The sequence below is a fragment of the Cydia fagiglandana genome, chromosome 13, assembly GCF_963556715.1.
Source record: "Cydia fagiglandana chromosome 13, ilCydFagi1.1, whole genome shotgun sequence".
NCBI lineage: Eukaryota > Metazoa > Arthropoda > Insecta > Lepidoptera > Tortricidae > Cydia > Cydia fagiglandana.
In genome coordinates this window covers 15,490,330-15,705,576 of record NC_085944.1, presented here as the reverse complement: position 1 = coordinate 15,705,576, position 215,247 = coordinate 15,490,330, and the positions used below count along the sequence as shown (strand labels likewise).

At 37.0% G+C, this 215,247-nt stretch overlaps 1 protein-coding gene across 4 annotated transcripts; it reads left to right on the top strand.

Annotated features, from left to right (window-relative positions):
- The first annotated feature begins 1,359 nt into the window (after positions 1-1,359).
- LOC134670395 (POU domain, class 6, transcription factor 2) lies at positions 1,360-214,669 on the top strand. Of its 4 annotated transcripts, none has more exons than XM_063528233.1 (12): positions 1,360-1,455; positions 40,375-40,472; positions 160,958-161,069; positions 161,839-162,027; positions 163,796-163,936; positions 164,589-165,066; positions 185,158-185,321; positions 202,970-203,150; positions 205,137-205,190; positions 206,130-206,213; positions 210,303-210,439; positions 211,547-214,669. In XM_063528233.1, exons 2-12 carry the CDS (start codon positions 40,398-40,400, stop codon positions 211,669-211,671), a joined length of 1,740 nt encoding a protein of 579 aa, XP_063384303.1. In that variant the 5' UTR covers positions 1,360-1,455; positions 40,375-40,397; the 3' UTR covers positions 211,672-214,669. The 4 variants fall into 4 exon arrangements, with proteins under 4 accessions (XP_063384303.1, XP_063384302.1, XP_063384304.1 ...); XM_063528232.1 differs by having other exon boundaries at positions 1,361-1,443; XM_063528234.1 differs by lacking the exon at positions 1,360-1,455 and adding an exon at positions 1,671-1,689.
- Positions 214,670-215,247: the final 578 nt, after the last annotated feature.

The window sequence follows — 215,247 nt, the reverse complement described above, 5'->3', positions numbered from 1 at the left end:
CATGCGTTTAGTTTTCTTCCTAACAGGGAATAATTATATTTTAGGTAAATCGTTTTCTCCTTTATGTTAAGAAAATAAAAACTTTTTGTACTAGATATTTGCCCATTATTTTTTTAGAAGATACTATAGAGCTATAGATAACTATAGAGCCAGGTTATATTCAATAGCTTTGGCCACTAAATATAAATATTAATATTTATGTCATTGTTTTATATGAGATATCGGTACAAATATTCGGTTGGCCGGAATTACGTAAAAAAAACTTACAGTTATTTTATATGGTTTCAATAATACTAACGTTTAAATATGTATTGTAGGTGAACCATGCAAAAATCAATGATACTCTCTATAGTAATTCTAAAAATTGTGTATTATATTATATGTAAGTATACCAAACCGTTTCAACCAAAAGCAAAAGTAAGTACAGCCTGGCAAAAAAGAGTAGAAATTAAAAAATGGCAACATCGTAGTGTCGTCCCTTTCAAACCAATATATATAAGAAAACGGGACGACATACACTACAGTGTTGCCACTTTTTAATTTCTACTCTTTTTTGCCAAGCTGTACTTATTAGTGCAAAAACATTAAAGAGGCTTTTCCACGAATGATCTCGTATTCGGTATTTTTTTTTTATTTAATATAAAAATAATCGAAAATTCGTCAGTAATATATCTGTGCTCCGTTTATCAAAAGCTTGTAACTTGTAACACAACTTTCCCTTTCTAACAAAAGCTGTCAAAAAAGGGACTCCCACTTGTATCCAGTTACAAGCTTTTGATATACAGGGTACTGGTCATATAACTTCATTGTCTCGATGAGTGTTAGTTACCTTGAAACAAAAGTACAATCAGCGAAAAAATCTTGCATCAAAAATGAAACTTCGGTCATAAAAGTATAATTGTTTTCTGTTGTTTGTCAACAGTCGGTGCGGCAGTCCGGAGCAGGCCAGCAAGCTGTTTTACCCCTACCTGAAGACGTCTTCCCTCCACAGGGACTTCCTCTTCGCCAGTGGCTCCGGTAAGTGCCAAGGTAGAACGCTTTCCATTACTAAGTACATTGTCAACAGTCGCCGGCAGTCCGGAGCAGGCCAGCAAGCTGTTTTACCCCTACCTGAAGACGTCTTCCCTCCACAGGGACTTCCTCTTCGCCAGTGGCTCCGGTAAGTGCCAAGGTAGAACGCTTTCCATTACTAAGTACATTGTCAACAGTCGCCGGCAGTCTAGAGCAGGCCAGCAAACTGGTTTACCCGTACCTGAAGACGTCTTCCCTCCACAGGGACTTCCTCTTCGCCAGTGGCTCCGGTAAGTGCCAAGGTAGAACGCTTTTCATTACTAATTATATTGTTAACAGTCGCCGGCAGTCCGGAGCAGGCCAGCAAGCTGTTTTACCCCTACCTGAAGACGTCTTCCCTCCACAGGGACTTCCTCTTCGCCAGTGGCTCCGGTAAGTGCCAAGGTAGAACGTTTTCCATTACTAAGTACATTGTCAACAGTCGCTGGCAGTCCGAAGTAGACCAGCAAACTGTTTTACCCCTACCTGAAGCCTTTCTCTTCGCCAGTGGCTCCGGCAAGTGCCAAGGTAGAACGATTTTCATTACTAGTTACATTGTTAACAGTCGCCGGCAGTCCGAAGTAGACCAGCAAACTGTTTTACCCCTACCTGAAGACTTCCTCTTCGCCAGTGGCTCCGGTGAGTGCCAAGGTAGAACGATTTTCATTACTAATTACATTGTCAGCAGTTGCCAGCAGTCCGGAGTAAATCAGCAAACTGTTTTACCCCTACCTGAAGACTCCCTCTTCGCCAGTAGCTCCGGTAAGTGCCAAGGTAGAAGAAACGCTTTTCATTACTAATTATATGTTAATCGTTGCAAAAATGTTGACAGTCCTTGAATAGCCCGGTAAGTGCCAAGGTAGAACGCTTTTCATTACTAATTACACGTTAATCGTTGCAAAAATGTTGACAGTCCTTGACTAGCCCTGTAAGTGCCAAGGTAGAAATGCTTTTTATTACTTATAAGAATTATTAGTTTGGTCGTTGAAAAAGTTGACATTTTTATTGCAGAATTTGTTTTCTGCCCGGTAAGTGCCAGGGTAGAACAATTTTAATTATTATATTTTGATCAGTGACATAATATTATAATGATGATAGAATGTAAATAACATTTCAATCATTATATGAATGTTGAAAACATTTGCTTTCTCCTTGTGAGTGGCTCCGGTAAGTGCCAAGGTTGAACGCTTTTTATTACTAATTACATTTTAATCATTGTAAAAACATTTGCTTTCCACCATCGTGGACATTGTTAACTGACAATTCTAAACTTTATTGTAAAGATATAAGGCCCACCAAGGGTTAGAGTGGTATTCCATCTGTCCAATATATTGGATCAATGTTATTGCATCTCACTCTCTCATTAAGCAAAATGTGAGACAAAATACACATTGGACAGGTAGCCACCCTTAGTTAATAATGTTATTGACAGTTTACATGTAAGTGTCACTGGTTAGTCAATGGTGGTTTATTCTTTTTTATTCAAACAAGAAATACATGTAATATAAACAAAATAAAAACAATTATAAACTAAAATTAAAACTACATAAATCTACAACTAAAATAACTACTAAACTAAAATAACCTATAAATAAAAAACTGGCTCCAGTTCAGTGCCTTGGGGCAGGGTGCCAAGAAGGCTGGCGGCATTGCCGCGCTGGACGGCAATACCAATGCGTTACGCAAGGTATGAGCCAGCCCTCTTGTCACCCGTCGCCTCCACGAGGCGCTTCGCCAGCTCGGCGAATATGCCGTGGGCGCCAGAGCCCCACGGCCCTAGGGTTTCCACCCCAAACGGCTCAAACATGCAGCCAGAATCAATGGCTGCATATTTGCGCCGCTTGAGGTGTTCAGCCGCGTTGGCGGCTGCACCAGCTCTGTTAGATGTTCCTGGAAGATGGGACTGCGCAAGGGTGTCCACGCATGTGGCATCCCAAACCAAAGGCCGTCCCATCTTCCAGGGAACGAGGGTCATGCCGTCCGGTCTCTTCCCGTCATCGCGGGCCAAACCAGACGGTTCCAGAACCGCCGGCACCCCAGCCGTGACAACAGCTCGGCGGAGGATGTCGTTTAGGCTCGCGTGTCGTGAAAGACGGCCGACACTTCTCGTACAAGATAGACCGTGGAGACCAAAACGCGTCACGTTTGCACCGCACTGGCACAGATGAGGAGCCACACAAGCCACCCCCAAGCGCAAACACAAAGAAATCCTGAAGGTGTTCGTAGAGAGAAGTGTGCCCAGGTTCTTTGATGGCAGGGCCTGCAACCATGAGCCTGATTCCCATTTCGTCGCAGCAAGGAGACGAGCGCGCTCTGTGGTGCTGGTTGACGTTTCGTACAGATTATCCCGTACCAGCAGACAGAGCGGCTCGTCCCATTGGTGTTGCGAATGGCGAGTGATGGGCAAGTCCGCGTTAGGGCAGGCCGTTTTCCAGCTGTCGATAGCCTCCGGCAGGAAAGGGACGTCCAAATTTATAAGGGGGTCAGTTTTTAGGAGTTTTTCAATGTTATGCGCTGATGAAAGAAAAGCAGGAAGAGCGACAGCAGAAGTTTGTCGTATCCCAACACCACCGTGCCTGATGGGCAGGGAGGCTTGGGACCACTGAGAGTTGTCAAAGGTAATGTTAAAAATGGACGATACTGTAAGTTTTATTATTGGTTTATTCTTGAAAATAGTGATGAAAAGCATTATATTTTAATGCTAACGCTTGCTTTTACTAATAACGTTTTACTCGTTGCAAAAATGTTTGCTATTATTCCCCTTCAATATTTTACTTTAATGTGGTTCTCGTTATTATTAATCTTCACTGTTTTATATTATACTAATGCAAATTATGTTGAATAGCTTATAGTTTTCGAAAAGGAGTCGTAGTCGTTTTAGGGCCCTAGCCAAGATAACAATCGTATATCGACAAAAGAAAAGATAAAATGTATTGGGATGACAGATGCCACGAAAAGTCACGATTTGCATCTTGGCTAGGCTCCCTCTATCATTGAGGCACTACCCGCGTGCACACATACCACCCAATTAGGACTTCAAATGACGCATATTTCTCCGATCGCTACTAATTTATATATAATAATTGCTATACAATTATTAACAATCTACCCTAAAGCAACGAAAAAGAAAAACCGTGTTAAACGCCTTTAAAACTAGAAACCGAGAAAGCCACACACATGTTTAACATAATAATAACTTCGATGCATAAATTATGAGAATCATAATTATATATGGCTCCGCATCTGTGAATTATCTGACGATACTTATATCTTTATGTATCTGTGGTATAATCTCTATGGTACTTAAGGGTTATAAAACTATTAATAATGAAATGTTTTTGTTGTTTTATTAATTTTTAGATAGTAACGATTTAGTGTAAATGTGCATTGGCTATTAAGGGATTAACATAGGAGTTAGATGCCGTTAACTTTGGTATTATAGTGAATGGAAATAGTTATTTGTTTTACAAGGGGGCAAAGTTGTTGTTTAACCGCTCGTGCTGATATTGATACCCGAGCAAGCGAAAGATTCCAAAATTGAACCACGAGCGTAGCGTTGAGGGTTTCAAAGCACGAGGGTTAAACAAGATTTGCCCCCGAGTGAAACACAAAATTTTTCAGCACACCAACCCGAAGCAAATATTAAATGTAAAATATAAACAAAATTAAATCCAAATGAATGTTATTAAATATTTATCATCCAAAATCATCATTTAAAAGTCAATTCTACCGGCAAACATAAGAAAATTAGTCAACGTTTGTAATTGATTACTTTGCCTCACATGTGAATAAAATGCAACTTTGCTATCAGTTTTTGAAGTGCAAAGTAAGCCTTTCCGAGCTGGTGTGGTGAAAAGGTACTTAGTTATAGTAACGAGAATAATGAGATACTATTAGTAGGAATAGGATCAATAGAATAGAAACATATGTTTGTGCATTTGTAAATTTAGTATTTCAGTAACATAATAATTTAAGTAAACTCATTATAAGAACTGACGATGACTCACTCACTATAAAAACACACTCACTCACTTATTCACTCACTTTAAAATATCATAATGAGTTCAGAAGCCGTAACTATCGATGCTTTAAAAAAAAAATACAGAACTTTCCTTCATTATTTTCGGTCTGAAAGTCGAATTCCTGGTCATAATAATTGAAGCAAAGTTTGCAAACCAAATAAGATGTGGTTTCAAAAAACACATTTAACCTTTTGGGATTGCACAAACTCGGATTACACATTTTGGATCAAATTAAGGTATTAAAACGATTTCCAGCATGGAAATTAACTCCTCAATACACTTTTTTTATATAATTTGATTGGTCTAATTGGTTGTAAGTTGTAAATTTTGTAAACTATCCTTTTGCTATTTTAGATTTTGGATGTACTATTCCTCCGTCTTTAGTTCATCAGCCGTATATCCATGGTGTGTCTGACTATGGGGCTTTAAATCCAGGCCTTGATTTTACTCGCTAAACTGAGCTACTTTTACTATGGGACCAACCCTAAAATCGGGGAATTTTTTTGGATTTTCCATAGAAAACGTCGACATCTGATCAGTCAAAATGTATGAAAAAGTAAAAAAAAAATCGGGATTTCGGGGTTGGTGATTTAAAGCCCCATGGTCAGACACAGCCTGTATAACCACCACCTCTATGAGTTAAACATTTCATAAAACAATTTGCATATCGGATAATACATTAACTATGCATTTTATAGCCGATACAGTGGCTGGCGCCGAACTCAGCCCGATTAGACGTTTCGAGAACCGGCCCATAAATCCGAACCTAAAACAACCGTTCTGTTTAGTTTGGAAGCTCTATCCCAGTAATTATACAATAATTCATACTTTAATAAATACTAATAAATCTACCGCTCCGCTCGCATTATCCACCATTATTACACGATGTAATTACAACCAATAAATTACCAAATAATACATCAATCAGATGTGTTATAATTTTCTCCTTTTTTTATTGTTTGCGGCCGGCCGGCAATTTTATTAAAATTATAATGCCCGGTTTAAATTGGGGTAGCTTCGGGCTAAGCGCGCCTTTAATTATATATGTAATGTTTAATGATATACTCTTATAATAAGCTACCTGATGTTCACGGTGGTTATAAATCAAATATTTCATTAAATTTCCAAACGCGCAACCCTTTATTTGGCCCGACGATTAGGCTGCGAAACCGAAACGTCTAAAAAGCGGATTTTTTCGGGTTATAGCATTTTACGTTGATATATTACATCGATTAAATGCTTATACTTGAGCATAATTATGTTAGCTTGCAAAATTTCGATTTATAACTGGGTCCCTGATTAGGTTTTAATTCGAAAATGTATGCTTTCGGAGCGTAATTGCAAAAATGTTTCGTTGGCATTTTTACTGGAGATTAAGTTTTGAGCTGTCATTAATTATGTTTTGATTTAAAAATGTCCGCTTTGAAACCGTAATTTGCAAAAAACTGTTTGATTAAGGTTAAAACACGTTAAGTACAGGGTACTGTGTATTAGGGAGTCATGTCTTGATACTTTCAGACTGTTTACGTGGAGTACGTACTTTCAAAAGCTACATAATGTTTATTATGGATTTCCTTTCTGTTGACATCTCCAAACCGGCATAGTTGAACTTATACAATTGAACTGTTGTTATCCAGGGGCCAAACTACAATTGTTAAGTTTGTATCGTAAATATAAGAGAATAATTCCACAGAGCTTATGATACATACAGAGCTTAGTTAGGTAATTAAACTTTATCAGATTAGTACGTTACACTGTATTTGAAGGTGTTGAGTGAATAGTTCAATATTTAAACCATTTTTACTGACTCGCACTTATACGCATTTGCTTAAGGGTGAAGAATAGAGTCCTACTTTTTACAGATGTGATTTGATAACTAAATTTTTGCACTAGAAATACGTAATAAAGTATATGTAGAATACTTATGTAGAGAGGTATGAAATATGTAGAGATAGGCAGCTAAAATTAGCTACTCAATATTTTGTGTAAATCATACGTAATGTAGGTAAAAAAGATAAAAAGATAAAGATAAAAAATTGTTTATTCAAGTAGGCATATTACAATGCGCTTATGAACGTTAAATAAACCTTTACCGGCTCCAACCGTACACCTCTGCCCCGAGAAGATTTAAATCCCCCCTCAATTGGAGGAGGGTATCCCAATATGGGACCGGCAACAAACTCGGCGGGACACATCTTTTCAAAACATTATTACATCTTATAATTAACATGCATTACGAGTAATTAAGAAAAATACAATTTAAATTACTATAGAATTCATGCAATTATACTCAGTGAGTACATAACTTTATACAAATACGTAGCTCTTTCAGAAAACATATCAAATTCTTACAAAAGGAAAAGAGAATAAAATCAATAAAAGAAATGAGAATACATGAGATGAGAAGAAATGAGAAGGTACCTACCATAACTAGGTGTTTTGCAGATTTTAGTATAAAGATTTTAATCACTTTATTAATTAATTAATTAATTCATCACCGCTTGACTAGATAATAAGAACAAAACCAAAACTAACAATATCAAATACTTAATCTTTTATAAAACCATTACTTAGGTCCAGTTTGCCATTACAATTTGCGCCGTACCACTATACTAACAAAGTTTAATTTGCCTCACATTATCCTAAATAGGTTCCCTGTCCACTCGGAAGACGGCAGTTCGTTTGATACTCATTACACTATCAATTTGCTAGTTCAGAAGCCAAAACACAAACGACATATGTGCATCCCGTATTGATAGTTAGATACTTTTATTTAAGTAGTTATTTAAACGTTAGTACTAAATACGAGAGTGAACAGGCTCAGCTCGTTGCATTATCTTCTGTAAGGTCAATGTGGCGAAGACCGTCTATCATGTAACACCGTCTACAAGTTTTATCTTCGCTTCTACATATGTACATACCTACAATCACGCCTATTTCCCGGAGGGGTAGGCAGAGACCACGGATTTCCACTTGCTACGATCCTGACATACCTCTTTCGCTTCCTTCACTTTCATAACATTCCTCATTACACGCTCGCCGGTTTAGGGTGCTCTTGACCTGGTCTTTCTTCGGGATTTCCCCGATCTGATCCGAGAAAGTCCGCCGATGTCTACCTTTTCCAACTCCCAATTCCATTTCTCCCTTATACACTCTCTTTGTTAGCCTTCTTTCCAGTGGCGGCGCGTTCATAAAAGCCGATTCCCATCGGCTTGCCTGTGTTTGCACGTTTGAGCAGAGTTGTAAAGGAAATATGTAAGCGAAATTAGCCCCGGCTTGCCTATGGACATGTTCGACGTGCCGCCACTGCTTCTTTCCCTCATTCTTTCTTCGCTTCTAACTCTTGCGTTAGTTCAACTCCACTTACAGAAGAATAAGTGCAGAAGGAGCTAAGCTCTTTCTTTATGACTGTATCTGAGCGAAGTACTACGTATTCAAATACGATAGTTATTTCCTTATGACGGTGTTCCCAACCAAAAATTGTATATGCCGCCTTCCCAAGAAGGGTTAACCTTATCCAGGCATAGTACGATTTATCGACCACATACGGGTCAATATAGAATTTCAACTTTAGCATTCCGATTTAAGCTTCAAGTTAAATTGTACTTTCGGGAAATGTGACTTGTCTTCAAATGAAACATCAAAGCTGGATTGGTTGGAATATATTTGGATTTTTTGGGGAAACCTTGCAAATCGGTTTGGCCAGGAAAAGGGTTCATGCTCAAGTTTTAATGCCGATACATCAAAATGTAACAAATCAGTTTCCAGTTGCTCGATGTGTAACTGTCGCATATGACGTTGTAGCTTCGTGATTAGAGTTTACATTTAAACAGGCATAAGTAGCCTTTTCCTTTTCTAATTTGAGTGTACTCGACCAATCGTTTTGGCTAATATTCGAGTTAATCAAGCTATTTTGGGTCCAATTTGTATTGGAATCGTGGGAACGTTTCATATCGGGCTTTTGATTAGGTATTATACCGGGTGTGGCCTGTAATATGAGCAAAAAATTAAACTGTAGGCTGTACTCCTCATACTGACCAACATTTGTTCAGCGACTTTTAAAAATAACTTGTGGTTTGATTTTTAATACACTTTAAAGTTTATTCTAAGACGCAATGTATTGCGAATTTTGTTATGTTTAAGGCATAAGCAACGTCAATCACAATGATATGGCGTGGCGATGGCGTCCATTGAAGATAATATTTATTTTGTATGTAAAATAGGGTGTCTAAATACTTCATAATTTTTAAAAGTTGTAGAACAAAAGTGTCACCGTTTGAGGAGTACAATCTATGTTTTAATTATTTGCTCGTGTTACAGCCCACACCCGGTATAAGTATGTAAGTACTTAGTTACGGTAAATTCTTATTATTACAGTATATGGTGCTGCTTCACCGCAAGAATTTGAAGTTTGAAATTTGAAGGGCCATATGTACTGTAAAGCGTACGATACACATGCAAATAGGTAATTCGATACCTAGATTTCGTCTACGCTAAATTTTACGTGATTTATGGCTCGGCCATACATTGTTAAGCCAAGAGTGCCAAGTCGATACAAACTTAGCGTAGTAGTCCAGTCACTATCGATAGTCCCGTGTGATACAACGCACCCAAAGTATATGCAATCCTTAAATTATATAATATATTTAATAATCCTAAAATCGCGAAAAAAAGACGTAGGTAATATGGACACCTTGAGGGCCCGAAGTAGATGTATGGGCCCAGGGCCCCAGGGGTAGATTTCTTTAACGATTTTCTTATCGGTCCCATGAAGCCTTTTTCAGTATGATCATCTTAACATATTTTTGACATTCGGGATCACAACCACAAAATCAAAATCACCCAATATTATGATAAATTCCTATTATTGGGATGCACGTAGTATTCCAAAACCCTAATATCCTTATACTCTGTATCTATAGGTATTTAAATAAAAATAAACAAAATCTACCCCCAAATGGCTCCTTAAGCTATTTGAGAGTAAACGAAAACATTACATGATCAAATAACGTAGGTTAAAGTCAGGTTGTCCAGTGATCGATTTTGTATTTGGTTGGTTAACCAATAAATGTTATAACTACCCGAAAATGTACAAATTGTTTGTTTACTTTTATTTAAATACCTAAAGATACAGACTATAGAAACCTTCGATATTAACATTGTACGTGAACATAAATTGCGTTTTTAGTTTATATCGTGCCTAATTAGGCGTGTTTACACGGTAACACAAGCTAATTATGTACAAATTAATAGCTCATTTGCGAGATAATTGAGAATTGCGTATAATTAGTCTGGCGAACGGGTTCTTGAATTATTATTTCGTGCTCAATTGCTATGTTCATTTGATTTTTCGTTGCTCTCACCCTGTTATATGCTAATTCTACACATTTTTAGGGGTCCGTACCTCAAAAGGGAAAATACGGAACCCTTATAGGATCACTCGTGCGTCTGTCTGTCCGACCATTCCCCCCCTCCCTTTATCTCTGAAACTACTGGGCCTAAAATACAGAAATGACACTTCCTACAAAACCGAAGTTTGACAGCGATTCAGGGACAAATTATGCAATCCCTTTCTAATGTATGACACTATCCCTTTCAGCTATTTAGGGTTATGAAAATTCAAGTCATTATCTTCTGTGGTCGTGCACGCATAAGGACGTCAGCGGTGCCAATGCCAACCCTAGTAATTGCTCGGAGCAATGCTTAGCCGAAAATGCCCGAAAGGAGGAGTTCTACTGAAGACAGCCAACGCCGCCATATTTAACGTTGATCAGTGCGTTGATTGCACGTGGTAACTCGCCCTTATAGTTCGTTTTTTTAGCATTAGAAAGAACTTGCAAGAAGGTAAGCGATCTTGACATGTCTTTTAATTGAAAAACGCTTTATAAAAATATAAAATTATTACTTATTTATGAAAGCAGAAGAATATAAATGATCGTATTAGATTCATAATTTTCACCTGATTAAAAAAAACTGACAAACTCTAATTCATTTTAGCATTAGAAAGAACTTGAAAGAAGGTAAGCGATCTTGACATGTCTTTTAATTGAAAAATGCTTTTTAAAAATGGCTAACTACTTATGATAGCAGAAGAATATAAATGATCGTATTAGATTCATAATTGTTACATATTTGCCGTAACTTATTTTTAAAATGTGTTTTTCAATTAAAAGACTCATCAAGATTGTTTACCTAATTTCTAATGCTAAAAAAAACGAAGTAGGTATAGAGTCTTGTAAGATTGAAATGTTGCTAATCAGCTAGAATAAATAATACACATATGTTATATAGTATTACCATCTCACTCACAAAGATATCTGCCTCTCGCTCGTGTGGGACTGCCAGGGCCATGAGTATTCGCTTTAAGCGATTGTTGTAATTATAAGCGGAAATCAAAGCACAATACAAATAATGTAGGACTGATTTCTTGGTAATGTGACTAATGTGACGACATACCGGGTGTGGCCTGTAATATGAGCAAAAAATTAAACTGTAGGCTGTACTCCTCATACTGACCAACATTTGTTCAGCGACTTTTTAAAAGTCCTTTGGGTTTGATTTTTAATACACTTTAAAGTTTATTCTAAGGCGCAATGGATTGCGAATTTTGTTATGTTTAAGGCGTGACAAGCAACGCCAATCACAATGATATGACGTCGCGATGGCGTCCATTGAAGATAATATTTATTTTGTATGAAAAATACGGAGTCTAAATACTTCATAATTTTTAAAAGTTGTTGAACAAAGTGTCACCGTTTGGGGAGTACAATCTATGTTTTAATTATTTGTTCGTGTTACAGGCCACACCCGGTATATGAGAGACTTTGTATTATATGGAAACTACTAGTCTTTGTTATTTTCTTGTACCTACCTGAAATTAATTTACTTGCGTGATACTGGTTATGAAACTTATAGCGTACAGGTACAGTGTTGCCAACTGGGATTTTGAAAAAATGCTAGACTAATTGTCTAGATTGTGCCAAAGATTATTGAGTATGCTAAAAAAAATGCTAAAATATCACATGAAATTAGATACTTAAAACACATATTTTTATTAAATTTGCCGCCTTTTTCTACTGACAAGATCTGCTTGACCAACTTTAGATAGACCGTCGACGTCCATCCGTCCACAAAAGTCAAAATTCATATGAAAATATGAACCACATAAGGCGATGGCACATATTGTAGCTGCCAAGTAAGTGCAAACTTGGCTTAGACTAAATTATGCTAAAAAATATGCCAGATGCTAAATGGAAAATTTTGGTGCCAAAGCGAATGAAAATATGCCAGATCTGGCATTATTTATGCCAAGTTGGCAACACTGTACAGGTAGTGTTCATGTTCTATATAAAATACTAACAATATAATTCTCCGCAATATGATTTTGTTGGTCAGTTGAAGTACCTAAATCAAACTAAATTAGTTATTTTTTAGCCGATAGCTTGCTACATATATATTTATTTATGTATTTTAATTGTTTTAATATTTTAGCAAATGGTGGACTTAATGTCTTAAGAAATTTAACATTTAAAATTTCAACCGGGTTAAATAGCCACATGGTTTAGGTGGTTTTAAATCTTAAGCAATAAAATAGGACGCAACTAATACAAGTCAATTTATTTCCAACACTCGCCCTCATAGCTTTTATTGATCTGCGAATAGTACAACATTCAAGGCACATAATTACCAACACAATTAGCTCCCTACCAAACTATAAACCAAAACGACTTATACATTGACCGGTATATAAGAAAGCTTTCAAGTGTGCATATAGTAGAAAACGCATTGTATACGCGAAGCGGAAAATTATCGCGGCGAGCGAAAAAACAAAACACAAACGCGAACGAATGGCAAACTCTAATTAAAATGATTAACTTAATGGTCTTAGTCATTAGCCATTTTAATTTTGAATCGTCTATTTTTTCGCCCGTTCGAAATTATAACTTGGCCACTTTTTACGATTGGTACTGCGTTTCTGAGCGTTTTACGAGCGATCGTAATGCGTTCAATTGCCATTGTTATTTGTTTATTTTATATTTTTCTTTAAGTGCAACCCTTTGACGATTGTGCTACTCGATATGCGGGAGCTAAATAATGATTTCGTTTGTTTTTGATACGTTAACAAATTAAACACGGGGTACAAAGCGACCGAAGTCTGTCTACATGTTTAAGCGACTTTGGAACTTATTTATTGAACGATTAGCAAAATAATTGCATGTAAAAGATTATGAACTTAAGTCATTTTAGTTCTTGGGTGCACAGTATGGGAAGAATTATGCGAGACCAAATTCAAAAACTGATTGTAGTGGGTGTGAAGCTTAATAATTATATTTTAGAGTAAAGTACAACCTTTAGAAAAATCTGGTACCTTCTTAGGTACTCGTAAAAATTTAAAATGTTGTTAAATTATTTTAATGTAAATTTAATGTAGGTAATAATAATATACCTACATGCCTTGCAACATTGATCATCTAGGTAGGGGAGAGCGGGGTTAAACGTGCCGGAGGTAAGTTGATCCGATGGGAATAGGAACGCAAGTAAACCATGGAGCGATTCGCATGATGTTTGTCGCGAAAAGTCAAGCCACTATGCGGTTGCAGGAGCCGTTTTCGTTGCTTCCATTATAGTAGAATAGTAGTTATGGAAAATAAATCAAAAACGAGGGCACAACGAACCCCACGGATAGTCACATTTTTGCTTTGGATTTTTTTTTACTATCTGTTGATACTACACAACAAATTATCATATATTTCGACGAACTGCAAAATACTCTTTTAGCGTGTGTGAACTGAGATTTAAATATTTGACGGATAAGCTATAAATTTTAGCAACGGAAAAACCCGCCCCATAGCGGTTGTTCCGTTCCAACCTATCTCATAAAAAAAATTCTGGTGAAAAAACTGTTTAACGATGCACAAAATAATATCGCTGCTCATCATTGGCCTTTACGTCTATTGCAGACGATTTATGGTGTAACATACATTACACCGCCTGGGACGGAATTAAGGAAACGCAGGGATGCCCAGCACCTGCATTACCCTCTCGGCTTCACTGTCTTATGCCACAGGAAAGCATAAGACACTGCTGCTTTTTTATCGCTGCTCAGAAACGCAAATAATCATTATTTAATATAGCGCAACCCACATACCTTCACACTGTTTTCATATATCAAATTTGTATTTTATGAAAATCGACACGTTTAACCCCGCTCACCCCTACCTACTTTTAGGTATTAAGTGCTATTTTCACATTCGTTATGGCAGATCATAATATAAGTAAACTTTCATTCCTTTCACTATACTAGTTTACATCCACTGAAATCCAATAATGCAGGTTTTGCTAGGAAAATACACACCCATTAAATACTTACTTTTAACTGATCAACTCAAAAACAAACTAATTTAAAATGTATCAAAATCACAGAAATAAGATAGGTACAATTTAATGCGAAGCTCTTTTAGAATCCTAATCTAAAAATTAGAATCGGGCACTAATAGAATTCACAGTGCCTAAGAAATTAAGAATTCATATTAACTCACATTATAGACGGGTCTAACGCGAATTATATTCAATTACCTTTATTTACCGACGTTTCGACACAGGTTTCACTGGTCGTGGTCGCGGCTGATAATGTGAGTTAATATGTATTCAAAACGCGAAAGTTTAAAATATTAAATTAAGAATTGTTTCTTATCAATAAGTTCTAATGAAGCATTTAAGCGAAACTTGTGACGAATCCTGGCCAATGAAGAGTTACAATTTGCATAGAAACGGCTGCTTGAAGTGAATGATGGGTGCTTTGAGTTACGAAAAGGAATAGAGGCGGCGCCGGTATCGAATATTATTTAGGAATATTTTTCTTACTTACACATCTTATACAAAATATCATTTGATATTAAAAACAAAATCATTTATCTAATACAAAACTAAGTGTATTATCTTTCTGCTTTGGCTTTGATACCCAAACACAATCCTTTATTACATTAAATATAGTAAGTTATTTGGTTTTGTAACTCTACTCTATATTCCAAGATATAGTCTCACACACGTATCCTGGATACAGTTATTCGTAAATTCCAGTCCGCTAACCTTACTTTTTGGTAGTTTTGGTACAAGTTCAATAGAGTAGTAATTGTACTCATAAAATGTTCATATAAGTGATGGCTTCCCTTATACATGTCTTCAATTATCTTTAAAACTTTTCCTTGTGCAGTCACCTGCATATTATGTGACACAACGAGAAGGCCGCAAAAATATCTGACACAATCTCAGTAGAGCCCCATATTTTTGCGGCCTACGAAGAGTATTATTGCAGGTGACTGTACTACGTTGCCATGATTAGTATAGTCACGCCAAAATATTTTAGCAAACTGATCTTAGGAACTCACACACACTTTGATGCCAAATCAGAGGGCCCTCAGAGATCATTTTATGCTGGTACATTTAGATGAAGGTAAAACGGGAATGTAATTCGTCCGACAGACGGACATTTGAATGGCGACTCATTATCTTTAATTATACATCTTCGCTCGCTCATTGTGCTATACCTACTATGTTTATTGGCGCAAAATACCTTAATTGAGCTAAATTTAACTCGTTCGGGGATCGAAGTTTTGTATTTTGGAGTGTTTGAGCTATAAAGATTATTTAGCGGTCTGAAATAAATTGCTTCTGAAAGTTAGTAATAATTATCTGTATTTGAAAGTATTTTTTTATCTTTAAGTGATACTATAACAACAGAATAATATGTAGTAATGTTAAATTTAAAACCTCAATAAGGCCCAATAAGGCCTAGTTTCCCCTCTGGGTTAGAAGGTCAGATGGCAGTCGCTTTCGTAAAAACTAGTGCCTACGTCAAATCATGGGATTAGTTGTCAAGCGGACCCCAGGCTCCTATGTGAGCCGTGGCAAAATGCCGGGATAACGCGAGGAAGAAGAAGTTAGATTTAAAACCTGTCTGTCGTGAAGTCGTGATCGTACCTACTACAGCTATACAAAATGACACTTAACGCAAACACGTAGGTAACGTCACGTTACGCCACAGACAACACATCCTCCAGACTGAGCATAGTCGCGCTACCCCCTCTGCCACGTATACGGTAATTTTACTCCATGTTCGAGTCGAAAGTGTCTTTGTGTGACGTCCATGTCTTTGAACGGACCAATCACGGCACGGGACTTCGCTCACCTCGTCCCGCGCACCCCCGCATTTTTGGCATCATCGGTTGCATGAAATAATTGCTCTAAACTCGGTGTAGAGGATTCCTAGTCTATGCGTCACGCTATCGAATGAAAACAGTGAATGAAAACACTGGGGGTACAGTCAAAATTTCAAAGTACCTATCTTACGAAATGTTCAATGTCAGGTTGTCTTTTTCAACAACGCTTAGAGTGACATCCCATTTCCAACTGCAGCTGCAATACTGTTCATTTTACTATGGAAACGCGTCGCTGTCATTGTCAATTTCCATAGTAAAATGAACAGTATTGCAGCTGCAGTTGGAAATGGAATGTCACTCTTATTATGTTAGTTACAACATTTTAAAACTCATTTCATTTTAGTTGTATTACAATGGATTTATATTTAAATACACCGAGTTTTATAGTTAATAAAACTTTAAAGACGTCTTCTTACAAAAATATAACGCGCTTTCTTTGAACCGCCGAATTATAAAAACGCTTAAACGCACATTTTTGCAACTAATTGTCCTCGTAAAACATATCTTTCTCCTTCACAATATACCCTAAAAGTGTAATAATCAACAATTATCAATGAAAAGTTTACTTTATACGCTACCACTAAATCAACATTAAAGATCGATAGATCGCCAACTAAATTATAAGGCTAAAACCACACATTAACTATCATTCTACATTCGAGCGATCTAAATAGTGAATCTTATCGCCTCCACTTAGGGGTAAAAAGGGGAGACCGGGGTAAAAAGTGTAATTATGTTGATTATTTAGGTCGTAATGCCCGACTGTCCCGCGCCTCCCCGCGTGTCATTAACCCCCGTCTTCCCTTTATTATTTCGTTTCAATTATTTTTGTAATTATCTTTTTATAGCGCGGGCATAAAAACACGAAAAATAACTGGACATTAACCGTAATAAGGATCAAAATTATGAGATGTCACCGGCTGTTTTTTTGATGGAATTGTTGGTATCGGGCCTTCGACAGCGGTATTATGGACGCAATCAGCGTTCCAAACGTCTTCATACCATATTACTATGACAAAAAGTGTCATTATTCAGCGGCAAAATCTCAACCAATACCTTAAAGGGCCCACTGATTACCTGCCTGTCAGTTAAACGCAAAATTTGACAGCTATGAACAACTGACAGCCTGATATCATCCGACGAACTGGTAATCTGTGGGTTCCCTAAGACTCACTAGATGGCAGTTGTCTCTTTTTCAATCTCTGGACTGTGCCTCAATTGCTGACAGCCTGCTGTGAGCCACATCACTTTTGTTGGTTCGTCTATTGGCCTTTATCGCTCGAACATGTTTCCGACATTAGCAATAAACTTTTTGCGTCTCTCCACTCACTGAGGCGTCTTCAAAATTTCCTTCCTCTCCAAACTAAAATAACGCTGGCTTGTTCACTTTTACTTCCTTTGTTAGACTATGCTGATTCTGCTTTTCTAGACCTCAGTGAGGAGCTTCTGGATAAACTCGAGCGACTGCAAAATATCTGTATTCGATACATTTTCGGTCTGCGTAAGTTTGATCATGTTTCCCAGTTCCGATCTCAGCTTGGCTGGCTTCCGATTCGTCGTCGTCGAGATATGCATATCCTGTCATTGCTTTTCAATGTTTTATTCAATCCTGCTGCGCCACCTTACCTCTCCGAAAGATTTAGTTTTTTAGCTGCTGGCAGTGGTCACCGTCTTCGATCAAGCACCAATCTTTCACTCGCAATTCCATCCAATAAGACGCGCACTTACAAAAAATCCTTTACTGTCCACGCCGCTAAGTTATGGAACGAGATTCCGGTGTCCGTGAGGCAATCCCAATCTGTAGCATCACTCAAGGAGAGGCTTAGAAAATTGTGGCTTTCCGATACTTAGATAATTCTGTTTTTCCCGATTAAGTACCTATTTCTTTCATTTCCTTTACTTTTCTGGTTCGAATTAATATCTATATATCTATTTATATTATATGTTGAGTATTTATTTATTTTTATTTATACCTATATATATTATATGTATATGTACTCTTGTATTGTTATATTTCTATTTATGTATATTTGGAGTAATGTGTATTCAAAACGTGCATTTTATTTATTTTAGGGATTGTACACTTTTGCTTTTGTTTGTCATTCATCGTTACTTCTGTTCTACTCATTTCCTCAAAGGTTAACTGGAAGAGATCCCATTCAGGGATAAGTTCGCCTTTGTTGTATTTAATTGACTCTGTAACTGTGTTTCTCGTGTTTATATTTCTATGTACAATAAAGTAAATACATACATACATACATACATGCAAGAGCGATAGAGAGGCGGATAACGAAATGTTAACTGTAGGCCCTCTGTTGAGGAGACGCGTAAATAAACCTCCCAGCTGGGCCTTCGCGCGAAAGCTAACCTTTCTCGGACACTTCGGCCCTACGCGGAAGTCGGCTTTCGGCCTTTGCATTTGAGATACTTGGGGAAGTTGCAGGAAGCGCACACCTGTCGGACGCTCCGGGTCTTTAGCCTTACGCGGACCTCGGCCTTCGGCCTTCGCATTTGAACACTATTAGTACTATTGTTCTGCGTTCGAGCACTAAGTTCCCACAGCTCAGCCTTCGGCCTCGCGTGGACAGGAACCTCCCCTATAGACAACTTAATAAGAAAGAGAGAATCTAGCTGAGACATCATATGTATTTAAGGCTTCTACAGACCTTTCAACAAATGGCAAGCGATTTTAGTTAAAAGTAGGAGCAACGAATTTAAATGATCCATAAAATGCCGCAATGTATTGCAAATCGCAAGCAATTATCGGTAACGAATGGACAACTGGCAACTTACAACCCATCTGGGCAGCCAGATTCAAGAAAAGAATATCAAAGTCGATGTGATATGCCTTGGGTGCGTGTCTAATAGCACGTGGAGCTAATTAAAACTACTAATGCGAGGTTAGCGTGAGATAATATGTACCTACTTATTATTTCAGTCGATTAGTGTAGTGGTTTTTAATAGCTCGATCATGGATAGAAAAGGAAAACAATGTAACCAATTTTCATTGAATTTTAATTTTACGGTTATTTATGTGTACCTACGTAAAATGTCAAACTTATAAGGTTGAGATGTCAACAACTGACAACAATAATTACGAGCTGCCGGCGTATTATGGATGTTTTTATCCACGTGATAAAACAACTGTTACTGTTTAACACCGCGGGGTAGAAAGTGACGGACGCCGTTTTATCATGCTGTCACGTAGACAAGAATGATCATCATATCCGTACTGCATTACTGTTGCGGCGGCGGTGTTACTACCACTGTATCAGCCAATTCCCTTGTTAAAATGAGTGATGTTCGCCGTCGCAATACTGCCGCTATTATAAACGTTCGTTCTGTTACTCATTTTATTAAGGTAATCGACAGATAAAGGAAATACGAGCAGAGGCAGTTGACATCCGAACGTCGCCTTTAAAATCAAAGTATCTGTGAGACCGAGCTTTGCTCGGAAAACATATAAAAACTCAAAAATGCGCGTTTTTCCGGAGATAAAACGTAGCTAAATCCATTTTTTGCCCTCGAAAACCCCCGTATAGCAAATTTAATCGAAATTCGATTATACAAGAATTGCTCGTTTAAAGGTATTAGATTATATAGAATTAGAGACAATTTCAAGGTGAGATGGAATATTATCAAACCATACAGGCTTTTTCGGTCTGCCAGTTTATAACTATAGCAGAACTTTAATAGTTATTTACGATACAAGTGCGAAAAAGAGGAAATTCGAAACGAGTGGCGATAAATTAAAACACGACCGAAGGGAGTGTTTTAAATCGACACGAGTTGCGAATTACCTATTCGCACGTGTATCGTACAACGTTTTACAGTACATATGGCCCTTTAAACTTTTGACATCGCACGAAAAGTGCTATTTTACGCACTAGTGCGGAAAAATAGGACCATATGTACTGTAAAAACATTTTACAGTACAACGACACGTACACGACCGAAGGGAGTGTTTTAAATCGACACGAGTTGCGAATTATCTATTCGCACGTGTATCGTAAATAACTATTTCACTCGTTTGACTCTACTACAGGTCAATATACAAAAGTACATCATATTTTACGACATATTAAAAAACCCTATTGTCAGTTAATGATAGAATCTATTGAAACTATTCCTATAGCAACGGAAGCATTAAACATTATAATATAAGGAGCGCGTGACTACTCACAATAGGACTTAGATTTGCCAACCCTTTTAAATGAATCCGAACCTTTAAGGTATTTTAGACTCTATGGACTATAAAGTAGGGTTTAAATTGAAATGACAAGAGTTAATGTATGTTAAGAGAGTTTTAATGGAATAATTTTATGACTATGACGAACAGATGTTTGATTATCAAAATTTGTTTGAATGTATTTCTAATTGTAAAGATCGTAGTGATATGACATGTTATTTTTAAATATGTTAAAAATGTACTAGCTGATTGCTCCTAAAATATTTTAGCTGATGGCTAGGCTAAGCATACAGTGTAAGAAGACACCTCAACATGTTGGAGCAAATAAATTCTCAAAACCAAGACAGTTGTTAAGTAATTGTAAAGATCGTAATTTCATGAGAAAATTTTGCCCAATGAGGTGATATATTCCATTATTCCTTTAATTTTAAATTTTGTAATGTGTTAATTTTGTGTCATAAGTGAGATAATATTGTCTTTAAAACAATTTTTTTTACCTAGCCTACTTGGTGTCCCACTGCTGGGGAAAGGCCTCCCCTCGTTTTCTCCACTCGACCCTGTCATCGGCATTTTCCCACCATTTAGAGTAGAATGCGTCCAAGTCGTCCCTCCTTATATTAAAACAATTAATTTAAGTAAAATATGAAATGTAAAAATTGACAAAAAAAAGACGTGTGGTAGGTAAGTACTAGTCCAACTTTAGATCATCAAACACGACGGTAAGCCTATTTGATTGGCATAACAATATCAAATTAGAAAAAAACTAAATTAATATAAAATATTCTATTATCTCGCTAAAAACCCAAATTCTATCCCTTTCATGAAATAAAATCACTATCTGCACAGAACAGTTGAAGTCGGACAGGCGATTGATTATTAAAATCCGTGTAGTTTCCATTCACTCATTCACTCACTAGTTCGCGAGTGACCGTGTCGTGTCAGTTCAGTTCGTTCTATTGTTAACTCATTGGCTCACATGATCGGCTTTCGTACTTATTTACTTAACACTGTTACAGCGATATAGATCTACAAAATTAAGTGCATTATGGTGAATTAAGAATTAATTTCACACTTTGGATTTCAAAATAAATGAGATAAGTTGGCCTGCCGGATTCGAAATTTAAGATACGTCAATTAATAGATCTAAAAACGATATGGATTACGTGTCAGTGTCAGTGTCAAAAGTGACGATTTTGTTTGAAGAAACTTCACGTTTGACACTGACATATCTAATCCATATCGTTTCTAGATCTATTAATAGACGTATCTTAAAGTCCGAATTGGGCTGGGCCTTACTCTGCGATATAATACAAGAAAGTAGCCAAATAAACAGACGCCTGTATTTTCTAAACATATTTATAGTTTTCTGTTTTCTGTCTAGAAACGGGCGGCATTTTTCAAAAATGAAAGCGCTAAGTATCGATGTCCAATACAAATTCTGAATTTCTCGCCTTTTTCTACTAACAATAATTACCTAACTTCAGCGTAAACAACAGTTAAATACAAACGTACTAATAATAAATGAACTATCAATGGACGATCACTTTCCATTTCCATCGACATGTCGCGCCGTGTTCGAAATTTCCACGTCGATTTTACCCGACCAATTTCTAAAGTAACAAAATGTAACAATTGCAATGCGCTTCTTGTCAAAAATAGGATTTTAATCTTTTGTACATAAAATACTATAAAATGAGTGACGAAATAAACGTCATAATCGCGGTAGTAATGCGGCCGCGACTGTCACTCACGGCTACCACCAAAGGGGCCCACTGATTAACAGTCCGCAGGACGGTATCGGCCTGTCAGTTAGAACTAAATTTTGACGGTTCCGAACAACTGACAGGCCGATGCCGTCCGGCGGATTGTTAATCAGTGGGCCCCTAGTATAAAAATCAATGCATAAAAGACCCGGTGTTTAAATTTTAACACGATTACACCCCGCAAAACCGTACAAAACAAATTATATAAATTACGAACACAAATATGTGTCAAAACTAAGTGCAGATGACGTATGAACGTGTCTTGCTATTTCAGTCAGTCTCGGTACAAAAAGTACTGAGATTGACTGAAGTAGCAAGACAAATACGAACGTTTCCGACAAAATACGAAGGAAAACAATTATGCACTGCATCTTGTAAGTATAATTACTTGAGGAACAAATAAAATCTTTCGTAACCTACATCACATCCACTAGGTCTTCGGTCTCACGGTTCGTAAGGACTGACCAGCTTCCGTCAATTCTTTTTTTTGGGCCCACTATCTTACGGAAGATCGTAGAAGACCTAGTGGCTGAACCTAACATCATGGGAGAGACTAAAGCTCACAGACTCCGTTGGTTGGGCCACCCTGAGAGAATGGATGAAGATCGGAACGTGATAAGAGCATAGCATACCTGGGCCGTCCAGCAGGAAGACGTCCTATCGGACGCCCCAGATATCGCTGGTGCGACATGGTGGAGGCGGACCTGCGCGAACTTCGAGTCAGCAATTGGCGAGAGGTCGCACAGGACCGAGAGAAGTGGCGCTGTCTTGTGTCGGAGGCCAGGTCTCATTTTGGGTCGCTGAACCCAACGGAATAAGTAACCTACATCGAACTCTGGCAGATCTGACTTACTAGGTATAGGATACAACCAGAAATGCAAGGCTATTAAGCCTATCATCAAAGAGAATAGAGTGTATAGATAGAGGCGGATTGTCAAAGTAAATTATGTAGCCACTGTAAATTTACAGAAGATAAAGCCGTTAGAACGCCATTTGACTTTGATCATTATTCTTTCACTGATATGTGTTCACTTATTAAATACTAATATTAACGCCATTTACTCGACTGTAGGCCAAAGGTATGGTGCAATTTTTTCGAGCGATGGCGCCATAACCTTCAGCCTACTCTCGAGTAGATGGCGTCAATCTTAATATTTATATCAGTGAAAGAACTGTAGCTACATAATTTACTATGACAGTAACTCTCTATTTCAAATGCTCTTTGCTATCATGTAATGAGTGTATGCACTCACATACTCAGTGTCGGCTTCAAAATGCGCCCAATTTCGAGCACAATTACACCCCGCAAAACCGCGCGGACACAAATTAACTTACCGACACAAATATCGGCCGATCACAATCGTTTCACTTTCACTGCGCTTAACCCGCTAAATATAATAATAGATCAGCGGATACATATCACTGGGACGTTCCGAATGCTTGACGATGTAAAGTGTAATTCTATGGAACTTGCTAACTATGTAAACAAACCGCCATATTGAAATTGTCTCTGAATTATGACTTTTGTTTACATAGTTAGCAAGTTCCATAGAATGACACTTTAGTCCGGGAATCCTGAGTAACACATGAGTGTATTATTTAAGTGAAACCTTCTTTAGCGGCGCTGTGCGCTTTTTGAGGTGGGGAAAAAATGTTAAACTCGAGACAGCGTAAGGCGTAACGCGTAAGGCGTTACCCTCTCTTTCTACCACGCGGCGAAAATGTATGCCGTCCGTCACACATCGATGTGTGACGGACAATGTTATTGTTTTTTTATTTAAATGCCATCTAGTGAGTTTCCCTCAAACTGGTTTAATATAACTATAGTAAGTCAAATCAAGTAAGTCATACATAGTGCTGCAGACACTAGATGGCGCTTTTATTAATATTTTGAGTTACAATGTAGTTAAGTTTTTACTTCTGCCGGCACTCCCGGAGTGCAACCCGTTCTTTTTTTTATAATGTACTTTAACTGACAGTGTATTGATTAATACCAATAAAAATCTATCTATGGCTTCGCATGCGGCGGCTCCGGCTCCTTACGTACATACCCGTCTCTTTAGCGATATCGTAAACCCGTAAGGGATTCCTAGAGGAGGTGCAAGCAAACGATAGCTGCCGCTCACCGAGAGTCCGATCCAATCGGAAAAGCGCGAGACGAGACAAGAAGCCGAGAACTAAAGTGTCATTCTATGGAACTTGCTAACTATGTAAGCAAAAGTCACTAGTAAATTCATCATTCTTTGACAATTTCAATAAGGCGGTTTGTTTACATAGTTAGCAAGTTCCATAAAATGACACTTTAGTTCTCGGCTTGTCTCGGGGTCTCTCTACGAGTGTGTACTAACCCACATTAAATGTAGGTAAAACAAGACTGTGGGCCCGATTTTAACTTAAAGATACGTTTCTTCAAAATAAAACGTCTTTTTGACACTGACACATCTAATCCATATCGTGTCTAGATCTATTCATTGACGTATCTTACGTTCTTAATTTCGAATCAGGCAGGCCAACTTTACTCATTTATTTTGAAATCAAATCTGTGAAATGAATTCTTAATTCACCATAATGCACTTAATTTTGTTAATGTTCGTGTCTTAATGTTCGAATCGGGCAGTAAAACCACACACTATGACATCGCAACATGTGATCAATATAAGTGTTTACGTTGGTCGTATAGTTGTCGAATAAGTGGCCTTAATTTTTTTCTTTTAAAAATATAATAACTTAGTTAAATTATAAAACCCTGAGGTCTCGTTACGGTGGTCCTCCGAACATTCGCCCGCGCTCGCGCCAACAATACGGCTGGACGCGTCCACTTTCGGTTTCAGCGACGGTTTTAATATACGTATTTACCTTCCCGGATTGCAGTGCGTATTTCGATTGCATTTGTTGCCGGTAAATTAGTTTGACGGACGTTAAAATTGCGGGGTTAGTATCGGTGGTAAATGTAACGTTCGCACTTACGTACTAAGAATTTCTTTCAAACAGCTTTAAATATTACCTAATACACAATTACCCGCCATAAAAAAAGTTGTGATTGATCAATAAAAGTATTTATTGTATAAAATAAAAATCTGTATTTTGTCAGAGTTAAACCAAGAAAAATCTGCAGATATTTTGACAGCACACGCAGTGCAGGTGTTATTTGAAACGTCAAACTTCTATGGAATTATGACGTATAAATAACACTTGCACTGCGTGTGCTGTCAAAATTTCTGCAGACGTTTCTTGATTTAACTCTAAACCTCTTGCGTAGCAGTACACTATTTGTCATTTGTCATTCGGCGCGATTCGGGAAATGAATTAGAGATTCACTAGATATGAAATAGTAAACATATGTGACGTTCCACTGCAAAAGATACCTTATGGCGGAAGGCGCCGCGATTCGGGAAATGAATTAGAGATTCACTAGATATGAAATAGTGAAGATAATATCTTAACAAACACACAAACACTGTAGAAAAGATATTCTCTTTACTATATCGTATGATCGTATCTAGTTAGTCTCTAATTCATTTCCCGAATTGCGCCGATTGTTGTCAACATGCGCGTTATACAGTTGAGACGCTCGCGAATTCTCGTGTGGTAATTTTTGTCTAGTCACACTTTTATAGTTAAATGTATTCGCTGTAGAATGTAGTCGCTTTTAGGGTGACAGCAGAAGTCATTGTGAAATGAAAACTTTGACCTCAAGTAACTTTAAATTTTCTTAATATCTCCGCATTAACTATGCTCATGCGCACCCATACATTACACCACCTTTTTGCACCAATAAAATACCCTTTGTCACCACATTATGACCATTATAAAGCGACAAGTCTTTGAACTAGTGTATTTATAGTCCTAAAGTTTATATCGATGTGCTGATGTATGATTTAATGACGCGGTAAGATGAATTATGTATAAATACTGTCATTGTTATGCTTATGAGAGATATGAGTTATCGTCTGATGCTGAACTGTGGTTTAAAATAGAGTTAGGAAGGACCCAAGTATCATAAGTCATTGTACATCTCTGGTAGAAACTACATACAGATCTAGTGTATAATTGTTTTCATCGTATTTTCTCGGAAACGTTCGTATTTGTCATGCTACTTCAATCAACCTCAGTACTTTTTGTACAGAGACGGACTGAAATAGCAAGACACGTTCGTGTCGTTCGTACGTTTCCGTGAAAATACGAACTTTTTTTTTTATTATTATGAATGGGCTTACTCATGGCCACAGACTAGCCGAGGCGTAGACGTGGCCTACGATGGAGCGAGCTCGCCCAGAAGGTGCCTGTTCACTCTTGATTTGAAGGTTGCCGGGTTATAAGAACACGGAAATATAGACGCCGGCAAGGAATTCCATTCCTTGGCAGTGCGCATAAGGAAAGTAGAAGCAAAGCGCTTCGTGCGAATTGGTGGAATATCTACCAAGTAAGGATGGAAACCGGCCGTGCGTCTAAAAGTCCGATGGTAGAATGGGGACGGTGGAATAAGTTAGGGTAGCTCTTGGGCACACTCCCCGAAGTGCAACCTGTAGAATACCGACAGGCTGGCGACTTTCCGCCGATGGGCCAAAGACTGAAGCTTAGCCGTTAGCTTCTTGTCGCCAATCATCCTCCTGGCTCTGCGCTCCACTGAGTCCAAAGCGGCGAGTACACGAACTATACGAAGGAAAATAATTATGCATTACATCTGTATGTAGTTTCGACCAGAGATGTACCATCACGCTCCGCGTATGTTGCGCCATTTAGGGTCCTAGCTAAATTCGTTGTTCATTGATTAATCAGTGGGCTCCTAAAAAATGCTAAGCCCATGTTGTTGTGTCGGATTCCGTGCTCTCTTCAGACGGGTTGCACAATTGCCTAAATAACAGCGCCGTATGGAGGTATTTGGATGATTCTTCATCGCGTTTTCTTTTTAAGCAAGGCTTCCCAAACCAAGGATTGGTTTAATTGAAAGTCTGGCAGCGAGAGATGCAGTTAAGCTCTCCGATTAAGGTGTACTTCATCTGAACGTAACCTAGAATGTTCCGTTCGTGTATCCATTAATAAAGTATTCAGGAGTACATGAAAAAGACATGATTTTACTTTCCAATGTTCTCAACTTTATACCTAAGCCTTTTCACTGCTGAGAAAACCTCGCGTAAGTATTGACTTACGCTATAGAATCTCCAATGTAGCAAGAACCCTAAATGGCATAACAATCCCGTGTGGTGACTGTAAATGATGAGTAGAGAGGGAGTTTGTTACGAATCAATAGAAAATTGCCGCTGAGCGAGGACAGGTAAATGAAGTCATTCTATTGGTTATTTTATTCATTCTTAATTGTTCTTTTGGAATTATATTTAAAATAAGATTCGCGTCTTACGATAAGCTTCGTATAAATAATTAACTTGTTAAAAAAACATGAATTGGAAAGACCAATCAATTTTTTGCAAACCCTTTATATTTTTTTTTGTCAAAGACGAAAGATGAGTACCTACCTATTTTGTACAAAAAAAAGCACAATAATTCATCATCATCATCTGAGCCATTACAGCCGCGGCAGGTGGGCCTTAGCCTGGTCAAGCAAGTCTCTCCAGTCCGATCTGTTTGTGGCCTTCCTTCTCCAACTTTTCACTCCCAAGATCCTGATGTCCTGGTATACGCCATCCAACCATTTGAGCTTGGGCCTGCCTTACAATAATTCATGCTTTTACTAAACTACGTAGCTATGTCTAAAAACTCAGTCGAATTTTAAACGTGGCAAGTTTTTCCCAACACTAAGTTTAGAAAGTTAGTGCAATAAAGTTTTAATAAATAGCTTTGTTTACGAGCTATTTGGTGTTAATGTTGAGTATAAACTGAAGAATAACTCAAAATATCTGAAGACAGACGTTGGCTCAAGATCTAATTTTGCCTAAGCGGCTAAAATTATCTCTAAGTTTAGGCATTATATGTCTAAAATGTGGCAACAATTTAGTAAGAAAATTATTTAGTTTCATTTTATTTAATTTCTACTATTTTATGACGCACCATACCTATTTGTTTTCATTTTTTCAAACAGCCAGCACCATTCTCCAAGCAAATTTAAAAAGTGAAATATAGAACGAAGGAAATTCAAATTTGGAACAATAAGGGTGAAATAAGAAGTGATCGGGACACTTGGGGGGCAATGAGGGTACTACACGAGTGCCGCTCGAGTCACACTCGAGCTGTGGCTCGAGTTTTTTTTTAATTATTTGGAATTTTGTCAAGCACGCATGGATTTTGTGTGGAGCGATGTAAGTAAGTCGATTTTTTGTGTGATGACTTAATCATTAAAACTTTCTGTAGATGATCAAAGTTCACTATAGAAAAAACTGAGCCTGGTTTGAGTTTATTTTTTTTTAGTTACCTATTTAAATAATTTTTAAGCACGTATTGAATAAAGAAAGACCACACCACGCCACAGAATAAATCATAGTACTAGGTACAGAAGACTCACTCTCTAACAAAACGCGTCTGTTACGATCAGGACAGATATGGCCGCTAGGTGGCGACGCGCGGTTTATGGCAAACCCCAAAATTGGGGTGGAACGGATGTACTTACCTACTTTTAGCTACCTGTAGCAAAGCGACGAAATCGCGGAGTGAGACACGCCTGAGCACGCAGTCACACTTAACCGTATTGACCTTAACATTTTTCCTACAAAACGATAATTTTAAACACAAACATACTGTAATGATATTTCCAAAATCAAGTTCGAAATTATTCAAAAGGTTATGTATTTATAAACATAGCGAGCTGATTAAAAAATCAACATATTCACAAAGCTCGCAACCCTCGTTAGAAATCAACCGTCACTGGCCGAAAAAAAATAATTATAAAACGCGCGTAATTCTTATTTCGAATTCAAATTAAAGCCGCTTAATGCGCGGGAGCGACCGTTAAAAAAAAAGAGTTGACAAGCGCTCGCCGAGGGTGGTAATTTTTCATTAATTTAAGTTCACCATTCCCTGTTTTGTTTGCTTTTAATCGCATTTCTAATTAATCCTGGAGTATAACGTGACAACTGTCGACTATAGGCCGCCATTTTTTTTCTGAGTATAGCAGATGTCGGCCGATTTCCATTTGTTTCTGAGATTAATGATTCGCTGCGATTGTGAATTTTTCCGGTCGACTTTTGTTGTTTTAGAAGCAATTTGTACGCTTATTTTTGTTTCGTTCGAATCGAGAATGATATTCGAAACGGCTGGACAAAAGGGGTGCCAAGGATTTTTTCTTTTGACGTGATAATAAAAACAATTTTCTACCAGCACGATCTGGTAATTAAACAGCCTAAAGGCCATATTTCGCTTATATATATTCTTAAACAATTCCCTTTAATTACTAGTAAAATTACTTAGAAATTCTACACATCAATTACATATTACCTAATACAATAGGTACGATTGATAAAACTAAACAAAGAACTAAACGACTACTAAGTAACTTTACATATTTATAATATGTCCCTTCTTCGTAATTATTCTGTGAGGCAGGGGTGCGAAACCCGTGGTGGACACATTAACACATTAATCTATGGCACTGCTCGGGCCACGGTTCGATCGGCAAAGCAGTCCCCAACCTAAATTAAGCTACAAACATTTTAACTGTAGGTCAAAAGTCTCGGAACCTGTAGGAATTATTATGTTTAAATTTTATAGATATGTTCAAATACAAAATGTGTGTGTGTGTGTGTGACGTGATGACTCATGATGAGTGATTTTTAATTGGTTGTATTGGCCATTTAGAGAAAAATCTGTGGAATGTATAGTGTGAATCGCCATATACATATATGATATCGCCAAATCATATACTGTTAATAGAGCCCCAAACTGAAAACAATAATGTTTTAATTTGTATCAATAATTAATACAGTGTGCGCGAAAGAGTAACCTATATATTAGGGATGGAAAATGTCGGACGTAAGTTTTGTTACATATTGAGAATGCTATGCATATTAAGTATATTACTATTATTTATTCCGCGCTTCAATAAATATAATGGGCCAAAAAATATAGGCACTAGTATAATAAAATACTTTCACGCAATTCATTGCTAATGTTGTACAGTCGCCATCTGATATATCGGAGCGGCCAAGGTGCTCAAAAATATCTGAACACGCACTCTAGCGCCTTGACAATAGAGGCGTGTTCAGATATTTATGAGCGCCTTGGCCGCTCCGATGTATCTGATGGCGACTGTACATCCGAACCTTGAGCTTTAAATTCCTTAGGGTTATGTGTTAATCACGACTGCATAATCGTAGGTAACGTCACGAAGGTAATTTTATGAAGACAGTGTCATCGATATAAATTGAGACCTTTCACCCTATCCAGCTAAAACACCCTTTACAAATATTCCCGACGAAATTGGCAAAATACTTACAAATGTGACCACTCTGCGCTTTACTCTATGACACAGGGGACGCGTAGACACATTAACTCATTAATCTATAGCCCTGCTCAGGCCAGCCGGCCGAAAGACCTAGCCAGCCTAGCTGCTAGAATTGATAGGTGACTCCGGTGAATGCTGAGGGCCGCAAATGGATTTACGTCCCTAGGTACGGCTATGGCTAGATATGGCTTATATCCAGACATAGAAGTTATTGTGGCAAAATACTTAAAGTGATTGACATAATAAAATATCGACATGTCTGTTATCGATATTACCTTAACGTTATACTTAAATACTTAGATATTTATTACAGTTTATAAGAAGATATTGATATAAGAAGCTACCGCGAAATACACAACACGCTCAGTGTTTCATTTTCTCAGACACTCGTTTTTTTTTTTTCTTAAATAATAAACTGATCGGCGATTGGCTCTAGTCACACCTGATGGAAAGTGAAGACAGAGCCTAAGATGTAGCTCACCGGTTCAGTAATAGCCTATTCACTCTAGCTTTAAAGAGACCGAGGTCGTTTTGCCACAAAAACTTCTGTTTGCTTATATCTATTTCTACCTGAAAGGGGTGTTTTATCAATGTTCGTAAACAGAAAATTAATTAATTTATTCTTGAATTTAGTCATATTAGATGTGCGTGCCTAACATACCTAAGTACCTACACCATAATTTCGAGATGAAAGTATACCATACTTACCGTGCGTATTATACTTTGCAATGTATATGATTACTTTTTAAAATAAATCCTTTATAATCTCTAGGGAATGCTCCCGGTACTGAGTTTGTATGGCAAGAACCGGGAATTCCCGGTTCCGGTACTGTATTTGTATAGAAGACGAGTACCGGGAGCACTCCATTATAATCTCTGAAATAATTAGCAGCTTCATACATTTAGGCCATTTCGGCCTATCGAATATTGACGTTTTCTGTAGGATAGGATAATGTTTGTGTTTTGGTTGTGGTTGGTGGTTGGTGGTTGGTTGGTGCCAGGGATACCTTCAACTAAAACAAATACTGTACTGATTTGCTATTGTAATTAATTGGTCGCCTTGTCGCGTTACGTGACAGTTTTGGCCCCACGTTGGGCGCCAAAACTGTCACGTAACGCAATAGCCTCTACTACTTACTCTATGTCGTAGGGTGGCGAAACGCGAAGGTAATGTATCGTGGCTACACTCATTAGTTCGGTAATCTATCTGACCAGAGATGCACTCAGTTAAAACAAATTCAATGTACAGAGTTGCTATTATAATTTGTCGCCTCTAGTTACTCTACGTCGTAGGGTGGCAAAATGCGAAGGTAGTGTATCGTGGATACCCATTACTTCGGTACCATGCGGCCAAAGATGCGTCCAATCAAAACATATACAACAATATATAAAAAGCTTTTTATGCAATAGTTACTTAATGAACCAGAAAGGTATACTGTTATCTGTCATATAATAAACAGATTTCTGTGTTAAAAACGAAAAATAACTAGAGTCGGACCAAAAAAAGTCTGAAGCGGATTTGATAGCCCACGCAGTGCAAGTGTCATTTATACGTCATAATTTCATAGAAGTTTGACGTTTAAAATAACACTTTCACTGCGTGAGCTATCAAATCCGCTGCAGACTATTATTGGTCTAACTCTACTTACATATTCATACTTTTATGACTAACACGGGACTTAATCGCGTAAAACTTACGTCCCGATTACGTTATAAAAGTATGAGTGAAAATCGTGTTACTTTAACTCAATATACTTACATACTAACAATCACGGACAATCTTATAATTTATGATAACGATTGTGACATCGACAGTACCCAACAGTAGCAGTCCTTTAATGTTGCAACCCCTAACCCCCCAGTAAGAGGCACTTGCGTTGCACCCCCCTAGATAACACCTTTATGTGACGTCACATTATGATGTGACGTGGTGCGAGGCTTGACCTATGGTGGTTGCACTTTTCATGTCATGCATCACTCGTGCTCATTAGAAAGTGATGGTAACGATGACAAAAGATATTATAAAAGCTCGCATTATAGGGCCGATGCTCACTGAATTAAAATGGGAATGTTATTTATGAAAAAACGGTCAGGTGCGAGTCGAACTCACGTTCTAAGTTCTAAATTTTTAACAATGTGTTTTTTTATGTGGAACGTGAATTAAATGTCTTTAAAAAACCGTAGGTAATTAAGTCCGTCTAACGCTTGACTGCGCATTTCTAATAGGTAATAGGATGACAGAAGTCATCTATACGTAAAGAACTATTTTGTGTATTTTTTTCAAAATTTTAGACAGTTTCAGACAGACAGCAGTTTCGGAGATAAAGGGTGGGGGGGGGGATGGTCGGACAGACGCACGAGTGATCCTATAAGGGTTCTGTTTTTTTCCTTGAGTTTGAGGTACGGAACCCTAAGAACGTGTTATTATTTGAAAAAAGGGGGAAAATGCCCCTGGAGTCGTATAGTGATTGTAATAACCGGTTATGAATTTGATCTGGTTTTATCTGTCAGTGTCAAAAGTGACATTTCTGATTAAAGAAAGGTCACATGGTACACTTTCAACATGTACCTATAATGTATAAAAAAGTTTCTGCATATTATACATTATTATTTGCGTATTACATTTTTACCACAACTTAGGAGATTTTGCTAAAATGCTCCAAAGTTAACTAACCAAAACGAAATCATTTACATTATGCGTTTGAATGAAAACTTTTGCTCTTCTAATGAAGATAAAAACCGTTATTAAACCCCAGAATAAGTCAATTTTCATAGGTTAAAAGTAAATTGAAAGATTACTCAGTATCATTAGTTTAAATCAACTCATAGCAGAATCTCCATACCATCGATACTAGGAAATACATACGATTATTCATGCACACTCGATAGAGCATTAACTACGATGACAACTTATAAATTCAACTCTATTCTACAAGGAATAAGGTTAATTTTCGGGCAGCAAATACTCTCATTAATGGATGCATTTCTCGATTCATCTTTACTTAGAAATTAATGATTGTTTAGCCTAGTAGTAGGATTTCACTAGATGGTTATTTAAATTTATGCAGATACACATGAAATGATGTTTAAATTCATACTGGAGATATGAATTAAGTACAATTCAGTTATGAAAAATTCACAGGTAATCCCAGGTTGACTATATATGGAACAACTCTGTCACGTAATTTTTTTTTAAATAATTAAGTTATTTTAGTATTATTATTTGTAATAAAATTACGGTATAAACATATTTCTTCAATTATTTTTGTCTGCTACATCAGATCGAAGCTAGTTACATCTCGAGCTTTTAATTATTTTGCTACCTAAGAATTGCAAATTGTTATAGAATCTTTCACGGGACTCAAAATAAGCGTTCGGAGTAATATCAAACTTTGCTCTCTTGTTGCACATATGATAACCATTTCCTCTTCACAGATCTTAGTATTTCGTCTACGGGCTAAAGTAACATTGCCTAAACAGGGCTGCAAAGTCAGTGCACCGAGTGCGATATTCGACGTGCCCCCCTCCCCCCTCTTAATTCGCACCCGTACCCGTTGGCTACTTCGTGCGTAGGTTGCCTACACTACACCGTACCGTTTTGAAATTCGAAACCATTGCAGCCTTACCTAACCCCTTTCTTGATTGTATCTCACAAGATACATTTTTCATGGTTTTTAGAGTTCCGTACCCAAAGGGTACGAAACTCTAAAAACGGGACCCTATTACTAAGACTCCGCTGTCCGTCTATCTGTCTGTCACCAGGCTGTATCTCATCAACCGTGATAGACAGTTGAAATTTTCAATGATGATGTATTTCTGTTGCCGCTATAACCACAAATACTAAACAGAATATAATAAATATTTAAGTGAGGCTCCCATACAACAAACGTGTTTTTGCCGTTTTTTTGCGTAATGGTCTGGAACCCTTATTCCGCGAGTCCGACTCGCACTTGGCCGGTTTTATTTACATTTTAGGAGATTTTTTGGCTTTATTATATTGTTATGTTCTAATTCTTAGTCTTACCCCCTTACTCATAAACGCGCTACAAACCTCAATCAGCTAATAATCGTTTGTCCTTATCTGTCATTTTGACTTATATATTTGTAAGAAAGGGATAAAACACAATTTAACTAAATCAGGCCCATAAAGTTTTATGAATAAGGCGGTTAGTACCCGATTGCAAATTCAAAGGGTTACCCTAACCCTAAATGTTAAAAAGAGAATATCCATGTATTTTAGGTCCAAAACGCATCTTAGACTATAGCCGCCGGGTATGATGTGCCCCCCTATAGTAGGGGGGGCTGACCGAACAGTAAGTCTGGCCTAATCCTATCGGAAACGAGCCCCCATCGCAGATCGACCGGCGCACGGTTTGTCTTGAGATAACGTTTTTGAATGGGTTTATCGATAACAAGGTATTGCATTGTGATCTTGCAATTTAGATGCGAATAAAACAAAAGGTGAACCTTTGATTAAGGTAAACGTACTGGTGCTTGACGCGGTCCCAGTATATGTCATCTTATTGAAACTTAAGTCATTGTCAAATGTCAATAGAGGTATCAATCAGCAGGGTGTCATCTATTGGGCATTAGCATGTCGAGCACTAGTGGGTACGTTTAACTTACATGTGTGTGGATTCAAATCTCGGTTGTGCTGTATGGAGCAGAAAAAAACAGTTTCGAATAAAATGCAAAAATATGACTAAAATATATTGAAATATGTTATTATTAAAATTGGGCCAGGATTCTTATCATACTCATACAAAAGGTTAATTAAACCATGAACACATATGATTAGACGACCGGTCTGGGCTAGTGGGTAGTGACCCTGCCTGTCAAGCCGATGATCCTGGGTTCGAATCCCGGTCAGGGTATTTTGTTTGTTTTGGGTGTTTTCTGTGTATATCGTCGACTAGCACCCATAGAAAGCTTTGCTTAGTTTTGGGCTAGGTTGATCTGTGTAAAATTTCCCCTAATATTTATTTATTTATATTTCTTTCTGCAAATAAATATTTAGGTATTGATTGATAAGGTAGGTACTCTTACTAGACCTAACCTAACCTACACCAAACCTAACCTAAAATCCAAAACGTGTCACGACTATCTACAATATACAAACAATACTTTAGCATCATTCCACAGATAGCGAAACGCATCAACTTCCTAAACGCAAATTCAGCCGTTCTACACTACCCCTTACTTGCAGTTACCACCCCATGCATCTAGGAGGGGGACATTACAAATTAATAGGACAAAGACCGCCCGGATCGGGCTACGAAAATTTACAGGCCGTCTGCATTGGCTTTATGATCGACTAACTTATAGTGCTGTTATATGTGTTAGTCTGTGGGTTAAGGATTAGGTTAGGACCTACAGTCAAGTGTAATAATATGGATGCATACATCTTCCTCAAAAATATGTCCCATAGCTCTTATGTCGGCGAACTAAGAACTATGGGACATAAAAAAAAACCATTTATTCACGGAACAGCATATTTTTACATGATAGGTACAACCTCCGCCAAACTGTATAACAGTTTGTTGGCAGAAATAGGCTCCTCTTTTTACATACTGTTTTTAGGCTATTTTACTTAATTTAGGTATTTAAACTATTTTTAGATACTAATATAAGTTACAAATCTAAGTTCAATATAACATGACATTCTTTAACTTAAGTTTATCCTAGCTTCACACATCTTTTTGAGTACGTTGTATGCACCCATATTTTTACACTTGACTGTACGTTTATCAAGATATTTATGTATTAATAGGGAAATGATAAAGAAAAACAATGTCAGTTTTTCAGTAACTAAAATCATTCATTCAGTTCAGTTCACATTCATTCATTCAGTCATCACTCATGATTATGATCCATGGTTTGGTTTTACGTCTATCAAGGTTAGATGGGGTAAGATAAACAAATAATAAGTACAAGTCTTGTGGGGAATTTCATTTTACGCATTAATGCACATATTTTTAGGTTTAATAAAGAAGAGTGTAGTGTATCTAATACCTATAAAATGCAATTTTTGTTTATTTATAGATTTCGGGGATCTCGGAAACGGCTTTAAAGAGGCCCACTGATTAAAAGTCCGCCGGTCGGTATCGGCCCGTCAGTTGGTCGGAACTGTCAAAATTTTGTTCTAACTGACAGGCCGATACCGTCCGGCAGACTGTTAATCAGTGGGCCCCTTAACGATTTCGATGAAAATTGGTATACGGGGGTTTTCGGGGGCGATAAATTGACCTAGCTAGGTCTTATCTCTGGGAAAACGCGCATTATTGAGTTTTTATATGTTTTCGAGCAAAACTCGGTCTCCCAGACATTAGCTACGTATACTAAATATTACATAATATACGAACCGTATACCTTGTCCTGCCAACCGATTGTTCGAGCATCTCAGTAAAACCGGCTTGAATTTTGGCACGTTGTGTCGGCCGTTTTCGAGACAATGATTGGTTGTGTCTTAACAAGTCGTTAAGGATCAGTTCCCCCCCACCCCATTGATTGGGCTATGTATCGTGTCGTTCAGACCGTGCTAACTAGGTAATAACAAAGAGAATAGAGTGTATAGAGACGGATTGTCAAAGTAAATTATGTAGCCACTGTAAATTTACTGCCATCTTTCAACATAAGATAAAACTGTTAGAACGCCATTTGGTTTTGATCCTTATTAGGTCAGGAAATGAATGCTCAAAAAACGTTGTAGAGGGAAATGCTAGGAACACAATTTTTGACTCCGTAACTTTGTTTAGACTAGTTAGGAGGTGAACATATCAAAAGTCCCCGGCTGTAGCCCCGGTGCTGCGGGGTAGAGGGGGGTAAGAAGGTCGAATTTTTCAGTTTTTCATTGATATCTTGGAAACTTTGCATCTTAGCGACATGACTACTAAGACAAACCGAAAGCTCATAAAATTAGTTACAAGTTTTATCCAGTCAAGTTTTTCGATATCTTGAATAGTTTTTGAGATAGACGCTCTTGAAAGTTTATTTAGGGATTTTAATGTTATCTTGATATCTACATCAGTGATGCTGTTAGGCCATGTTTGGTATCATTTTCGTATAAATCGGGGGTGCTGAATTCATTTATGGTATCACATTGACACTATTCCGAAGTAAAAACAAAATTAAAAATATATATATTTTTTAAAATCCCTCTTCACGCTTAAACCGCTGAACCAATTTCGTTAAAATTTGGTACAGAAATAGTTTTAGTCTCGACACAGGACATAGGATAGTTTTTATAACCAAAAGCATCTTTTGAGGATGTGAAAAGTGGGGTGGAAGTTTGTATGGGGAGTCAGTAACCGCTGAACCGGTTTAGGTGAAATTCAGGATGGTATACATCTGTGATTTAGATGAAAATGATACCTAACATGACTTCAAACCTTACCTTAAGCAGTATGAACCTCAGGAATTCAGTTTCGTCGATGAAGTTGAATTCCCCCCATACTCCATTTCACAACTTTAAAGGATGATTATTGAGATAAAAAGTATCTTATGTCCTGTCTTGGGACTCGAAATATCTGTATACCAAATTACAATTAAATCGGTTGAGCGGTTTAAGCGTGAAGAGGAATTAAAAAAAAAAGTTATTTGTTTAAAGTTTATATGTTTTTTATTAGGAATGGTGTCAATGTGATACCAAAAATGAATTCAGCATCCCCGATTTATACGAAAATGATACCAAACACGGCCTAGCAGCTTCACTAATGTAGATATCAAGATAAAATTTAAAGCCCTAAATAAACTTTCAAGAGCGGATATCTCAAAAACTATTCAAGATATCGAAAAACTTGACTGAATAAAACTTGTAACAATTTTTATCAGCTTTTGGTTTGTCTCAGTAGTCATGTCGCTAAGACGCATAGTTTCCAAGATATTAGTGAAAAACCGAAAAATGAGACCTTCTTTCCCCCCTCTCCCCCCCAGCACCGGGGCTACGGCCGGGGACTTTTGATATGTTCACCTCCTAACTAGTCCAAACAAAGTTACGGAGTCAAAAATTGTGTTCCTAGCATTTCCCTCTATAACTTCTTATTTCTTGGCCTATATTCTTTCACTGATATGTGTTAACTTGTTAAATATTAATATTAACGCCATGTAAATGTACTGTAGCTACAAAATTTACCATGACAGTAACTCTCTGTTTCAAATTCTCTTTAGTAATAGTGTTCTATGATGTAGAGTTATTTGTTCTTTAACTTAACACGTTCACGGACGCCTAGTGACCTCATGTGTCATAATAGGCCAAAAGAAACAAAAAACTGCGCGACTGCTATAGCTTTGGGTGTCCGCGAATTGTTAACAAGACTCGAGAAACTGTAACATCACACGTACTTTGGTTATCTAAGTAAACACGCATAATATATTTTTGCTGCAAAAATACAATTTTTTTCTAAAGTGCATTCAAGGTTTTGTTTATTTTTTTTACAGTGCAAAGTGTTATTTATACGTCATAATTTCATAGAAGTTTGACGTTTAAAATAACACTTACACTGTGTGTGATATAAAGTCGTTGGAGACTTATCTTGGTCGAACTCTATTAACATTATTCTTAACATAATATGTCAACTGTCTTTAACACGATAAAGTGTTACTTAACCTTATTGCACCATGTTGTATAACATGACATAAATCCCTGTGTAGTACCATATATTTCCTTACATTATAAAAGATCACATTCCAAAAGTAAAACACACGTATCACCTTAACAAACGAGTTTCAACGCTATCGCCTTCACAACTAGCTTCAAATTCCCCTGCCAAAGAAAAAGGCGGGTAAGAGGAAAATCGTAACGGTTTTTCTCGCGACCTGTCCCAACATGCTTACGCCGCAAGGTCAAGTGCGGGGTTTCCTACAGACGTGTGGGTGCCGGTGAATGGAATGTGAGAATCATTCGTTCACTTGAGTTATCGGTGTTCTTGGCATTGCCATTACGTCGCTTTTTGGTTTGAGATTGGTAAAAAGTGCTCAATCTTTTTAAAGATACCTACCTAACGCTTTATTTTATATATAAATATATGATATCGCAGTGCGATTTAAGCGACTTTACACGTGTGTTAGCATCTTCGTTTTTGTGTGTTCCAAACTGTTGTTTATATTTTTATTTCTTTTACAGTAAGTTGTTATTCGAGGAGGAACCCCATTGTAAGTTGTTATTCGGACAGGAACCCCTTTGTTATCCGGACAGGATATAATGATTTGAGTCATAAGAATATTGATTTGATAATTGAATATAGTCATATATGTATTTGCATTGGATTTTACAAACACTATTTGACGAAGTGGAAGTGCTGATGAAATTTATTTGATTACTAAAATTTGTGTGAAGACTATTTTATTTTTGTTAAAAATTATAATGACTAAAAACCATTCTTAGATAATTAGTTTTTAGGGTTCCGTAACTCAAAAGGAAAACACGGAACCCTTATAGAATCACTCGTGCGTCTGTCTATCCGTCTATCACAGCCTATTTGCTCCAAAACTACTGGTTTTTTTTATGACAGGATTACTAATGTGCCGTTAGAAATATTTTGAATTTTCAAAATACAAATTCAAATATGATTAATAAATATAACAACAAAAAAATATATTTACAAGATAATTTTTTTTTCTATCTAAATTTACGAAAAATATTAAATAAGTTTCTCAACATTTCGCAAACTGTACATCTGTACACATAATTTGATAATGACCTACAGATAACTGACTTACCTTTGTTTTTTTATGTCCGCAGACGAGTCGGGATGCGAGGCTGATATGTCGGAGGGCGCGGATGTGGGGCGCCACTCGCCGCCCCGGCCGCAGCAAGAGCCCATCAACCTTAAGAATGAGGTAGGTTACCCTTACCTTACACATCTATAGGATACACACATCCTGTATACCTACACACCCTGTATATTCACTCTGTACACGCATCCTGTATATAGTATGTTAATAGTAGTTGATAAGTTGAGGGCCACTCGTCCTGACTGCAGCTAAAGCCTATATTGAACACGAGTAGGTATACTGTAGGTACATAATATGTTACAAAGAAATAAAAATAATAATGTTAAGAATGAGATGGGTTACCCTTACCCTATACACACACACTGTATACAAACTATACACATACTGGCTGATATATCGGAGGGCATGGATATGGGTCGCCACTCGCCACACCGGCCGAAGCTAGAGAGAGCCCATAAACCTTAAGAATGAGGTGGGTTACCCTTACCCTACCCTATCTATAGGATACACACATCCTGTTAACACAACTTTTTACACATCCTGTTGATAATAACTGAAATTTTGTGAGCCCCTCGGCGCGGCCGCTGCAGCAACCCATACAACTTAAAAATGAGGTACTTACCTAGGTTACCCTTACCCTATACCTAACCCTATCTATAGGATACACACTTGTTACACACTCTGATTTCACTACACCCTGTTGATACCCTACACAGCAAGATACACAGCAAGAGCCCATCAACCTTAAGAATGAGATGGGTTACCCTTACCATATATCCTATACACATTCATGTTGTATCTGATGTAACCAATATCCCTTTCTTTTCGTACAACAAAGTGTTTACTTACTTACCTTCCTTGGCTTACTCTTTACTATGTCGACGTGACGTTTCACTAGTTTACCTGTTTATATTAACTAATATGGTGTGATCCCACTTACGAACCTTAAGGAGAGGCGAGAACCATTACCATACGGTACAAGATACACTTACCATATGGTATAATATACAATATAGGGTTAACGTATAAAAGTTACTGGCATATTTTAAATATCGACTTTATGTCATCTGTGTTACAGTGTAAATAAATTCAAAATTCATGTGTCAATTATAAAGCTAGTATAAATTAAATATAGCCTCCTAATTTCCGATCATTTTTGCAGTTTTGAGTTAGGAACCTTCTTTTATTCCGTTCTAGTTCAAAATTCGATTTGAATTTGCCCTTTTAATATGACATCGGGCTTAGGAAGTTAGTTACACCTTGTTACTGCGAAACTTATTAGCACGAGCAAGCGCTACACCTCACACGTAAGTACATGAGCCACTCGCCTTCGCTCAGGCTTTATGAAGGGCCCATCAACCTTAAGAATGAGGTGAGACCCTATTGTTTACGCTAAAAATAGCACGTGTTTAAGAAAGAGGCTTCTTTGTAACCGTCTTATGTTTTTGATACAATTTTTTTTTATGCTGTGTGGAACTTCATAATTATTTAAATGGCTTGTTAGACTTTTACTCAGTGACTCTCAAAGCCACACGGCCCAATTCGAACTTTAAGATACATCAGTTAATAGATCTACAAACGATATGGATTTGTTATTTCTTCAAACAAAAACGTCACTTTTGACACTGACACATCTAATCCATATCGTTTCTAGATCTTGTAATTGACGTATCTTAAAGTTCGAATAGGGCAGACACTCAGACACTTGCTCTATCCCACTAACCCCGGGTAAACCGGTTAAACCGTTCAACCAGTGTCAAATTGTACTGGTAACCATGGTAACTCCAGGTTTAACACATTCATTACCACTAAGTGCTATGGGTTACGTTCGTAGCGCGTAGCCACGGTTTCGCCGTATGTAGCGCGTAGTCGCTACGAACAGTGTACCCGACAGTCGGGTTCTTGGTGTTGAATGTGTTAACGGGTTAATACCGGTTAGTGGGATGGCACAGTCACCTGCAATAATAAGTTACTCTTCAAAGGGCGCAAAAATATGTGACACGCTCTTATGGCTCTACAAATAAGATCGTGTCAGATGTTTTAGCGGCCTTCGTTGAGTAATATATTATTGCAGGTGACTATACACGTGGCTCTAATAGTTTAATTGGTTTAATATTTACTATGATAAACATATGACATAGAAAATATTATGTTACGATTTACAAATTTAATCAATTGATATTATCTACTTTTGTTACTTGGTGGCTTAATTTCAGTCGCTATTTTTATTTTGGAATTTACATTTTTCAACTGAAAGTATTATGTACTACTAGACCACATTTCTATTGCATTCAATAGTATTTTATGCAACAGTTTTATAAGAGGGGTCAAAAAATGTGAGTGGCGTGGGTAACAATGTGAGCCGAAGGCGAACATTGTTAATAAATACGCCATGAGCATTTTTTGACTACTTATACAACGTTGCATACAATGCTTTTTCTATGAGTAGGCAATATATTAAATAAAATACAAAAAATTATAAACAAAATTTTATTTATGAAAATGTCAATGTAAATTTTGGATAGTAGGTATTACTATATGTATGTAGCGCTTTTCTGCGACAAGCACCCATAATACCAAATATAACTGCAACCTGTAACAAGACAACGGAGAATTAAATAATATTTAGTTTCAATGCAAAAATATATGTACATAAATATAGCTCGTTGTACTGTGTACCTTAAATCAAAAAATTTTATAACATACCTTGCTTAAAAGATAGATCTGATCCGGAGCTTCCAAAGTCTTTGAAAATACACCAATATGACGTTTTCAGAGAATGACGAAGATGTGTGTTCCAATCTCCACGCCATGAACTTCTCATAAGATTTGTCGTATAGGTGCTGCGATTTAGTACTTAGGCAACAAATTTTCGGTCGCTGCTTGTGCTGTAGCGGATATTTCTTCAGGTGTATAAACAATGTTGTCCTCTTTGTCCATATTCAACACTTTTTATGAACGCAAAACAAATAGTAACGCAAAATACTTAAAGAACAAGAAATTACCGGGAAAGGCGGGAAACGTAAAAACAAACCAGTAATGTCTATAGTTATGTTTTTTTTTAAAGCCGTTACACACTACCGCACCTCACCAGGGTTATGGTGCTGTAGGGTATAAGTGTGTTACAGGCCTTAGAAGACCACCTTCCAATAGTGATGATACCAAAAAAAGTATATTTTATTATGTTGGTAGCAATGAACTCAGTACAAATTTGTTTTTTTTTAAATAAAAACCGTATGCATTCAATCGTTTGTCACGTTGGTTTGTTACCTGCACTAGCTTACCGTATCGTAATGTCTCTAAAACGACACAAGTGCTTTTTTGGGCAATAGACTATAGACTTTTAAGGAGTATTAATAATGTATGCCCTTATATGTTCGTTCGTGACTATGTAAATGACAGATAAAAGTACACGAGTAGAAAAAGTAAATTATTAAACATAAGTATATAAGTTAAGCACTAATAGTATTGTAATTGTGTTTTTCTTTGTATGCAGGGTTTGCGATACGGATCCGAAATGTATGATATTTTCCGGATCAGGATCCGGATTTGCGGATCTTCCCATGCATTTCGGATCCGTCGTGCAAACGCTATATTTGTATGCAATTCCACTCATACATTGATTTCATTCGCATAGAATTTGCTCTAAAAGTAACTTGATTTGTAATATTTATTAGTATCACAATTCGTTTGAGCAGCATTGTGATATCTACATTTGTAGCGTGACAGGCGACGTCAATTTCATTCCTGAGTGATATGAATATGACGCACATTGAAAATACTATGCATTTAGTTTTTATGACACAGTTGGGAATATTGCACATTTGCTTAGTTATCATTCCGGGGCATTTTCATAAATTGTTGTATATGAACTTTAACCATATAAACATTAAACATTATATGTTTTTATGATTCTGAGAAATTTTGGGTTATTCTACTCAGAGTCACTAACTAGTACTATACTTTTTCATTTCATTTATTCAGTCACAATTTACATTGTATAGGTATGAATATATTTTTAATAATAACATGCATTGATTATTATTGTTTTTCCATAACGTTACTTCCATAAGTACACAGAAAAAATGGCCTTAGTAATTTTTTTCTCTTAGTAAAAAATATTTGTATTAACTACCTAGTCTTCTCTTTGCTTTGTTACTAATTCAATTGTCATTTAATTTATATGTAACTACAGACAGAGAAATAAGTAAGCTTACATATTTGACTAATTACCGTAAAAGTTAGAACTTTGCCCTTTACCGTAAGTTTGCCCACCGCATCACAGTTCAGTAAAAGCGAAATTAACAGTTACAGATAGGTACACTATCTTCCCCGGGTATATCCTTAAACTACGTCCAAGACCACCGGTGAACGGGCAGCAGCGTCCCTCAAATTCGGTGTACTCGACTGCGATCGCCAACCCGCCTGCCAAGCGTGGCGATTATGGCATTCACCCCCCATAAGGGGGAGGCCTATGTTCAGCAGTGGACGTCTTATGGCTGAGATGATGATGATGATAATGACACTATCTTCACTTTCTTCAGAAAGTGTATCTGTAAATACTTTTAACTTACTACAGTTGTTTATGTAACTGTAACGCGATGGGCAAAGTTATATTAAAGGGCAAAGATTTATACTTTTACTGTAGTAAAAGTTTAATCCAAAATCATTATTTATAATATACGAGATATAATATGATTCGAAGTTTGAAACGAACCTCTTTGTTATTTTAGCTTGTCGTATACCTACAGCCAATACTTACATTATATTGCCCTTTGCCAAATCGTGCCCTTGAACCTGAAGTTTGCCTCAGTCAACGACCAGTAGACATAACGATATTAGCTACATATAGGCATATCGGCAGGGGAGTTGAGATGAAAGATAAATGATAATACAGCTACATATACTAGTACTAATTCTAAAAACGGGAGTGGATGAATTGGTGATTATGATTTAAGTGAGTGCACGATATTTAAGCTTAGAGTCAGACCAAGAAAAGTCTGCTACGATTTTGATATCACACGCAGTGCAAATGTTATTTATAGGTACGTCATAATTTCATAGAAGTGTGACGTTTAATATACCTAGCTGGTAGTGTTATATTACTGCGTATTATTACATAGGGAACTGGCTTAAGGAGCCATTTGAGGGTAGATTTTGTTTACTTTTATTTAAATACCTAAAGATACAGAGTATAAGTATGGTATGACGATTTGGCCGAAAAAACCCCGAATAGCGCCCTTAGCTAAGTGGACTCGGTATTCGCACTTGCTTTAGCATTTTATTGTTTAAAGGTTTCGCCTCTTCATGAATGCACTAAAATAAACAATGTTATTGGATTCAAACTGTTGTGAGACATACTAAAATGTCGCGCTAGTGAATTAAAACAAGTGAGTCTAAACTGTAAAAATATAAAGTTATTGGAATTAAAATAATTTTAAAACTGGCAATTTAGGTCGATTATTTGTCCACAAATCCATCTGCTACCAAGGCCCGGTGATCAGAGTACCAAGTGGTGTCATGACTAACAACTTTACCTTACTTTGGCGGCTTACTAAACAGAAGAACAGTTTACAGAAGAACTACCTTCTTATTAGCCATAATAAGTCTTCCGTCGTACAAACCTAACCCTCTTTCCTCTTGCTCCTAATTTACGGCCCGATTCTAACTATCATCATCATCATCTCAGCCATAAGACGTCCACTGCTGAACATAGGCCTCCCCCTTGGATCTCCATACGTGCCGGTTGGAAGCGACCCGCATCCAGCGTCTTCCGGCGACCTTATCAAATCTGTCTAACTATAAGATACGTCAATTAATAGATCTAGAAACGATATGAATTAGATATGTAAATGTCAAATGTGACGTTTTCTTCAAACAAATACGTCACTTTTGACACTGACACATCTAATCCATATCGTTTCTAAATCTATTAATTGACGTATCTTAAAGTTCGAATCCGGCAGTTAAAATCAGATCTGACCTCCTTTCTCGTAGAAAGTAAAACTCCCAAGCTCTCCAACATTCCTTGCCAACAAAAAACAACGCTACGACGTAGCCGGCTACGGGCCTACGCCTCTACGCTCAAGTGTTGACCGTTGAACGCAAAAAAACCGCTCAAAGGCCCCAAAGACTAAGCATCGCCGGTTCGTTAGTCTCACGGAAAAAATGCGAAACGATTTCCCGCCGACCAATCGACGTAGCGCAACCTACTTGCCTCAGAATCTATAGTATCGATTAGTGTGAGCTTTTTTACCCCGTACGCACTCACACACTGCCGCGTGGGGGGCAGCCTTTTTAACAATCTTTTTTTCGACCACCCGACTCCCCCAAAACCGCCATGTCCATCGCGCGGATGCAAAGACCACCCCGCACCCCACCTCTGATATAGCAGCATTGAAAATGGAATTTCCATGAGTGATGGAGTGTCAAACGGGAAGTGGAAAAAGGAGAAAAAGTATATTATGTTAATTATTGAGCCTGGGCCGTCGTCGGAGTTTAAATTGAATGTCATGTCGCATTGTGTCGTGGAAACGTACGCTTTTTTTATGTCCGACAGTGTCGAGTTTTGTACAATTTTAATTTTGGGAACACGCGGAGACTTTCATGTTAGTTAGCGGGGTCAAAACGGACAACGGAAATAACAGCATTTCAATCCCATATTCAACATATGTCAAAATTTTAATAATAACACTTAATTTATTGAGAGTTATAAAAAATGTGACTACCGCTACACTCTACACAAGAATCACCATTATATTTCAATACAAACGAAATATTTTATGCTATTGACAAGGAGATTAAAAATACAACTAGTAAATAAAAGAAAGTCCTGAACATATTTCGTAAGCATTACAATAAGTATAAAATACCAAAGAATAAACAGAAAATAAGTATTCAATCCATACCATACGACGTTATGCCACAATCTTGCTAAAACTACCTTCCAATGGAATTTGCTACATTCAATAAAAATCGCTATCCGCTATCTAATAGAAACCCCAAATATATCCAAGCAAAAAAGCGTTAAAAATATCCAAGCAAAAAAGCATTAAAAATATCCAAGCAAAAAAGCGTTAAAAAACCGTGAGCGTTTGAATGAAAATCGGGCGGCGGGCCGATCGTCCATTATTATTATTATTACTTGCATTATATGCATTTTTTTCACGCACACACTCGCGCCGCATTTTTGTGTCTTCGTTTTTTCGGGGAAATCGGGGGGTGGCGCCACCGGGCCACCACACGGAGGTGTGCTATAGGCTACCGCTACCGAACTATGCGATGTCTACGACTACAAGTGGACGAACATTTAAATTGGCTCTCATCAAATATTGATTGCGTAGTTTTTTTCATTAACCCGGCGACTTTTTGTGCTTCCATTACGTTGGATACAGCACTGGCTCTAGTGGACGTACCGCGAACGGTTCTAATTAATAACTCTTTTCATTCATATTTTATTCAACGTGGATTCTTCATTGATACTTTAGATTCGATTCGAACCGACACATGAAAGTATTTTGGATCCTTTACAAAAATACAGTTTTTGAATGGCTCACATAAATAATGGTGTAGCGGCCTGATTTGAACTTGAAGATACTTACGCCAAATCATCATAATCATCATCTCAGCCATAAGACGTCCACTGCTGAACATAGGCCTCCCCCTTTGATATCCATACGTGCCGGTTGGAAGCGACCCGCATCCAGCGTCTTCCGGCGACCTTAACAAGGTCGTCTATCCATCTTGTCTTACGCCATAGATTAGGTCTAAATACGATATGGATCGGATATGTCAGTGTCAAAAGTAAGTAACGTTTTCGTTTGAAGAAACGCCACTTTTGAGATTGACATATCCAATCCATATCGTATAGACTGGCTTATAATATACGAGTAATATATGGCATAATAATTAAATACGTATTGCATTATGGTTCACATAAAATTAACACAATTTCATGTATCTCATGTAGCACTACGTTCATATCAGAATTTTCCATTAGAGTTGAAGGCAAACTCATTTCTTTTAAACATATAAAGTGCACTAAAACATAGAAAATTTATGGATTTTATTATGTATGCCAAATGCGTAACCAATACTTTAACAAACTTTCCCACTACAATATAAAACAAAAACCAGCAAAACATCCCCTCAAAGTTAAAATAAACGCGCGAACCGAAGCAAGTAACCCGTCGAGTCGACGCGTAAGCGAGTCAAGTAGTCAAGCGCTCGCGCGAGCACTTGACACGCCAGTCGGGGTGAAAGTTAGCGAAAGGTGTACATTGTACACCCTTTTAAGAGGGATTGCTGACAATTTCACTAGACCACTCACAGCCACTAAAGATTGAACTCCAATTTCGAATATTCTTTTGCTGCTTTGAGACTAAGTTATGCGTAAATGTGAGTAAATATATGTTTTGTGAATTAGACGTGTTTATTTCAGAATTGCACAGTTTTTTGTTTTCTGAGTGTTTTTATGCTAATACTGTGCTAATGAGGCGAAGGTTTATTTTTATTAGTAACATTTTTGTTAATTACATAGGTATACGGTATACTTGGGGTATTTTGCACCAAAATTACTGTTTCATTTCAGTACTAAAAATGTTGTTTTACCTTAAAGTAGCTTTGTTTGGGTCTAAAAATAGTTTAACTCCCTTATTTATAAATTTAAAAGCCTCCATTAGTTATTTCATATATTCTTGCAATATACATATAGTTAAGTCAAAATGACCTAAGTAGTAAGACAATAAATGATATTAGCTACTTGTCGTTTTTTTTAAATAATGAACGCCAGAAGTATTTACTTTTTAAAATAATGAATTAAATTAGGCGTTCTTCTGCGACATACCATGGTCATGGTCAGTTATTAATATACAGGGAATGATATAGGAGCATATACATGTGATGCATAATTGTTTTCCGTCGTATTATCTCGGAAACGTTCGTATTTGTCATGCTACTTCAGTCAACCTCAGTATTTTTTGTACCGAGACTGACTGTAATAGCAATACACGTTCGTACGTTTCCGTGAAAATACGATGGAAAATAATTACGCACTACATCTGTTTCATAGTCCTTTACCAACATCGTATACCATAAATCCATTAAAGCTTCATAGGGCCCGATTCGGATTATGAAATAGACATCTACTAGACATCTTTTCGACATCACCAAGATACGACAACGATATCTTTAAGATCTAACCTGTCAAATTTGACATTTGCGCGATTCTGGAGATACTCTTGAACGATTTCCACAGGATATGACTTAGAGATCTAATTCATATCTAATAGATGTCTTACTCTATCTAACGTAAAAGTGACATTGGTTGCCCGGATTGCGCTGCAAAAGAGAACTAGTTGATATCTACACTATGACGTATCTAGAATGGATCTAGTACGTGTCGTCTCTTGTGAATATCTTGAACTTCGAATACGGCAGTGACTGTAATAGCAAGACACGTTCGTAGATTTCCGTGAAAATACGATGAAAAATAATTATGCACTACTTCTGTTTCATAGTCCTTTACCAACTTCGTATACAATAAATCCAGTATAGCTTCTTACCCCCGTATTCTAACAATGAGATACGTCAAATACTAGATATTGAAACGATATGGATTAGATATGTCAGTGTCAAACAAGTGTCAAAAGTGACGTATTTGTTTGGAGAAACGTCAATTTTGACACTTGTTTGACACTGACATATCTAATCCATATCTTTTCTAGATCTATTAACTGACGTATCTAAGTTGGAATCGGGCCGTTACACGATAAATCGTATAAAATGAGTCAATACCCTCTCACAGGCAACACGATTTTCCGCACAATTTTCCCCAACGACAGAATAAAAGGTGTAATGCACGCCCACCAGAATTTATTATCATTAAAAAATGCAAAAAATCATAATTAAAGGGGTGGCGGAGGGTGCATCCCATTTTTTATTTTAATTGGCTTGTAAATTTCGTAAGTTGTAGTGAACGCGGATGGTGGCGACATTATGCGGTTTCTGTTGTTTTTTTGGTGACTGCGGTGTTTTATGTAACTTTTTACATCTGTTTTTGGGGTAATCTGCTTTTAGTAACGATTAGTTACTATGGTTTATAGTACCTACTCTAAAGTTTGATTAATTTATTATATAACTTTTCTTTTATGGACTTCGTTTTTGTCGCTTTCGCCAGGCGTGGCGTACTCCGCGATTTCGTCGCTTTGCTACAGGTAGCTAAAAGTACATCCGTTCCACCCCAATTTTGGGGAAAGCCATAAGCCGCGCGTGACGCTGTCGCCACCTAGCGGCCATATCTGTACTGATCGTAACAGACGCGTTTTGTTAGAGAGTCTTCTGTACCTAGTACTATTATTTATTCTGTGCTTTCGCTCTCATCTTATTTACCGCTAAGCTTCGTCATACCGCTACGCCGTAGCCGATAAGCATAGTTTTCTCACCATAACTGTACATAGATCCAACACTATTCAAAACTACGAGACGTTAAATTTTAGTCTTCCATAATAAATTAGTTTAATAAATAGTATCAAATATGTAATTCCAAGAATTTAACAAGTTTCTTACCAACCAATTAGGCTTGTCAACCCTAGCTAATTACAGACCGAAATAAATGGCCAGCCCTTAAACTAGTAAAAAAAACTCCGTAATTAAAACTAAACATATTAGACCTCCAGAATCATGTGCTAATTGTAGGGCTGCCGCGACGCGAGCTTGACAAATGACTTTGATCAATCACGGGCAACCCTGGCTGTCTTATTCCTATTGGACTAGCTAGTACTAGCGGGCTAACTATCTCAAACTAACCAGCGTAACATGACCCCTTAAAAACTATGCGTGGTAAAGGAGCTCTTATACTGGATGACCTGTGCGTTCTATTCGCCAATACTCGGTGAGCGTTTGCAATAAGGCTTTTGGCCGGCGACGTCACATTTATTTGTGCCCTAGCCTTAGGCGACGGCAATGGCCATGAATCAGTGTCGCAACCTCGTATAATTGATCTTCGCTTAACCGAAAATAAACGCTATCCGGATTGCTTAAGGCTGATTTTCGAGTTACCTGATAGGATATGATACGGGCTTGTGAAAGTTACACGGTGATTTGCGAGTGTGAACGTGTTTTTTAAGCGATTTTTGATCTTATTTCGTTGGAATAGAGTTTATTAGTGATCTTTGCGGCGGTAAAATTATGTGGTTTGCAAGTTTGTTAGTCGTGCGAATGTTATTGTTTTATGTAAATCGTTGATCATTTTATAAGTTCAATTCAGTAGAGGATTTTTGACTTTTTTGGATATTTTATTTCTATCGATGAGCACTAATGGGTCGATCAACTATTTCTTGTTGTTATTCTGTCCCATCAGCCAGGAGACAATAGTAGCATAGTTTCTTAGAAGAGCTGCTGTACTATATTCTACAAACGTGCTTAGAAGATGTCCCATTATGGAAAGGCCTTATAACTACCAAAACATTCAAGTTTGGTTAATTTAAAAACGAATTAACTAGTATTTTAAGAAATAAATATTTTTTTAAGAGTGACCCAGGAGAAACCATGGCAACTAGTGACAAGAAAAAGTTGATTCACCCTAATAATAATACACCCCGCCCGCCCTACACCAACATACCTACGTATACTAGAGTTAGACCAAGAAAAGTCTGCAACGATTTTGATAGCATACGCAGTGCAAGTGTTATTTATAGATGCGTCATAATTTAATAGAAGTTTGACGATTGTAACATTTCAAGGCATGTGCTATCAAAATCGTTGCAGACATATCTTGGTCTAACTCTAGCCCCTTGTTAAATCATTCGCATAAATGAATTGGATAATTTTCTCTACTCATCAAATAAAAAACCGGGCAAGTGCGAGTCGGACTCGCGCACGAAGGGTTCCGTGCCATAATGCAAAAAATGCAAAAAAAAAGCGGTCACCCATCCAAGTACTGACCACTTCCGACGTTGCTTAACTTTGGTCAAAAATCACGTTTGTTGTATGGGAGCCCCATTTAAATCTTTATTTTATTCTGTTTTTAGTATTTGTTGTTATAGCGGCAACAGAAATACATCATCTGTGAAAATTTCAACTGTCTAGCTATCACGGTTCGTGAGATACAGCCTGGTGACAGACAGACGGACGGACGGACGGACGGACAGCGAAGTCTTAGTAATAGGGTCCCTTTTTACCCTTTGGGTACGGAACCCTAAAAAAGCAAAAAAACAATAATATAAAAATACCATCAATATGTATATTTTTTAATTCTATTCGTCTCGGGTGTGCTTGGCACTTAATTCGCCTGCTATTCTCAAACTGTGTTGCTATAGAGCTTTAGGGTCCACGAGGACCTTAGAGAAATCCCATGTAACTTAACTTTTTTTTTATCATGTATCAGATACGTCTGCAGACGATACGTTTTTTTATTTGTTTTTGTTTTTAAACGCACGCATATTTTTATGTGACAGGCCAATTCAAACTTTCATTTGTTGTACTACTGGCACTTTGTTCTCATTCGCGAGTGCATTCCGCTCGCACTTTTCCGTACATGTATTGAGGTGAGCAAGACGCTCGGGCGAACGTAATAAAATGACATTAGATATATTATTATCATTTTGACATCGATATAAAAGTCAGAATTGGTCTCATGGTGACATGGTAATAATAAGAGCTTTAACATGAACAACCCTGTAAGGGAACTGTCCCTTACAGGGTTAGAGGGTTCTCCCAAAACTGTTTGAGAATCGCTGGACAAATACGTTCATAGAAAAATGGCGGACATAAACATTAAAAAAAGGGCGGGACATTACAGAATTAAAATGCGGAATCACGTACATTACTGCTCGTTCGGATCTTTTTTTGTTCAATACACTTACAAATGCGGACAGGGGAGTGCGTGGAGTCGACAGCTTTAGTGTGGTTAATATTTTGTAAATAAGATAAGATTAGATATTTAAACTATTTTTTTACTATATTTATTTAAGGTGTGTAAAGGAAATGGAAGGATTAGAAAAAGTGGCGCGCTTCTGGTAGGCTTCGGTAGCTATTGTCAAGAGCGATTCGAATCTTGCCTTTTCCATTTCTCCTTTTAAAAAAAAAATGCCTTGATATTAAGCGTATGAAAATAAAAATATAGATATGACATAAAAAAGAATAAAACTGATATCAATAATTATAACACGAGCCGAATATTTCAATTCATCAATGAAGTGTTTTTTTCCTTTGATTTAGAAATCACTGGACACAATTGCATTGTCGAAAATAAATAACTGATATATGTATTTTTATTCTTGCATGTTATCTTTACGAGTATGTACCTACTTACATATTTATAAAAAATATAATTTAAATATTGCTGTGTTTATCTTACCAGAAATAACCTTTTCCGGCATTCACAATTTTAAAATTTAATCCTGATTTCATATTCATCTTCAGCTTGATATGCTTGGCGTAGTACAGCGCCATCTATTTCGGCAGTCCAACTTGGGTACATAATTTTTTCGTAAGCTTGACATCTCTTTATTTTATTTTTTATTTTACTTTATTAGGTACACTAAATTATTAGGCGGGACGACCTGGACGCATATCTTAACGACTGGCCGGAGATTGCCCAAAATCGAGACGAATGGAAATCAAGGGGGGAGGCCTTTGCCCAGCAGTGGGACACCGTATAGGCTTATATAAATAAAAATAGGTACACTAAACAGACATCGTACAATATCATGGGTAATACATTTGCACATTATGGCTTAAATCTAGCACGAGATCCAAAACAAGTGTACACAGTATGTTTTACAATTGAGCGGAAATATTACAAACTAATTAACACCATATTATAGCTACAGTGAAAAATATCAGAGAAGAAATAACTATCTAAACATTACAATATAACGAGTAACGAACTTTACATTAAATTATAAAGACTATTAAACATTACAAATGAAACAAACTTAGAGGATTAAGGCAGATGTCATCAATTAAGTGGGAGAAGAGGAGAAGAGGACGGCAGCCAAGCACTTCCTAAACCTTTACAATAAATTTAATAAAATGTTATCTCCAAAAGTTCTACTCGGTAGTCTCCATGACCTTTCCAGTCCACAGAGTTGGTTGGCAACATTAAAATTAATGGAAATTCGGTTAAATGGCCGATTCTAATTCGATGTTTATTTACACACCTCAGCTTTCCTTCGGGCATTAAAAGCAAAAACAGCGGAGCAAATAATTCGGATGATTTTTTGAGGCAGCTGTTACTCGTTACCATCACTAGACCTTATTTCGTTGGGTTAAGATTTAAGAATGGTCAATTAAATGTGTCCGAGGGATGCAGTTTTGTTTCTTTTTAAAAATAAAGGAATGTCTCCTTTAAGTAAAATAAGCCAACTTAAGGATTTAAGGTAGTTTCCCTCCAGGGCCCGACTTATTTTTCCACACTGTATGTATACACATTTTAATTAAAGGAAAATGCATTGCATTTGTTGTTGTCATTGTTTCCCTTTTTTTTTCAAGAATGTCTACCTATGAAAATTAGCAGTTTTTATCATTTCTTTATCTGTAACTATCACTTCCAACAAACAAGGTGTCATCAAATAAACACCGTTTGTCAACGACTTGATAAAACCCATTGTCCTTTTAAATGCACTAATCGATCGACCTTTCATCAGGTAATCACATCGAGTATAAGAGATATTCCCAACCCCATCTGAGCTCGAGGCGAACGCCCTGACTTTCAAACTTTTTTTTTCTTTTTTTTATTAGCCTAGTTTAGTGTCCCACTGCTGGGCAAAGGCCTCCCCTCCCTTCCCACTCAACCCTGTCGTTTGTACGTTCCGCCAATCCGGATAAAATGCGTCCAAGTCGTCCCGACATCTCCTTTTTGATCTGCCTACATCCCGGCCAGCAACATCTATGGTGTTCTGTGGGTCCCACTCGGTAACCATTTTGGCCCACACTTCGGCCTTAACCTTTTCCTTTCTTTTCAAACTTTAAAAATTGATATCTATTAATATTATGATCTCGTTTTGAAATACATCACGGTGCAATCTCGCCCACTTATCGGTGCGAGCGATTTATTAACAACTAGAAACCCATCCCGGCTTCGCAGGGGTGGGTTTGACCTTAACAAATTATATACCTAAACCTTCCTCAGTAATCACTCTATTGATAGATAAAAACTGCATGAAAATCCGTTTAGAAGTTTTTGAGTTTATTACGAACATAGTTCACACACACACACACAAACAGTGAGACGCGGCGGAGGACTTTGTTTATAAAGTCTTGAATTAGTTGAATTATCTGATTTATAGAATAAATAATATACTACAGATTATTAATAAAAAACTTATTCAACAATGAATAACACTTATAACTGATATTTGTTGTTTTAGTTATTCATGCTTGATTTATCTCCGAAAACACCATTTAGTGCGGTATAACTACTGATGAAGATCATAAAATGATGGTATTTTAACTAAGTACCTACTCTTGTTGTTTTTATTAATTTTTTTGTTAAAAGTTATACATTTTTATATTCAATTTTAATACAATTAAATGACAAAAATGCCTGAAAATTTATATTTTTTTTTATATTCTCGACGTTAGCTGCAATGGCTCGACTCAGCTGCAGTCCGTTTGCATTAAGAATCAGTGCAAGGGGTGAATGCAACAAATGCTTTCTGCAGTTGGGTGCGCCGGGATGCACCCAGTGCTTTGTTTAGATCTTTTGATACGAAAACGTATTAGAACACCTTATGTGGAGGTGTACTTTAAATGCACGTTTAATTGTGTTTTGATATACGTTTTAATCAGGTATTTTCAGACGTTTTTTACTGTTTTTACTCTTTGGGTCACTTGCCCCATTCACTAACCCGGGGTTAACCGGTTAATCCTAGAGTTACCACGGTTACTAGTACAATTTGACATTGGGTTAACGGTTTAACCGGTTAACCCCGGGTTAGTGGGATGGTGCAAGTGGCGGTTAGCTCTTAAGGCCCACTTGCACCATCCCACTAACCGGGGATTATACCTTTAACCGTTAACTCAGTGTCAAATTGAACTGGTAACCATGGTAACTCCAGGTTTAACCGGTTAACTCCGGATTAGCGGAATGGTGCAAGAGAAGCTTAATTGATGAATGATGACTTGACTTTGACTGCCTTCTAGAATAGTTGGTAGTGTGACCCTGTTTACGAAGCAGGAGGTCTCGGGTTCGAATCCTGGTAAGGGCATTTATTTGTACGTTGATCACAAATATTTTGTTCCTGAGTTATATATGTTTTCCATGGGTATAAGTATAGTTAGACCAAGAAAAGTAATAATTTTGACGCGTCATCTGATCCATTGTTTTTGATCCTGTCTGTAACAGCAAAAGAGCATCTCGAGAATGTAATTTAGCTACTAAACACTTCAAATGTATCTCAACTACCCAAAACAATATAGACGGGCGTTTGAACAGCGTTTAAGAACTTTAAGACCCATCACACACTAGCGTTTTCCAAGCGTCGGTGTCTACTCAACTCTATTTATGGCTGCTGCTCGACGCAACTTTGACGCAACGCTATTTTCCATAGCGCTGACTATACGCCGACGCTCAAAAGACGCTAGTGTGGGACACCTTTAAAACCACCCCCCTTCAGCCATTGACCTTCATTCTGTTCGCTGTCTTAACCGGGCTAGGGCTGCCACGCGTTAGTTCCCAAATATTTCCCGATCTTAGGGTTATCGCGCTCGGCTGCGGTCCCGGGGAAAATGGGACGGCCGATAAAAAAGGTAACGAATTATAAAAAAGCGGAGGCACAATCGCGAGCGCGGACGTGTGGGGGGTGGGCGAAATGAAATGAAATAATGAAAAAAATGGGCAAAAAGCAGTACAAACATGCATTGTCCTGGCTCCCCCCTTAATGAGGGTGGGGCGGGGGTCGCACGCGTGGTACTGAAGTGGCTGATTATCACCTGATTCCGTCTGTGATCGGGCGGTGTCCGCGGAGGGCTAATCGCGATGTTGAAAGCGTGTAGGCTCCGCTTAAAAGTCTAAGAGTAATATATGTATATGCGTAAACGGCGGTTTGATAGAGCAAGATAACTCTAAGATAAACATAAATAATAATTTTGGTCTAATATTCAAAATATGTATGTTTTTGTGTAATTGTTTGCCAACAAATCGGAATGTTTGCCCGCAATTATGAGTTTCAAAATACCTGGAAGAAATCCTGAGTGTCTTTACGATTTTTATAGACTTGCGTAAATATATCGTGGGTTATGTCTACGCTATCCATCCTGTGGACGCCCACACCGCGACAGTCACTTGTTTCGCCCGTTCTAATTTCAAACGCGGGTGCGTCCGCGCGGGCGTTTCAAAATTCGAACATATTAGACGTCGAAAAACGGAGGCCCGAAATTAATTTGTTTATGCGAAACAAAGGTGGGTGCTGCCTGCATGCACCCGTGCCTCGCCCACCTCCCGAAAAAAAAGAAAAAAAGCAGGAAAAAAAGGGGGGAGGGGTTCCCACACCCTCCCGCGGCGCGATCGGCATCGGCCTTCTTTTTTTAATCGCGTTGCATTCAGCATGGTCGTTTTTGGTAAGCACACACTGCGCGTTGCCTATTTTCCAATTTAGATTGCTTTGTATTACCGGTTGAGCGATGCGCAATAGTTTTTGAGGCTCGTGACACGTCAACGGCGGAAATTAAATTCCCTGTAAAATAAAAATCTAGCAGGGCTTTTCGCGAAAATTGCGCGTCCCAAGAACGCGCCCGCATGCCTGCGGGTTTTAATTTTTTAAATCGGGTCTTTGAAAAGCGCTTATGCGTTTATGGAAACTGGTCGTGTCTAACGTGTAGGCATAAACGATATTAACAAAAGTTTCGAACATAATTTGATAAAAAACGACAATGTAGCCATAAGATTATTTTTCATCGTCTATGAAAAAAATGATGCCTACACTTTTGATGTTAATATAAGTAGGTAACTATAGACTTTAAAAAAAATTGACCTAGTCTCAAATTAAGCAAATCGTATACCCTATGCGTATGTTGTATTACTAGTTAAAGATGTAGCCTATGTACACAAATCTAAATCATGATCACAACCCGGACAAATATGATTTCCAACTATCTCTCTTTTAAGCCTATCTCATCAAACTTTAAAACACCGCGATAAAATAAAATAAAAACATAAAATACGCTTCAGATCGACGTTACTAGAAAACCGCAAGACTCAATAATTTATAACATTATTACCCATTTATTAGGTCTTCGCATAACTGCCGGGTGCCACGATATAATTACAAATAAATAAACAGGGACACAACTAGGGATGTGAAAGTCCCGGGAATGTTCCTGACTCAAGAAATTATGTGCAAGTTTTAAGTAAAAAATTACTGGTTGTCAGATATCAACAAGCCGCTAAAGGCATAAGGATGCAATGACAGTAAAACTCGATAAATATTCCAAAACTTCTCGTTTAATTAAATTTCCAGTTTCATACGCTATTTCACACTAGTACTTGCAACATGTTAGCTTTGGATCGGAAGACACGGTTGTATCCTAACTTCTTGTCTGAAATGATCACATATTGTGGCATACAAAAGTTTTCATATAAGTCTAAACGCTTTTAACCGGATGACATTTAACGATACCACATCGATAAGTATATTTTTATTTCATATTGACGCGGTTAACGCATTCTTAAACAACCTGTCACCCTAGTCCAGCCATGAGAACCACAAAGATGGATTTTCTTTGTAGACAACACAAGAACAATTTCCTTTTTTAAAGGTTATCGAACGGCAAGGATCTATACCAGAATCACGTGGCGGGACAACTAAAAAAGCTCAGCGGGCCGCAGATTGAGTATGACTGCCCCAATCCCATATACTGTCTCCATTCCCTCGTAACTAAAAATACACAACAAAAACTAATTTCCCTCATTTGAGGAACATTTCCGGGAATATTCAAAGAACCCATCACTAGATATAACTCAAGTATCAAAATCCCTGATAATTAGTTCGCTGGAGCAATAAATATCGCCAAGATGATTATTATGCGGTGCCCCAATCACTAGGAATGAAGGCACTGCTATAATTATTTCCATTATTTGTGTTACAGTGCATGAAAAGGAAACTTTAGTGTTTGCTGTCGTAGAGGGCAAATTAATAATCATTGTACATATTTATGAAAATATGGGGAATGTTTGAATTTGAAATACTGATTATAAAAACAACCGCCAAGACAGGAAGAAAACAATGTAAAACTCATCAAAGAAAATCCAAAATAAACATCATTGATACATTTTTGGTATATTACTATTTGAAACTACTTTTATCAAGCATACAAATTTAATGCAAGGAATAAATACTAAAATGTTTTATATTATAGGAAAAAAATACCACTTCGTTTGCGGCACTTGCGACCTTTTGAAACAACTTTAATAAACTTAGAATAAATTTAAAAGTGGAAAAATTACTGTCTTGGGTGAGACTTGAACTCACGGCCTCTGGATCGACACTCCAGCATGCATCTGAGCCACCAAGACCTCATCCATAGCCAGCAAATCTTTCCACCATATTATGGGTCAGGGCGACCCTAAGACCGGTGGCCGTTTAAGAAGTATATACTCTTACGGTAGATGTCGCTAGGGTCCCCTTGATCCTATATGGTGGAAAGATTTACTGGCTATGGATGAGGTCTTGGTGGCTCAGATGGCAGGGCGCTGGAGTATCGATCCAGAAGCCGTGAGTTCATGTCTCACTCTCACTCAAGACAGTGATTTTTCCACTTTTAAATTTATTCAAGCGATCTTGCAGGCGTTTGCGCTTGTTAAAATTAAAATAAAAAATTAAATTACCTTTTCTCAAAAATGGACGGCAAAGTCGACTTTGCCGTCCGACCGAGTTTATGGTCAGTCAAAAATTAAAAAGTAAAAAAACATTGCAGTCTCGATTTTGGGACTGCAATGTTGCATACAAATTCCATTATTTGTCGAGTTCCAAACTTTGTAAAAGTTGTAATCCATATCAAATGAAGGCACAGGCCCATTAAACAGCCAAACAGATTATTAGTACCGCGACTATTTAGTTGTCTCAAATAGGTTGGCGTTTTTTCGGCAGAAAATACACTTCTATTTTTTTAATTAAAAAAAATAAAAAGGCGGCAAGGGCTTTCTTCTGTGAAAATATATACGCAAGAACGTTGGTTTTGTAAAATATTTCTATGATATTTATATTTCTTGCACCATTTTTGAGAAAAGCACTATATATGACTCGGCTGGAAGGCTACTTGCTGGCTTTGGATTCAATTAAACGGACTCCCAAGGTCGTCCGTTTAAAACGAATCCTCAGCCTGCAAGTAGCTACTTCCGAGCCTCCACAATAATGTACTATTAATAAAAATATCCATTCGACTACTACCACACGCATTCTGTCTTATAAAACAGCAGCCAGCTCCTATATAATTAACTCGCCCGTAATTAGTGGACAAAGAAATCACCGGGCGATACCATCGTGCATAAGTAGGTCTAATTATAACCCCATTGTGTAACTAATGCGATTGTGTCACTGGGATCAATGATATTGTGTGGGTGGACGACCTTTACTTTTAAACGTAAAAAACGTGTCACGGCAAAAGGTACCTTATGGCGCCTTCTTCTTCTTCCAGTGCCATCTCCTACCGGAGGTCAGCTATCATGAGGGCTATACGAACTTTAGACACAGCTGCGCGGAATAATGAGCGTGTGCTCTGCTTGAACCATGTTCGGAGATTTTGGAGCCATGAGTTACGTCTTCGTCCGGATGATCTTTTCCCTTGGATCTTACGCTTTTCGACGTAAGCGCCAGCCGCCATAAAGTACCTTTTGCTGAGGAACGTCACATATTTATCTTTACTATTTCATATCTAGTGAATCGTTCATTCGTTTCCCGAATCGCGCCGTTAGGTCTTATATTTTTAATACCAAGTCCGATCACTGGATCCTATTGACGTCTGCAACTCCATGTTACATGCGCCTCATCGATACCCTTAAAAAATGTAGTACCTACCTACTCTGTACAATCTTTTTTTGATGAACCCCTAGCACGAGAAAATATATAGATAACTCAGGCAGATGATAAACTTGCGGTGGTTTTGGAATAGAAAATCTTTTGGTATTGTGTCAAAATTTAATTTAATTTTTACTTAAAGTGGCTCTTGTGGTGTCGCTTATGTCCATGGGCGACGATGACCGCTTCCCATCAGGCGGCTCGTCTGCTCGTTGCTGACTATTACATACAAAAAAAACTTAAATTCTAATCAGCTGCCCGCAGACATTATGACGTCAGTAGTCAATCTCGATAAATTCTTAGCATCGCCTCAGTTAAATGGTAAAACTTCACAATAAGTCGCGCCCCACGAAACTCATCTCTATGTTTATGTATCACGTTACAGATAGGTGGTCTCCCGGGGATGTTGTCATACAATTTTTTTTCTAGAACCGGCAATTCCTGGTTTTCGCCATACAAAATCAACACCAACAAGTATTTCTTATCAAATACTCATTAAAAAGTATTTTTTTAGGGTTCCGTGCCCAAAGGGTAAAACGGGACCCTATTACTAAGACTTCGCTGTCCGTCCGTCCGTCCGTCCGTCCGTCCGTCCGTCTGTCACCAGGCTGTATCTCACGAACCGTGATAGCTAGACAGTTGAAATTTTCACAGATGATGTATTTCTGTTGCCGCTATAACAACAAATACTAAAAACAGAATAAAATAAAGAATTAAATGGGGCTCCCATACAACAAACGTGATTTTTGACCAAAGTTAAGCAACGTCGGGAGTGGTCAGTACTTGGATGGGTGACCGTTTTTTTTTGCTTTTTTTTGGTTTTTTTTTGCATTATGGTACGGAACCCTTCGTGCGCGAGTCCGACTCGCACTTGCCCGGTTTTTTACCTTTAATGATCATTATCAATTTTATCACTTGCGATTGGGTCTAACAAACTCCCCTCCTTTTACAAGCCCTCTGGATTCCAATCAACCCTCAAAACAAAGAAGGTATATTTAAACCGGGAGTCCTTATCAAGTTATCAAATACTCATTAACAAGTACTTTTTTTACCTTTAATGGTACCAATTTCATCACTTGTCATTGGGTCTGACAAACTCCACTCCTTTTACAAGCCCTCTGGATTTTACTCAGCCCTCAAAACAAAGAATTAAAATGGTATAATTAAGGAGAAATCATTGCTGCTGATAATATCACATTAGGCAAAGCATGAAATGGCCTACATGTTCTATAATAAGCTATTAATTGGTATGTAAGTGTTTCTGCAATTATCTCTAATGCATTTGGAAATATTTCGTGTGTATGTTAGATAACTATCTGGTTTTAGTGTGTTCCGTGAAATTTAATGCGGAGATATAATTTTTGTTTAACTAAATTCTTTACTTGATGATTTTATTACATTACCGCCACATCACCATGTTTTTTATTGACCGAAGCGTCAGCAAAGGGCTTTTTATCTTGGGCAAAATGCTTTCGAATATCGCGTACGCGTTGCGTTGTCATTTTGTATGGAATTTTGAGTTGCCAAAACATCCCGCTTGGCGCGCTGTTCAAAATCCCATACAAAAATAAACAGCGCAAACGCGAACGCTCGTCACGCTATCGAATGAAATTTTACACTATGGGTTCTGACTCTGACCGCTTTTCCTGGTTCCTACCTAACCCAGAGTCGCTCAGCGTCAGATGTCTCTGGAGTTCGTTTACTGGATATTAATGAGCCCATTAATCCTCGTAATTAGGTCATTAGCCGCGATCGGGTGGCCGGCGAATGAGTTTTTATCCGAGAAGTTGCAGTTTTTCAAGAATAGCAATGTGGTGTGCGCTTGCATTTCTTCCAAGGGAAGGAATAATGTTTTGACCATAAGAACCGTGTTGAGGTTTTCTTCTGAATATGAGTCGCTTAACTTCAAACTCGGGTAAATTCATCTGTCAGATTATGCGATTTTTGTATTTTTAAGAAAAGGTACTTGGAGATATAAGAAAAACAAGAAGACTTTCGTATATAATAATATATTAAATCGAACAACACCGGTAAGTAAACGTGAGCGACCGAACGTCTACCATCGTACTACTAGCGACACATGGCCAGTTTCGGAACTAAACATAAAAACTAAAGTGCTGTCTATGACAGCAACCAAATCAGCCAATATCAAATTTCTATATTCAATACTCCCACTAAATTTGAAATGACTGATGCAACAGTACAATTACTCCCAGTGCATGTTTTAACTAAAACAAAACTATAAATCAACAACAGAACAACTTCTTGACTGTAAAACAAAGAAAATTACAATACTGAAAGTATTTGATCTCTAATGTTCATAAACTGAACAGCCGGTAAAGCCTTGGTAAAAATATCCGCAAGTTGTTCTGAACTAGGCACATATTTAATATCAATCAACTTTTGTTGGACCTTCTCACGAATGAAATTAAATTTTACATCTATGTGCTTACTTTTCTTATGAAACACTGGGTTATTTATCAGCTTTATGGCACTTTGATTGTCCATACACAAAGTTGTACAATTCATGTCAAAGTCTATGTCTTTAAAAAACTGTTTTAGCCATAAAAGATTTTTGGCTGCTTCACAACCAGCCAAAAATTCAGCTTCGCATGTCGATAAGGCCACACAGGGCTGCTTCTGACTAGCCCAAGAAATAGGCCCACCATTTAACATGAACAAGTAACCCGTAGTTGACTTTCTAGTGTCTAAATCCCCGGCATAATCTGAGTCTGAATAACCAACTAAGTCTATCTGCTTTTCATACCTAATACAAACATCTTTTGTTTTTATAAGGTATTTGATTATTCTTTTTACTTGAGCTACATGCTGCAAACTAGGATTGTTAATATATCTACTTAAAACATTAACACCAAAGCATATGTCAGGCCTAGTTGCATTTGCCAAGAACAATAGCGAGCCAATAGCTTCACGATATGGAAAGTCAATCCTATCATTTTCAGTTTCATTTTTTTGAATAGGCACGTTAACATCAACAGGTGTATTGCATGCATTAGCAGTATTCATATTGAACTTACCTATTATCTGCTCAATATATCTTTTCTGATGGACACAGATAGCGCCATTGCTCTTGACAATTTCTAATCCTACATATTTGTTCAAATCAATTTCTTTAATTTGAAAACCTGTCTTCAAATGGCCAACAATCAGGTCCAAAACTCTAGTAGACTCAGACATAACCAGAGCGTCATCAACATACAAGACTAATAGTGCTTTCACTTTCTCAAAATTACCTACAAAAACACAACTATCTGCCTGCGACTGTTTGAAACCATATTTCACTAAAAAGTCTGTAAATTTCTTATTCCAGCATCTGGACGCTTGTTTCAGCCCATAGAGGGACTTCTCCAATTTGCATATCTTATTAGGTGCTGGTGCTTTAACACCTTCAGGCACTTCCATGAATATGTCCTCTTCTAGGACTCCATATAAGAATGCTGTTTTAACATCCAATTGTCTTATATTCCAATTCAATTGAGCAGCAATGCTTAGCAAAACTCTAATTGATTCATATCTGGTAGTTGGTGAAAAAGTTTCATAGTAATCAAGACCTTGAATTTGTGTAAAGCCACGAGCACAAAGGCGGGCTTTATATCTCTCTACTTCACCATCTTTATTTCTCTTAATGTTGAAAACCCATTTAGACGTTATGGTTCTATGATCTTCTCGGTCAACAAAACTCCAGGTGTTATTCTCACGATGGGATTCCAGCTCTTCAGATATAGCTTTCAGCCATTCTTTACACTCTGGGCTGTTGATAGCATCATTATAAGTCACTGGTACATCTAAACTACCTGATAGATTCACTTCAAGATTACAATCTCTCCTGGATCTCAAGTTGTATGGCATGGCATGGCTTAAACTATCTTGTTCAATTTCATGAGGTGGTACATAAGTCTCATCCTGTTCATTCGCATCATCATAAGAGGTATCCACAGCATCATCAGCCTCTTCTTGTGCCACCCTTTCTATCTCAACTTGTTCAGAATTATTTTCACTTTCATCATCATCACCAAATTGAAGTGACACTTCTGCTTCACTTTTCTGAAAATTTGGTGTGTTATGTTCATCAAATATAACATTTCTTGACACACTCACTCTTTTCGTTTCTGGGTTATACATCCTGTAATTTGTGTGTTCATATCCCACTAACATCAATTTCTGACTTTTGCTCTCTAGTTTCGTTCTTAATTGATCTGGTACATGAACATAACCCACACATCCAAACACTCTTACATGATCTAAACTTGGTTTCATATCAGTCCATAGTTCATAAGGTGTGACATTTGGGGTTTGACTTGACGATGTGCGATTCAATATATATACAGCACAACTAACTGCTTCTGCCCAAAGTTCAAGGGATATGTCACGAGCATATAGCATAGACCGAGCATTCTGCATAATCGTTCTCATCTCGCGTTCAGCCCTTCCATTCATTTCTGGTGTGTATGGTGCAGTCAATTCATGCATGATGCCTTCACTATCTAGATATTCTTTAAAAGCTATACTTTTAAATTCACCGCCATTGTCAGTGTGCAACACACGCACACTGTGCAAGAATCTATTCTTTATTATAGCATTGTACTTCTTGAAATATTCTAAAGCATCACTCTTGTTCTTAAGAAAGTACACATGTCTATAAGCAGTGGCAGCATCTTTGAATAATATGAAATATTTCATACCTTGTACTGAGGGCTCGCTCATGGGCCCACAGAGATCACTATAAACCATGTCACCTGGCTGCAGTGGACCTCTGCTGGACTTCTGGAATGGTCTCCGGGCTTGTTTTCCGTATGCACAACCCTCACACACAAAACTGTCACAATTAGTGTTGTATATCCGCCAGATATTCAGTAAAACAACTCAGTACTTGAATTACACTTTATTCAACTGCCACTTAGATCTGCACTTACACTTAAGTATACACACTTTTAGGTACCTACAATCAAAGACAAGTAGTTGACACTTCCGAAGCCAAGCAAAGAATGACCTGCCAGCCCACTGTTCGGTCCTTTTAAAACCTCCGTTCGGTCACGCCACCTCTCGGCATGTGCCTAGAATGTTGCCAGTATTCAAATTTAATTGGCACGTTTTATTAATGTTACCACAAAATACATAATTTTAATCACGAAACCCAACAATCGTCCATCCTGATAACGTGCATGTCCCCATGCACGCATCATGTGAAACCCAACAATCGGCTGACAGGATTTAACTCAATAGGTACATAAATTCATTTTACCACAACTAAGACAAAAAAAAAATCTCTTGATTCATCCAAGTGTTTTTGAACATGTAAATATTTAAATACATTATAATTATGTGAGCAAATCTGTTCCCACAGTGCATTCAATATTAACTTTATGTGTTGATATATGAGCGAACCTGGTCTCATACCCAACACACTAAATAATCAAAAATATTTTCATATTTTGTACATATAGTGAGCTAAACTGTTCTCACTTTCTTATTTACCCCAGCGAGCTAAACTGTTCTCACTGTATTTTTTTTTATATATATTTAAAATACACCCATGTAACAAAATATGCTTATATAAAATATTCAGGATTTATTAAAACTCATTTTAATCATATGCTCTGGTTAATAAATGTATAATTATACTCGTAAATTAATACAAAATAGTCTCTTATTATAGTACAACATGATATCAACTCAACAATTCATCAATGAGTATCTGTATCCTCTTCTGTATCAGTATCATCATGGACTTCAAGGGCAGCAACATGAACCCAGGGCTTCATACGTTCAGCGGCTACAGTGGAATTATAGCCCTTTTTCATGTTGCTGAACCCAGGTACTGACGTTATTTTATAGCGGTCATTTCCTAGCACGTTTGATACCCGAAACGGCCCTATATACGCAGGCAATAATTTCTTACTTTTACCGTCGTTGTTAAAGGAAGTTTTCGTTATTTTAACAAGGTCACCCTCATTGTAACAACGAGCAGGTCGTCTACCTTTATCGTAGTAAGCTTTTTGTTTTATTTGCTCCCTATCAATCCTGTCCTTGACCTCTTTTCTGATCGAATCTAAATTATTAGTTTCGCGTGTTGACTGGGAGATCTCGTTAAGCGCGGGGTTAATATCACCGCTCATGAATGTACCAAATAATACTTCTGAGGGCATCCTGCCTGTTGTTTTATTTATTGTATTGTTCATGCCCCATTGTATCTTTCCTACTTCATTGTCCCAGTCCTTCTCATGTTGGTTTAAGTTTAGCGCTGTTAAGGAATTTAAAATAGTGCGATTGTAGCGCTCCACTTGTCCATTTGACTGTGGACTAGCTACCGCATTCAGTATATGTTTAAATCCCTTTTCAGCGCAATACCGTTGGAAGGAATGGGAAGTGAAGCAACTACCCCGATCTGTCACTAAGCGAACAGGGACTTTAAAAGTATAAAATATATCGTTCAAAACCCTAATGACGTTCAAGGTCTTGGTATTTCTCACTGGTCGTACAAATGTAAATTTCGTAAAAACATCGACAACTACTAACAGGTAGCAATTTCCCCTCTTTGATTTGACAAAGGGCCCAAGGTGGTCGGCATGCAACGTGTGAAATGGAATTTCTATTTTTGTAATGGGATGTAACAATCCTTCCTGATTATTTTTGGTTTGCTTTGCGTATGCACACTCAATGCAAGCAGTAACATATTTTTTTATGAATCGCGACATTTTCGGAAACCAATACTGTTTCTTTATTTTTTCCAGCGTTTTCTCAATACCAAAGTGGCCAATATCATCGTGGTTCATTCTGCACACCTGCCACCTTGCGCCCTTGGGAACCACCCATCGAAGGTCATTTCTGTCACCTTTAAGACACCTGAACAACTTGTTGTCTTTGACGACATAATTGTCCCTAATATGTTGCAGATCTGTAGGGTCAACTTCACTCATGAGAGCATTACGGATCCTGGTGATCTCTGAATCCCCTAATTGAAGTGTGAGTAACCAATCCTCATTGGTTATATTCATAACAGCCGGGAAGGGCTCAAAATTAGAGACAGGATCAGCTGCTGGGTTGCGGGAGAGCGCATCAACATGTGACATTTTTGTTCCAGCCCTGTATTCTATGGAACAATTGTACTCTTGTAACATGAGCCACCAACGGGCAATGCGTGGTATTAAGTCTCGCTTTGAGAATGTGGAACGCAACGCGCTGCAGTCAGTCATGATTTTGAAGTCCTTTCCGAGCAAATATACACGAAACTTCTTTAAGGAACAGACAACGGCTAAAGTTTCCAATTCATATGAGTGAAACCCTTTTTCCTCGGGCGAGGTTTGGCGACTGTAATAGGCGATCGGCTTTAAATCATTAGTGCCAGGAGTCTTCTGAAGCAAAATACCTCCTATACCGTGCTTGCTGGCGTCTGTGTGTAGTTCTAGCTCAGCTGTGTGGTCATAAATAGCTAAGATGGGTCTACTAATCAACCTAGCCTTTAGGGTCTCAAAAGCCTCTTCTTGTGCACTCGTCCATTCCCAAACAGACTCTTTCTTTAATAGCTTTGTAAGGGGATACGCAATTTGGGCAAAACCTCCAATAAATTTTCGGAAAAATCCAACTAGACCTAGAAACTGCCTAACCTTGTGAACATCGCTTGGACGCGGAAAATTCTGCACAGACTGGATCTTCTTTTCTCCCGGTTTGACCCCCTCGGCACTAATTTCATATCCTAAATAATCAATCTTTTCGCGACGAAAGCTGCATTTAGAGAGATTTAGGGTCAACGCGGCTTCATCTAACATTTGTAGGACCTCTTCTAGTCTATCTAGGCATTCGTCTGGATTCCTACCAAATATTAACAAATCATCGATATACACCGTTGCCTTGGTATAACGAGCGGAGCCTAGAATGCGGTTCATCATCCGCTGGAAGACAGCCGGTGCGTTGGCCAGTCCGAATGGCATTCTATTAAATTCAAACTGACCGTCGGGTGTAACGAACGAAGTTAAATGTTTGCTTTGTTCTGCTATGGGTACCTGATAATATCCCGAGGCAAGATCCAATGTTATAAAGTAAGCCTGACCCGATAAGCGAGCAATTTCGTCGTCAATGATTGGCATTGGATATCTTTCCTTTATTGTGGACGAGTTTAACTTTCGGTAATCAATGCACATTCGTAGACTACCATCGGGTTTCCGTACAAGAATGATGGGACTGGCATACTCCGACACAGATTCTCGGATTATGCCAGCCGCCAGCATTTCATCAATCATGTTACGAACTTGCTCTCTTTCATGATGGGACAGCTTATAAGGTCGAGACGCTATAGGGTGTTGGTCATTTAATTCAATAGTCATTTGAGTAACATTTGTGCATCCTAACTCTCCTAAACTAGATGCAAAGCAATGTTTATATTTATTTAGTAACTGTAAAAGCCTATGTCTGTGCTCTTCAGCAACTTTCTCACCTATCCGAAGTTGAGACTCTGTTATATGGTTGGATTCTACACACTCAAGTATTGTAGGGGACTGCGCAGTAATTCGGTTCACCAAAGCTACCCTTTCGACACGAGATACAGTGAAATTTTCCATCATCAAACAGGGGCAGCAACATGGGGTCACGACTACATGAACAAAGCCCTTATTTACAGTATAAAGGCCCCCAGTTAAAAAGAATTGCTGACCGGGTTTGCCTACTATACTTTCCCTAACCATGATGCTCCCACTAAATTTGTCATCCGTGACAGCTTTGATTGACGCAGGACCGTACAGTTCGATATCATTGGCAATCGAAATTTTGACTACTGAGGAAAGATTTGGCTCTGGCTGTGGCATTTCATTTCCAATGTCTATGAACCGCAAGTTCTTACAATCTTTGATAACTATGATTTGAGGCAACTCGGTGTACGACTGCCCAACTAGAATAGGTCTGTCAAGGAGATTATCTTCCACTACTTTACAGGGGACGTTGGCTTTAACACCATCTATGTCGATATCGAGCCGTATTTCACCAATGGATTTCACCAATCCGTTTCCAAACCCCTTCATTATAGACTCTACCTGATCATATACAATACCCAAAGAAGAAACAAAAGATTGTTTTGCAAGGGTAAGTTCACTGCCAAAGTCAATGAACACTTCCATCGATTTACCGTTTATATGAGCATTCCTATAATATTTAGCGTTACCTTTCTCTGATACACACAATGACCGGACCTCGGGGGTTTTAGTAGACTTATTATCAGACTTTTTACTAAAACAGTCCTCAGGTTTATGACCGACCTTGTTACAATGATGGCATTTGAGTAGTGGTTTCGGGCATTGTAGGAAATGATGACCTTTCTCCTTACAGTTAAAACAAAATGGGCCCTGTGGCTGTGTCTTATTTTTAGCACCTTGATTATTAGCATTAGAATTGTCAGTCCAACTTTTGTTTCTCATTTGTCCTCGATCTGGGTTACTTAATTCTTTATTACTGATCAAAAATTGCAATAGTTGTTCTGGATCAGAACATCGCACGGCCACAGCGCTCGATTTTGTGGTTCTGTCGGTTATACCGTGAATTATACAATCTACAGCCTTCTTGCCGCTAAGGCCGCACTGATGCAGGAGAGCCAATTTTTCATAATAGTAAACCTCTATTGGTTCGTTAAATTTGCTCTTCCGCTTCAGCATTTCCTCCAAGATTTGGCCATAGTTTTCCTCACACGGAAATGCCTTGACCAATTTCTCTTGCCATTCAGGCCATGAGTACAATATGGTATCTAAACTCTCGTACCACACTTTGGCCAAACCTTGGAGCTTTTGCATAGCGAAATGTATCGTAGTTTTATCATCCCATCCGTATACAGCCGCACATTCATTGACTTTTTTCAGCCATACTATAATACGTTGATTTTTAGAAGAGGGATCAAAATTTGGGAGAATGTTTTTATGGTCTATGCCTTTGTTTAATGTATGCGGTTGAGATGATAAATTACTTCTAATAGAATTAACTATTTGTGCTACATCATCGGTAGAGAAGTTGTGGCTCCTTGACCTTCGTTGTTGTTGCTCGCCATCACGACTGGTACCAGACCTCGCGGTATCAGTGCACTGGTTGTTATGGTGATGACTGCGAGATCTACGAGATGAGCGCCGTCTATCCTCAGACAGTCGTGATCGTGCCCGACTATCGCGATCTTTTTGCAACTCTCGTTGCAAAGTATCCAATTTAGCGCGTAACTCTAGCAACTCTCGTTCACGTCCGTGCGACCTACTACGAGTATTTCGGGTACGTACTGTGCCACTTCGACGACGGGAACGGCTGCGGCTTCTTCTTTCCACACGGCTGTGGCTGTGCTCCCGACGTGGAGATCGCGCTGCAGATGTTCGACGAGAAGCATCATTATGACTGCTTGGCGTTTTTAACCGTCTTCTTTTGTGGCTTGGTTCTCCATCGCCAATGTCACTCATGATTTACACCTCAAAAGAAAACATAATAAGTATTAGGTGGGTCACAGCAATTGTTTAACCAAAACAACGTGATAATAATTAATAACAAAATAATCTTGGTAAACTTATAATAGGGAATCTTAATATTATAATAGGGATAGAGAATGAGAAATGAAATCATCATCCTCATCATCATCCTCATCCTCATCCTCATCATCATCCTCATCATCATCCTCATCCTCATCATCATCCTCATCATCATCCTCATCATCATCCTCATCCTCATCATCATCCTCATCTTCATCATCATCCTCATCATCATCCTCATCCTCATCATCATCCTCATCCTCATCCTCATCATCATCCTCATCATCCTCATCCTCATCATCCTCATCCTCATCATCCTCATCATCATCCTCATCATCCTCATCATCATCCTCATCATCATCCTCATCATCATCCTCATCATCATCCTCATCATCATCCTCATCATCATCCTCATGGTAGGGGTCGGCAAACCTCTGCTCGCGAGCAGGATACGTCGAAGGTACAATTGCGGTTCAAAAACAAAATACACTAACACGTGCTTCTTAAACTACTGCAAAGAACACTTGTGGCTCTTTTAACTACATATTATTACCAATTCTTTTTTTCTTTTTTTTCTAAAAGTTTGCCGATCCCTAGCCTAGCTAACGCTTCAATAAGCATTAATTTAATCATTTATTATTTAAAAAGTGGGTACTTTTAAACTTAAACAGTAATATCTATATATCACTTTCCTTGTTGCTATCATTTCTTTAAATTGAACTACAAGGAATTTAAAACTAATAGTCGAAAAGAAATAAATATATAATAATAAGGTAAGGGCGTGTACTTACGCAATTTAGCGTTGGTTATCCCAATTTCTGATATGTTGTATATCCGCCAGATATTCAGTAAAACAACTCAGTACTTGAATTACACTTTATTCAACTGCCACTTAGATCTGCACTTACACTTAAGTATACACACTTTTAGGTACCTACAATCAAAGACAAGTAGTTGACACTTCCGAAGCCAAGCAAAGAATGACCTGCCAGCCCACTGTTCGGTCCTTTTAAAACCTCCGTTCGGTCACGCCGCCTCTCGGCATGTGCCTAGAATGTTGCCAGTATTCAAATTTAATTGGCACGTTTTATTAATGTTACCACAAAATACATAATTTTAATCACGAAACCCAACATTAGTTAGGTCCACACCGTTTATCACATTATTCTTGCACATTTTCTGTATTTCTTTAATGTCCATGTGACCTAAACGTTCGTGCCACGTACGCAAGTCCGATTTTTGCACTAAGTTACACTGATTTAATACAGTCTTCACTTTTACTTCATATAAGTTATTTCCTTTTAAGGAAGCACACATTACTTTTTTACCATCCAGATAAATAAACGCATCAGAGTCTTTTTTCACAATTTCATAACCTTGTCTTGTTATCACACCTTCAGAGATCAAGTTTCGATGCATTTTAGGGGCATATAAAACATCTTTTAAGATACTGGTCTCCCACTGACCATCAACCCATTTATTCAACAAGATGTCTCCCTGTCCAGCAACTTCTACTACTTCCTTATTGCCCAATTTCAATGGGGAACCTCTGTACTCATGTATTTCTGTAAAATATTCCTTTTTGAAAGAAATATGGCCAGAAGCACCACTGTCCAGTAGCCACTTGTCATCTGCATCGGGTTCTTTCCACTCACAGTGAGTAACATTGAAGGCTAACATGTCACCTTTTCCTTGACTTTTCTTCGGAGCTCGACATTCTTTTGCAAAGTGACCACGAACGCCACAGTTGTAACAAGGGTAACGATGCCCTTGTCCCTTACTTGAATCTTTCTTACTTGAACTAGGAGTTGAGTTAGAAGCGGTAACCTTTTTTTTTATCTGTTTTGAAACAAATAAAGCAGTTTCAACATTCTCTTCCACATTTAAACTCGCCTCCTCGTCCAGTAGACGTGCAGTCAAATTTATTATACTTTGTGATTTTGGATCAAGGGACATCCACGCTTGACGTAAAGATCTGAACTTCGGGGGAAGAGTACTCAAAATCTTCGTCATAATTGCAGTATCACTGATTGTCTCTCCACTCTCCTTGAGCTGTTTAGCCAAGCTTTCGACTTTAGCGATATGCTGTGCTATGCTATCCGTAGGGCTCATTTTGTATTGATAAAACCTCTCATGAATCATCATTTTCGTAAGCTCAGACTTTTGCTCATAGATAGATTCGAGTTTGGTCAATATTTCTAGTGCGGTCCCGCAATTATCAATAAGCGCAATTTGGTTAAGATGCATGGCCGACGTCATGATAAACATCGCCATCCCATCATCTTTGTTCCATTTTGTGGCATCCGATTCCGGCTTAACCTCATTTATATCTAAACCTTTCGCTCGTAATGCGCACATAATTTGAAACTTCCATTGCTTGAAATTCGTTCCATCGAATTTTTCGACTTTTCCAGTAACCTCCATTTTTGTTCACACGCCGCCGTGTTTTGTTTTTTTCTTCGAGGCACTTTTTCACTGAATTTACTTTACCGTATAACTATTTCTTTGTTTAACTATCACTCGCGTGAGCAGACAGCCCATAACCACTTGGAGATATAAGAAAAACAAGAAGACTTTCGTATATAATAATATATTAAATCGAACAATACCGGTAAGTAAACGTGAGCGACCGAACGTCTACCATCGTACTACTAGCGACACATGGCCAGTTTCGGAACTAAACATAAAAACTAAAGTGCTGTCTATGACAGCAACCAAATCAGCCAATATCAAATTTCTATATTCAATAATAGGGTAGATATTTGCTGAGAGGGCCGGATGGATTTACCCGAGTTTGAAGTTAAGCGACACACATAAGATAAGAAAAGACGAAAAGTAACAGGCATCAAATAAAATAATAGAAAGACGGAAAGTCTTACCAGGAATCGACAGAACTCTTATTAAAAAAAGGAAACTTTGTTGGTCTAACTGTAACAATAAAAAACACAAGGAACTATTTGTAATTTTTGTGTCTATCATTTAAAGCTTTGACAAATATCTAAATTTAAGAAACCAACATAGTTTTTTTACTAATTGTATTCATTGACTGGATTGGAATAGGCACCCAGTTCTTAATTGATCTTTCATTAATCACATACTGTTTTGAATTGATCTTAATTCTTATATCTAAATACAAGTTTTCCATCATGATAATAGAGCGACAAAGTAGCAATTGACCATTTGCTCTATCTTTCCTAATGTAGTCTAGAAAATGTAGTTCACTGTTTTATGAGTAGCTACTTATTATTTTTAAATGGAAAGTATAAAAAAATATACATTAAAAAGTAATTAAAGATACTCAAGATCACAGAGGCAAGAAGGCAAGCGAAAACACAAAAATAAAAATTATACATAGGTTTAAAAGCGGTCTTATTTCTACTAAGAGGTTTTTTCCTCCTAGTGAGTTAATTGAGGTGCGTTCATGATTTACAACCGGTTAATTTTATGATAATGAGCCGCTGCGCAACTGCAGTATTCTGAGAGAACACGACGTTTTTACTAGAAAGTTGTAATTTTAGTACATTAGTCATTAGTTTCACTCTAATTTTAAATCTTGGCATTTTTGCTGATAGGTACATATTATATAAAGTAAAAACAGTTAAGCGCGGTGATTTCTTTAAATTTTTTGTGCTGTAATACTATAAATATACACTTCAACTAGCTAATGAATAAATTGGCAATAATTTCATTTTAAGTACAGTTCAGTAGTGGGCCTTAGTCAATTTGCCTAAAAATGTCCTATAATATTTATTTTATTTATTTTAGTACAAGCTTTTATCGGTGAATATGCTTTTCTTTCCACAGGTAACTAATATACTCAACGAGACAATTAAAAAAACCCAAACACAATTAGGTTTCGTTGTTTAATCATATACCACCTCCTGTCTCCATCATCAGGTCAGCTCGATGATACCATTTCAGTCAGTCGCAATACAAACAGTACTGAGGTTGACTGAAGTAGCATGACAAATACGAACGTATCCGAGAAAATACGATGGAAAACAATTTTGCAATATGCACTTCATCTGTATGCCTCTATCTTTCATTTATAACCACCTAGAAAGAATTGCTAACACAACTTTAGCATCAATAATAGAACCTTAGCCCAGGAACACGAAACATTCACACAGCTATGTCGATTCTCAATAGCTCCGATAAATACAAAGCTAGCCTCATTAAATGGCATATAAAGTCCACGGTGCATTACATTAACACGCGTAATACCTCTGTCTTGTATCGTAAATAAATTCGTAACACAATTTAAGAACCGAGAACTTTAACACCAGGAACACGAAACATTCACACAGTTATGTCGATTCTCAGTAGTTCCGAAGGTAGATAAATACAAAGCTAGCCTCATTAAATGGCATTTAAACTCTACGGTGCATTACATTAACGCGCGTAATACCTCTGTCTTGTATCGAAAATAAATTCGTACTTAACACTATTTCAGAACCTGAGAACACGAAACATTCACACAGTTATGTCGATTCTCAATAGTTCCGAAGGTAGATAAATACAAAGCTAGCCTCATTAAATGGCATATAAACTCCACGGTGCATTACATTAACGCGCGTAATACCTCTGGCCGGTATCGGGAGCGGATTGTAATAAGTCCCAGTAATTTATGTTGCACGCTATTAAAGTAAGATTGTTGCGGCGGCAGTGTACAGGTGCTAGTCTTGACGGCAGTACGGCAATGTGTGAAAGTCACACTTTAAACTCTCGCGTTTTGTACACATATTTAATTACACAAACGGGTCTACCGCGAAACAATATCAATGACAAAAACAATGAAATTATATCGCGGTAGACCCGTTTGTGTAATTAAATATGAAAGTCGACTGTATCGCAGGGCTTTTGAGTGTAACTCTTGCCGTAAATTTTTTAATCTCTGGTATACATATTAAACAGGGGTAGTTTATGTCGCACGCGTCTCTTGATGTGCTAATAGTGGAGTTGCTGTGGTGTAGTATGTACGTAACTTGAGCTTTATTTTTCTCCCCTTTCTCTCTCTCTCTTTGGTTGTTCTCTCATGCCTAAGGATACGTATTTTTAAATATCAATTCTCTGCCTCGAGACTTGGCTACTATTTATGTTTAATTTCTGGCTACAAATGCATTGGTGTAGGTTGTTTTGGCACCAGATTTTAAGTTGATATGTATCATAAAAAATATAATTCAACACATTTTAAAATCCTTTAGCTCTCATCTCAATAACCCTTACGCCTTAGCAGATGCTGCTTCTGCGTACACTTGGAGTACTCCCAATATTTTATTAAGTTGTCGAGCCTCTACGCATTGGTTCCGTTTCCGCACACGCCTGCCATATATCCGAGACACTATTGTTTCGATGTTGGCACCGGAGTAGACTACGTACACAGTGACATCTGTAATACATGCAAAGTTTTGACAGAACTAATCATTTTTCGTATCGATGTCAATTTTACAGCCAACTGGAAGATTGACAAAAACATTTCAAAAAACGGGGTACAGTCTCACCCAGAAGTGCCCTGCGCTTTTGAATGCCGTCCACCCAACGAGCAAAAGGACGCCAGGGCAAAAAGGCAATAGGATAGGATATTAAAGAGCTTACTGTTTAAAATAAGTAGACTGCGGACCGCAGCGATAGCGCGGGAGTCTGCGCCGTTGTTTTGCATTTTGATAATGTTATTGCGAACTATCGCAGCGTAATTAAATCTGTCAGTGCGACGGCGGTTGATTTACATGTATGGTAAGTAAGCATTGTCATAGCCGAGATATACATATGACTGATATAAGTATACTTATAATGGTACTTTGGCTAGATATAGATAACTATTTAGATATAAACTATAGATTATATTTGTGAGTTAATTCGTTGAAATATCGGCACATTCATCCAGTTTTTATTCTATCGCATAGGTTAGAATGATAGCGTCATATATAATAGGTACAGTCAACGTCAAAAGAAGCGTATCAGACTATGCGCCAAAAGTATATACCATATTCTGATAGCTTAACAAAAATTTGTGTCTCTATAATTATGTAGAAAAATCAAATATGGATAATTTATTGTGAAACTTCTGTTCGAGACGTTGGGCTATAGTAATCTTACGGCCATGTAAGTTGTCTTGCTAACAGCTACTGCTTTTTTGGTTGGCGTTTGTCGACCTATTATTGTCATCTTGTGCTGTAAAATTTGCACAGACCAACCCTGTATGTAATTTTTGTAGCTACCTACTGCCTTCCAGTAAGCTTCAGTAGACTTGTGTTGTGGGTCAGGTAACGATATACACCGTGTTTTTATTGAATTCCGTTTACTTCGGGGTATGGTTAAGTACGTTTAAGAGAACTAAATGGCATAGTAAATTTAAAAAAAAAAAAAAAAAATGTTTTCTTTTTTGGATTTTTTTTTTGTTTAAAAAGTAATTAAATGTAGCATATAGCGTTGTTGTAACACGGGCATTACATTTAACTCAATCAAACAATTGAAATCTGTGACATATCAATGTCATTTCGTACATCAATCGACCGAGATTGTACTTAAGTTTAGTAGCAAATGTATGAACTCATTCTAAACACTAATCAATATGTAAATCGGCCCTAAGGCAAGTGTACACGCTTGTAGAGGCCTTATATGAAAAAAATAAATTAATGATTATCTCCGAAATGGACTTAATTAGAACATCGGTGTCTTTGAGAAAGTTACTTGATTTAAGCTCAGGAATGCACCCTTGAAATTAACGGAAATCAAAAAAAACACGGTGTATATAACATATAAATAAATGTCTTAGCCGAGATTTGAACCCTGGTGTATTAGCTTAATATGGCCCTATGATTAGGACCATATTGGCGGTCTTAACCATAGGGCCAGCACAGACAACTTTATAGTGCAACATCTGCCGAGAGTAACTATTCTATACCAATATTACCTGGCCATGTAACTGTCGATGGCTACCGTTCGCGCGATTCTATTCTATCGCGTATCGAAAGACCACAGGGGTCAAATTCTACTTTAGATTAAAGTAAAATACAGCCCAGAATGAAAGCTGGGCCTTATTGGGGCAGTTCAGTTGCCTTACGGTGTTTTCCTTCATCGAAAAACAACTGCTAAATGTCTAAGGTAATTTCCACATACATAGGTAGTAAATATTTTTTTTTTATTATTGGGAGCCTATAATGTTCCACTGCTGGGAAAAGGCCTCCCCTCACTTTTTCCAGTCTTCCCGATCCTGTGCAGTCTCTGGCCATTCCTTTAAAAAGGAGTCTCGTACTTACTCGTCTCGCCATCGCCGGCGTGGTCTGCCAAATCCTCGTTTTGTTCTGGGCTGCCATAGTAAATATTAAGTTCCGAAAATGTATGGTATTAACATGGTCTGGTATTAACCGGATTTTAAATTGGGTATGATTTATCTAGTTTGTAAAAAAAATATGTTTAATCCGTGGCTCTTTTTAATCCTTTAGTACCGTTTGGTAACCAAAATTTCGTAACCAGCTATAGAATGGGACTCAAGATTCCCAGTTTGTAGCCGGTTACGTATTGGGCCAGCTTGGTACCGCATGGTAACTAAATTTGGTAACTAACTACAAAATGGGAATCTGAAATTCCCTGTATGTAGCCAGTTACGAATTAGGCCAGAGTGGTACCATTTGGTAACTAAATTTTGTAACCGGCTACAAAATGGGAATCCAAAATTTCCTGTTTGTAGCCGGTTACGTATTGGGCCAGAGTTACTGATCGGAGTTTATTCTACCAAATCCAGGCTAAAACGGTGTAGGTACATACGAAAGCACTTTAGACCTTTTGTCATTGCATACGTTTATTTTAAGTTTTAATGATAATTTCTCGCTGACTGTACATTTTATCAAAAATCTGTGAATGCCAATTGCCACCACTTAAACAGAGATGGCTTCCCAAGACCATTTTCGAGTGACAGCAAGCTGCCTTTACTGCCCCATCTCTACTTTCCACCCTTAATACAACTTAATAAACCACTTCAAAAGTCCCATTTTGTAACCAATTACAACGCGGGATATTTTTTCCCGTTTGGAAGCTAATTACCAACCGTGGCTATGAATCGGTAATTCAAAAGCCCCATTTCGTAACCAGTTACAACCCGGGATTTATTTTTCTCGTTTCGAAGCCGGTTACCAAAAGTGGTTACAAATCGGTAATGGAAAAGTCCGAATTTGAAGCCAGTTACGAATTGGTATTTCTTTCCCGTTTCGAAGCTGGTTACCAATTTTTAGTTACCAAACGGTACTAAAGGTTTTTAATGACTTTGATAGTGACGCTGCTGTAATCGCTATCCGAATGTAACCTTTAGGATGTCGCTACTTCTGAACTTTTTGACGTACTCGTACTTACTGATTATCTTTTCTAAGATTTAGGGCCGGTTGCACCAAACCGTCTATCATCGTTAAATCGTTCGCAAAATTTTATTGTATGAAAGTTTTTATAGATGTCTGTTGAGTGATGTTGACCGGTCTGTCATAAATATGTGGTTGGTGCAACTGGGCCTTAATAATCGAATTTAAGCTGTTTTGAGACATACTAACATTTAACTGTTACTGGTACTGTTAGTGCTTGAGAAAGGAGACCTAGGCTCTCCGAAACATGTCGCGCGAGTGACTAAAAACAAGTGAGTCTAAACCGCAAAATTATTCAATGGGCCTTAATATGTAAAATTGATTTTATATATATGCTTTAGCATACGCTAATGTTATTAAATGGGTTGTATTTTACCTATCCACAGTAGCCATGTTACTGTCGATTCAACCGACTACCGCGCTTGTACCTTGAACGACCATTATCATAACATTTAAGGAACCTTTTACCTACTTATTGTATACTGAACACAAACTATTAAGAGACGGTAACCGAGTGGCGGTGATGGACTTATTGTATACTTAATAATAAATAATAAATAAATATATTTTTACACAAATTTACTAAGCCCCACAGTAAGCTCAAGAAGGCTTGTGTTGTGGGTACTTAGACAACGATATATTTAATATGTAAATATGTAGAAAAACAACCATGACTCAGGAACAAATATCTGTGTCATCACACAAATAAATGCCCTTACCGGGATTCGAACCCGGGACCATCGATTTCATAGGCAGGGTCACTACCCAAGTACCCACTAGGCCGGGCCAGCGTCAAACTTAATGCTCCTGCATTCTTCTTCCTCGCGTTATCCCGGCATTTTGCCATGGTTCATGACTCTCATGAGAGCCTGGGTCCGTTTGACAACTGGCAAATGTCGGGACAAGGCGAGGAAGATGATGACTAAATGAATCACTTAGTTTTCTAATTCTTTTTTTATCTGTACAAACATACCCTAATTATTAAAATAACCTCGATTTAACCCTTCTATAGGCACTTTATAGCATATTCTCTCACTTATCAGGTTTTAAATTAATACAAAAAGCTTATTTATGAGCCAGTCTTACTAGTATAATTCTAGGCTTCCTGCGGCTAACCTCATTGAATTAGCCTTGCAACATTTAATGATAATAATGATAATTACTTATGCCTGATTACTAAATATCCTTTCTAAGTGTTCATACATTTACTAAATTAAAAGTATATAGATACGTGCGGATATTTGGAGCTTCAAACACTATATTATGAAACTTAAGAACACTAGCGACCCGCCCCGGCTTCGCACGGGTTACACAAAACCTTAATAAATTATACACCTAAACCTTCCTCAAGAATCACTCTATTGATAGGTGAACACCGCATGAAAATCCGTTCAGTAGCTTTTAAATTTATCGCGAACATACAGACACACAAAGAGACAGACGCGGCGGGGGCTTTGTTTTGTAACTTTTATAAGATGTACTCGTAACGTGTGAAGTACCATAATGGTTAGGGTGGTATAGGTACATGTAATAAGGAGGGATGAATGTCATATAGGCAAAAGAATGTTAAGGGTGAATCTTGATGGACGGAGAGCGGATGGTAGACCCCAAAAAACGGCGGATGGATTGTGTGAAAGAAGATACCAGAAAAAAAGGAGTGAGTGCTGAGGTGATGGAAGATAGAGGAGAATGGAAGAGAGAAACATGTTGTGCCGACCCCACATAACGTGGGATAAGGACCGGAAGAATGACTGTGAACTGCTACATATTACATAAAAAACGATCAGAAACAGACCATTAGGTCTACCAACTAACCATCATCAAGTAAAACACAGTCATAAATACATACTTCTCACATTCCACATATAACTTCATTGCTACAAAACTTAACAGATCTAACAACCCTTAAGTCCATGCAATAAGGTTCACATATCGCTACAATGTTACAAAGGTACACATGGCACATAATTGAAGTATGTAAGGTATTCGCTACATCGCGAGCTAAACACCTATCTTGCTATTCATAAATACTCACAAAACGCTAAATAACCAGTTTAAATTCATTATGCGATTACGCTTAGTTAGAAGCAAGGTAGAAGCCAAGTTATATTAGATAATGAAAAGATCTCACTGAGCCAATGTTTTGTGATGAGCAGCTTACAGCGACCGGTTTCTTGCTGTAAAAAGTCGTAAAGGTCGTATGTTGGCATGAAGCTTGAGTGAGATACAACTTTTTGAAGGTTAGGCAGTTTCTGCATTCGGTAGCTGGGTCGCAGATCGTCGCGGCTTCTGCACTTTTTTTAATTAAAGGTATAAGGCTGTTTTCATACGGGATATTGATTAGTATGCTCGTTTATTTTTTTTTATTTACGGGCCTATCATGTTGCAGTTTCCGGCCAGTCTTTATCATATCAAAGTAATCTCACCATTAACGTGACTTTGCTAACGCTGCTTACATTTTGTAGGAACCAATGAAAGATTTCCTCCTCTTTGCGTCGTATCCCTCAATACTGAGGGTCGTCACCTCCCTTCTGTATCACTTTCTCTCTTACGATCTATCTCCATCTGTTCCTGTATTTGGCGGTGTGGATAGCCATGTGAACTGTGGAGTCAAGAGCGGTGCGGTTCTGGTTAGACCACGTCCAGGCCTTCTCCCATCCACTTTGCCGATCACAAAAAGCTTTTCGAGGTTGCCATTGTCTTTTCTTGTAGTCCGAAGTATTCTAGGACTGCGTAGACATTCGGATGACAGCCGCGACGAAATCTGGAGTTCACGATGAATGATTTATGTAGGTAAGTATGTTTGTACAGGACAAAATTAAATGGTGACAGGCTCTTTCTTCAGGACCCATAGTGTAAATTTCTTTCAATAGCGTGACATTACGCGTTTGCGTTTAAGTGTCATTTTGTATGGTATTTTTAGTTGCCAAAACGTCCCGGTTGGCGGTTTGTTCAAAATCCCATACAAAGATAGACAACGCAAACGCGAACGCACGTCACACTATCGAATGAATTTTACACTAGGGGTTCTGACTGTCTGAGTGACGTACAACGTATGGGGTTGTTCATAAATTATGTCATCTATTTTTGACGATTTTTGACTCTTCGCCCCCCTAAACTCATCCAAAAATCTTGCTTCAAATGACCCCGTTTTCTCCAACATCATGCTACCATCATCGGATGCCCAGACCCCCCCCCCCCCCCAATTTGAAATTACGTAATTTATGACTAGCTCCTATACAAATTCGAGAGTTCTTGCCGTATGACAGTCTTCCCAACCATACATTTTATAAGCCGATCTTCTCCACATTGATATTCACGATATCAGCTTTTATAATGTTTAAAGGCACACCTTAAAGTGAGGAAGCTGTCCGCTGTCATGCGATCTTATCGTGGCGATATCGCGGGCGATAACCAAATCGACTTTTTTAATGCAATAGCTGTTCTTTATTGATTGTGGAGTTCATTATTTTTAGGAGGGCTTTTAATTGATCGTGTTACTGTGATTTTCTGTTAGTATTTAATGTTGATAAGCGCTGGTGGCCTAGCGGTAAGAGCAGGCGACTTTCAATCCGGACGTCGCGGGTTCAAACCCCGGCTCGTACCAATGACTTTTACTGAACAAATATCATTTGATATTTACCAGTTGCTTTTCGGTGAAGGAAAACATCGTGAGGAAACCGGACCAATCCCACAAGGCTTAGTTTCCCCTCTGGGTTGGAAGATCAGATGACTGCCATCTGATCTTTCGTAAAAACTAGTGCCTACGTCATTCTTGGGATTAGTTGCTAAGCGGACCCCAGGTCCCATGTCCCATGAGCTGTGGCAAAGAAATCGACTTCCAATTGCAATCGCAGTTGATACAAAACCCATAATTTATATTTTTTCTTTAGCTCATACAGTAGGTATGCAGACAGTCAGGGTCGTACTTATGTATGCAATTTTATTAATTAATTTCGCGATGCATTTATCTTCCTTGCGTGATGCGGACGCTTAATAAGGCCGCCATTATGAGATTGCGTTTGAGGAGACGGGGGTGATTTAAATGTATTTTAATATTTATGCTACGTACAAGCTTTTATATATAAAAGTAGCAAGAATATAGATTAGATATGTATACGTACGTATGTTGTTACTTAATTTTTGCGCGTTTCTGAATTTTCATAATTTTTAAAACCAAAACTTATTTATCACAAGGTAGGTTTAGTTAGAGTAAATTATGTCTCCGTAATATTTTACCGTATAATTTTAAAAAGTTGTTACAGTACAATTGCCGTAAAATCATTACTACACAATTGTATAAAATTTAATCATTTCGAGATTGTATTTTTGTTCGTTGACATTCATTTTAATTGCAAAATGTCTGCTAATTAAGCCTGCGTGAAAAAAGGTGTTAAAATTCAAAGGATTGACAAAAACTAGAACTTTCACAATGGATATAATTAACGCTTTTCTCAAAAAGTAAGTTTTAATTAATCATTTGGCGTTAAGCGAACATAATCATTAGATTTTTTTCTTTTTTACAAGCTTCCAATTAGTACAAGGGTTAAGATGGCTGCCAAATAATACGTTTGAGAAGACGGGAGAATCGTTTTAATGCATAAAGTAATTATTGAAATAATCGTCTACATATTCCTTTAACGATTGAAAAGGTTGATAGTTAAAGTATTTGTATTAAATCCACCAATTGAAGCAGACATCAAAATATAATTGTGTGGGTCGTAAATAATATCGAAGTTAATGGCAGTTGATTTAATCTTAGGCTTTACCTTTAAATAACTCCTTTTTTATATAATCGCCCAAGGAGATTTATTTAAATAATCATAACAAAAATTAAAATTTGGATAATCATAAAAAATCTTTTGTTCTCATATAATTTCTTTCTGATCTTTTCATTTATTTTTATTAAGTTATTTTATTTTCTGTATTAATTTCGTGTTATGTTTAATGTAATTTTACAATGTATTTTTGTACCTTTTGCAAAATTGAATGTGTTTATTTGACACTTATAACAAAAACAAATGAAAATATTATTAAACATGAAGTTGTACAGTCAGCGTATATCGTAGCAGCCATTATTATATTATTTAAAGGTATACCAATAATTACTAGTGTGAATAACTTTCAACATTAAATCAGACCTGAAATTATAATTATGCCAATAAATATTTAAATACCAATTTAATTTCGTCAGAGGCCCTTTAAATTATACCTATCCATTTTTTATACCACAGTGCAAATAAAATTTTAAATAAACTACCTACACATATCCCAAGCAGATTTATAACCAAAACCTTATAATTAACAGTAAGAGCGTCTTCACACGACTACCCGTAGTAATAAGCATTCTTAATATTAACATACTTTGGAATTAATTGCGCCCCTGGGCTTAAGGTAGTCTTATAAATTTATCGCATACTTTAGGTTCGACCCCGCCCAGCGGCCGGGCCGGTGTGGACAAATCAGTATGCTCTGATGCTGATTAAGGTGCAGTCAGGGACCGTTACCGGTATAACTAAAAATAATCACATAGCAATCACAATATTTTGTTGATATTCTAAAATAGTATTTAGGTAAGGATAGTGATTGATCAGATTAGCTACAACCGTGATACCGAAATTGAATACCGGTTAATTTGTATGAAAAATATACCGGTATTCGGACCCTGGGTACAGTTGGTTAAGCCACTTTTTAGATAACAATACGGTTGTCAAAAAACTAATTAGCAATCTTGAGGTCTTTCTTTAGTAACTTTCTCGATTTTAAACCTAATTTCTTGACTTTCGCCCGATAGAAAAGAATCACGAAAAATGTCTAAAACGCACTCTAAGAATTTGTAACAATTTTTGCACAAAAGCAAAAAATATGAAAATTTCTTCTAAAATTTGCAATTATTATCGTAATTATTTTTAATCGACCTCATCGACTAACTAACAATTCAAAAACAATCGCGATCCCGTGGACGTACAGCCGTCTCGCTCACATTTACGTTCAGTTAGAGAGAGAGAAAAACCTGAACCCACGGGACCTTAAGGTATTCTTATATTCCTCGCATGCTTTAGGTTTGACCCCGCCCATTGGCCGCGTCGGTGTGGACAAATCAGTATGCTGATTAAAGATTTTGATTTTACTGTTCCGTTGATTGGGTCGGTTGTATAAAATACTGAATACTTTTACGATACTGTAATATTATTTTGAAAACGTGTCATTACATCGGATTTATTGTGCATATAATATAGCTCTATAGTATTTGTTCTTTGGAATGACTCGTTTATAAAGTATGTACCTATAAGTTTGCTTCGGATATTTCTTGGGTGTTTAATTTGTGTAGTTTGTGCATTATTTAGCTCTTAACTATATATTATGTATTTACATTACATATTATTATGTTCCTACTTTACCGCACTAGTGCAAGCTGATTTGATGAAGGAGGCAGGAGGTTGCCATACTTTTTGACAAAATAACGCAAAAAATTGTGTTTGAGTTTGTTAGAATTGTCTCCATGAGTATTAGCTATCTCATCATCATCATCATCATCATCTCAGTCGTAAGACGTCCACTGCTGAACATAGGCCTCCCCCTTGGACCTGGTATTGGTATTAGCTATCTGTTGAAAGGCAAATACAGTCAGCGCAAGCTTTTATTAAAAACAATGTGGGTTTGTCCCAAGTCACCCATATTGACTAGTGACTACTCTTTTGTAGTTTAATATTACACAATAAGACACGAACGGGTCTACCGCGACATGATTTAATTGTTTTTACCTTAAATTCCGACGTTTCAACTGATTTGCACCAACTCCGGCCACGGAAAGACTGACGTCCCAGCAAAATGTCAACTGTCAGTGATATGAAATCGTATCGCGGTAAACCCGTCCGTGTAATTATGTGTCCAAAACGCGAGAGTTTAAAGGTATTATATTACACAATGTGTTATAGGTAGTAGTAGTAGTAGTAAACACTTTATTCTACAAAAAGAAACATAAAACATGAAAAAACACACGCTTTTTGTACAAAGGAGATACTGCCCTATTCGAATTTCATGATATTCACAAGGGACGACACGTACTAGATACGTTATAGTTTAGATATCAACTAGTTCTCGTTTGCAGCGCAATTCGGGCAACCAATGTCACTTTTACCTACGTAAGATAGAGTAAGATATCTATTAGATGTGAATTGGATCTCTAAGTCATATCCTGTGGAGATCGTTCAAGAGTATCTCCAGAATTGCGCAAATGTCAAATTTGACAGGTTAGATCTTAAACATATCGTTATCGTATCTTGGTGATGTCTAAAAGGTATCTAATAAATGTCTATTTCAAAATCCGAATCGGGCCCATATACAGATTTGTAGAAGGGAGAGGGGGTAGGAAATCATTTGTTATATATTTGTAACTAATGTAATTTTATTTTGTTTCAGGTAACGTACTTGTAATTGTAAGTAAATTATTAAATTACAACACGTCTTCAATCAATTACAAATATGAAGGGGAAGGGGGGCAATTAAAACCCGTTGATTAATATGTAAATGTAATAAGATTACTCTCCTGAATAATGTAGGGACCAGGTACGGTGGACGCTCATTATGTAGGTGTGTGATAACCCGTCTACAGCCCAGGGTATTATTAGTAGTTATTAATAATTAATAAACATTAAGTTTGGCATAATTTTAAATTACGCCGTCAGTCATATTTTTAATTTTTGCTGCTTAAGTATTCAATATGACTATTCTGTTCTTATTGAAACATTGATAAACTTTTCACGCATGGATCCGAATGATTTTCTTTAACATAAACTTAGCATTCGTTTAACAATCTATATTACAGCAATAAATTCGCAAGCAGTTACAAAATACTTAAGGTTTTCTTAGATTAACATTTCTCAATTCATAATAAAATCTTTCATTTAAATCAACTAAGTTCTAATAACTAAGTCTTGCATTAATTAGCATGCACCAGATTAATTACTAATCAAACTTGAAAATCTACACTTCCCGATTTCTCCCGGCAGTCCGGCCATGTTGTTTCGTCATCTTTATTAAATACGCATACCCCCTCCTCCTACCGTTGGTCACCGTCCAGGCGTTAAAGGCATCAGCTATACCTCCCACCAGCGAATGCTGGTCTCCCCTTTCCCCCTCTGCCTTACTAAGGTTAGTTGGCGAGGGGGAGGCTGTAGCGAACTCACGGGTCTTGCTATTCTGGTTTCAGATGTTTGGCTCACTTGTCTAATGGGTTTGATTAAACTGGCAGTTTATTTGACGGTACGATGCGTGCGTTCGGCCACGTATGAATTTATGCTTAGACGACAGTCGGGGTGAAGATTTTGCAGTGTCGCTGGGCTGTTGTCCCGTTAATTGGTACACGTTGGACGTTACTTGCGTCCAAAATTGAGATGTGGTCTTTTCTATAGTGTGATGCCTTAAGGGGTGCACTGATTTACAGTCCGCCGGATGGTATCTGCCTGTCAGTTGTTCGGAACTGTCAACTTTTTTCTAACTGACAGGCCGATTCCGTCCGGCGGACTGATAATCAGTGGGCCCCTTTACAACCATGTCGAGAACTTGACTTGACAGACGAACTTCTCCAGAACCATCGTGTTTTGAGACAAAAAATACAAGTACCTATTTCAGAAAACCTTTACACCCAGAATCAAATCCGGTAAAAACCTGTAAAAAACCAGAAGCAGCTTAGAATCATCCATAACTTAAAATTGCTAAAATAAACTGCTAAATTTCGTTCTTTAGTTGACCAAATAGTATCCCCAAATGTCAATTAGGATATTATTGTCCAAAAAATATAGTCACTTTTAATTTGTCAAAATCAGTTCTGATTATAGAAACCATAAGACATTAATGAAACCCCTCAATTCTGATATCATAATGGTAACATTCCATTTCTAACCGCAGCTGCACTACCGGTACTGAACGCGTCGCTGCCATTGTCAATTTCCATAGTAAAATGAAACAGTAGTGCAGCTGTCGTTGGAAATGGACTGTCTCCTTAAATGAAGCGTTTTCGAACGCAATACATAAACAGTGTATCATACATAGTAATTGTCATAAATAGGTACCAATGGTCATAAATCAAATGAATTCCACTAAGTAATGCTTTGCGGTCATTTTTCATAGCATTTGCATCACTACGTGTCTTATTCTTGCATTCAAACTAGGTATCTCTTGAGAGGGGAGTATAGAGCAGATGTTATTTAGGGAAAGATGATCAATATGGGTACAAAGTCGATAGGCTTTGCGCTATGCGTCAGCCTGCAGAATAACCAAGTCGGCCATTAAGGTGCGTTCACTTTGGTCTAGTTACTGGCAACAGTGCACTTTGGAGTTACTACAAGATGCTACAGACAGGTCATCTTGACGGTCGACCATCTTAAACCGCATCAAATCGTTTGAGGAAAAGCTTAGATGCCAGACCGAAGCCTTCTTCGCGTATAGGTACATATAACGCGTCGGCCAACTATACATATTGTAACATCTGCCGACGCCGACGTACCTACTTCTTGTACAAGTACAAATTAAATTCGAGTTTTGAACTTCTATAAAAATAAACAAAAGTTCTAAATTCAAAAGCGCAAACATTGCCATGCTACAAGTACGTTCTTATGTGGCATGGCGTGTATTTTGACTGAAAACCCAAAGCTAACATAAAACATGTATCAGTGGACAGTACCAGTACTGGCACCAGTGACTGGATCACCGTAAATCTGCTTCTAAGTCCAGCAGATTCAGCTCAAAAGCGACGTTTCTAATACTCGTCAGCTAAGCTCGGGGCCGTATCGACGTAAGTCAATAATATTGAAATCCCATCCGGAGGAACACTGGGCAGTTTCTAGAAATTTCTGATAGATTATTTGGGGAAGAAAATGGAATTGTCGTGGATTCAGGAGGAAGATAGGTATCTTGTTCTTTGACGGACAATGTTGTACGCTTAAATTACTGTATCATGTGATATACAATGTACCGTCAAGTATAAAAATATGGGTGCACTCAACATACTCAAAAATATGTCGTATAACTCTTATATCAGCGAATTAAGAACTATGGGACATATGTATTTTTGAGTAAGTTGTATGCAACCATATTTTTACACTAGACTGTACATTGATGATAGTTTTCTAATACAAAAGTTACGAGTTTGTTTGACAGTGAAGTAGATGATAATATGTTCTCTTCATTACCCTTTTTCAACAAAACAAGTTTTTTCCCCTAATTTTTTTTTTCTAAATTTTAAGTCAAACTTGTAAAATTTTGGGAATTGGATACAGAATAAAATAGACTTCTTAGTTTTCCACTTTTAATTATTATTTTTACCATAAGAAATGAGGAATATAACTAGTTCAGTTATTCATACAAACTTCACACTTATGAGTCGTTATGATTATTCAAAAGAGTTACTGACTAGCCCAACCAGATCGATTCTCCTTATCGCTTCCAAAAGCTTAAAATATCCATACAAGTTAATTGTTAAGAAACTGCACAAAATCCTACTTAAAAGTCAGTAATCCGAATCGTTATACTTATTCACAATTTCACATCTAACCTCCGATATCTAAGCTCCACAATATAGACACTCAAATCCATTCCCAACGTGAGCAAATCTTACGGAGCGGTCATATCTACCCATAGCGCCCTCCGATAATTAGGATAGTGCCCGGCCACGTACAAACGCCTATAACACAACGGTTTTCGTACATAGATAGTGCATTTTGAACTTAGGAGGATAGTGCATCTCCGTTTACCGAATGAGAATAAAGCCTACGTCTTTGTGCGAGTGGGGGCGCGTGTGTGTGTGAGGGGGTGCATGCGTTTGTGTGTGTTTTATAGTGGACGAGACTTTGATGTGGATCAGTACAGACAAGAAGCGGTATAGAGGCACTTTTAAGGTTTAAGATTAATGTGGTTATAAGATTTGATTTGTTACGGTTTTCGTATATTCAGATTTAATAAACTTACTTAGTTGATAAGGTGTATCAGGTAATTTAGGAAATTGGGTAATACCGAAAAATATTTAAAAATCAATCGTATTCCGTTGTTATGAGAGTGCTTATTCGGAATTATCCGCTACTTTTTACCTTTCGGAATTACCTCGTTATAGGGATCACAGTGGATTTCTTCAAAACATTCGATCTTCATAGAAACGTAGATCCTTGGGATGAAAACATTTTTCATCCATCGCCATTTTCTTTAATTATAAGGTCAATTTTAAAATAAATTAATTAGAAATGACTAAAGAATGTTAAGTGGTCTTAATGTACCTAAAGTACGTTGTATATTTATTATTTACGGTACTGAGGAAATATGTACCGATTTAGGTTATTTTTCGAATGCAAACATTTTAAAGACCAGTAACTATAATATAAGTTTTGTTACGTTAGTTAGAGCGTTGATAAAAAAAACCTTTAAGGATATTTCGAACCAATCCGTTTAATCAATATTCAATTAATTAAATTTGTAATCTTGAAATAAAAGGAAACGTGATTTATTATTTCATTATTCTAGATTAATAGGGACAATGGGCCCGGCCACATTTTAATTTACTCTTCAAATTTGCAAGACATCTTTAATTTGCCGCCTTTCCAGTAATCAGAATCCTTTGGAGATTTTAATATTTCTTTTTCCAAAGAAAAAATGGCGTTCGTTAATTAAACCGAAATCGAATTAATTTGGCAAAAAGTAAATTATTCCACCCCTTTAGGGTGGCTCGGGGTATATTCAAACGCATGCCATAAACTAATATTCGCTTGGACACTACTTGAAGTTATTGGACAATGTAAATGAAGGCTCTGGTGTAATGCCTTACGCCCCCACCGCCCACCCACCCCTCTCATCAGTAAGGATTGGGCCCTTTAATGTATTCACGGCAACTTCGGGATGAGACTTGTATTAGTATCATAATGAGACGTGGCCCTTAGGAATTATGGCCATACTTGGGTCGGTTTATCCCTAACCTAGTTTCATTTCTATCCGAATGTGTAGAGGTAGATCGTATCGAAACATCGGGTCATTTGTGAGGTTATCTTACGAATTAGGTTAGTTAGTTTGTGTTAGAGCGGATTAGGTTTGCGTATCCTTTGGTTGAGAGCAGGTAAATGACTCACGATACATATGTATGTATATAAGTACATTTATTAAGTAGGATATCCTTCCATATTTATATAGTGACCCGCCCCCGCTTTGCACGGGTAAACCTTAACAAATTATACACCTAAACCTTCCTGAAGAGTCATTCTATCGATAGGTGAAAATCGCATGAAAATCCGTTCAGTAGTTTTTGAGTTTATCACTAACATACAAACACACAAACAGACAGTGATAATATTTGTCCGTACCGCTTGTGACAGGCCAATTTGAACGTACACTGACATCTGAAATAACGTAATTTAGTTTTCTTGCATCTCGCTCGCTCCAATACATGTACGGACAAGCACGAGCAAAATGCACGGTAACTAAATGACATCATTTGTATGTCATCTTGATGTCAGTGTACATTCGAATTGGCCTGTAAGGGTTGGCCGAAAGAAGTTGAAACATGCTAAAATCGTGTTAGCATGTTATGTTATATTAGTTAACTCGACTAGTATACAAAGTCACGTGCTATTGGGCTTAAATGGTTTTCTAGTGAAGTTAGTAAGTACCTAAGCGAGTTACATCAATGAAGTTTCGATATCGAAGGCGGCAACAGATCGATAATGTGCCAATTAGCCTGTTCCAATTTTCCAATAAAACTTCAAACTGTTTTCCATTCCATTATCTCCCACCCTTTATTGCTGGCAAAGTTAAGCCACGACTCTTCCATTCCGTCCTGAAATTATTACAATAATAATATTATTATATTAATAATTGTATTGATAAGGAGGCTCTCTGTAATAAGGGTAAACCGTCCCCTTTCTGCCAGCCATCCTCAATAGGAGAATTTATGTAACTAATGAAATAAGCGAACACCCCCTACCCCCGGACAGCCACCCCTTCATTATCGGAAAGTTTGAAATATAATTTGAAATTATGCTCAATGTTATATTGAAGATAAGAGAAACACAAATTCCTTTAATTGGACTTGTTAAAGTGACTCAAATTAAGTTAACACTAAGTTGATGGTATTACTTTCGGAGTTGCGTCTAGTGACCGATCTTAGCGAAATGGCGATTAGCGAACGTTCTTTTCGTAATGGCTTTGAACGGTTTAAAATTTAATAACGGCGACTTTTATGGGGATATAGTATTGGTTATCTTGGAACTTTGGTAACGGTGGTAACTTTAATGGTAATGGGCAAGATAGATTAGAAGTGTGCATATTGAAAATTGGTTATCGAAAATGTTCAATTACTTACGTATTGATTAAAGACAAACACTTAAATCTTAAGATTATTTTATCTGTCTAATTAAAGTTGTTTACTGAAGTAGTAAACAATTTTAATACAAAACACAAAATTAAAATTAATAGGTAACAGATTTTCTTACCGATATTTTTGTTGTCTAAAACAAGTATTTTAAATCCCTTCAAAGTCAATTACTCTTCACTTTAAAAACAGGCATATAATTTAAATTTAGATCTATTACCATTTCTTATGTTTTAGTTAGGTAAACTTACAATACCTAATGCGTATGTTATTCTAACCACGAATCATTCATATTTAATTACACAAACGGGTCTACCGCGATATAATTTCATTGTTTTTACCTTAAATTCCGACGTTTCAGCTAAGTTGTACCAGCTGTGGTCACGGAAAGACGAAACATCTGTGAAACGTCGGAATTTAAGGTAAAAACAATGAAATTATATCGCGGTAGACCCGTTTGTGTAATTAAATACACGAATTATTCTACAACACCAATATTAATCGAAAGCACGCGAATGATTCTACCAGCCATTTTAGACCAGTTTTCCTCGCTCCATCCCAAAACGTGCTAACTGCTTCAAAGCACGACCTCCTGCCCGATTCGAACTTTATGATACGTCAGTTAATAGATACTAGAAACGATATGGATTAGATGTGTCAGTGTCAAAAGTGACGTTTTTGCTTGAAGAAACGTCACATTCGTCACTGACATATGCAATAGGCTACATTCCTACTAGTCAAATCAGCTTCTTTTTTAGAACTGTCAAAACGATTTTCTAACGCTACGTCTTACGTAGGTGAACAACGCGCGAACGCGGCGCGGCGCGGCGCGGCGAAAGCGGCCGCCGCCGCGCCGCGCCGCGCCGCGCCGCCTGACATTCGCGTGCAAATCGCGCCGCACCGCGTTCGCAACGAGATCGCTTACGTAGGACACTTCTATGGGCATCAAAGGATTGATTTCGCCGCGCCGCGCCGCGCCGCGTTCGCGCGTTGTTCGCCTACGTAAGACGTAGCGTAATATGGAATTTATATGAAAACTAATATAGTGACGTCACGGTGAACTCGCCTACTTTTTATATTTCAATCCGATTTATTAAATACAAATTGTGTTTAAAAATAGCTGCTATCTATATTTTTTTAATAATTATCTGGTGCTTTATTTCGTGCACGGTTTGAAATAATTTATTTTAAGTACAGGAAACATCCCTATACATTTATTTTATAGATCTAACTATTAACTGGCGTATCTTAAAGTTTGAACCGGGCCGCTCGACGCACATCACTGTTTTACTGCTACCTTCACTGCCTTTGCCTTTGCTTTGTGCCAAGGCTTAGATCCAAAACCTAAAGGACCTAACTATACTGGGTCCAATCAACACGGAACCTAAGGCTTGCGGGTCAACTATCGATTCGACCCGCGACCCCACAGGGAGGCGCAACTTGAGACCGCCACAATTAGGGTTCCGTATCTAATTATATTTCTGATTTACGGACCCGACTGGGATTTGGATGTGACGTCATTAAAAATTAACTGGATATCTAATGTCCATAGGTAACTTTAATATACACTTGTACTTATTAAGACGAGAGTATTTCATTGACATTTTCTAAAAATATGTCAAGTTATAAGCGCACTTATAAATTAAAAGTAATATACCAAAAAATGTACAGTCAAAGAATTTAATTTCCGACCCATTTCGTACTTTGTCACAGTGACAATCAATATGAAAGCCGCTAGAGACCTCATACGGTTGTCACTGTGACAAAGTACAAAATGGGTAGTAAATTAAATTCTTTGACTGTACCTAACTAAAAATATATAAATATAGTAACGAAAGTTTATGTATGCACTGACACAACACATAGGCATTAGATAACTATTTATACCTACATACCTTATTGTAATAGAATTTTCTAATACTGTACCTAATTGTAAATATCCGCTTATCTTTTCTAAGTACAATTTTTGTTCCAAATTAGTCATATTAGGAAGGGATTTCTTTAAATCCCTAAACTTCCCATTACCTATAGTTCGTTTTTAGCATTAGAAATAAGGTAAACAATCTTTATGAGTCTTTTAATAGAAAAACACAATTTAAAAATAAGTTACGGCAAATATGTAACAGTTATGAATTTAATACGATCATTTATATTCTTCTGCTTTTATAAGTAATAGTTACTGATTTTTAAAAAGCATTTTTCAATTAAAAGACATGTCAAGATCGCTTACCTTCTTTCAAGTTTTTTCTAATGCAAAAAAAAACGAACTATAGCTTCTGCACGCGACTTCGTCTGCGTAGGATTAGGATGATGGTGATGATGATGGATAAAAACTAACATACCTATGTCTTTCCTTGGACCTCAAACTATATCCATTTATTTAATAATTTTTAATAATTTAACCATTAGTTCTTTCTAATGGTAAAAAAAGGAAACTACATATAACTATGCATATTTTCCTACTACAACTCAAAATCCAACATAACATATAGCATGCTCCATTCAACACGGCCAGACAATATCGACCTAAAACAAATTGCGCCGTTCCAATTAGATGCAAGATCGAGATCTAATTATTCTGCCCAGGCACTACTCTGACTGTCGACAAGCGATTTCGGAAATTACTAAGGCGTGGACGTAAGGGGGGTAGCGGCGGTCAATCTGAGATCACCCTGTATAAATTTTAGTAGACTTTGATTTAGATGCTTTATGAGGGTCGGTTAATTTGTTGTTTTGGATGGCTGAGCTGTTTGGATAAGTTTTATCAAATTTATCATTCGCTGATTTCAACGACAAGAAATTTAACAAAAATGTTTTTTATAAGTAACTGGGACCTGTATGATTTTAAGATCAATATAATAAATAAGAACATTACAAAAAACAAATAGAAGGCGATCTTAACGATTACTTCTTAGGTATTTTTTTTATACTCAAAAAACTGTACCTGTACCTATAAAATATGTAGGTAGATACATTAAAAACATAGTGCACTAGTAAAAATATTGGGAATTTAATTACGCCTTAAAATAACCTTAACTATTCGTAAAAAAACTAAAAATTATGCAAATTAAACTTTAAAGCACATTTAAGACCAATATGACAATTGTGTTAAACACACCTCTGACACTATCTTCATATTTAATTATACCAGTAACTCGCACACTACTCGCACAACGAGTATAAGCAGTCAAGTAACTGGCATCGCAAATTTTCGGCTCTCATTAGCATAGCAATTTAATTAATCAAGTCTTTGCCGCCATTGTTTGTCTGTCCGTATAGACGTTTAGTTAGATATACCTTGTTCCAAGATTTCTAATTTATTAAGTATGTACTAGCAACCCGCCCCGGCTTCGCACGGGTTAACAAATTGTAGACCTAAACCTTTTCAAGAATCGCTCTTTTGATAGGTGACAACCGCGTGAAAATCCGTTCAGTAGTTTTTGAGTTTATCGCTAACATACACATAAACAGACAGACGCGGGGGACTTTGTTTTATAAGGTGTAGTGTAGTGATAGTATACACGTACTACATAACCCTACTAACACTTCGATTTTCGAGTGTTAGTTGATCAAAAAAAGTTAATAAAATTAATTCTCTTTCATTTATTAAGTTGTCTCTGCATTTTAAATGAAAGTTATGACATGTTTTAAGATATATTAAACAAAAAATATTTATGCTGCAAAATATTTTAAATAAAGATACGAAAACTATATTTTACTATTAGGAGCTTTTTACCTTTGCACACGTGACCAAAATAAACCTATAGACCTTCATGTTTTTGTAGTATTATCACCGAAAAAAGGGATACAAATTTCGCTCTTTTAAAAATTTAAATTTGCAAAGCCCATTTCTACTCGAAATATTTTTCCTATTCAATTGTTTAATCGAGCATGAACGGATTTTTTTCACATCAACATTATAAAAAAAATTACTAGTTTACAATAGCCTGTCCATATAAATAATACACTGAGAGAAAATTACAACAAAAATACACTTAGAATTACAAAAATAAACTTAATCCGGGGACAAGGAGAGTTAACTAATAGGAACAAATTGACTTTTGCAATTTCTATTAGTTCTTGCAATTTCTATTATCAGTTTGTTGAAATTATATTTGGGATTACAGAGCTGTTTGTAGAAATAAATAAACTTTACAGAAATAGTGAAACGTCCATAATTATTACTAAAACTTTATTTTTTCCCCCAGTACAGAACTGTTTTTTAATTCTTGGTGATAATTTTTCTCTCAGTGTAATAATGTCTAACTATAGTTTGTCAAAGGACTGTCTCATTTCAAACATAAACAGAGAGAATCATACTATCGTTGTCTTACACTATAGTAGTTAGCACCCAAAAGAAAATGATGAGTATAGTTTTTTTTAGGGGTTTTGTTCTTATTTACTGACAAATTTGGTTTGACCAACTATATGACTGAATACCGTCGGGAGCACAGTCCGACACACACAGATAACACAACGCTGGAGCCTAAGCCAGGTGCATCTCCCGTACAAGACTCCCCCTACATCATCTCATTTGAATTTCTAACCAGGCAACCTCCATGCAATTATTGGATTAATGTAAATTACGCAGTCTACAGCCACTGTGCACTATCGGGGACAGGGCTTAATTAGTATCCGGTTAAGATCATTTAAGTGTAAAGAAAATTCAGTCTTCAGTGGAAGATTATAGGGTTAAAGTTTGTTGGTTTTTGAGGTTATGTTTATTTGCCGTTATTGGTAATTGCGAAATTGTATTTGGATGCAAGTGTTGAGATAGAACGCGTACTTCAGCAGAATCTTAAACAGTGTTTAGTACTTATATGAAAGCAAGAAAGCTTTAATAAAATGGCGTATTATAATTCCGCATTTGCGCAAGTAATGACATAATACGACTTAAGTCACATTTTCGCACCGCGCGTTGAAAACGAGCGGTATATCATGTTATGACCGACTTTTTATCACTTATGATTCAGTTGAATCAACCACCACTCTTGTCTTGCACTTACTTACTTAATCGGAAAAGCGCGACGAATGTTTTATCCGCGACAATAACTGATAAAAACTGCAAAATGCAGAATTGTTTTAATAGGTAAAGATTAAGGGTTAAAAGTATCATGAAGGTCATCTCTTGTAGCTTAAAATTAACTATACACTACTACACCTTATTGTTACAATCTAATAAGTATAGTTACTAAATTCAAAATACAACCTTAACACAGTAAGTTTGAAGAAGTTATCTATCAAATAAAAAGGGAGCATTCCAAAACACCGCGTAAAACAATTCACAAATAAAAACATCACAAATTCCCGACAAACCGACCCACATCACTAAACTCGAAGTAACACCAACGTCTAAACAAAAGTTGAGGCGCGAACGAAAGGCAAAACCTCAAAACACGCCGTGACCTCGAAAATGCACGTAGGTGAAAGCCCCCGGGTTCACGTAAGGGAACAAAAAATAGGGGGAGGGCAGAAGGGGGCCGCCCGTGAATGAACGAAGGAGGCACGTCCTTGAGGCAAAAAAGTCACGTGACCCAATTCAACAGGTGGCTTCGTGAGTGTGTCCTTGCCGGCTTAGAAAAACGCATTCGAGATTCGGATTTTGCGACGCGGCGGTTCGGTTGGGAGCGTTCGGAATTTAAAATTCGTTCTCAGTTTGAACATTTATTTTCTGTTCCTAGTTTTCTTCATTACACAGTGTTTGATATTATGCGAGTTATGTGTTGTCTTTTCATTAGTTTGTTTGTGACCGTGTCTTCGGCGTTTTTCGATTGCAAGTTATTCGTTTAAATGCAATCTTAATTTGAAGATGACCTCTATTAGTTAATTTAGGTTCTTTTAAACAATAAAACTATCTATTTTTGTAACGTGGGGTTCACTGTTTTTTGATTGTTAGTTGCTTTAAAAAATTAATCTCTTCCTTTGTTTGAACTTGAACCTTTTCTTTCTACTGCGTCTTTATTTTATTACCTATGTCTTGTTTTTTGCTTTCGTCTCAATTGTGACTCAGTTTTTGTGGTTTATTGCTATATTAGGCTCGGTGCCTACTATCGGCATGGCATGGCAAAGGATCCTTGGGCATATAACCGAGGCGTCCTCAGGCATGCCGAGGTGTGCTTAGGAATGCCACCCCTTAGGTATTTTTTGTCATACCAAGGCATCTTAGACTTGCCGAGGCGTTCTTAGCCATGCCTGGGCGTCTAAGACGCCTTAGTATGCCTAAGAAGGCCTAACCTCGACATTCCTAAGCACACCTCGGCATGCCTGAGGATGCCTCGGTATGCCTGAGGATGCGTCGGCAATATGCCAAAGGGTCCCTTGCCGTTCCATGCCGATAGTGCACATTATCAAATCACAGTACGTACAGTCGCCATCAGATATATCGGAGCGGCCGACGTGCTCATTAATATCTGAACACGCACTCTGCCGTCTTGACAATAGGAAGCGGGTTCAGATATTTGTGAGCACCTTGGCTGCTCTTATATATCTGATGGCGACTGTAGAACTTTAAGCAATAACTAAGGAAGCACTGACCAATTTAAACTCGCGCAAAACTCGTAAACTTCACGTATTAATTAACAAAAGTCGTAAATCAGCTCCAGAATGTAAAACAAAGTGTTAATCTAGCGAGCGCATAAACGAAAACCTCCACAACAAGTTTACTTTCCAACTAGTCCTTTACCGACTTGCTTTAACCCTTATTATCTAGGCAATAGAGTTCTCTGAAAAATATCAAGCAAGATATTCGTTATGAATGACACCAGAGTGCCTACCGCGAAAACCGAAGTTCGCAAGTTGCGGGCATCTTTCTCTTTTATTCTAGTTAAGGCGCTATTAGAGTGACAGAGAAAAATCCCCACAATTTGCGAACCTCGGTCTTCGCGGTACGCCCCCAGCTCAGCTTAACACAAATGTCACGGCGCCCTGCCGAGGCGGAAAACTCTTTCTTCCTGAATTACACTTCTAATCCTCCATTGAAATCTCAACTTTATCATTAAAGCAACACAGTTCACTTTCGGTTGGGACGCAGCGAGAAAATTTAAGGAATTTTCTAGTCACGTCTCCCACTTCAATTTGAGTCGTGTTCGGTTGTGTTAAGGTTGAAATTGGATCGTGTTGAGTGTGAAATCTTCCAGTCTCCTGCGGCAAATTGTTTCCTCGCCCGGCGTGTTTGTATTTTATTATACATTTTTATTTCTCGATAACATTAGCTTAACCGACTTTTCATTGCCTCCGCTAGGGTTGTCGCTTCAGTTTATTGTTTTATTGCTTCTTGTTTCTTTATGTCTGATTACTTTATTGTAGCTTGTAGTTAGACAATTAAGGTCAATGTAGGGTTTTGCGTTTTTATATTTCATTTATTTTGTAACCTATTAATTTTCAGTTTTTATTGATGGTGTTTTAAAGTAATTTTAGGGGCATAAGTGACCGTTTTAGTAACGCTTGCGAATGAAGTAGTAATAACAACATTTAAAAATAAGTATATCAAGGTTGAGCATAAGTATATGTGTCTCTTTCGTATAAGCGTCATTTTGTTTAAAAAAGAATACATTTTTTTTTGTTTACTAACTTTTTTGATGAACCTTGTTCATCTTTCTCATAGATATCTTAGACACAGAGACAGAACAAGATCTAAAAGGAAATAGCCTTTTTTGTCACTGTTTCCAAATAATTTAAAAAAAATCAATAACATATGTATACGTTTTACTCTAACCCTCGTAAATAAAAAATAAAGTTAAATCCTACCTAAAATCTGATTATGTCACTGCATAATTAGCCGTCGACAGCCCTAGCCAAGTCAAAGCTGATCGCAGTACAAGCGTAACAACCCTTAGAAAAGTTGAGGCGAGGCAGGAATGTCAAAAACGTCGGGCGCGAACAAATATGTGCTTTGCGCCGGGCCGGAGGCACGGGCCTTAAACCGCGGTTAACGGAGTCTTTGAATTTCTTTTTGCAGATGTTGCAGGGATATGGTTTTTTTTTTGCAATACCCATTTACTTATTGCGATAGTGTTTTCTTTAATAAATAATGAATTTTCTAATCATTGTAAGGATTATCGTGATGTGTTGAAGGTTGTGTTTTTATCTCTTACCTAGGTTAGAGTGTAATAATTTTTGTTAACATGAAAAATTACTAATCAACATAGATGTAAGTAAGTATATCTATGAAATTTACACCCTTAAGAAAATAACCACTAAGGAGGTATTGAATATTTCAATAGGCGTTATAAGTAATTACTCATGATAGAAACAAATTATATATTAGACAAATATATTGATAAAGCTTAATTATTAAATAAGTATGTTTTAGTTTAAAGTGTTATTCTATTTCGTGTCAAGACTATCTGCTATTCGCTTTACCTTCATTAAAAAATTATAAATTATGTTTATTTTACGAAAAAAAGTATAAACAAGATTTGCATATTAGAAAATGAAATTATCTTAACTTTTATAAGCAAATGAAGCATTACAAGCATAAGGTTCGTTTTCAAAATAAGATTTATTTAGTAAATAAACTAAGCGTGTTTTCAATTTGAATCGATCATTAGAATATATTTTTCTCCGTTTAAAAATTCTTTATTACAAACATTCCTAAGAAATCAATAATTTGTTTCATAATCACTGTAATAAGTCTTAAATGACGAAATATTTTATATCACTCAAACCTATCTTTAATCCACGTTTAACTGAAACTGTGCAACCGGCGCGGGACCCTGAATGAATCTAGCCATCCCTCTGCACTTTTCAACTCCCATGTTTTCTTTTTTTTTTTTACTTTTTTTCGCTAGACGCCTCCGGCACTTCGTGTTCTTTATTTGAATGCTGAGTGGCCGTTCTAACGGCTTTAGGGCGACTTTTTTTAAAATTTAAGTGGATTTTACGCGTTTTTGGGCAACCAAAGCTATCCAAATGCAACTTGAGCAATCAAATTAAAATATTTAGCGCCACTTGCACCATCCCACTAACCCGAGGTTAAGCGGTCAAACCGTTAACTCCAGGTTTTAACGGCTAACCCAGGGTTAGTGGAATGGTCTTAGTGTTTTTGTTGATAATTTACTTTAGATAGCAAACATTGCTCTTATACTTATAGGTAATGCCATAGAAAGAATAAAGAGAGATAGGCGAAGAAAGACGGATGCCTTTGCCCAATAGTGAGACATTACAGGCTAACAAATAAAAAAAAAACTTTTGATCTCATACTAATAAGAATAATGACCGAAAAGCTGGCGGCTACCGCACAACGTATCAGTATTGTGATACAGCGAGGAAATGCCGCCAGCATCCTTGGTACAATGTCTCAGGGGCCTATTTTAGATTTAAGCTAGTTATTAATTTCGTTTAGTATACCACTTTATATATCTTGTATGTAAATAAATGATTTTATTACGTAAAAATAATTTCCATGATCTCAGAGTTAGGCCAAGAAAAGTATCTAGCTATTCGATAGCCCACGCAGTGCAAGTCTTATTTTAAAGGTCCAACTTCTATGAAATTATGACGTTATATTCCTTGCGTGGGCTATCAAAAAGCTGCAGACTTTTCCTGGTCTAACTCTATCAATAGCCCAAAATTTGACCTTTAACCCCACAAGCAAAAGTGTCGTATACCGGCTATCTCAATAGATATTTAAGCTGTCTCAGTCCAGTTCTCATACCGAATCGATAGCGCCGGGGGGTGGGGGGCCAATTCGACCCCACGTGTGCCGATCTTTGTCGTCTGCAGGAGACCTATTCTGATAGTCATTTCTTGTTATCAATTTGTTGTGTAGGTACCTAAAGTGTCATTCTATGGAACTTGAAAACTATGTAAACAGAAGTCCCTAGTAATTCATCATTTTTGACAGTTTCAAAATGGCGGTTTGTTTACAGTTAGCAAGTTCCATAAAATGACACTTTATATGATCTGTCAGCTGTTAGAAGTGACATTTCTTTAACAGTTTACTAGAAATTTTCGGTTGTACTTAAAAATAGCGAAGTTTTCTCAAGAATCTGTTATTGTTTTTTGTTCATTAATGTTGTTTTTAAAGTATAATATTGGTAGCTTATGCAGTGATGTATTGCGGAAGCGTGCAGCTAATAAGAATTAGTTTTTAAACGCATTTAAACATTTTTAGATACCTACTTATTTGTGAAGTCCAGCCATCACTTTACTAAAAGCAACTAACTAACCACTTTAACATTGGAAAAATCATCATTAATGTTATGAAAGCCATTTTGTATTTAAAACAATAATCATATAAGTAACAAGGAGCTACTTTCTGAATAAGCCTCCAGGTAGTTGACCCGCTCCTAGATTGGCACAGTGATGAGATATTGGCAAAAGTGCGAAGTTGTAGACGAACTATTCTTCCTTTCTTTGTAAACTTTTTGAATTGTGGGCATTTTTGATGTTAAGGCGACTAGTAACCTATATGACATTGACTATGTATAAACAGGCGCGCACGACAAACATATCAACATTTTTTTAACAAGATCCAGGAGATGACCGATGGCTTGGTCAATGTTGCCCCTTTATCAATGCAACTTGCGGCCCAACGGCAGAATACGAGTAGGTAGGTAGGTATATGTTTTACTTTGAAGGATTTACGAACTTATATTTTACAAAAAAAAATCACAAAGTGTTTAGTTTTACGAAGTTAGTTTTGAAACACCATCGAACTAAATCGTATTATACTCCCATTTTCAAAACGTTATTTTAAAATCGTCAACCATAGGTACGTATATAAACATCAAGAGATTTGATATAGTATTTTGCAATTCTTAAAAAATAAAAATATACAGTTACGCAAATGGGTTACAAAGTTTGAAATTTTATCAATTGTTTTCGTTATACACAATTACATAGTTGTTTAGGTAGATTGACTGTAGATTGTAAATAGTTGACTAAATAATATCTACCTACGCAGACAAAATAAACTTAACGTTTTTTTCCTTTGGATGCCTAGTCGTAGTAGGTACATCTTTTGTGATCGTACATGTCTTTTTAGGGTTCCGTACCTCAAAAACGGAACCCTTATAGGATCACTCGTGCGTCTGTCTGTCTGTCCGTCTGTCACAGCCTATTTTCTCGGAAACTACTGTACCAATTAAATTGAAATTTGGTACACATTAAATTAGTGACCTTTGATGAGTGAGTTTTTATATAATTTTTAAATACATAGGCTCGAAGTTATTTAAGAAAATAGCCAAAAAATTACCGGCCCCTACCCTTTATCTCCGAAACTACTGGGTCTAAAATTTTGATAAAAAATACTCGAAATAGTTCTTTACCTATAGATGACAGGAAAACCTATTAGAAATGTGCAGTCAAGCGTGAGTCGGACTTATTTACGGAACCCTAGAAACGCGAGTCCTACTCGCACTTGGCTGGTTTTTTTTTACAAAGTTGCGCTCAGAAGCTATGAAATATATCATGTTAAAAGTAAAGTAATATAGCCGCCTTAAGTTTTAACTTATCGAATAGACAAGTAAGCCCATATAATTATATTAAATAGATAATTTACGTCACCCCTCCTAATGTTCCATCGATTTTAACTTATCATTACTTATCCAATTTACTTTAATTTACCGTCGCGTGTTTAGTTCTGGTAATAATGAATTATCCGAATCGATTCTGGAATTATTTATTAATTAAATTATCCTAATGTCGGTTTGCTTAGTTGCCTAAGTAGGTACTATTTATAGGGGTGATATATTTAATAGTCTTCCAAATATTAAAATGATTATAACTATAGAATCGACTTCACTGGTGACCGAAGAGCTGGCAGCATTCTCGCACAACGTATTAATTTTAGCATCGCAATACAGCGGGGAAATGCTGCTAGCGTCCTCGGCACCATCCCAAAGGGGCCCAATTTCTTTGATGTATTTTATTTAGTATTAGTTTTTACTTTTATTTTAGAGTTAACTTAGTTTATTTCTCTTTTTAATGTAACTGTAGAACACACCTACATTCAAGAAAATCGCATAACAAATAATATGTCTATTGCATAATTCGTGATACCAAGGAAATGTCACAGCATTCATAAAATAATATAATCGAAAAGGACTAGGACGAGGAGGAATAATATAATATAATAAACTTCAAAACAAATAAGTCACCCATCATCTAAACACAAAATTGTTAACACGGCATCACAACTAAATACTTCAAACATCACAATAAAATACCCAAAATATGTTAATACCCGCTTGTAAATCCTCAACGAAATTATTTATTATAACGTACCATAGGTACATAAAACCCTCCTGTCAGCCTAACCAAAGGTAATTCCATCTCTGGATAACATTTCTAAACTAAACGGACCCTAAAAACTAACCCAACACCCACCTCATTATCTCTGCCCATAGTTTCAAATCGATACACACACACACACAAACCCACACAAGCGCAAACCTAAAAGTCTACGTTACCGTAACGCGCGTCAACTTAAAACTTAATTATAATTAATTAATTCCAATTGGTAAGCGCGCCTTTCTAGCGCGCATAATCTTGTATAAGTCCGTCTCGCTCCATTGTGCCGGCGAAGGGTAGAGCGGGGTATTGTGTTTTCGACCTTTTATCACGCATTTCACGAAACGGAGCAGTCAGTTCGATTCCAGTTTTATTAGCAATTCGTATTTAATTGGCATTCTATTACGCGGCCGATTTTTTTTTAATTTGCTCCTTTGAATATGACGGCTTGAGGGTTTTCTACTTTTACCGCGAAATACCTACGTCGAAAACTTGCCGGGTTTTCATCTAAATCTAGGTTTTGTCGTCGACTACAAACGCTGGAGTTATGAGCAAGTCAAACATCTTCTATTCAAGTCATAAGAATAGGTTCTTACGTATCCTTAAAACAATTATAGCAAAGAGTCTTTGAACTATGTCGGTAATAACGGCTTATGCGATATTTAGAATAAAATAACCTAATACCCGGTTTATATTAATTATATTTTGTACTTTTTCGTTAAAGTACTTTCTCTCACCCTTTCATGTCTTAAGAAACCTTAGATAGGTAATATTAAGTTATCAGATATAATTAACGAAATTGTGTAAACGTAGTTTCAAAATTGTGAGTAAAATTACAATATTTTGTATCCATCGTTAAATATATTTCAATTTTAAATTCAAAATGCGTTTTTATTACAATTTCATCACATTCCATCTTAAAATTATCCACGGTATATCAGCTATCAATCAAGAATTCACTAAATAATCTCAAGACGCCAACCCAGTTTATCACCGAAAGGAAATCAAAACAAAATGGCCGTGTCCCGAACGGCGTATAATTTAATTGTAATCATCACTACATCGAGCGGTGACGAGCATCACGACGGATGCGACTAGAGCCCTCCCACCCCCACCACCCCAAGAAGGGGTTAACACCCCTCATTACCATATTTCATTTACTCAACGAAATTATGCTAATTACTTATATTGCTTTGTGTAAAAAGGAAATTTATAAGGATTAAACTTACCCCCGCCTCCCCTCAAATCCGGACTAGTTGGAGGAACTTCATCGAATGAATTATTTAGGAGATGATTCTTTGAATTAAAAAGTTCGAGAGGGCTGTAATTCGTTCGCTTGATTATAATCGGTCGCAATTAAAATTCAAATTGGGGAATTTTTAATTTTGTTATTGATGACCCTCTTTCGCGGATGGTTGTCGGTTGTCGGTTGTTAAAAGTTCCATGGAAGTTGGAGTTGTGCTTTCTGAACGGATTTTGCTTGTTTATTCGATGTGATTCGTTCAATCATTTCATTTCGAAATTAGAACGCGCTTTCGATATTTTTAATTTCGGACGTTCTAATTTTGTTTTACAAAAGTTTAGGGCGTTTTAATGTCAATTCAAACCGGGTTACGGTGAGACAAAAAGAAAAAAAAAATTTTGAAAAGTTATCAAGTAATGATATTGTTATATGTTTTTTTAGTTTTTATAAATAGGTACTTTAACAAAACTGTTTACTTTTAAACCGCTTTACTATATGGAACAAAAATCAGAAATGTCGATTTAGATCCCAAGTTCTTTCAGTGCCTAAAAATAGAGAATATATTTTAGTTTTAATCATAATATTTAACATGAAGTTCGTCTAAAATATTGGCACAAAAAGAAGCAAAGGTAGTGGTTAAAAGCGAACGATGAAATGAGTTAACCAATAAATGTACCGGCTTTTCATTTAATTCCTGTTCTTTCACTTAATTCTTGTTCAATTTTGTAAAACATGATGTTGAATTAATATGATTTACTCCAATCAACTTATAAGTTTTTTAGATACGTACCTAAAACTAAGTGAGCTATTGAAATTGCCTTTATATTCTAACATAATCCATCAAGCCATCGGGGCTTTAATAGAATAGAATATAGTCGACTGGTCGAGAATGCCATTTGGCTGACAATATCAATGTGGGGAAAACTGTCTATAAGGGAAGACCGTGTACGAGCTCTTTCGTCGCGTTTAACCTTAGAACATTTAATAACTGAAGTCGCCTTTAAGAGCTTACCCCTCTGCCGAAAAACTTGCACAATTGTGCAAACTTTTGTATAGATTGACATGGCTATTTGTACGTTACGTACAAAACATTTGACGTCCCCTCCCCCGAAAAAATTGGCAGACTGTTCGGCTCGGCAGATCGTACAGAAAATGAGAGCCATGACGTCACCAATTACTAAATGCTCTAAGCGTTGCGTATCAACCTACAGAAGGTCGGTAGAGCAGAAGGAGAGAGACTCTTCCTTTTTAACTGTCTGAGCGACGTACGTACACAAATACGAGAGTTCTTGCCTTATGACGGTCTTTTCAGCAATAAATTTTGTATGCCGATCTTACCACATTGTCCTTACACATTTTTCCAAGCCTCGCCTAATCGACCAGCGATGTTTTATGCCCACTTAAATTCTCAAACCCTGAAAATAGGACCATGAAACGTTCCACTTATAAAATCGACGATGGACTCGCCTTCTCGTTATTCCGATACCCATCGAAAAACAATCAAGCAACGGCGTACTTAATAAATTATTCCCTCGATCTATAATTATGTATAAGCGCTTCAATTCAATTATAGTAATGTAATACCCCTTGCTTTGGGCAGGACGCCTCCGGCCGCTAGTTTCGCAACTTATCCCGGCTAAGGCAAGCCTTATTTAAATGCAAATTAGGTTCATTTCACGAAATTAATGTCGTGGAGGCCCTCCCCCGCTACGGTGGCCAGCATTCATGCCCTTTTTGGGACGAGTCCTGAGCGTCACGTTTTATTATTGTGTCAGATTTAATGTCGCTTTATGGCCCTGAATAATTATTGGATGTTCGATTTTTATGGACGTGTAGTGTGTAGTCGACTGCCGTTGTGTGTTTTTGACGCTTCCTTGAATTCTCTTCTTTCTTTATATGTTAGTATATAATAAGTAACAAATAAGTTATGTTTAAAAACTTTAGTAAGTATACTTTATGGGATGTAAAGTGTATAAAATCCTTCTACTTTTTCTTAACCAGAATACGATACCAAATATGCCTTAAACGGATCCCCACTGTTTTTGGTATACCTTTTATTGGTACTAGAAGTACACTCAAATGTATCTTCTACAGGTCATCATCATAATCCTTAAATCCTTGAAGTATCAATACTCATACTAAAACAGTCAAAGTGACAACAAAATTAATTTTAAATTAAGAATTTATATCGTCAAGTCTTAATTTCAAGAGATCTTGGTTGGTACTTCTATTATTTCAGTATCAATATTGATACTTCAAGATACTTCAAGCATCTAAGGGTAAAGTCTCTATTTGTCCCGCCTCCCCCGCAGTGTGGTCGCCCTACAAGGAGGCGGTAATGGCCGCTCTATGATTATATGGACAGACGAGTCATTACTCCTGTGTAAGTGCTGGAGCGACTTGCTAATGTCTAACTGTTTTACACACATCTTCTCTGTCCTAGACTTGAGCTGAGTACTAAGTTGATTGACCTTCTTCTTCATAAAGGGATGTTCTCTTAAACTGTTTATGAGTCGTGCACGAGTTGCAGTCGCCGCGAGTACTCGAGCCTGAGGAAGGACCCCCGAAGCGCCCGAAACATGTCGCCAATAGCGACTAAAAATTCAAGCGAGTGAGTTGTCGTCTAAACAGTTTAATGTCTCCTCTACACGATGGGCCAGCGCCGACCACTCCAGGGGACGCAGCAATGCGGTAGAATGAGATAGCAATATAACTTGCTCCCTCTAACGCATAAATGCGTCCCTTGGATTGGCGCCGTTGGCCCATCGTGTAGAGGAGCCATAAGAGCTGTGCTCTTGTCGGTGAAGCAATCTCCAACTCGTTCGGTGACCTGCCAACTCATTAACCTTCTGGTATGACACGACCTGGTCCTTTTATTTGGTTGAAATAATTTTTTCTCGGTTTCCTCTTCTTCTTTTCCCTCTATTTTTCCTTCTAGGATGTTTTTAAGGAACAAGTCGTGTCGTAGCAGATGTCCAATTAGTACTACTCTTCTATTTTTTATTGTCTTTATTATATTTCTTTTCTCTTTAATCTTATTTAGAACCCTAATATTTGATATTTTTTCTGTCTAATTCTTCCCATCCATTCTCCGCCAACACCACATGTCGAAGGTTTCCAATCTTTCTCTATCTCTTTGTGTCAGTGTCCAAGTTTTGCAGGCGAATAATGCGATGCTCCGATGTAGGATTTAATAAAAAAATTAAGTGTTGTGTAATAGTATTCGACATAGGCACTTTATGTCAAAGTGACAAGGATTAAATTTGAATTAAAATTTAAATTTGAATACAGAAAAATCTTCGCCGTTCAAAAACCTATATTACTTTGATATAAAGTGCCCATGCCCATGTCGAATACTAGTGCAGCGTCGAGTACTTCTACAGTGTGTAGTTTTTTAGTGTTAGTAGACATTTTTGATTTGATTGACCTTAAAAGTTAAATATACAAAATAAGCGCTACAAAGCGTAGCCGATAATACGGGAAACCCGTATATAGCAAAAAGCGCCTACGAAAAGAGAACTCGCCTAGCGGGTCACTGGCAGTGAACGTGTTAAAAGTCGTTATTCCTTTAATTTTAAATTAATAACATTCTCGAGAATGTCATTGTATTGTATTGTATTGTAGCTCGGGCGATTTTCCGCAACTCGACGTCTTGCGCCTATTTTGCGTGATAGGGGGTGGGCTAGTCTTGCCAGCCCAGCTCCTCGAGGAATCCTATCAAACCTTTGATGTTGAGTAGGACCTCGGGGAGGTCACTCGGGGATCCGAGATGTTTTGCCCTGTATGGGGCCAATCCGCTGCATTCCAACACCACGTGAGAGGCTGTTTCTTCTTCCTCCATGCATCCACGGCATAGGGGACTGTCTGTGACACCTGTTATAAAAAGATGTTTGTTAAAAAGTCCATGACCTGTTATGACACTGGTTACCATACTCAGTCGAACCTTTCCTAGTTGAAGGAGCGCCCTTGTGAGCTTACCGTTCATGCTAGGCATGGCCTGCTTGGCCTGTCTGCATCCAGTTTGGTTTAGCCAGTGTTCTGTGTGTAGTTTCCCTGTACGTGCCAGCAGCATTGAGCGTACCTTACTAAACGGTATCGGGAGGATCGGTTCCGGGCCTATCGCCCCCGCACCCGATCCTTGTCTGGCGAGCTCGTCCGCGGCGTCGTTACCTCGGGATCCACTGTGTCCTTTGATCCATTGTAAGGTGATCTTATTGTTCTGACATACCTCCATTAGTCGTTCGTGGCATTCGTGTATAAGTTTGGATGTGACTATATGGCTTTTTAGGGCCATTAAGACTGCTCTGCTGTCGGAGAGTATGCGGATGGAGGATCCTACTACCTTCCTTGCAGTGATGGCAGCCGCCGCGTTAATGATGCCCATGCACTCAGCCTGGAATACCGAGTTATGGGCTCCTAGCGGAGTGGTGATTGACATGTTCAGGTCTTCTGAAAAGGTTCCAGAGCCTGATCCGCTGTCTGTTTTGGACCCATCAGTGAAGATTCTCAGCTCCCGGGGATTGAGTCCTTCGTAGTTGTCGTCCTCAAATAATTGTATTTTGTACCTTTTGTCAAAGATGGCTTGTTTGTGAATTCGATCCGTGCCCGCCATGAGCACTGGAAATTCGCTGTATATTTTTTCCAGGCATGCTGTGTGAAGAGCTCCTGTGGTGTTAGACCATATATTGAGGGTTCGTAACCTTACCGCTGAGAGACTGGCCTCTTGTTGTATGTGTAGGTGCAGCGGTGAAAGGTTTAGCATGACCTCCATGGCTGCAGTCGGAGTGGACCTCGTGCAGCCAGTGGTGGCCGCGCATGCGAGCCTCTGGAGTCTTTGTAGCTTGTCTCGTACGTTGCCTAGGTTTGTTCTTGGCCACCAAACCAGAGCACCGTAGCAGAGTAGGGGGCGGATTATAGTCTTATAGAGCCAAAGGGTAATTTTCGGGTTGAGTCCCCACCTCTTACCAATCATCCTTCTGCACTGCCAGAAGACTACTCCCGCCTTGTCTATGCGTTTGTTGATGTGATTGTTCCAGTTGAGTTTACTGTCGAGCGTTAGCCCTAAGTACTTAACTTCGTCGGTCAGCTGTAGCTCAGTCTGGAAGAGTGTTGGTCTGGTAAAGTTGCCAAGTGCCCTTTTATTGGTGAACATTACCATTTCTGTTTTGGTGGGGTTAACTGATAGGTCAAAATCTCTACACCAGCGTTCTACGATCCGAAGAGCTGCCTGGGTGAGGTCGCATACTGTACTGGCAAATTTACCTGATATTAGAATGTCATATTTTTACGCTTAATTTTAAGACAGATGTAGACAAGTAAACAACGCAACAGTACTTTGTCTTTTATACTTGCCGCTGCCATTGTCACGGTTGCTTATGTAAACTAAGTTCCGTCAGTCGGAGTAAATCTAAATTTAGAGGAGAGTGGAGTGGGATAGGGCAATGTTGGACATACTTATAATAGTTTATGAGACGGCTACATAATGTAAGGCATTAAAGTACGAGTGTGGGAACAAGTTTAATACAAAGAGCACACTAGTGTTTTAATGCCTAATTATTTTACAGTTACATATGTACACTGCTATCTACACACGTAATATCAGCTCTCTATGATGTGTTTATCAGGAACCAATAAAAGAGTAAAATCATATTTGGATCGTGACATTATTCACTAAGTTTTAGGTACTTCATACATCTTAATTGTATCATCATTAAATACAGCTCCGTTTGTTTATTTTAAATTAGGTTTTCAATATAATATGTATTTTTCTATGTAAGTATCTAAAATTGTATGCAATTTGATTCAAAGTTCAACATCGACCAATTAATGATGTTTTCTTAATCTTAAGGATGTTTCACGTTAGGCCGGGTCGGAGCTTCCGGCGCATAGTTTTCTATGGAAAGCAACACGTTGTTGCCTGCACTGAGAAAAAAATCATCACCAGAAATTAAAAAACAGTTCTGTACTGGGGGAAAAAAATGAAGTTTTAGTAATAATTATGAACGTTTCACTATTTCTGTAAAGTTTATTTATTTCTACAAACAGCTCAGTAATCCCAAATATAATTTCAACAAACAGATACCTAATAGAAATTGCAAGAACTAATAGAAATTGCAAAAGTCAATTTGTTCCTATTAGTTAACTCTCCTTGTCCCCGGATTAAGTTTATTTTTGTTATTCTAAGTGTGTTTTTGTTGTACTTTTCTCTCAGTGTGTCATGATGTCATAGAAAAGTAAGTTCCGGAAGCTTCGGCCCGGACACGGTCCAATCTAATGTGAGTCGTCCTTTACCCCGACACGTCAGTCGGCTCATATAGCATTGCCGCATGACTTTATCTGTAGCCGAACGCATTCTCGTGTTTGACTCGCCTGCATTCAACCATAATTGCACCCATAAATCTTGTCGAACTCAATTCTAAAACGCTCCAATAATCAACCCAATACCATCTGTAATTTCAAACGAAAAAACACCACACCAAAGGGTTAACTTACCCCCTAGCATAATTATGCCCTCCCTCACACTCACAGCGATAAAACAAGGCAACTACTTAGCGTTTTCAAATTAAATACACTAATCACTAATACAAACTTACCGTATACGGATAGAGCGGATCGATAGTGTCTGTGTGTGTGTGGTGATTATAATGAAGGGTAGAAGGGTGAAATTAAGTGGGTCTATTCGTGTACCCTCGCCACTACTTGGTGTGTAGTCATGCCTTTACTCCGCTATAACCGATAATTTCGATGCTTACATATTTGATTCGCTGGTTATTTGGTCAGTACGGGCAGCGAATGGAAGAAAAATGATTAACGTTCGTAATAAATACTTATTTGGGGACAAACATACACAGATAAATTTAAAAGTGGAAAAATTACTGTCTTGGGTGAGACTTGAACTCACGGCCTCTGGATCGATACTCCAGCGCTCTGCCATCTGAGCCACCAAGACCTCATCCCTAGCCAGCAAATCTTTCCACCATATTATAGGTCAAGGGGACCCTTAGCGACATCTACCGTAAGAGTGTTATACTTCTTAAACGGCTACCGGAGTTCCAAGTCATATTGGAAATTCACCAGTTACGATGTGCTACCCATACTAATTTAAAGACAGTAATTTTTCCACTTTTAAATTTATTCTAAGCTTAATAGCATCGTTCGCAGACGTTTCTGCTTGTTAAAAATTAAAATTATACACAGATAAGATAAGAAAAATATAGTTTATTTTTACAGCAGCAAGTACTGTTCTGGAGACCTCGACTGGGAAGCCGGAGGGATGGAAAACCACGAGTCAGATGATCGGACGAGATAAGAAAGACGGCAGGGCTGACCTGGCATAGAACTGCCGCATACAGATCACCATGAAAGAGGCATATGTTCAGCAGTGGATGCAAATATACTGAGAAAAAGAAGAAGTTAATTTTTCAAGTATCAGGCATATTACAATGCGTTTATGAACGTCAAATAAAGCTACACCGGCTCCAACCCTACGCCTTTGCCCGAGAAGACTTAAATCCCTTCTAAATTGGAGGAGGGTATCCCAATATGGGACAGGCAGGAAAATCAGATAGACCTAATCCGAAACTTAGATACATAACATCCATAACTAAGGAACAAAATGTTCGTGATGAACACATAAATCAATGCCCTTACCGGGATTCGAACCCGGGACCTCCTGCATCCTAGGCAGGGCCACTACCGTCAAGAATAAAAGGCCGTTATATAAATGAATAATAATAATAATAAGCCCCCAGGGCAGCTTGTGGCGAGCTGAATGGGAAGTGACGTCCCTTGGGTCCCATACCCCCGAGAGTCGGTCAGGCCCCTCTCTCCGGCTTGCCTTCATTGGCCGGCTGGAGTGAACACTGAGCAGGGGCCGCAGGACTCTCACCTATGGCTTGCCTTAACCGGCCGTCCAGAGTGGGGTGTCAGAGCTATATGCTCGCAGGGCGGAAGTGAAACATGCCTAAGACGCGAGTTGGCACAGTGGCTGCTTACAGCCACTGGGTAGAAAGCGGTGCACACCTCTCCACGCCCTGAGCCGCTCACGTGATGTTGTCCCCTTGTCGCTCCGTGCGAGCGGCCGTTTTCGGGGACCCATATTGTGAGTTGGCGAGTCACCACCTGGCCCATTTTTTCATGTTTTTTAACATATGAGCAGGGCAGGTGCCATAGTCTCCTCCATAGTCCCGGTTACTAGCCTACTAGCAACTCAACGCAATAGCCCGGTTTCTTTTTGTACCTTTTCTTACAATAGTCCTACACTAACCGGGGCTTGTCCTTGGGTGCACTACTATAGCGCAAACAGGGATAATCGTCGGTTGGTGTCACGTTACATTTAGAGTAAATTGTCTTATTACAAGGGGCCTCTACGTGTTGGCTTCGGCCCCACGTACGCCTTCCAAATGCCCGGGACCCCATGGTCCCGAGAATTTGTAAAAGACAGACATAATAATAATAACCCCGCGGGGGCAGCTTGTGGCGAGCTGACGGTGAGTGGCGACACCGCGGACCCCTATTCCAGAGGGCCCTGTCATCTGGCCCTCGCCTCTGTGCTTGCCTTGATTGGCCGGCCAGAGTGGAGTCGCAAGAGCGGGACCTATGCTCCAGGTTGGAAGTGTAAAATGTCATAACGCCGGCGGCCCTTGAACGGATTACCGGGATCTGGCTACCGCAGACTCACCTCTCGACAACCTCACAGCCGCTCCAAAGTGTTGCCCTGTTGTCGCACTGTGCGTGCGGCCATTGCGGGGCCCACTCAATGAGTTGGCGAGTCATCACCTGTCTTATACAATTTTGAGACTGATTGTCACGGCAGGTGTCCGCTAGTCTCTCCCATAGCCCATTATCCAGTCCATCCAACTTTCAAATATATAGCCCATGACCTTAGTTCCCATCGCAGCACAAGAGTGCTGCACTGCAATAGTCTTTGCACCTGGCGGGGACCATCTCCGGATGTATCATATTGTGCGCTCGGGGATGGTATCCGCCATGTGTATCCCTTGCTTTTAGAGTAAACTGTCTTAAAGGGCCTCTGCGCTGTTGGCTTCGGCCCCACGCACGCCTCCCAAAGGTCCGGGACCCCATGGTCCCGAGATATGGAAAGGACAAACAAATAATAAAATACTTTTCTCCAATATGCTCGGAAATGTTCACCTTACTGTAGCAAAAATAGTACGGGAAGTTCTTCGTTAATGTCAAACTCTAACTAAAAAACATCAAACTATCGCTGTCCTGTTCTAGCGGACGGGAAGTAAAAAAACACTACAGTAATAACTTATTACTGTAGTGTTTTTTACTTTTTAATAATAATAAACGCAAACAGCCAATTATTATTGCCGCGAGCCGCTTCTACACGCCCCGATCAGCTATCATTTCACGTGTATGATCGTGCGAATACTGCTTAATAAAATCAAAGATTATTTTTATATTTTTTTTAAATCTCATCCGTGTTCATAAAGCTTACATAGTTTGTCAAAGGACTTTCTCATTTCAAACATAGACAAAGAGAATCATACTATCTTTGTCTTACACTAGTACTAGCACCCAAAAGAAAAGGATAGGTGTAGTTTTCCTGGTTCTTACTGACTGAAAAGTTGGTTTGACAAACTATATTGCGCAATTATATTGAATGAACGAATATTGAATGGTACTGAATGGCAGAATAAGTTTATGCTCTTACTCGTAACTTTTAAAAATTAATTAAAGAGGGAAATTGTTTTTGACATTTTGGATGTGAAGGTTTGATTTGAGTGATGCTTAAATAATAATTTTAGCTTATTTCCTCGCATGTTTGGAGAAAAGCACTATATATGCCTCGGCAGGAATAGCAATTCGTGGATTCGTCTTCTTTGTCGGACTCCGCCTCTGCAATAATGTACTATTATTGCACACTACAAAACAAAAGATACAGAAAAAACATTGGAGTTTAACGGTGTAGGTAACAACAGGCGGACTTATCGCTAAACAGCGATCTCTTCCAGACAACCTTCAGATAGCGAAACGAATCATAGAATCAAAACGTTTTCAAAAATGTTAAGAATTTATTTGCATAAAATACAGCTACAAATTAAACAACTGCAAATATTTTTAACAAGCAATATTTGTGTAAACAGAAAAATATAAAATTTACAAAGTGATATCAAGGTTGTCGAAATAGTTATAAAAATGAATTAACAATATTAATTATACATAAAGATATGTCATTTAGGCTTAGCTAAGGATTTAATTCCGCCGGAAAAATGGCTGATAACTTTAACTAATCCAAGTTTACTTTGATCGTTTACCACATTTACTACGTAAACATCCAAATCATTTAATACCGCTATTGGATTTCAAACTGTAGTTTTAACACTATAAAGTTTATATTTAACGAACAATTGCAGTGTGATTAAGGAGCATTCCACGGGCTGTCCCGTACAAACGCATTTTATTTCCTGTGTTGCGACTTTTTTTTGGCATTTAAAGCAATCGATTATTTGTCTGTGCATATTTTTGACTATTTGTCATAAAAAAGAAACTCTTATACCTGCAAATCTTCAGAAAATTCGCGTTTGTACGGGACAAACGGTAGACGATTTCATGGAATGCCCCTTAAGCCGATTTTTATTCCATTTATATCTGAATTATTCACACTTTATCGTAGTTAAAAATGACCGCCAATCACACATAATTTCACTGATCTCGGAGTTAAAAGCTAATTGAAGAATTCAACTGCCCGATTGGAACTTTAAGGTACGTCAGATATTACGTCTAGATACGTTAATGATTTCCGGATTGCTGGAAATTAATTCCTCAAAACGCTTTCTTTGGATCTAATTTGGTCTATAGTGAGTTTTGGTTATCACCTGACTCTTTAATCTTATTTTAGAAATTTAAACAGAACTTTTAACATTAATCTAATTTTAGGTGTGTAATTTTGGCGTGTTTTTTATCACTTGCGCATGTTTCGGAGAGCTTAGGTCTCCATTTTTAAGACTTAAGGCCTGTGCACACCGGCTTGCGTGTGCGTGACGTGTGCGTGCGCGTGCGCTAAAATGTTGGAGCCGCACACGCACACTTCAAGCAAGCAGTGTACGGTCTCTCATAAGAATCTGTATACTACAACGCCGCACGCACACGTGCACGTCACGCACACGCAGCCGGTGTGCACAGGCCATTAATAGTGCGAATACATAGCTCCCTAGCCGCTGACTCTCTTGGTGCGTCTATTAGGTAAATGGTCTAGTGCGTATACGCAGTCCAAACCAGTACAGCGGCTAGTTTACCTCATAATGAGGTGATGATTTATAGGTTTTTTCTTAATTAACCGTTTGGTGCCGGATGCAGTCGTTAATAAGCTATAGACGCCTACGCAGTCTTTATCATTATTAAGTACTAGTAGAGGTTCGATCGATTAAAAATAATGATAATGATTTCGAATGGGAGATTTTGCTCGATAGAGTGGTATAAATAGATACTTAAAAACGTTATTGCAAAACATTATTGTGTAAAAAATAGTGCTGCCGCACTATAAAATTTAGGAAAGAGTTTACCTTGACTAAAAGTATTTAAATACATAATATATATGTTTATATACTATATAATACTATAATATTATACAGTGAGTTCAAAAGTTTAAGTCATAATACTAACTGTAAAATACCTATTAGTACATTACAAATCAAATTCCATCACCAGCCAAAATGAGGAAACAAACTTAAAATTTGCATCTACGATTTCTCTTCTTCTAAGTCGGTCCCTCACTGCTGAGGGTCGTGACTCCGCTTACTAATTTTTCCTATGGCAGCTCTCCACTTCTCCCTGTCGGTTGCTTTGTGGAAAGCGTTGCTTAGTGTGATGTCCATCTGGGCGGATATTTGGTCACACCATCGCGTTGGACTTGGTCCTCTAGGCCGTCTGCCGTCCACCTTTCCCATCACCACAAGTCTCTCCAAGTTGTCAGGGCATCTACGATTTACTTTACCACTTTTATGGATAAAATTCGACTTTCTCATCGATTTAAAAAATATCAAGAGAGCCGTAAAGGCTTGGTCAAAAAATACATGTCCGCTTCTAATCTGACCCGGATTTTAAACTGGAAAAATCAAAGGAATACATTGTTACATCACCATAAGTACATGCGAACGTGCTCGTTTGAAAAAACATGTCAGACCGATCGATTAATTAGTCCTATTACATACAGCACCATCCATCTGTCGTAATTAGCCCAATCCCTTCCCGGGGAAAAATAATGACGGCCCTAAAACACTTTTTTTTTCCATTTTTAATCCAATTTGCCGAGGATTATGTTGGTAATTATATTTTTCCAATTGCCGGCGGTCCGGTGATGGCGATACGGGATCCGATGTTGATTAGGCTTTTTAAATGCGATTGTGTGCGTGCATAGGTAAAGGATGACTCGCGCTAGACCGGGCCGGGGCCGAGCCGGAGCTTCCGGAGCTTCATTTTCTATGCCGAGCGGGTGTAGTTTCACACTCATAAGCGCATTATAATATGCCTACTTGAACAATAAACTATCTTTATGGAAAGCACCACGTGATCACCGATCAGCCGTCATAGAAAATGACATGTCGGACGCCTCAGGCCCGGTCCGGTCTAGCGTGAGTCATCCTTAAGTGCGTTGACATGGATACAATAAGCGACATAGCAAAGTGATTCGACTGTCTCATTGTATGTACTTTTTAAATAGGCTAAACCGTTTAGTAAGCTTATATAATACCAAGTATACCAACACAAAGAACCGTGATTTCATAATGTTTATATACGTATTTGTGATTCAAAAAAGCCTTTGTTGTTTTTTTGCACAGACATGACTTCATTGCTTTTTATGCTACATTTTTGCTTAAGAATTTGTAATTCATAACTTCGGGGTTGATCCATTCCTATCTGTAATATTAACACTGACTCTCCACCTATTGTTAAATAATAGTCGTATAATTTTAATTCGCCCAATAATATGGAGCCTATAAGAAATACATATTAGTTTCCATTTCAAAATTATCAAATATGATGCCCGCAACGCACATTGCTATGGTTTTTAGGTATACCTGAGCAAACAAAATACTTGTAACATTTAAACTTGTACATTTAAGCGTGACAGTCATTATAATATATATCCAGTAACGTCTAACCGTTACATTCCTGACAAAATGTATAGGGTTTGACATTGACCGTCAGTTTTGTGACAATTGCTCACCGGCCGTTAATGGTCAATGAAATGAAAATATCCACCTACATATGTTTAGGTATTTATAAATAAGGCTACGGCAATTTTGTTTGCGAGATGAAGATAAAGGAAAGAGGTGCAACACGACTATTCGGCAAATACGGAGAAATGTGTTGCCGGCATCACATGATGCCTGCAACACAGTCCCATTGCAGTCGCAAGTTATTGTCATTAACGTAACGCCGGCAATGCCGCCACCTCCGAAATGGGGCTCGTTTCCATTGCACGGTACGGTTCTAATATTATTCGACTGCAACACGACTATTCGGTAAATACGATAAAATGTGCAATTTAGAAAGGATGCCCCACTAATACTTCGGCAAATACGATGAAATGTGCCGACATGATGTGCACACACACATTAAAGTCACAAGTTATTGTCATTAACGTAACGCCGGCATTGCCGCCACCTCCGAAATGGACCTCGTTTCCATTGCACGATACGGTTTTCAGACATTTCGGCTGCAACACGACTATTCGGTAGGGAAGACCGAGGTAAGTTGTAACAGAGGTGAGTTGTAACATTGTCGATTTTTTGGAATCTAATAACTCTTAGTGAGTTCGCAACAGTGTGCGTTTGTTAGCTCGCAACTTGAACTAACAAACGCGCGCTATTGCGACCTAGTTTTTAGTTAATAGATTCCAAACAATCGACAATGTCACAACTCTCCTCTGTCACAACTCACCTCGGTCTCCCCTAAATATGACAAAATGTGCAAGTCAGAAAGGATGCCCCACTAATACTTCGGCGAATCCAGCCCTTCGGCGAAGCGAGCTACCTCCGAAATGTGGCTCGTTTCCATTGCACGATACGATTTTCACACTCTTTTGGCAGAAATCGATAGACTTCTGACGAGAAGAGCCAGCTAGAAATTACCAGTTTAAGGAATGTTTTAAGTGCTCTAAAAACAACTTAAGTAAATTACTTTCTATGAAAATATTTTAATTTGTGTTATTTCAAGTACACGCAAATTATTATTTCGGAATGATAAAGAGCCGCAAATTATTTACTAAGCGATCTGAGAACAGTAAGGTCCGATACAAACGGACTGCAACTCGACTGCAATTTGTATTGAAACTGCTCGCCGTAATCACGCCAATTGCAACTACATCTACATCGGCATGTAGTTCCCATACAAGATGCAGTCGGGTTGCAATCCGTCCGTACCGGCCCTAAGGCAGGCCTATGGAACTCGCCGCGCGAGCTCGGATTAATACCTACGAATCCGCTCGCGTTCACGGTAGATAAGCAAGCCAGTTGGTTGCCACACGCGCTCACGCACGCACGTCATCGCGCGCCGCACTGACAAATTTTACGATAGTTAAAAGCTACGTAGGTAGTGTAGGTACTATTGAATTTCTTTAATTAAACATGTAATGTTTATTACGACAAATGTATATTTAGATATCTAGTAAATGTTTTATTTTGGTAAATGTTTATTAACGACAGTAAAGTTAACTACACAGAAAAGTACCTACTCATTTATGATCTGGTTAACTTATAAAGTTATAATTAATTGCCTGTATACATGGGTTGTCTATTATTTTTCTTTATAGTGTAAAATTAATCTCTCTATCTTGTTTTAAATTACACGACGTTTTAAAACTAGTTCTTGCTGGGTGATCCCGCTGTGATTTGTGCGGTTTATGAACCGGCGTTAACACTGCGGTTACTTCAAGGACATATAACCTTTTAAAATGAGTATTTTACAAACACTAACGCAAAATGAAATATTAGGTATATTTTTTTTTAATTTCTATTCGGGGAACCAACAGCTGTTAACATGTTAATAGGTTTTATAGATGTGATACAAAAAGCCAATTACAGGTTCTCACCAGTAAATACAGATTAAGAGAAAAAATTGAAAAACAATTTAAGATTTATCTTTCCTTTTATTTCACTCTGCTGTTTAAGTTAGGTATTTATTTATCATTTCTAAGCGTCAGCAACCCTAGCGTTGTGCCGGTGCGCGCGGTGCGGGGAGCGGCGCGCTGAAGGTCACTCCATTGTATTTTTGTGTAGGTATCAAAACGGTACGTATTAGCGTTTTCTTTGAGAGATAAGTATCTGTTCGTAAGAACTATTATATAATCTGTGCCTAAGGGCCATAATGCACTAGCGGCTAACCGCGGGGGCGGCTAACTACGCGGCTAGCCACTTTTCCAGTTTAATATGCAACCGCTTGTGATCTTACGCGTTTAACCGCCACAGAATGGAACCTTTCGTAACGGGTGACAGTGGAAACACTCACGATCGTATGCGGCGCCCGCATGCTTAGAACTATTAGGCATTCGCCTAATGAGTGCTCATGACTTGACCGTCTGTCTGGCGATACTTACGTACCTACAACTACGAGTATTTGTCGATATTTGCATTCTACGTGCCTATTATTTGAATACGTTTCTCGAAACGTATACTTATTTTGTACATACCGAGGAATACATACTATTGGGGACGTGCGAAGTCGGTGGCGCTGATCGTCACAAACACAGGTAATCTTATGGAATGTCCGACGTTAGTACTAGTGGCAGCCGCTTGAACTAATTTTACTCCATAAGATTTAACGTAGAAATTCCGACGAAATGAGGGCAGCACCAGTCGTGCACATAGCGAATATCGAGTACAAAAACATACTTAAGTTTTTGTACTTACCTAAGTTGTTGTGTTTTTGTTTTTGTATGTTATTGTAAGTTTTTGTAATATCGAGTACAAAAAGCATACCTACGTTTTTGTACTCGATATAGTACCAGTTTGCTAACGAAATGATGATTGATAAAAGGTAAAATGTAAAATTTTGCTGCTTCGGGTGAGATTTGAGCTCGCGGCTCTGGGATATCAGTACCCTTCTACCCTTAGTCATTTGATAACGTGACGTGACACACGGCCTTACGTGTTTGAATTAAGTGTCATTTTGTATGGAATTTTGAGTTTCACAAAACTCCCGCTTGGCGCGCTGTTCAAAATCCCATACAAAAATAGACATAACGAAAGCGCATTCGCTCGTCAACGCATAAATGCGTCCCTTGGAGTGGCCGGCGTTGGCCCATCGTGTAGAGGAGCCATAATATCATAAAATAAATCATAATACCAATTTCTTAACTCACTTAACTACGTAACTGTGATTGTTATAAAAACACCTGTAGATTGACTATAGGTACCGACTAGATTTATTGAAAAACGCTTCAATACCTATTCCACTTTTAAATGGTATACTTAGTATGAAACAACGATCGATCTGTTCAAAACACACTTATACAAATGTTAGATAATACTGCAGTATAATTACAAAAACAACAATAACTATGCGATTAAACCAAACAAAAATCAACCTTCACTCAACGCAGAAAGAACTAAATTGTGTGGCTGAATTCACGACCCTACATTAGCTGCTCGATCTGAATAGAAGAACTAACACATTAAAAAATCGAATCACACTTAATCGACGTCTTTAACACAATGGTATAAAGTCCATTTCCGCTTAAAGTCGTATAACGGTCGTATAGTAGTTGTGTGCGTGAGCCCTAATTGCTTTTGTCATTAATAGTGGCAAATTCTTAGCAGCATTGTACAATTAGTAGTAATGATGTATAATTAGAAGTGTGTATGATGTGTGTAATGTATTGGTGCTATTTGTCAAAGTGTGGGTGCTAATACGGGACGATTCATTAGTGTGGTTTTGTGATGTAGTAAAACATTGCGGAGTGGATAAACTGCATCAAATTAGAGAAAAACTTTTTACATTTTTTGCGATGCCGACTATGAATAGAACAATAATTGTTTTATAGGGCAAGCCCGGCTGTAAAAAACTCTTTTGAAAGTTGAATTATTGGTCAAAATCAATAATAATTCATTGTAATATAATGTATCGTTTAATCAAACCAACTTTATCTGCTAACCAACAATCCCCAGCAAACATTTTTGGTCAATATTCCGAAAAAGGCACCTATTTTAGGTCGCACAATTTAGGGGAACAAAATGAGGCACGTCGAATCGACGTCGTGGGCACGTCGAGTCGACATAAATGGGGAAAAAACGCACGTGCCGGCGACGTATTTATTGACGGTAAATTAGTGATTACAACCATTAGGTCAACACTAGGTCATGTTTCCGACGTGGATTCGACGTCGCCACGACATGCCGCGTAGTTGAAATGTACTAATTTGGTAATCTTTACCACCTTTAGACGTGATGGTGACATATTTTTATCCATATAATTACTCTGGGAGGCAATATTTAGATGAGACGCGATGAAGAGAAAAAGAGACACAAACATTACGCTTATATATTCTTTTCACTCAGAAACAAAATGTCTAACCAGAAAACAACTTTAATTTGTGCAATGATAATGGCGGCCACTAAGTCATGTAAAATAATTTAGGCCGATTACGCAGATGAAGAACGATGAAATCTAGTGCACAGAAAATTTTTTCGTGCAGTATGTTAGGTTTACATACAAAACTATCGATGGGCTTTTGAAATATTTAAGTTTTCAACATTTTATAAAATGAAAATGCATATATTTGCTTGTAATTGAGTGTTGTAACTGAATATTTGTGTGTGTGAGTGTATTGACTCGATCAAAAATATTGTTTTATTTTGAATATTAGCAGAATGAAGTACCGTGCGATGGCACCATTCACGATATAACAACTTAAATTATGCAATTTCATATTTAGCATCTCGTTATAATGAAAGAAAATGGCGGCACAACCTTATGGTATTGATAGTACTTTACAAGTGATTTTAACTATACGGTCGCAATTTGGTATCTATTTTAAGTAATATTTACCTAAAATTAGTAGCTAATTCGACATAAAATCGACGACCTAAAGGTCCGTATAAGAAATAATTACGTCGCAAATACACCTAAAATGTCTTATTAGTACATTTGACCTATTGGTCAGAATTTGCAGTTAATTTTACCTAATATTTCGACTTATTTTCAACCACTAAGTCCCTGACTTCATGGTCCCCGTATAAGAAATAATTACGTCACATATACACCTAAAATGCCTTATTAGTACATTTGACCTATTGGTCAGGGTTCGAAGTTAATTTTACCTAATATTTCGACTGATTTTCAACCATTAAGTCCCTGACTTCATGGTCTCCGTATAAGAAATAATTACGTCGCATATACACCTAAAAGGCCTTATTAGTAAATTTGACCTATTGGTCAGGGTACGAAGTTAATTTTACCTAGTAGTTCGACTTATTTTCAACCATTAAGTCCGTGACTTCATAGTCCCCGTATAAGTAATAATTACGTCGCAAATACACCTAAAATACCCTATAAGTAGATTTGACCTATTGGTCAGAGTTTAAGGTTAATTTTACCTATTATTTCGTCTTATTTTCAACCCCTAAGTCCCTGACTTCATGGTGTATTTATGAAGTGAAATTTACGTTTTATTGTCCCTATATTTTGACTTGGAAGTAAAAGTGTACAATACGTAAAATAATTGGTGACTTAGGACGTAATTTTTACTTAAATTGGTAAAATCTTCTTCGAGTCTAGGAAAAAATACTTAAAATGTTTGCTGGGTCACTATCGATTTCTTGATTAAAACTCGATGCAGGCAATAGCTTAAATCCGCAAAAGTGAAACAGTAGTACATTTTACTGCGGAAAATACTTCGGAAATGCATATATTATACAATATTTCGAAAATTAATTGCAAAAAAGTCCGCCATATTGAATAATCTTTATGACCCCAAAATCACAGTCAACTTCTTGAATAAAACACATTACAGCGAAGGCGTTAATCCGGTGAAAGCTTCACGTGACACCTTTACCAAAAACTTATAGTTTTAACGTTTAGAAAAAATACACAACAATTTATTATCGTTAACTCCGCCATATAATAAACAAATTTTGCGTACTAACCCAAAATCACTGCAAATTTCTTGAATAAAACACATTGCAGCGAAGGCATAAAGCCGGTGCCGCGGACAATGCCGCGCTAAAATATGCAGCGTCGCGGCGCGATCATAATCGAAACGTAATTAGCTAATAATGTATGCGGTGGCGCGATGGAATTTATTACCAGCGGCATTCTAGATTTTTTTAAATGCTAGTTTGATATGACATTATAGTGCAACTCGCTTGTCTTTCAGTATTAGTGTATTGGTGCGCACGCGATTTACTGCGAGAAATGTCAAATCAAATTGAGATTGAGTTGGAATGCCGCAACAGGAGCTGTAGTTGACGGAATTTTGTTGTACGTGTGCGACTATTATACGACTATTTAGCTACTGTATAAAGAATTCTTGGAGTTCTCATTATGATATTTAAGAGTCATTATGATATTTATGAGTTTTATTAAGGTAGAACACTCAAGGTCTATTAACACATATAATATTATTACATTATTTTTGTATAAGACTGTTTGTTGCCTAAATAAATTAAAAAAGAAAGAAAAAAAAGAGTCATTTTCCGAGGCCTTTATATGCTTTATACGTATAAAAGACAGCAAAAGAACAAATAATTTATTACAAATTAAAATTTTGATGCCAAATTCGTTCAGATACGACCTTGATTTACTTATTTGAAAATATAAATGTAATAGAACTTACTTTATGATATTATAAAACTTGAGTATACTGGAATGTTCTCTTTTACAGAGAGCTCTAAATTTTAATACTATTTTAATAATATCATATCAATTATCTAGAATACATTATTACTTATTAATTATTATAGACTTCCTAAACTTAACCTTTTGGCTCAATTACCTGAGCATAAATACTTAAGCCAAGGCTGCATATTAAATGATTTCAATTACAAAGCGTATTGATTTCATAGTCTTGTTTAATGTATGTTAATTATTAATCTATTACTTGCAAAAAGTCCTTACAGCAGATGGCGCTTAAGTCAATTTTCATCATGTTTATATGTAAACTGTGTTAAAAAGAGCGTAAACGCCATTTAAAATACGTTTTGTGAGGACTTCATTATATCATTAATGTAACTATCAAGTTATATACGTGGACACGATAATTGATCCACTTGTATTTTAATTACCTTATTTATTCTTAGTAATTACTTCTACTTATCCCTATAACATAGAACCCATAAACTGTTTGTTTGTTTATAAAATGATGGAGATTATAATTTATTATGTAGGTAGGTACCTATAAAATACTTATTGTATAAGTATAAGTTAGGATTGTAGAGAAAAAAAAACATCGATAAAACATGCCCACAGGTAGGAGAGAACAATTAATTTTATTGCTAATAAAATTATCTTATCTAGACAGCGTTAGGCGGTCGTCACACTGCTCCGCATCTCGCAGCGGCGTCCGTTGATGCGTTTTTTAACTTTGTATGTAGAATCTTGATTTTGTATAGAAAAAACGCATGGTACGACACACTGGCTCCGCGTCGACGCGCGGAGGAGCGAGACGCACGACGACTCGCGCGCTCAGACGGAGACGCGGTGCGTGCCGCAGGGTATGTCACACCGAGCTCCGCAGTGCCGTACGGATTTTAAGTGCAAGAAGGACGTAGGTGCAATGGATATCGAGTATATCGACGTCGATAAGTTTATTTTTGAAATTGAAAGTCGTCCAGCAATTTGGAATATTAAATGCGACGAATATTTTGCTTAGCAAATAATCAAATGACGAGGTTGACCTGGGTGCAATTAAAATGTTTTTCTTCGTGTTGCCTTAAATCTTGGTAATCTCTAGCAAAAGACCCATTTATAGGTCTGGTTTGTAAATAGGATGTACCCACGCAGTGTCTTCTGCGTTTTATAACTCGATTGTACAAAAAACAAACTGAAAGTATCACCGCAGCGTCCTGAATAAGTTCCGTTTCCATTTTATCGACAAATAGGAACTGTTTTCACCTTAACGTTCGAATGTGAAATGAACGCGAGACGGAAGTAACGCGGGACGTCGCGCATCGCAGCTCCGGACGGAGATGCGGAGAAAACTCGGACGTTGGTGCGTTGTCCCCGCATGCGAGTCCGTTGCTCCGCGTCTCGCAACGAGACGCGGCGCCAGTGTGACAACCGCCTTAGAGTAGCAAAATTTATAAAGCGAGTCGATAACTTTTAGTACATCATTTGTGTTTTGCAAATATTCTTATGGTGGCACCATACATGATAAAACACTATCAAAATTATCACGTTTTCCCTGTCACGCGATGTTATTATAGTAGAATTAATATACAACAACCCTACTTATTATAATAGGAAGACAGACACTTTAATAAGTACAGTAAACACACAAATATGTACTACTTATAAGCATAACCAGTGGAAAAAGCAAGTCAACAATTAAAAGCAATCCACGAATGTGGGTCAAGTCGGTTAAAAGGAATAAATCAAGTACACAAACCATGATCTCATGTTTAATACTGATCATTTAACTTTTGCACTCCGCAAGGCGCTTATTACGTCGCCATAAAGTCGCATTTTGGTCACATAAGTGTATTTAAAAAGCTGTTATACGACCAAAGGCCGACGACGTCATTACATTTATTTTAAGATCATTAAATTTCCACATTGTACCTAATCGTGATTGAAATTACCAATTAAGTATTATAAGTATTTAAATTGTGGCTCTAATAGCTAATGTAGTTAATGGTACATTAGACAGAAATGCTTTAGATAAAAGTTAGACGCAATTTGGTCACTTAAATATGTTACTGAGATAAATTTAATGATGTTAAGGATGAAATAACTTACATTTAAAGTTATTATTCTACAAATATTGAATGTACTATACCTAATTAATTATATTATTTAAATAATTTCAGACTTCACATAAAGCCAAAAATTGACCATGAAAAAAGCACAGTTACACATACATAAATAAATATCACTACTAGCTTCCCTTCTATATCCTAGTAATAGTACTAATATTAAAAAAGCGATAATCTGTTTATTTATCTGTTACCACATCACGCTTAAACCGCTGGTTTGATGAAATTTGGTTCGAGGTCCGGGGAAGGACGCATAGGGTAGTTTTTATTAGGGTTAAGAAACCCAAAGGGTAAAACGGAATATTACTGACTCCGCTGTCCATCCGTCCGTCTATCACCAGGCTGTATCTGATGAACCGTGATAGCTAGACAGTTGAAATATTCACAGATGATGTATTTCTGTTGCCACTATAACAACACATACTAAAACAGAATATAATAAATCGTTAACTGGGGCTCCCATACAACAAACGTTTTTTTTTTTTTGCGTAATGGTACGGAACCCTTCGTGCGCGAGTCCGAATCGCAATTGGCCGGTTTTTTATTATCAATCCACGCAGACGAAGCCGCGGGCAGTAGCTTCTAAAGCCATGAATAAGCAACTGCAGTTCATATTTCACATGAAACAGATAAAGTTGGGCGTGCTCTATAGCCAAAGGAATTTGAACGTTGTATGCAGTGGTTAAAGTCCTTATTTAAATGATGGCTCCTTACTGCGACACGTGACCGATGTCTAAGGAGCAGCTGCCTCCTTAGAGATGAACGCAACCATCCACGTGATAATTCATAGGTAATTCATATTATAAAATGCGAAAGTGTGTCTGTCTGTCTGTTACCTCTTCACGCTTAAACTGCTGTAGATTAAATTTAGTACCTATGGATATAGTTTGAGGTCCATCCTAATCCTACGCAGACGAAGTCGCGTGCAGAGACTATAGTTCGTTTTTTTAGCATTAGAAAGAACTTGAAAGAAGGTAAGCGATCTTGACATGTCTTTTAATAGAAAAATGATTTTTAAAAATCAGTAACTATTAATTATGAAAGCAGAAGAATATAAATGATCGCATTAGATTCATAATTGTTACATATTTACCGTAACTTATTTTTAAAATGTGTTTTTCAATTAAAAGACACATCAAGATTGTTTACCTTATTTCTAATGCTGAAAAAAACGAACTATAGTGTGATATTAATACCACATTTTAACACTGCGCGATTGAAAAATACAACCACTGTACATACATATTACACTGTCATATAGATAATGTAACCATTATATCTGTACTGATAGATCATAAGGATTCTAATGATATCTCATACGTCTAAATCCGTTAAGACGTTCAGAAGTTATGGCATAATGAAACTCACATAAACCCTGAAAACACACTCTATTATCTGAGTCGTGTAAAAAGACAAATTCTTAATTCACACCTCAAACTGTAAGCGAAACAACTCAGTACCTCATCTCACCACATTTAACTTGACCCTTATCTTGTTCATAACAAGGCTCATTTTCCAGTAATTAGCGAGCTAAGTTCGAACTCGATCGATTGAATTGGAATCAAACCGGTCCGCGCGGCTTACCCCGCGATTGTAGGGTCTCCAATTAGTTTTTATGGTACGCTTCATTACAGCCAGTGTTAATTATTATTGTGCTGACGAACGCTTGTTCTCTCGACGACCTAATTAGACCGGCACCCGTTTTTTTTTTGTTTTCTTGTCAGCAAATATGGGGGTGGTGGCGTTTGCTAGTGCCGCGCGTTCGAATTCGATTTTTAAATTGAATTCCTTTTAATTAACGGCCGTTTGCTCGGTTTCAGCCTGTATTAGGCTTAGCCTGTTTAATTTTAACGCAATTGTTATTATTATTTAGCCGTTGTATTCTGTTTTTCGCCTTATTAGGGTTCCGTACCCGAAGGATAAAAACGGACCCTATTACTAAGAATCCACCGTACGTCCGTCTGTCACCAGGCTGTATCTCATCACCCATCAACCGTGATAGCTAGGCTGGTGAAATTTCACAGTTAATGTATTTCTGTTGCCGCTATAACAACAAATACTCTAAAGTACAGAACCCTCGGTGGGCTAGCCCGATTCGCACTTGTCCGGTTTTATTTGGTAATTTAATGTTACCAAACGACGTAAACCTAAATATTAATTGAAAAAAAAAAACACACTATTATTTAAGAGCACTTCATCAGGATCCTGATCAGCAGAAATGGAGAATAATTTCCCCGTTAATAAGGCCCACTTGCACCATTCCACTAAACCGGGTTTAACCGGTTAAACCTGGAGTTACCATGGTTACCAGTACAATTTGATACTGGGTTGACGGTTAAACCGCTTAACCCCGAGTTAGTGCAATCGTGCAAGTGAGCCTAATGGTAACATTCCATTTCTAACCGCAGCTGCACTACCGGTACTGAACGCGTCGCTGTCATTGTCAATTTTCATAGTAAAATGAACAGTAGTGCAGCTGTCGTTGTAAATGGACTGTCACCTTAAGAGTAATAAGAGTTACTCTGGCAAACCAACTTCGTCTCTAGAAAATACCGGGAAATTTAAAATTTGTATCGGATATCGTTACTTCGCTTCGCGCCTTAAACTTCAAACTGGCACCTTTTTCCACTGAGCGAGCTTGCCAGAATATACGAGTATTTGTAGCAAATTTATTATTACGTATCATAAAAAAAAAAATAACCCAAACTTGAAAAACTTGTTCATAGACAACTCATTGTGATTCTACATGTTTTTACGCGGGAAAACTACTTATAGCGAAGTTAATCCACGATTAGTGATTCCTTATTGTTCTAAATAACACCTCATTATCATTGTGGAGGCCTCACAACTTCTTGTCGTCGCCTCTTTTGATATTTTTTATGGGCAACGTGAACAACAACTTAATTGTTACATTGTTAAAGGGTCATTATATAGGTGCGTAGTAGTTTAGATTACAGTAGGCCTAGCACAGGTCTTAGCAGAATTGATTTTAGTATAAGTGAACAGTCTGTCTGGCTGTCCGTCTTGAACTGATGTGATTTTGTCCGGTGATTGCCATGTCGACTTTTGAATTGAAATGCCCGTAGTTCCAAATATGTACGAGTATATCAGTCAGCCAGTCAGTCAGTCGGTCTACGTCAGGTCGCCACGGAGGTTGGAAGCCACGACAATAAAGTTTCAATAAGCGGCCACCATTCAATAATACAAAAACAACACACATACAAACATGAATTCTGTTTATAGGTGAATAGAATTCGTTTTTAGTATAAGGTGGCCAGTTATTAAACAGTGGATAGTTATTGACGAATTACCCTACCTAATATTAAATATATATACCTTAATATTTCTGATAATCGAATCGTGCATGACTTTTAATTAATTTTTATTTGTTACTAATTTAATTATTATTTATAACTAAATGTGTTTATTTTGGTTAAATAAATAGAAATTAATTACGGAAAAAAAAATTAATAATTAAAATGTTATTGTTTAAAAATAATCGAATAATATTTATAACTAATATACGACGAATTTAATTTATAGAATCATATTAAGGTAGGTAACACTTTAAACTTGCCGACTTTTCTCTAATACATACATCTATTAGGATGTAACGTTTTAGAAATTTGCGTCTCTTACGTCTTATAGCCACTAGGAATTTTAACTTCAGTCTTAATAAGCGCAAACATAAATTCACTCTAATTGGAACGTTTAGAAAATTTAATTATTTTATTGATTTCTTAGTAACACCCTTTTTTTCATAAACGACGTAAACGCCACTCTGATCTGAAGTAAATTGCTTTTGGAAAATGAACTTTATTGCAGACTGGCGCTTACGTCGGAAAACGTAACATTTTCAATGAAGTATCTTTGAAAATAGCGTAAGTTATCGCCGAGTTTAAGGTCTATTTTCCATTACAGCGGCACAAATTAACATAGTTCCTTTAGATTTACTATACTATTGTAATGTTATCGACTCCTTTACGACCCGATTAGTTCCTATTCAATCGTTAGTCGAAATTGATTGTTAACACACATTTTTTCGATTAGAGCAATTAAGGCTTTTTTAGAATAAAATAATATTAATAATTATTAATTAACGATGATAGCAAGCTAAGTCGGCGTAGGTGCTCTGTTATTATTATGTTTTTGTACCTAAGTAACTTATTAACTAATTTAAATCTTTAAAACTATGTTGTTAAGAGAATAAGAGCAGCGCTTAGCAAGATCCCTAACTCTGAACCCTAACTGCCGTATTCGAACTTCAAGAAATTCACAAGAGACGACACGTTCTAGATCCATTCTAGATACGTTATAGTTTAGATATCAACTAGTTCTCTTTTGCAGCGCAATTCGGGCAACTAAATGTCACTTTTACGTTAGATAGAGTAAGATATCTATTAGATGTGAATTAGATCTCTAAGTCATATCCTGTGGAAATCGTTCAAGAGTACCTCCAGAATCGCGCAAATGTCAAATTTGACAGGTTAGATCTTAAACATATCGTTATCGTATCTTGGTGATGTCTAAAAGATGTCCAATAGATGTCTATTTCATAATCCGAATCGGGCCCTTAGTGTAAATTCCATTCGAAAGCATGACGTGACGTGCGCGTTTCGAACGCGGAATCGAACCAGCGGCGTCCTCTGCTATCGCGGCAGGTGCCTGTGCCATTCGGCCACCGGGCCGCGGCGGCATAGGTCGACTTTTTCCAAGTATATGCATTTCTTGTTGAAGGCTTATGGCGCCCCCCTTACTACTACACATAACCCCCTACGACTAATACTAAGTAATTTCCCCGAGCCTTAAACTGTCTCCTTACCAAATGTCATCTAAATTGGTTCAGTGGTACTAGCGTAAAGAGGTAATGCGCAGTACCAAACAGGTAGACAGCATTAAATCTAATTTCATAATTAATTTTTAATTTTTGAATATGCCTTTTCGAAATCGTGAACTTACATAGTGCATACTTACATTTTTATTATAAGTAATAAATTAATTTTAACCCACGCATAGTAAGATAGAAACACACAAGCAATTCAAATATGTCGATAGATAATCGCTTTGTTAATTAAAATAAACCTTAATTTGTTTTTCTCAGAACCGACATTATGGAAATCACAATTAGCATTTTATAACTAAAATTATAAGTTAATCCAGCAATTAACTGTCAATAATAACAACATTAGCATGAATAAAGCATAATCTGCAAGTTGAAAACAACCCGTACTAGCTAATGGTGTAAATAGAGTTTCGCTAGAGCTGTTAGAATTTTGTGTAACTTTATCAAGTTTTTTTACAATCGGTAAAAAAAGAAGATTAAAATACAAGCAGCCCGATTCATGTTTGCCAATTTGGTATGGGTTTGAACTGGTTTAGATACGTTTACAAATTCGGGATTTTCTGACAAATTAGGAAATTTGCGGCGAATATTCTCCCTGATGCTCATATCAGCGACGGGGGTGGCTAGCCCGTAAGCGACATCTATGTATACTTGATACATTGTTTATTTTAATTTAATTTGTTTTGGTTTAATTAAATTTGAATAACGTACCTTTTTAGATACATACTGGAGAAGTCTGCCAATTCACTAAAATTCCTGGCATTTTCGTATTCCGGCTGCATTCCTGATAAACGGCAAAAATTTCTGACATTTGGTAACCCTATTAACCGTTTTTCTTATGATATATTTAGGAGGCAAACGAGCGGACGTATTCATATCATATTTACTGTCTGACGGTAAGCAATTACCGTCCCCATTGGATGAAGCAGTACAGCGCAGGTGTCCATCTGCAAAACCAGAGGGGCTGCAAGTGAGTTGCCGGCCTTTAAGATGAGAGTAGGTACGCTCTTTTCTTGAAGATTTGAATCATATCGATACGGAAATACCAAGGGCGACAGTTCATTCCACAGTTTAGCTGGCCGCGTAGCCAAGATGCCAATCGCTTACGCTCCGTAGCGATCGAAACGCAACTGTCACTGTCACGCTAATATGGAAGAGTAATAGAGAGACATAATGCTTTTCGATGTCGAAGCGATAGCGATTGTAACCTTGGCTAGGCCGGCTGTATCATTAAATGCAGATGTAGGTTTGATTCCCATCATGTGAACTGGAGACGTAGTAATTTTGTAGGATCAAAGTATAAGTGGCTTATAATACCTGCTCAGCGACAGAAACATCGATAATCCCAACATCACTAGCAGGTGTTTTAAATGGAACACCCGACACGAACTGCCTATCCGAGCTAGTTGGAGGGAAATCAGTCAATAATGCACTAATTTCCCCTCCTTAATGGCTCGGTCCGGTCTACTCAGACACTATTACGATGCAAGTACGTAATGCAGTAACCGAGTTATGGGGTGTTCGTGTATCGGTAACTTCGACTTTTGTAGTTTGGCAAGCTGATTATTTAAAATTTTCGCGTTTTGAACACATATTAACAATTATAGAATATGTGTTCAATCGCGAATTTATTTTATTATTTTGATTTCGAACCACGACCAGTGAAACCTGTGTCGAAACGTCGGTAAATAAAGGTGATAAAATAGATTCGCGATAGACCCGTCTATAAATGTGAGTTTATAAGCTGATTATTGGCAAGAAACGTATTTACGTAAGTACTCAAAGAATTAGAAACAGTCCTAAGCTCAGGGTGTGTAAACAAAAATTATGCTGAAAAAAATGTCAGGGGGGAGGGGGGAGCCCTCTCGCGCTCGAGAGGAGGCCTGTGCCCAGCAGTGGGACGTATATAGGCTGAGATGATGATGATGATGATGTCAGGGGAAATATGTCTATCCTAACCTGCCTCTTAGCTTTGAGAGGTAGAGATTGTCGTTTTGAGCAAACAATAAAGTTTCATAAGACAAATAATAATTATAATAAATATGCACACAAATACGACTTACGCTTGACCGATTTTCTTAGGCAGTGCGATAGTTATACATAATTCAATGGCGGCTTGCTCGTTACGTTTTTAATAAACCAAATAGCCTCTTTCGAGCTAATGGCGGAATAATTGAGGGTGCCACTTACGTGTATTGTTTATAGTTGGCTACACGATAACGCGATAAGTACAATTTATAAGGATTGTATTCGTTTCCGACGTGAAATACGACCGGTGAGGTACTTATTGTAAAGAAAACCATACGCCCGCGAAAGATGCTCGGATATGAGTCCATCAGATCTTCGATACGTTGAGGTAGGTAACTATTATTAAGATAACCATACACCTGCGAACAATGTTCGTGCATAAATAAATACATCAATTGTATTTTTGATAACACATTGACTTTAAGAATTTAAAATTGAAACGGACTATAGAAAATTTTACGTGAACGCAAGAAAAATTAAGGATTTTTTGGTGATCTCGAGCAATACCTAGTACTTAGTACCTTTATAAATTAATAATTAGGCTCTTTGCTAATGCACAAACTGTATTACTGTATATTAACATCAAAACTATAACAAAACTTGAACATAAACCTAATGAGCCACCATGAAAGAGTTGATACACTGGCAATTAGCAGTTAATGATCACAGCGTTATTACTTATATCCATTAGGCGTTGGCTGTGTTAAATTAGCTAAAAAAGCAAACAGAGTAAATGAGCCCGGCACTTTAATGCTGCATTGTATAGTACTTTGTAGCTGTATGATGTAAAAAGCTATTTTAACATCTTTTAATGTCAGCTGACATGATAAGCAGGCCATTTTTGTGTGTCGTGGGACATAGATAATCTGTCAAAATGTTCTAGACATGATCAACGAATCATTTGACGACATCATTAGTCTCTTATGCGATAGATGGCATGATTCAGCCGTTCTCCGACACGGCCTACCTGACTTATGTGCGCGTCCCTGCGTACATTACTTCTCAAATGTAAGATATATCTTTTCTGTGATTTTCACTGGCAGACTTGAGCATAGATCAGATTTTCTTGCAGGAGAGACTGTCGGAAACCGTGGGGCCATAGCACACGTAACATTTCTAAAATTGAGCAAACCAGACCCTACCGCGAAAAACGAATATCGAAATTTCTTTATCGTATTCGAGTAACAGTACAATCCAATCCAAATACACAGTACAGTTCAATCCAAAGTAAAATAAAAATGTATCAGGATGACAAATCCAAACGAAAAGTAACGCGATTGTTTCTGTTATATATTTTAATATACACGCATTTTGGAACACTAATTATTTTTCGTTTTACATATTTTTTATCATATTGATATAAGTGAGTATAAGTATGTTAATTCTACCTTTTTTTGTTACAGGTAAGCTACCAGAATTAAAAGTAAAGTTTTTGATTCAGGTAAAATAAACCTACCAATTTCACACTCCAACTGTTAAACAATCAAAACAAAAGTGTGAACAAGATAAGTAAGATGTGACAAGGTTTTTTCTTAACTTAAATGTACATCAATAGGTCCCTTGCGCCTAAAGGTGGCCCAACGTTATTTTATTTTTTATTTTTCTTATTTTTAATATGACCTTGCAGTTCTAGTGAACATGGACGCAAAATTTGTACCCATTCACACTTATAAAAGCATAAAATTTTGAAAGTAGGCAAGCCTAAGTCTTATCAAATAAAAATATTATAGGAATACCTACAGAGAAAAAGGGATATTACCGGATAACATCAATGAACCTAGAACCAACGACAAAATAGCATTCATTATTTATTATGACAGTTGCGACTCCTTTCAAGCTTTCAACCCGCGGGGCAACTATAATTCCCAACACCTGTGTTCATAAAGAAAAAAATGCAAGTTACTTACAGGCTCGCTGAATTCTTACAAAGCGACAATTAAAACAATTATAATTTCTAAACGTAAATATCGACCATTCATAATAACCAAGCGATTCCAACCAAACCACGAATTAAAAAAAACGACATTACATTATACAGTAGCATTAACAAAGAAACAGAACGCATAATTAAAGTTGTGTGCAATTAAAATAATGGCTGTCACACCTATAAGACAATTAGGTTGGAATAAATTCTATGTTTTGGTCGACTGTAGAGTTGATTAGCGCTAATCAAAAAAAACTTAATTTTTAGTAATGGTAGGTAATAACCCCGTGGTTTTGATGTGGCTGATGTCGTAATATGGACTACCTGCAATGGATTCCGCACTGTAAGGTATAATTATGACGACAGTCGTCATTCTTCGGCTCTTTACATTTCTTAAGTATTAAGTTGCGAAACGCGTGAATCAGTTAAATTTATATATCGTACAAACAGCTACAGAACTTCATATTAGATTGATATTTGAATTACTAAATGAGCTGTTTTAATAATCTTTTATGCAAGATTATGTTGCATAAAAACTTATAAACTAAAATTATACTAAATTATTTGAATTTACATAACTATTTATAGATTTGACATTCTCTTAGCGCAATTCACGTGCACCGAACAGCAGATTGAGATTTTTAAAACGTTCAATAGGCCTTTATGTCAAAATCTTTGTACTCAACTGAGTAGTTGCGCTCTCATACTTTATTGGTATGGTATGAGCGCGCCAATGCTGGTGGCTTTTGCAATGATTGGGGGCCTAGCCAAGAAATTTATCTTATATCAACAAACTTATATCTCATAACACAGCCATAGTAATCCAGACGGGCTTCTCAATTTTTTTCTGGAATACTAGCAGCCTTCAGGTTCCGCGTATGTAGGTATAGATATGCAAACAGGGGCCTGGTGACACCTAGTTTTCTTATTTGCTCTGTCTAGTGGGCGTGTGGTCTGTGTACGGTAATGAAGCTCTAATTACGTGGTGGCTTTTAGTTTTCAGTGGGGTGGCGTATTGACGCGTTTTTGAGTCAAATGAGTTACACACGCCAGTTTATTTGAAAAGCGTTCGCCATTTGTAGAAATTATGTATTTTTAGGTATTTCAGTTTCTATTAAATTATTCTATTGTGTTAATTTATATTCACACAAGCCTTCGTCTGCGGCTTCGTCAGCGTGGAATGATGATAATTGTAGAGTACACATCACATATCCCGGGTTCGAATCCTGGTAAGGGCATTTATTTGTGTGTTCATCACAAATATTTGTTCCTGAGTTATGGATGTTTTCTATGTATATAAGTATTATATATGTGTATATTATATATATCGTCGTCTAGTACCCACAAGACAAGCCTTATTGAGCTTACTGTGGGACTAGGTTGATCTGTGTAAAATTGTCCTATAATATTTATTTATGTATATGCCGCTACTATAACCGCCCTAGGGCGGGAAAAAGGACAAAGTTACTTACTTTTCGTTTGGCATTGTCATCTTGACTAGCTGCCGTATTCGAACTTCAAGATATTCACAAGAGACGACACGTACTAGATCCATTCTAGATACGTTATAGTTTAGATTTCAACTAGTTCTCTTTTGCAATTCAATTCGGGCAACCAATGTCACTTTACGTCAGATAGTGTTAGATATCTATTAGATGCGAATTGGATCTCTAAGTCATATCTTGTGGAAATCGTTCAAGAGTATCTCCAGAATCGCGCAAATGTCAAATTTGACAGGTTAGATTTTAAACATATCGTTATCGTATCTTGGTGACGTCTAAAAGATATCTAGTATATGTCTATTTCAAAATCCGAATCGGGCCCTAGGCCTCCTGAAGGGCTAAGATGGCCGGCTCTTTGTCATTCGTCACGTTCTAACTTCTAACAAGTATGTACTACTAGTAAGTGCGAAAAGTGACGCATGACATGACAGTTGATAAAAACGCGACCATGATGCCGCTACTGGTCAGTTATCAAAAAGAGATAAATAATAGCTTGATTAAATTTTTAACTTTCGTCTTTATTTATAACTGAGTAAGACATTTAATTCCACAAACTCGCAATTTGACAGAAAAATCCTCAAACGAATAAAAAGAAAACAATTATAAACGTCTCACTAAAATAACCTAACAAATTAAGGTGGGGGGTCAGTCGATTCTGTTTACCATACGCGGGCCTATTTTTTCGTAGTTTCGTTTCTTTTTTACACCCGTCTCCACCCCACCCGTTGGGGGGGATTCTTTTTTTTTTAAATCAGTAAATTGCATATTTGAAAAACTACTGCGGCGCGGCGATCGAACAGATGTACCCTGTTTGTTTTAAAATGTGTTTTTTTAAGAACGAAAAGGGGGTAAAAGTGGTTGCAGGTTTAGGTTATCTATAGTTTGTCTTCGATATTCGGGATAGTTAGGGTTTGGGAGTATCCAGTTTCGTTACAGGCATTTAGTAAATGTTTAGACCACTATAATGTCACACCACGCATAAAAGTCATATATATTATAAAATATTAAATTGCTTACCAAACGATTAAAAAAATCATATGATTACGATGTAAGTATAATTTATATTCAGTAAATGTTAAATTTTGTAACCAAACTGAAATAAAATTTTTAAGGTTTACGAATAAAATTATTTTATTAGAAAGGAACAAAAAATATGGCACGTCGAGTGAAATTTGCGACGGAACATTTGGCGATTGCGCGGGTTTTAACATTTTACCTCAATAACTCTGAAAGTATACTTTTGTTTAAAATCTTGCTTGTAAAATCTCTCCGCTATATCAATATACTCGTACTAAAATTATATATTGCTGTGGTATGAAACGTGTTTTTTAACCATCGAGCCAACTTTAACTTAGTAATGTTTTGCTTGGAGTCTACCCTCACAAATATAGTCTAGTTTCCGAAATTCCATATAAAAACTATAATTTTGTATTAGCCGTCTTAATTATTAAGCAGCAAAAAAAATGTTTTAAGTACCGACAGCAACATTAATGGCGATTTGAAAAAAAATTAGCAATCCACGTGTGTTACTGTTAGTACATAAATTCACAAGCCTGTTAAATAACAATTATCATAATTGAACTAAAATGTATTATTTCCAACAATAAGAGACCAAACATACTTGGTACTTAACTTAAATATATACAAACCCATACTAGTTTGAGCTCTCAAATTTCCTCGCGTGATAACTCTATGCTGGTTTTTGCAACTCGTTTTCATTAATGCTATCTTCATAATTTACATTTTACCATATAAACATTCATCATGAACAAATGAAGTGAAAAAAGAATGTTAATGAAGTAATTTTTCAAAATCCATTAACACTTGCAAGATATTCGAAAGCATGTTCTTACTGATAAATAAACAATCATTGGTGTGTTTTGGACGAAGCATGTTGCGGATTTGCATTTGCACCTGACGAAGCCTGCGTTGTGGATGTCCTAATTAAACATTTGATCATAATTTTATAGATGTTAAATAAAAAATCATAAAATTGACATTATTTTAAATATGTCACTAGGCGCCCCCGTAAGGCCCATACATTCTATGAGTCTTCTCTTTCCGCACAGACTGTAGCGCCACAAGGCCATTTTTGGAACTGAATATAAAAACTAAAGCGCTGTCTATGACAGATGTTCCATTCAATATCTGAGGAGTTCAAAATTACCTATAGTTCGTTTTTTTAGCGTTAGAAAGAAGGTAAACAATCTTGATGTATCTTTTTATATAAAAATATAGAAAAACGCTTTAAAAAATTAGTTTAATATTACTTATGAAAGCAAAAGAATGTCAGAGATCGTATATGATTTATAATTCTAACATATTTGCTGTGACTTATTTTTCAATGGTGATTTTTATTTATTTAATCTTTATTGCACAATACAAAAATCTTATAGTACAAAAGGCGGACTTAATGCCATAAGGCCTTCTCTACCAGTCAACCTTAAGGCTAAGCAGAGAGATTATGAGCGGTGCTACAATTACAAATTTTTAATAAAAAGACATGTCAAGATCGCTTACCTTCTTTCTAATGCTAAAAAAATGAACTATAAACACAAATAGGTAATTTTTTGTTACAAGAAACACGATTGTTTGCAGATGATTTTAAACACCTCGCCGGCTTAGCATCTTATTTTGCTGATTACGAGTGCCTACGCGAATTTATCTCGGATTTTCGTTATGCAATATCAAATTCAGATATCAAGCTATTCAAAACACCAACATTTTTGAGAAATAAGTCACGTTTTATTATTTTTTACAACAATAGAAAACAGTCTTTTGAATGCTTTCAAAAGTTATCATAAAACATTATAAGGTTGCATCTAATTACGAAACCTCTTAAATGTAATTAAAACTCTTTAATTTACTTTAGGTACCAAAGTATCGCAACTCGAAACTCTTTGTCTTATAATTTCAATACGAAACCTTAGGTCCGTGGTTCTATTATAGGAACGGTAAAAATTACCTAAAATTGAGTGAGAAATATATTGATTTCGCTTTTGGTAACTCACGCGCAAGTTTGGAAGTAGAATTGACATCACAGACTACCTACACACGCCGCATCATACGGGCCGCGTCAACGCTACAGCAGTAGTAGGTACATATAAGGTGCAGCGGGGCAATTTCAACTGCGGGTTAATTTCAACTAATCGAATTATCTTCCATGTTTTACATTATTTGACAATGAGTTGTAAGAGCCAGCTTGAAAACTAAAGACGTACCTATACCTAAAGTTGATAATATATCCAGACGCCCAACACTAAACAGCAAACAGTTGTCATCAAGTACATGTAATAACAATAGTTTTAACACATTTACATCACACGAGCAGGGGGTAAAGTGACGTCACAATAGCACCCCTTTAAGGCGCGTGGGCACTTACCATCGATTGTACGTTTATAATCGTTCCAATTTCAAATATCGAACGCTTTGTTGAATTTGAATTGAACGCAATTAACGAATTTTCTCGAGTATTACTAATAAAGAGTTTAATGAGGTCGAAATTGTGTTCCTGCATGTCTGTAATGTTGGTATTCATGTAGTGAATGGGGGAATCGGCTTAGTGGTACCTCATTTGGTCAAAGTGAATGGCCAATAATATAGTGGTAATGTGACATGATTACATAAAGGATATACATGTAACATGAGATGATATATAACATGTAAACGAGTTGGTGACTTTACTGTAAGTTTATTATGACGAGTGGCGTCTATTATTTATTGATCCTCCTTTTCTAATTCAATATAAATGATTATAAATGCACAAGTTTTACGATTATAGTCTGTCCGGTTTCGGTGGTATACATTTACTATGGCATACATAGGTACTTGATCTTAGAAAAAACCGGGCAAGTGCAAGTCGGAATCGCGCACGAAGGGTTCCGTACCATAATCACAGATTATATAATAGTTCTTACGAACAGATACTTATCTCTCAAACAATACGCAAATACCTACCGTTTTGATACCTACACAAAAATACAATGGAGTGACCTTGAACGCGCCGCTCCCCGCACCTCGCGCACCGGCACAACGCTAGGGTTGCTGATGCTTCGAAATGATAATAAATACCTACTTATACAGCGGAGTGAAATAAAAGGAAAGCTAAATCTTAAATTATACTAATATTCCAATTATGCGTTAGTGTTTGCGAAATAGTCATTTTAAAAGGTCATATGTCCCTGCAGTAACCGCACTGTTTACGCCGTTTTATAAACCGCGCAATTATCCCAGCAAGTATTAGTTTTAAAACTTCGTGTAATTTAAAACCAGATAGAGATTAATGTTACACTATAAATAAAAATAATAGAAACCCCATTAATACAGGTAATTAATTATAAGTTAACCAGAGCAAAAATGAGTAGGCACTTTCCGGTGTAAAGTTAACTTACTGTCGTTAAAATAAACATTTACCACAATAAATTAAAAATTTGCTACCTATTTCAAATATATATCTAAAACTATACATTTGTCATACATAACAAACATTACTTGTTTAATTAAAGAAATTCAATAGTAGGTAGGTACCTACTACGTAGCTTGTAACTATCGTAAAAATTGACAGTGCGGCGCGCGGTGACGTGCGTACGTGAGCGCGTGTGGCAACCAACTGGCTTGCTTTTCTACCGTGAACGGGAGCAGCTTCGTAGGTATAAATCCGAACTCGCGCGGAGAGTTCCATAGGCCTGCCATAATGCAAAAAAAAAACAAAAAAAAGCAAAAACAAAAACGGTCACCCATCCAAGTACTGACCACTCCCGACGCTGCTTAACTTTGGTCAAAAATCACGTTTGTTGTATGGGAGCCCCATTTAAATCTTTATTTTATTCTGTTTTTACTATTTGTTGTTATAGCGGCAACAAAAAAAATACATCATCTGTGAAAATTTCAACTGTCTAGCTATCACGGTTCGTGAGATACAGCCTGGTGACAGACGGACGGACAGCGAAGTCTTAGTAATAGGGTCCCGTTTTACCCTTTGGGTACGGAACCCTAAAAACGGACAGACTATACTTACTCATTATTACATACCTTAAAAATGTAACAATACAGAGAAAATATGTAAACTACAGGCCATTGTATCGCTTAGAAGCGCTAATCTACATCTTATTTTATTTTAATTTTAAGCTTATTTTAACCTGCAAGAATAAAAACTTTGATTCTCATTGAATACTGCACTGTTATTTCAAAGTAACTGTTGTTGAAAACTTTATGAATAGCTAATTATTATTGGATCGTTAAATAGTTTAATTTAGAATAATTATGCAGAATCCAAGACAGCGAAATTTCGTTTACTTAGTAGTGGCAAATTTAAATTATTTCGTACATTGGTGCTAATAATTTATGCAAAATATGTGATAAAATGAATAACGCTAACCGACTTCATTAAAAGCAAACCTGGGTTAAATGTTGTCTCTTTCTAACAAACACAAATGTAAAAATCAATTTCCTTGAAGATCACACATAATGGATGGTTATTTTACATACCATAACTACCATACTATTACCTAATTATATTTGTGGGAATAGATAGTAGGTAGAAAAACATTTATGATCAGCAAAGACTGTTGTACGTAGTAGCAATTTTTTTCCCAAAAAAATAATATAGATTTGTGTAATTTTACTCAAATACTTATACATAAAAGTTGGCCCTAAAATAGATTCACAAAAATATTAACTGCCGCATATTTTGAAGACATTAAATTTTCCATGGAATTTTGTAAAAGACTAATAATATAGTAAATATTCCTTAAAATTATTTGTTAAATACTGATATTTTGTGGTTTGTTTAACTGGTCATCTTCATTTAGGTATTATGTTAATGAAATGATTACAGTCTTATTAAGCACTTTGCATTTACGAGTTAGATGCGTTAATTGAATCATTACAAAGCTTTCTTAGGATTATTCAAATCAGCCAGCATTAGTAAATAATTTTGATTAATTTCTGCAAAAGAATAACATAATTTCGTATATTTTCTCTATAATTAAACTGAGAGTGAGATCAGAATCGTCATTTAAATAACGAACGTTGAAATCTAACGGCGACTGGGCACCTAATCATTACGTAAATCATAACTAATCGTAGCTTACTATACAATTACGTATCGTCGTAAAACGGAATAATAATACATAATAATATGCAATAAATTAGTTGGGAATTGAAAAATATGCCTATCATCGTATATTTTAAGTTTAATTACTCAGTCGTTATGTTAAGTCAACATACGTTTGTTTTATTGAGATATATGTAATCGCCACATGTTATCAAACGACGAGTACTTTTAATTTATTCATTTTTTTCCCGACTTGAAAAAGGGGATAATTTTAATACCTCGAAGTCTTTGTTTTTATGTTCTCGATATCTAAGATTTTCTTTATTGTCAAACCTGTGTTGGTACGTAGGTCTTATAAATAACAGAAGTCCAGCAGCTTGCCCATTTTGCCATATCGGTGGCCGATCATAAGATCAGGCATATCGTGAAATTCCTAGGCATGTCGTGAAACGTGAAAATCTTTGACTCGTTACCTGAGTCGACGTAGCCCCGCTAGGCGGGGCTCTATTTCTGGGCAGTTTGCCCTTCGGGCATCTGAAGCAACCTAACGCTACGTCTTACGTAGGCGAACAACGCGCGAACGCGGCGCGGCGCGGCACGGCGAAATCAATCCTTTGATGCCCATAGAAGTGTCCTACGTAAGCGATCTCGTTGCGAACGCGGTGCGGCGCGATTTGCACGCGAATGTCAGGCGGCGCGGCGCGGCGGCGGCCGCTTTCGCCGCGCCGCGCCGCGCCGCGTTCGCGCGTTGTTCGCCTACGTAAGACGTAGCGTAACGAACACGAACCCATCTTGCCTATATATTGGTTTAATGTGACTATCCTCAAGCAACTATCATCACTACATCTTATAAAACAAAGTCCTCCGCCGCGTCTGTATGTTTGTATGTTTCTTCGCGATAAACTCAAAAAATTATGTATCATTTTGTAGTTGATTGCGTTCTTAAAATATGTCGGTAATACAGCAAGTAGAAGTCACATCTTTTAATTATTAATCTGTTACAGACTTATCGACAACAGATTTATCGATGTTTCATTTTCTCAAACACACGTTTATGCTACAAAAACTTCTATGTCTGATTAAAAATAATGAAATAGGGGATATTACTGCAATGTTCTGCCGCTAGAGTGCAGCAATACTCGTACCGCCTCTAGTAAACTCATAGAGTAACATAAACATACTGTGTCTTAAACTGTTTTTGACTAGTTTTCACGGACAATAAAATATGACATTGATGCGTCAAGGCGGTTTGTTAACAAGGGCCTACCGGGAAACGCGAAAATCGAAATTTAGTTATCTGCCTCTTTATCGCTCGAATGTGCAAGAGTGATGGCGAGGTTAGATAACGAAATTTCGATTTTCTTGTTTCGCGGTAGACCCCCCGATTGTGACAGATAGTGGTACAGGCGTCCATAGGCTACGGTGACTGCTTACCATCAGGCGGGCCGTATGCTTGTTTGCCACCGATGTGGTATAAAAAAAACGTAGTGGCGCCGCCTACGTAGAGTTTCGCGTAATATATTCCCTATTACAATTCTTTCACAAATGACTTTCCACGCTAAGTCACATAAATAAGGGTAAATTTTGTTCGCGAATTAGATATAAACATGGCGTCGCTCAATCGTACCCGTAATCACATCACTGAGCGATAAATGAATAGTAATTGAAAGGAAATTAAGCCATAAATGGGTGTTATTATTGAATTTATATTAAATTAATCGCCCCTACCATCTGTCGTAGCTTGACAATCACATTACGCCATTTGTAATTTTCTACGAGTGGTTTTGAGGAGGTTTTGTAATGAGTTCAATTTTGCGTCGATGATTGTTTAGAATTGGGTATGTGTGAAATGCGTGGGGAGCTTATAACGCACGTCGTGACAAAAATACATAGAAAACACCCTCAGGCACAAATATTTGTGTTCATCGCACAAATAAATGCCCTTACCGGGATTCGAACCCAGGACCATCGGCTTCACAGGCAGGGTCACTACCCACTAGGCCAGACCGGTCGTCAAATCGGTCATAAATCGGTAGTTGAGTGATTCTTGATGATGATAAGTTGTTACATCATCATCATCATCTCAGCCATACGATGTCCACTGCTGAACATAGGCCTCCCCCTTGTTAACTTGTGAAAAATGTGACCGCTCAAATCCAGTAGCATTTAACTGACCAAAACTATACCTTACCTCCTTGCAATAAAACTCATATTTCTTCAGTTATTGGGTCGAAGATGGTACCTAACCTCGATTGTTAATACACAGATATTTAGTCAAGTCTTTAGTACTAAAAGCATTCTAACTAAGACAGCACAAATTGAAATCAACAAAAAAGTCTATCAATTCGCTACTAACTAGTCTCAAAGTAGGTTTCAGACGAAATCTAGATTTAAATACAGGCTGAACTGCCACGCGAGCCGGAGGCTAGTTCGTTAGACATTTGACACCCGGCAGACGGATATTAATTAGTGTAATAATGTCTAGACTAGGAAATATTGCGGTAATTGAAATTAATTCCATGGGTATTCTTTCTTGAAAAGTGAGGCGGTTTTTTTTTGTGTCTGAGATGCAAACAAGAAAGCTTTAGTTTGCATCATCATGCTTTATCACAAGATACAAAACAATTGTAGCATGTCTTTAGGGGCCCACAGATTACTAGATCGCCGGACGATATCAGCCTGTCAGTTGTTCGGAGCTGTCAAATTATGCGTTCAACTGACAGGCTGATATCGTCCGGCGAACTGGTAATCAGTGGGCCCTTTTAGACATATTTAAATTAAACTTAGACAAAAAAATAAGATCGAAAACATGGCATGGTGGACGACGCAGGACGCAGACGTAGACGTCAGTCTATTTAATAAGTAAAATCTTAACCACACGACACGCGTAAGTGTGAATGTTATAAATAATTTAAAGAATTTGATTGTTGAAATACTTTTTATGTTTCACCGATTAAATAAAAAATGTATTTAAATTTTTAACTAAACCTATTACGCATCACATATGTAGTAAATACATATTGTCTCGTTAGCAATGGAATATGATTTATTTAAATTCCAATAAAAATTGCATACATCATTAATGTTTTCGGTGAAAAAGCGCCGGTAGCCTAGTGGTAAGAGCGTGCGACTTTCAATCCGGAGGTTGCGGCTTCAAACCCTGACTAGTACTAATGGGTATTTCAGAACTTATGTACGAAATATCATTTGATATTTACCATACACTTTTCGGTGAAGGAAAACATCGTGAGGAAACCGGACTAATCCCGATAAGGTCTAGTTTACCCTCTGGTATAGAAGGTCAGATGGCAGACGCTTTCGTAAAAACTAGTGTCTATGCCAATTCTCGGGATTAGTTGCCAAGCGGACCCCAGGCTCCCATGAGCCGTGGCAAAATGCCGGGATAACGCGAGGAAGATGACTCTGGCTCCCCAGCACTCTCAGTAGAAAAAAGCGGCCAATTTGAAAAGTGTAGCCGCGAATCGATAGCCCATACAAATTTTAAATTTCCTGCCATTTTCTAATGACTAAGTCAAATTAGCAGTGGCAAAATGCCGGATAACGCGAGGAAGATGATGATAATCATGTTTTCAGAATAAGACCCCGAGACCTTTAACTCCGTCCACTCCCCACTCCCCAGGGTTCCTAACGAGGGTTATTCTCAGACTCGATCGACTAAACGCGAAGTGATTTGTCACGCCACAAACATACAAATATGTATCAGTTCAATTATTTTTTCTCGTCCATTTCGTCCCGCCCGGTACGGTCGACGAAATCAAGAGAGTTATTGAAGTATTTTTTAAACCGCGATGGTGGTAAACTAGAATCCACCTGTGCCCTGTTTATCAAAATCTTGTAACTTGTAATACAAGTGGAAGTCCCTTTCTTACAAAAGCTGTCAAAATCATACGGTCGACGAAATCAAGAGAGTTATTGAAGTATTTTTTAACACGTTCGCGGACGCTCAGTCACACCATTTGGACACCTAAATTTTGTATGGAAATTTTGCGACTGTTATAGCATATCTGTCACTACAAATATATCTTTTAGGTTTGTATATGACGCGTAATGCTATGCAAGGCGGATGCTATGCAATCCGCGTCAATATGAAGTATATTTTTTATACTCTATGTGACAGCAAATGCTATATAATTCGGATGCATAAGCATCTCCGTCGCATGACGTAGTCAGGATGTGATCTTATATGACATCGCATGTTATAGTATTCATTCATCGTACTTGATGGTCTTAATGGCTGAGACTTCTGACTTCCTAGAGGCGAGATTTTTGCTCTAAAGACTCATTGCTGACATCTTCAAACATTTTTCTACTTGGTGGACACCTGTGCCCTGTTTATCAAAATCTTGTAACTTGTAATACAAGTGGAAGTCCCTTTCTTACAAAAGCTGTCAAAAAGGGACTTCCACTTGTATTACAAGTTACAAGCTTTTGATAAACAGGGCACTGGTATAAACGTGGTATTCAATGGGTGCTTGAAACTTTAGAGGTAGACACATGCTTGTTGTCTTTATCTTTTCATAAGTTAGGCATGATGAATGCAGAAAGCTTTTGCGCATAGTAGCGATGTCATTTAACAATGCTTCAATTGGTTATTTAGGACTTTAAATATTGATGAAACATAATATATCTTTGTCTATGCCCTGAAAGTGCTGGGATTCAGTCAAGTTCAAGTTAAAAATTACAATAAGCAAAATTATGTTTACATTTTAACCTCACATTCGAATAAATCACGAGTATCATGCATAAACAGCCAAGACAAATTTGTTAACCAACCACAGTTCACTTATAAACAAAAAAAATCACCAAACACTGTCATTACTGACATAACACGCGATCCAAGTCAAAAAGTTATATATAAGCAATTAACAAACGCATCAGTTTTGGATCAATGCTTTAAGTTCACACCCTAAATAGTTTACACATAACAAAATAATAAACCAAAAAAACGTACAAACAAACCAAAAACACAAAACCGAACCCTGCCAATGCTGACGGTACCCTCAACGCGCGTCCTTCTGCATAATACATTCGCGCTTGCTGTAGCCGGACTTTAATTATATATCTGGTACAATTTCGCCTTTTTTCGAGTATTTTTCACATTTTGCCCCCCCTCCCCACCCCATTGCCGAACGGCCGCAGAAAAAAACTCTTTAAAATGCGTATGTGTGGACACTGCGTTGTTGTGACAACGTTTTCGGGCTGGACGGAAATTTCGGGATAGTTTTTCGGGACACCTTATACATGCTTGAGCGGGGCACAGTGTGTGTAGGTTTGCTCTTGAACTGGTTTTAATGAATCTATATTTCATAACACAGTTAAATACATATTTATACACGTATAATGTTCTGATGTGATGTTGAAAAGTAATGTTTTGAGTTTTGTTCTGGCATTACTGCCTTATCATTAAGCTTATTATATTAGACATTATGATTAAGTAGGTACATAAAATTAAATTGGATAGAAAATAAAATACAACCAAAAAATCAATGTTTTGTTTGTTTCGATATTAGTAAAACAAATAACTTAGCATGTTTTTAGCAATCTTATTTCATTTAATTATTTACCTTAGACCCCTTTTGATAAAGTATACTTATTTTATAGATATATTATACTTTTTTTAATAGGTCAGATTTCAGTTAGGTATAAATAATGATGCTCCATATATGTAAAAATATTATAAAAATGAGAAGTAAATGTTTTAATGGATATATAAATGTTTGCATGGTAATATAATACTTTTATTGTACAAAAAATACAGCCGAGCAAACCCACGCGACTGCGTTGGTTTAAAGCATTGTTGTGACAACGCTGCACCCTTTCAAAAAAAATCATTCAAATTTTTAACAACTCTTTAAACTCTCATTAATTGTTTGCTCTCAGCGACGAAAGACAATTAAAGTTCGCGAATAATGAATGAGTTGTCGTATAAAAATACTTAAGCATTTGAATGCAATTAAGGTCCGGGCCCGGATAAGCCCTCCAACTTTTCCTGTAACAGGCTGTTATTTCACGATCTAAAATCGGTTCTCAACCCGTTAATGACGCGAGTACAAGTGCAGATCGACGGCTCCGTTCGGCCGCGGACCAATCTATTAAATAACCCCCGGTGACACCCCGCCCGCCGGCCATCGCCAATTCCCACCCTTCGCCTACCCCCTCGCACCCGCCCTGAAAAAAATCCGGAGCGTTTTAAAATTAATGAGTAAAAATCTACACACACACCCGCGCGGACAATACCACACGTGTGTGCGATAATGACCGCGCAAACCGATAATGACGAAACGTCAGACGTTACATTTTTGGGCCCAACTATCCGGAAAAAATGGAGTACAAATTGAAAATTCGACGTTCGCTAATTCGAGGCCGAGCGACGCCGCGGCGCGAAACGAACGCTGTTAGATAACATTTGTAGGGGTGGGGTGTCCCCTACGCACCGTTTTTATTTTGGCCGGCCCTTGCCCCCCTACCCCCTTCGCTCGTCCAACTTCATCTGAATAATTACTGATTTTTTTTCGTGTACTGCTGATTATCCCAGTGTTACTTGTTGATGATAATTTCGCTGTGTTCATTAGGCTCGTGCTTTTTTCAGCTAGAAATTAGCTTTATTTGGTTATACGCTATTCGACTAAAGTCTAAAAAGCCAAAATGTTTAGGTTAGGTAACGCGTAACTGAAATTAGATTTATTTCAGTGTCATCCAACTGACAACCTTATGTATATGTTGAACACCGATAAAGTACTTGTAACATCAAGGAAATTTATTTTATTACAGTTCCTGCTCAGGAATTCCAAAAACGGTACAAAACTGTCCTTAATTGAGAACATTGGGCAGGAACCGGAAGAGGTTAAAAATTCTTGAGCAGGACAAAGACAAGTTGCTCTGTGAGCTGTAAACCTGACAAACCACTATGAGTCCGCCATTTTGAAAACATTCCAAAAATTTATCGGAAAAGAAACTATTTAATAATAATTACCTAGTCATAATAACGCAAATGCGATCTGTGGACGAGAACACCCGGACATACCAAAGCGTTTTTGCTAAGGGTCGAGCTGGAACCTCATTTTATTTGCCATTGAAAAATTTGACATAGACGACTACTACTTACTGGACAATCTAAAAAAAGCTACTCAAAAAAGAGAAACTAATAACTTCATGGATCTATAGAAAGTGAAACTAAACAGTCCTTATGCCAAAGATAAACCTGCTGAAGCATATACATTATGAACCCTGTTACTCATAGAAATAGAGTCGAAATTATCAAAAGCACCGTCCGTTCAAATATTGCCAAATGTAAAAGTGGAGGTAAGTGTTATACGAGTATGTATTACTGACTTTTGAAAAGCGATAAACTTTTTAAGTTACAGGAGCAAGGATTTAATAGATTTAATTTAGTGACTATATAAACTTAGGAATAAATTAAAAGTGGAAACTTCACTATCTTGGGTGAGATTTGAACCCACGACCACACACACAAAAAACAATTATACAAAATTAATATAAAAAAAAATATTAAAATAATGATACACAATTAATTGACCATGTTTTTTTGGTTGAAAACTAATCCTAAGATTGGTGCAGGTATTAGTTTTTACAAACAAAACAGCCATCTCAAAACGAAATAACGACTGATTTAAGCCTAACCTGCAATGAACCTGCATGCGAAACTGGTAGTCCTGGGTTCGAATCCCGGTGCGAAAATGTATGTAAGATATTAATAGAAATATACCTTCGTAAATATTAATAGTAATACCTACATGTACATGTACACATTTTGCTTATCAAAATATAAAAAAAAATCAAAACAACATGATTTTTATAATGAATGTCCAGCTGAACTGTGAAAAAATATTCATAAAATATCAGTTAGCCAGCAACTTCAATGGGCATTTTCACTTAAAAGTGTACCATTTACTTTTTTTGAAAATCCATCAACTTTCGGATTATTTCTACTCAGAATCACGAGGACTATCGAATTAAAAAGAAAAAAAAATTGTCCCAAAAAAAAGACAATTTATAACACATTTTCACATTCTTTGGCTCATTCAATAGTAAGGGAGCGGGGGATTGTTGTAACAGTTTTAGAAAAAAGGCCTGTATTGTCTAAAATATGTATAATTTTATGATTCTGAGTATGAGGGTTTGTAAAGTGTTTATCTAAGAATTATTTCCGATTAGAAAATAATTTTTAAATGTTTACGCATCTTTTACACCAGACACTTTATGAAAAACTGGGAGTTGTTACAACTTACCCCGTAAGTTTTTACAATACCTGGTCGAAGTAGAGCTCGTATGCACATCCACTCGCTTCGATGTCTGGCGGGGCAATGGCGGTGTTTACGTTATTCCTCGAGGTATAAGAAAGTCATTCTGCAAAAAAAAAAATTAAAATGTTTTTAATTCCCCGTCAAAATTGAGCGTTACTACTTACCCCTGTTACATTAAGCCCCCGGCTCCCCTACTCCTGATTCTGATTCTAAATAACCCAAAAGTCGACGGTTTTTCGAAAAACAGTAAATGGCACCATTTTTTCTGAAAACCCACCAATCTAGATTAATTTACTGTAAAGTAACTTATTTCCGTTTTTATTACAGTAAGTAATATGTTTAGACATACATCAATCTTTAACTAATTTACTAGAGTCTGTGCGGAAAGAGAAGAGTCGTAGAATGTATTGGACCCCAAACATTTCAGGACTCTTCTCTTTCCGCACAGACTCTAATCAAGTGATTTTTCAACAGTAAAATATTTGCAGACGGTAGGTTAACCAGAAACCTTTTAGTTCGTCCGGATTAACGAGGTCCTATACTGTATGATTATTTTCCTCTAGTAAGAGAAAGCCATTGAACTTACGTATTTGGGAGGCACTATACGCTTTATACACGGTGGCTAAAAAATAACAGCATTCCCGTTGCCAGGGAGGTTTTGGGATGATACTGAGCAACTTTTACTGTGGGACCAACCCCGAAATCGCGAAAAAAAAATTTTACCTCCCATAGAAAATGATGTATGAAACAGCCAATTTTTTTCGCGATTTCGGGTTTGGTCCCGTAGTTGTTGTTCAGTATACAATACCAAAACCTCCCTGGCAACGGGAATGCCGTTATTTTTTGGCCACCTTGTACAACAAACTGCCGTATTCGAACTTCAAGATATTCACAAGAGACGACACGTACTAGATCCATTCTAGATACGTTATAGTTTAGATATCAACTAGTTCTCTTTTGCAGCGCAATTCGGGCAACCAATGCCACTTTTACGTTAGATAGAGTAAGATATCTATTAGATGTGAATTGGATCTCTAAGTCATATTCTGTGAAAATCGTTCAAGAGTATCTCCAGAATCGCCCAAATGTCAAATTTGACAAGTTAGATCTTATCGTATCTTGGTGATGTCTAAAAGATATCTAATAGATGTCTATTTCAATATCCGAATCGGGCCCAAAGTCTCCCGCTGCGTCTGTTTGTGTGTATGTATATTCGCGGTAAACTCAAATACTACTGAACGGATTTTTATGCAGATTTCACCTATCAATAGAGTGATTTTTGTGAAAGGTTTAGGTAAATTGTTAAGGTTTTACATAACCCGTGCGATGCCGGGCGGGTCGCTAGTTAATATTAATTATAAGTTTAGCATTTGCTCTTGTAAGCCTCGATAGTGATCTATAGATTATGATACATGGATTAGGCATTGATTTTGATTAGGTACGGCATTCAGTTGGATTACCGACCTTACATTAATTAACACGACAAATGGTCAATCATGGCCGCGTCATTAGATGGATAATTATTTATTAATTAGCAGTAAACAGGATATTAATATGTTGTTTTCTTTGTAAATAAATAATTAACTTTAAATCGATACGTCAAACCTTCAAGGAGCGTGCTCCTATCTTGAAGGCCTGCAACACACCTACAACGCCTCTGGTCTGGCTAATGGCAATAGCTTACCATCAGGTGATTCGTTTGCTCGTTTGCCTAATTTATCATAAAAAAACTTGTAAACTGAAATAGGTATGACTTACTAAAGAAAAAGTGACCTAGCCCTCAAGTAGCCAAATACGAAAAAAAAAACAAATCCTTATTTTAATAAAATAATTGGACTTGTTCCCTAGTCGAACTAACTTTTAGTTTATTTGACATGAAAGCTTGATGGGTATAAAATACCTTTCGGCTTTTGTATGTTAAGAATTTGGGTAGTAAAAATATAATAAATTCAGGGGTCGTACAAAAAGTGCGGATGACGTCAAACCACTTATAGGATGATTTCAAATAGTATTTTTGATTTTTATAAACAATTATCACTTATCATTTATCAACCTCTTTATTAAACGATATCGCCACTTGAAATGAGTAAGTACGTTTTTGACTGACACATTGTCAATCAGATGAACAATAAATTGACTTCGTTATTGTTTAGCTATTGTATCTTCACGATTATATTTAGCTAAAATTTATATTTACTAATGTATAAGACAACGCTCTAAAATGTCATCTTTACTCGAATATTGTGGCAATTTTCCGTTTTTGGAGGTACGTGACAAACACGTATACTGCTCTTGCTGTAATCAAGATATACCAACGAAGGTAAGCAATATTAAAAGACATTTATTCGTGAAATTTATTTTATTCACTACATCACCCTACCACCTGTATTATTAATTCCATGGATTTATTTACGATTATTTTGTTACTTCATTAATACTACTTTGTTACTACATGTCACACGGAAGTTTAAATATAAACTCAAGCATCATCCTGTGTGCAAGATTACGTCATTTTTACGTCATCCGCACTTTTTGTCCGACCCCTGATAATAATATATGTAAATCAAAACAGTAGAATTATTACTAAAGTTAAAAAAATTGTTTATGATACAATAGAAAAAAAAATCAAATTGATAGTAGAAAACAATACATATCTGTACCTAATTTTAAGGTATACAAAACCATTTTTACGTGTTTTATAACTAGTACTCGTGACGAACAAAAATTATAAAACCCGTCTCTAAACTCACGAAATTTTCTTTCCCAACACTCCGCCTTCGCCCCAAATCATAGACCATCGCGTCCAAATTATAATTAAAAACTAAATTAAAACTTATTATTATGCTCATTCGGCAAGTGACAAGTCGTCCCGCTGGCGATCGCTTGGCAAGGATTCGGCGGGCCCACCCACCGCCCAACGCCGCATTTTTTCCCGCCACCACTGAAGGGGTTGATTTTTTAAACTGATGACGCGCTTCCATTCCACTCCGTACAACTTTGGAGCGCGGATGTATGTACCGGCTGATAGATATAAAAAAGAAAAAAAATATGAACGCTTTGTCGATAGTGCCCGTGCCTTTTTCCCAGTATCTATGGAGCTGATGTAAAGCGTTAAAAAAGTTTTACGAACAATACAACTTTTTAAACGTGATAAACTCGGTTTAGTTCGGTGTTAGGCGCGGCGCGAACTTTGGACAACTTTCAAGAAAGTTTTGCGTGTTTGTGTGAATAGTCTAATGTTTTCTAATCCGATAGTGCGTTTAGTTTTTCGCATGCAGAAGACATAGCCGTGGAGGAGAGAATGACATTGTCTTTCGTAAGTACACTAAAATAATTAGTTATTACCGGTGTTTTAAATTTAATCTTTAATTAATTTAAATTATTAATTAGGTACTTATAAAGAAACTTCAATCTTTCATTTCTGCGCGCTAATAATTAGTATATTATAACGTAATGTGATACAACAGCTTATTACCTTCATTAAAAAAATTTATAAGAATAAGTTATTTCTTAACTTAATTTGTCAAATAAATAAACTATAATTTACTTTTTTATGGTGATTTTCACCGCTTGCAACCCAGACCGTTTAACGCGGCTACTTTTGAATTTTTTTTTATTAAAATTAAAATTTTCTGCTAATAAAAGTACCAAACGAAATAGACATAATATTATGTATTTATCTTTAAAGCGATAATGTTAATTGGTGTTAAGTACGTAGAGGAAATTATAATTATGATTATTTTGTCTATTTTTAAATAAGAAATGATCTAATATGACTCTTATTAGATTTAACTACTTATTTACATCAACCCGCAAAGCTCTTACTTTTAAAAGCAACTAACCTAATTAGAAATTAACCTAAAATAAATTAAAAACTTGCCGGTTCTCAAATAAGTTATCATCCATTTTGACACTTATTCGTTTAACCCGCTTATTGTGTCATCATCATCTCAGCCGAAAGACGTATTTTTTTGTTTTACCGCTAAGCACAGTTTGTCTGGAAGAGATCACTTTTTAGCGATAAGACCGGCTGTTGTCAGTGTCCTATAATCATTTTTTTCCCTAAGCTGTATATTTTACTGAGGCGTTAAATAGTGTATTATATCTATTACATTAAAGTATTTCCGAGTTAAATACTAGTCAGAAATACTGTAATTTTATAATAAGTAATCAATAATTATATTTTTTGTGTAAACCTATATAGAAAAACCTAAAATCATAATTAAGATATAGGTTGACCGGTTGATTGTGTTATCCGCTATACATACTATAAAGTACTTATTTACTGTGCAATTTATTTATACTTATTAGTGTGTAGGTATTAATAATATAATAATCACCGGCACCCTAGGTTAGGTTTTTTATAATGTGTTTATATGTATTTTTTATTGTTTTGTAAGTGTTTTTATATTTTACTTTTATATTCATATTATAAATGACCTAGCCTAAGAAGAAAGATAAATAAAGAGAATAATAATCAGATATAACGAAATAATAATAACCAGTTTAAGAGCCTTACTTAATTCAGTCATCCTAACTAGGATCCTAAAAAAATGTTTCTAGTTAATACAGTCAGACTACAATACAATAAGTACCTAAACGCGGTTCATTTAGGATTCTGAAATAAGTAAAATGTATCAAGCGCTTCATATTTATTCAATTTAAGAAATATTTAAGTTTAAATCAGTGTTTTAAATTATTAATAATGTACACATACATCACACGTCAAATATAGGTAGAATCAGAGAAAGACATTACAATTTAAAACACATATTTAAGTTACAAATACGCTAAATAAAAACGCAATTCAAAGCGCACTCATTTTAATTCAACACAATATAAATCGATCCAACATAATTACCAATTAAAATTAAAACTTTCAAAAGAAGACCGACATTCGTCTATTGTTCATACCGACGCTCCTAAACCCTTATTAGGGTAGCTCTAATGCAGGACGGGGGTGCGAACTGCCCTTAGCACCCTCCATTGGAGCGCCACGGTGGAATAGCACGAAACACAATGGCACAAAGTCGCGACTCCCTGCATGGGCTCATTTAAAAATGCTGATTACACAAAATAGTTTGAGCCGGAGTCAAAGAAGGGTTACATAATTATATGGATATCGATTTTATAATGATTTGTGCATTGTTTTAGCCCATTTTTTATTATTAGCTGAAACCCTAGCGTGAAAAAGTAATAATATTGATTAATTTCGTATAGGTAATATTAAGAAAGAATTATAGACTGACGTTCGCGAATTTAGCGGATAAAACACTATATTTTTAAACTGGTAATATTAAATTAAAATTACATTTATTTAAGTGTATTTTTAATAATTATACTATCTGTGTAATCATGCCTAACATTTTGTATCGACCGCTAAAACATGTATTAAAAAACAGTCGAAAGTTTTGAAAACTTCCGTGTTTTATTACATTTTTAATAGATACGTAAACTTATTTGAGAATAATGTTACTTTTTCTCCTCATTTACAACTGCCAACCTTAAATGTAAGCTAGCGAAAGTATATAAAATATACAGGGTGGAAAGGCACGACGATCCTTCCCGGAAGTATTAGGTCGTTTAAGTGATACAGAGCAGATTGGTAATGGTAAGAATCGTTAATTGAGTAAAAAATAAAAATACCAAATTTTCTCCTTTTTAACTGTGGTGATAACCCTATAGCATGTGCCCATGACGGCTAGGTTAAGGATCTCCGTCGGGAAAGCTCGGGACTTTACGCTTTTTTCCGATCGTTGACAGAATCGCAATGATGTATGAATGACGCATAAATGACAAATAAATCAAATGAATGCAAAAATATTACAAACAATTTTATTACTTCCTTAGATAATTACTTTTTGCCAATATTTAACACTATCTTCTCTTCACATACGGTTTTCAAATGTACCTCCGTGTCTTATAATGTACGCCGCAGCCCGCACCCGAGCCCGCGCACATTGCCCATGCGATAGCTCTTCGTCATTTTTCCTCCGCAGATTGTCAAAAGCAGCAATTAGCCTTTAATGTCTCATTTCGTCCGCAGTTTCACATTCCGTTTGGTACACCATATCTTTTACACAGTCCCACAAATTTAAATAACCACGAGCATCTAACAACGGTATTTTTATTTGAAGAATATGACATTAGATAAGTAAAGTTCAATGACAATTTAATTTCAAACATCAGACGTCTTGTCTATTTTCTGCCACGCAAGAAGGTTTGTTAGTTAGGTATTTAAGAAGTACCTATTTATTCTTGATGTATTCTTAGTAGATATTTCATTTTTGCAAATTCATTTGGTCTATCAGACACAACCTACTTGTATTTTTTTATTATTTTAGATAGTTTCCAATTATTCGAAAATAATTTTGTGAAACGTGTTAAGAAACTAAAACCTTTTTATTATCAGTCAAGGAAACCAGAGATATTTATAAGACGATTGCGTACTTTTGAGTGGTTGTCAATGTCACAATTCAAACTTTCGTTGTAAACAATGTTGTGGTTAGTATTATTAATATTAAGGAATAACATAACTACTTCATTCAAGTATTGAACAAGTGGAACCACTAAGAAAGCGAAAATCCAGCAACGATTCTTACCGTGTTGTAAGCAGACCTAAGAATAGTTGGATGGCAACAAATTAGTACAATTTCCTGTCGTATACAGATTGTTTACTAGTAAGTTCATTGACCTTGTCACCTGTTAGGGTTAGAACAAAGTAGTTTTTTGCATGGATGTTTAAAAGGCCATAATTTAGAAACGGTTGCCCATATTAACATAGTTTCTATGGAGAAAATGTAGAGCTTAGGCTAAACAATCCGCCTTTTGCGGAAAGGATCGTCGTGCCTTTCCACCCTGTATATAGTCACGGAAAGCATCATAATAATGTCTAATAAGTAACTAAACGTATTTAGAGCTTCATTAAATTTGAACTATAAAGTCATTCCTGTTTAACATTGTTAGACGTTGACGTTACAGTTACATCTATGTTATACTAAAATGTACCCACGTCATCAACTAACTATCATCCACTGGAATAACACCCGTTTTTCAAAATCAGTCACTCGTGACTGTTGTGCAAGTTTTAGATCATTATTATATATAATAAATAACAAAGGACCTAAAATGTAGCCTTGTGGCACTCCGTAATTTAAGTTATACTTAGGAGGTAGCACCGGAAAATAGTATTAAATCATGTGAGCTCTCGGTTTATTCATTAAGACGAAAGGAGACGAAGTCAGGTGACCGCTTTTTCATACTCTCCTCTATCCTCTTAGGATTCCCTATTTTAACATGATATTCTTTTGTCAGCAGGCGGAGTCTGACCGGGAGAGCGGCGCGAGCTCGCCGGAGGCGGCCCGTCAGCTAGCAGAGCCGCGGACCCCCTCCCCGCGCCGCACCCCGCACCAGCTGAATGGCTCCAGTGAGTTCGTAAAGCATCGCCCATACTAGTGCTAAGATTTGTCTATCTTTAGGCCAGGTCTGACCGCGTGAGCTGGTTGAAGGCGGTCAACAAGCAGAGCAGCGGTCCAGCTTAATGGCTTCAGTAAGTTCATTAAGCTACGCCCATACTAGTGCTAAGGTTTTAATAATAGTGTAAACATCTCGTCAGAAATCAAGGAGAAGGACCTGGCAGTTGAAGTTCCAACCTGTCACTGAGCCAGCAGACTCTCAACCGCCCTACCAGCACCATATTACACTTCAATGTATCGAGTAAGTTTGAACCAGTAAGTTTGGACCTTCTTTGCCGAACAGACTAAAAGCCACACTTCACAGATTAGCCAGGCTAGTGCACAACCAATCCTGAACCAGACTTGGAGCGCTTTGGAGCTACCCTCGGTCGCCTACCATTGATCAAAGCAAACAAAATACAAAATGTTCGTAATCAATTGATAAATATTACCAACGAGTTCCTTCAGCTCATGGCGTCAGAATAGAATTAAAGAAGCTATACGTCAGTCGTATAGCTTCTTTAATTCTAAAATAATAGAAACAATAGCCAAAGGCAAAGGAAAGTGAAGGAAGCCAAATAGGTATGTCAGGATCGTAGCAAGTGGAAATCCGTGGTCTCTGCCTATCCCTCCGGGAAATAGTTTGTATGTATGTGATAGCCAAAGAATACAGAAAAAAATTGCCATAAGCTTAAGTTTTATCGACTTTCCAACATCTAAACTGTTTCTCTTCTCCCACAGTGGCGTCCATGTTCCAAAACCTGCAGAATTTGGCCAGCATGCAGCAGAACATGCCGCAGCAGATGTCCCAGCAGCTGCAACAGCAGATGTCGCAGCAGATGTCGCAGTTAGCTGCCAACCTGCAGGGGCTGACGTCCATGCCGTCCTCCGTCATCAACTCGCCTTTGAACCTGAGCGTCAGCGCGCCAGGTGAGAAATATTTACACCTTCAAACATAGGTAAACCCAATAAGCCCAGGTAGCTAATCCCAATAAGGCCTAGTTTCCCCTCTGGGTTGAAAGGTCAGATGTCAGTCGCTTTCGTTAAAACTACGTCAAATCATTGGTATTAGTTGTCAAGCGGACCCCAGGCTCCCATGAGGCGTGGCAAAATGCTGGGATAACGCGAGGAAGAAGAAGAAGAAACATATATGATAATTTCTTATTAAAATTACTTTACAAGCTTGTTATTGTTATATCCAAGGTTTCCATAAGCCAAAGCAATTATTATTTTAAATTACATCCCATAATTATTAACTAAACGTACTTACTTGTTAAGTATCTTCACTAGAATAATTATATGATTACTGAATATTTAGACAACACAAAGAAAAGAATTTACCTATAGGTACCTAACATATTCAAAGCAAAAGTTATTTCTATCACCCTTTCTTCGGCACAACAAACGCCATATCAATGACTATTGTATCATCGACCACCACATTAGAGTTCAATAAACAAATTTACATTAAACTACGACGGTGTGAACCACATCAAAAGTACCTATTTAAATCACAGTCACCAAACACTGATTGATTTCGCTTATTTACACCCGAACTAACTTTTTCGGCACATTAGCATTTCAAATACCCTCTGGCCAGACTCGAGGGCCACTAATTAGGGGGATAGCCAGAGACATGGTTTGCGCATTAGACTTAAAAAACTTGGAAATCACGTGGCAAGGTAATCAGGTAATTACCGAAACCAATCGATTTAATGAATTCAAGATAGCGGCTCCACTCTAGCCCCATTAAGCTATGCCGTAATGGACGAAAAAACCTATTTAAATAATGAGTATAATTACATATTTTTTCACGAACTCACGGATATTACTGTTGCGGGATCATTAACAGTTTTATTGTCTTAATAGGCCTAATTATACATTTTTTTCGGTGCTTAATTGATGCGTTGTAAGAAAGAGCATTTATTACAAAATGTGAAATGTCATGGTTTAAATGAATACGTTATGTTAATGTCGATTTTAACGGGCTTGTAAGGCATGCAGATGATGTTTTAGATTTTGTTCGCGGTAAATTAGTCTTGGTCGGATGCCGATCGTGTAATTTCTTAGTTTTAGGTCGGAGCGGCCTTTTGTAAGTGCAATATTATTTTATTGTTTAATTGCATAAGTAGAAAGCGGAGGGTTGGTTAATTAAGCTGTTGATTGCCGTGGCCGATGTGTATGAGAACTGTTAGTTTTGAAGATGATGTACTGAGATGGAATTAAATTGATAATTGAATTTATGACTTTGCTGGATTCGATACAATGACCGATGTTAAATGACATTGACTCAACCACTTAAATTTACGAGCTAGACAGAATAGAACTACTGCATTATGAAAGTCAATCAAATACACTTTTTTGTCGCGACGGTAAGTCTTTCAGTGCCTAAAGAATGCCAAATATAAAATGCAGGGAAACTTGTTTCGATTTTCACCCGAATACTTTACGATCTGCTGATTTATAGGTAGAAGTTTTGTTGTTACGCTAATTGTTTATGAAAGTGTCTCATACATCATCATACATCATTCATACATGGTTTATTTTAGATAAATATTTGGCAATAAGACTTTACGGGATTGACAAGCACACATGTGGTACCTTTCATGTCTTTCCATCCATCTACCTAAAACATTTTTGTCCAAAACCTTTTCTAAAAGGTGTTCAGTCTATACTTATCAGTTTTGTATGTGGCCAGGCATGGGATCCCCCAACCCCGTGGGCAACAGCAACATGCTGCCGCCAGCCATGCCGTCGCCCATGCCGCAGCTCATCCTGGCTTCAGGGCAGCTGGTGCAGGGCATACAGGGAGCTCAGCTGCTAATACCGACCTCACAGGGTAAGTAAAGAAATTGAACTCCCAACGCAATACTACAATGAAAGCAACGCAATTAATCAATGAAATTGACAGTGTCTTATGCTCTACAGTCGTAATCCGAGTGTTACCTTTATAATTATTGTGGAGTGGTATACTTATGCACCTTACTATCATCATCTCAGCCTATATACGTCCCACTGCTGGGCACAGGCCTCCTCTCGAGCGCGAGAGGGCTTGGGCTATAGTCCCCACGCTAGCCCAATGCGGATTGGGGACTTCACATACACCTTTGAATTTCTACGCAGATGTATGCAGGTTTCCTCACGATGTTTTCCTTCACCGAAAAGCGACTGGTAAATATCAAATGATATTTCGTACATAAGCTCCGAAAAACTCATTGGTACGAGCCGGGGTTCAAACCCGCGACATGCACCTTACTATATTCCACAGAAAATATTTACCTATCTAGGCTTGTGGAGGAGTTGGCAGAATGCCCTTGCAGTTTACGAAATGCTCTTTGTCTAACATATTTGTTACCTTCCCTTTATACCCATATTAAAAAAGCGGTGTCATCGTGAATTCATTTTGATTCCAAAGCATATTTCTAAATTTTACTGTAGACTTGGATCGAAAATTATTAATCGTTTTATTAACATAAGACTTCTCTGTCCAGGTATCGCCACGCAAACCATCCTCACAATACCAGTAAACCACGTCAACTCCAACGACCAGATGGTGAACCTTGCCCTCAACAACGGGCAGGTCGTCTCCACCTCACTAGCCAACCTCCAAGCCATGGCTCAACCACACCAGCTCCTCAACTCCAACCCTCAACAACCTAGACCCAACATGCTCAACCCTACATTGAGCAACGCGCTACTGAATCCTGGGTTACCGAACTTCTTGTCGAACGGAGCTTCAAGCGCCCAAGAGCTGCTCCAAGCCTTCCAGCAGCCTCAGCCTAATCACAACCTCCTTCAAACTGTGCAGCAGAACAACTTGAATCAGCAGATGCAAGGTCGGCGGTCGTCGTCCCCAAGGCCTGATCGGCATTATAAGGAGAGGGAGAACTTCGAGAGATATGCGAGCAGTTCGAGAGAAAGAAGTGAGAGGGAGAACCAAGGGAGTGCGGCGATTAACAGTATTAACAGGTGAGTGGATTACAGATTATAAAGTCCGTCTACGCTAAGTCTGCATGCCAAATGTGGCGCGGCCATACGTTGTGTGTCAAGTTGGTGCAGATTTATCATAAACGGACTCTAGAAGCTAAGTTCCATATTTATATGGGCAATTCGGCCTTTTTGAAAAAAACCCTTTATTTTTTACTGGGTTTACGAAACAACAGGCATAATCTTTTCAAACCCAACCTCAGAAATATCTTAAGATTTTAATAAATAGGGGGCATAAAGCCAAGGAAAGAGAAGGGAACATTAGATACCTATTAGGCGGGCCGTATGCTTGTTTGCCACTAACGTGGTATACAAAAATAAGATACCTGTGGCAACGTACACAGAAGACGGTGGTACCAAACTTTCTGTCAAAGATATCGTATACCGTTTAAAATTGCATTTATGAAAAGCAGGACAGGTTTCTATGTAATGACACTGATGATAGGTACCGCCACCATAATTTAACACTGGTCAATTGATTGATTATGCGTTTTAACGATATATCCTTGTTCCCTACAATAAAGTGTTTATTGCCTTACTTATTTACTATTCTAAGATCTCAGATTTCTAAATGTGACGTTTGTACTCCCGGTTTATCATTGAGAGCTTTAGACTATTGCACGTTGGGCGCCAATGTGACGTTTAGCGTCACATGTAGATAGAGATAGATAGGTTAGAAATGAAAGTTTAATTTAGAAAAGGTATTTAATATTAATTAAAATTAATAACAAGTTAGTTAGGGTCGTGAGTCCGTAAAACTGAGCTGACACAGAGATAGAAATATAGAAACAAGTCCTTAAAAGGAGGCACTTTCCTGAGGCTCTACATCGTAGGCGGGCCGTTGTAGATGGCTCCGCGGTACAGCGCAGGAGTCCCAGTTGGTCCAGAGTAGACTAGGATGGCTTCCCGCTGTGGTTCGGGATCCTCAGCTCGGAGCGGAAACCTTCCGGGATACAGAGCTTGCGCATAGCGCAACCCGGGGTAGTGCAGGATAGAGGGTTTTCAGGCAGGGTGCAGGCAATTTTCAACCCCAGACTTGATCCCTAGTATTATTGGGCATATTAGAAAATGCACTCAATAGTGACTGCTACATCCGGCCCACAAGGAAAGAAATATCAGGAAAGTTAACCTTTCAGCATTATTTTAGTGTTCACGGATGAAGCAGTCAGAAAATAACAGATTAGTTAACAGTATAAAAGAGTACAACGTAAAATTATTCCTAGTAGTAACTTAAATGAAATATTCACAACACTTACCCGATCCGGGGAAATGTACACAGCATAATACCAATAAGGCACGATCTAGATAGATTAAGTTAGGTAAATTATATTATTTTAGAGATATTTAGTATCTTATTTGCAAGAAATTGTCGTAAATGTTCATCAATTTTCTTCAAGTGACAGATTCCAGAAAACTATTTAAAAATGTTTTTAATTTTTTTTACAACCGGCCAGCACAAAACGCTTAGCGCAAACGAGGTTTTATAGCAAACCGTTACAAAGTACCTTATGTATAATATAATACGTAAGTCATGGCGATTCTGACTTGAAATTAATCTTGTTCACAACAACTAATGAAGGATAATCGCCGGAGATTGCCCGCAAACAAACGTATAAAAATCAGTATGTGGTTCACTAGCCGAATATACCTGTCCAGTTACCGTCAGATATATCGGAGCGCCCAATGTGTTCACAGACATCTGAACAAAGCCTCTATTTAGAAGTCTAGACAATAAAGTGCATGTTTAGATATTTTTGAACAACTTGGCCGCTCCAATTTAACTGATGGCGATGGCATATATAGATGTAGAAAAAATTTGATGTATTCTCATAAATTTCTTCGTAATTCGACACAATAAAGTATGCAAATGCCATTATAAACATCATGTTTTTATAATTATTTATTTTGACATTCTTTTAGACTATGGTACCCTTTACACTATGGTACTCCAAGATATGGCAGTATGCAGAGTTGGCTTGGTCCGAGGTTCGATCTATATATACTCTGTATCTTTAGGTACTTAAATATACTGGGTCAAGCAAATCTTGTCAGTAGCAAACGGCGGCAAATTTGAAAAATCGCGGGTTAGCAACACTGTGTTCGAATAATTCGAAAATCGCGTGTCATCTGTGTTTTATCTGTGGAATGTGGATCGTGAATGACAGCCATCATCTTGTTTGTTTACAAAAGGTTTACAATGTTTACATTCTTAATCGATTCTATTTCAAGAGATATTTCTGCTGTGTCACCATTAAATACCAATATATTAAACAAGACTGTGCTTAATTAAAGCTAAGGTGCCTACAATGCCTACAGTGCCAACTGAGAAATCTAATAAAATATGAAAATCCAGTATGACATCTACCTGCTGAAGCAATGATTTTATTCATACATTCTTGTTTAACAGCATAGTCCACTTACAATTTTATTTTGAGATCTTCAAATTAGTTAATCATTTTTATCAACATCACACACCGCTTTTAAATTGTCCGTCCATACGTATTAATAACAATTTCAAACATTTTCAATAGAGAATCCGCGAGTGACAATTTGAATTGACGTACGTGACAAGGCGCGCTCAGCGGAAAAAAAAGTTTTGGTTCGATGTACATTGTACATTGCTGCTTTTCTTAGCGCAATACTACTCTTTGAGTGTTGCCCTACTTTAGTTTGCTTTACATTGCTACTGACAAGATTTGCTTGACGCACTATAAAAGTAAACTAATAATTTGTAAATTTTAGGGTAGTTACAATATTTATTGATTAACCAACCAAATACAAAGCTGTCTGGATCTGTCACTGAACGATCTGACTTTAACCTACATTATTTGATCATGTAATGTTTTCATCAACCCTCAACTGACTTAAGAAGCCATTTGAGGGTAAATTTTGTTTACTTTTATTTAAATACCTAAAGCTACAGAGTGTCGACGGACGAAAGAGTAGAGGGTGTGCACCCAGTAGATGGTCAGATGTGGTCCAAAATATTACCCAGACTTCGCTCCAGGCAACGCTGCAGATGGCCGAAGATCGAGAGGCCTGGAGAGCAGTGGTAGGAAGAATAACCCATAGGAGTCACGTCCCTCAGACATGAGGTCACGACCACGAAGAAGACAGACTATAGTTTAGAATTCTTGAACTCATACAAGTTTCAACATACATTGTTAAATAGCAAAACGGCTACTTTATAACTGTCAGAGCTACATTAACAATACCGAAAGAGAATAGCCTAATGACGAAAAGATCTAATCAGCACTTGGCACTTAAACACGACGCTTTATTGCATACTCCATACTCCCGTCCAAAGGGCCGCATTCGGAAACCTAAGTCCAATGCTAATGTAATATCAAGCCTTTACCTGTTATTAAGGTAAGTTTTTCCCAACCCGCATCGGGCCAGCGTGGGGACTACAGCCCAATCCCTCGCATGAGAGAAGGCCTGTGCCCAGCAGGGGGACTTATATAGGCTTAATTATTAAGGTAATTTTTATAGCTAAATATAGCATTTTATATTCTACAAGGTTCAAAAAAGTTTGACAAACGCGGCGTCTTTTCTGTTGAAATTATAAAATTAACGATTTGGATACATTTTTCTAAGACTTAGAAGGATTAAAAATGCCGATAAGGACATAGTACGAAAATTGGGCTTTACAGTCCGATTATTTTATAATGTCCTCAGGAAATACTCTTATAAAAATATGACCCACAAGATTTTTGTCATGAGAGCGGCTACCGCGAAAACCGAAATTCGCAAATTGCAGGGATCTTTCTCATTTACTCCTATGAAGGCGTAATTAGAGTGACAGAGAAAAGTCCCCACAATTTGCGAACTTCGATTTTCGCGGTTCTAGCCCTGACTAGCTCAATTATACTTTAATATTACATTGTCACTGTTTAACTGACTTAAATTCAATGAAACCCCGAATAGATCAATGAATGAATAGATCGAACCCACTCAGATGTTAATATTTCGTCGTCGTAAATTATATTTTTTGTCTACACAAAAAATGTGACAGAATGTAGCTTTTTGCGTGAGATGAAGTTTTTCTCATGTAAAATTTATAATCTACAGCTAGAAAGACATACAACATCACGACTTTTCTTAATTTATTTGATCGAAGACACAAATAATAATATGAAAGAGTGGTCAGAACCCAGAAAGCGAAAAGACTTGATCCATTTATGGGACTAAGCACATCGCGCTCGCGCATGCCATCACCGAAAGAGAAAGCACTTAAAACCAATACATTTTCAATATAATTGCATTACCGAGCCGAGCCGAGAATAATCCTCCTGACAACAAACGTTGATTAGTAACTTACACACACATACACACCCGCAATTACACTCATTGTCACATAATTACTACCAACATTTGTCATTGCACCCACGCCACTGTATGCACTTCACATAACTTCTATGATTAGACGATTAAGGGTTAGAATAGATTAATTTTAAAAAGTTAATTTTGTCGGTCGGGTAGATACTAGATCGGTGTTAAGACAATAAAAGGAGCGAGTTTGAAATATGAATTAGTTTTTTTAACGATTAGTAATGTTTCCTAGAATTAGAGGAGGGAATTAGGGAAAAGTCGAAAAACATTATGAAAATCTGATGCACGATTTTTTTGTTTTGAATATATTTTTTACTTATTTTAATTAATATTTATTTATTTATTTATATTTATAATTTTCATCCCTATTGGTGTTGAAAGTCAAATTTCAAGGTTACACCTTTAAAGCCTGTTCGTTGTGTGTGAGGACTGTGAGTAAGGTCAATTAGGAAAAGACCGTCTATGGTAAGACCGTCTACAAACTCCATCGTCGCTTCAAACTCTTGCGTTTTGTATATTAACATCTTCCTCTGTATTGTAAACTCTTACCATTGCAATAATATACACCGTGTCAACCAAGTAATTTAATCATTACATCTGAAACTGGAATTACCCGCTCGTTCGAGTCACTTCCTTCTAAATTTATTAATTACAAATGGTTTTAATTAAATAATTAAGTGTAATTGCAGCGTTGCATCAAAGCGTAAGTAGCGTGCGAAGGACCGTCATTAGTGGCAGAGTTTTAGAGATCCGTAGGACGTATGACAGGCAGTGGATTTCAAAATCCGCAAAAAGGGAGCGGAATTGGAAAATGAAGATTTCTGCGATTCTCCGTATAGTTTGTGACACAGATAAAACACAGTATCATCACCCACATGGTTAACTGTACATCGGTGAGTCTTATGCTTTTTGTAATAAGGTCCACCGATGTACAACACTCCTAACGTGTTGCAGTTTGTAGGTACATTTTTATGGTTTTTAAACAATTTTTGCCAACTTTTCCCTATTTATTAAGCCTCCGCTGTCTATCTATCTCTCTGTGACTGGACTGTATCTCTTGAACTTGTAATTAATAGAATGAAAATAAATGAGTTTCAAGAATAGAAGTTGAGATAAACACCTTATTGGGTTGTACCTTTTGTTAAGTAGCTCGCCTGCGTTTTTCGCCGTCCGACACGCTATTGGCCGTTCTCTTATTCTGACAAATACACGTCACGTTCTAACAAATACGTAAATGCGAAAGTGACGGGCATAGTGACAGGCGATAAAAATGGAACCATGCTGCGCCCGCTGTTGTTTAAGATTGTCGGTCTACTAGGATCCCCGGTGTATATTTATTTTTGAAACTGCCTAAAGATAGTATGAATATTAAAATTATGTTATGCAGGTACTACGAGTATTTAATTAGAGTTGGGCCGCGCTAAGTTTTCAAGCTACGTCAAGTATGGAGCTTACAGGGATAATATGTATGCAATTAGCCTCATGAATATTTTTTTTATTTTTTTTTATCATTATTTGTATCGTTTAAACATCGGAATAAAATAAAAAATATTTCGTTCAGATATAAACTTCATGCATGAGGCTAATTCTTACTGCCAACTTTGTGCAAAGTTAGAGTGGTCAGAGTCTACTCCCTATACTCAACACGTCATTTGCAACATGTTTATCTTGACAGGTGATGAAAATGATGATATCGACACCTCCCGGTCCTCCCGTTTTTGTTTTATTCTACGCTTGACATTTGATATAAATAATGGTGTTGTGTACTGTTTTTTTTTACACCGTAATTTTTTTGTCAATATGTATTATTTACAATCGTAGGTTAGAAGGCTATCGCTTTACGTACTCTTGAAATTGACAATAACACCGACGCTTTCAGGCCGCTGCAGTAATGTCAGAGCAGTATTGCAGCTGCGGTTGGAAATGGAATGGTACCTTTAAGGTCCAAGCTACTTAGTATGGCCCTGAGATTAGTTAGCTATAATACCTAGCTGCTTAGTGCTTAGTACCCAAGCTGATACCGATCAGTCTTGTCTCAGTCATTATCTAGAGTTCTAGACGTAATTAGGTGTACAGTTGGCCACGACTCGATGTGTACTTATTGTTTATTGGTTGGACATTTGGAAGTTTGAAAGCTTACTTTTATCTTACTTATTTTGTCGACTTGTTTGGCCTAGTTGGTAGTGACCGCATGAAGGTTATGATCCCGGGTTCAAATCCTGGTAAGGGCATTTATTCGTATAATGAGAAATAGGTATTTACATTTTATAAAATATGCATCTATTGAGGAATAAGAAATTCAGATCCAAGGTTACAAACTTTCGAATTTAAAGCACTGGTACGATATTATTATGAACAATTTCGATACAAATGTGTGATAACAAGAACCAGGTAAAATATACATTTGTAACAGCATATCTTACCCTCGTAATGCCTAATGTGCATTTCGTTTCTATCTAATTTAGAACATTTCATAACCTAAAACCTAAAATTTACCCATTACGATACAAGTGCGAAAGGTAGGAAATTCGCAACGAGTGGCGATAAATTAACACACGACCGAAGGGAAGTGTTTCAAATCGACACGACTTGCGAATTACCTTTTCGGACGTGTATTGTATGTACAGTCACCTGCAATAATATGTTACTCTTCGAAGGCCTCAAAAATATGTGACACGCTCTTATGGCTGTACAAGTGTACAAATAAGATCGTGTCAGATATTTTTGCGGCCTTCGTTGCGTAATATATTATTGCAGGTGACTATACAACGTTTTACAGTACATATTTTAAATTTTCGACATACCTACGCACGTATAGTGCTAGTGTGCGGTAACTAGCACTATATGCACCATAGGTACTGTATAAAATGTTTCATTCCTTTCTCAAACAAACGAAATTCATCTCAATTTACTATTCAACAAGGCTCAAATTAGAAGCAGGAAAATTTTGTGTACCTATTTTGTATCCTTACGAGGTTATATAAATTCTTAACATAATAATAATGATAGATGCTAGTCAAATTCTACTTTTAACTCATGTTTAACATAGTCCAACATTACGACAAGGAAAACTCCGTAATAGACGTAATGAGCTATGCTAATCACGGCGGATGTAATGCGTAGATAATTACGTAAATAATGTATACTACGATATAATTACATTAAATAATGTCTACTGTCGCGTTTATAATTTTCTGGTCCGTGCGCTTTAGTTAAAGGGTTTTTGTTTTTTATCATTAGGAGACTTAAATTATTAAGAAATCATGATTTTTAGTTACAAAAAGTACTAAACAGTATTCTCATCAACAGACAGACAGGATATAGACTGTAGTTCAAATAAAAGTTTAAATGATGACTAAAATTATTTATTATTTAAAATCAGTATAAGTTAATTGTACTACTATCTACTACTACTTAATGCTAAATACTTTGCTTTGTTTTAATTAATAATTCATCCCTCAAACCGATTTTCATCTAACTACACTAATATATTCCAAGGCGATAATCCGATCTATATATCACTACATATTTTGTAAAAAGCAATGGTCAGTTCTTTATTTTTATACAGATATAAACGAGGTATAAACCCCGAATAAGTCAATGGGTAAAGTTTACGAAATTTGAACAGATAAATATCTACTACTACCTTCCTATCTGCTGCTACTACTTTGTTAGAATTGAAAATTCATCTCTCAAACCAATTTTCATCTAACTACACTAATATATTTCAAGGCGATACCCTATATAAAGTTTACGAAATTCGAACAGATAAATATCTACTACTACCTACCTATCTGATGCTACTTTGCTTTGTTTCAATTAAAAATTCATCCCTCAAACCGATTTTCATCTAACTACACTAATATATTTCAAGGCAATATCCTCTACAAAGTTTACGAAATTCGAACAGATAAATATCTACTACTACCTACCTAAATATCTGCTGCTACTTTGCTTTGTTTCAATTAAAAATTCATCCCTCAAACCGATTTTCATGTAACTACATTAATATATATTATTCCAAGGCGATATACCGATCTATTTATCACTATTACATATTTTTAAAAAGCAGAGGTTCTTTATTTTTATACAGACATACAGGGTAAAAAACCCGAATAAAATTAAACAGATAAATATCTACTACTACCTACCTATCTGCTGCTACTTTGCTTTGTTTCAATTAAAAATTCATCCCTCAAACCGATTTTCATCTAACTACACTAATATATTCCTTGGCGATATCCCGATCTATTTATCACCATTACCCGCGGATTAGGCGCGTCACGGCTAACGTAATTATACGTTGGAATACTTAATGCCCGACGTAATTATATGGGCGCATTAGTTTGATAACGACCGATTTTACTTAGCGCCGTTCCTTGGTAATGAATGGAAGTTTAGTATTTGGGTTTGGTGTAAAAACAAGTTTTAGGGCGTCCGCTAAAGTGTCATTCTATGGTAAATTCGTAATTCTGAGACAATTTCAATATGACGGTTTGTTTCATAAGTTCCATACAATGACACTTTAGCTGGCGCGGTTGCATGGAGCGCAGAGCGGCTACCGCGAAAACCGAAATTCGCAAATTTCGGGGATCTTTCTCTTTTACTCCAATGAAGGCGTAATTAGAGTGACAGAGAAAAATCCCCGCAATTTGCGAACTTCGATTTTCGCGGTTATAGCCCAGACACGCGGGTGCAATTGTAGGTAAAATCCGTCGCACGCGTCCGCACCAGTTAGTGTTGTTCATACTATTTTTCGTTTATACACAAAATAAATTATGACTAACGAAAATGCGGGCAAACAATACATTATGGCGACATCTAACGTCAAGTAGTGGAATTATCCATTCCCCTACTTGACACCAGATGTCACAATTGTTGCTACTGACGAAAAATGTACTGCTAAAACAATTTACAACTAATATTAAAAGCAGGAGTTGAAAATAGAGTTCCGGTAAATCCGGTTATATTATAATATTAGCTGAAAATTGTTAAGTATTACAGTTTCGTTCGTCGCGACATCTATTGTCAACTAGCAGTACTGATAAATTCCGCTACTTGACGCTAGATGTCGACTACGAAATAATTCGCGTTTGGTCAGAAAACTGATGTATGTAGTTATATTTCTCTATCCTCCTAAGGCCCAAGGTTCTACCTATAGTACTTATTCGATTGGAACAGAGTTGCTTTTGCTTTGTTTCGTTCAGTTTTTGAACGACGTAAAATCAACTCTATTTCCTACATTGTAGGTTCAAATTTCTGTGGCTAATTTTGCATTTTCCATTTGTATGGCTGGGCCTTAGGAGGCTATGATAGGGGTCACTACCGACTAGGCGCGACCGGTCGTTAAATTGTTACATTTTAAAATGCACTTTAAATAAACGAGTACTATCTAGATTTTTCTAACACTGCTGTAGTCCTATTAGTGTCACACACACTAACAGCCAGATAATGTTAAGCAGTCATTAATAGCTAATTGCTTTGCGTTACCTGCCCAGCTAAGGATATGTTCCAGTTTGCGCGATTTTCGATCTACAAGTATCATATATGTAGGTACTCTAGCCGAACAGACATCAAAAAATGTAATATCGATAATAAAAATACAAAAAACAAATACTTTTCAACACATTGATAAAGTTTTAATATCTACAAATTTAAATAGAGATGCCTATTTGCCTGCGAAGTAAAGTGACAATTTGATCAAACATCTTTTTGGATTATAATATTAGCCAATATGAAACGTTCGCTAAGTTTTGTCCTAATAACATTTGACAAAGTTAAATCATGCCAAATGATAATTTGATCAAATAAATTACATGCGAAGCGTAACATTGCTAAAGATTCCTTTGGGTAATGAAACTACTGCGATAAGTTTATTGGGAAGTGAAATTTGGCGAAAGGTAATTGGCCCAAACGGAAGTACACCCAGGGCTATAACCGCAAAACTCTAATACGCCTTCATTAGAGTAGAAGAGAAAAATCCCCGCAATATGTGAATTTCGGTTTTCGCGGTAGCCGCTCAGTCTGGCACTGCTAAAGGGGCCCATTGACTAACAGTCCGCCGGACGGTATCGGCCTGTCAGTTAGAACAAAGTTTTGACAGCTCCGAACAACTGACAGGCCGATACCGTCCGGCGGACTGTTAATCAGTGGGCCCCTTAAAGCAGTCTTGGTAAAGCTACTAGTGTCTAATAGTAATTTACTCCCAATAATAACAACAATACTTCTCCAGTTAGTACAGTGTACACACGCCTTAATAAGTAAACGAGATAATTGACTGTTTATATGCTAATTGCTAACCGCCAATACTGCAGCTTTCAAGCTCAAGATAAGCTGCAAGGTCAACTCTGTATTGATCATAATAGTTTACATTTTGAAGCATTTTTACTGATAACTAACTGATAAATTCGGGAAACGAATTAGAGATTAACTAGATACGATATAGTCAAGATAATTGACGTTCCACGGCAAAAGGTACCCAATGGCAGCTGGCGCTTATGTCGCATAGCGGCGCAATTATATTGGAGCGGCGTTAATAATAGCGTAAGCGCCAACCGCCATAAGGTACCTTTACCCGTGGGACGTCACAATTAACTTTACTATTTCATATCTAGTGAATCTCTAATTCATTTCCTGAATCGAGCCGTTGGTTCTTTGTTGGTAACTATTTATCTGAATTATAGATATAGTTTTCTTTCCATAAGTTATTGATATGATAAAGGATTGTATCCTGCGATATTCGCTATCAAAGTCACACACCTTAACCACTCAGGACTATTTAGGTAATAAAATATAATTTAAAAAAAACTTAAGTATGTTGTTTTTAAACGATTCTCGGATTTTTAAACTCCAATTGGATATTTTACCTATACAGGGTAAAATATCCAATTGGAGTTTAAAAACTGACGATGCGTCTAAAATATCATTCTATGTAACAGCCATTTTTTTAACCATTTCGAGAATTGGAAATAGAATAGAATAGAATTGTATAGCTGACGATACGTCTAAAATATCATTCAATGTAACAACCATTTTTTTAACTACCTATTTCGAGAATTGGAAATACATAACAATATTAATAATGGTTCAATATGACCTACAAATTAGCCCATATGATAGTACCTATTCATCAACATAGAAAAATCAAATTATGTCAAAGGTATTTTACATATTCCGTTATATTTCTTATAAGATTGTAATTTATACAATTAACTAAATAGTTATTGTGCAATAAATATCTAAAGGACCACTTGTATTGCAGTTAATAATATAATAAGGAAATATATAATTAAACTAAAATTAATACAAGGTAATATCAAAACTGACGTGAACTATAAAGAACTGGAGTGGACTAGTAAACAAAACGTAATTAGAAATATCTATTTTGTTTTGTGTTAATTAACATTATTAATGAGTACCTACTTATTTTTGTGGTATAAATCAACGTTGTCACATAACTAGTGACTTAGCAAACAAACACATACATACAGGGTGCTTCCTGTAACTTCTTCTTCTTCTTCTACTGCCATGACCTAGCGGGCGTCGGCGGCCACCTTTGCAAAGTCTTCTCTATTCTTGGCCAGTCGTGTTAGCGTGGCCGCGTCTTTGATGTTTGTCCATTTTTCCTGTAACAGGAGCAATAAATTAAACTAAAGGCTGTACTCCTCAAACTGATCAACTTTTATTCAGCAACTTTTAAAAATTATGAATCCTTTAGACTTCCTCTTTTTCATACAAAATAAATATTGCCTTCAATGTACGCTGACATCAGTGTTTGACGTTGATTGTCACGCTGTAAACATGACAAAATTTGCAATACATTGCGTCTTAGAATTAAACTTTAAAGTGTAATAAAAATCAAACCATGAGTTATTTTCAAAAGTTGCTGAACAAATGTTGGTCAGTTTGAGGCTTACAGCCTACAGTTTAATTTATTGCTCCTGTTACAGAAAACACACTGTATATTGTGAGTATATGTAAAATTGTTTTTTTTGTTACCGAGATTGTTATTAAAATAATGTAACCTAACTTTTATACTTTGATACTATTATCAAAGAGAATAGATAGTATAGAGGGCTATTGCCAAAGTAAATTTTGTAGTCAAGGTACATTTACTGCCATCTATCGACACACGATTAAACCTTAAAATAAAATTGAAAATGTATAATTAATCAAAATATGTTTATGGATAAATAATTTTTAATTTTTATTGTTCCATACTGACCCATGTTCTTTCACTGATATGTGTTAAAATTGTTAAATATCAAACGGTGCCGTCAACGCCATCTAGCCGAGAATAGGCCAAAGGTGTGTGCGCCGTCTATTCGAGAATGACTTTTTCTTGATTTCCGAGGCTCGTTTTTTTCTTAGACTGTATATATCTCTGCTATTATTAAAATATAGAAGCAAAATTTGACAACTCCGAACAACTGACAGGGTGATATCGTCCGGTGAACTGGTAATCTGTGGGCCCCTTTACACAAATGGATCTAATAGTGTAGGACAGTCAAGTCATGCAACACACACATAAGTTAAAGAGGGACAAGTTGATTCGCTGTCAAACATAGGTTTTGTGAGAAAGTGAGAATTCTATACGTGTATTATCTATTTTGCGTAATACCTTCCTTACGTTTATAGAAGCTTAGCTACTTTCAGGCACATAGCATTGAGTCCACTCACGCCCTAGGAGGCCAATTCGCACTTACATTTTGAAATCTGCATGATGTTATTTTTTTATTAATCGAGCGTACTTGTCCGTGTATTATTGCGTACATGTATTGTCACAAGCGAGACAAATGATATCAAAATTACATCATTTAGACTTCAAAATTTGAATTCAAATCGGGTCCCAAGTATAAGTAATAACGCTTCGCATGTGTGCGTCAGCTCAAAGACATTAACTTAATGCGGCCTCATAATTACTAGTCGAGGCATTAATTCTCGCATCCATAATTTAGTTTAATACGCGGCACTGTTGGCCTACAATCAGGATAAATATTGTATGTCATTTGACATCAATTAAGTTGGTATTAGAATACCAATAATGCTTTGTTTTTATGTCATTATGCTTTTTGTGCCTCAGAAGCTTTTGTCTACTTGTAGCTTTAAGTGGTCGTCCTACATGTAATCTTGTCATTAGAAATAGAGGTGACAACAGGTTGTCAACTATTTGGCATTTGCGTGTCGAGCACGGAGCCGTTTAAATAAATAAATAAAATCATTTATTTCAGACTAAAGGTCCATACATTGTTAGTGAACATTAAAACCTTATTACTAGTGTTAGTATGACATAAAAATAGACTAAAGTAAAACCCGGACCCGGGTATGTCCTTAAACCACGTCCAGGACCACCGGTGGACGGGCAGCAGCATCCCTCAAATTCGGTATACTCGACTGCGATCGCCAACCCGCCTGCCAAGCGTGGCGATTATGGCATTCACCCCCCAAAAAAGGGGGAGGCCTGTGTTCACCAGTGGACGTCTTATGGCTGAGATGATGATGATGATGAAAGTAAAACTAAAAACTAAACGATAACTGCATGCAGTCTCTGCCAACGGCTGAGCATGGGGCCGTTTTCTCGCCCATGAACACGCTCAGAATGCTGTTGGGGCTGCCGCGCAGGCGACGCATCAGTGAAGCGCACCTCTTGCGCATTATGGCCGCAAAGCTGTGCCTCGGCAAACATACCAGAGGCACTACAAAACCGCGGCAACCCCATCAACACCCGGAACGCGTTATTATATTGGACACGTAGGCCGTTGTATGGTTGTGTTTAGGTTACCTGTCAGTTTATCATTCGCTTGCCCTTTTCCCATCACTTGGGCTCGGCGCAACATGTCTTTTTCCTCCATACATAATTTAACTGCTTTCTTTTCATATCATCTCTCACACAGTCCACCTTTTCCTTGGTTTTTATTTCCTCTTACTTACATCCCTCTTTCATTCCTAATACCTAAAAGTCTACCTGTCAGTTTATTGTCACTTGAGCCTTATTCGAGTTCGTAAGTATCACTTCTTGGTGTCCAAATCTACTAGGTACATATATGTACCTACAATAATTGGTATAATAGTTATATTGCCTACGAAGCAGGAATTCCCGGGTTCGAATCCTGGTAAGGGCATTTATTTGTATGTCCATCACAAATATTCGTTTCTAAGTGATGTTTTCTGTGTATATAAATATTTGTATATAAGTATGTATATATTATATATATTCGTCGTCTAGTTCCCACAACACAAGCCTTATTGAGCTTACTGTAGGTCTAGGTCGATCTGTGTAAAAATTGTCCTATAATATTTATTTATTTATATTTGATTATGTATCAGGCTAATATGGTTAATGCATATTTATATATTTTAACTTATTCACACACACTTTTTCAGAAACACAATCACTTAATAAATAATACCTTTTTACGAAAAAAAACGCAAAAATTGCCGGCAAAATAAAACAAGTACCTAAGTACGCTTTTCAAAGATAACAATCTATGCTACCTATAAACATAGTTTTTACATTTCATAATGACTCTTTTTGATACATTTGAGCACTTAACTCGTCCCCTACGTCAATTAAACGTATTATCTTACAGTTTATGTGAAACTTTAATCGTTTTCAACATTAAAAAAAATTAAAACTTACAAACCGTACACCAGTCGAAATCGTAATAAAACCATTAAAAATGGCAAATAACAGTTGTAAAACTGCGACCAAGATCGCTCCCAAAACATTTTCATGAGCATTAACTTTATTAAAATACAATTATTGTGGTCAATAAAAATTATACACCGCCTTGTAATTTACGCAATCTCATATCTCAAAATCTTATGTCATTGGAAAAATAATCTTGTCTACTACTACTCAAAGTGGTATTTCGAGAGACTGAAAGATTTAAGTTATGCAAAAATAAATTCAAGTCAGTCTGTATAGTATGAAGTTAATCATCGCCAGAGGGCGACATTATGCGTTCGTCAAAATATTCACAGTAAATTGCTTTTTATGCACATATCATTATTAATGTTATTAAAGGTCATATTGGATTGACAGCGTAATTAGCTGGCAATTAAATGGCTGACTAATGCGTACTTTCGATTTTTAACCCTAGCTGCGCGTTGGGTTTTATAGTGTTCAATTGGTTATTGTGTATGAAGACATTGTTTTTGGTAGAATATCATGGAACTTGCATTCGTTCTAATTTAACATCACATCAATGTACCATATTCTGAGAATAAATACATTTCATTCCATTTCATTTAATTACGTCGTCAAAATATAAATAATACGTTTTATAAGCGCTATTGTGTCTAAACGAGTAAAATGATTTAGAAAAAATCATGATTATATTCAAATAGATTCTCGCAGAAGTAGAAACACGATTGGTGATTTTGTCTCAAAAAAAAATTGGTCCTTTTTTCATTATTTACTGCCTATGTACCTAAATCATATCATTATATAACGCAAAAAAGGTTCTAAATATGATATTTTATTTTTTCTAAGAACAGAAGGGAAAAACATATAAGTAGGTATTATAGAAGTATCACACATATGACAAATAAAATAATTAAAAATTTAACTTGCATACTTTAAAATTTTCTTTCAATTGTGTACTCAAGAACCATAAAATAAGGTCAGTACCTAATTATACATAACCTCATGCAAAAGAAGAAGAAATCATAAACAATTTTTGATCACTATCTACGTCTTAAACATAAAGTTAGAGATTAACACAATAACAGAACTAAAGATACACAAATTAAACACAACTTTTTAAAATTATAAAACAAACAATGTCATTTGCCGGCCGGCTGGTTAAAGCCTGCATTAAATTAAAAAATAATTATCTCGAAAAGGCGTAGCATACGTTTGATAAATTTAAGGAACAATTAATGCGCTTGTATAGTGTATAAACACAATGATTGTGTGATTCCGCTATAAAAGGACCTTAGGAAGTGATTTAGGGCCCGATTCTGATTTTGAAATAGACATCGATTAGACATCTTTTAGACATCACCAAGATACGATAACGATATGTTTAAGATCTAACCTGTCAAATTTGACATTTGCGCGATTCTGGAAATAATCTTGAACGATTTCCACAGGATATGACTTAGAGATCCAATTCACATCTAATAGATATCTTACTCTATCTAACGTAAAAGTGACATTGGTTGCCCGAATTGCGCTGCAAAAGAGAACTAGTTGATATCTAAACTATAACGTATCTAGAATGGATCTAGTACGTGTCGTCTCTTGTGAGTATCTTGAAGTTCGAATACAGCAGTGACTCTTGAAAGTTACGTAACGAAGTTTCAAGTTTTATTAAACATCATTTGAAGTTTTTGAAGTAAATTAATCTTTCAAATAATAGACTTTTAGGTTAAAGGTAAAACAAGGCATACTCGTAATCTCTTCGTTGCATACATTGCCTTTCCCTTGCTGCGCCGTGTATTTTTTATAATTCCCTCTTGCATTTAGCACTGCGCCGGATGGGCCCTAATTAAGCCCCAATTACCGCTAATGCGTGTAATGAAGCTCATGAGCGCATTGTTGAAGAAGTGTCGCGTCACTACGGGCTAGTGTTGTGCTATAATCCTTTGCAACATTTCCGGAAATATTTCCATAAAATTTTAAGTAAGTAAGAAATACAATTTAACGTAAATTTATTGCTGAAGAAAAATTATTAAAAATCATTTTGTCACTTAAAATGGAAATTCAATTTTATTATTTTGAGAACAGCAATGGTTAAACGGACGAGAATGTGAAATACCTATGTCGAAGTTTCCTAAAAAGTTTTCCTGAGGAAGATAAAATTTTAACTTAAAATTTTAACTAAAAATATGCCAACATTTGTGTATTCGACACCGACGGTTTTAAAGTACCATACTTAATGCCGTTAAAAATCTCGCATTTGTGTAAACTTCATCCTGCATTTATTGTCACAATTAAAAATATACATTATCTACAGTTAAATTTTACACACGTAAGCTAGACAATATTTATTAATTAAGAATTATACATGACAATAGGACAGACTGGTGCCATCTATAAAATCCTTCGACTGGTCAACCACATTGACACTGACAGTCGCTTGTCACGCCAGAGGGGCTACCGCGAAAACCGAAATCCGCAAATTGCAAGGATCTTTCTTTTTTACTCCAATGAAGGCGTAATTAGAGCAACAGAGAAAGATGCCCACAATTTGCGAACTTCGATTTTCGCGATAATAGCCCTGACCAAAAGGAGGCGACAATTTGTTAATGCTCCCCGTAATGGCGCATCACTAGCAACAGTTATACTGAGTTTGAATGCAAACAAGTATAGCCACGTCAAATTAAGCCGAATTTGGGCAAGCTGCGGAAATAATTCGTGTAGTTTTGAAAATTGGTACAGGTATACCTTGTGGTGTCTAGATAAACATACTAAAAGTCCTCGAGGGTAGGGGGTGTGCTGGGGGTGTAGAGGGGGGTTGAAGGTACCTTTTTTCATATTTTTGCTCATATCTCGAAAATGTGTACGAATTGCATTATAATTACTTCAGACAAAAGTTTTAACATACAATTTACTACAAATTTGGTTATGTTTATTTTTACTCTGCGATCAATACTTTAGGAGCTACAGGCTGTTAAATTTAAATAAGAGATAAAAAATAGACGGTTTAAAAAAACGTCGTATTTTCATAATTGTTCATCATAAATAAAAATTTTAATTGAGAATAAGCAAGCTAAATAACCTGCTGATAAAATATAAAAAAACCGGCCAAGAGCATGTCGGGTTATGCTCAGTGTAGGGTTCCGTAGTTACCCGCCCGTCAAAATAGACTATTTGCAAAAACTCAAAAACTGCTTAATCGATTAGGTTTGCTATATTTTTTTCTAAAAGTCTTTACTAAGCTTTACTTTCACGATTATTTTCATATTTTTTAGACCCATGGTTCAAATGTTAGGGGAACTAAAGTGGAAAACACAACTTTTTTTCTTTCAGATCGATTATTTCCGAAAATATTAAGCAGATCAAAAAATGGTTCTCAAAGACCCGTATTCGTTTTAAAAGACCTATCCAACGACACCCCACACTATAGGGTGGAAGCGAAAAAAAATTTCATCCCCTTTTTAATGTACGGCAGCCACCCTAAAAAAATATTTTTTCTAATTTATATTTTACAACTTTGTCAGCGTAACTGATTTATATATTCGTGTCAAATTTAAACACGAAAACTAGAAAAATAATTTTTGATGGTGGTTGCCCTACATTAAAGTGGGGATGAAATTTTTTTTCGCTTCCACCCTATAGTGTGGGGTGTCGTTGGATAGGTCTTTTAAAACGAATAAGGGTCTTCAAGAACCATTTTTTGATCAACTTAACATTTTCGGAAATAATCGATCTGAAAGAAAAAAAGTTGTGATTTACACCTTAGTTCCTCTAACTTTTGAACCATGGGTCCAAAAAATATGAAAAAAATCGTGAAAACATAACTTAGTAAATACTTTCAAGAAAAAATACAGCGAACCTAATCGGTACAACTGTTTTTGAGTTATGGCAAATAGTCTATTTTGACAGACGGGTAACTACGGAACCCTACACTGGGCATGGCCCGACATGCATATGGCCTATTTTTTATATTTTATCAGCAGGTTGCTTAGCTTGCTTACTCTAAGCTAATTTTTTTATTTGTGATGAACAATTACAAAAAAACGACGTTTTCTTAAACCGTCTATTTTTTATTACTTATTTAACTTTAACAGCCTGTAGCCCCTAAAGTATTGATCGCAGAGTAAAAATAAAGAAACCAAATTTGTAGTAAATTTTATGTTAAAACTTTTGTCTTAAGTAATTATAATGCTATTCGTACAGATATTCGAGATATGAGCAAAAATATGAAAAAAAGTACCTTCAACCCCCCTCTACACCCCCAGCACACCCCCTACCCTCGAGGACTTTTAGTATGTTTATCTGGACACCACAAGGTATACCTGTACCAATTTTCAAAACTACACGAATTATTTCCGCAGATTTTTCTAATTTGCTTAGGCTAGTAAGCGTGTTACACTTCGTACATGTGACGTGATAAATATGTGCAAGTATTATATGATGCCTTATCATAATGTGATAAGGTTGCATATCGTTCATGTTTCTACTTAGAGTTTGTGCGGAAAGAGAAGAGTCGTGACATGTATGTTGCCCAATACATTCCACGACTCTTCTCTTTCCGAACAAACTCTACCTGTAGACCAAGCACATGACTGGCGCGACAGTATCTCGCGGCGAGATAGACTATCCGTCTTTTTCTATGTTAACAAAAGAGGGACGGGTAGTCTATCTCGCCGCGAGATACTGTCGCCAATCGCCCATCATATCCATACAGTACGCCATTTGGTTACTGGTCCTTACAAACTTTCATCCAATGTTTTACACTTTTTCGCATTATGATGCCTTTTGATGTGATCCCTTCAGAATCTTTTTAAGCTGGTCTTACTGTATTTCATAGCAATTATGTCGACTTCCCGCGAAGTACGCTATTTGGTACTGGTCCTTACAAACTTCAAACTTCTTCATGTTTTTAACGGTTTTTCGCTTTTCCGCTTTATGATGCCTTTTGGTGTGGTCCCTTCAGAATCTTTTTAAGCTGGTCTTACTGTATCCATTACGTTACGTCTACGCCTCGGCTAGTCTGTGGCCATGAGTAATCCCATTCATAAAAAAAATGAGCAAAAGTATTGTCAACTAAAAGAATTATGTCCCCACAGGCTCGCAGCTTCCAACGGCGAGATTACAATCACGACATCGGCGCACTCTGGCACCGGCAGCTCAGCGGGCTCAGCACCGGCTCCATCACCCCACGCGCCTGTCAAGATGTCGCCCGGCTCTGTCAAGAGCTCGCATGACGACGACCTGCTGGCTGACTCTCCAAGTAAGTACTAGTTCTTCACGTGACGCGTACCTCATCTTGGATATGCCTAAAGTCTAAAACTAAGCGTCACAATGCGTAGATAGCCCTACAGTCCGAAGTTTCCAGTGGCGGATTTTCCCTTAGGCCCAGTATGCCCGGGCCTGAGGAGGCCAGACAATAGAGGTAGCAGTCATGATGGGGAGACAGTCGTGTTCTACACCAGGTGCCGTGCGCAGAAGTATTAGATATAAGTTGACCCTAGTTTTACCACGCTCACAATTATTGCCTGTCATTAACAATTGACATATGATGCATGATCGTATGGTTATTTAAAAAAAATGTATTAGAGATAGCCTTAAGCAATAGTTATTAAGTTAGATTTAAGTTATATTGCAGTGCCCTACAGGGTTTCATAGCTGAACCAATACAATGTACCAATCTGTATAACCTATGAAAGCAATAAATACACTGATTACTGATTACTGATTACATCTCGTCATCATTGTGCATCGCTGATCTGACAATTAAAAATATGGATGGGAGAATCGACAAAGCATAGTTCTAAGACACGACCCTCCTACAACCAAGCTTCCTCTTGCTTCCCAATTCATTGCCCATCATTGGCTGCCAGTTTTCATAACCAAGCATTCTTAAGTTGCCCCACTTTTATCCTTGACCTGTTCCTGATTTAAAGGGTTTCTTTTGTCCCCTTATTATTATTACCTACTGAGTAACGATCCGTAAACTTCGCGAGTAGTGGTCTCAAAATTTTACATGACATAAAAAACCTACTGAAATGTACCTAATTACCTACTGAGTGTAACATAATTCATGAGAGCTAAAAAATCCCTCCTGGCCCGTATAAAACTTCGCGAGTACCCACTGGTCCCAAAATTTTACATGATATAATAAAACCTACTCAAATGTGCCTGGTGCAAAACATCTTACCTACATGTTTTCTAAGTCGATTTACTATATCTTTATCGAGTACGTAAGGATATTTTAAATCACAAAATAAAGCTATCGCGAACTTACAACCATTTATCAATTCATTACCCCTACACAGTCAAGCAAAAGTTAGCTTCATCAGTTACTTAAACAGAATTAACTTAAGCAACTACCTAAACGCTATTTTGGACTCGCAACTCTACTTATCCATAAAAGTTTCGGTCTAAGCATAGCACAGATCCATTAGGGTAGTCTAGTGTTGTAGGAACTGTTTCGCCTAATGCTATAAGAGTTAAAGCAAAGTTGCGTACAGTTAGGGACTTAGTAGGCTGCGCTCAGGTACAGCGATTTCAGCTGACCATTAATAGATCTTGTTCCCTTGCTATAAGGTTTAGGATTGTTCATAACTATGATGGTGGTACTTTGATCTGGTTAGGGAAATTTCTTGGTCATTTCCGATTTATTGTTAGATCTAGTTTGGTAACTACGTTGTGGGGAACAAAGTTAGGGGCTGTGTTTGATGCTTCGTGTTTTATCGTGTATTTGGGTATACTTCCGAGTTTATAATATAGTTAAATACATTATTCTTGCCACATGTACATACTCTCAGGTACAAAAGCAAAGAAAGTTTTCAATAAAATATACTCATTGTTTTCTTTACGTCTATACAAGTTTACTATATAGCTTTCGGACCAAAAACGGAAGACTATTAAGACGGATGTTCAAATAGAAATTCATTAGAAATTGTCGCTAAACGAGACGCCCATGTGACATCTCTGTAATTGCTGGCATCCATAGGCTTTGGTAACCACTTACCATCAGACGAGTCGTAATACTTGTTTTCCATCAACATTATATAACTAAAAACTGACCTATCCACCAAAACATAGACGACATAATATATAAAATCTGACCATTCAACCTCATTGTGTCCCATTTCATTTTTAGAATTCGAATTTTTAACCTATAACGGTTAAACAGCTTAGGCGTTGACCTACTCCGTCTAGACGTAATATTTCCAGCTCATAGGCCAATTCGAATGTGCACCTGACATTATACCGATGTTAGAATGATATTGGAATCGCATCAGAGGACCAAACACGAACACCGAAGTTCGCAAATTGCGGGCATCTTTTTCTTATGACATTGCGCGACTGGCCTCGGGTGGAAGCGTAAGGTCCGATCATTGTGACTCGCTCTAACCTATGATTGTCGCCGTAGCCGAAGCCAGTCGCGCAATGTCGTGGCCAGGCCGTAAGGCGTACCGCAATTTGCAAACTTCGGTGTTCGCGATGGGCCTTCAGTTGTTATCTGTCTTTCGCGAGTTCATTTCGCTCTGTCAACCAATACATGAGCAAGACGTTCGCGCGAATGACAGCAAACTGATATGATTCCAATATGATTCAAATATCGCTCTGATATCAGGTGCAAAAAATAAAAAATAAAAGTCAGGTGCACGTTCGAATTGGCCTGGTCAGCCTGTCTGATTATTGAATGAGACATTAGTAGAATGTATCTCTATTTCTGAATGCAGAGCGCTACAGCTAACAATACCTATGAATGGGCTTGATTCTCTCTCTGGGAATAGATAGTTTTCGATAATAGTATGTATTAGTTTATTAGTAGTATTATCACATGAGTGACCTGAGTTATTCGCAGATAATTGATTCTGGCTGCATGTTTGTGCCGTTTGGGGTGGAAACCCTTGGGCCGCACCGTGGTTCGGGTTGTATGGGCGCGCGGAATTAATTGTTTTTAAGAATAGGTGGGATTAAAAAACGTGTGTAATGTGGTTTTATCGATAGAAATAGGTAAAATAAATAATATAAATAAATTTTTGTTTTGTTTATTAGAAATTTATATTAAAATCATCAAAAATATACTAAAAATACAAAATTATAATAATTCAAAAATGGCTTACAGAATTAAATTGCAATAAATTGAGTATATAATAAAAATAATAACTAGTATAAATAAATAAAAAAGGCTTTAAATTAATAATTTTCTACAATAAATTGTTGTATTTCGTCGTGCTCTCGTCCTGTTTTCTTATAATTATTATTTGCTCTTAAGCTGTAAATAAAAAGGTCAGAAGATGTCAAAAGCAAGTTTATGATATCTTCGTTCGCAGATTCCCTTAAGCATTTCCTCGAATGGTACAATCTGTACCGACGATAATCCTTATTCCGCGCTTCCTGGGCTTCTTCAGTTAACATTCCAATCGGTAGAGCAGCAGCGGATATTATTTTACTTCCATGGGTCAGTATTTTGTGTACTGTATTTGGCATATAGTACCATTCGTACAAGCCAACGAATATTTCAGCTGTTTTATTGCAGTAATCTCCAAACTTTTCAGCATCTATTGTGGCACCAGAGTTAATTGCCTGTAATATTACTGAAAACCGGTGAATCAGTTCTTTCTACCCCTGTAATCTCTGCAACTAAACTTGGGTTACTGAAAAATCTCCTGGAGGTATTACCATCATTAGATGACCCGATACCTTGCTTGACGAAGTCAACTTTCAAACCCAATCTTTCGTACAACTCTTTTTGAATTCTATTCTTTTCTGCTTCATTTTGTGACCGTGTGACCGCATTTGTACTCCATTTACAAAATGACTTGTTGTAGGCTATGTGTAGAATACATTCCATGAGCTTTCAATACACTTATGCACATCTCGGTCACTTGAAATAGCAATTTCAACTAACTCTGCATTTGAAATGCTGAAACTTCCCATAACTACTAAGTAGGTACAATAACGCAAAAAAACAGTGTTATTTTCTCGAATCGATAATTGTAACTGAAGAAGAAGAAAATAATGTATGCATTTTATACCCAAAATCAAGATATTTATTTATTAATCACCCCCATTAAGGTGTTAACCTCATTAAGGTGTTTCCTTACATTAAGTACGCTCATTAGTTATATGGTCATTATTCAAATGTTTGCAGGCCCCGGCAGTTGAAATCAATTTAGTAATTATCTCAGATACTTAAGCTATCATTTGTGCTATTTTTCGATGGAGCGGACGCTGGCGGAAGAAAGTAACACTCTTTTGAATAATGAAAATTGGCAAAATAATGACTATGTCGTTTTCGCCCAAGCCATACTCAAATTAAGCCACAAAGTCACTAATATTATATAACATATAAATAGCTTAATATATGCTCCTGTAACTAAAATAAATATTTTGTATACTTTAGCGCTGATTTCAGAAATATATGACCTGCAATAAACAAGTTTTTTAAGGGAACATTGGCATGTGTACAGCATCGTGTACTTTGGTCTATTAATTTACTAATAAATAATACACCAAAATTAAAATCCTTTCACGATAGACCTACACAAGTATTCTACTTTTAGATTTAAGACATACGAATGACTAAAGCTGACCTGTAAAATTTGGACTTTATTCCGCTCTTGAACCAATGTGGGCCGTGGGGACCTGGCGCCCACGGCATATTCGCCGAGCTGGCGAAGCGCCTCGTGGAGGCGACGGGTGACCGAGAGGGCTGGCTCCTGCCTCGCGCAACGCATTGGCATTGCCGTCCAGCGCGCATTTTATATAATTTTAGTTGTTATTGCTTTATGAAATATACTAATTATGGAACTGTTACGAGCTGTATTCGAAGCTACGACCTCTGGGTTGTAAGAACTGTGCCTCTGGATTGGAAGGCCGTTACCCAAACGGTGACCTAAATCGGAACCCTGTTTGTTCTACTGGTTTTATATCACGTCGATGGCAAAAAAAAGCCTATACATAATCCCTACTTTTTAAGAACCCCATAATGTAAACCTTTGAAAACACCTTGACAACTAATGGCAAGAATTAACGAAAGGTCCGCTTGACAACTAATCCCAAGAATTAACGAAAGTTTTTACGAAAGCGACTGCCATTGACCTTCCAACCCAGCGGGTAAACTAGGCCTTATCGGGATTAGTCCGATTTCCTCACGATGTTTTCCTTCACCGAAAAGCGAATGGTAAATATCAAATGATATTTCGCACATAAGTTCCGAAAAACTCATTGGTGCGACCAGGGGCTAGAATCGCTCTTAATGTAAAGCTACTTTAAATTTACTTTGACTTTTTTAAATAAGGTCATGGATAAATGGAACTACAGATTGAATAAACAAGAGCAGCGTTTTTATTCAGTGTTTTATGCCGTGTAAAAGCATTCATTAGCGCTTGGCATTACTTAATGCAGGAATAGCACTGAATCGATACAGTCATTATCGACAATTAGCTTAGTTGGTCCCTTGCTGTTTAGCTCATAAGTATTTATAGGTGAGAGCATTTTATACGTGCGCACTGGTAAGTTTTATTTCTGACCCTGCTCCCGTGACGGATTGCTCCCGTGCTGATTATCTTCTAAAATGTATAAAAGTTTCGATATTTACATATTGACGGACACATGCCTCTATTGACGGTAGGGCCTTGAAATGTGAATGTTGCGAAACTATTCTCCAAAAGGACTTTTGAAACTCAACTTCGGAGCGAGTGTAAATGGATTTGGACGAAGGCGTTAGATTGAAAATTGAACTAGATTGGAAAAGGACTTTTGAAATGTAACTTAGAAGAAAGTGAAAATGCTAATGCTAAAAAAAAGAGGTATATACCAGCCGTCGCAAGACCCTGCACAAAGACTGGGTCGTGTATTACTGGTCCCTTTCAACAGTTCCCGACGACCTTGATCGTCTGTCCCAAATTTATGTTATGGGGAATTTTCTAATGATAGATAGATAGATAGATAACCATTTATTAGCTTGCCGTTGCCGTAATGCCGTTATTTCCAGCACGTAGTCGCCACTCAATAGTTTTTTATGTATCCGATCATACGTAATATACCTAATATTTTGTTAGTGTTATGTAGGTATAAACTGAAATGAATGTCATATACTAAGAAAAAGTGACCAAGGCCTTCAGTGCCCCAGGCTGGAATCGAACCAGCGTCCTCTGCTATCGCAGCAGGTGCCTGTGCCATTCGGCCACCGGGTCACAGTGGTCGAATATTTCCAAGTACAGTGGAACCTGGATAATTGCAATCTCAAGGGACCGGCCATTTTTTGTCAATTAACCAGGTTTTTCATTTAAGCAGGTCGTGTCAATTAACGAGGTTCAAAAAATCGTTGTGTCAATTATAGAGGTTTTCATTAATAGAGGTTGCGTTCTGACAAATTTCTTTTATGGAGGTGCAAATAACCATTTTAAGTAGATTTACACGCTTACATTCTATATATTGCTTCCGTCTATACTTGCACTTTTACACTACATTAATTACTACTTTATTTTCTTATCATTTGGGTTTAAAAAACTCCCTTGAATTGTAGAAGAATGTTTTATTAGAATGTAAAAAGCATACTTTGTTTTTTATTGATCAAAACTATTTCACCTACTACAGGCTGTGATAGATACCCAATAAATAAATTAAATTCTGGATGGAGATATAAATAAAATGATCATTGCTATTGAAATATTGTTTCTCCTGTATACAACTACTTACATTATTTCAATTACAGAGGTAATAAGCAAGACACGTTTCAATAATAGAGGTAAAAACAAGAGCAAAAATAACGGATTTTTTTAGCACAGTGTCAATTATAGAGGTCTTAAGTTGCGATGTGGTCAATTATAGAGGCAAAATTACGAAAAGCACTAAAATCTACATTGCAATTATAGAGGTTCCAAAATTTCAATTATAGAGGCCTTTTGGTCTCAAGGGACTGGGACCGGACTTTTGGTTGCAATTATTGAGGTTTTCCATTTATCCAGGTGCCAATTAACCAGGTTTCACTGTATATTCACTTCTTACTGAAGGCTTATGGCGCCCCCTGGCTATCCCTAAGGTAGAACAGTATGGTTCTGTAAATAATTAAATTTATTCTAATACTTCTAATAATTAGTAGTGTTAGGTATAGTTCTTGAAATTTCCGAAGTTCTTATTCCGTGTGCTACTTTAACCGGATAGATTAAAAGGACAACGGCAGCGGCTAAATGTGATCAGCTTTTCGAACTTTGAGCCCTACTACCATTAAAAACAATAGCTCGCAATTCCGCTACGGCTTTTTAGTCTGTGCGATTTGACATTTTGTAATCTGTATTTATTTTTTATATTAAACTATCCTATGTCCTTTCTCGCGCCTCAAACTCTCTCCATACCAAATTTCACCAAATCAGTTCAGCGGTTTAAGCATGAAGAATATCTAGGTCGACTGACCGGGCAGCGTCTTTAACATTTATAATATTAAAATATGTAATAGGGATAATTTCAATTTAGTGTTAATATCTGGGAGACAGAGCTTTGCTCAGAAAACATAAAAACTAAAAAATGCGCGGGGATAAAACCTAGCTAGATTGATTTAACGCCCCCGAAAACCCCCATATAGCAAATTTCATCGAAATCAATAGAGCCGTTTCCGAGATCCCCGAAATATATATATAAATAAATATACATATGAATAATTAAACAAGAATTGCTTGTTTAAAGGTATTAGATTAAGTAGAGAGAGTAAACGTCAAATGCGACTCTAGAAGGGTAAGAATGCGTTTTTATAAAGATTACTGACTGCCCGATTCGAACTTTAAGATACGTCAATTAATAGATCTAGAAACGATATGGATTAGATGTGTCAGTGTCAAAAGTGACGATTTTGTTTGAAGAAACGTCACGTTTGACACTGACATATCTTATCCATATCGTTTCTAGATCTATTAATTGACGTATCTTAAAGTTCGAATAGGGCCGTGAGACGTTGAACCACGGAGAGGGTGGTACGCCCCGGATACATTTATAAATTGGCCAGAGATTGCTGGGGGCACAGATGAAGTGTTAATAAAAATATTAAATATTATTGGACAATTTTACACAAATCATTCAAGCTAGAGAAAGCTTGTGTTGTGAGTACCTAAGTGACTATGAAATATAAATGATCAAAGAAATACTAAGATATGTATAATCTGTAGGTATCTTTAGTCTTTAGGTATTTAAATAAAAGTACCTAAACAAATAATTTGTAAATTTTCGGGTAGTTAAAACATTTAATGGTTAACCAATCAAATTCAAAACCGCCTGGAGCTGTCACTGAACGATCTGACTTTAACCTACATTATTTGATCATGTAATGTTTTTATTATTTTATATTTAATGTTTCTAGTTTTTATTATTTATTTACCATCACTTGGCTTAAGGAGCCATTTTATTTACTTTGATTTAAATACCTAAAGATACAGACGATAGTATTGAAACATCCTGGCTTTCGTAGCTATACCTAAGTAATTTTAACTAGTTTTGACCGCAGTCTGTACCCTACAGACTAACTTAGGTAAGTATAAGAATTTAAATAACCGTGGGGCTTAGTCAATTTGTGTAAAAATGTCCTATAATATTTATTTATTTATTTAAATCATATCAAATTATATATTTGTGCTATTTCGAAGTAGGTACTGCGGTTTTCTGCAAGTACTTTACATTTTGCTCTCGATAGCCTAAGTACTTAACTAGCTATTTCTGCTGACCGCTAGCTAAATCAAAATTTCACCAAATCGTCCCGAATCCGTCTCGTGATATATAAACCGGCGACGTCATGTCCCCAGGCCCCAGTTCTATTGATTACTATTTAATTCGTTGTTAGTGGAAACAATTACTAAATTACCGAGTTCCTCTCTCCTCCTGTTGGCACGAATTTATATAAATACATCGATTGGCCGATTCGATACGATTGGGATGCTTGGGAACGCGATTGTGTAATCGATTAATAGTTAGTTTTAGTTTTGTCGGTTACAGACTAATTAGTCAGTTTTAAGAACAGATATAAAGTTTCTTAGTGATATGATTGACGGCTCGATTCGGGAAATGAATTAGAGACTCACTAGGGGTCATCCATTAATTACATCACACGTTTAGGGGGAGGGAGGGGGTCAAGAAAATGTGACATATAGTGACATGGGGGAGGGGGGAGACACAAACTTTGTGACGTCACTTTAACTTCATCAGTAACCGAAAATTTATTTAAATTATTTTATTCGCTGTACATTTAAATAACAAGTTTTTAAAACGATAATCGTTTTTATTCGTTTAATTTTCTTTCCTAAGCAGTTTGGGTTATAAAATCACTAATATTTATATCGTCAAAAATATTTTGATAAAATATTAATAATACTTTGGTACTTACTTAATTCGATTTGGCGATTTCGTAGAAAAAATGTGACGTCACACTAGAGGGGAGGGGTTTGCCAAATGTGACAAGGAGGGGGGGAGGGGTCAAAAAACCTAGAAATTCGTGTGACGTAATTAATGGATGACCCCCTAGATATGAAATAGTAAAGATATGTGACGTTCCACTGCAAAAGGCACCTTATGGCGGCTGGCGCTGCGATTCGGGAAATGGATTAAAGATTCACTAGATATGAAATAGTGAAGATATGTGACGTTCTACGGGAAAAAGTTACCTTATAGCGGCCGGCGCTTACGTCGCATAGCGCCGCAAAAATATTGGAGCGGCGTTATTAATAGCGTAAGCGCCAACCGTCATAAGGTACCTTTACCCGTTGGGCGTCACATATCTTTACTATATCGTATCTAGTTAATCTCTTATTCGTTTCCAGAATCGCGCCGTGAGTTCTGTGGGTTTTATTATTTATATCATATAAGTAATATAGTATCTGCTACAGTATCATACTTTATTTCGTTAGGTATTTGTTTTTCTATTTCTTTAGATTTGCTTTGGGCGGCGCTTATATCTGGATAAGACTATTTTCTTGTGATTATTTCTTAAATTAACCTTAATTAATAAAAAAACACTTGTTAGTTTTTTGTCAACCTTTTAATAGTCACCTAATTTAAACAATTAAAATCTCTTATCCACGGAGATTGGAATCAATTTGCAACTCTTGCACGTTGGGTGGAAAGAAATATAAACAAGTATACTCGTAGAATAATTGCTTCTAAAAATACTTAGATAATGTATCACAGTCAGGGCCACCTTAAACTAAGCTGGGGCCCTTGGAAAGAAAATAAAACGAATTAGTTATAGTTATTTGTTTTACAAGGGGGCAAAGTTGTTGTTTAACCGCTCGTGCTATTGAGACCCGAGCAAGCGAAAGATTCCAAAATTGAACCACGAGCGTAGCGAGTGGTTCGTAAAATGGAATCTTGAGCGTTGCGAGGGTTTTAAAGCACGAGCGGTTAAACAAAATTTGCCCCCGAGTGAAACACAAAATTTTCACCACACCAACCTGAAGCAAATATTAAATGTAAAATATCAAACAAAAATCAAACCAAATCAAATCCAAATGAATGTTATTAAATATTTATCATCCAAAATCATCATTTAAAAGTCATTTCTGCCAGCAAATATAAGAAACCAACTCAAAATTTGCATTTGATTACTTTGTCTCACATGTGAATAAAATGCAACTTTGCTATCAGTTTTTGAAGTGCAAAGTAAGCCTTTCCGAGCTGGTGTGGTGAAAAATTTTTTCTACTATGATCTTCTATTTATTATGGGTAATCAAATATACTGTTACTGTCTGTCCTTCGGGGCCCCCTGAGGATGGGGGCCCTGGGCACGGGCCCCGTGTTCCCTTATGGTAAAGACGGTACTGATTATAGTGTATTATGTTTACTACAGTTATTCATTTCTAAGCGGCTAGTTATAGATTCTTTAGATCTCCATTTCAAAATAACTAAAATATTCATCACACTACCTATAAAATTAAACCATAATGACTTATAATTAGTTGTATTTATAAACAATAAACAAAGGCTTTTAGCGATCAAAGGGACCGATGGAAGGCAATATAGTTAATCAACTAATTAAACTCAATTACAAATAATTAGGATCGATAAAGACAGCGATAAGAAAGAAAGAGCTGGCTGTCGAAGGCTAATTGGCGAACAAGGTTTAGCCGTAGTTGAGAGATTTATGTCGAAACAGTGAATGTACAAACTTACATACCTACCCTTTTACTTTTGCTATGCAAGATAGAACTACATAGGGCTATTTTGGACTTTGAATACGTATTCATTTTATTTACAACTCCTGAGACGTCTCAGGAGTTGTAAATAAAATGAACCTATAATTTTTTTTATATTTACATCACAATGGTTACAGTCACGTGAATTTCGGGCCCATCGGGGGTCCTTCTTCAGGCTCGAGTGTTCGCGACGGCTGCACACATGAACATGTCACGTGAATGTAACCGTTGTGGTTTAAAAAAATAATCTACACAAGAAGTATTAATTATGCGAAAGCTGGTCTGGATTTTATATAAAAAGTATGTCAGTTCAATACAATTCAAACTTACATTTTGACATCAAAGTAAAATCTAAATGATGAACTGGACCAACAAGAAACACGCCCATCTCTCATCTTGTATTACGAGTTTAAACTTTATTTCTCACATCACACGGTATACTTTACCATCATCCAATATACAGGATACGATCTTGACTAACTAACCGTTTTTAGGACAAACGTAACGTAGAATTTAATTGCATCTAATCGACGTAATACGTAAATTGCTGTCGCTGCCATTTGTTACCCACTTTCTACTAATACTTAATTACCCAGGTCGGAACTTTTGTAACAATTAGTTCTAGATTTACTGTGGTATAGTACCAATACTACAATAAACTGGTTAGTCTATAGTGGTTACATTGTATGACTATGAGACTGGGAATGCATATTTAATTGAACGAGTCATGAAATACTAACACGAAAATTTATTTGCATGATACTTAGGCATTTTAAAGAACTTTTACACGTCAGAAGAATATGAAGACTAGTGTGTGCCAAATGATGTAACCTTAAATATATGGCGCTGATGGCTGAACTATACAGGGTGATTCAGGAGACGTGAGCAGGACTAATACTGCGCATTTCGTATATTATAAGCAACACTTTCGTATCAGTATTAGTGAGGTTAACGTTAATTTTCTAGTCGTGTTGAAAAAAAAAGTTATTAATTTATTTACGACATGCGTGGTCACCCTAAAATTAGAATACTAAACTACCGATATTCTGTGTCAAATTGAATGTCATCACTGTCATCGCGGTCTGGTTACTTTTGAAAACTCGTATCTCACTCAAGTTTGACAGTTTATTTTCTTCGCAATCAAAAAGATAAAGAGGTTTTATGCTTATTAATTAGGTCTTGTAGGGTGACCATGATTGTAGAGGATTAAATTTGCCCTCACCAAAAACTTAAAAAATAGGAAAAAGTGTGGTTGTTTCACCTAAATACGACGGTGATCGATCAATTATCAGTTACTGAGTGTGCAAGATTAGTCTTGCTCACGTCTCATGAATCACCCTGTATAAATAAATAAATAAATGTTGTTTGCACTGCCCCTGGAAGTTATTAGGAATACTGAAGCCTAATTTCTGTCTTTGACCGTAGAGTCTGTTCGAAAAGAGTCGTGGAATGTATTGGAATGTATTGGGCCTCATACATTTCACGACTCATCTATTTCCGCACAGACTCCATCAGCTAAAACTACTTCTGTGTAGTTTTGGTCTGAATTAAGATTTAGTTTCTGGAAGAGACAAAATTATTTAGAATATAAGTTTGTTTTCGGGTAAATTTTAGTTCGGTGTATAAACAATTTGTCGCTACCTAATACTCTTTAAATACCTAGAAAGAATCAACATAAATTTAAACTAATACTTGAAAGGAAACACAATCGATTGACGTCAATATAAACTAACCATTTCAAGTTATCGCATTTATTATGGGTTATTATTTAGTAAATTGAAAATCAATATCGTATCTTTTGTGTAATTAAAATCAGTATTAATTACTAGACAAGCAAATGAAAAGCCCTCGATAATTTATACAAAGAAAAGGTCAAACTTTTACCAAACGGCTTCAATTCTTTATAGAAACTTGTTCAAAAGCACTTACAACAGTTACGATAATAATACGCGTTAATTATAATCGATATCGTTTTCGATTCTACATCGTAATCGTAGCTCGAATCGAGTTGATTCGGCTCGCGTAATTTTATCCATTATGCGTTCAGAAACTCCACCGGAAAAGTCGTTCCTGAACGATTTTGTTCTTTGCTTCAACGACTCAAGCAGCCGAAATACTAAAGTAAGCTCAACAAGCACGCACATTTAAACTGGTAAAAGTGTATGGTTCACCCTAATCACTCGAAAACTTTAATTAAGAATAATCAAGCGTTGAATATAAAATGTCGAAATAACGGCCCAGTTCGATTATTATGTCGAATTTTTCGGTTTTAAATATGCATGGAGTTGGCATGTGAATTCGGCATTAGACGCTTCTAAACGCAAATCCGATATTAGAGGATAATTTTCAAGTATTGAAGGAGAAATTTCGAATGAAACTAATAGGAAATGTATTAGAATCACGCGCTCGGTCAGTCAGAGGTAAGTAACCTTTTAATGTTGAAAGAAAGCATTTGGAATAATTGGTTTTACGCATTACTACAAAATGGCGGCCGAACGCAGACTGATAGACACGCGAAGTATAATCGCTCCTAATTAATTTACTACATGTATTAAACAATTAACACAGCGGTATCTTGATGCATTATTGTTATTGAATTTCGTCTACGCTTAGCCAATTGACTTTATCTTTGGAGTTTAATTAATGGTGAGTTGTTATCACGCAACGTCTGTAATTGGCTGAAAAAGCCTTAGCAATTTCAAATTATGGTAACGAAATGCGAGATCAGCTGTTCAATGAATTCGTGATACTTTGGGTGCTCCGAATTTAAAAGGCGAATATATTTTAGATGGGAATGGACTTTGGAAGTTAAAGGAGGTATAAAAATTCATGGGTTACGTTATGTAATTGAAGGATATGAATAATGTTTTGATAGACCCTTGTTTCTTAGATACCTATACAGTTTACATCATTATAGTTTTCATTTGTTATTTAAATTAACTACAGTCATCTATTACCTCTATTTTTAAAGGAATTTTAGAGGAATTACCTCTTCCAAAAGAGTGCAATGTCATATGATAGATGAGTTATATTTCTATGGTCCAAACCAAAACAGAACTAACTTTAATATCTTCGTTCCGGCCGGTGTGACTATTATTAAATCGTCGCAGTTCTAAGATTATAAGTCTCCAGTGTTGGCCGAACGTTAATGCAATTGACCATTAAAAATTAACCATTGAAAAGGTTAATTGCCATTAGCCATTAACCATTGAAGGAAAATTAATTATCAATTGCATTGAACATCAATTTGCACTAATGTTAATTTATTACGAACCACTAACAATTAAAAAGAATTAATGGTTATTGCTTAACAAACCATTAAAAACTAAAACAATTTTTAATGAAAATTAAACATGTGATTGATAATTAACAATTAACAAGAATAAATATCGTAATTTTATAAAGACGTCCAAGGGATCAAAGGTCTAGTGCAGCGGTCGGCAACCTGCGGTCCGCGGGCCGCATGCGGCTCGTGAACCTATCACTTGCGGCCCGAGTGCCGCCTTGGCTATTTTGTATGTAATAGTGACAAACGACAATGTCTCATAAAGTCATAAATATTAACAAAGTACGGCCCGCGTCACCATTTATTTTTATTTATTTTATTTATTTTATTTATTTTATTTATTTTATTTATTTTATTTATTTTATTTATTTTATTTATTTTATTTATTTTATTTATTTTATTTATTTTATTTATTTTATTTATTTTATTTATTTTATTTATTTTTTTTATTTTTTTTATTTTATTTATTTTATTTATTTTATTTATTTTATTTATTTTATTTATTTTATTTATTTTATTTATTTTATTTATTTTATTTATTTTATTTATTTTATTTATTTTATTTATTTTATTTATTTTATTTATTTTATTTATTTTATTTATTTTATTTATTTTATTTATTTTATTTATTTTATTTATTTTATTTATTTTATTTATTTTATTTATTTTATTTATTTTATTTATTTTATTTATTTTATGAGCACCCATTATAACTAACAATAATGGGTGTATTGCCATTTGTCCCCACGGGGAACATATAGGAAATATATGTGCAGTTTGCATATAAATTATTCCCATTTTTCCCCACTTTATTGGTGTGGGGACAAATGGGAACACATCATTATCCGATATTTTCCCATTTGTTCCCGCCTGGAGCAGATGGAATAAGCGCTTCATATAAATGAATAAATCCCATTTGTCCCCGTTTCCCATTGTCTCCAACTCACATATGACAGGGACAAATAAAAATACACCAATAATGAGTGTATTCCCATTTAATAGTTTCAAGCAAAATTAACATTAATTATTAGTTTATGAAAAAAATATTTAATTCCATTAAACGTTAATGCAATTGAGAGTAATGGTAATTAATTTTTTGAAACTTTAATGCCATTAAATAGGCAATTAGATTGACAATCAATGTAATTAAACGCCTCAAGATTCAATTCTAACTAACTTTAATTAAATTGATGCGTAATGCAATTGATTAATTGCAGAATTAATGGTTAATGCAATTGATTAATTGTTAATTAGAATTAACCATTACGGCCAACACTGAAATAAGATTACAACAGGTATTGATACTTAACTTACGTAATGAACTTGTGAACACTTGTGGATACTCTTGTCCTAATATTACATGACATTGCTCTTTTTTTTTCCCTTTCCAACATACCAATATATATTTTACAGTCTTCACCGTACGTAACAAATTATGAGCACACCTATCTATCAATAACCACTTATTACATTATCCATTCATTAACCCCCCCTAAACTTATTACTCTCATAAGACACAAACAATATCGATACAACAACTAAATTAGAAATCGTCTGAGCATTTTGTGCCGGTAAATGGAGGAACGATTGCCAATTTAGCAACCCTACCTTGTCTTAATTGATGCAGACTACTACTTAAACTAGCGAGGGAGATAGGGAAAGTAATTTGTCATCGGTTAGCTAAGCAAGGACCTGCAGTGTGGCACCCCTGGAGGCGACATCGCGATGTTTTGAAAATCACCAATTTTATCTAACGAACCCCCTGCCAAAAATCTACTCCCATACAATCGAAGTTACTCTCTCATTTTAAAAATGTTTTAATCATTATGAAACTTGGCATAAATATTTACGTAGTAACATAAGTATTGTATCTGGTACTAATTTTCGTTGCTAACAATGTTAGAATTCGGATGGAGAAATCTAAGCTTAGGGCCTTGGAAAACCTAGGGCCGTGGGGCTCTGGCGCCCACGGCATATTCGCCGAGCTGGCGAAGCGCCTCGTGGAGGCGACGGGTGACAAGAGGGCTGGCTCATACCTTGCGCAACGCATTGGTATTGCCGTCCAGCGCGGCAATGCCGCCAGCCTTCTTGGCACCCTGCCCCAAGGCACTGAACTGGTGCCAGTTTTTTATTTATAGGTTATTTTAGTTTAGTAGTTATTTTAATTGTAGCTTTATGTAGTTTTAATTTTAGTTTATAATTGTTTTTATTTTGTTTATATTAAATAAAAACCCTGATTATACATTACCATGCAAGCTTATTTATTTTTCTATGATTTCGAGACAACGGCGACGTTTTGGCTTCACAGAGGGCCTACCGCGAACCACGTTCGACGTGTTGCCCTGTCACACTTACGAATGAATTTACAAGCGCGACAGAGAGGCAACACGTTGAAGATTGTTCACGGTAGGCTAAAAGCAAAGCGTTCAAGCATACAACTCTAGCATTCGTGTATTCAGTGGCAGGATTCCGCAGCTCCTCTTTAATGACGTCAGCACGCATAATTAAGAACCACCACCATCGGCTAATTACTCCAAATTGCCCACTAAACTTGGCTATAATTTTGATGCTGCCTTAACGACTAAATGCCCCAGTTTTGCTAAGGGATTGGAAGATTAGAAACACGTTTTAACAGGATAACCCTTTTATGAGTTACACTTAAGGTGTTAGCGAGAACTAAATGCCGATAAAATACATTAAAGTCCATTCTTAACAGTTTAATGAAATAAGTACCTGACATACAATGTGTGTCTGACCATGGGGCTTTAAATCCAGGGCTCGATTCTACTCGCTAAACTGAGCTACTTTTACTATGGCACCAACCTCGAAATCCCGAAAATGTTTTTTACTTTTTCATACATTTTGGCTGATCAGATGTCGATGTTTTCTATGGAAAAGACAACATTTTTCCCCGATTTTAGGGTTGGTCCCATGGTAAAAGTAGCTCAGTTTAGCGAGTAAAATCAAGCCCTGGATTTAAAGCCCCATGGTCAGACACACCATGTATATAATGTGTTTGCTTATAAGTACTTATCTTTGTAGGTGTAAGCTGTTATTCAGAAAATATTTGAATCTCCTACCCTTTGTAACTTCAAAACTATTGCTACAGATGTAGTGCATATTGTTGTTCATCGTATTTTCTCGGAAACGTTCTTTTACTTTTTGTACCTACCGAGACTGACTGAATAGCAAGACAAGTTCGTACATTTCCGTGAAAATACGATGGAAAATAATTATTATGCACTACATCTGTACACTTGTACAGACGTATCCCTTAAACACTATTAAAATTAACACTTACATTCTTGTTGAGTTAAAGTACTGTTATGTAGTTGTTAAGTTCAGTTTAAAAGACATTAAACTTATAGACAATAATCCTAAACTATAAAGACATCTCTTACCATGTAAGGGTTTAAAATGTTCAATTAAATTTAATAACAATTTATGTTTATTTAACAGATCAACCAACAATAAGCCAGTCGTCCAGTAACGTGGTCGATGGAATCAACTTAGAAGACATCAAGGAATTCGCAAAGGCCTTCAAACTACGGCGGCTTGGCCTAGGCCTCACCCAAACACAGGTCGGCCAGGCCTTGTCCGTGACCGAAGGCCCCGCTTACAGCCAAAGCGCCATTTGCAGGTAATTTCCAATTCTATCTCCCCTTAATTAAACTGATATATCACCTTAAGACAGGCCAAGTGGACGAGTGTCGAAAATAAATTGTAATCGCCAAGATAAAGTCGCACGCTTGTCAACATTTTCACAACAGGCAACCCTAAGGGACAGACAAAAAAGGTTTAAATATTCATCACCTTTTTTTAGGGGGACGCCGTCACGCGGGCCAAGTCGCTCAGTTATCACTCCAACTTTTTAATATCGTTAATTGAAGTGATTTGTAAAACAGCATGAGTTCCTTTCATTGCTTACAATTCTTTTAATTAATTACCATTCGGACGGCTTCCGGCGCTCACTATGACGTGGTTTACACCATTTTTTACTCCGCTTGGCACGGGTGCGTTCTAATTATTATTTTCGGCGTCTTTTTAATTTTTTGATCTATTGTCGCACTTAAAACGTTCTGTTATTGCTACGTAATCATTTCGGCTCGGTTAAGTTCAAATAAATAAGACCCGGCTACATGTAAATTGAAAGTTAATTCAGCTCTGAGCGCTGAATTACATGCTCATAATGTTTAATTGAATCAAATCAAATCGCTCGAAACGTCGTTTTCTGCGAACAAATCGAATTTCGATGCAAAACGGAACGCAACCAGCGCAGGCCGAAGGAAATTTCAATTCAGCCACCCTCAACGACCTCCTTCGTATAATAAAATCATTAATCGTTACTTCTGTTCCAGTTAATTAATTATCTTGCCGTAATTACTTTTTTCGTGTAATTAAAAGAGTAGAATTCTCCTGTCTTTGTCCCGTCGTGATTTCATTTTCCATTAATTTTTCTTTCGACTCCCTCCAATTTGCGTCGTGACGCGCTACATGGTAGTTACCCCTTTTGATTATGCCCTATGTACCAACCTAATGAACAGAAATAACGAAATCCTTACAATTGCCTTAACAAAAGTTTTTATTACACTTTTATAAGAAATACTAAAGGTTTTGTTGAATGACGCGAACTTTAAGAAAGCATAATCGAAACTAAGTTACTCTTAGAAGAGAATACTCATAGACTAGGTAGTTAATTAATTTGCTGTTCCAAAGTTTAAAGTTTACGAGTTACAATAATACATTAGAAACGTTTGTGTGACTTTAATCTTTTTGCAAAGTCATCTAACTTGACCGAAAATACTTAAAATATAAATTAAAAAAACGTTTAAGGTACGTACCTATCACAGTTTTACCATTTAACCCATAATGGTATCATCATGAACATGTAGACTAATCATACGATGTGTAGTATATCTATTTATGACACTTTTGGACAGAACAAGTCGATTATTCTATCAATCTTTTGTTATGTGATAATCGATATAATTGTATCCCTACTATAATATTTAGGTACTTTTTTTACCATAACTTATTTACAAGATCATGTCCCCGGCCCCTTGTACGGCCATATTTGAATGATAAACATGAATTTTAAACTTGTGCTAAGTCGGAAGTGATTACACATTCATATAGTCATACGTGCTTGATATAGTGACATGATTATGTTTATGATAAACTATGCTGATCTGTTCACCGTCTTCAGTGTTGAGGAACTACATGTGTTCAAAATTTGTCAATTGACGTTTCGAGGATACTTTACCTTAAGTTTTTTCCTATTAAGTTGATTATGTTCAATATAGGGCCCACACTGGCGACTTTTGAGCGTCGACGTCTAGTCAGGGCTATGGAAAATGTTGTCGACTGTCGTTGCGCAGTTGTTGCCACGTTGCGTCGAGCAGCAGCCATAGAATTGAACAAACGCCGACGCTCGGAAGACGCTAGAGTGGGGTCTCTCTAGATCGACAATGGAACATATTTTTAGAAGTAAGATTTTGTAGTGTTTTCGCAGAAAAACAAGCGTGCGGCTTCAATCTTGTCACTTTATAACTCTATTGTTTCCCAGCCCTGGGAGATGTATCACTGGATATGACAAATCTAACATATTATCTGTTGCCGTCCCCAGTGCCCTGGCTTCGCAGATGCTAGCAGCTCAGCTGTCGTCACAGCAACAAAACATGTATGTGTTTTGTTTTTTTACCCCTACACTCTCGTATCTCCAAAATCATCCTCATCAGCAGCGGTATCATGGTCGCATTTTATCACGTGTCATTCCATGCGTCACTTTCGCACTTACATATTTGTTAGAACGTGACAGGCATGGTGATAAATGATAAAGAGCCGACCATATTAGCCCTACTGAACTTTATTATCATTACGCTTACTGTACTCATGTTCGGTGTAGATAATTTCGGAGATACTTACTTACATGCATTAAGCACGCTTTGAGTACGGACCAGTCCACATGTAGAATGTCTTAAAATCAAAATGTTTCAACGCTGTTTAATGTAATCTTATCTCGATCGTCGATCCGTGCATTCGTGAATGTATGCCGCATATAATTATATGTAATTACCGGTCTCGTTTGGACGTTTTTCTTTTTCCTTTTCACACGTACCGTATTTGCATACGAGTAATTACAGAAAGGCGCCATGCATCATACGCCCGACTCTTTCATTTTGATGTTAAGACAAACGCGTTGTACATTAGGAACTGGCTACCAGACCATGTCGGCCCGATTCCTACATGACTAATCGCTATGAGAAATTTAACACTTCTATTATTATTGTTCATCTCATCAGTTCTAATCTAGCATGATGTATTATTTCATTACTCTTATTTTTTTAATATTCATTTTGCGCAATTCAAAGCCAGGGCATTGGCATACGTTACCTTTCGTTTCTAATTGAATTCGTTGTTTTATTGTTGCCGAGTTCTGTATTAATCAAACTGATTACCCCGGGCCTAAATTGGCTATTGTTTTTTTGTTTTCTCTCTATACTAGTTAACGATGTCAATGTCCTGTTCGCGATGTTAGTTAGAGCTAGTCCGGGAGCTTCCGTTAGTTTTCCGTGCGGGTGCGAGTAAAAATCTAACATTAAATTTATGTTCGATACAGATTTGAGAAATTGGATATAACACCAAAAAGTGCGCAGAAAATCAAACCGGTGCTCGAACGTTGGATGAAGGAAGCAGAAGAGAGGTAAATATTGTTTGAGATAAATGGTGTGCCGTGAACGTGATATTTGGCCCGTAACGCTTAGCAAATTGTGAAAGACATTTCTCAAATCTGGACTAACTACCGCCTTATCGGCTAGGCTTTGTTTCGTTACTAATAAGTTTTATTTTGTATTTCTAACCGAAATTAGGAACATAGTATAAGCCATTAAGTATTCACAGAGAACGGAGATGTTTGGCTATTAAACGTACATTACAGGGTCAGTTTTCGGTGACTGGTGTTTAGGCAGTAGCTACTTATATTATGTTTCTGATTTCGGAGCCTTTGTTGTAGATTGAGTTTCAACTTTAAGTCTATCCATTTAAAGTTGATTTTCATTTTGCGATATGGAATGGTCCTAAGCTTTAAGCATTTTAACCATGGAAACTAATATATACTTACTGTCTTTATTTTTGTATAAATTACTAATTATATGTAAAGTAACTGTAGTTATTTCAGCACTTTCCTTGCTTTTTGCACGTAATCTATGAGTATAAGTATCATAGTTGCTCCGTCAGAGAAAATAAAAACAGATGCTTTACCTTTTTTACTGAAAACCGAAATATTTTCATTGTCAGTTGTCGTAATCCCTCCGAAGGTCCTTTCACCAAGGAAGGCTTTGCATCAAGAGTCAAAATATTGAACTAAAGGAGTGACAGTCTGCATAAAATAATTGGTACAAGACAAAACAATAAAATCGGTTCCTGGCACTTCAAACTTGATCAAACTACGGATACGGATCTTCAACTCAGTAAAAAGTCAGACACAAACACAACTCGGCCTTCCTGCAGAGTCTTCGCCATTCTTTTTTGGTTCTTCAGCAGCTTAACATTTATTCATTAAAATGCATTATCCCCATTCAACGAAACAAGTTTACATTGCAAATCTTGCGATGAATTCACAATCGTCCGTCGCTTGGTGGTAATTTTTAACGAGAGACACCTTTAACGATCCTTGACTTAATATTGGGTTGGCTCATTATTTTTAAGAATCTATTGTGGATGGATAACGATGGAAACGGTAAACAAAAACTATTCCAATGTGTCTGACATACATAAGTCAGTATTGCTGTCTTGTTCCCGATTTCTTTTTGATTTATTTGCGGCTCCTTAAGTAGCTACAACAGGAGACAGAGCTTTTTACAAACATTTTCGCAGATTTATAAAATGAATCTAGACAAGATTATTTTTGACGGTACTTTTCCTCCTCAAACTTTTCTCTATATCATCAGGAGGAGGATAACTTAACCTTTTCGACGCCGTGTCAAACACAAAAGCAGTCACTCGGACGCCAGGTCACCGAAATGTCAAAACTGAAATTGAACTTTATGCATATGCACGTAGGTCTATGTTGCTCTGTGGTCTGTGACCGATTAATCCGTCTTTGGCGTTGGACCTGCGGTGCGGATATATCGGTCATTGGCGTCCAAAAGGTTAAATAATGTAATGTAATGGAAATAGTCACATGACTTTTCGTAGCATCTGCCATCCCGATAGATTATTTCTTGTCGTTTCGCGATTGTACGATTCCGCCTCCGGATCCAAAGCTCTTAAAAATATTAAAAAATACACTCTAATACGTTGGCGACAAAAACTACCTATCTCGGCCAAAGAAAGAAAAGCCAAAACAACACGGCTTCATTAGTTCCGTAAATTAACTCAAGTTTCGCGAAGCTTTACCTAAAAAGCCTGAAAATCTAGGCCAAGATCTAATCTCTTTGAGAGAATGGAGAATGACGCTCATGTCATATATGAGATATAAAAAGAAACTTCCAAGTAGGAAATAAATAGTTATATTTAAAAACTGTACGTTTCTTTCATAACTTAAGGTTGTTTTAACAATACGCAACTAAAATATGTCTTTTGATCTCTCTTCTTGTTGTATCTTAATCGATATACCTAATCAAAACCATTTCAAAATATTTTATATACATACAGAGTGGACCGAAAATACGTTGCCAAGTTTTATAAGAATAGGTACCTAAGTATTTTTTTACATACACATTTTTGACAAAATGTTATTAAATAATTGTTTAACTAAAACAAACCTTAATAATACTCTCCGTTAACGTTTCATAAAATTATCAACAATATCCCGTAGTAAACGTATTTTTGGGCTACCCTCTAGCGAAATGAATATGGTAGCCATTGATAACAATATACAATTTGATTAATAATAAGCGTTAATTTACATTTTCATAAAGTTTTTATGAATTGTAATTTATGGAAATTAAAAAATATCTATTTCAAACTTTTTTCGTAATCTTTGCATGTTTGTTGATCAGTTGATCACGTTATTCGGCCCACCTTGTATAGGTTCCATGCTAGAGCCGATGATAGATAATTTTCTGAATCGAGAACCATAAGGAACGAATGGAAATAATGAACCTTGGTCTGGTTTCATAATGCCCCGCTATTTGAATGCTGCTACATAAATAATGAGATGTCTATTAAGTAGTAAGGTGAAGGATTGTATGAATTCTTTATGGACGTAATAGATGGTTTATTATATTGAATTAAATGGGGATTTCTTTCTTGTCAGTTATTGTGGTGATTGGTTGGTATTTAATAATAGCTGCATGTTTTATAGTAACGCACGTATGTCATTGTACTTAAATTAGCTATAATATTGTTAGGTTTACTTAAAATACTTAGGACTAAGTGCATGCAAATCATTACAGAGGCGCCCAAAAATAAGTTAGCAAAAACTTGTACTGTTGTATATTTTTGATAAGTTTAACAAACGTTTACGTTTGTGTATCAAAGTTAAACGAGAATATTTGGAAGATAATGCGTTTTGTTTGAATTTTTAATGGCATTTTGTAATAGACGTGTAAGTAATAAAGAAATTCCTATAAAATTTTTGGTGACGTATTTTGAGGCCACTCTGTATGTTTGGAAAAGTCTGCGAATGTATGTTTACCGCGCCCTTGTGTATGTGTAGGGCTATTTTACAATAAATGGGAACAATTGCTTTAAACATTCTAAGCAAATGCGGTGGTTTAACAAATTAGGATAGGTATTGTATATGTATGTGTAATAATTATACATACCTACTTGCTTCTTACATATTCCCAAGGATTTTAAATAACACCATGTAACGGTACTTATGTAGGTTAACTTTAAACTACTTAGGCCCACTTGCACCATTCCCCTAAACCGGGGTTAACCGGTTAAACCGTTAATCAAGTGTCAAATTGTACTGGCAACCATGGTAACTTCAGGTTTAACGGGTTAGGGCCCCCCCACATCTGGCGTCTTTCGAGCGTCGGCGTCTACAATTCTATGGCCGACGTCGACGCAACGTCGACGCAGCGTCGACGCAACTGCGCAGCGACGTCATTTTCCATAGCGCTGGACCGACGCCGACAGACGCCGACGCTCGAAAGACGCCAGATGTGGGGGGGCCCTTAATCCCCGGTTAGTGCAATGGTGCAAGTGGCGCTTACATGGCTAAATCAATCCAAGTAGTAGCTAACTTTATTCATTGATGATTGGATATAATGAATCAGTAAAACTAAACTAAATATTTAATAAGAATTACGCACCTCGGAGTGCGATAGATATAGATGCTTCTATAGAAGCATCTATAAGTAGCTATAGTCACAGCAAAAACAAGCAAGTGACGGGTATCTAGATGTTGCATACTCCATATTTTGATACAACACGCGTTTTCCCTGCGTTTCCCTAAAATCCTATTGACATATTAACTCTTAAACCTTCTGCCAGTTTGTGTGAACCAATCTACATGTCGGCGGCCGATCGTAAGATCAGGCATATCGTGAAATTCCTAGGCATATCGTGAAACGTGAAACTGTTTGACTCGGTCCCTGAGTCGCTATGCGGGGCTCCTATTTCTGGGCAGTTTGCCCTTCGGGCATCTGAGGCAACCTAACGAACCTATCTTACCTTTATATTGGTTTAATGTAACTATCCTCAAAACAATGCACAGGAACATTACGATCTGCCTGATCTTACGATCGGCCGCCGACATATACATTAAGATTATCCTATTAGGCTCTTTAAATTATAGTTAAATACTGCAACTAATCTATTTTATATATGTCATTTTCAGGTATGCAACCGGGCAGAACCATCTGACTGATTTCATTGGTATGGAGCCAAGCAAGAAACGTAAGCGGCGGACCTCGTTCACACCACAAGCTTTGGAACTGCTGAACGCACACTTTGAAAGGAACACGCATCCATCTGGTAAGCTATTTTTTTTTACTTGTTACATACCTATAGTTCGTTTGTTTAGTGTTCCGTACAAAACTTTGTTTTTTAGCATTAGAAAGAACTTGCAAGAAGGTAAGCGATCTTGACATGTCTTTTATTTTAAAAACGCTTTTTTAAAATCAATAACTACCTATTACTTATGAAAGCAGAAGAATATAAATGATCGTATTAGATTCATAATTGTTACATATGTGCCATAACTTATTTTAAAAATGTGTTTTTCAATTAAAAGACACATCAAGATTGTTTACCTTATTTCTAATGCTAAAAAAACGAACTAAGTACATATATAAAAAATGTATCTTCTCCCAAGCGAGTAAAATCGCATTTGCTCCCCCTAACGTGATGGCTCCTCTACACGATGGGCCAACGCCGGCCACTCCAAGGGACGCATTTATACGTTAGAACAAGTGATATTGCTATCTCATTCTACCGCATGGCTGCGTCCCTTGGAGTGGCCGGCGCTGGCTCATCATGTAGAGGTGCCATCACACCGCAAGATTTGGAGCTGCTCAACCAGGGGTGCGAAACTCTCCCTTCGGGCAAACTCTGATCCGTTCGGCTCAGCATTACTCCGAGCAATTATTAGGGTTGACACAACTTGGCGTCCCTTCTCGTGCACGACCATAGGATAATGGCTTGAATTTTGACAACCCTAAAATAGCAGAAAGGAACAGTGCTATATATTAGAAAGGGACAGCGTGATTCAATCCTGAACCGCTGTCAAACTTCGGTTTTGTAGGAAGTTTCTTTTCTGTATGGTAGTACTATTATTTATTTTGTGGCTAAACGCGGACTTTGAGAGAAACACGCATCCGTCTAGCAGGTTCTTTGCACTGCTCATATTGCTCCATCTCTATAAGTACTTGTATTCTCCATAATTTCGCTCCCACCACTTGGGTACTTGGGTGAAGTCGAAGTGACCGCCTTAGAGCTCCACGGACAGAACGTACCTAAGCAAATTGACATAACAATCTGACTAACTTGGGGTCGATCGGCATGGAGCCAAGTAAGAAACGTAAGCAACGGACCTAATGATATTATTATATGACTCTGATTCATTTTCGCCTTTTTTTTCAGGTACAGAAATAACCGGACTAGCACACCAACTGGGCTATGAACGCGAAGTCATTAGAATATGGTTCTGCAACAAACGCCAAGCACTCAAAAACACCGTCAGAATGATGTCGAAAGGAATGGTCTAAATCCATCTACACCTATTTTAAAGATCTACTCACGGTGCGTCCAAACCGAGCTATTTTTTCCCGCCAAAGTAAATTTTAACATCTGTTATTCCAATACATTGTGTGTCAGAAACGCAATTCCAGTGCTTACAATCACCGGCGGCCAAGAATAAGAAAGATTTACTACCTATTTTGTTTTAATAGTTAGTTCAGTGTGGACGCACTATTAACTGGCTGGTAAACGACATAATACTACAGCATTTTTTGATTTGTTTAACTTGAAATATGGCGTGTTTAGTTATTTACTTGAACCACAGATGCTAGAAAAGTTAATGATGGGATACAGATTATCGATGATTTTAATTGTTACAATTTTACTGCATTTAATTTTTGATCTGTTTCAAAAAAAATATTACGTTCAGTTCAAAATACAGACGTGTTGCATTTATATGAACGTTTTCATATTTTTTTTTATTCCGGTTCAAACTACAGCTTGTAAGATGATAAGTTTTCTTACACATATTTTTTTCATTACACAACGTCATTCCAACATTTCCAACCCACCTACACTATGTTCCTTTGCTAGATATTCTAAACTGTCCTAAATCATTATTAAAACAAAGTAGAAAAGTAGAAAAAAACATTTTAACGCACCATCTTACATTTCAATCAAAGAAATGTTTGTACGAAAACTCACAGGTATTTCGCTCTTAAAATAAATTCAATATGGATAGGATTTTTGATAAAATGTAAAATTAAAACAAATTTCGACTGAAATATTTGTCTCGGCGTAGTTTTAACCATGAATGGAGTATTGTAGAATAGGCATAGGTGTCTAGTACAAAATCATTACCTAATATCGGGTTCCTGATAAAGCCATTTTTTGCTAAATTATACAAAGCTTGCGTACCAGAACTACATATGAGGGTGCATACATGTCCCCAAATCCAGTAAGAATGTTCTGGCAGCGCTTGAACTTCGGTTCACGTGCGTCTTAATTTGATGTTCACGAACAGGGCAGCATTTTTATGTAGCAAAATATTGCATTTTGTAAATAAGTACAATATTAAATTCTCGATACTTGATAAAGTAGATGATAAATTAATTTATTGAAATACTCTGAGTTGTTCCGTTCTACTTAGCGAATGTTGCACTTTACAAGTTTTAGTAATAATCGATATTATGAAAGTACGTAGATTTAAATAATTATGTCGTCTGTCTTAGTGGCCTACTCAGATTTTTTTATCTAGTAGGTTTTTGTTGATAGATAGGATATAAAACGATATGTAAGTACATTATAGTTAATAAATACGTCGGCGTAAATGTAAATATCGTTTGTGTTTTTGTTTCGTATAACGTATTATTAATTTTAAGTTAAAGAGTAATTTAGCTTTGAACGATAATTTGTATGAATTGACAAGTTGGATTTTTGTGGCCACATTAACAATTAATTGTTTCACATATTAAAATATTTAATTGATCACTTTGTCGTGCATGTTTCATTATAAATACACGTAACAGGGGGTCTCTCAATATCTATATGTTATGTGCATATTATTTTGGGTAGATATTATTTACAAAAAAAACTATAAAATTGCCTCGCATTTGGAAATGTAGATTTTGAAGTACATTATTATATTCAAAGATTTTCAAAAAATGGTCGTTATTACAATGTTCTATAAGTGTTTTGTGTGCCCGAAAAGTATGCACAAATTATTATAGCCTGGTCAAGCTTCTCATTTTGGTAACTTGCGACTCTTTTTAATCGACTACATAGATAAAAATAACATAAACTGCGGTTACTATTTGAAGTATTTCAAAATGCTAGTGATTTGATAACTATACAATCCGGCACTGAATTGATAACGTTTAACATAAAAACTTAACTATTTAAAGTATTTCAAAATACAAGTGATTTAATAAATTATACTACCCAACATACATAAAACTGTTACATCTCATAAAGTCATATACAGAATAATTTATGTTTAGTGACATCTTCATTTCGCACACAAGATTAATTTTCAAGAAAATTCGTATTACTTAGAGTGGCAAGTGTAAATAATTTAGTTAGAAAGTTTTCATCTAAGACCTACTGTTAACTGTATTACCGATAGAATAAGATGTAATTTAACGTATGTTAATGACCAATGAAAACCAACTTGTGATCATTAATATTTGTACTGTTACCTACTACTTTAAACAAGAGTCGTTAAAAAATAATATTATAATAAAATTGAACATATTTTTCGGCTGTTGAAAAATTGTAAATACAATATTAAGGATAATAAAAACTATTTGGATTAATATTTAGGAACAAAGGGAAAAATATTATCAAAATTTATATTTTCAAAAATTATTACAAGTGCAAAAAGTGTATTTAAAAAAAGGGATGTTTGGCCATAATCAAAATTTTACACGGAACGGATTTTTTATCGACTTAAGCACAACACTCCACACACACAAGCAGTAAGGTACACAGTGACTCAAAATTGTGCGGTGCGACTTTGAACCTTACCTACTTAAGCCGGAATCAGGTTTTTCGTTACCATTCATAATATAATACCAATGCTCTAGATGACTTTAGTAGTAATTTAAATACCTAATCGGAAAACAGTTTAGTAAACGTGCTAACGAAGAAAGTAGATATACAACGCAATGAAAAGCCTGATTCCCATCAAACATTAGTGTAATAGAGAAGGCATTTAGGATGCTAAGTACAAAGGATAATTTAACTATTAAACTGCTAGTCCCGTTATGAATAAAATAATTAAATTTTAATTGTTACTGGGCAAATTCGCATCGCACCGGTTTTCATAATTCGCATGTAACTTGTAAACAATATAATAGTCTAAATACATAAAGTCTACACATAACTCAGCTGTAACACATATTCAAACCAAACTGTAACAATATGTAATAGTGTATTAATTTTTTCTTCCTGTAATGGTACCGAACGAATGACTATGGCTGCTGGTTTATGAAGAAAAGCAGAATAAAGGCAGATAACTGTTTGAAATATTTGTTTTATTATTTTCCTCTGTCACCAGTAATCGAGAAAAGTAACTATGTTACAGTTTCAATCAGAATAAATCAAAGATGTTTGCATAAATAGACAGTAAAGAAACTAACATTATTAATTACTTCATGAACGAGTCAAATTTATTATTATGATAATGTTAGTGAGGAATTGCTTGTTATCGATATCGATAAGTCGATATTTAATTAATCCTTAGCCCTCGTACGTTTTTTCCTCCGAAAATCCGGGCTAAAAATACAGTGCATTAAAGGTTGGTTTTCCTGTTTGGTCAACTGTAATGTTGAGTACCTACCGATCTTAAAGATAATTATGTTTAAATTAGGTCAATATACAGTGTGGAAAGATAAGACGGGCCCTGGAGGGAAACTACCTTAAATCCTTAAGCTGGCTCATTTTACTTAAAGGGGACATTCCTTTATTTTTAAAAAGAAACAAAACTGCATTCAAAGATTTTTCTTTTTTTCTTCAAGTTTGCTTGTCTAAAAAAATCTTGAGTACCTACTAAATATTAGATTTTATGGATATTTTGTACGACAGAGGAGGGTAAGACCTTATGT

Excerpts from the sequence above, each read along its gene's own strand:
- LOC134670395 (XM_063528233.1), top strand. The coding sequence starts at position 40,398 with ATGTCGGAGGGCGCGGATGTGGGGCGCCACTCGCCGCCCCGGCCGCAG. Across the intron at positions 185,322-202,969 it reads CCTGCTGGCTGACTCTCCAA|ATCAACCAACAATAAGCCAG; the intron begins GTAAGTACTAGT and ends TTTATTTAACAG. Across the intron at positions 206,214-210,302 it reads ATGAAGGAAGCAGAAGAGAG|GTATGCAACCGGGCAGAACC; the intron begins GTAAATATTGTT and ends TGTCATTTTCAG.